We start from the raw sequence: 235,428 nt of genomic DNA on the forward strand, positions 1-235,428 counted from the left end.
TTGGGCCTGGCTACCTGGGCCTCCAAACCCATCTGTGTCCTGCTTCTGGGGCCCAGCTGGGCTGACTCGCTGCCGTCCACGCTGGCTCCCACCCGGAGCCAATGGTCCTCTGGTGTTTCCGTCAAAATGTGGGTGGAGCATGCAGAGAGCAGAGGTCTTCCTGCCATTAGGCAGTTGTTTTATTTAGAACTTTAAAAGTTGCCTCCGTGTGGTGCCTGCCAAGAATCAGCAAACATCAAATGAAATAAACACTGACAAATGCATTATTAGTCAAAAAAATAAAATTGAAAAGTGGTTCAGATGCTTTATGAAAATAGTATTCTGTTACATGTGTCTCACTGGGTCAGGTAAGCTTTTGTACGTGAGCTGCCTGATCCTCTTTCACCCCATCTCCTCTTCCTCCTCCACCACCATTGTAGGATCCCCATTTTACTGATGAGGATAGTGAGGCACAGAGCAGTTTAGTAACCAGCCTGAAGTCACACAGCAAGAAGGAAGGTAAACCTGCTTCATTGGAACTCAAGTGCCTTTTTTTTTTTTTTTTAACATCTTTATTGGAGTATAATTGCTTTACAATGGTGTGTTAGTTTCTGCTTTATAACAAAGTGAATCAGTTATACGTATACATATGTCCCCATATCTCTTCCCTCATGCGTCTCCCTCCCTCCCACCCTCCCTATCCTACCCCTCTAGGTGGTCACAAAGCACGGAGCTGATTTCCCTGTGCTATGCGGCTGCTTCCCACTAGCTATCTATTTTACGTTTGGTAGTGTATATATGTCCATGCCACTCTCTCACTTCGTCCCAGCTTACCTTTCCCCCTCCCCGTGTCCTCAAGTCCATGCTCTAGTAGGTCTGTGTCTTTATTCCCGTCTTGCCCCTAGGTTCTTCATGACCTTTTTTTTTTTTTAGATTCCATATCTATGTGTTAGCATACGGTATTTGTTTTTCTCTTTCTGGCTTACTTCACTCTGTATGACAGACTCTAGGTCCATCCACCTCACTACAAATAACTCAGTTTCGTTTCTTTTTATGGCTGAGTAATATTCCATTGTATATATGTGCCACATCTTCTTTATCCATTCATCTGTTGATGGACACTTAGGTTGCTTCCATGTCCTGGCTATTGTAAATAGAGCTGCAATGAACATTTTGGTACATGACTCTTTTTGAATTATGGTTTTCTCAGGGTATATGCCCAGTAGTGGGATTGCTGGGTCGTATGGTAATTCTATTTTTAGTTTTTTAAGGAACCTCCATACTGTTCTCCATAGTGGCTGTATCAATTTACATTCCCACCAACAGTGCAAGAGGGTTCCCTTTCCTCCACACCCTCTCCAGCATTTATTGTTTGTAGATTTTTTGATGATGGCCATTCTGACTGGTATGAGGTGATACCTCATTGTAGTTTTGATTTGCATTTCTCTAATGATTAATGATGTTGAGCATCCTTTCATGTGTTTGTTGGCAATCTGTATATCTTCTTTGGAGAAATGTCTCTTTAGGTGTTCTGCCCATTTTTAGATTGGGTTGTTTGTTTTTTTGATATTGAGCTGCATGAGCTTCAAGCCCTCCCTTAACCACTCGGCCATTATCCCCTTTGGCTGATGCTGCCCAGTGACATTTGTAACTGAAGGCCCACATTTCCAGTGTGGTATAATTTTCACTTGACCCATCTCTGAAGCAGTAATGATGTTAGTGGCTGTTTTGTGAGAATGACTTTGCAAAATGGGAAAGCTCACATGGTCTCATGGGCATCACCCCCCAGAAAGGGTCATAAGTGCTGTGGGCAGTAAGGGAGAGCCTGAGGCACACCCGTCTCGCGTTCGTTCACAGATAATCCGGGCATCATCTCCCAGCTGCCTGTCTGCCTTTGTGCCTTTTCTGTTGTGCTGTCTTCTGATGAGTCATTAGATCTGGAACACAAAGTCTGAAACCATACCCAGGGTAAGCAACGTGCTTCATCTTTGAAGGCCTGGCACTGACGCTGAGCCCAAAGAACATGTCCTAAAACCTCCAGGAAGAGAAGATCAGTAAAACACTTGCACTGACCTCATACTTCATCAAAAATCCTGACAACCAAGAATCCTCAACATTTTTTAAAAAACTAATTTTATCAAAGTATAGTTGATTTACAATGTTGGGTTAAATTCCGCTATACAGCAAAGTGAGTCAGTGATACGTATATATACATTCTTTTTTTTTTTTTTTTTTTATGGCTGTGCTGGGTCTTCGTTTCTGTGCGAGGGCTTTCTCTAGTTGTGGCAAGCGGGGGCCACTCTTCATCGCGGTGTGCGGGCCTTTCACTGTTGCAGCCTCTCTTGTTGTGGAGCACAGGCTCCAGACGCGCAGGCTCAGTAGTTGTGGCTCACGGGCCCAGCTGCTCTGCGGCATGTGGGATCTTCCCAGACCAGGGCTCGAACCCGTGTCCCCTGCATTGGCAGGCAGACTCTCAACCACTGCGCCACCAGGGAAGCCCTACATTCTTTTTCATTAGAATCCTCAACGTTTTTAGCTGTTTTCTGGTTTATCATCCTTGCCCTTTCCCTGATGAGTTAATTGCACTGACATTTAATGACTGAAATTGAGAAAGGTGGAGTGGGTGTGAAAGAGTCTGAGCTGCTCTCCTGCACTAATGAAAGTAGATCCAAGTGAATGGGGGTTTCGAGGGAGTGTCCTCTCAAGGCAGGGCAGCTGAGGTAGGGGCTTACCGCATCAGTTTCTACTTTTGATCTTGGTCACGCACCCACTCCTGCGACCTTTTATCCCGCACTGTTTCTGTGCCCTGCTCTGCTCAGGCTCCGCAGCCACCATCCCGGGGAGTTCTGATGGCACCCTAGTCAACCGTGCTGCCTCCCTTTTGACGGGAGGAAACTGAAGCTCCGAGGGGCAGCATTCCTCATTGGATGACACACCAAAGTCAGAGCAGAGGGTCGAAACCAGGCTTTTTGCCTACTGAACCCGTGTGCTGGCTCCCACGGCAGCGGCCCCAGAGCATCTTCCGTACTGGCTGGCTTAGTGGTCTGGAGCCCCACGCCCAGTCCCTATCCTGGATTTGGGTGGGAAAAGGGGTAAACATTTGTCAGCACAGCTTTCTCACCAGTCAAATTACTTTAAGCTGAAAAGCCACAAAGAGTGAAAGCAAAAGCATCTAGAAAGAACAATTACTTCCGCACAAAAACCGGCACATGGAGGTTTTAGCAGCTTTATTCGTAATTGCCAAGACTTAGAAGCAACCAAGGTGTTCTTCGGTAGTTGAATGAATGAGTAAACATCCAGGCAATGGAATATGACCCAATGCTAAAAATAAATGAGCTATCAAACCCTGAAAAGCCACGGGGGAACTTTAAATGCTTATTTAAATGCCAATTTGCAAAGGCTACTTACCGTATGATTCCAACCATGTGACATTCTGCGACAGGCAAAACAATGGAGATGGTAAAAAAAAAAAATCAGTGGCTGCCGGGAGTTAGGGGGGAGATGGATGAATGGGTGAAGTATAGAGCATTTTTAGGGCAATGAAACTATTCTGTATGATGCTATAATGATGGTCACATACATTTGTCCAAACCCATAGAATGTACGACACAGAGTGAACCCTAGTACAAACTGTGAACTCTGGGTGATAAGGACGTGTCTTGTAGGTTCACCAGCTGTAACGAACGTACCGTCGGGGGGGGTGGGATGGTGATGGGGGGAGCCTGTGGGTGGGGTGGGGCAGGGGGTGTATGGGAACTTCATTTTCTCCTCGATTTTGCTGCCAACCTAAAACTGCTCTCAAAAATAGTCTATTAATTAAAGTTTAAAAACAAACATCTGAACGAGATGAACTCACCATCAAGCCCTAGAGCCAAAGGAAGCACATGCCTGACCCAGAAAGTGACCAGATTCTGCTCACCCACACTGGCTTCTAGCAGCGGCCCCGTTCTGCTTCCTTTCGCCCAGACTGCAGATCCAAGACAGGCATTCTGGGCAAAGGTGAGAGGAGGGTGCCTTTTAGAGCCTCCCAAGGAAGAGATTCCCCAGCAGGCTCAAGCCTGCTGAGTTATCCCTGAAATAAAAGTGAAAACCCCAATCGCAAGTGCTGGGAGTGTCGCTGCTGGCCCCCACGTGGCTCCCACGTAGCTCCAAGCCCGCCTCCTTGCAACCTGCTCTGCCGGGGCTTCCCAACGCGTCCTTTGTCTGTGACAGAAACACGTGTTCTGATGGAAGAAAGTCTGTTCTTGGCTAACGAGGCCGGGGGCGGGGGGACGCTGTGCCTTGGGCTGGGGGCTCTGTGAGGTGCGCCAGGCAGGCCACTTCTGTGTGCGTTTCTACCCCCTAGGTGCCACCCCTCTCCTGTGGCAGTCACCTGTCCTTGTGACAAAATCCCTCAGAGCCCAATCAGGACCAAGGAGGTTTTTGATGACCACAGCTGCCTCTACTCCATGAAGCCACCGTCACCTCCCTCCTGGGCTCTCGGGCAGTGCCTTTGGCCTCTTGCATTTTCTACCCGCCCCAGGTGCCCCTGTCCGGCTAATGTGCTCTCTTCCCTCCATGAATGCCCCCGCCAAGCCCCTTTAGGAGTGTTGGGCTACTAGGTCTGGGACCACCTGGTCCCTGCTCACGCAGGGTTCCTCTTCTCCTCCCGCATCATTTTATCACCTCCTCTCTACCTATGAAGCAGGCATATCACATCTGAGCTCCAGAACCCCTAAACTATTCATTACTCGGCTGGGAGAGGAGAAAAGGTCCCATTCAACATCACGGCTGGGATGACGGGGTAGGTGTGTCCACTAGGGGGTGAACTGACCTCATGAAAGTCCAGGGAGGTGTCAGAGGACTTGGCTGTGAAAGGGAGGGGTGCCTGGAGGAAGCAACCGGGAGGACCGGCCGGCGAGCCTGCGGGCGGAAGTGGGCAGCTGCCCCCAGCCATGACTGGGCAGCATCGCCAGGCCTAGGGGGGCAGCTCTGACTCCCCCCCGGTTCCCTTCTGTGATCCAGCCAGAGCAGCCCCCTTCTCTTCCGTGTGCGCACACACCGATCTCATTTACTTGTCTGCTTTATTATCTGTTTCTCCTGCTAAAATATTAATACAAGCCCCCTGACAGCAAGGACCTTATGCACAGCGTCTCCAGTGGGGCAAGGAGTAGGAAATGAACAGCTGAGGAATGATGAAAAAATGAGCTGCAGTAGAGAAACGTCTGCCACACTCTCAGGCATTTGCTGTGTCCCTCCTGGCCAATGGGAAGCATCCTGCTGCCTCTGGCTTCCCGTACTTTGAAATTTGGGACAGTTAGACCTAAGGGGCAGGGGAGTACCAGTGGGAGCACCTCTCTGATCTTCAGCTTGGGGAGCTGGTTTCCTCTCCTGCTGTATTTATCTCCTCTGGTCATAGTTCTCTTTACTTCTAAGCATCTCTCCCATTTTTGAAGATCAGCAGGACTTAGTGTCCCCCGTGGCACTGGGCTGTGACCTGGTGTAAACTGCTGTGTATCTGTTCACAGGGACACACCTGGTCTGAGGATGCCCTCCACCCTGGATTCCTGACCCCCAGACCCACCCGGAGCTGAGCTTGGGAACCTGCATGCTAACAGGTCCCGCAGCTGAGAAACCCTGCCTGGGAGATCAGATCTGTTTCCACCTCATGCTGGGCCCTCTTCCTCCCAGCAAGAAATACTGGGAACGGAGATGATAAGCTGGTCTTCTCCAGGGTGGCAAATTGTCAGGCTGAGAACATTTATTTACAGCCGTTTCTGCCCTCCTCTGTTCCCACACCCACCGGGCCTCCGGGCCTCTCCCATCACTCATGTTTTCTCAGGCTCTGATGTGAGCTACTTACTCCTGGCAGGTATGCTGAGCCAGTGATTCACACTCTGGACCTTTTGAGGCTTCCCTGTTGTTAAAGGCTGAAGCTGCTGGGGTTCCGGACAATGAATAGGGGGGAGGCAGGGGGGCCATCAAGCATGATGGTTCCAGCCCAACGTGAGGCAGAGGCGGGAACTGAGCAGAACTGGGTCAGAATCCACCCGCTGCTGGGTGCACAGCCTGGAAAGTGCATTTCAGGCCATGTCCCAGGTGATGTTGGAAGTTATTTAGTCTCTTGGGGCCTCAGTTTGTTCCTGTCTCTGTCTCTCAGTATAGCAAGCACCCATCTTCCATTGAACCAGGTTTAATAATTGCCCCCACTTTGCTATATTTGCTTTTTTATGAATAAAAAGGAAATGCCTTACAAACACATCGGAACTTCCCTTTGACCACCTTTGCCCAATCCCATCCTTCCTGCCTCCTCACCCCAGGGGCAACTGTTGTTGTTAATTTGATGTGTCACTTTTTCATACATTTGTATATTGCATATATATCTATGGGCAATATGTATTGTTTCATACAGGCTTTTAGAATTTCATTAACGGTATCATAGTGTGTATTTTTCTATAACTGTTTTTATACAATTTTGTTTTTTGAGATTTATCCGGTCCTGATAGGTCTATATCTATATCTATATCTATACCTGCATCTATTTCTCCACTGTAGTACTCCATCATATGAATATGCCAGGATTAACTTTTCTATTTCCTGATTGATGGACCTTTATGGTAAAAAGGTTCATTGTCTTGATCTGTAAAGTGGGAATCATTATACCTTTCTCACACATTGTGGAGCCTATGTGAGGGGACACAGATGAAGGCATCTCACATGGCCCTTGGCCACAGAATCTTCTTAAGACCTACAGGGAGTGGTTTTCCAGCCCCCAGGATGAGTCCTGTTGCAGGACACACTGTGTCCAGTATCTTCCCCAATGTCCAGCGAAGGCAACCTTTCTGGTGGGCCTCATAAAAGGAGGACTTGTGGCCCAGTGAACAGGGTCAGCCCTGGGGGCTCCTCTCTAAGACTGGAAAGAATTTTATGAGTCCTCTAACCCAATTTCCTTCACAAGTTACCACCATGGGCTGTCCATTCCTTCCGAACCCTAAAAGGCAGCTCTATCTTAAATCGGGTCAAAAATCTGTGTCCTGCTAAGTTCTACTTTTTTGCCCCAGTTCTGCCTGAAGGGGTCATATAGGCCATCCCACCCCTCCGTGAACCCCAGCACATTGCACATTTAAGGGCAGCAGCTATACCCATCCTTACTCCTTTCATCGTCTAGGCTAACCACCCAGAATTTAAGAAGGAGATGCAGCCTTCCTGGGATGCATTCTTCCATCCCTTCGCCATCCTGGTCATCCTCTGAATGTGTTCCTGTTTCCAGCCTCAGATGAGAGATTCCTGGTGAGCTGAGTTTCTGCTGAAACGTTTGGGACTGCAGTGTATGCCAGAAACGAGTATGGCGTACACTCTCTGGATGCTTTCTGCCTTAAGTATAAACAACTTTGTACTGAGCATCTATTGTTTTTTCTGCTCAGGGCCCTCCCCCATCCACAACTTTTCTCGGAACTATCTCTTCACCCAATTCACATGGAAAGTGCAATTGGCATCCAAGCAGCCTCCTGGCACAGTGAAGGGACCAGGGCCCTGGAAGCTCTGAGAAGTGGCTAAGCCTTTCACAACCCTCCCTCCCAAGTCCCCTGATGTTCATTGCTGAGGACACCCATTCTTCATTTTAGGCAATTGATTCAGCCTTCTATAAATTGCCATACAAATGCAGTGTCAAGCTCTGCTTTCCAATTTGTTGGCTTTTTAGGTTGGAACTAAGAGATTCTGGGTTAAGGTTGTGGATCTCTTTAAAGGAGCAGATGCAAATTAGAGAGTTGCTGGCAGCCAGAGGTTTCCTTGGTAAGGAGAGATAATCCAAGGAGAGAGAGGGGGAGGGCGGAATGAAGCAAGAGGCCAGTGAGAGAGCTCTGATGGAGCAGTGATGTGGGAAGGAGAGAGTCCCAAGCAGCCTGAACCCCTGCTTCCCATCCCCTCCTGGGGACCTGCTGTGTCCTGGACCTTGGAGACCATAAGACACCCCGGATGCATAAAGAATCTTCCTTTTTGTGTGAGCTGCTTCCAGTCACTTTCTGTTTCTGGCAACCAAGAGACTTGATTCATGCAAAGTGGAAGCCAAGTTGACTCTATTACCAGAAGCGGCCGTGTGACCTGCTGTCGAACCACATCCGCTCCCTCGTCCCCTCTCCCTGCGGCCTCTATTCGAGTCTTTGAATGTCCACCGTTGTACTGTGTTTTTATCCTAAGCTACCCCTATTGCCTTGGAAGGCAGTAGGGCACGACCCTGGCATCAGTAAAACATAGGAGCGGAGGGGAAACTCCCTGTTAAAAGGCTCAATCTGGACTTTGTTAGGGACCGCATTCCACCACTTCATCTGGTCCAGAGAGAAAAAAAATCAGCTCCCAGATGGGAAACACCTGTGCCTGTAACTATTGTCGCAGTTGATGCAGCCAGAAGAACTGTGCAGCCCAAGGCTTCAGGAACTGGGCTGAGGTCCGGGTCAGCATCCACCTCAGCAGCACCCAGTTGCTGGAAAAATCGAGTAACCTGAGGAGGAAGTCCACTCTCCTCCCTGTCTCACCTCTGGCCGCCCAGTGTGTCAGCTTGGAGGCTTTTGATTTTAGGCAGCGCCAAGGAGCAGCTTTGCAGGAGAGGAGGTGGGGCACCTTGCTTCTGCTTCACGCTCAGTCACTCATTAGCTAGGTCAGCTTGGCCAGGTGAACCTTTAATTCTGTGTGTGTGTGTGTGTGTGTGTGTGTGTGTGTGTGCGTGCGTGCACGCACGCATGGAGGCTGTCACGTAGAGTTTTGAGAGGATAAAATTTTTTTAATGGATTAAAAACCTGCAAAAAATAAAAACTAAAAAATTAAAAATGGATTAGAGTTTTTGCCAAGCAATAATAATAATGACAAAATGGCTACCATTAGCCGAAGATAGAAGTGTGTTGACTCTCATTGTTGGTGAGGATGTGGACAAAAGGGAACTCTCATACACTGTTGGTGGGAATGTAAATTGGTGCAGTCACTGTTGAAAACAGTATGGAGGTTTCTCAGAGAATGGAAAATATAAAAATACCATATGACCCAGCAATTCCACTCTTGGATATTTATTCAAAAAACAAACAAACAAACGAACACCAAAAAACTCATTCAAAAAGATACATGCACCCCAATGTTCACAGCAGCATTATTTACAATTGCCGAGATATGGAAACAACCTGAGTGTCCATCGACAGATGAATGGATCCAGAAGCTGTGGCGTATATAGACAATGGAATACTACTCAGCCATAAAAAAGAATGAAATTTTGTCATTTGCACAGATGGACTTGGAGGGCACTGTGCTAAGTGAAGTAAGTCAGGCAGAGAAAGACAAATACTGTGTGATATCACTTATATGTGGACTCTAAAAAAGAAAACAAACTAGTGAATATAACAAAAAAGAAACAGACCTACAGATATAGAAAACAAATTAGTGGTTACCAGTGGGGAGGGGAGAGGAGGGCAATATTGGGGTAGGAGTTTAAGAGGTACAAACTACTACATATAAGATAAATAAGCTACAAGGATACATACAACACAGGGAATGTAGCCAATATTTTATAACAACTATAAATAGAGTATAACCTTTAAAAATTGTGACTCACTATATTGTACTCCTGTAACTTATATAATATTATACATCAACTATACTTCAATTAAAAAAAAAAAAAGGGGCTTCCCTGGTGGCGCAGTGGTTGAGAATCCACCTGCCAATGCAGGGGACACGGGTTCGAGCCCTGGTCTGGGAAGATCCCACATGCCGCGGAGCAGCTGGGCCCCTGAGCCACAACTACTGAGCCTGCGCGTCTGGAGCCTGTGCTCCGCAACAAGAGAGGCCGCGATAGTGAGAGGCCCGCGCACCGCGATGAAGAGTGGCCCCCGCTCGCCACAACTGGAGAGGGCCGTCGTGCAGAAACGAAGACCCAACACAGCCACAAATAAATAAATAAATAAAAAGAGATGAAAACCCCTTAAAAAAAAAAGAACTTACGCTCTTACCAACCACCTTTACCTACCGTTCACGGCTCAGCTGGAAAGCCTTTTCTAACACAAAGCCAACCCCTACTCATCCCACCTAAGGGGTCTCCCTCCCCCAACACTGTTTCCTGGATTCCTAGGTCTGTGCTTGTCTGAGGTTGGCTGAATAATGCCCCCACGTCCTCATCCTAATCCCTGAAACCTGCCACTGTATCACCTGACGTGGCAGAAGGGACTTTGCAGGTGTGATTAAATAAAGGATCCTGGGCTCTGGAGATTATTCTGGACTATCTGGGTGGGCCCAGGGTCCTTATAAGAGGGAGGCAGGAGGGTCAGAAGGAGAGAAAGCAGATGTGACCACAGAAGCAGAGGTTGCAGTGATGTGCTTTGAAGATGGAGGAAGAGACCATGAACCAAGGAATATGTGCACCTCTAGAAACTAGAAAAGACAAGGAAACGATTCTTCCCTGGAGCCTCTAGAAGGAACACGGCCCAGCTAAAACCTTGATTTTAGCCCAGAAGACCCATTTTGTTTTGTACTTATGCCCTCCAGAACTATAAGAAAATTAATTTGTGTTGTTTTAAACTACCCAGTTTGTGGTAATTTGTTACACGAGCAATAAGAAACTAATACGGTCCGTGTCATGATTTTTTCCCCTGCACTTATGTCCACACCCCCAGCCAGGATGTAAGTTTCTGAAGCCTGGACTGACTTAATTCAGTAGCTATATTTTGAGCACTTGCTCTATTTCTGAGAGTATTGTCTCTGTGGAAAGCAATGCAGGCATGAGTAAAACAACTCTCTGCCCTCAAGAAAAGCACATCTAAAATCTTTGTGTTTTTAGAGGTCCCAGCTCAAAAGAAGTGAGTAGTGATTAGCTAGTGACTGAGGGGCCCCATCATACAAAGAAAACAATATACAAAAGAAAACACAATTAAACTGGGTCAACTTTTGTAAGTGAAATTAAAATAGGAGTTCTCTGATTCTTAAATGAACAGCAGTGAAGATAAACATTTCTTTAAACTTAAAGACAAAGAACCAGGAGAAGGGGAGGTACTGGAGCCCAGGGGACATGAAGGAGGGAGAGAATTGGTGAGAGGCTGGAGGGAGGGATCAGGTGAAGGCATTGGGGCCAAGGGGGTAGGAGTTTCTGAGAGAGAGCAGGGACTTGGTAAACTGCTTGGAGCATACCTGCCTCTATGATTTACAGTCACTTGCTAACTAAACAAATTAGCCACCTTCCCAGGGGTTAAAATGGCCTTTATCCTTAAACCCAAGCCCTCGCCTCTGAAAAGAATAAGGAAAAACAAGGACCGGGAACTATTAGCATGACCGTTCCTTACACCAGGGTGTGGGTCAGCCCCAGGGCATTGCTGATGGGCATCCTGCCAGGCGAGGGGATGCCCTGTACCCAGATGGTCAGCTACATCCTTTTAACGTGCAATCTCAAAGATCACCTGTATCAGAATTACCTGAGCAAATACTAAGGTTCCTTACCCCCTCCCAGACCCCTTGATTCTGATGTTACCTAAGATTTGAGAACAGTGTGACTTTTCTGTTTATTGGACAAAAGTTTTTCAAAATATTAACAATCTTAGCAGTTTTATGAACTTAATTAGCATGAAGTTTGGGGTCTTAGTACACCTGGGCTGAACCAATTAATTCTTATGATTGATTTTCCTGTTAAATTTCTATAGAGTACAGAACAGTCTGGATAAAAGTTATCTCCTAATTGCCCTCTAGTAACAATTATTAGGAGTAAACGGATTTCCCTGGCGGTCCAGAGGTTAAGATTCTACGCTTCCAGTGCAGGGGGTGTAGGGTCAGTTCCTGGTCAGGGAATGAAGAACTCACATGCCGTGTGACCGAAAAACAAACAAACAAAAAAACCCACCAAAAAAACAATTATTAGGAGTAACAACAGTAAGCATTTTATGGCATGTCCAGCAAACATCAGTTTCCCTAAATTAACATTTATTATTCCACCTGTTAACTCATGTTATCAGTATACTACTTCATAGTATGATAAGTGGCTCTTAGGAGCCTGACGTTTGACAAATAGAGGAAGCTGGACTTATTGCCTGGAAAACTTTGGGGAATCAAAGTTATTCATGAAATAAAGCCATTCTTGGGACATGGTGTTTTCTCACAATCTAAGTGATTGATAACTTACATCAGCAATTTGGTAGTTTTATAACATACTGGAACAATGACAACTAATCTTTCTGGCAGATTATTTTTGTGCTGTGCATTACTTGCATGGTCTAAACTGTGACAAAACACTGCAAATGATTAACTGAAGTGTAAAGATGAACACACTGGATACTGTTGGATATTAGGTAGGTGTCTCAAGCTCATTTTCATGGGAAGGAAACCAGATCAGCTAGTTTTAGGTAGCTCCCCAGGAGAAAGGCTTCTAGAACACCAGCCCTGGGCTTGGGGTGGAAGATGTGAATTGCTCATGATCCAGTGAATGGGTAACTGAATGGAAGACTTCTTAAAATAATGTTGAAAAGGAAAGGTCAGCATGAAGCCCTTAACTCTTCCTAGATCACGGATCTATGTTGTGTGGTGCTAAAATCTAGAATTACACTGTGTTTTAAAAATTACTATTTTGAATATGCTTTTGGAAGACCAAGTACATAAAACAGATAAACCAGAGGGTATTCACATTACAGCAAAAGGTTTGCAGAACGAGCTGGTTGGAAGTAGGCAGGGCTCTGGAGGCAAACAGAACTGGGTTCAAGCTCTCGCTCAGCCAATTAGTTAGCTATTATTGTAGCGCCACTGGGCAATATTCTCCACTTTATTGCAGCTCTAAAATGGGCCAATAAAACTTACCTCCTAGAATTGTTGTAGTGTTTTGGGACACTGCGTATAACATGCCAGCGCCATGTTGGTCGTCGTTGGTGACAGTGGTGATCTTCATCATTGCCACCATTCTTCAATCCGACTCCATAGATTTGTGCCTAATTTTTAGGGCTGTATAGATTACATAAAATGTATCCTGCATCCTTATTTTTTGCCAAGAGGGATATATGAAATGTCTTATTCATCTCTGTGACCACCTTCCTGCCCACAGTTGCCTGGGGCTTGTTGACATGTAAGTGATAGGTGCTGGGTTAGATTATGGTTGAATTGAGTTGAATCATAAGCTTTAGATCTTGACAGGGGATGGGGAACTTGAGTTTTTCACCCTTGAACAGACCAAAGGAAATGACTAGACCTGAAAAGAGTCAACAGAGACTATTATGTCCACCTGTTTACCTGTAATTAAGATGCACAATGGCTCTTTGAAATATGCGTGCACCAGCGTCAGAGCTCTGAGCATTGTGAAGTCTTGGGAACCTGTCTGGATTCCCTTTCTTTTTTTTAAATCAGATTTTGCTGGAGACACCTTTGGGGCCTCCCGGTACCAGGCTTTCGACTTGATTTTATTGGCAAAGGGGACAGCTAGAGACTCTTTGTAACCATAGTGCTCTTGGGTTCCCATAGGAGACGGCAAGTGCTTCTGACCTTGGGAAGAGCAAATACGAGGTAGTGGTTAAGCACACAGGCTGGAAACCACTTAGACCTAGATCTGGGATTGAATCCAAGCACTGTCACTTATTATTTGTGATAAGAGTCTACTTACTTAACTTTCCCAAGCCTCAGTTTCCTCATCCGTAAAGTGGGTATGATAACATTGGTACTTGTCTCATAAACTATGGGCGGAAAAATGAAATACTGCAGCACAATGCACTGAGCTTAGTAAAGCTTCTCTCTGTCATTGTTGTCTGGTCTTCCAGAGCGGTTTGGGTGCCATGCTATGAGCGACCTTGAGTGCAGAACTTGAATTCATTGCTCTTCTTCCTGCACTTTGGACCTCCACTCATAATGGTTGGTTAGATGAGAACATCAACCTCTAAAGCTCAGACTCTTCTGGGAATTGGATGAAAGCCATGGACTCTATAACTAGGAAGATGCACACGCCCTATACTTTAAATGCTCATAGGGCTCTCAAGCCCATAGGTCCAGGTTTGGGAGCCCCCAGCTCAAAGGAAATTAATCATAAATGGATTATGGAGCACTTACAATGCACCATGTTTGCAGTCTGGCGGGATTCAAAATGGCATTGGCAGTTACTACTTTTCACCAGCCCTTGACGCTTTTGAAGCTGAGTGTCCAGTGGGCTGACCCCAGTCTTCTTCCTTGAATCACAAATTCTGCCAAAGTCAGAATCTGGGTCCTCAGTGGAGGGGAGCCTCCTCGTCTGTCTTTCCCAGGGAAAGGTCTGGATGCTCAGATTAGAATACTTGTACTAAAGAGAATTGCCTTTTTGACTCAACTCAAGTTGAGAAGTATTTCTGTGGTCAAGTTCAAGCAAGCAAGCTCAATAAACCCCTTATGGGAAAGGATGAGGCAAATCAAGACAGATTACTACACTGTTCTTCACTGGTGGTCGTTAAATGCATCCAAATAAATTAGTTGGGGGACTCAAATAAAATAGGAGTGGATAAAGGGGAGAATGTTGCTTTAGTCCCTCTTTACCTACATGTTTGATTGCTTATGGTTCCTGCTCTAGTCTGGAAGACCCAGGAAGGCAGGGCTCCTGTGTTCTTTGCTCACTGGACAGTGCCTGGGACACAGTAGATGCAATAAATATTTGTGGAATAAACGATGATTCCTGATTCTCAAACTGCTGTTCTGAGCAGAAACTCTGCCATCAACCAATAGAAGTGCTTCTATGGGTCTGTTTGAAGGACTTAAGATCCATGGAATGATTTTGACTTCTCTACTTGCTGTAGAAAAAGGTATTGAGGGGAAAATTGGAGGTTCATATAGAGCATGGAGGCATCCAGTACGTCTTTTTCAAAGTCCTTATAAATCTAACAAGGCTGACACAGTTAATGCTAATTAAAATGTTTCCTTCTTTTTTTTTTTTTTTGCCGTGCTGCACGGCTTGCGGGATCTCAGTTCCCAGGCCAGGGATTGAACCCCGGCCCTGGCGATGAAAGCCTGGAATCCTAACCACTAGGCCACCAGGGAACTCCCCATAATTTACGGAAACCTTTAAGATTTTATTTTTTATTTTTTTGGCTGTGCTGCGTGGCATCTGGGATCCTGGTTCCCCGACCAGGGGATCAAACCTGTGCCCCCTCAGTGGAAACGCAGAGTCCTAACCACTGGACCGCCAGCGAATTCCCCCTTCACAGTTGTTATGATCAACTTTTCTTTACTAGGATTTGCTAAATCCATGATTAATTTGTTGTTGATTTCTTGGCCAAGAACACAACATCCAAATATGACATTATTTTTTGTAAGCTTTCCGGTTATTTGGCACTAAAAAAAACCCCTTTAATAGCTGTTTTTATTTTGACTATATCTTATGTATATGCAATAGGGTCAAACAAGGGCAAAATTTATACAGTAAAAGGGGAAATTCCCCTCATAGATCTAGGTTGCCACTTTCAGAGCTAAATATTCTCCATATCTTGCTGTTTAGTAATTCAGACCTTTATGGATGTCAGCGTTTGCTGATATGACTGGTGCTCAGGAGATAACCTTGGCAGTACAGGAACCATGGTGAAATAGTCTGAATCTCATAGTGAGAATATAGGTCCTTGTCCGTTCTCCTGCACTCTGTTAAGTAAAGCTGTCTCTGGTGCTAGGCTTTAACATTCCCTGACCTTGAATCTTCCTTTTAACAATTGCACAAAGCTCAAGTTCTGACCCATGTTAATCCAATCCACTTTTTAAAACGTACAATGTGCCTTTATGAGAACATCCTCTGCCTCTAGGAGCTCACAGTTTAGCTCAGGAGATGAGAAATAAACTTATAAGAAATTTGACAATGCCAGATGGCATGTATGAAATGCCAGACATATTCTCAGGCTCTGAGGTGGGTCTTAGAGGATGAATAAGTTTGCAGAAGGAGAGCTGGCCATTGTAAGCAAATGAGAACAGTTGAAGGAGGGTAAGGTCTGTTACTAGGACATGGTTGGTTGGGAAGAGAGAGTGTATGCGGAAGCAGGTAGATTGGATGGAGGTGGTGCAGGCCCTTGAATGTCAAACTTGGAAGTCTGTCCTGTAGACAATGGGCATTGAAGGCTTCTAGATGTATCTGATGGCAGCTGGAAACAGGTCAAAAGGCTAAAGAATTGATTCAAACCCAAAGAAGATACAGCAAAGAGGTGGGTATATCAGGCCTCTAGATCCATGAGAAATTCCTGTAGAGACGAAACCAAGCCCCCTTCTACAGCCACGAATGCACCCTGTCTCCTCGTTCAGGGGCTCACACAAGACCCTCCATCTCTCACCAGGTGCTTCCTCCTCCCACTCTATGCTTCCCTGGCAATTCTCCCAGTGTGCCAGTGCTTTCTCGTATCTTCATGGCCTTGCACATGCTAATCCTCTTGTCCTGAAAGCCCTCCCCACCCTCCCTTCCCTCCTCTGCTTCCTTACTACCTACTTTGTTTCATGACTTGGCTCAGGCATGGCCTTTGTGACTAATGCTCTCACTCTGTGCCAGTCCCCAAGCAAGAGGCCTCTCCTTGGTGCCCCCAGAGCCTCCTTAGTTACCTTATCACACTGTACTGTTACTATCTGCTTTATAGTTCTCCCCATTGTTTCAGAAGCACTTTAAGAGCAGGGACCTTGTATTACTCATTTTGAAGCCCAACACCTGGCCCAGGAAATGACATGGAACTGGGACTCTGTAAATTCTTATTGAATGGATTATGCAAGTTTTTTTCTTTTTTTCTTTTTCCCTTCCTGGAACTGGACTTAAATGAAAGCAAAATGTTATAAAGAAAAACTTCTAGGATGTCAGGATAATAAGACCCTAGAACTGTGGTTCTCGAGTGGAACCTCAACAGGTTATGAACCCTTGGATAAGAGTCAGATAAACATTTAAAATGTATTTTTGTTTTAATAAAAGATTTATTTTGTTAGGTGGTATTGATCATAGGCTCGTTGAACTAAGCAGGCATTTGAAGCGAGGTAGCTTTTTCCCCAAAGAGTTATGAGGCTTAGCATGAAATTGAGTCAGAGACAGATGTGGACGTGAGTATTTAAGAGAATACAGTCAGGGCAACAAAGATTCTTGATCAAACAGAGATATGGTGGTAAAAACCAGCCAAGTGACTATCACATTAACTGTGAATGCTTTTATAGATGGCATGGAAATCCTGTTGTAATCTTTAGTGTTGTTTTGAGTCTTTTATTCTTCAAGCTCCTGCCAAAATCTAGATGGGAACCACTGCCGTAGAAAGAGTTCCTGAATGGTGACCAGGCCATCGGTCAATAGGTAGCAGGTCTTATGGCAGAGGCCAACAGGTGGTCTTCTTGTTCTTTCAGCTTGATGCCATTTTTTTCAAAGCGATGAAAGGATAAAAAATCAAGGACTGGCTTGCTCTTGTTTTTATAAAATTGTTACTCTGTGGCAAGTTTATAAATGTGTCTTGTATTAGGTTAATGATTAAATGATCATTTTCTAATAGCCATCATTTTTCAGTCATGTTATTCACTAATAAATTATTTTCAGGCTATTAAGAGAAAGGACACTGAGAACCATGGAGTGATAACGTCTGCCTTTTATGATTTACCTGAAATTGCATTAGTGGTTGGATTTTAATCAGGGCTTGGTGACTAATAGCCCCATTTTTTTTTTTTTTTTAAACAACTCTTCTGTATTCTTAACAATGTAATGCCTGCTTGATCTGTAAGTGTCTGAGAAAAACCTGCTAAGATCCTCAGTTTTTGCTTAATATATTTCCAGATTATTTTGGTAGATGCAATCAAATTTTGGTGGAAAGTTCCTTTTATTACTATGTAGCATTCTTCCTTATCTATATTAATGATTTTTGGTAAGTTATATCATACTTTACTATAAATTAATACCACTATGTAAACTATGGTTTAATACTTACACAGTATATCTTTCCTCAATATTTCTGTGTCATTTTGTTTTAGGCATGACTTTTATAGACAGAATATAGCTTAGTTAAAAAAATATGAAGGGATAGTCTGTTTCTTTTAAAGAGTAAGCATAATCTACATTTACTGTGATTTCTCATATATTTAAACTTATTTTAAACATCTTCTTTTATGATTTGTGCTTACCATCCTTTTTGTTTGCATTTTTTTCCAGTCCTGCCTTCGATTAGATTGATGAAATTTTTTCATGTTCCCTTTTCCTCCTTTGCTGATGTGGAAGCTATAAATTCTGCATTTCTTATTTTATTCTTACCCCTAAATTTCTAAACTTAATACATAATTCTAACTTTTTTTAGAAAAATATAAAGGTATTCAGTTTCTACCATCTACCATCTTAATGTAATAACTATTGGCATTTTGTTACCTTCTGTTCAATGTATTTATTATGTTTAAATGTGTCTTCAGGCAGTGCTGTTGTCATAGCTCACTACACCTATGTGCAGACTTAACGAATACTTTATTGTGGATGTCTATTGTCTTGAGTGTTTTGTCTTCGATTCTTTTGAGGGTAGCTTTCTTTTTGCTTTGGGAAACTGCTTCATCCACTGGAGCAGGAGTTGCCATGTTCTCAGAGACTCCAGCAACTGACCTTTGCTGATTGGCTCAGGGGTGAGCACTGAACTTAAATTAGGCCAATCAGAGTCCTTCCCTGATTTTTTTGAATTGGAACAGAAAAAAGAGGGCCTGTCCTTTCTAGTCACAGACGCTGTGATGGCTTGTGTATGGCACAAGCACTGCCAGCACGATTCCTACAATCCAGAAGTGGCCCAATTAGAACAAGGAAAGGAACCATGAAATATTCTAGGTGGTAGGAGAAATTCATATAACATGTGGACCTGAGAAAAGACACCATCTATAATGCACAAAGTGAATTTTAAAAAAATTCTGAATGACAGGTTTAATTTAATATCCAGCTGAATCTCTTTTTCTTCTTGCCGGTGTTTGCGCCTGTGCACCTGTGCACGCGTGCTTATTCAGGGCAACGGTGCTTCTCAGCCAGGCTGACAGGGGCCATTCCACCCCATTCCTGTTTCTGCTGGTCTCAGAGGAAGGCAGAGGGAACCTTGCCCCAGCAGGACTGGGACAAAGGGACACTTCCTTATTTTGGACAGTGTTTAACAACTTTTATTCTCATGACTCTTGTGTTTTATTTCCCACAAAATAAGATGGCTGAGAGTAGCGGAGCCTTGTTTTTTGAATTTTTTCAAAGCAAGAAAGTTTCGCCATCTGGGGTTGGTTCAAAGAGATATTCTAACCTGAAGGCTGTGGTGTGGATATGTTGGCTTCTCAGTGAAACACTTCTTGTCCAAAGATCCCCAGATGTTACGCATATGTGTTCTGTGATGAACACGGTGTGGCCGGCAAGCCCTAGCCTGGTGCCCTGACAGAGGCCCCTGAAATGCACAAGCTGAAGCTTTGAGCATTAGTTCCTGAGCTCATGATGACAGTTGGCGGCCACACTGTGGACACCGCGCAAGGCGAAGAAAAACAGAGTGGGGCAGGAATAGGAAGGCTGTGAAAGAGCCACGTGGGGAGGGATGCCTCTTCCAGGCACAGGGCAACAGGACAATAATCAGGCTGGAGACAGGCAGGTACCAGTGGGGTGGGTGGTCTCAGGCCTGGCTCTGTGGCAGGACCACGCTTGAATTCTGAGATGGGGCTGCCCAGACATGGAGTCAGGTGGTGAGAGGGAGAGGGTGAAGGCCCCGAAAGCCAGCAGGCAAAGGGGAGGCTAGGAAACCCACTGTCTGGCTCCGGAAGAGCAGGTCAAAAAGAAAGGGAGACAGACTAGGAAGAGGTCAGAGAAGATTGAGGCCCCGCAATGTGGAAGGACAGGCCGTGGACGCTGACTGAGGTGACAGAGGGGAGTTGGGAAGTCTGTGTTGGCAGTGGGCACAGGAAGCTGTCCCCCACTCCTGTGCAACCTTTGCCGTAGTCACCGCCACACAAAGAGCACTCAGATGATCTGCCCCTTGTCCTGGGGCTTCTGGGGCATGGCGGGGGCTGCGGGGGCTTCTCACTGCTAGGGCGGCTCAGTCCTTCTGGAACACACTTACCTGAGCAGCCCGTGCACAGCTCGGAAGCTGGGTGAGATACTTCCCTTTTCCCCACAGTGCCCTTGTGCGGCCTGTCCTTCCCATCACACACGTCCCCCAGCTGAACCGTCTGGAGGGCAAACAGCTCTGTCCAGCCTGCAGCAGCCCCTTCCGAGGGGGGGGACTTCCCAGAGGCAAGGTGACCAGTGGGAAGCAGGAGGGGTTGGACCCACTCCCTTGAATTTGGATGTGTGCTTTGACTTCCCGGGAACCCTGTTTTCTCATCTCTAGAACAGGGGCAGGAGAAGAATTGGATGTGAACGTTCGCTGAGGTCCCTGCTAGTTCTGGGATCCTGCGACTTAAGGGGACCTGGAACTGCAGGTGGACGGTTTCCAAACAGGGAAGCCAAGGGGTCCTGAAAACTTAGGCGAAGGAGCCGTGCCTTCCTATGGGTTTAAGGCTGGGTGCTCCTGCTCTCCGGTTATAAGGATGACTGATTTGCCTTTTGAATTTCCGTTTCTCAGCCAAAATGGAAAGAACAGTTTAACTAACCTAGAAAAGTAAAGTAAACTAAACCTTTGAGCAAGCCGATGCTTCAGAAGCCTGATTTACCCCCAAATCACTAGCAAATGATTTTTCAATGTACAAGTAGGGTCCTGATGGATTCCTTTAAATGGCCAGTTTCCCTACTTTCCATACAAATAAAGTTCCATTCACACAATGTTACTCATGAAGTTTCAAGGACATTTCTTCTGTGTAAAGAAAATATACTTAAAATCCTTCTGGGGCCATTTTGAGTCTCATAAATCCTTTACGGGAATAGGTGGGAGTCTGTGTTATGATAGGAAGCCATTCATTTTATTATTTTGTAACTTATTTTAAAAATCATACTTGTCCTTTAGAAATTTGCTTGTGTAACTGATACACTGAAAAACCGCAGTCCGTGGTGTAATCGAAACACAAATTTATTTTTTCTTTTTGTCCCTTAAAAATTTAGTATCACCCCCTGTTGCAGAAAGAAAACTTAGGCTGGTGTTCTTCAGAAGCGCTGGAGAGCACTGTGGTTGCTTTAAATCACAAACCAGAGCTTCGGGGCTGCCAGCCTGGGGCCCTGGGCACTAAGCCCAGGGGCTTGGACACTAGGGTCACCCACCACTGAGTAAGCCAGCTGGCCTGGGCAGGATGCAGGTCAAGCAAGACTTGCTTCTACAAAGTTATAGTGATGGATGGGCGAGGAGGATGAGGATTAACCTAGTATCAGTCAAGCAAAGGGCGGGGAGGAGAGGTGGAGTGGGGTGGTGGGGACTTGAGACCACCCAGGAAGAACCTGGGGCCTCGGTACCACCCTAGAAGGCAGGAGAATCCCTGAGGAATGATGGGTGTTGGCCTTCTCATCAGCACTGGTGAATGGGGTACTTCCTTGGCGGTCCAGTGTTTAAGAGTTCAAGCTTCCACTGCTGGGGCCCGGGTTCAATCCCTGGTGGGGGAACCAAGATCCTGGAACAAGCTGTGCGGCACAGCCAAAAAAAAAATTGGTGAATGGGAGGCTTGTGGCAGGATTTGATTGGATTAAGAAAAATTAATGTGGTGTTTATTCCATCTGAAAATTGTGGAGCAGTGTTCACCATGGCTTGTGATAAAGATACAAACGTATTCTTCTTCTTAAAAAACATTTATTTGGAAGAGGCATTTATACAAATGTAAAGTGAAAGAGTTTATTTTCATATATTTTGCCCTTTTTCATAAAATGAAACATTTTACCTTTTTTTAAAAAAAAGTTGCACTTTTTCTTCCATTACAAAATTGAATATGACCTGGAAATTAAATTTTGATAGCTTGTTGCAGCAATTTGTCAATGAGACTGTTTTAAATCTAAGCACAAATGGTAACTCATGACTCAAATTACAGCTTATTTCAACTCCCTCTGGCTGCTGTTCTGTCAATACATTAGAATTTTCTAAAGCGGTTCGTGATCAGATACTTACAAGATCTGGGGACACATCTCCCAGAAATGTCAAGGATTTTGACAGCATCCACAAGGTCCAGCTGAAGCCCTAAACTGTTCTAAGTCTCCTTGCATCCCTCGAATCCATGGAAGCTGGCTTCACAGGCCACCTGGTGCATTCACCTACCAGACACAGCACAGGTGGCCTGTGTACTGCTGGTGATTTCATTTTTACCTTTTAAATAAAAAATATTTACGCAAATAATAATTCAAAACACCCAGTGATTTTCTAGCTATAAAAAAAGTGAATACATAATGTAGATGAAGATTTGAACTTACACATGCCTAGGCAGTGCCAGGTACCATCTCACAAATCTTTCCCTATTAGATATCTGACTCTTATCTGTTCCCCAGATTCAAGCTTTTAAAGGAATTAGAGTTCATCTAAGCTTTTTTCTTAAAGTCAAAATCTTCTATGGTCTCTAAGGTCTTAGAGAGGCCGAAAAGTTTCCATCTGTTATTTTCTGATGAGCCAGTGATTTTTCTGTCCAGCTGGATTGTACGTTTCTTCAGGCAGGGATTATTTTATTCTTCCTGGTAGTTTTCCAGACTCCTGCACAATATGACGGGTATGGCTGTGCTCGATAAATGTGTGTGTGCCTCCATGCCTCCCGACACAGACACACTGTCATTTCTTGTTCTATTGTCTGTCTTTATAAAAGACGCATCCCACCACTCTCCTCCTCAAAACCCTGCCGGTGAATTAAATGCAGAGTCCTCCGTAAGCTGTCTGAAACCACATCCTTGCAGCCCAAAGCTCCTTTCTGCTGTTCTCAAATGAATCTGCCACTGGCCCAGTGTGAATTTCCTTCCGTGTTTGCAGCCAGGAGGTCCTGCTCAGAGCTGGCTTCTCTCAGTTCCCACACCCTGGTGTACATCAGAATCATCTGGGAAATTTAAGCAGAAAGATCTCCAGGTCCAACCCCAAACTTAGTGTATCAGACTCTCGAGGGCATGGGACCCAGGCATCTGTATTTTAAACCGATGCCCCTGATACCCCTGATGATTCCATTCCCCCCATTCCACCCCAACCCCCTGCCAGAAGAGCTCAGTGGCCTCTGATTTTGGAATCAGTCTGGAGCAAACGCATCAGCTTCCCACTGCAGGTCGCCCTATTGAAAAACAAAAGGGAAATTTAATGAGCCCCTGCCCTGTGTAAGTTTCCACGGTTCTATGAGGACAGCTTCCAGGAGGACCTGGAGAAAGTTGCTCCGTCCCCCAGGGAGTGTCCTCCTCACCTTGGGCCACAGGACAAGGGAGGCAAGGTATTTCTGGTTCAACCAGGAAGCCAGCTTCAAAAATTCTGGCTCTCTTATCTCCACTTATCTCGAAGTTATCATTGCAGTTTGCTACTGGAGAGGCAGTGGTTATCAAGGAGTTGTAGGTTCTTAGTTTTATTAGAAATCTGTAAAGAGTCAGCAGGTGGAACGGAAAAGACCTTTGACCAGGGAGGGGTCGGGAGATTTAGGGAGGATACATAACCTTTAGGGGAATTGAGTAGATGACGTCTAAGCTCTCTTTTTTGTACTGCGAGGAACTATCAGAAAAAAATCTTTTCTAATCAAACAATTTTGTTGATTCACACATACACGTTTTGTGTTCGGTTTTTAACAGTTCTGAAATTGGGAATTGTCTCAGTTGAGACACTTTTACTGTACTGTTTCTTCCGTCTTCCTCTTCCAACATAGTTATTAACCCAGGACAAGACTTCTATATAATCCACGCCATATTATAATCAAGGACATTCTGTATATTTTAAGAGGGGGACACAGCCCTTCTCTCTCTGCTGAGTGTGGAGTGTTTTTCCCTTTTCCCTCCTTTCGAGGAGAGAAGAGGCAAAAGCTCTACTGGAGAATTCTTGAGAGAATAATAAGGTAAAGAGAAAAACCACCTCCAAGGGGGTTTGTCAGCTCAGGAAAGGCACTGAGGGCTCCTAGCAGTGAAGAGGAGGAGGAGAGGAGAAAGGGACAGGGGGTCCAGATTGCAGGGCTCCTTGCACGGGACTGAGATCCTTGTATGTCTGTTTGCATAGAAAAATGAAAGCCTCCTGGGAGTTTTGGGTGCTAGAAAATAGAGTAAGATGGAAGATTTTAATAAAGTCAAAGTCAAAATTCCTGATGGCCATGAACTGACACGCAGGAGCTGCTTATCTCTAGGCTTCACAGGCCACCATAGCATTCTAAGTGTAATCTCTGCTCTGCTGGAGCTGAGGTTGGTGGGGAGGAGGTGGGTGCAGGAGCAGAGCTAGCTTCCTCGCCCTTCTCTTCATCACACCCATGGCACCCCAGGGATGTGGGAATATGATTTGAAAGCTGCCGTGTTTCACCCAGGTAATCTGTCCGTGAGACCATTTGGGAGACATTTTTTCAGGGCTTGGGAACAAGAAAACTAATGCCTCTAAGAACAAAGATGAGTTAAATTTTATACTGATCTTGTTTCCTTCTTTGCTTTGGCCGCTAGGAAGCTTAGAGCCACAATTCCAATTGCTCTCTAGCAACTAAGTTCCTTTGGTGGAGGACCTTACAGTATTTCTCAATTTTGTGTTGAAAATTTCCCCTGGCTTTGTATTCTAAACTACCATTAGTTTTCATGGTCTTGTTAAACATTTCTCTCCTTGCTATTACACCATATGTGGCTTTGAAAATTGCATCAAACTGTTTTGGAGCAAGGCAGGTACACACAAACTATGGGAGAAATATCACATCCCATCAGGGAATCTCAGCCAAGAACAGTATCATCAGGGAGCTTGTAGGATCTGAGTCAGGCAGTCGTGGGTTTGTGTCCTGAGCTCTCCCCACTCTGTTCACTTATTAAACTTGATCATGGGAGTAGGTACTTCACCTCTGCGAGCCTCAGTTTTCCTCATCTGTGAAGTGGGCTGAGTCTCACCTGAAGAGTGTATGTGAGGCTTTGTGGTTAAGTACAGGGTGCTGAGAGCATGACAGCTTTTGCAACTTGTCCTCAAGTGCTGTTTGAGATCTTGCTGGGTATGCAGTGCTGGGGGAGTAGAAGCTGTGGTTCCTGATTTCACAAGGAGGACCCAGATTGTGATACGCAGAATAATTTGGGCCCCGTCCAATGTTGCATGTGAGCCAGAGGAAGACAGGGAGTGAGTGGGGCCACTGACTCCATGAGTGTGGAGAGAAAAGTCTTCGTGGAGAGAGGCAAGAGGGGTTAATCCGGTTTTCTGAGAATGTGTGAGGCAACCCCAGAGGAGGAGAGAGAATTCTGAATAAGTCTTTTGGCTGAATGAGAAAGGGGTAAAGCCCTCCCTATGCCCTGGCACTTTCGGCAAGAGGAAAGGGTTAGGCACCGGCTCACCTACCAGTCCAGAGCCCTTCTTCAGAGCCCAGGCCGCCAATGGCTCGGAAGTGACCCCAGAGGTGGTGCAGGTCACGCAGATCTCCCCCAACCTTGGGTAAAGCCAGGCTGGCTCTCTTGGCCTGAGGTCAGCTCCCTCCTGGACTGGACTCCCTGGTGCTCAATTCTCAGCCGGATCAAAGGCTACGGCAAAAACGTGTTCGTTCCATTAAATCCACCCAGATGGTTGGTCAGGCATCTCCTGGGGGATACCTCCCATGCGTGTGTGAAGCACGCACACACACATACGCACATGTGCACTGGCTCTCTGAGTCTTGTGTTGTAACAAGGAAGAAGGAAACATGAACGAAGCATTTCTAACTCAAGGAACTAGCTGAGACCCAGTGAGAGCTTTGTGGAGGCCATCAATCACGTTGCCTTCTTCGCTGGCCATGCATAAGAACTCCATTATGGCTGTGCTGTTTTTAAGGCACTTTGTTTTCTTTGGTTTGGCTGAGTGTTGTGTGCTTGTCATTGCCCTGTACCCATTTAAGACTCTTCTTTTGTTCCAATTTCCTTGGAGTTTTATAGTAGGTGTTGTGGTTTTCAACACCACCTGTCAAGGCCACAACGAAGACTAACTTGAGGGTTGTTGATGAACAAAGCAGTGGATTTGAACCACTGCCTCAACCTCAATGTGAACCAGCCCTCTGGAGCCGAGCGGCCGTGGCCACAGCTTCCTGGTCCCTGGGGCCACACCTGCCACCTGAGCTCACTTTGGGACTACAGTGGGCTCTTCAGCCAATGTGGGCAACAGATGATCCTCCTTTTTTAAATAAAAAGCTTTCCTCTTCGGTGATAAGGGTCCTTTGGGATGCTCTTCTTTTTCCACTTTGATTGCTGTTTGGAGCCGCTGCCCTCTATCCTCAGAATCAGAATGAAAGGCTGGATACAGGCCTCATCTCCAAGACTGAGAGTGGTGGCTTGGGTCTGATGCCCTTCCCAGGGGTCTGATGGTGGTCCTGCTGGGCTCCTGATAAGAGCTGGGCTCCCCTCATATTTCCCCTCCAACTCTGGGGCCCAGAGAAGTGTGAAGATCCACAGTATTGGGGATGGTCAGTCTGGGTTTGAATGTGGATCATTCATCACCAGTGTCACGCCCTCCTGTGATGCCCACATGGCTTTCCTCTTCTGCTTTGGTGTTGTTTCACTGGCTTGAAAGGCCCACACTCCCTGTTGAAGGAGAGAGAAGGATGTGAGCCGAAAGTTCCAGATCCTGAGGGGAAAGGGCACGTGGTGTGGCTGAGGACCGGAAGGAAGGCCAGCCGGGCTGGCGGCCAGAGAGCAGGGGCCAGATGCGGGAGGGCGCGGGGGCCATGTCAACTCGTCCCAGCCAGGACACTGGTGTCAGTGGACGGATGCTCCAGCAATCATGGCTCTGGGATAGGAAGTAAGAAGCGGGGCTGTCTGGGGGAGACTGGACGGCCCCGGTCCCTCTCAGGCAGGCATGCTCCCCTGGCATCTGCCGCTGGCCCCCAGATGCTGGCGTGTGGACAGCGCCACTAGGATGAAGAGGGACTGATCTGTGGCAAAATGAGACAACAGGTCTCTTCTCAGGAAGGATGGTCCTTGAATCTGATCTTCTGTCATCCCCGATTCTTTTTGTTTAAACATCTGTTAGTTTGTGAAACAATGGTGATGAAAACTGGGCTTTAAAAGCATCTTCATTTACCAAATAAAACATGGCAGGCTTGTGGGGACAAAAATGACCCCAAATAACGTTTATCTGAAAATTGATAGCGCTGTGAAAGCAAATGTCTGGGAACAGCAGGTCGGGGTCACGCTGAAGTGCAGAGTCCAGCAGCGCCTCGGTTCTTGGACCCCTTCTGCCCAGTGACCTTCCTTTATCCCATGGCCACACCAGACCTTAGCAACTTGCAGAACCTCAGCCGGATGTGCTGCTGCCAGACACCACTGCCGGCCACGAGCCTCCACCCTCCCTGTCCTCAGTGCCTCCACACGGATGATGACAGGTCCAGACCTCATTTCACAGGTGACCCCCAAGTTCATCTGCTCCACCCCCAGCCTAACTGCTCCTTTTCATCATGCCTTCCAGACCCCCACCCTTGGAACCTCCCAACATTTTCCCCGTCCCACCCTGGGTGGAGAGGACACCGCAGTCCAGGGGTCTGGGCTGCTGTCATCTGTGGCTCAGTCTCGGCCACCCCTGCTGCTTGTCCTTCAGTGTAGTATCTTATCTCGGGGGCCCCTCTCCCATCCCCTCCAGGGCTGCATCGACTGAAGGTGCAGGTGGAGGTGACCAGAGGGAAGTTCGAAGAGGGAGGGGGAAGCAGGGACTGGGGAGAAAGGACTGGGGTGAGTGCGTGTCCCAGGTCCATGAAGCCGGGGGAACAGATGGAGTCCGTCAAGAGGGAAGACAAGAGGGGGGCAGAGCCCCCCAAAGCGTTCATCGTCCCCAGTGCCCACCCTTCCTCCTGGGCTCCCTGTCCCATGTGGTGCCTCTTTCACCTGTAAGCCCAGAGACTTGAAGTAGAACTGGTTTTCCTGGGCTCCCTCGTCCCCTTTGTCCCTACGCCCTTGCCATCCAGTCGGCCCCCAGCTTACATTCCTGACTTCAGCTACCATCATCTCTAAAATCTCCTTCCCCACCACCACTGGCCCTGCTTTGTCCCTGCATTTCAGGGCCCTGCTTTACTCACCTGCACGTCCCTGGCTGGGCAAGTGAGCCCGCCGCGTAGGCAGCGTTCCCTGCAGGTTTGTGTAGTGCAGGGTGAGCCTCGGAGCCCCCGCAGGTTGCTGGGACCCACCCTGCAGCCTGAGACTCTGCAGTTCTAACAGGTGCCCAGGTGATGCCGGTGCTGGTGGTCCAGGGACCATACTGTGAGCTCCAGTGGTTTAGTGCATCAAATGGCCGGATGAACCTGAGCTAGTACTTGAGGTATGGTCTGTTTCATCCAGAGGGAAGTGGGTTCTTCCTCATTCAGGCCCACCCCATGCCTGAGCAGCAATTAAGATGCCCTTAGACCGATTCACTTTTGGTGGCGCCTTTTCCCACTGCACTCCTATTATGTTTCCGGTCGATTCTAACGTTATAGTGGTTTTTACACATGTAAAAACCCACCACCCACCCCCACCATCCAGGACTGGTGCAGTTGATTTTTAGACTCAAAGACAGGTGTGATTTGGGTACATTTAATCATGGTTGGCTTGGCCGGTGGTTCAGTCTTTCTAGATTGTCATGCGTACGGGTGGCAACTTCTGTTTCTGTTTCATCCCTCCCTCTATGTTGTTGCCCAGTCATGTGTAAAGGTGTTGAAGGAGCTGGGGATGAAGGATTCTCCTGCAGCTCAGGAAACCCTTCAGTAGACCCATCATCAGCCCCTTTGGACCACAAGACTTCACCTAAAGTAACTGAACTCTAGTCCCTTAATTTAACAAGAAGACTGTCACATGCCACCCTTCTGAAGCAACTGAATCGAACTTGAAAAATTATGAAACGAACCAACTTGGCTGTGGCCCAAGTTCGCCCATGCTCTGGTTGGAGGTGGTCTATCTGAGTCTCCTGTGTCTCTTACTTACCAGGGACCCCATGTCGGGGATTTGGAAGGGCAGAGAGGATGACAAGCATTTAGAGGAACCCAAAACAGTTCTTTATGCTGAGACTTCCTAAATGGGGTAATGACAGGCTCCATTATCTTGATAAGAGTTTCTTTTGGACACTATCCAGTTTCCTTGTTCTTATTCTTTGTTCCCCAAGCAAACTGCTGGCATATAATTTGATCTCTCAAGCAGAATAATTCTTTAGTCAAAGTATACTCCAATTGCAAATGAATGAATTGGTCTCCTGGCTCACCAATTAGTGTCTGGCAAGTGTAATTAATGTCTGGCGAGTGTAATTAATGTAACTGGATTTCCTAGAATCTGATCACACTGGGGCGAGTTGAACTTGAAAAGGCTAACACTCCATGATGCTGCCACCCCGTCTACAGCCCCGCCTGAAGCAGCCATCCCCACTGTCCCCCACTGCCCTGCGCTTCCTTCACTTTGCTGTTAGACCTTCACTCTTGAGGCTTCCCTGCTCAGTTGCAATAACCCCCTTGGAAGGGCAGTGCGCTGGGCTCCACCAACCTCATGTACCTTAAGGGAAAGTGTTAAGGAGTAAATAACTCCAGCGAGATGGTCACATCTCTGATGTTTTATTTTCCCACTTTGCTGTGAGCCTATTGGGCACTGCAATTTTGCCGATACCACTTCCAACCATGTTGGTCTAGGTCTAGTGTTGCCTTTAAAGATATTCTCCTTTTACTCTTTCAGGGAGAAGCCACTTAACATCTTTTGTGGGGCATATGTCAAAAAATTCTGTGCTTGTTCTGATGACATCAGAGCCAGTTTTCCTTCTCTACCCATTCCTTTGAATGTTTCTGAATAGCAAGGCATCCTTCGGTGGGGGGCACTTAGACACAAGGCCTGCCATTTGAATGGAAACACAGTCTTCTTGGGGGAAGGGGTAGGCTTAGGGGTTTAGTGGAAAAATACCAGGCTTTGGAGTTAGACTTCAGTTCAAGCTCTGGCTCTGCCACTTTCTAGCTGTGTGACTTTCATAAGTTACTTAACTTCTCTGAGCCTCAGATGAGGAATCTCTGAAGGAGTTATTGAGCTAGTGTGAGATTTTGACCACCCTATCCAAATAGCCCTCCCTACCACAGATACTTGCTATTCTATCACCTTGTTCATTTCCTTCATAATTCTTATCCCAATCTGAAATGTTTCTCCCTACGTATTTCTCTCTTGCCTATTGTCTGTGTTGCCCTAGTTTATAAAGCCCAGGAAGGCAGGGGTCATGTCTATCTGGCTTTGAACTTCAGCCCTATTACCTAGAGCAGTTCCTGGAACATCGTAGGTGCTCAGCACTTATTTGTTGACTGAACAGAGGTATGGATAACATAATCCTCAGCACGTTGTTGGCACCCAGTTAATGTAGAACTCACTCAAACCATCTGGGTAAAGAGCCCTGGTCCTCCTCTTCCGATCTGCCCACACTCATTCAGTCAACTCATTCTACACATATTTCCTGAGTACCTACTATGTGCTAAGTATTGTTCTAGATTCTGGGGATACAGCAGTAAACAAAACAGACACAAATTCCTGCCTCGTGAAGCTTAAGTTTTAGTTGGCAGACAGGCAAAAGAATAAAGAAGGAAAATATAAGGAGGCCAGATGGTGAGAAGGGCTGTGGAGGGGGTAGGGAGTGCTGGGGAGGGATGGTCAGGAAAGTCTGTCTGGAGGAGATGATATGTCAGAAAAGTCCTGAAGGAGGGGAGGGGTGAACTCACAGATCTCTGGGGGAGAAGTCTTCCAGGCAGAGGAAACAGCAAGTGCAAAGGTCCTGGGGCTGGATGATTGCCAGAGTGGGCTGCGGGGAGAGAGGTCATGGGGGTTGGTTGAGCGGGCCCTTGTAATCCATGGTGAGGGCTTTCCGCGTTGCTCTGAGAAAGATGAGAAGAATGTGGTGAGCCTTCTATTTTCAAGGGTCATTAGAGGGCTGTGTTTGTTGCTGGAAGATTCTGCAGTTGGACTGCACCCTGGTGAGCAGAGAGCTGTGTCAGGCCTCTACGCTCCATCCTTCTCATGGGAGGCAGTTTCTGCCACCCTGGACACTGGCCTGGCTCTGCGTGTCACTTCCTGTCCCTGGAGTGTCCCCTGCTCGAGGCTGTAGGTTACCCTGGAAGGCAGGGGCAGGGGGCGGTGCTGCTGTTGACAGCCACCTTCAACAACCAATGCCGACTGAACACCTGCTCGGCTTGAAGCTCCCAGTTACAGAGGAGCAGCAGGAAAGGATGAGACTCAGCTCGGTCCTCAGGCTGGGGGCTGGGTGGGTGGGGTGCGGGTCCCTGGTAACCTGGTTGGGAAGACAGGCTCTCTGAGGGCAAAGCTGAGTGATGTTGCAACATTGTGCGTATCACATACACAGTGCCCAGAGGGTTGTTACAATGGTAACAATGGCTAACAATTATGTCAGGCTACTCAGCGACAGTAATATTAGATTTTAGAGGTCAAGCTGACACCCGAAGGGGATCCATGGTCACACAGACCCCTGGGACCCAGTACCTGGAAGCATACGGTGATGCCTGAGAGGCCACAGCCCCCGATTCTTCCCACCTAGGTCTGTCCCAGGTCACGGGGCTCCCGGGCTCAGAGATCAGAGACCTCACAGGGTGGGAGGACCCAGGTGGCCTGCAGGGTGTAGAGCCAACCTCTGGGGAAAGGGGCTTAGCTAACCCAAGTTGAGGGCAGGTACCTGCTCTGCGGTGTCTACTTGGGACCTGGCTCAGTATCAGGGCAGAGCCTCTGGCAACCCCAGGAGCCTCGCTGGGCCTCCAGTTCCTGGTCTGGAAAGGGAGGGGCTGGCTTCCATCAGGGAACCCCCAGCTCTGCCACAGGCTGCCCTCTAGGAGGACAGGGGCTGGTGGCATTGGCTGAGCTGGCAGGGACTCCCCGGCCACACTCAGAGTGGTCCCACTGATTTGTTAATGTTAATATTTGGAGCTTCCCCATGACTTTCAATTTAGGAAAGTGTTCTGCCTCTTAAAAAAAGCCGTGAGGGACCCCTATAGAGGATTCTCCCCAGTGAAGGCCATGCCTCCCGGGTTGAGGCCCAGCGCTTGGTTCTGCCTTCTGGAGTTTTCAAGAGCAGGTGGTCATCAGGACCATAATCACCTGAGGAAGGTCCTTGCGAAATGGGGTCTGAGGGCCGAGTCCTGGAGCTTTAATGAGCTTTTCCTTCTTCCTGCTGTTCTTTTTTAAACTCTCCTGGAATCATGCTTGGGCATATTATTTTGTCTTTTTTTTTTTTTAATTTATTAATTAATTTATTTATTTTTGGCTGTGTTGGGTCTTCGTTTCTGTGCGAGGGCTTTCTCTAGTTGTGGCAAGCGGGGGCCACTCTTCATCGCAGTGTGCGGGCCTCTCACTATCGTGGCCTCTCTTGTTGCGGAGCACAGGCTCCAGACGCGCAGGCTCAGTAGTTGTGGCTCACGGGCCCAGTTGCTCCGTGGCATGTGGGATCTTCCCAGACCAGGGCTCGAACCCGTGTCCCCTGCATTGGCAGGCAGATTCTCAACCACTGCGCCACCAGGGAAGCCCCCTTTCCTGCTGTTCTTAATGTTAGGTTTCATTAGGAAATGGAGTTCTGTAGCTCTGGTCTTCTACCCAGACATGCTGTTGACATAGAAGCTTCTAACCAGTGGGCAGGGGAAAGGCTGGCCCTCTGAGAGGGGTGGGTCTCTCCAGTACCCTCCTCTCTACACAAGAGGAAGACCACTCTGAACGGGGTCTGATAAAAGGCCGTGGGACACAAAGGGCCTTGGGACAGGGTGGGGTCCTGGTGATGAAGGACCCACACTGTTGTGGCAGGTGGCCTGCGGCCCCATTGTGCTCTTCCCGCACCTCCAGGACCCCACCTCCTTCCTGCTCCACTGACATCGCCCATCTTCCCACCTGGACACCTCTCCAGCTGGCTTTGAAATGACAGGTAAGTTCCCTCCTCTTCCTTCTTCTGAACAAAAAGCTCACAATCCCTTGTTGTGTTAGGATCTTTACGCTAACCACAGGGCGGAAAGGACAGGGTCATCACAGTGACAAAAATGAGGAAGTGGTGCTGTTCTTTCTGCTCTGAGCTGAGCTATTGATGGAGTTTCCTCCACAGTCTCTTGGCAGGATCCCTACCACCCACTCTACTCTCACACAGTCCTGGAAGGTCACTCCTGTTCCGCATCTGGTCTTCCCACCCTGTTTGCCCGATGACTCCTGCTTATATTTCAAGTCTCACTTCCTTAGAGAAACTGCTTCTGCCATCTGATTTACATGTTTTATTCCCTGTATTCTCCCATAGCAACTTGTATTAATACTCATGCCCTGTTGTAATTGTCACCATGCAAGTCTGTCTCTAAGACCAGACAGTGTGCTTCGGTGGGGGAGGGACACTTTGTACCCCCTCCTCCCTCGTGGATATTTTGTACTCCTTCCTCTATTTTTCTCTGCTGTGCTCAGGGCAGGCATTACGAATCAATCACAGCACTCTTTTTCGATGATCCCAAACTCAGCACTTCACAATCATTCTCAGCCCAGCACTTCAAGATCCGAACAATCATAACCCCCGTAAGAGGAATCACGGTGCTGTCCGGTCTTAGGCATTCCCTAGCAGATGTGTATCCTGGTTCTCTTGTCACCTGACTCTCATCAATTGTTGGACTGAAAGTAGGAGAATGAAAAAGAGTGGGGTTATCCTGCGGAAATTTGCCTATTCTCATCAAGGGGAGAGGAGGAACTTGGGAACGATGGGAAGAGCTATAGGATTAAAAAAGAAATCCAAGGTTGAAAGTAACTTTCATCTGGATGAAGCCAAATGCAGACATCCAGCCCTAAATCCCACTTGGTGGCTGATACAAGGCATGGGCTCCTGGTATCCTTCCAGAATGAAGCACCAGGAGACTAGGGGTTAACAGCTCGTGGCAAGGAAACCAAGGTGTCATCTCATAGCCTCCACATCTCAGCTGAAAGACGGGACATGGCTCACTCAGGCCACGATAACAGAGGCAAGGCCTACAAAGCCATATGCTTCTAACCAAGAGTTACCAACCACCAATAGAGTTTTGATAAAAAATAAACGACAGGAAACCTTCTTGGTAGATTGTCGGGGTAAAACCAGAGTCTGGTGATAAAGAAAGACTGTGGGTCCCAAAGCGATACCTACGTAAGAGAGGGATTGCAGGCAAGGCTGGGGGCAGGTGTGGTGGGTTTGCAAAGCTCCAAGGGTCAGACAATGTGAATGCCAAGGGCAAGAAATCAAAGACTGTGAATGGTTGGAGGTGGTTCAGTTTGAGGTCCCATGTTCTCAGCTCCTGGGTTATGGAATCCGTGTCAGAGGCAGAAGGTGACGGCTAAAGCTAGTATAAGCCCGTGGAATCCATGGGTATCACTCATGTCTTCTGCTCTCCAGTCATGTCTGCACTGACGCCATCCTCATTTCTCCAAGGCAAAGGGCCAACAGGAGACTGCCCTGCCAGGGCAAATCATCCCCAAGAGATGCTTTTCCCCTTTGGCACCATGTCCTGTATTTGCTCAGCAGCCCACATCCTGCTCTGCCCTGAATCTTGGAGCAGTCTTCCCACAAATTCATTCACATTCTCCAAGATTAAAATCAAGCCTATATTCAGGGAGCACTTGAGAGACTTAGAGGTTCACCTAGAAGGAAGTGGAAATTGCATCGCTAATGTCAGTGCTTTTGCAGTTGGGGAATAGCCAGACTGTTCATATGACAATCAATCTAACACACCTAAATTGTTCCCACAGATTAACCATCGATTGTTAGAAAAGTCACTTACTTCCTTTATCTTTACGGCAGCAGTAGCAATAGAGTACCCCAGAAGACACGCCTCCTTTTAGCTAGGAACTTATAAATATCAAGGCATTTTTATTCAAATTGAGAAGAACCCAGAAAAATGGGGATCTCCACAGTCATCCTTGAAATATGTCTTTTATGGGGTCAAGTTCTATCTACAGGTATTATATCTAATTACTACATTTGTTAATTTCACTGCTCTAAATCCAAATCATGGCAAATTATATCTGTTTCTTGGTGCTAGACTTTCCATCTCAAGGGGAGTTTTCTATCAAGGGTGGGGGCAATTCTTTGCTGATCATTGTAATTGCAAGTATTTTTATTTTGTTTCTGGCTGAGAAATGCCATGGTTGTAGTTAGAAAAAGTCAATCATAATGTCAGTGTCTACAGTGAGTCACTCAACTAAGGAAATGATTGATTGGTCTTAGAAAAATTCCTGAAATTAAGGAAAAGTGTGCACTATTAAGAGACCCTAAAACTTTGTCATCATTGGTTAAGCCCTCAGTTTGTGTACTGATGAAAATGGGCAGAAAAGATTGCCCTGGAAATGCTCATAATGTGACTTCTTTTTGCAGGTGTGTCTGGCTTGTTAATTAATATTTACCGAGCAAAATCAGATCAGGTGGCTGAGCACAGATAAGATAATTAAGATTGCAAGTTTGTGTGTGTCACTACTTTAGAGAAATAATTTTTTTAATAAGATGCAGTTAAATTCTCTCTTTTTTAAACATAATTAATTTGTTTATTTTTGGCTGCATTGGGTCTTCGTTGCTGCGCACGGGCTTTCTCTAGCTGTGGTGAGCAGGGGTTATTCTTCGTTGCAGTGCGCAGTCTTCTCCTTGCGGTGGCTTCTCTTGTTGCGGAGCACGGGCTCTAGGCGCGTGGGCTTCAGTAGTTGTGGCACGTGGGCTCAGTAGTTGTGGTTCGCAGGCTCTAGAGTGCAGGCTAAGTAGTTGTGGCGCCCAGGCTTAGTTGCTCCACGACACGTGGGATCTTCCCGGACCAGGGGTTGAACCCATGTCCCCTGCATCGGCAGGCGGATTCTTAACCACTGCACCACCAGGGAAGTCCTAGAGAAATGATCTGAAGCTTAGTTAGTCAAGCATATCTTTGTGTTCTTAGAGTGTCGTGATAAAATGGACACGAAAGAGCCCTGGACAAATCAGTGAGACCTTGAATCTCAATGTCATTTTACTAAGATGCTAAGTGAACAGGACGATTAGCCAGTCTGTCTATTAGCTCTCTCTTTTTTTCTCTCTGTCTCTCTCTTTCTCTGTCTCTCTCTCTCTCTCTGTCTCTGACCAGGAACAAGCTGACAGGTGACACCCACCTTCCCTTCTTGTCAGGAGGACCTCAGGGGGTACTGGCTCTGGACAATCTGGGGGCTGGAGTTTGTGCCTCCATCAAAATATTTGAAAATGGAAGGCAGTGTTCTTAGCTCCAGCTTTTATGAGTACGAAGTTAATCCCTGGACTTGCACTGGCTCTGAAAAGTGACAGGGGGTTCATGTCAGCCCCTAAAGGACAGGGAGCGGATTGCCATGTCCTTATCTACAAAGGGGCTTAAGGCAGCCTCTATGCGTGGCTTGAGGGAACTTGTGGTTTGACATGATGTTATGTGCACATATATGCCCAGACACACACATACATGTGTGCCTGCATTTGTATTTTAGACGTAAGAATTAACCCTCTGCAAAGTGCTGGCTCTGTACCAGGCGCTCTGTGAGACAGGGTACCTATCTTCCCTTGTCTAAATCTGCTAACAAGTTAGGTATTCACATTGCAGATGAGGAAACTGAGGCTCAGAAAGGTTCTGTGTCCCGTCCAAAGTCAGCAGTTGTTGCAGGCGGTGGGCCAGGATTTGAACCAGAAGGAGGTCTGCTGGCATTCGGGTAGCGGGTAGCGGCTTTGGCCCATTAACCCCTGCTTTTCCTTGCAGAGAGCTGAGGAGTGCTGGAGCCCCCCGGGGGAGCTCTGTGCTGGGGGAACCCATGCAGCAGACCCTCTTCTCAGTTCCGGTCTTTGCACAAATTCTTGAGAAAGAGTCAGTGAGCTCAGGTTTGTGCTGGGCTCTAGGATCCTGGCAATGTCTTTGGTTCTGCCATTTACCAGCTCTGGAGCCTCTGCAAGCCTCATTTTATTCACTGGTAAATTGGGGTTGTGTTCCAGCTTCACAGGGTTGTATAGCCCTGAGGTCACCCACGCGGTGTCTGGCACCTGGAGGGTGTGAGGGGGCCTGGGTGCTGTCCACTGTTACTCTCCTAGGCATTTTCCTCACATAACTTCCTAAATGCAAAGTGGTATCTTGGACTGGATCCTAGAAAAAGGAAAAACTGGTGAAATCCAAATAAAGTCTGGAGTTTAGTTAGTAGGAATGTACCATTGTTGATTTGGTAATTGTGACAAATGTACCTCAGTCATGTGAGATGTTAGCATGAGGGGAAATTGGGTAAGAGTATATGGGAACTCTCTGTATTTTCTGCAACTTTTCTATAACTCTGTAAAGTTATTGCGAAAGAATTTATTTTAACTCAACTTCCCTTGGTCACATTTCTTCAAGGTCAATGTTTTGCAAAATAAGAAAGTAATAATTGCTTACAAACTAATTCCTAGCAAAGTGTTAATGCCTGTACTTCCCCTTTTCACAGTTTATCAGGGGTTTTGGCAATGATTAACGCCACGAAAAGAAGGAGGAAATGCAATGGAAGGACTTTAAGGCACTGTGAGATGTCCTTATGCCGGTGACATTGGACTGGGGGAGGCGCTTCTGTTATCACTTAAACAGACCCCACAGACGTCTAATTACTCCCTCGCCAGTTCTCTTGGCTGCAACTCATCTTTACTGTGCAAAATCCCCCCTGGGCATTATGTCACTCAGTCCAGGCTAGGTGTGGAATGTTACAGAAAGAAGATAAAGTCCAAGGCCATGCCCCTGGACCGAGTCCCAAAGCGTCACAGCCTGGCACCGGGACCCTGCGTTCCCGCCCGGCCATCCTCTCCAGCCTCCTGTGTCTCCAGACCCCCACCTGGGTTTCAGTTCCCACTTGTTCCCTGCTGTTTTCCACCCCATGATTTTATTTGTTCCACCTGTTTTCCAGGATACTTGGTAGTGGGATGTCTACAGTACAAAGCAACCTGTCCTGCCCACCTCAGGCCCGGCAGTAATGCTGCCTCTTGCCATGGTGACTGCGCTCATGCTGTTCCCTCCACCTGGAACGCAGTCTTATTCTTCCCCTCCTCCCTCCCCTCCCCTGGCTAAATCTAGCCGCTATTTTTAAATACGATGGACACTGTCCCATCCAGGAACCCTGACATGTACTCTCAACACACACACACACACACACACGCACACACACACACACGCAGTGTGTCACCCTATGGTTACCACTCTTATTCTCCCATAACATCTTAACTCTTACACTAGATCATCTGTGGATTTTTCTAGAGATCCTGCCGTGCCGGGAGTCCCTGGAGGGCAGGGACCACATCTTGCTCACTTAGTACAACACAGTGCGTCACCAAGAGCCTAACAAAGGCTCCCGCTGATGGTAATGGAAGGGCAGGAGAGAGGGTGCTTGTGCCCTGAGACATCCCCTCTGTGCCCTGTGCCAGGTCCCGTGAAGTATTTCTCTTCCCTTATGTATAGTTTATGGGGAACCAGACACCGTATCAGGAACAATACTGACCACAGCCTCTCCATTACTAAATATTATTATTTCAGAATGTCTTGCTTTCTGACAAGTTGAAGTGGAATCTCAGTGTTTTCACTTGAATTTTGGGAAGCAGTGGAGCTGAGCTGTGAGCACACTTGCTCTGGGGTCAGTGCACTCGACTTCCGCCATCAGTTTCACTCTGTCTCACCTGTGTGACCTTTGACAAGTTGTTTTCCTTCCCTAAGCCTTGGATTTCTCTTTTATAGAATAGATGGTGTAATAATTCTACCATAAAGGATATTGTGAAGATAAAATGAGATACTACAGGTAGAGCACTTAGCTTAATGCCGGAATGTCCTAATTGCTAAAAGATATGAGCACCTCCTCCCCTTCCTAACTCTCCCCTCCCTACCTCTCCCCTCTCCCTTCCTTCTTTTTCTCTCCTCTTCCTCCCTCTCTGTTTTATCCTTAGCTTCATTTTTTCCTGATCTTCTTTCTCTTTTTCATCCTTGTTCTTTTCTTTTAGGCTACAACCCCAATTCCCTGCGAACCTAAAAGAATCTGCCTCCTACCTTACCTACCACCTCATTTCATGCCTTCAGCCTCAAACCACAGCTTTTAATGCATAGTTAGTGTGGGAAATGTAGGAGCTAGAGAAAAACAGAGAGAAGGTGAAAACTCTCATCATCCTATCACCCGAGATTGCCTTTGTTAAAATATGTATTTCTTTCAAATTATGTGTGTATGTAGTGATATCATTTTTTCTGGCCGCACTGTGCGGCATGAGGGATCTTAGTTCCCCGACCAGGGACCGAACCTGTGTCCCCTGCAGTGGAAGCTTGGAGTCTGAGCCACTGGACCACCAGGGAAGTCCCTAAGTGGTATCTTTTCATATACAGTTTTTCTATAGTTTATATTCTGAACATTTTAACATGCAGTCATGATTTTTGGAGAAAAGTTTTTTCAGGTTTTCTCCTTTTTTTTTTTTTTTTAAATTTCAGCTTTATTGAGATACAATTGACCAAGAAATTTATAGGATATATAAAGAGTACCTCGTGGTGATTTGATATGTATATGCATTGTGAAAAGATTCTCCCCCACCTAGTTAATGAACATATCCATCTCCTCACATTTTTATCTTTTATTTTGGTGAGAGCATTTAAGTTCTACCCTCTTAACAAATTCCAATTGTACAGTAAATACAGTGTTATCAACTATAGTCCCCATATTTTACATTAGATCCTGAGAACTTATTCATGGTATCAGTGAAAGTTTGTACCCTTTTACCAACCTCTCCCTATTTCTTCCACCCCCTTTCAGGTTCTTTCTGTAATTATAATGGCTAATACTGTGAAGATCATGTTTGCTCATGCATCTTTGTCCACATTAAGTAAATTATGATTTCCTTTGGCTAGGTTCTTAGAAGTGGAATTACTAAGTCAAAGAGTTGATCATTTTAAGACTTTTAAAACATATTGATAAATTATTTTCTAGCAATATACCAATTCTTTCTCCAATCAGTAAAAAAACAAGAGTGGCAATTTTCTACACCTTCACTGGATCTGAATATCATCAGTCAAAAATCTTGGCTGAATTGTTGGGTGAAAAATGGTGTACAGTTCTTTTAATTTGCATTTCTTTGCTTACAGTGAAGGTGAATGTTTTTAAGCCATTTACATTCCTTTTCCTTGAAGTGTCTGTTTATATCCTTTATCCATTTATTTTGTGCGTGTGAAAGCTAGTATCATCTTTGTTGATTTATATAAACTCTCTCTATAATTTGGATGTTAATACTTTGTCCATTACATTGATGACAAATATTTTCCCAGTTTGTTGTTTGCCTTTTAATTCTGATTTTCTTCCACACAAATATTTTATATTTTTACAAGATTAAATTTATTGCTATTTTCCTTTGTGATTTCCTGTTGATTTAACACCTAGAAATTTCACAGAAATCAGATAAACATTTAATGAGTTTCCTGTTTTGGTGTGTTTAAAAAAAATCTAGTTCTTCTGTTCTGAAAATTATTTTGCTTTCTGGTGTGAAATAGGTATCTAAAATAATTTTTAAATTATTTAAATTTTTAAACTTTGTTTTAATTTTATAGCTTTATTTTGAATATTTTGGAGCTAATAATAATTTTTTGAATGCTGACTACATGGCAAACACTATATTAAGCACGTGATATATTTTTCTGATTTTGTCTTCACAATAACCTTGTGAAGTAGGTTAGTGTAACTACCTTTTTGCAGATACGGAAACTAGGACTGAGTGAGAATTAATGACTTGCCCAAGTTTAGAGACCAAATAAGCAGCAGAGCTAGAATTTGAACCTAAGTCACCTGTCTCCCAGGTTCATAGGTGGACAAGACCTCCCAGCCCCACTCTCACTGCCCCTATGGCCCATCAGTATTTTTTTCTTTTTCAAGAACTTCTCAGTCATTTTTAGCCTATTTATTTTTCCTGATAAACTTCAGAATCATTTTTTAAAGAACCAATCAATCCAAGAAAAACCTTTGGATGGAAATTATATCAAACCTATGCATTAGTTCAGAATGACTGATTTTCCTATATTCGGTCCTTCCATCCAGAAACCCGATTCATCTCTTCATCTGCCAGGAGACAGCCAAGAAGCTTCACATAGAGTTTGTAGTTTTATTCTCATGAGTTTATTTCGAAAGGAAAGTTTACTCATAATGTCTTTACTTCCTCGGAGCCCATTTTCACCCACATCTTCCCCTCTGCCTGATGCACATCCTCTTGGACGTCCAGGTCCCATTCCAGGAAATCTCGCATGATCTTCTGCCGGACTCCCGGACGTCCAGCAATCGGAGCCCTCAGTCCCCTGTCCTGTAATTGCTTACCTGCAGGTCTTGACAACTAGAGCCAATTACCAGAGGCGGCATCGTGTAATCTCAACATTCCCCCTGCCTACTGGAGTCTAGCGCGCAGGAGGTGCCAGTAAATGATTGTGGAATGAATTATTCGCTCTCACTGTGTGGAAACACTCTTGCTGCAGGACAGCGAGCGGTTTTCAAACCTTAGTGTGTATCAGAATCACCTCGAACGCCTGTTAAAAACACATATTGTTGGGCACCACCTCCAGGGTAAATGCTTAAGTCTGGGGGAGGCCTAAAAATGTGCATTTTGTACAAATTCCCGCATGCTGGCTGGTGCTGCTGATTCATGGAACCGTTTTAAGGGCCGTTGTTCTAAAGGAACCCTTTTCTAACGTGACTGGGTCCGGTAGTTGGTTGGTTTTTCAAAAATGTTGTTTAAAATGGGGAAATCATAAAATAGGATACAGACACATTTTACATGTTTCATTTTATCTTAAAACATATAAACACACTTTGATTTGCCAATTTGTTGCTGTAGGCTTCTCTCTCAGTAGGGATCTTCTGCAATTCTGCAATGTCTTTCTTATATAAACTACGCCCATCTGGCATTATCTATAATTTCTAATTTTAGTTTCTCTAAAGTAGAGCATGAAATGAAAGACATTTGCGAAGCAGTATGAGGGCAGAAGTTCTGTTGCTTTACATATCCTTCTACTTTTTGCTGTTTAACCCACTTGCTTTCTTTTAGCAACTTGATTTTATTTCCAAAGCATTCAGCCTTATTTTTTTTTAAAGACATCTTTCTTTTTGTACCCATATTTGATCAATTTACTTAATATTTAATTTAATCTAATGCCAGGTACAACCAGCATAAACAGGTTCAGGACTCACACCTGCCTTTAATCGATCACACAGCTTGGTTGGAGTGAAAGATGCCAAGTGTACTAGATATTAGCGTACCAGCCCTAGTGTTCAGTAGGTTTACAGAGAGGATGGAGAGCCTCAGTGGATCTGGCTAGGGGGTTACATATAGGGTAGTTAAGACAACTTCTTGTCTACTGCCACCTATGGGATGCCTTTCATCTAGAGTAGCCGGATATTGTAAATAACAATACAATGCACCCAGTTAAATTCGAATTTCAGATAAATTTTTTTCTTAAGTATACATATATCCCATGTAATACTGTGGACATACTTATATTAAAGCAGTATTCATTGTTTATCTGAAATTCAAATTTAACTGGGCATCCTGTGTTTCATCTGGCAACTCGACTTCCACCCTGTTTTTTCCTGATGTATGTCTATGTCTTCTTCTAAGCCTTGTTGAAATCTCCTCTCCTCTCTGGATTCCGCCTGCCCTTCTCCCAAGCCCAGGAATTGCTTCTTTTGAGATTCCCATTGCCGTTCCACTGTGTTCCTCATTGGCCAAGATGGAGAGTCACCGGTTAGCAAGTCTGGCTGCCAGGTGGCCTCTGAGCTCCAGAGGACTACACCTTACCCTCTGTGATGGATCCCTACTGTCCTGTGTCCCCTGTGCGGTCAGAGACTGGTCCATATTCCCTGAGTGAATCAATTAATGAATGATGGGTCCAGCTACCCTCCAAGGCAAAGAGTAATGCAACGTTCTCCCCTGCTTGAATTAGCGGGTGGGAGGGTAGGTCCGGATTTAATTCTTGTTTTCGGAAGACCTCTCATTTGGCTATTTTTCCTTGTATTTTCAGCAACATCAACAGTGAGCGACACCAGAGAAACTGCTTTTCGGGAGACACAGACACTCAGCTCTGGTAACTCTATCACACTCGGGAGCTGGGCGATTGTGGTGCCCAAGGCCACCCCCAAGAACTCAGGAGGGACTGCTGCAGAGAGTCCTGCTGGGTTTTAGATGTAGGACAGGTCCTCTGAGGGGGTCCACTTGGACCCTTAGCTCCTTCCTTGTGAGGTTCCATACTGATCATAAGATAGGCCCCAAGTTTCCATGCAAGTCTCTGTCTAGCCACACTTCTTTCCTAAGGTCTCTGTCCCCCAGACTGCCCCACTGGGTGTCCAGCAGGGGTTACAGACAGCAGGGCAGCAGGGGCAGACAGGGACAGCAGCTTCTAACTGAGCCTCTCTGGATAGAATCACATTTCTCTTCTTTTCTAGAATTGTTAACAGGTCTTGGGGAAATAATGAATACCCCTGCCTCAATCAATGCTTTAAAGGCTAACTTCTTCTGCTCCCTAATTCCTCTTTTATTCTAGTCCTGTGCACGCATCTAGTCCTGTGCAAAATGGCAGAGCATGATTTGGGCCCAATAATACAAACGTTAAAAATATATATACTGGAAGGCAGAATAGTGAAATGGTTAAGAGCAACTGTCTGAGTACAAATCCTGCCCCTGTCACTTACTAGTCAGTTGATTTGGGTCACCTACCCGAGCCTCAGTTTCCCTATGGGGTAGTATGAGGATTAACTAAGATGACACATATAAAACTCTTGAATATGACCCCAGGTCCCCAGGTTAGAAAATGTACAAAATCTTCTGCCATGATTAAGCTTTTAAAAATCAGCACCCTTGGGTGTGTGAAGGAGGAGAAGAGACGACACAAGTGTGGACTTTTGAGGCATTTTAGAAGCAAGCCTAGACCTCTCGTTGCACTAGAGCCTCAAGAAACCTTTTCAATTTGAATTAAATTTCAAAACCAGATTCCAGATTTGTTGATGTTGAGTTACATGCAGTTGTTACATCTTTAGTTCAGAGTCAACTATAAGAAAAGCAATGGCTCAAAGGTGGATTTCTTGGTTAGGGTTCCCTGTGCATGAAACATGCGTGCGTCTGATTTTTCTTTTATTCCTTTATAGTTTCTGAATCAGATCTTCCCAGAACACGTGGTAAGTACTTTGAAAACAGCATCCTGTATTTGGTTTAAAATTTATTTATCCTTCTATACAGTTATTTATATCAAAAAGAATAAACACTGCCTCACTGGACTTTAATGAATGGTATGAGGGTTGCATAAGAATATGATTTGTGTCCTGTATGGAAATACAAGGGCAATAGACACTTCTTTCAGCTACAGCATAAATGGACCATGTGGTTATACAATTAGGTTCTTCTTCAGTTTTAATTTGCCTTTGCCTCAAACTTCAGTGCACATCAGAATCAACTAGGATATTTGGCTGAATGCGGGTCCTTAGAGTTCACCTCCCCACTCCAGACACTCGGATTTGGTTGGTCTGGGGTGGGGCTCAGGAATCTGCATTTTTATATAACCGAAAATAAGGATGGTCTGCAGACCACACTTTGAGCAAGCATGCTGCATGGCCCAGGACTGAATTAAGTTTTCATGTTTACAATGTAATTATGGGACTTTGCTAAAAATTTCCAAAGCAAGCGACAGAAGATACGTGTATATATTTGAAGGGCTACCTTTTTAAACTTATTTTTTCTTAATGTCTGTGTTTTGCTTAATGTCAAGTAAATGCAGGTTTTTAACATTTTCCCAAATGGTTATTGGCTACATCGTAAGTCTGACTTGTTGATGTAAAGACTTTTCCATAAGTGAATTGCTGACATTGAACTTTTACACATCTTTCACAACGGCTTCGACATCCGTGCCACCTCGTTTGGCCAGAAGAGGTCCTACCAGGATCCTTCTAAACAGGAGAAGTCCCTGCAGGGACTCAGGGTCTAATGGAAAGATAGACATTAATCTCTGAGCACACAGTTACGACTACAGCTGTGATAGGTGCTGCAGCAAGAGGTCCAGAGCAAGAGAGCCATGCTCAAGCCATCAGAGAGAGCAGCCCCGAGGAAGTCACAGGTGAACTGAGGTCCGGGGCTGATGGTGGAGTTAGCCAGACAGAGGAGAAAGGAAGAGTGTTTTTCTGTTAGTCATTGGCACTGTTGCCAGGAACTTGAGGGAATAGGTACAGACTTAGGTTGACGGTAGCCGCCCTCCCCCTGCAGTCAGATACTCCCCCCTCCCCATGCTTAGCCATCCTTATATCGTGTAGCTTACCAGCGTAGTGTGCTGATGGGAGGGTATCTCTAGGTCCCATTCCCCAAACTGTGCCTTTGATACATTTTCTGAAGCTCTAGAAAAAAATGGCTTCTGATCAACAAAGTTTGGAAGTGTCACCTGCCATTGCTGGTAGAACACCGTTTGTCTTTTGGGGCAACTGGCTGAAGAGCAGGTGTGTGGGCAGCTGCAGTCAGACTCGGTTCTTGTCTGCTTTCTAAGTCGTCGTCTAAATCTGCGTGGAGATGATGGAGGCAAATTCAGAGACGTATCCATGAGCACATCTCCCGGATGCTCATCCTTGGTCACGTCTCAAACTGACACATCAAGCAATGAGCAGTCGGGCACAGTCTCCACTTTGTGCCACGCTGCCCCTCCGTGCCGTCCCCTTAGGCCGGACATCCTCCCCTTCGTCCGTGGAGAGGGTTCAGACTAGGCGCCCATCCACGAAATCCTTAAACTTCACTGAGATAGATGCATTCTGTATGGCAGAAAAGATAGTACCTGAGAGCATGAAATAAGCTGGGTGCCTCCCGAGCATAGATCACATCCTGGGACTATATCTAGTGTTAGAGGGCCTGGTAAGGAGACATGTACTTTATTACATCTAATATTACTGAACACCCCATATCCGACCCACTTGTTTTAAAGGTCTATTGCAAAACCCCAAACACTTTCAGCAAGAATGCTGCAGGCACAGAAACCCAACATTGAACCACAGCACCCCGTGGCATTGTTGTGAGGTGAACTTCAAGCCAGTTTCTGTGACTGTAGATCATTTACAAACAGCAGAATCGCCTAAGATGAATTTGATTTCTTTCTAGATCCGTGGCTTCTCCACACCACAGATGATGGTAAGATATTTTTTCTTTATTTGTCTTCCCCGGGGTTTTGCTCTCTGGCTGGGTCGGCCAGGGTTACTTGAGGCTGAGTGCAGTCTTGGCCACAGAGCAAGTGCCTGCCCTTTAGAATGCAGGGATGGAGAGGGAGGGGTCAAGGGGTTCAGAGATCCTCTGCGTGTCCCAGACACATACTCAGCCAGTTTCATCTGTCATTCTCCTTCCTTCTTCTCTCTACCTCTCAGTTATTCATTGCATGAGATTACCTTCAGCTTGGTGTCAAGAGAGAGAGGTGAAAAAAAATCAGTGCCTCTTCTCACCATGAATGTCAGTTCTATCAAAGATAGCTAACATCTCCCAAGCATTTGCTTTGTACCCTGCACAAAATTATTTTCATACACCAAATGAGTTAATATATAAAAAAGCATTTAAAAGACTGGCTGGCACATAATAAGTGCTCAACTAATGCACATAGTAAGTGCTATTATCATGAAATCTTTCCAACAACACTTTGAGGTAAGTAGTATAATCACCTTCCTTGTGCAGATAGGGAAACCGGGGCATTGTAAGGTAACTTGTCAAGTTCTGTGTCTAAGGTCACATGGTGGGTCAGTGGCCGGGCAGAGATTTGATCCCAGAACAGGTGCCTTTGCCTCTGTCCAGGATTCTTTCTAAATGTGTCATCTCTTCTCCTCCTGTGAGGATATGCACACTTTGCACCAAATTTGATACGTCAGGGTCCTTCGTGTGCTCACTTGGGGCAGCTGATCCTGCCATTGAGTCTTAGCTGTTTTGAGGCCAATCCCTGCCCTTTCAGAGCATGCCCTGAGAGTCCAGAAGTGGCCTGGGAGGGACTTGAGGGACAGCTTTCTGGTGATTGACCTCCAGCAAGGCACAGGCCGAGGCTGAGATCTCTTCTGCAGGGACCTTTCACAGGAGTGACCAGAAGGGGACAGCAGGAGGGGCTAAGGGAGCCCAGAATGCACCTTGGGGAAAACCCAACAGATAGTCCATTTGGCCTTTCCTCCCTCTTTCCCTGACCCCTACCCTGACAACAACCATGGGCGCCACCTGCCCCTTTCTCTTCCATCCCATGCTAACCTCTCTGATCACTTCCCGACCAAAAATTTCTCATAACCTCAGACTAACCACTGACAAGGCTCCTGTTGTCAGGACGCTGCTGGATCCCTCAAAACCTGCTGCCTGTTCTCCTTGCGTCATCAGCGTGGGTGATTCTACAGGATCATGTCAGGCAGGAACACGGTGCCCACTGACTCCCCAGTCATGGTCATCCTTCTGGTGAGAATCAGGCTCTCTAAGCCCCTCACAGGAGGCTCAAAAGGTAGCTTGAGGCCCACTCTTGGACATGTGCCATCTTGGGCTTGACCCTGATGGGAGTGCAGAGTACATCGAGGCATTTGGAACAGAAACGTGACTTGCACATGTCTGTACTTTATATGAAGATAAAACTTGAGGTGGTCTGGGGGAGACAGATGCATCAGCTCAGCACAGGAACTGGCACAGAGTAGGCACCTCAGGAATGCTGGTTGAATCAGTGGGTGTGGATGGATTCGAGACGGGAAGGGCAGGGGCAGGGAGATGAACAGGCAGGCCCCTGGGCAAGGCCAGGTTCAAGAGAAGAAAGACCTAACCTCGCAAAATGGCGGTGGAGTAAAAACGGAAAGACGACCTTGGTGACAGGCTGGGTATAAGGGGTGGGGAGAAGGAGGAATCAAATATTATGCCCACATTTCCGACGCAGTTAACGTGGAATGTGATGACACTGCTCGTTCAAATGGAGGAAAGAGCCTGTGTTCAGTGTGGGCCAGGGTCGGCCGGGGCAGGGGATGGGATCTAGGAGCCCATTTGAAAACGCTGGTCCAGAGCTTGGGGCTGGGCTGGTCAGGGCTGATCAGGCCTGGAGAGATGGAAGTGGGGGTCTCCTTCCTGGAAAGCTCTCAGAGTACATGAGGCCCTCCAGGTGGGGAAGAGAAGAGGGCTGAGACGGCACTGGGGGAGCTGCCATGTATAAGGTCCTGAGAGAGGACAAACGTCGGTCCAGGAGAGGGGACAGAGGAGGGAGGGCAGAGGGTGCCGGCTGGTGAAAGCCGGGGCGGCAGAGAGCGTGACGGCAAGGGCTTTCCACCGTGTCCACGCAGTGTGGCCGGGCAATGGAGGTGACCGGTGTCAGGGCCAGGTGGAGTTCCTGTACCAAGGCTGCTGGGACACCGTGTGTGACGACAGCTGGGACGCCCGGGATGCAGATGTTGTTTGCCCACAGCTCGGCTGTGGCCATTCACTGCCAGCCCTGGGTGGGACCCACCCTGGTCAGGGCTCAGGGGACGTTCTCGTGGGCACCGTGCACTGGTTGGGAAGGGAGCAACCCCTGCCCCGCCCAGTTGCCCCACAGCGGGTGGTGCGACCGTGAACATGGCCACGGGGAGCACGCTGGAGTCGGGCGCTCAGGTAGCGCAGACGTCACTGGCACTGTCACCTGTGCCACCCTGAAGACAGGGCTCCCGAGGTCCTCAGTGTCGTGACACATACCCGGAACACTCTGCAGTTTACCTGCTCTACTCGTATTTGATGTTAGGGGGCAGGTGTCACTGTCCCTTCTCACAGATAAAGAAATGGAGGTTCAGAGAGGGCAGGCGACTTGCCTGAGCTTGCTGGTGCCATCCCCCGGGGCGCATGACCCTGTGAACAGCATTGCAACCATCCCTGGCCTGGGATGACCAAACACCTTCCTAAGTGGTACCTTCTCATCCTTTTAAATGCGAGGAAGAAGGATTGGGGAGTTTTGGTCTTTAAAACTTAAATCTATACCAAAAGCAAACTAAGCAGTAACCAATATGTTCTCTTTATCGGTGATTAAATGACAAATGAAGGATATTTACAGCCTCAGTGAAGAAGAGAAATCCTCCCTGACTTAACCCGGAAAATCCCAACATTTCTCCTTTATGCTCAGAGTGCTGGTGGGTCTTCTAGCACCAATGGGTCCTTTAATCCACAAAGAAGCCTCTAAGGATGCCACCCGTCTTGTGTGCCCCAAAGGGGAGCTTCTAGTCAAATTACCCATCTTTAGAGCAACCTCTGGCATTTACTGTGTGGACTGCTGTGTGTACATGCATGTCACTGTGCACAGGATGCGACCATGGCGATGCAGCTGTCACATGAGAATGTGTCCCCAAGAGAGCATGTCTGTCCGAACAATCACTTTGGAGGAGGTTATTTTGACATTTGGGGCTGCATCTTTGGAAACTGCCTTTCCTCCTAGTTGGGACCACATTCAGGAATATCTCAGTGATGGTAGGTATTGTCATTTGAGACTATGTTTGAGCCATAGAAATAGGCAGTTGGTATTTGAAGTTTAATCTTGTGGATAGATTTGGGCAGTTCATCAAAGGGTGATATTTTGGATGGATATTGTGGAAGCATAGGAGGTGGTGAATGTCTGGAGCCAAGAATGTCCCTGGTGGCCTCCAGCATTGAATGAGGGCTGACAGAGTGACAGAGAGATGGGTTCTGCTTCACAAGGAAGACAACCTTTGGGCAGTGGGCAGGGCTTCCAGATCTTTGTATCCAGCCCCTTTTCTGAGCCAAGGTGCAGAGGGTCAACCCTCCCGGAGGAGAGCCAACATCAAATGACCTTTCCTTCTCTCCATTCTGTAGCTTTGTTTGTCACGGAGGAACCCTCAACAGCAAGTGCAGCAGAAGGTAAAGTTTGTTATGTGGGATCCCTGTGGGCTCATTACCTTACTGCACCCAGAGGTCCATCTCTGATCCAGAAGAGGGGCGGAAGGTGTAAGAGATGGGGGTGCTCAGCTTTCAAGGGTGGGGACTTCTGAACAAGGCCTCAGGCCTGAGAAGGTATCTCTTCCATGCACCTTGACTCTGAGAAAGGGGAGGAATCAACCTGCAGAGGCATCTCCAAGGAGCTCCAAGATGGAGCTTGGTGTTCTGTCTCCAAGAGGGTCTTATTGCCCATGCTCAGAGCCCACCATGTGGTCCTCACCAATGCATGCTGACCTCTGGTCAGGCTAGGGTCCTGGGTCTCTGGCTGCACAGCCTGCAGAGGCAGCTGCATACCCGTTGAGGGGGCCACCTTGTCTGTGCCCTTTCCTGAGCCCATATGAGGCCACACTGATTTCTTTTCACTATACGGGAACCATGACCTTTCAGCCTGTGGACATCAGAGGTCCCGTAAACCCCCCTGGGGGTACCCCAAGTAGGAGAGCTGGGAGGTCAGCCAGTAGAGCCTGAGGTTCTGGCAGCCTGGGCTTGGGGAAGGAAAGTCTCTGTTCATTTCCCTGTGATGAAGGTTAACTCATGGCCATGTTCAAAGTGACCCCCTGCCCGGGGAACTGTGGCCATTAGAAATGGTGTGAGTCTGGAACCTGCCTTAGACCTGTGACCTCAAGAGAGACATGAAGCGGTGTCCTTGTGTCGTCCTCATCCCCCTTTGCCCCTGTTGTGCCCCTTCTGTGCAAGGTGTCTGATCTGCCTTCTCTCTCTCCCAGCTTCCCGGCCCCAGTCCACGCTCCTGCCAGGTGAGTCCTGCTGCCTCTTGACTCCGGGGTGTCCCCCGCCTCCCCGTTCACCTCCACAGACTCCAAGCAGGAGCCCCAGGCGGGGCGAGTGGACGTTTTCCACCTCTCAGTACCTGCCCTGGTCACCCTAGAGCGAGCAGACGCTTCCAGAGGAGCCATAGCACAAGGATCCTCGGGTCTGGCTCTGCGATTTCAGGACATTGTGGCTACACAGTGTCTCCCCAGAGCTTTGGGTGACAGGGAGGCCTGTCCTGGGGTCATTTCTGCTCGAGAGCATTGTCTAGACCGAGAGTTATGTGTGCGGGGAGAACAGGGCTTTTTTCATGTCCCGCACCCCCGGCGGAGTCTAGGGGATGCTGTTACCAAAAGGGAAAGGTGCGCTTGATGGCTTACAGACTGGGGTCCTCTCATAGCCGACTCAGTCAACAGAGTTCCAGTGTAAAAGGTGCATGTGTGAGTGCGGTGAACACAGTTGAGAGGGCGGAGGGGTACGGGAGGGGGTGGCTGTGTGGAGTGGCAACGAGCCTGCTAGGACACTGGGGCAGGAGCCGGACCCCAGGCAGAAACTCTGGGGCGCCTGGCTGAGCCTCACCCTCATTGCAGCTGGGCTGGTGGCCTTGGGGTCCTACCCTAACCGCTGGGGCTCATCCTTGCTGCTCCCACAGGGAGTTAAGGCGGTAGCTCCGGTGGCCGGTCGCACTGGTGGCTGGTCGCAGGCATGCCAGGGACTTTCATAGTCAGGAAAGTAAGCCCTCAGGTCCAGGCACAGGAAGTGAGACAGAACGAGAAGCCCCAGTGGACTGAGTCGTCGATGGTGGGCACACACTCTCCACGCAGAGGCCCTAAGAAAAGCATCAGCAACGTGTGAAGGCTGAGTTTCTTCCACCTGGGATCCCAGTGGGGCCCCTGTGTGCTTTGTGTCTGACTTTCCTTGTCTTTCTCGCAGCTGTTCGGCCCCAGTCCACTGCCTGGCCCAGTGAGTCTCAGGCGACCTTCCTCGGGATGTCCCTTTACTCCCTGCCCATCCCCCATTCTTCTCCCCTCGGGGGGAATCACTGTACTTTGCAGAACCTGGGGGGACACATTGTCCCCTCCCTTGCTCAGTCTCCCAGCTGGTTCTTCTCATCTAGACATGGGGTTTCCAACACTCCCGTCTTCCCATTGATCCATCTGAGTTGTCACATCCTGTCCTTGATACTGTCCCAGAGATGGTCACCTGCAGGTTCAGAGAACCAGGAATGTGTTCCACCGCCCTAGGCCCTGTTACATCCCAGCTGAGGAGAGTTTTGTGGGAGAAGGAAGGTTGATAATTACTGACCTTCTGTTGATGGGACATGAGAACAGGGAGGAGTGCCTGCATCCCTCACTCCGGGCCACATCTCAGATCCAACAGGGCCACACCTGCATCCGGACGTGGCAGGGACAGTGCCCAGGAGACGCTGGGTCATAAGGGACTGCAGTGCTCTGGGTGCCAGGGGCCATGATTGGCTCCAGCTTCACCCCCTGACTTTTCTGTCCGCTTCTGCCTCTGGACAACCCCTCAGATGTGCCAGTGCGGACATGGCTCATGGAAGGGAGGTGGCAAAAGTTTTCTCACGGGAAGGAGAACATGCCAGGCTTAGAGAGGTGGAGGGAGCCGGCTGACCTCAGACAGGGCCATTGTCCCGGAGGAGCTAGCTGAGCAGGAGGCTTCCTCAGCAAACACAGGTAGCAAGTGGCAGGATCCAGATGTGGAACTGGTGTCATCATGCTGGGTAAAAGTTTTTCCAAGGCTTCCTTCCTGTGCTGTCTAACTCTGACCTTTCCCTTTGTTGCCACTTCCAGCCTCCTGGCAGACCTTATCCTCACCTGCTCCGTCACCAACAGGTAAATATTCCTATCCACCTCCCTGGGGCTTACTTTCTGCTTCTGGATAAACTGGGGGTTTGGATGTGACAGGAGCAGGTTCAGGGTGTGGCCGTCCATATCCTTGTGCCTGTGAGTGAAGCAAGAGTCTCTGGAGGCCAGGTCTGAGGTCCGATCTTAGCGGGCTGGTGAGCTGTGTCCAGTGGGATCGGGTCCAGAGGCTCAGGGAAGATTTTCCTCCAGGCGGTCAGTGTAGGCCCTGGATACCTCTCCACCCTGCTGGTACCTCCCCCGGTCTCTCAGGCCATGGATGGCCGTCCAGCCGGAGGAGTGGGGTGTAAAATGCCTGAACTGCTTCTGTCTGCCCCGGTCCCGTCACCTCCAGGGGCGCGGCCAGAACGCAGGGAGAACTACCCGGGAGACAACAAGCTACCAACAGGGGAATGGTCTTGGCCTTCCTCCTGCGACCACGGCACTCTAGCCTGGGTGTATCCTGGGTGGGTTGGGGTTACCTTCGTGCTCGCCTCATCTTGGACTGATGGGCTGCGTCTCTGCATTTGAGCATCTTGAGACTTGGGCACAATAGGAATCTCTGCTCCTTTCCCTGTGGTGAAGATTAACTCCTGGGCATAAAAGAAAGGTGATTCCTGCCCAGGGGAGAGTCACCGGCAGGAAGTCCCCTGAGTCTGGAACCAGCCTTAGGCCTGTGACCTCAGGAGAGACATGAGGCGGTGTCCTTGTGCTGCCCTCTAGGGACCGAATTGGCTTTGGCCCTGAGGCTGGTGAATGGAGGTGACAGGTGTCAGGGCCGGGTGGAGGTCCTGTACCGAGGCTCCTGGGGCACCGTGTGTGACGACAGCTGGGACACCAACGACGCCAACGTGGTCTGCAGGCAGCTGGGCTGTGGCTGGGCCACGTCAGCCCCAGGAAATGCCCGGTACGGTCAGGGCTCAGGGCCCATCGTCCTGGACGACGTGGGCTGCTCGGGGCACGAGAGCTACCTGTGGAGCTGCCCTCACAACCCCTGGAACACACACAACTGTGGACACAGCGAGGACGCCAGTGTCGTCTGCTCAGGTTGGTCTCAAATAAGCTGGGTGTCCCTCTCTGGGGGTGGCGTTTCCTTCTGATATTCTGAATCTCTTTTAAAGCATGTTTACATTTCTTGCTTCCTTAAATCACTTTGTCTCTCTGCTAAGAATTAGTATGAGCTTTCTGACAAGCTGCCAGGCATTTAGCTGGTGAATTAGAACAAAGAACCAAACTGAAAGTGACTTGAAGCCATTTTCTCCATGCCACAGTGCAAGCCAGAGGCAAAAGAGGCTAGTTCTGTCAGGAGGTCTGTGAATGGAGGTCATGGCCTAGCATTGCAGGTGGCCCAGGGTTTGGTTGCTGAGCCCTGGACGGTAGCCCCTCCAGGGAACCGGGATGCACTGTCTGGGCACCGGGTCTGCCGTGTGCAGGGCAGTGGCCCCTGGGTGTCCTGCTGGGCACAGCCTTGTCATCACCTACGGTCGGGCCTGGCAGATCTCACACGGGATTTGAACTTCGAACTGGACCCCTGTCTTGCTGCCTCAGTGGGCCCATAAAAGCTGTGAGGCTGATGACTGATTTGGGTCCACTCGGTCATGTAGACACAGAGCTAATCACCTTGACATTGGAAATAAGGGATGCTGGGCTGCCTGGACCTGTCAGGAGGAGCATTTTTGGGGGGTGAGGATGGCAGAGGTCCCACCCTGCGTGGCAGGGCACAGGCGTAGACCGAGCGTCTCACGTGCTCAGCGTCGTCCCCCTTTGCCCGTGTCGTGCCCCTTCTGTGCAAGGTGTCTGATCTGCCTTCTCTCTCTCCCAGGTGACAGGCCCCAGTCCACGCTCCTGCCAGGTGAGTCCTGCTGCCTCTTGACTCCGGGGTGTCCCCTCCCTCCCCACTCACCGCCACAGACTCCAGCCAGGAGCCCCAGGTGGGGCGAGTGGACGTTTTCCACCTCTCAGCACCTGCCCTGGTCACCCTAGAGCGAGCAGACGCTTCCAGAGGAGCCATAGCACAAGGATCCTCGGGTCTGGCTCTGCGATTTCAGGACATTGTGGCTACACAGTGTCTCCCCAGAGCTTTGGGTGACAGGGAGGCCTGTCCTGGGCTCATTTCTGCTCGAAAGCATTGTCTAGACCGAGAGTTATGTGTGCGGGGAGAACAGGGCTGTTTCAGGTCCCCCACCCCCGCGGAGTCCAAAAGGGATACTTTCCCCAGAGAGCACTCAGTCAGCAGAGCGAGCAAATTGCTCTTGTGGAGTGTGGCGCCTCATCGCCATGCCGAGGACATTTGAGGGCATGATCTGGCTCACGGCAAGCCTTCAGCAAAGGCCTCTTCCTCCCCCAGGCAGTGGAGATTCTCAGACCCTCCTTTCCCTGATGTGAGTGACAGGGCACTAGACCGACCTTGACTCTAGACACCTTCTTTCTAATCCTGCTGTGTCTTCCCTTCAGGTTGGTGGACTTCCGCAACTCCTGCCTATGGTAAGCATCACTTGGATCCTGCCGTAACGCTCCAGTCATCAGGCCTGGGTGCAGTTCCTGACTCTTGGTTGGAGCCTCTGAGCTCACCACCTCATCTAATGTGGAGGGTTCCTTTCGCGTGCCGGAGTTATGGAGAACCTTCACCTCCCAGTTGTGGCATACATGACTGAGAATGCTTTTGTTGCCAAGTGATAGGATCCCAACTCACACTCTCTTGAGTTGGGGGTGGTAGTGGCGGCCGAAATGACTTCCATAGCTAAGAGGTGGTCGGTCTTCAGGTAGTGCTGGATCCAGAAGTTCTAGTAGAGCTTTTCCCCTGCACTTTTCTTACCTCTATTTTCTTATGTTTATGGACTTCGCTCTCAGCTTTCTTCCTGCCAAGGGGCAGTTGTCAGCCACAGGTCTAAGCCCAGGAGGGGAGAGAGTCTGGTGTTTTTGTAGCTCTTCAGTGGACAAGCCCTAGAAGGACTCTGATCCGCCTCCTACCAACAGATGCCTTCTCCCTAATCATGTCCATGTGCTCTGATGGTTTTCAGTGGGTGCATGGCTTATTCAAGAGTCAGCTGAAGTTTGGGGTTTGAAAATGACATGAGTGAGTGCTCAGCGGAAAAGTAGTCTTCAGAATACACTTGGGCCTGATGGAGTGGGTTCCCATGTGGGAGTGAACATCTGAAGGTGGCCCCTTGGCGGGGTCTGGGAAGCTGTCTCTGGTGGTCTCCTGCTGCAGGGGCTCAAGTTCATCCCAGTGGTCCCTGGGGATTCAGGCTGTGGGCTTCCCCTCTTCCCACCTCCATCCCAAGGCTGGGATCAGCCACTGAATTGCTGGGCCTTGTGGGGAACCCATCAGAGAACATGCGTCGCTCAGTCCACAGCCAAGGGTTCTATCAAACAGCCCCGTGAGGATAAACGATGATGGCCAGGCTCAGTCAGGTCCTCTGGAAGGAAAACATTAGCTTGATCTCAGAAGTCTTTCCCTGGAAGGATTCTGAATCTCGTTGAGTCCTCCGGACCTCTTCCTCCGGAAGACACAGGAGAGTGCATTTTCCCGTCTCCTTCCAGGAACTGAATCAGGTTTGGCCCTGAGGCTGGTGAATGGAGGTGACAGGTGTCAGGGCCGGGTGGAGGTCCTGTACCGAGGCTCCTGGGGCACCGTGTGTGACGACAGCTGGGACACCAATGACGCCAACGTGGTCTGCAGGCAGCTGGGCTGTGGCTGGGCCACGTCAGCCCCAGGAAATGCCCGGTACGGTCAAGGCTCAGGGCCCATCGTCCTGGACGACGTGGCTTGCTCGGGGCACGAGAGCTACCTGTGGAGCTGCCCTCACAACCCCTGGAACACACACAACTGTGGACACAGCGAGGACGCCAGTGTCGTCTGCTCAGGTTGGTCTCAAATAAGCTGGGTGTCCCTCTCTGGGGGTGTCGTTTCCTTCTGATATTCTGAATCTCTTTTAAAGCATGTTTACATTTCTTGCTTCCTTAAATCACTTTGTCTCTCTGCTAAGAATTAGTATAAGCTTTCTGACAAGCTGCCAGGCACGTAGCTGGTGAATTAGAACAAAGAACCAAACTGAAAGTGACTTGAAGCCATTTTCTCCATGCCACAGTGCAAGCCAGAGGCAAAAGAGGCTAGTTCTGTCAGGAGGTCTGTGAATGGAGGTCAGGGCCCAGGACTGCAGGTGGCCCAGGGTTTGGTTCCTGAGCCCTGGACGGTAGCCCCTCCAGGGAACCGGGATGCACTGTCTGGGCACCGGGTCTGCCGTGTGCAGGGCAGTGGCCCCTGGGTGTCCTGCTGGGCACAGCCTTGTCATCACCTATGGTCGGGCCTGGCAGATCTCACACGGGATTTGAACTTCGAACTGGACCCCTGTCTTGCTGCCTCAGTGGGCCCATAAAAGCTGTGAGGCTGATGACTGATTTGGGTCCACTCGGTCATGTAGACACAGAGCTAATCACCTTGACATTGGAAATAAGGGATGCTGGGCTGCCTGGACCTGTCAGGAGGAGCATTTTTGGGGGGTGAGGATGGCAGAGGTCCCACCCTGCGTGGCAGGGCACAGGCATGGACCGAGCGTCTCACCTGCTCAGCGTCGTCCCCCTTTGCCCGTGTCGTGCCCCTTCTGTGCAAGGTGTCTGATCTGCCTTCTCTCTCTCCCAGGTGACAGGCCCCAGTCCACGCTCCTGCCAGGTGAGTCCTGCTGCCTCTTGACTCCGGGGTGTCCCCTCCCTCCCCACTCACCGCCACAGACTCCAGCCAGGAGCCCCAGGTGGGGCGAGTGGACGTTTTCCACCTCTCAGCACCTGCCCTGGTCACCCTAGAGCGAGCAGACGCTTCCAGAGGAGCCATAGCACAAGGATCCTCGGGTCTGGCTCTGCGATTTCAGGACATTGTGGCTACACAGTGTCTCCCCAGAGCTTTGGGTGACAGGGAGGTCTGTCCTGGGCTCATTTCTGCTCGAAAGCATTGTCTAGACCAAGAGTTATGTGTGCGGGGAGAACAGGGCTGTTTCAGGTCCCCCACCCCCCGCGGAGTCCAAAAGGGATACTTTCCCCAGAGAGCACTCAGTCAGCAGAGCGAGCAAATTGCTCTTGTGGAGTGTGGCGCCTCATCGCCATGCCGAGGACATTTGAGGGCATGATCTGGCTCACGGCAAGCCTTCAGCAAAGGCCTCTTCCTCCCCCAGGCAGTGGAGATTCTCAGACCCTCCTTTCCCTGATGTGAGTGACAGGGCACTAGACCGACCTTGACTCTAGACACCTTCTTTCTAATCCTGCTGTGTCTTCCCTTCAGGTTGGTGGACTTCCGCAACTCCTGCCTATGGTAAGCATCACTTGGATCCTGCCGTAACGCTCCAGTCATCAGGCCTGGGTGCAGTTCCTGACTCTTGGTTGGAGCCTCTGAGCTCACCACCTCATCTAATGTGGAGGGTTCCTTTCGCGTGCCGGAGTTATGGAGAACCTTCACCTCCCAGTTGTGGCATACATGACTGAGAATGCTTTTGTTGCCAAGTGATAGGATCCCAACTCACACTCTCTTGAGTTGGGGGTGGTAGTGGCGGCCGAAATGACTTCCATAGCTAAGAGGTGGTCGGTCTTCAGGTAGTGCTGGATCCAGAAGTTCTAGTAGAGCTTTTCCCCTGCACTTTTCTTACCTCTATTTTCTTATGTTTATGGACTTCGCTCTCAGCTTTCTTCCTGCCAAGGGGCAGTTGTCAGCCACAGGTCTAAGCCCAGGAGGGGAGAGAGTCTGGTGTTTTTGTAGCTCTTCAGTGGACAAGCCCTAGAAGGACTCTGATCCGCCTCCTACCAACAGATGCCTTCTCCCTAATCATGTCCATGTGCTCTGATGGTTTTCAGTGGGTGCATGGCTTATTCAAGAGTCAGCTGAAGTTTGGGGTTTGAAAATGACATGAGTGAGTGCTCAGCGGAAAAGTAGTCTTCAGAATACACTTGGGCCTGATGGAGTGGGTTCCCATGTGGGAGTGAACATCTGAAGGTGGCCCCTTGGCGGGGTCTGGGAAGCTGTCTCTGGTGGTCTCCTGCTGCAGGGGCTCAAGTTCATCCCAGTGGTCCCTGGGGATTCAGGCTGTGGGCTTCCCCTCTTCCCACCTCCATCCCAAGGCTGGGATCAGCCACTGAATTGCTGGGCCTTGTGGGGAACCCATCAGAGAACATGCGTCGCTCAGTCCACAGCCAAGGGTTCTATCAAACAGCCCCGTGAGGATAAACGATGATGGCCAGGCTCAGTCAGGTCCTCTGGAAGGAAAACATTAGCTTGATCTCAGAAGTCTTTCCCTGGAAGGATTCTGCATCTCGTTGAGTCCTCCGGACCTCTTCCTCCGGAAGACACAGGAGAGTGCATTTTCCCGTCTCCTTCCAGGAACTGAATCAGGTTTGGCCCTGAGGCTGGTGAATGGAGGTGACAGGTGTCAGGGCCGGGTGGAGGTCCTGTACCGAGGCTCCTGGGGCACCGTGTGTGACGACAGCTGGGACACCAATGACGCCAACGTGGTCTGCAGGCAGCTGGGCTGTGGCTGGGCCACGTCAGCCCCAGGAAATGCCCGGTACGGTCAAGGCTCAGGGCCCATCGTCCTGGACGACGTGGCTTGCTCGGGGCACGAGAGCTACCTGTGGAGCTGCCCTCACAACCCCTGGAACACACACAACTGTGGACACAGCGAGGACGCCAGTGTCGTCTGCTCAGGTTGGTCTCAAATAAGCTGGGTGTCCCTCTCTGGGGGTGTCGTTTCCTTCTGATATTCTGAATCTCTTTTAAAGCATGTTTACATTTCTTGCTTCCTTAAATCACTTTGTCTCTCTGCTAAGAATTAGTATAAGCTTTCTGACAAGCTGCCAGGCACGTAGCTGGTGAATTAGAACAAAGAACCAAACTGAAAGTGACTTGAAGCCATTTTCTCCATGCCACAGTGCAAGCCAGAGGCAAAAGAGGCTAGTTCTGTCAGGAGGTCTGTGAATGGAGGTCAGGGCCCAGGACTGCAGGTGGCCCAGGGTTTGGTTCCTGAGCCCTGGACGGTAGCCCCTCCAGGGAACCGGGATGCACTGTCTGGGCACCGGGTCTGCCGTGTGCAGGGCAGTGGCCCCTGGGTGTCCTGCTGGGCACAGCCTTGTCATCACCTATGGTCGGGCCTGGCAGATCTCACACGGGATTTGAACTTCGAACTGGACCCCTGTCTTGCTGCCTCAGTGGGCCCATAAAAGCTGTGAGGCTGATGACTGATTTGGGTCCACTCGGTCATGTAGACACAGAGCTAATCACCTTGACATTGGAAATAAGGGATGCTGGGCTGCCTGGACCTGTCAGGAGGAGCATTTTTGGGGGGTGAGGATGGCAGAGGTCCCACCCTGCGTGGCAGGGCACAGGCATGGACCGAGCGTCTCACCTGCTCAGCGTCGTCCCCCTTTGCCCGTGTCGTGCCCCTTCTGTGCAAGGTGTCTGATCTGCCTTCTCTCTCTCCCAGGTGACAGGCCCCAGTCCACGCTCCTGCCAGGTGAGTCCTGCTGCCTCTTGACTCCGGGGTGTCCCCTCCCTCCCCACTCACCGCCACAGACTCCAGCCAGGAGCCCCAGGTGGGGCGAGTGGACGTTTTCCACCTCTCAGCACCTGCCCTGGTCACCCTAGAGCGAGCAGACGCTTCCAGAGGAGCCATAGCACAAGGATCCTCGGGTCTGGCTCTGCGATTTCAGGACATTGTGGCTACACAGTGTCTCCCCAGAGCTTTGGGTGACAGGGAGGTCTGTCCTGGGCTCATTTCTGCTCGAAAGCATTGTCTAGACCAAGAGTTATGTGTGCGGGGAGAACAGGGCTGTTTCAGGTCCCCCACCCCCCGCGGAGTCCAAAAGGGATACTTTCCCCAGAGAGCACTCAGTCAGCAGAGCGAGCAAATTGCTCTTGTGGAGTGTGGCGCCTCATCGCCATGCCGAGGACATTTGAGGGCATGATCTGGCTCACGGCAAGCTCTCAGAAAAGGCCTCTTCCTCCCCCAGGCAGTGGAGATTCTCAGACCCTCCTTTCCCTGATGTGAGTGACAGGGCACTAGACCGATCTTGACTCTAGACACCTTCTTTCTAATCCTGCTGTGTCTTCCCTTCAGGTTGGTGGACTTCCGCAACACCTGCCTATGGTAAGCATCACTTGGATCCTGCCGTAACGCTCCAGTCATCAGGCCTGGGTGCAGTTCCTGACTCTTGGTTGGAGCCTCTGAGCTCACCACCTCATCTAATGTGGAGGGTTCCTTTCGCGTGCCGCAGTTATGGAGAACCTTCACCTCCCAGTTGTGGCATACATGACTGAGAATGCTTTTGTTGCCAAGTGATAGAATCCCAACTCACACTCTCTTGAGTTGGGGGTGGGAGAGGGGGCCGCAGTGACTTCCATAGCTAAGAGGTGGTCGGTCTTCAGGTAGTGCTGGATCCAGAAGTTCCAGTAGAGCTTTTCCCCTGCACTTTTCTTACTTCTATTTTCTTATGTTTATGGACTTCGCTCTCAGCTTTCTTCCTGCCAAGGGGCAGTTGTCAGCCACAGGTCTAAGCCCAGGAGGGGAGAGAGTCTGGTTTTTTTGTAGCTCTTCAGTGGACAAGCCCTAGAAGGACTCTGATCCGCCTCCTACCAACAGATGCCTTCTCCCTAATCATGTCCATGTGCTCTGATGATTTTCAGTGGGTGCATGGCTTGTTCAAGAGTCAGCTGAAATTTGGGGTTTGAAAATGACATGAGTGAGTGCTCAGCGGAAAAGTAGTCTTCAGAATACACTTGGGCCTGATGGAGTGGGTTCCCATGTGGGAGTGAACATCTGTAGGTGGCCCCTTGGTGGGGTCTGGGAAGCTGTCTCTGGTGGTCTCCTGCTGCAGGGGCTCAAGTTCATCCCAGTGGTCCCTGGGGATTCAGGCTGCGGGCTTCCCCTCTTCCCACCTCCACCCCAAGGCTGGGATCAGCCACTGAATTGCTGGGCCTTGTGGGGAACCCATCAGAGAACATGCGTCGCTCAGTCCACAGCCAAGGGTTCTATCAAACAGCCCCGTGAGGATAAATGATGATGGCCAGGCTCAGTCAGGTCCTCTGGAAGGAAAACATTAGCTTGATCTCAGAAGTCTTTCCCTGGAAGGATTCTGAATCTCGTTGAGTCCTCCGGACCTCTTCCTCCGGAAGACACAGGAGAGTGCATTTTCCCGTCTCCTTCCAGGAACGGAATCAGGTTTGGCCCTGAGGCTGGTGAATGGAGGTGACAGGTGTCAGGGCCGGGTGGAGGTCCTGTACCGAGGCTCCTGGGGCACCGTGTGTGACGACAGCTGGGACACCAACGACGCCAACGTGGTCTGCAAGCAGCTGGGCTGTGGCTGGGCCACGTCGGCCCCAGGAAATGCCCGGTACGGTCAGGGCTCAGGGCCCATCGTCCTGGACGACGTGGGCTGCTCGGGGCACGAGAGCTACCTGTGGAGCTGCCCTCACCGTGGCTGGAACACACACAACTGTGGACACAGCGAGGACGCCAGTGTCGTCTGCTCAGGTTGGTCTCAAATAAGCTGCGTGTCCCTCTCTGGGGGTGCCGTTTCCTTCTGACATTCTGAATCCCTTTTAAAGCATGTTTACATTACTCGCTTCCTTAAATCACCCTGTCTCTCTGCTAAGAATTAGTGTGAGCTTTCTGACAAGCTGCCAGGCATGTAGCTGGTGAATTAGAACAAAGAACCAAACTGAAAGTGACTTGAAGCCATTTTCTCCATGCCACAGTGCAAGCCAGAGGCAAAAGAGGCTAGTTCTGTCAGGAGGTCTGTGAATGGAGGTCATGGCCTAGCATTGCAGGTGGCCCAGGGTTTGGTTCCTGAGCCCTGGACGGTAGCCCCTCCAGGGAACCGGGATGCACTGTCTGGGCACCAGGTCTGCCGTGTGCAGGGCAGTGGCCCCTGTGTGGCCTGCCGGACACAGCCTTGTCATCACCTATGGTCGGGCCTGACAGATCACACATGGGATTTGAACTTCGAACTGGACCCCTGTCTTGCTGCCTCAGTGGGCCCATAAAAGCTGTGAGGCTGATGACTGATTTGGGTCCACTCGGTCATGTAAACACAGAGCTAATCACCTTGACATTGGAAATAAGGGATGCTGGGCTGCCTGGACCTGTCAGGAGGAGCATTTTTGGGGGGTGAGGATGGCAGAGGTCCCACCCTGCGTGGCAGGGCACAGGCATGGACCGAGCATCTCACCTGCTCAGCGTCGTCCCCCTTTGCCCGTGTCGTGCCCCTTCTGTGCAAGGTGTCTGATCTGCCTTCTCTCTCTCCCAGGTGACAGGCCCCAGTCCACGCTCCTGCCAGGTGAGTCCTGCTGCCTCTTGACTCCGGGGTGTCCCCTCCCTCCCCACTCACCGCCACAGACTCCAGCCAGGAGCCCCAGGTGGGGCGAGTGGACGTTTTCCACCTCTCAGCACCTGCCCTGGTCACCCTAGAGCGAGCAGACGCTTCCAGAGGAGCCATAGCACAAGGATCCTCGGGTCTGGCTCTGCGATTTCAGGACATTGTGGCTACACAGTGTCTCCCCAGAGCTTTGGGTGACAGGGAGGCCTGTCCTGGGCTCATTTCTGCTCGAAAGCATTGTCTAGACCGAGAGTTATGTGTGCGGGGAGAACAGGGCTGTTTCAGGTCCCCCACCCCCGCGGAGTCCAAAAGGGATAGTTTCCCCAGAGAGCACTCAGTCAGCAGAGCGAGCTCATTGCTCTTGTGGAGTGTGGCGCCTCATCGCCATGCCGAGGACATTTGAGGGCATGAACTGGCTCACCGCAAGCCTTCAGCAAAGGCCTCTTCCTCCCCCAGGCAGTGGAGATTCTCAGACCCTCCTTTCCCTGATGTGAGTGACAGGGCACTAGACCGACCTTGACTCTAGACACCTTCTTTCTAATCCTGCTGTGTCTTCCCTTCAGATTGGTGGACTTCCGCAACTCCTGCCTATGGTAAGCATCACTTGGATCCTGCCGTAACGCTCCAGTCATCAGGCCTGGGTGCAGTTCCTGACTCTTGGTTGGAGCCTCTGAGCTCACCACCTCATCTAATGTGGAGGGTTCCTTTCGCGTGCCGGAGTTATGGAGAACCTTCACCTCCCAGTTGTGGCATACATGACTGAGAATGCTTTTGTTGCCAAGTGATAGGATCCCAACTCACACTCTCTTGAGTTGGGGGTGGTAGTGGCGGCCGAAATGACTTCCATAGCTAAGAGGTGGTCGGTCTTCAGGTAGTGCTGGATCCAGAAGTTCTAGTAGAGCTTTTCCCCTGCACTTTTCTTACCTCTATTTTCTTATGTTTATGGACTTCGCTCTCAGCTTTCTTCCTGCCAAGGGGCAGTTGTCAGCCACAGGTCTAAGCCCAGGAGGGGAGAGAGTCTGGTGTTTTTGTAGCTCTTCAGTGGACAAGCCCTAGAAGGACTCTGATCCGCCTCCTACCAACAGATGCCTTCTCCCTAATCATGTCCATGTGCTCTGATGGTTTTCAGTGGGTGCATGGCTTATTCAAGAGTCAGCTGAAGTTTGGGGTTTGAAAATGACATGAGTGAGTGCTCAGCGGAAAAGTAGTCTTCAGAATACACTTGGGCCTGATGGAGTGGGTTCCCATGTGGGAGTGAACATCTGAAGGTGGCCCCTTGGCGGGGTCTGGGAAGCTGTCTCTGGTGGTCTCCTGCTGCAGGGGCTCAAGTTCATCCCAGTGGTCCCTGGGGATTCAGGCTGTGGGCTTCCCCTCTTCCCACCTCCATCCCAAGGCTGGGATCAGCCACTGAATTGCTGGGCCTTGTGGGGAACCCATCAGAGAACATGCGTCGCTCAGTCCACAGCCAAGGGTTCTATCAAACAGCCCCGTGAGGATAAACGATGATGGCCAGGCTCAGTCAGGTCCTCTGGAAGGAAAACATTAGCTTGATCTCAGAAGTCTTTCCCTGGAAGGATTCTGAATCTCGTTGAGTCCTCCGGACCTCTTCCTCCGGAAGACACAGGAGAGTGCATTTTCCCGTCTCCTTCCAGGAACTGAATCAGGTTTGGCCCTGAGGCTGGTGAATGGAGGTGACAGGTGTCAGGGCCGGGTGGAGGTCCTGTACCGAGGCTCCTGGGGCACCGTGTGTGACGACAGCTGGGACACCAATGACGCCAACGTGGTCTGCAGGCAGCTGGGCTGTGGCTGGGCCACGTCAGCCCCAGGAAATGCCCGGTACGGTCAAGGCTCAGGGCCCATCGTCCTGGACGACGTGGCTTGCTCGGGGCACGAGAGCTACCTGTGGAGCTGCCCTCACAACCCCTGGAACACACACAACTGTGGACACAGCGAGGACGCCAGTGTCGTCTGCTCAGGTTGGTCTCAAATAAGCTGGGTGTCCCTCTCTGGGGGTGTCGTTTCCTTCTGATATTCTGAATCTCTTTTAAAGCATGTTTACATTTCTTGCTTCCTTAAATCACTTTGTCTCTCTGCTAAGAATTAGTATAAGCTTTCTGACAAGCTGCCAGGCACGTAGCTGGTGAATTAGAACAAAGAACCAAACTGAAAGTGACTTGAAGCCATTTTCTCCATGCCACAGTGCAAGCCAGAGGCAAAAGAGGCTAGTTCTGTCAGGAGGTCTGTGAATGGAGGTCAGGGCCCAGGACTGCAGGTGGCCCAGGGTTTGGTTCCTGAGCCCTGGACGGTAGCCCCTCCAGGGAACCGGGATGCACTGTCTGGGCACCGGGTCTGCCGTGTGCAGGGCAGTGGCCCCTGGGTGTCCTGCTGGGCACAGCCTTGTCATCACCTATGGTCGGGCCTGGCAGATCTCACACGGGATTTGAACTTCGAACTGGACCCCTGTCTTGCTGCCTCAGTGGGCCCATAAAAGCTGTGAGGCTGATGACTGATTTGGGTCCACTCGGTCATGTAGACACAGAGCTAATCACCTTGACATTGGAAATAAGGGATGCTGGGCTGCCTGGACCTGTCAGGAGGAGCATTTTTGGGGGGTGAGGATGGCAGAGGTCCCACCCTGCGTGGCAGGGCACAGGCATGGACCGAGCGTCTCACCTGCTCAGCGTCGTCCCCCTTTGCCCGTGTCGTGCCCCTTCTGTGCAAGGTGTCTGATCTGCCTTCTCTCTCTCCCAGGTGACAGGCCCCAGTCCACGCTCCTGCCAGGTGAGTCCTGCTGCCTCTTGACTCCGGGGTGTCCCCTCCCTCCCCACTCACCGCCACAGACTCCAGCCAGGAGCCCCAGGTGGGGCGAGTGGACGTTTTCCACCTCTCAGCACCTGCCCTGGTCACCCTAGAGCGAGCAGACGCTTCCAGAGGAGCCATAGCACAAGGATCCTCGGGTCTGGCTCTGCGATTTCAGGACATTGTGGCTACACAGTGTCTCCCCAGAGCTTTGGGTGACAGGGAGGTCTGTCCTGGGCTCATTTCTGCTCGAAAGCATTGTCTAGACCAAGAGTTATGTGTGCGGGGAGAACAGGGCTGTTTCAGGTCCCCCACCCCCCGCGGAGTCCAAAAGGGATACTTTCCCCAGAGAGCACTCAGTCAGCAGAGCGAGCAAATTGCTCTTGTGGAGTGTGGCGCCTCATCGCCATGCCGAGGACATTTGAGGGCATGATCTGGCTCACGGCAAGCTCTCAGAAAAGGCCTCTTCCTCCCCCAGGCAGTGGAGATTCTCAGACCCTCCTTTCCCTGATGTGAGTGACAGGGCACTAGACCGATCTTGACTCTAGACACCTTCTTTCTAATCCTGCTGTGTCTTCCCTTCAGGTTGGTGGACTTCCGCAACACCTGCCTATGGTAAGCATCACTTGGATCCTGCCGTAACGCTCCAGTCATCAGGCCTGGGTGCAGTTCCTGACTCTTGGTTGGAGCCTCTGAGCTCACCACCTCATCTAATGTGGAGGGTTCCTTTCGCGTGCCGCAGTTATGGAGAACCTTCACCTCCCAGTTGTGGCATACATGACTGAGAATGCTTTTGTTGCCAAGTGATAGAATCCCAACTCACACTCTCTTGAGTTGGGGGTGGGAGAGGGGGCCGCAGTGACTTCCATAGCTAAGAGGTGGTCGGTCTTCAGGTAGTGCTGGATCCAGAAGTTCCAGTAGAGCTTTTCCCCTGCACTTTTCTTACTTCTATTTTCTTATGTTTATGGACTTCGCTCTCAGCTTTCTTCCTGCCAAGGGGCAGTTGTCAGCCACAGGTCTAAGCCCAGGAGGGGAGAGAGTCTGGTTTTTTTGTAGCTCTTCAGTGGACAAGCCCTAGAAGGACTCTGATCCGCCTCCTACCAACAGATGCCTTCTCCCTAATCATGTCCATGTGCTCTGATGATTTTCAGTGGGTGCATGGCTTGTTCAAGAGTCAGCTGAAATTTGGGGTTTGAAAATGACATGAGTGAGTGCTCAGCGGAAAAGTAGTCTTCAGAATACACTTGGGCCTGATGGAGTGGGTTCCCATGTGGGAGTGAACATCTGTAGGTGGCCCCTTGGTGGGGTCTGGGAAGCTGTCTCTGGTGGTCTCCTGCTGCAGGGGCTCAAGTTCATCCCAGTGGTCCCTGGGGATTCAGGCTGCGGGCTTCCCCTCTTCCCACCTCCACCCCAAGGCTGGGATCAGCCACTGAATTGCTGGGCCTTGTGGGGAACCCATCAGAGAACATGCGTCGCTCAGTCCACAGCCAAGGGTTCTATCAAACAGCCCCGTGAGGATAAATGATGATGGCCAGGCTCAGTCAGGTCCTCTGGAAGGAAAACATTAGCTTGATCTCAGAAGTCTTTCCCTGGAAGGATTCTGAATCTCGTTGAGTCCTCCGGACCTCTTCCTCCGGAAGACACAGGAGAGTGCATTTTCCCGTCTCCTTCCAGGAACGGAATCAGGTTTGGCCCTGAGGCTGGTGAATGGAGGTGACAGGTGTCAGGGCCGGGTGGAGGTCCTGTACCGAGGCTCCTGGGGCACCGTGTGTGACGACAGCTGGGACACCAACGACGCCAACGTGGTCTGCAAGCAGCTGGGCTGTGGCTGGGCCACGTCGGCCCCAGGAAATGCCCGGTACGGTCAGGGCTCAGGGCCCATCGTCCTGGACGACGTGGGCTGCTCGGGGCACGAGAGCTACCTGTGGAGCTGCCCTCACCGTGGCTGGAACACACACAACTGTGGACACAGCGAGGACGCCAGTGTCGTCTGCTCAGGTTGGTCTCAAATAAGCTGCGTGTCCCTCTCTGGGGGTGCCGTTTCCTTCTGACATTCTGAATCCCTTTTAAAGCATGTTTACATTACTCGCTTCCTTAAATCACCCTGTCTCTCTGCTAAGAATTAGTGTGAGCTTTCTGACAAGCTGCCAGGCATGTAGCTGGTGAATTAGAACAAAGAACCAAACTGAAAGTGACTTGAAGCCATTTTCTCCATGCCACAGTGCAAGCCAGAGGCAAAAGAGGCTAGTTCTGTCAGGAGGTCTGTGAATGGAGGTCATGGCCTAGCATTGCAGGTGGCCCAGGGTTTGGTTCCTGAGCCCTGGACGGTAGCCCCTCCAGGGAACCGGGATGCACTGTCTGGGCACCAGGTCTGCCGTGTGCAGGGCAGTGGCCCCTGTGTGGCCTGCCGGACACAGCCTTGTCATCACCTATGGTCGGGCCTGACAGATCACACATGGGATTTGAACTTCGAACTGGACCCCTGTCTTGCTGCCTCAGTGGGCCCATAAAAGCTGTGAGGCTGATGACTGATTTGGGTCCACTCGGTCATGTAAACACAGAGCTAATCACCTTGACATTGGAAATAAGGGATGCTGGGCTGCCTGGACCTGTCAGGAGGAGCATTTTTGGGGGGTGAGGATGGCAGAGGTCCCACCCTGCGTGGCAGGGCACAGGCATGGACCGAGCATCTCACCTGCTCAGCGTCGTCCCCCTTTGCCCGTGTCGTGCCCCTTCTGTGCAAGGTGTCTGATCTGCCTTCTCTCTCTCCCAGGTGACAGGCCCCAGTCCACGCTCCTGCCAGGTGAGTCCTGCTGCCTCTTGACTCCGGGGTGTCCCCTCCCTCCCCACTCACCGCCACAGACTCCAGCCAGGAGCCCCAGGTGGGGCGAGTGGACGTTTTCCACCTCTCAGCACCTGCCCTGGTCACCCTAGAGCGAGCAGACGCTTCCAGAGGAGCCATAGCACAAGGATCCTCGGGTCTGGCTCTGCGATTTCAGGACATTGTGGCTACACAGTGTCTCCCCAGAGCTTTGGGTGACAGGGAGGCCTGTCCTGGGCTCATTTCTGCTCGAAAGCATTGTCTAGACCGAGAGTTATGTGTGCGGGGAGAACAGGGCTGTTTCAGGTCCCCCACCCCCGCGGAGTCCAAAAGGGATACTTTCCCCAGAGAGCACTCAGTCAGCAGAGCGAGCTCATTGCTCTTGTGGAGTGTGGCGCCTCATCGCCATGCCGAGGACATTTGAGGGCATGAACTGGCTCACCGCAAGCCTTCAGCAAAGGCCTCTTCCTCCCCCAGGCAGTGGAGATTCTCAGACCCTCCTTTCCCTGATGTGAGTGACAGGGCACTAGACCGACCTTGACTCTAGACACCTTCTTTCTAATCCTGCTGTGTCTTCCCTTCAGATTGGTGGACTTCCGCAACTCCTGCCTATGGTAAGCATCACTTGGATCCTGCCGTAACGCTCCAGTCATCAGGCCTGGGTGCAGTTCCTGACTCTTGGTTGGAGCCTCTGAGCTCACCACCTCATCTAATGTGGAGGGTTCCTTTCGCGTGCCGGAGTTATGGAGAACCTTCACCTCCCAGTTGTGGCATACATGACTGAGAATGCTTTTGTTGCCAAGTGATAGGATCCCAACTCACACTCTCTTGAGTTGGGGGTGGGAGAGGGGGCCGCAGTGACTTCCATAGCTAAGAGGTGGTCGGTCTTCAGGTAGAGCTGGATCCAGAAGTTCCAGTAGAGCTTTTCCCCTGCACTTTTCTTACCTCTATTGTCTTATGTTTATGGACTTCACTGTCAGCTTGCTTCCTGCCAAGGGGCAGTTGTCAGCCACAGGTCTACAGCCCAGGAGGCGAGAGAGTCTGGTTTTTTTGTAGCTCTTCAGCGGACAAGCCCTGGAAGGACTCTGAACAGCCTGCTACCAATAGATGCCTTCTCCCTAATCATGTCCATGTGCTCTGATGGTTTTCAGTGGGTGCATGGCTTGTTCAAGAGTCAGCTTAAGTTTGGGGTTTGAAAATGCCATGAGTGAGTGCTCAGTGAAAAGTAGTCTTCAGAATACACTTGGGCCTGATGGAGTGGGTTCCCATGTGGGAGTGAACATCTGTAGGTGGCTGCTTGGCGGGGTCTGGGAAGCTGTCTCTGGTGGTCTCCTGCTGCAGGGGCTCAAGTTCATCCCAGTGGTCCCTGGGGATTCAGGCTGTGGGCTTCCCCTCTTCCCACCTCCATCCCAAGGCTGGGATCAGCCACTGAATTGCTGGGCCTTGTGGGGAACCCATCAGAGAACATGCGTCGCTCAGTCCACAGCCAAGGGTTCTATCAAACAGCCCCGTGAGGATAAACGATGATGGCCAGGCTCAGTCAGGTCCTCTGGAAGGAAAACATTAGCTTGATCTCAGAAGTCTTTCCCTGGAAGGATTCTGCATCTCGTTGAGTCCTCCGGACCTCTTCCTCCGGAAGACACAGGAGAGTGCATTTTCCCGTCTCCTTCCAGGAACTGAATCAGGTTTGGCCCTGAGGCTGGTGAATGGAGGTGACAGGTGTCAGGGCCGGGTGGAGGTCCTGTACCAAGGCTCCTGGGGCACCGTGTGTGACGACAGCTGGGACACCAATGACGCCAACGTGGTCTGCAGGCAGCTGGGCTGTGGCTGGGCCACGTCAGCCCCAGGAAATGCCCGGTACGGTCAGGGCTCAGGGCCCATCGTCCTAGACGACGTGGGTTGCTCGGGGCACGAGAGCTACCTGTGGAGCTGCCCTCACAACCCCTGGAACACACACAACTGTGGACACAGCGAGGACGCCAGTGTCGTCTGCTCAGGTTGGTCTCAAATAAGCTGGGTGTCCCTCTCTGGGGGTGTCGTTTCCTTCTGATATTCTGAATCTCTTTTAAAGCATGTTTACATTTCTTGCTTCCTTAAATCACTTTGTCTCTCTGCAAAGAATTAGTATGAGCTTTCTGACAAGCTGCCAGGCATGTAGCTGGTGAATTAGAACAAAGAACCAAACTGAAAGTGACTTGAAACCATTTTCTCCATGCCACAGTGCAAGCCAGAGGCAAAAGAGGCTAGTTCTGTCAGGAGGTCTGTGAATGGAGGTCATGGCCTAGCATTGCAGGTGGCCCAGGGTTTGGTTGCTGAGCCCTGGACGGTAGCCCCTCCAGGGAACCGGGATGCACTGTCTGGGCACCGGGTCTGCCGTGTGCAGGGCAGTGGCCCCTGGGTGTCCTGCTGGGCACAGCCTTGTCATCACCTACGGTCGGACCTGGCAGATCTCACACGGGATTTGAACTTCGAACTGGACCCCTGTCTTGCTGCCTCAGTGGGCCCATAAAAGCTGTGAGGCTGATGACTGGTTTGGGTCCACTCGGTCATGTAGACACAGAGCTAATCACCTTGACTTTGGAAATAAGGGATGCTGGGCTGCCTGGACCTGTCAGGAGGAGCATTTTTGGGGGGTGAGGATGGCAGAGGTCCCACCCTGCGTGGCAGGGCACAGGCATGGACCGAGCATCTCACCTGCTCAGCGTCGTCCCCCTTTGCCCGTGTCGTGCCCCTTCTGTGCAAGGTGTCTGATCTGCCTTCTCTCTCTCCCAGGTGACAGGCCCCAGTCCACGCTCCTGCCAGGTGAGTCCTGCTGCCTCTTGACTCCGGGGTGTCCCCTCCCTCCCCACTCACCGCCACAGACTCCAGCCAGGAGCCCCAGGTGGGGCGAGTGGACGTTTTCCACCTCTCAGCACCTGCCCTGGTCACCCTAGAGCGAGCAGACGCTTCCAGAGGAGCCATAGCACAAGGATCCTCGGGTCTGGCTCTGCGATTTCAGGACATTGTGGCTACACAGTGTCTCCCCAGAGCTTTGGGTGACAGGGAGGCCTGTCCTGGGCTCATTTCTGCTCGAAAGCATTGTCTAGACCGAGAGTTATGTGTGCGGGGAGAACAGGGCTGTTTCAGGTCCCCCACCCCCCGCGGAGTCCAAAAGGGATACTTTCCCCAGAGAGCACTCAGTCAGGAGAGCGAGCTCATTGCTCTTGTGGAGTGTGGCGCCTCATCGCCATGCCGAGGACATTTGAGGGCATGATCCGGCTCACGGCAAGCTCTCAGCAAAGGCCTCTTCCTCCCCCAGGCAATGGAGATTCTCAGACCCTCCTTTCCCTGATGTGAGTGACAGGGCACTAGACCGATCTTGACTCTAGACACCTTCTTTCTAATCCTGCTGTGTCTTCCCTTCAGGTTGGTGGACTTCCGCAACTCCTACCAATGGTAAGCATCACTTGGATCCTGCCGTAACGCTCCAGTCATCAGGCCTGGGTGCAGTTCCTGACTCTTGGTTGGAGCCTCTGAGCTCACCACCTCATCTAATGTGGAGGGTTCCTTTCGCGTGCCGCAGTTATGGAGAACCTTCACCTCCCAGTTGTGGCATACATGACTGAGAATGCTTTTGTTGCCAAGTGATAGGATCCCAACTCACACTCTCTTGAGTTGGGGGTGGGAGAGGGGGCCGCAATGACTTCCATAGCTAAGAGGTGGTCCGTCTTCATGTAGTGCTGGATCCAGAAGTTCCAGTAGAGCTTTTCCCCTGCACTTTTCTTACTTCTATTTTCTTATGTTTATGGACTTCGCTCTCAGCTTTCTTCCTGCCAAGGGGCAGTTGTCAGCCACAGGTCTAAGCCCAGGAGGGGAGAGAGTCTGGTTTTCTTGTAGCTCTTCAGTGGACAAGCCCTAGAAGGACTCTGATCCGCCTCCTACCAACAGATGCCTTCTCCCTAATCATGTCCATGTGCTCTGATGATTTTCAGTGGGTGCATGGCGTATTCAAGAGTCAGCTGAAGTTTGGGGTTTGAAAATGACATGAGTGAGTGCTCAGCGGAAAAGTAGTCTTCAGAATACACTTGGGCCTGATGGAGTGGGTTCCCATGTGGGAGTGAACATCTGAAGGTGGCCCCTTGGCGGGGTCTGGGAAGCTGTCTCTGGTGGTCTCCTGCTGCAGGGGCTCAAGTTCATCCCAGTGGTCCCTGGGGATTCAGACTGCGGGCTTCCCCTCTTCCCACCTCCACCCCAAGGCTGGGATCAGACACTGAATTGCTGGGCCTTGTGGGGAACCCATCAGAGAACATGCGTCGCTCAGTCCACAGCCAAGGGTTCTATCAAACAGCCCCGTGAGGATAAACGATGATGGCCAGGCTCAGTCAGGTCCTCTGGAAGGAAAACATTAGCTTGATCTCAGAAGTCTTTCCCTGGAAGGATTCTGCATCTCGTTGAGTCCTCCGGACCTCTTCCTCCGGAAGACACAGGAGAGTGCATTTTCCCGTCTCCTTCCAGGAACTGAATCAGGTTTGGCCCTGAGGCTGGTGAATGGAGGTGACAGGTGTCAGGGCCGGGTGGAGGTCCTGTACCGAGGCTCCTGGGGCACCGTGTGTGACGACAGCTGGGACACCAACGACGCCAACGTGGTCTGCAGGCAGCTGGGCTGTGGCTGGGCCACGTCAGCCCCAGGAAATGCCCGGTACGGTCAGGGCTCAGGGCCCATCGTCCTGGACGACGTGGGTTGCTCGGGGCACGAGAGCTACCTGTGGAGCTGCCCACACAACCCCTGGAACACACACAACTGTGGACACAGCGAGGACGCCAGTGTCGTCTGCTCAGGTTGGTCTCAAATAAGCTGGGTGTCCCTCTCTGGGGGTGCCGTTTCCTTCTGACATTCTGAATCACTTCTAAGCATGTTTACATTTCTAGCTTCCTTAAATCACCTTGTCTCTCTGCTAAGAATTAGTATGAGCTGTCTGACAAGCTGCCGGGCATGTAGCTGGTGAATTAGAACAAAGAACCAAACTGAAAGTGACTTGAAGCCATTTTCTCCATGCCACAGTGCAAGCCAGAGGCAAAAGAGGCTAGTTCTGTCAGGAGGTCTGTGAATGGAGGTCATGGCCTAGCATTGCAGGTGGCCCAGGGTTTGGTTCCTGAGCCCTGGACAGTAGCCCCTCCAGGGAACCGGGATGCACTGTCTGGGCACCGGGTCGGCCGTGTGCAGGGCAGTGGCCCCTGGGTGTCCTGCCGGACACAGCCTTGTCATCACCTATGGTCGGGCCTGACAGATCACACATGGGATTTGAACTTCGAACTGGACCCCTGTCTTGCTGCCTCAGTGGGCCCATAAAAGCTGTGAGGCTGATGACTGGTTTGGGTCCACTTGCTTATCTAGACACAGAGCTAATCACCTTGACATTGGAAATAAGGGATGCTGGGCTGCCTGGACCTGTGAGGAGGAGCATTTTTGGGGGGTGAGGATGGCAGAGGTCCCACCCTACGTGGCATGGCACAGGCGTGGACCGAGCGTCTCACCTGCTCAGCGTCGTCCCCCTTTGCCCGTGTCGTGCCCCTTCTGTGCAAGGTGTCTAATCTGCCTTCTCTCTCTCCCAGGTGACAGGCCCCAGTCCACGCTCCTGCCAGGTGAGTCCTGCTGCCTCTTGACTCCGGGGTGTCCCCTCCCTCCCCACTCACCGCCACAGACTCCAGCCAGGAGCCCCAGGTGGGGCGAGTGGACGTTTTCCACCTCTCAGCACCTGCCCTGGTCACCCTAGAGCGAGCAGACGCTTCCAGAGGAGCCATAGCGCAAGGATCCTCGGGTCTGGCTCAGCGATTTCAGGACATTGTGGCTACACAGTGTCTCCCCAGAGCTTTGGGTGACAGGGAGGCCTGTCCTGGGCTCATTTCTGCTCGAAAGCATTGTCTAGACCGAGAGTTATGTGTGCGGGGAGAACAGGGCTGTTTCAGGTCCCCCACCCCCGCGGAGTCCAAAAGGGATACTTTCCCCAGAGAGCACTCAGTCAGCAGAGCGAGCTCATTGCTCTTGTGGAGTGTGGCGCCTCATCGCCATGCCGTGGACATTTGAGGGCATGATCTGGCTCACGGCAAGCTCTCAGAAAAGGCCTCTTCCACCCCCAGGCAGTGGAGATTCTCAGACCCTCCTTTCCCCGATGTGAGTGACCGGGCACTAGACCGACCTTGACTCTAGACACCTTCTTTCTAATCCTGCTGTGTCTTCCCTTCAGGTTGGTGGACTTCTGCAACTCCTACCAATGGTAAGCATCACTTGGATCCTGCCGTAACGCTCCAGTCATCAGGCCTGGGTGCAGTTCCTGACTCTTGGTTGGAGCCTCTGAGCTCACCACCTCATCTAATGTGGAGGGTTCCTTTCGCGTGCCAGAGTTATGGAGAACCTTCACCTCCCAGTTGTGGCATACATGACTCAGAATGCTTTTGTTGCCAAGTGATAGGATCCCAACTCACACTCCCTTGAGTTGGGGGTGGTAGTGGCGGCCGAAATGACTTCCATAGCTAAGAGGTGGTCCGTCTTCAGGTAGGGCTGGATCCAGAAGTTCCAGTAGAGCTTTTCCCCTGCACTTTTCTTACCTCTATTTTCTTATGTTTATGGACTTCGCTGTCAGCTTTCTTCCTGCCAAGGGGCAGTTGTCAGCCACAGGTCTACAGCCCAGGAGGCGAGAGAGTCTGGTTTTTTTGTAGCTCTTCAGCGGACAAGCCCTGGAAGGACTCTGAACAGCCTGCTACCAATAGATGCCTTCTCCCTAATCATGTCCATGTGCTCTGATGGTTTTCAGTGGGTGCATGGCTTGTTCAAGAGTCAGCTTAAGTTTGGGGTTTGAAAATGCCATGAGTGAGTGCTCAGTGAAAAGTAGTCTTCAGAATACACTTGGGCCTGATGGAGTGGGTTCCCATGTGGGAGTGAACATCTGTAGGTGGCTGCTTGGCGGGGTCTGGGAAGCTGTCTCTGGTGGTCTCCTGCTGCAGGGGCTCAAGTTCATCCCAATGGTCCCTGGGGATTCAGGCTGTGGGCTTCCCCTCTTCCCACCTCCATCCCAAGGCTGGGATCAGCCACTGAATTGCTGGGCCTTGTGGGGAACCCATCAGAGAACATGCGTCGCTCAGTCCACAGCCAAGGGTTCTATCAAACAGCCCCGTGAGGATAAACGATGATGGCCAGGCTCAGTCAGGTCCTCCGGAAGGAAAACATTAGCTTGATCTCAGAAGTCTTTCCCTGGAAGGATTCTGCATCTCGTTGAGTCCTCCGGACCTCTTCCTCCGGAGGACACAGGAGAGTGCATTTTCCCGTCTCCTTCCAGGAACTGAATCAGGTTTGGCCCTGAGGCTGGTGAATGGAGGTGACAGGTGTCAGGGCCGGGTGGAGGTCCTGTACCGAGGCTCCTGGGGCACCGTGTGTGACGACAGCTGGGACACCAACGACGCCAACGTGGTCTGCAGGCAGCTGGGCTGTGGCTGGGCCACGTCGGCCCCAGGAAATGCCCGGTACGGTCAGGGCTCAGGGCCCATCGTCCTGGACGACGTGGGCTGCTCGGGGCACGAGAGCTACCTGTGGAGCTGCCCTCACCGTGGCTGGAACACACACAACTGTGGACACAGCGAGGACGCCAGTGTCGTCTGCTCAGGTTGGTCTCAAATAAGCTGCGTGTCCCTCTCTGGGGGTGCCGTTTCCTTCTGACATTCTGAATCCCTTTTAAAGCATGTTTACATTACTCGCTTCCTTAAATCACCCTGTCTCTCTGCTAAGAATTAGTGTGAGCTTTCTGACAAGCTGCCAGGCATGTAGCTGGTGAATTAGAACAAAGAACCAAACTGAAAGTGACTTGAAGCCATTTTCTCCATGCCACAGTGCAAGCCAGAGGCAAAAGAGGCTAGTTCTGTCAGGAAGTCTGTGAATGGAGGTCATGGCCTAGCATTGCAGGTGGCCCAGGGTTTGGTTCCTGAGCCCTGGACGGTAGCCCCTCCAGGGAACCGGGATGCACTGTCTGGGCACCAGGTCTGCCGTGTGCAGGGCAGTGGCCCCTGGGTGTCCTGCTGGGCACAGCCTTGTCATCACCTACGGTCTGGCCTGGCAGATCTCACACGTGATTTGAACTTCGAACTGGACCCCTCAGTCTTGCTGCCTCAGTGGGCCCATAAAAGCTGTGAGGCTGATGACTGGTTTGGGTCCACTTGCTTATCTAGACACAGAGCTAATCACCTTGACATTGGAAATAAGGGATGCTGGGCTGCCTGGACCTGTCAGGAGGAGCATTTTTGGGGGGTGAGGATGGCAGAGGTCCCACCCTACGTGGCATGGCACAGGCGTGGACCGAGCGTCTCACCTGCTCAGCGTCGTCCCCCTTTGCCCGTGTCGTGCCCCTTCTGTGCAAGGTGTCTGATCTGCCTTCTCTCTCTCCCAGGTGACAGGCCCCAGTCCACGCTCCTGCCAGGTGAGTCCTGCTGCCTCTTGACTCCGGGGTGTCCCCTCCCTCCCCACTCACCGCCACAGACTCCAGCCAGGAGCCCCAGGTGGGGCGAGTGGACGTTTTCCACCTCTCAGCACCTGCCCTGGTCACCCTAGAGCGAGCAGACGCTTCCAGAGGAGCCATAGCGCAAGGATCCTCGGGTCTGGCTCAGCGATTTCAGGACATTGTGGCTACACAGTGTCTCCCCAGAGCTTTGGGTGACAGGGAGGCCTGTCCTGGGCTCATTTCTGCTCGAAAGCATTGTCTAGACCGAGAGTTATGTGTGCGGGGAGAACAGGGCTGTTTCAGGTCCCCCACCCCCGCGGAGTCCAAAAGGGATACTTTCCCCAGAGAGCACTCAGTCAGCAGAGCGAGCTCATTGCTCTTGTGGAGTGTGGCGCCTCATCGCCATGCCGTGGACATTTGAGGGCATGATCTGGCTCACGGCAAGCTCTCAGAAAAGGCCTCTTCCACCCCCAGGCAGTGGAGATTCTCAGACCCTCCTTTCCCCGATGTGAGTGACCGGGCACTAGACCGACCTTGACTCTAGACACCTTCTTTCTAATCCTGCTGTGTCTTCCCTTCAGGTTGGTGGACTTCTGCAACTCCTACCAATGGTAAGCATCACTTGGATCCTGCCGTAACGCTCCAGTCATCAGGCCTGGGTGCAGTTCCTGACTCTTGGTTGGAGCCTCTGAGCTCACCACCTCATCTAATGTGGAGGGTTCCTTTCGCGTGCCAGAGTTATGGAGAACCTTCACCTCCCAGTTGTGGCATACATGACTCAGAATGCTTTTGTTGCCAAGTGATAGGATCCCAACTCACACTCCCTTGAGTTGGGGGTGGTAGTGGCGGCCGAAATGACTTCCATAGCTAAGAGGTGGTCCGTCTTCAGGTAGGGCTGGATCCAGAAGTTCCAGTAGAGCTTTTCCCCTGCACTTTTCTTACCTCTATTTTCTTATGTTTATGGACTTCGCTGTCAGCTTTCTTCCTGCCAAGGGGCAGTTGTCAGCCACAGGTCTACAGCCCAGGAGGCGAGAGAGTCTGGTTTTTTTGTAGCTCTTCAGCGGACAAGCCCTGGAAGGACTCTGAACAGCCTGCTACCAATAGATGCCTTCTCCCTAATCATGTCCATGTGCTCTGATGGTTTTCAGTGGGTGCATGGCTTGTTCAAGAGTCAGCTTAAGTTTGGGGTTTGAAAATGCCATGAGTGAGTGCTCAGTGAAAAGTAGTCTTCAGAATACACTTGGGCCTGATGGAGTGGGTTCCCATGTGGGAGTGAACATCTGTAGGTGGCTGCTTGGCGGGGTCTGGGAAGCTGTCTCTGGTGGTCTCCTGCTGCAGGGGCTCAAGTTCATCCCAATGGTCCCTGGGGATTCAGGCTGTGGGCTTCCCCTCTTCCCACCTCCATCCCAAGGCTGGGATCAGCCACTGAATTGCTGGGCCTTGTGGGGAACCCATCAGAGAACATGCGTCGCTCAGTCCACAGCCAAGGGTTCTATCAAACAGCCCCGTGAGGATAAACGATGATGGCCAGGCTCAGTCAGGTCCTCCGGAAGGAAAACATTAGCTTGATCTCAGAAGTCTTTCCCTGGAAGGATTCTGCATCTCGTTGAGTCCTCCGGACCTCTTCCTCCGGAGGACACAGGAGAGTGCATTTTCCCGTCTCCTTCCAGGAACTGAATCAGGTTTGGCCCTGAGGCTGGTGAATGGAGGTGACAGGTGTCAGGGCCGGGTGGAGGTCCTGTACCGAGGCTCCTGGGGCACCGTGTGTGACGACAGCTGGGACACCAACGACGCCAACGTGGTCTGCAGGCAGCTGGGCTGTGGCTGGGCCACGTCGGCCCCAGGAAATGCCCGGTACGGTCAGGGCTCAGGGCCCATCGTCCTGGACGACGTGGGCTGCTCGGGGCACGAGAGCTACCTGTGGAGCTGCCCTCACCGTGGCTGGAACACACACAACTGTGGACACAGCGAGGACGCCAGTGTCGTCTGCTCAGGTTGGTCTCAAATAAGCTGCGTGTCCCTCTCTGGGGGTGCCGTTTCCTTCTGACATTCTGAATCCCTTTTAAAGCATGTTTACATTACTCGCTTCCTTAAATCACCCTGTCTCTCTGCTAAGAATTAGTGTGAGCTTTCTGACAAGCTGCCAGGCATGTAGCTGGTGAATTAGAACAAAGAACCAAACTGAAAGTGACTTGAAGCCATTTTCTCCATGCCACAGTGCAAGCCAGAGGCAAAAGAGGCTAGTTCTGTCAGGAAGTCTGTGAATGGAGGTCATGGCCTAGCATTGCAGGTGGCCCAGGGTTTGGTTCCTGAGCCCTGGACGGTAGCCCCTCCAGGGAACCGGGATGCACTGTCTGGGCACCAGGTCTGCCGTGTGCAGGGCAGTGGCCCCTGGGTGTCCTGCTGGGCACAGCCTTGTCATCACCTACGGTCTGGCCTGGCAGATCTCACACGTGATTTGAACTTCGAACTGGACCCCTCAGTCTTGCTGCCTCAGTGGGCCCATAAAAGCTGTGAGGCTGATGACTGGTTTGGGTCCACTTGCTTATCTAGACACAGAGCTAATCACCTTGACATTGGAAATAAGGGATGCTGGGCTGCCTGGACCTGTGAGGAGGAGCATTTTTGGGGGGTGAGGATGGCAGAGGTCCCACCCTGCGTGGCAGGGCACAGGCATGGACCGAGCATCTCACCTGCTCAGCGTCGTCCCCCTTTGCCCGTGTCGTGCCCCTTCTGTGCAAGGTGTCTGATCTGCCTTCTCTCTCTCCCAGGTGACAGGCCCCAGTCCACGCTCCTGCCAGGTGAGTCCTGCTGCCTCTTGACTCTGGGATGTCCCCTCCCTCCCCACTCACCGCCACAGACTACAACCAGGAGCCCCAGGTGGGGCGAGTGGACGTTTTCCACCTCTCAGTACCTGCCCTGGTCACCCTAGAGCGAGCAGACGCTTCCAGAGGAGCCATAGCGCAAGGATCCTCGGGTCTGGCTCAGCAATTTCAGGACATTGTGGCTACACAGTGTCTCCCCAGAGCTTTGGGTGACAGGGAGGCCTGTCCTGGGCTCATTTCTGCTCGAAAGCATTGTCTAGACCGAGAGTTATGTGTGCGCGGAGAAAAGGGCTGTTTCAGGTCCCCCACCCCCCGCGGAGTCCAAAAGGGATACTTTCCCCAGAGAGCACTCAGTCAGGAGAGCGAGCTCATTGCTCTTGTGGAGTGTGGCGCCTCATCGCCATGCCGTGGACATTTGAGGGCATGATCTGGCTCACGGCAAGCTCTCAGAAAAAGCCTCTTCCTCCCCCAGGCAGTGGAGATTCTCAGACCCTCCTTTCCCCGATGTGAGTGACCGGGCACTAGACCGACCTTGACTCTAGACACCTTCTTTCTAATCCTGCTGTGTCTTCCCTTCAGGTTGGTGGACTTCCGCAACTCCTACCAATGGTAAGCATCACTTGGATCCTGCCGTAACGCTCCAGTCATCAGGCCTGGGTGCACTTCCTGACTCTTGGTTGGAGCCTCTGAGCTCACCACCTCATCTAATGTGGAGGGTTCCTTTCGCGTGCCAGAGTTATGGAGAACCTTCACCTCCCAGTTGTGGCATACATGACTCAGAATGCTTTTGTTGCCAAGTGATAGGATCCCAACTCACACTCCCTTGAGTTGGGGGTGGTAGTGGCGGCCGAAATGACTTCCATAGCTAAGAGGTGGTCCGTCTTCAGGTAGGGCTGGATCCAGAAGTTCCAGTAGAGCTTTTCCCCTGCACTTTTCTTACCTCTGTTGTCTTATATTTATGGACTTCGCTGTCAGCTTTCTTCCTGCCAAGGGGCAGTTGTCAGCCACAGGTCTACATCCCAGGAGGGGAGACAGTCTGGTTTTTTTGTAGCTCTTCAGTGGACAAGCCCTGGAAGGACTCTGAACAGCCTGCTACCAATAGATGCCTTCTCCCTAATCATGTCCATGTGATCTGATGATTTTCTGCGGTGCATGGCTTGTTCAAGAGTCAGGTTATGTTTGGGGTTTGAAAATGACATGAGTGAGTTCTCAGCGAAAAGTAGTCTTCAGAATGCACTTGAGCCTGATGGAGTGGGTTCCCATGTGGGAGTGAACATCTGTAGGTGGCTGCTTGGCAGGGTCTGGGAAGCTACAAGGGCTCAAGTTCATCCCAGTGGTCTCTGGGGATTCAGGCTGTGGGCTTCCCCTCTTCCCACCTCCATCACAAGGCTGGGATCAGCCACTGAATTGCTGGGCCTTGTGGGGAACCCATCAGAGAACATGCGTCGCTCACTCCACAGCCAAGGGTTCTATCAAACAGCCCCGTGAGGATGAATGATGATGGCCAGGCTCAGTCAGATCCTCCGGAAGGAAAACATTAGCTTGATCTCAGAAGTCTTTCCCTGGAAGGATTCTGAATCTCGTTGAGTCCTCCGGACCTCTTCCTTCGGAAGACACAGGAGAGTGCATTTTCCCATCTCCTTCCAGGAACTGAATCAGGTTTGGCCCTGAGGCTGGTGAATGGAGGTGACAGGTGTCAGGGCCGGGTGGAGGTCCTGTACCGAGGCTCCTGGGGCACCGTGTGTGACGACAGCTGGGACACCAACGACGCCAACGTGGTCTGCAGGCAGCTGGGCTGTGGCCGGGCCACATCGGCCCCAGGAAATGCCCGGTACGGTCAGGGCTCAGGGCCCATCGTCCTGGACGACGTGGGCTGCTCGGGGCACGAGAGCTACCTGTGGAGCTGCCCTCACCGTGGCTGGAACACACACAACTGTGCACACAGCGAGGACGCCAGTGTCGTCTGCTCAGGTTGGTCTCAAATAAGCTGCGTGTCCCTCTCTGGGGCTGTCGTTTGCTTCTGACATTCTGAATCCCTTTTAAAGCATGTTTACATTACTCGCTTCCTTAAATCACCTTGTCTCTCTGCTAAGAATTAGTATGAGCTTTCTGACAAGCTGCCAGGCATTTAGCTGGTGAATTAGAACAAGGAACCAAACTGAAAGTGACTTGAAGCCATTTTCTCCATGCCACAGTGCAAACCAGAGGCAAAAGAGGCTAGTTCTGTCAGGAGGTCTGTGAATGGAGGTCATGGCCTAGCATTGCAGGTGGCCCAGGGTTTGGTTGCTGAGCCCTGGACGTTAGCCCCTCCAGGGAACCGGGATGCACTGTCTGGGCACCGGGTCTGCCGTGTGCAGGGCAGTGGCCCCTGGGTGGCCTGCCGGGCACAGCCTTGTCATCACCTACGGTCGGGCCTGGCAGATCTCACACGGGATTTGAACTTCGAACTGGACCCCTCAGTCTTGCTGCCTCAGTGGGCCCATAAAAGCTGTGAGGCTGATGACTGGTTTAGGTCTACTCGGTCATGTAGACACAGAGCTAATCACCTTGACATTGGAAATAAGGGATGCTGGGCTGCCTGGACCTGTCAGGAGGAGCATTTTTGGGGGGTGAGGATGGCAGAGGTCCCACCCTGCGTGGCAGGGCACAGGCATGGACCGAGCGTCTCACCTGCTCAGCGTCGTCCCCCTTTGCCCGTGTCGTGCCCCTTCTGTGCAAGGTGTCTGATCTGCCTTCTCTCTCTCCCAGGTGACAGGCCCCAGTCCACGCTCCGGCCAGGTGAGTCCTGCTGCCTCTTGACTCCGGGGTGTCCCCTCCCTCCCCACTCACCGCCACAGACTCCAGCCAGGAGCCCCAGGTGGGGCGAGTGGACGTTTTCCACCTCTCAGCACCTGCCCTGGTCACCCTAGAGCGAGCAGACGCTTCCAGAGGAGCCATAGCACAAGGATCCTCGGGTCTGGCTCAGAGATTTCAGGACATTGTGGCTACACAGTGTCTCCCCAGAGCTTTGGGTGACAGGGAGGCCTGTCCTGGGCTCATTTCTGCTCGAAAGCATTGTCTAGACCGAGAGTTATGTGTGCGGGGAGAACAGGGCTGTTTCAGGTCCCCCACCCCCGCGGAGTCCAAAAGGGATACTTTCCCCAGAGAGCACTCAGTCAGCAGAGCGAGCTCATTGCTCTTGTGGAGTGTGGCGCCTCATCGCCATGCCGTGGACATTTGAGGGCATGATCTGGCTCACGGCAAGCTCTCAGAAAAGGCCTCTTCCACCCCCAGGCAGTGGAGATTCTCAGACCCTCCTTTCCCCGATGTGAGTGACCGGGCACTAGACCGACCTTGACTCTAGACACCTTCTTTCTAATCCTGCTGTGTCTTCCCTTCAGGTTGGTGGACTTCTGCAACTCCTACCAATGGTAAGCATCACTTGGATCCTGCCGTAACGCTCCAGTCATCAGGCCTGGGTGCAGTTCCTGACTCTTGGTTGGAGCCTCTGAGCTCACCACCTCATCTAACGTGGAGGGTTCCTTTCGCGTGCCAGAGTTATGGAGAACCTTCACCTCCCAGTTGTGGCATACATGACTCAGAATGCTTTTGTTGCCAAGTGATAGGATCCCAACTCACACTCCCTTGAGTTGGGGGTGGTAGTGGCGGCCGAAATGACTTCCATAGCTAAGAGGTGGTCCGTCTTCAGGTAGGGCTGGATCCAGAAGTTCCAGTAGAGCTTTTCCCCTGCACTTTTCTTACCTCTATTTTCTTATGTTTATGGACTTCGCTGTCAGCTTTCTTCCTGCCAAGGGGCAGTTGTCAGCCACAGGTCTACAGCCCAGGAGGCGAGAGAGTCTGGTTTTTTTGTAGCTCTTCAGCGGACAAGCCCTGGAAGGACTCTGAACAGCCTGCTACCAATAGATGCCTTCTCCCTAATCATGTCCATGTGCTCTGATGGTTTTCAGTGGGTGCATGGCTTGTTCAAGAGTCAGCTTAAGTTTGGGGTTTGAAAATGCCATGAGTGAGTGCTCAGTGAAAAGTAGTCTTCAGAATACACTTGGGCCTGATGGAGTGGGTTCCCATGTGGGAGTGAACATCTGTAGGTGGCTGCTTGGCGGGGTCTGGGAAGCTGTCTCTGGTGGTCTCCTGCTGCAGGGGCTCAAGTTCATCCCAATGGTCCCTGGGGATTCAGGCTGTGGGCTTCCCCTCTTCCCACCTCCATCACAAGGCTGGGATCAGCCACTGAATTGCTGGGCCTTGTGGGGAACCCATCAGAGAACATGCGTCGCTCACTCCACAGCCAAGGGTTCTATCAAACAGCCCCGTGAGGATGAATGATGATGGCCAGGCTCAGTCAGATCCTCCGGAAGGAAAACATTAGCTTGATCTCAGAAGTCTTTCCCTGGAAGGATTCTGAATCTCGTTGAGTCCTCCGGACCTCTTCCTTCGGAAGACACAGGAGAGTGCATTTTCCCGTCTCCTTCCAGGAACTGAATCAGGTTTGGCCCTGAGGCTGGTGAATGGAGGTGACAGGTGTCAGGGCCGGGTGGAGGTCCTGTACCGAGGCTCCTGGGGCACCGTGTGTGACGACAGCTGGGACACCAACGACGCCAACGTGGTCTGCAGGCAGCTGGGCTGTGGCCGGGCCACATCGGCCCCAGGAAATGCCCGGTACGGTCAGGGCTCAGGGCCCATCGTCCTGGACGACGTGGGCTGCTCGGGGCACGAGAGCTACCTGTGGAGCTGCCCTCACCGTGGCTGGAACACACACAACTGTGCACACAGCGAGGACGCCAGTGTCGTCTGCTCAGGTTGGTCTCAAATAAGCTGCGTGTCCCTCTCTGGGGCTGTCGTTTGCTTCTGACATTCTGAATCCCTTTTAAAGCATGTTTACATTACTCGCTTCCTTAAATCACCTTGTCTCTCTGCTAAGAATTAGTATGAGCTTTCTGACAAGCTGCCAGGCATTTAGCTGGTGAATTAGAACAAGGAACCAAACTGAAAGTGACTTGAAGCCATTTTCTCCATGCCACAGTGCAAACCAGAGGCAAAAGAGGCTAGTTCTGTCAGGAGGTCTGTGAATGGAGGTCATGGCCTAGCATTGCAGGTGGCCCAGGGTTTGGTTGCTGAGCCCTGGACGTTAGCCCCTCCAGGGAACCGGGATGCACTGTCTGGGCACCGGGTCTGCCGTGTGCAGGGCAGTGGCCCCTGGGTGGCCTGCCGGGCACAGCCTTGTCATCACCTACGGTCGGGCCTGGCAGATCTCACACGGGATTTGAACTTCGAACTGGACCCCTCAGTCTTGCTGCCTCAGTGGGCCCATAAAAGCTGTGAGGCTGATGACTGGTTTAGGTCTACTCGGTCATGTAGACACAGAGCTAATCACCTTGACATTGGAAATAAGGGATGCTGGGCTGCCTGGACCTGTCAGGAGGAGCATTTTTGGGGGGTGAGGATGGCAGAGGTCCCACCCTGCGTGGCAGGGCACAGGCATGGACCGAGCGTCTCACCTGCTCAGCGTCGTCCCCCTTTGCCCGTGTCGTGCCCCTTCTGTGCAAGGTGTCTGATCTGCCTTCTCTCTCTCCCAGGTGACAGGCCCCAGTCCACGCTCCGGCCAGGTGAGTCCTGCTGCCTCTTGACTCCGGGGTGTCCCCTCCCTCCCCACTCACCGCCACAGACTCCAGCCAGGAGCCCCAGGTGGGGCGAGTGGACGTTTTCCACCTCTCAGCACCTGCCCTGGTCACCCTAGAGCGAGCAGACGCTTCCAGAGGAGCCATAGCGCAAGGATCCTCGGGTCTGGCTCAGAGATTTCAGGACATTGTGGCTACACAGTGTCTCCCCAGAGCTTTGGGTGACAGGGAGGCCTGTCCTGGGCTCATTTCTGCTCGAAAGCATTGTCTAGACCGAGAGTTATGTGTGCGGGGAGAACAGGGCTGTTTCAGGTCCCCCACCCCCGCGGAGTCCAAAAGGGATACTTTCCCCAGAGAGCACTCAGTCAGCAGAGCGAGCTCATTGCTCTTGTGGAGTGTGGCGCCTCATCGCCATGCCGAGGACATTTGAGGGCATGATCTGGCTCACCGCAAGCCTTCAGCAAAGGCCTCTTCCTCCCCCAGGCAGTGGAGATTCTCAGACCCTCCTTTCCCTGATGTGAGTGACAGGGCACTAGACCGACCTTGACTCTAGACACCTTCTTTCTAATCCTGCTGTGTCTTCCCTTCAGGTTGGTGGACTTCCGCAACTCCTGCCTATGGTAAGCATCACTTGGATCCTGCCGTAACGCTCCAGTCATCAGGCCTGGGTGCAGTTCCTGACTCTTGGTTGGAGCCTCTGAGCTCACCACCTCATCTAATGTGGAGGGTTCCTTTCGCGTGCCGCAGTTATGGAGAACCTTCACCTCCCAGTTGTGGCATACATGACTGAGAATGCTTTTGTTGCCAAGTGATAGGATCCCAACTCACACTCTCTTGAGTTGGGGGTGGGAGAGGGGGCCGCAGTGACTTCCATAGCTAAGAGGTGGTCGGTCTTCAGGTAGAGCTGGATCCAGAAGTTCCAGTAGAGCTTTTCCCCTGCACTTTTCTTACCTCTATTGTCTTATGTTTATGGACTTCACTGTCAGCTTGCTTCCTGCCAAGGGGCAGTTGTCAGCCACAGGTCTACAGCCCAGGAGGCGAGAGAGTCTGGTTTTTTTGTAGCTCTTCAGCGGACAAGCCCTGGAAGGACTCTGAACAGCCTGCTACCAAGAGATGCCTTCTCCCTAATCATGTCCATGTGCTCTGATGATTTTCAGTGGGTGCATGGCTTGTTGAAGAGTCAGCTTAAGTTTGGGGTTTGAAAATGCCATGAGTGAGTGCTCAGTGAAAAGTAGTCTTCAGAATACACTTGGGCCTGATGGAGTGGGTTCCCATGTGGGAGTGAACATCTGTAGGTGGCTGCTTGGCGGGGTCTGGGAAGCTGTCTCTGGTGGTCTCCTGCTGCAGGGGCTCAAGTTCATCCCAGTGGTCCCTGGGGATTCAGGCTGTGGGCTTCCCCTCTTCCCACCTCCATCCCAAGGCTGGGATCAGCCACTGAATTGCTGGGCCTTGTGGGGAACCCATCAGAGAACATGCGTCGCTCAGTCCACAGCCAAGGGTTCTATCAAACAGCCCCGTGAGGATAAACGATGATGGCCAGGCTCAGTCAGGTCCTCCGGAAGGAAAACATTAGCTTGATCTCAGAAGTCTTTCCCTGGAAGGATTCTGCATCTCGTTGAGTCCTCCGGACCTCTTCCTCCGGAAGACACAGGAGAGTGCATTTTCCCGTCTCCTTCCAGGAACTGAATCAGGTTTGGCCCTGAGGCTGGTGAATGGAGGTGACAGGTGTCAGGGCCGGGTGGAGGTCCTGTACCGAGGCTCCTGGGGCACCGTGTGTGACGACAGCTGGGACACCAACGACGCCAACGTGGTCTGCAGGCAGCTGGGCTGTGGCTGGGCCACGTCGGCCCCAGGAAATGCCCGGTACGGTCAGGGCTCAGGGCCCATCGTCCTGGACGACGTGGGCTGCTCGGGGCACGAGAGCTACCTGTGGAGCTGCCCTCACCGTGGCTGGAACACACACAACTGTGGACACAGCGAGGACGCCAGTGTCGTCTGCTCAGGTTGGTCTCAAATAAGCTGCGTGTCCCTCTCTGGGGGTGCCGTTTCCTTCTGACATTCTGAATCCCTTTTAAAGCATGTTTACGTTACTCGCTTCCTTAAATCACCCTGTCTCTCTGCTAAGAATTAGTGTGAGCTTTCTGACAAGCTGCCAGGCATGTAGCTGGTGAATTAGAACAAAGAACCAAACTGAAAGTGACTTGAAGCCATTTTCTCCATGCCACAGTGCAAGCCAGAGGCAAAAGAGGCTAGTTCTGTCAGGAGGTCTGTGAATGGAGGTCATGGCCTAGCATTGCAGGTGGCCCAGGGTTTGGTTGCTGAGCCCTGGACGGTAGCCCCTCCAGGGAACCGGGATGCACTGTCTGGGCACCGGGTCTGCCGTGTGCAGGGCAGTGGCCCCTGTGTGGCCTGCCGGGCACAGCCTCGTCATCACCTACGGTCGGGCCTGCCAGATCACACATGTGATTTGAACTTCGAACTGGACCCCTCAGTCTTGCTGCCTCCGTGGGCCCATAAAAGCTGTGAGGCTGATGTAGGGCTGCCTAGACCCCTCGGTCTGGCTGCCTGTAGAGGAGTTCCCACAGCTGTTGGAACTCCCACAACTGTGGGCACCACGAGGCCGCCACTGTCATCTGCTCAGCTTGGCTTCCAAGTCATTGAGCTTCTTTTTTAGTGTGGTCTTCTCCAGAAAAGGGGTCTTCGTGCTGAGCTCCTCTCACACTGAATGAACTTCCCTGAAAGATGGGCAGTTTCCCTGAAGGCATCACCCATGTACCTTGGTCCCTGAATTTCTTGGGTCTGGTGTAGCACCTTCCTTAGTGGACCACCAGGGCAGAGAAGGGTGAATACAAGTTGTAACAACAAATTCCGCAAAAACCTTTTTTATTGTGGAGACTGATTGATAGATGAGTTTGAGGTTTGCTACTCAGCTCTCCTGGACATCTCCCAGGCTGCCCTTCTCACGCCCTGGAGGGTAGGGGCCAGGCACTCAGCATCTCTCTCTCAGGAACCTGATGGATTTGTTGCAGTACATACTGGGTGCTGAGGCTGATCATGTTTCCTCTTTCTTGCAGCTGCACAGACCAGTTCTACTACCCCAGGTGAGTCCCTGCAGCCCACCCCAAGACTCCTCTCTGGAATCCTACCCTCTCGGGTGTCCAGAAGTAGAAGGAGGAGAGCATACCCCTCCTAGGGACTGATTTCCCTCTGAGGACTCTGGAATCCGTTTCAGTGACCAGCTGAATCGCCAAGACCATGGCTGTCACTCCTCTTGGGCTGGAGGGCCCCTCTGGTCTCCTGTCACCTCCTGCTGCCCGTGTTCATTCAGAGAGACTGTGGAAGAAAAAGATTGTTTCCTCTGGTCATTTTGGATGAAAATAACTGTCCCAGTCATCCCATGGACAACTGTGACCGTGTTAGAAGCATGGCCGAGTAGCAGTCTCACAAACGTGTGTCTGTTAAAGAATCCTTCATGTTGAGAGCAATCCCCCAAATGATCTTCTTGCTGATCTCACAGAGGCAGCAGTGAGTGGTGGCATGAAGCGAGATCTTGATTCCCTGCCCAGGAATTGAACCTGGGTAGCCTGGATGAAAACCAGGAATCCTAGCCACCCCACACCCCCTGGCTCTTGCCCCCAGTGAAGACGCATTTCTCACGGAGGCAAAGACTGTAAAAACAGGCACAAAGTTTATTGTTAGAGACATAGCAGAACAACAAGTGGGAGAGCACACAGAGAAACTGTTTGTTAAGACAGAAGCAGGGCAGAGAAAGGGTGTGGGCGTCCCGCCTAATGAGGAGGAGTGCAGTAAGGGGGCGGTTAAGTCACTTATATAGGGCAGCTCTTCCGGGTCTTTGTTTACCTTTGGCCAATTATCTGGCTTCTTTTTCCACACCTGACCTGCCCTAGGACCCTCCCCACATGCTTGCACAACTTTTTTCCAAGATGCATTCCAGCCCAGAGGCCTATGGGACGGCCTTAGCATCACATATTATGGGGTGGCGCCCCCTCCTTTTTGACCCCCAAAGAGCCTTTCTGTGCATGTGCAATGTTTCCCTTGCCCCAAGGATGGGAAATGTATGACCTCTTGATCTTTTAACAGGGTTTAGCCCCTCTCTGTCCCTGCCATAAAAGTGACCAGTGTTCGGTTATCTACCCCATTCCTGTTGTTGTTTCTTATATTGAAGTGCAGATCTCGAAATATAGATAGGAGTCTGGTCATAAATATGTAGTCCAGAGCCCGTTTGTCTCTTGCCTCAGGAAAGGTAAACAGGGAGCTGGTAATGAATGTCTGGCCTGGAGTCCATCTTCTTCTCACCCCAGGAAGTGTGAACAGGAGGCCAGTTGTAAATTTCTAGCCTGGAGCCCATCTTTCTCCTGCCTCATTGCCATAGTGATAATATCTGGTGCCAAAGAAGGTGGGAAGTGCTGTGTACTCCAGCCCATTTGGCCAGTCTCAGTGCAGGTGGGATGGTCAAGGCTCTGAGAAGTCCTGCAGTAAGGAAAACGATTGACTTTCTCAATCAAACTGACAACATGGAATTAAAAAATTATTCAGCAATATCCTAAAATCACTTCATTTTCTTTCTAGATTGGTGGCGTCCATCAACTCCAACCACGGAAAGTAAGTGTCACATTTTTCCACCTGACCCACAGGGCATGGGTTTCCTGTCCCCAGGTGTGGCTGTCTATGCAGCTAATGCCGACACATGCATAGCCCACCTCAACCTGCACACACAGCCCACCCAGGCTGCCCCACCACGTCCTGCCCCTGCCCTCACCCGCAGCCAGCATGGACCCTGCACACTCTCAGCCTCATTCTCCCCTGCTCGGTAGATGACTTTTGTTTTAACTAAGGAGATCGCCTTCCCCTTCTTTTTTGTGAATGAGATAAGTGATTCTCAAAAAAATAGACCTCATGGCTTTTATTTCTTGGAGTATCTCCAAAGCTTTGGGAGAAAGAAGGGGGATAAAGAATAAATGGATAATTTCCCAAATAAGCATGCTTTTACAAGTATTTTTTACCTCATGATATGGATATAGTTCAGTAGGTTTCCATTGTTCTTAAGAAATGATATGGCTACTTTTCCTTGTCATTGTCTTTTCTTCCCATCGTTTTAAATAAATGCCCCTGCGATGAAGAATATTTTTTTTTGTTTGTTTGTTTGTTTGTTTTATACTGCATGTTCTTATTAGGCATCAATTTTATACACATCAGTGTATACATGTCAATCCCAATCGCCCAATTCAGCACACCACCATCCCCAGCTCACCGCAGTTTTCCCCCCTTGGTGTCCATATGTCCGTTCTCTGCATCTGTGTCTCAACTTCTGCCCTGCAAACCGGCTCATCTGTACCATTTTTCTAGGTTCCACATACATGCGTTAATATACGATATTTGTTTTTCTCTTTCTGACTTACTTCACTCTGTATGACAGTCTCTAGATCCATCCACGTCTCAACAAGTGACTCAATTTCGTTCCTTTTTATGGCTGAGTAATATTCCATTGTATATATGTACCACATCTTCTTTATCCATTCGTCTGATGATGGGAATTTAGGTTGCTTCCATGACCTGGCTATTGTAAATAGTGCTGCAATGAACATTCGGGTGAATGTGGCTTTTTGAATTATTGTTTTCTCTGGGTAAATGCCCAGTAGTGGGATTGCTGGGTCATATGGTAATTCTATTTTTAGTTTTTTAAGGAACCTCCATATTGTTCTCCATAGTGGCTGTATCAATTTACTTTCCCACCAACAGTGCAAGAGGGTTCCCTTTTCTCCACACCCTCTCCAGCATTTGTTGTTTGTAGATTTTCTGATGATGCCCATTCTAACTGGTGTGAGGTGATACCGCATTGTAGTTTTGATTTGCATTTCTCTAATAATTAGTGATGTTGAGCATCTTTTCATGTGCTTCGTGGCCGTCTGTATGTCTCCTTTGGAGAAATGTCTATTTAGGTCTTCTGCCCATTTTTGGATTGGGGTGTTTGTTTCTTTAATATTGAGCTGCATGAGCTGTTTATATATTTTGGAGATTAATCCTTTGTCCGTTGATTCGTTTGCAAATATTTTCTCCCATTCTGAGGGTTGTCTTTTCGTCTTGTTTATGGTTTCCTTTGCTGTGCAAAAGCTTTGAAGTTTCATTAGGTCCCATTTGTTTATTTTTGTTTTTATTTCCATTACTCTAGGAGGTGGATCAAAAAAGGTCTTGCTGTGATTTATGTCAAAGAGTGTTCTTCCTATGTTTTTCTCTAAGAGTTTTGTAGTGTCCAGTCTTACATTTAGGTCTCTAATCCATTTTGAGTTTATTTTTGTGTACGGTGTTAGGGAGTATTCTAATTTCATTCTTTTACATGTAGCTGTCCAGTTTTCCCAGCACCACTTATTGAAGAGACTGTCTTTTCTCCATTGTATATCTTTGCCTCCTTTGTCATAGATTAGTTGACCATAGGTGCGTGGGTTTATCTCTGGGCTTTCTATCTTGTTCCATTGACCTATGTTTGTGTTTTTGTGCCAGTACCATATTGTCTTGATTACTGTAGCTTTGTAGTATAGTCTGAAGTCAGGGAGTCTGATTCCTCCAGCTCCGTTTTTTTCCCTCACGACTGCTTTGGCTATTCGGGGTCTTTTGTGTCTCCATACAAATTTTAAGATGATTTGTTCTAGCTCCATAAAAAATGCCATTGGTAATTTGATAGGGATTGCATTGAATCTGTAGATTGCTTTGGGTAGTATAGTCATTTTCACAATGTTGATTCTTCCAATCCAAGAACATGGTATATCTCTCCATCTGTTAGTATCATCTTTAATTTCTTTCATCAGTGTCTTATAGTTTTCTGCATACAGGTCTTTTGTCTCCCTAGGTAGGTTTATTCCTAGGTATTTTATTCTTTTTGTTGCAATGGTAAATGGGAGTGTTTCCATAATTTCTCTTTCAGATTTTTCATCATTAGTGTATAGGAATGCCAGAGATTTCTGTGCATTAATTTTGTATCCTGCAACTTTACCATATTCATTAATTAGCTCTAGCAGTTTTCTGGTGGCAGTTTTAGGATTCTCTATGTATGGTATCATGTCATCTGCAAACAGTGACAGTTTTACTTCTTCTTTTCCAATTTGTATTCCTTTTATTTCTTTTTCTTCTCTGATTGCCATGGCTAGGACTTCCAGAACTATGTTGAGTAATAGTGGTGAGAGTGGACATCCTTGTCTCGTTCCTGATCTTAGAGGAAATGCTTTCAGTTTTTCACCATTGAGAATGATGTTTGCTGTGGGTTTGTCATATATGGCCTTTATTATGTTGAGGTAGGTTCCCTCTATGCCCACTTTCTGGAGAGTTTTTATCATAAATGGGTGTTGAATTTTGTCAAAAGCTTTTTCTGCATCTATTGAGAAGATCATATGGTTTTTATTCTTCAATTTGGTAATATGGTGTATCACATTGATTGATTTGCGTATATTGAAGAATCCTTGCATCCCTGGGATAAATCCCACTTGATCGTGGTGTATGATCTTTTTAATGTGTTGTTGGATTCTGTTTGCTAGTATTTTGTTGAGGATTTTTGCATCTATATTCATCAGTGATATTGGTCTGTAATTTTCTTTTTTTGTAGTGTCTTTGTCTGGTTTTGGTATCAGGGTGATGGTGGCCTCATAGAATGAGTTTGGGAGTGTTCCTTCCTCTGCAACTTTTTGGAAGAGTTTGAGAAGGATAGGTGTTAGCTCTTCTCTAAATGTTTGATAGAATTCACCTGTGAAGCCATCTGGTCCTGGACTTTTGTTTGTTGGAAGATTTTTAATCACAGTTTCAATTTCATTACTTGTGATTGGTCTGTTCCTATTTTCTGTTTCTTCCTGGTTCAGTCTTGGAAGGTTATACCTTTCTAAGAATTTGTCCATTTCTTCCAGGTTGTCCATTTTATTGGCATAAAGTTGCTTGTAGTAGTCTCTTAGGATGCCTTGTATTTCTGCGGTGTCTGTTGTAACTTCTCCTTTTTCATTTCTGATTTTATTGATTTGAGTCCTCTCCCTCTTTTTCTTGATGAGTCTGGCTAATGGCTTATCAATTTTGTTTATCTTCTCAAAGAACCAGCTTTTAGTTTTGTTGATCTTTGCTATTATTTTCTTTGTTTCTATTTCATTTATTTCCGCTCGGATCTTTATGATTTCTTTCCTTCTGCTAACTTTGGGTTTCGTTTGTTCTTCTTTCTCTAGTTTCTTTAGGTGTAAGGTTAGATTGTTTACTTGAGATTTTTCTTGTTTCTTTAGGTAGGCTTGTATAGCTATAAACTTCCCTCTTAGAACTGCTTTTGCTGCATCCCATAGGTTTTGGGTCGTCGTGTTTTCATTGTCATTTGTCTCTAGGTATTTTCTGATTTCTTCTTTGATTTCTTCAGTGATCTCTTGGTTATTTAGTAACGTATTGTTTAGCCTCCATGTGTTTGTCTTTTTTACGTTTTCTTCCCAGTAATTCATTTCTAATCTCATAGCGTTGTGTTCAGAAAAGATGCTTGATATGATTTCAATTTTCTTAAATTTACTGAGGCTTGATTTGTGACCCAAGATGTGATCTATCCTGGAGAATGTTCCATGCGCACTTGAGAAAAATGTGTAATCTGCTGTTTTTGGATGGAATGTCCTATAAATATCACTTAAATCTATCTGGTCTATTGTGTCATTAAAAGCTTCTGTTTCCTTATTTATTTTCATTTTGGATGATCTGTCCATTGGTGTCAGTGAGGTGTTAAAGTCCCCCACTATTATTGTGTTACTGTCAATTTCCTCTTTTATAGCTGTTAGCAGTTGCCTTATGTATTGAGGTGCTCCTATGTTGGGTGCATATATATTTATAATTGTTATATCTTCTTCTTGGATTGATCCCTTGATCATTATGTAGTGTCCTTCCTTGTCTCTTGTAACATTCTTTATTTTAAAGTCTATTTTTTCTGATATGAGTATAGCTACTCCAGCTTTCTTTTGATTTCCATTTGCATGGAATATCTCTTTCCATCCCCTCACTTTCAGTCTGTATGTGTCCCTAGGTCTAAAGTGGGTCTCTTGTAGACAGCATATATATGGGTCTTGTTTTTGTATCCATTCAGCAAGCCTGTGTCTTTTGGTTGGAGCATTTAACCCACTCATGTTTAAGGTAATTATCGATATGTATGTTCCTATGACCATTTTCTCAATTGTTTTGGGTTTGTTTTTGTAGGTCCTTTTCTTCTCTTGTGTTTCTCACTTAGAGAAGTTCCTTTAGCATTTGTCGTAGAGCTGGTTTGGTGGTGCTGAATTCTCTTAGCTTTTGCTTGTCTGTAAAGCTTTTGATTTCTCCATCAAATCTAAATGAGATCCTTGCCGGGTAGAGTAATCTTGGTTGTAGGTTCTTCCCTTTCATCACTTTAAGTATATCATGCCACTCCCTTCTGGCTTGTAGAGTTTCTGCTGAGAAATCAGCTGTTAACCTTATGGGAGTTCCCTTGTATGTTATTTGTCATTTTTCCCTTGTATGTTATTTGTCGTTTTTCCCTTGCTGCTTTCAATAATTGTTCTTTGTCTTTAATTTTTGCCACTTTGATTACTATGTGTCTCAGCGTGTTTCTCCTTGGGTTTATTCTGTATGGGACTCTCTGCGCTTCCTGGACTTGGGTGGCTATTTCCTTTCCCATGTTACACAAGTTTTCGACTATAATCTCTTCAAATATCTTCTCTGGTCCTTTCTCTCTCTCTCCAGTCATCAGGCCTGGGTGCAGTTCCTGACTCTTGGTTGGAGCCTCTGAGCTCACCACCTCATCTAATGTGGAGGGTTCCTTTCGCGTGCCAGAGTTATGGAGAACCTTCACCTCCCAGTTGTGGCATACATGACTCAGAATGCTTTTGTTGCCAAGTGATAGGATCCCAACTCACACTCCCTTGAGTTGGGGGTGGTAGTGGCGGCCGAAATGACTTCCATAGCTAAGAGGTGGTCCGTCTTCAGGTAGGGCTGGATCCAGAAGTTCCAGTAGAGCTTTTCCCCTGCACTTTTCTTACCTCTGTTGTCTTATATTTATGGACTTCGCTGTCAGCTTTCTTCCTGCCAAGGGGCAGTTGTCAGCCACAGGTCTACAGCCCAGGAGGGGAGACAGTCTGGTTTTTTTGTAGCTCTTCAGTGGACAAGCCCTGGAAGGACTCTGAACAGCCTGCTACCAATAGATGCCTTCTCCCTAATCATGTCCATGTGCTCTGATGATTTTCTGCGGTGCATGGCTTGTTCAAGAGTCAGGTTATGTTTGGGGTTTGAAAATGACATGAGTGAGTTCTCAGCGAAAAGTAGTCTTCAGAATGCACTTGGGCCTGATGGAGTGGGTTCCCATGTGGGAGTGAACATCTGTAGGAGGCTGCTTGGCAGGGTCTGGGAAGCTGCAAGGGCTCAAGTTCATCCCAGTGGTCCCTGGGGATTCAGGCTGTGGGCTTCCCCTCTTCCCACCTCCACCCCAAGGCTGGGATCAGCCACTGAATTGCTGGGCCTTGTGGGGAACCCATCAGAGAACATGCGTCGCTCAGTCCACAGCCAAGGGTTCTATCAAACAGCCCCGTGAGGATGAATGATGATGGCCAGGCTCAGTCAGGTCCTCTGGAAGGAAAACATTAGCTTGATCTCAGAAGTCTTTCCCTGGAAGTATTCTGCATCTCGTTGAGTCCTCCGGACCTCTTCCTTCGGAAGACACAGGAGAGTGCATTTTCCCGTCTCCTTCCAGGAACTGAATCAGGTTTGGCCCTGAGGCTGGTGAATGGAGGTGACAGGTGTCAGGGCCGGGTGGAGGTCCTGTACCGAGGCTCCTGGGGCACCGTGTGTGACGACAGCTGGGACACCAACGACGCCAACGTGGTCTGCAGGCAGCTGGGCTGTGGCCGGGCCACATCGGCCCCAGGAAATGCCCGGTACGGTCAGGGCTCAGGGCCCATCGTCCTGGACGACGTGGGCTGCTCGGGGCACGAGAGCTACCTGTGGAGCTGCCCTCACCGTGGCTGGAACACACACAACTGTGCACACAGCGAGGACGCCAGTGTCGTCTGCTCAGGTAGGTCTCAAATAAGCTGGGTGTCCCTCTCTGGGGGTGTGGTTTCCTTCTGACCCTCTGATCCCCTCTCAAAGCATTTTCTACATTTCTCGCTTCCTTAAATCACGTTGTCTCTCTGCTAAGAATTAGTATGAGCTTTCTGACAAGCTGCCAGGCATGTAGCTGGTGAATTAGAACAAAGAACCAAACTGAAAGTGACTTGAAGCCATTTTCTCCATGCCACAGTGCAAGCCAGAGGCAAAAGAGGCTAGTTCTGTCAGGAGGTCTGTGAATGGAGGTCATGGCCTAGCATTGCAGGTGGCCCAGGGTTTGGTTCCTGAGCCCTGGACGGTAGCCCCTCCAGGGAACCGGGATGCACTGTCTGGGCACCAGGTCTGCCGTGTGCAGGGCAGTGGCCCCTGTGTGGCCTGCTGGGCACAGCCTTGTCATCACCTGCGGTCGGGCCTGACAGATCACACATGGGATTTGAACTTCGAACTGGACCCCTCAGTCTTGCTGCCTCAGTGGGCCCATAAAAGCTGTGAGGCTGATGACTGGTTTGGGTCCACTCGGTCATGTAGGCACAGAGCTAATCACCTTGACATTGGAAATAAGCGATGTAGGGCTGCCTGGACCCCTCGGTCTGGCTGCCTGTAGAGCAGTTCCCACAGCTGTTGGAACTCCCACAACTGTGGGCACCACGAGGCCGCCAGTGTCATCTGCTCAGCTTGGCTTCCAAGTCATTGAGCTTCTTTTTTAGTGTGGTCTTCTCCAGAAAAGGGGTCTTCGTGCTGAGCTCCTCTCACACTGAACTTCCCTGAAAGATGGGCAGTTTCCCTGAAGGCATCACCCATGTACCTTGGTCCCTGAATTTCTTGGGTCTGGTGTAGCACCTTCCTTAGTGGACCACCAGGGCAGAGAAGGGTGAATACAAGTTGTAACAACAAATTCCGCAAAAACCTTTTTTATTGTGGAGACTGATTGATAGATGAGTTTGAGGTTTGCTACTCAGCTCTCCTGGACATCTCCCAGGCCGCCCTTCTCACGCCCTGGAGGGTAGGGGCCAGGCACTCAGCATCTCTCTCTCAGGAACCTGATGGGTTTGTTGCAGCACATACTGGGTGCTGAGGCTGATCATGTTTCCTCTTTCTTGCAGCTGCACAGACCAGTTCTACTACCCCAGGTGAGTCCCTGCAGCCCACCCCAAGACTCCTCTCTGGAATCCTACCCTCTCGGGTGTCCAGAAGTAGAAGGAGGAGAGCATACCCCTCCTAGGGACTGATTTCCCTCTGAGGACTCTGGAATCCGTTTCAGTGACCAGCTGAATCGCCAAGACCATGGCTGTCACTCCTCTTGGGCTGGAGGGCCCCTCTGGTCTCCTGTCACCTCCTGCTGCCCGTGTTCATTCAGAGAGACTGTGGAAGAAAAAGATTGTTTCCTCTGGTCATTTTGGATGAAAATAACTGTCCCAGTCATCCCATGGACAACTGTGACCGTGTTAGAAGCATGGCCGAGTAGCAGTCTCACAAACGTGTGTCCGTTAAAGAATCCTTCATGTTGAGAGCAATCCCCCAAATGATCTTCTTGCTGATCTCACAGAGGCAGCTCCACCACAGTCCCAGCCCATGACGCTGGGATTGGCTCTTTTCCATCCTCTCCTCTAGGCTGTGTGGTCCCTGAGGGCAAGGCCTGTATCCAGCATTCACTGTGAACCCAGGGTTGGCACATTTCCAGGCACAGAGCCAGCAAGGACTAAACAGTTGTGTCAAGGGTACCAGGAAACTGATCATTATGTTTTCTCTTTGTCAACAGATCCTGTTTACAACGTCACCCGCCCAGCCAGTAAGTTCTGAGCTCCCTGACAAGTCCCCTTTCCCTTCTCCTCGGTGACAGTGACACTGGGGAGGGACGAGGAGATGGTTGCCCTGAGTCCAGCCTCTATGGAGGGGCACCCCGCTGACCATCAGGGCGTAGTTTGGGTCTAGGCACCTCCTGGTGGGTTTCTGTCTTGGGAATTGTTTAAAAACTCTCCCCCAGGTGACTGTGCAGTGTGCACTGTAGGTCATCAGTGTTTCCATTTTATCCCAACAGCAAATTATACCTGCGGAGGCTTCCTGTCCCAATCTTCAGGGAGCTTCTTCAGCCCATTCTACCCTGGGAACTATCCAAACAAAGCCAAGTGTGTGTGGGACATTGAAGTTCAAAACAACTACCGTGTGACTGTGGTCTTCAGAGATGTCCAGTAAGTGTGTGTGAGGGACCTTGCAGACACTGTAGAAGGGGATAAATGGCACCTAGCACTTCAGGAGAGATGTTGGCCCCGTTGACATTTTTTCTTATGGGTTCCATTTTCGACTGAGCACAGAGGTAGCACCAGGACCAGAGCCCTGGTTTCAAGTTGCACCTATGTCACTAATTTCCTGTGTGACCACGGGAAATCATTTAATTCACCTTAGCCTCAAGAGAGGAGAATAAAATAACTGCTCTCCTACACTTGCTGGTTACTGGGAGGGTCACAAGAGAGAAATATTTGAAAATACTTGGACGATGTTATCCAGTGGGAGGGATTATAGTTAGGAGTACTAATAATTATTATTATTACAATAATTATAATAATAATAATAATAATAATAACAATAATAATTGTTAGGAGTAATAATAAGAAGAATCCTATTAACAACCACACCAGTTTTTCTGAACCCTTTTCGCTCTACTCCCTCCTTTTTTTGGGTAAGTTTCGGGCAGAGGAGGAGAAATCCCTGCAGCAGAGGTTAGGTTATCTGTTCCTCATCCAATGAAGAGTGGGAATCCTTGTTTTAAGTGGAGGAGACTTCATCAGCACGACAGTGATACATGATTGGTTCAAGGAGGGGGGTGACCACAGCGAGTCACCAGTAGTTTCTAGAGTCCTGGGAAGGGGGTACCGTAATTTCTCCTCTAACAGCCACCACTGAACAAAGTAGTTTTCTCTCTTGATTCCTGGTTGCAGTGGCCTTGGGAGTCTCTGCCTTGGAAATTTGTGTGGGGTTTTGTGAAAGGTACAATATTATTTTAATTTCTTCATCGTTACAATTCGTACTGGATTGTGGGGACTGTATGAAATCCTTTGGAGAAAGGTTGACCGTGACTGGTTCTGAGTCAGCATCTTAATAACAACGACCACCATTTGTGACATTTTATGAAGCACTTTTCCATATATTAACATTGTTTGAGCCTCACGACGGCTTTCTTCAGTATACATGGGTAGGGAGATTTCACCTTCGTAAATAAGAAACCTGAGCTGCAGAGAGGCTATTTGACTTGCCCAGTATTTTTTTGTTCAATTATTGGTTTCTCTCCCTATGAATTCATGGATTTTAAAAAATTCTATGGGAAACTGGGGTCTTTTTGATCAAAGAAAAAGTCTAAGGTAGGATGTGATCCTTTCTCACGTGGTGCAAAAGGCTGTCAGGAGAGGAGCTGTAGATCTCATATGTGTGACCCCAAAAGGCAGGGCTAGAACCACGTATGGAGGTCATGGGAAGATGAATCTCCACCCGATTTAAGAAAGTCTCACAAACTGGTGGTTACCAGTGGGGAGAGGGATTGGAGGAGGGACAGTACAGGGGGAGGGGATTAAGAGGTAGAAACTGTTATGTATAAAATAAGCTACAAGGATACATTGTATCAATACAACGCAGGGAACATAGCCAATATTTTATAATAACTATAAATGGAGTATAACCTTTAAACATTGTGAATCACTATATTGTACACCCGTAACTTGTATAATATTGTACATCAACTATACTTCAATAAAAAAAGGAAATCTATTACTTTCAATTAATTTTGTCAGAGTTTCTGGCTTAGAGGTGTGATGCCTGTCACGGAGATCAGACCCCCTGCATCAAATCCTGGTTAAAAGTGAAGCCAGAACTGTGTGTTGTGTCTCTGCAGGCTTGAAGGCGGCTGTAACTACGATTATATTGAAGTGTTTGACGGCCCTTACCACAGTTCCCCTCTGCTCGCCCGGGTTTGTGATGGGGCAAGGGGCTCCTTCACCTCGTCGTCCAACTTCATGTCCATTCGCTTCATCAGCGATGGCAGCGTCACGAAGAGAGGGTTCCAGGCTGAATACTACTCCAGACTTTTCAATGGGAGCACAGGTAAGTCCCCGTCCGTCTGGGTGGGGCCCCTCAGAGTGACTTCTGCTGCTCAGCCTTCCCGTGGCTGTGAAATGAGAAATGATGGCCACCTTTTCAGGTCACCAAGGCTCTATCTGGTGCAGAAAGGGGCCAAGAGCAGTGGGTCTTGGGACTCTGGCTCCCAGACATGGCCGATGGGTGGCACGTTGGCCTTTCCGTGGTCAGCAGAGATGAAGTAGAAGGGCAAGGTGATGCTTTCAACAGATAGTGAGATGTCAGTGCCAAGGGCAGAGGGGATCACCTGGCTTGAGGCCTTGTGGCCTTCCCAGCGTGTGGGACACTGTGACCTTGTCCTGAGACCTAGCACATTCGGCTGCTGCCTGAAGATGGTCTGAGCTGGTCACTCAGCCACGTCCAGCAGAGGCTGATGGCCACGGTTTGAGCTGTTAAGTGGACTGATGTACAGATTGGCCAGGGGCCGGGCGAGGTGAGGTACTGGCTCCCTTTGAGGTCAGGATTTTCAGCACCGACCTGCCCCTTAGCTAAAGGACCTGTGTTTAGGTCCATAGCTAAGGATGTTGATTTTCCGACATCCCCGCAATTCAACCCGAGCGTTACTTTACTATATGGATAAGCGGCAACTTGGCAAAACATGTTGCTGGTTTCACACCCTGCCTTCACTTCTCCATCAGAGGAATCCTAGCCCCTGTGCCCTCGAGGGGTCTCACGAGAGTGAAACTGCCTTGAGCCCCAGGGCACCTGGCGTGGTGGTGAGCCGTGTCCGCAGGCAGACCATCTGCCAGCCATCTCAACCTCTGCACCTTTCTGTGGGCTTGGGGGGGCGCTGACACTGACCGCACTGTCTACCCTCGGCCCCCAGAGCTGCTTTGCCTGCAGAATCACATGCGAGCCAGCGTGAGCGTGGGCTACCTCCTGTCCCTGGGCTACTCTGCCAGAGACCTTGTCATTCCCGGCTGGAACAGGAACTACCAGTGTCAGCCCCAGATTGCTTCGAGCCAGGTGACCTTCACAGTTCCCTACTCCGGCTGTGGCACCATCCAGCAGGTAAGCCTGGAGCTTCTCCCTCTCCCTCCTGCTGAGCCAGCTTTCTTACAGTGCCCTGCGCTGTGCTTTGTGAATTCCGGGGACCCAGAAAACATGAGTATGGTATAACCAGAATGTAATCGGGCTGAAGATATAAATCCGTCCCTTGGTGCCATGGCGTAGCTGCAGCCATGTCCAAATAGAAGGAAGGAAAGTCAGTGGGGAGGAGGTTTTCCCACATTGTCCACCAGAGAGGGTGCCTGGCAGGCTGCTATCACTTTGGCAAGAGCGATAGCAGCTCCCAGGGGCAGCTCCAGGTTCTGAAGGGCCTGGAGCTTCTACAGGTTGGTGTTGGGGTGGGCAAGAGAGGCAGGTGCCTCATTCATGGAAAGAATGCAAGCATATCTTAGTTTTAGAAATCTTACAAAAACACATGGCTGTGCCAGTGCATTGCTGAGCCCCGGAAGAGCCTGGGCAGGGGGGCCCTGAAGCTTAAGTTTCATTAGCTTCACAGTAAATTGGCCTCTGCAGCTATCATTTGTTGAGCTGTCTCCACCTGGGGTGACCAGTTGTCTCGGTTGACCTGGGACTTTGCAGATTTTAGCATGGAGAAGTCTCATGTCCCAGGAAACTCCTTAATCCTGTCACCCTACAAGTGGCAGACACTGAGATTAGTCTGTGTCAAACTCCCCCAAATCCCCACCAAGATGATGCAAGTCTCCCCTCATTGTCATCCTACTTGAAAAACAGGGAGACTGGGCTTTGAGGCGTCAAGCAGGTTGCTTAAAGCTACTTAGCCAGGAAGCGGTAGGGCCAACGCCAGACTCTGAGAATCTCAAAAATGTGGCACTGAGTGAAAGAAGCCAGGCATGCAAGATTACCCACCCTGTGATGTCATTTCTATGAAATTTGTGTACGATAGTGAGCCGACCTGGCAGGAGGGGACTGCCTGCAAAGGGGCAGGATGGAGCTGTTTGAATTAATGAGAGTGTTGAGTCTTTTACTGTCAAACCCCACTGAATGGTAAACTTAGAGTTGTTGCATTTAATTTTATGTAAATTCATTTTAAATTCTGCACTCTAAGTTCTGAATTTTTGGCTGACACCTAAGTAATCACTTCAAGATTTTGTCTGTCAGGGAACAGACACAGCGCAAATACTTTTATTAGGTTTAGGACCGCAGTAAATATACAGCACAAAATGCTCAACTACGTACAATGTGTGTGACACACGTGATCAGAGGCTTTGCCCGTCACCAAAGACGTACCGTACATTTGCCGCATGCCAAGCTAGGTGCTATGAGGGTGCTGTTCATTATCTGGCAAGGTCACAAGGAACCGTGAGAGAGGGAGGGGACACTCGTTTAGCTAACCAGATGGGCCTGTCAGCCACAGGTGGGTGCCCGGGCCCGAGGGTCTGCAGTTGCCACTGTGGCCCCCCAGCTCCCATTGGACAGTCCCTACAGACACCAGATCTCCTTCTGATAGGAGCTGACTGGGTCAGGGAGGCTTATATGCAGAGAAGGGTACAGATGAGTCACGCCCTGCAAACGTTCTAGTGGAACTGGATTTTACATTTCGCCCTGTCAACCAGTCGTGTTGGATTCTGGTTTGTCCTGAGTTCAGTCAGTGGGAATCAGTCTACCAAAGGTGACCACCCCTCCCAGTTCCAAATATGCAGCCTGGAGCCTCTGACATCTGAGCCATCCTATCTGTGTCCCTTCATCTCCAATAGGAGCTGCCAAAGCCACGGGCCAGCCCTGGTCTTCTACTCTGGCTGGTGGTGGGCAGCACAGGCTACATTCTGATTCCTCTGCTTGTTTAAATACCTGTTCCCCTAGCAAACTGTGCCTCCAGGGCAGGCCGACGTTTCATTCACCTGTGCAACTGCCAGTGCCCCTGGCGTGGAGCCTAAGCCTTTATAATCAGATTATTAAGGGCTAGTATGCGTGCCAGGCACTGAACTAAGAGTTCCACAAGACTTTCAAAATTCTCGAGACAACTTCTATTCCCATTTAATTGTGAGGAAACAGAAGCTTGCAGAGGTTAAGCCACTTGCCCAAGGCCACATGATCACGAACTGTGGAGCAGGGATTCAAAGGCAGGACGGTATGATCCGTAGCTGGGACTTTCTGCATCTCCTCCAGGTGCCCCGTTTAGTGGGCGTCTGACAAACGTTGGCTCGTGTGTCTGAATAGGCGAGGTCTCCCCACCACAGGATTGGGATGCCAGGCGGAAGAGGCCGAGTCTCTGCGGGAGAGCCGTTGACACGCCTGCCAGACTCCCACTCCATCCCAAGTGCCTTGCACACCGAGCAGACGTCTAATAATGAATTTTAATTTAAAATCAGAACAGCTTCTGATGATCAGGAAATAAACCTGCACCCCACTTTCATTGTTTGGCGTGCATTCAGAATCTAGCTTGACCATGGAAACCACAGGCAAATGTGGATTCAAGAACACTTTCATGTGAATGTACAGAGTTCAATTGAAGGCACCTCAGCTTGTCTTTGAAGGAGTAACAAGGTGGCAACATTTATATGGTTTATTGCGATAACCACTGGCACTCCAATATAAAGCCCCCCCCCTTTTTTTTAAGAAAATATAAAAGCAGAAAACACAGTGTACTTCCCATGAAGGAATGGAGGCGTAGAGCCCATCCTAGGCCCTTTGCCAGACATGAGTCCAAAGTGCGGGCTCTGGCGTCCCCTGCAGGCCAGAGCCTCCCTCTGATGGGAGAAAAGGGAAACCCACGGTCAGAGAGTAGACAAGGGTCCCAGGGTGGCAAGACCACTTTAGATAGTTGTTAAACTTTCCTCTTTTCACATGTCTTTCTGGAAGGGACAAACTCAGAGCTGAATTTTGCAACTTCAGACATGAAGTGAAAGCCTCTCCAACACACGCTGCTCTAAAGAATAATTATATTTAGGTTGTACAAGCGCTGGCTTCAGAAGGGAACTTGTCTAATCTCCCAAATGGCCAGGAATGAACTTTTGCTCCTGACAGCGCATATGACTAAATGTCACTCAATGACAAACTTGCTATTCTTTTTTTTTTTTTTTTAAGAGTAAGGTTGTCTTACATTTTAGGGCTTCTATTGAGGCCACTATGGTGTTATTTTTGTGCCTGTCCTTGCAGAGGCACCCACGGCTGGTGGGAACTCGTACCAGGCAAGGACAAGTTTGCTTATGACCATCACAGCATGTGGGAGGGAAAGAGTGCGCCACGCCCAGTCTCCAACTGGAGATGCTGCTCTTGTGCTCACCTCACCTGTGGCCAGATGATCATGACCATGGGGCTTCCAGGGGCACTTGCTCACCTGTGTCCTCTTGGCCATTTGGGCTGGTTGCTCCTGGCACCACCCTTCTTTCATCACAAGTACTTTTGCTGGACTTCTGTCCCCTGGACCTTTCCTCCATTCCATGGATCTTTATTGATGCTACTGATGCTATAGTTAACACTACACCAAGCCCTGGGAAGAGAGAGATGCTTAGACATCACCCTTTCCTTGAAATGCTTACAGACCACCAGGTGTGAGACTCTTGTCTCTGGAAATGTCACTCTTATGAGACGTTAGGCACATCAAACAGCATAGAGACCAACATTCTTATGAATTTGCTGCTTCATGAAAGGCACAGCAGGAAATGGTCCTGTGGTTTGGGGAGTGGAGAAGCAAAGCGTGACAGAAAGTGCTCCAGCATTGCCATGGCCCCCATTCCAACCCCCCCACACACACATACCACCACCTTGTTGTCCATATGAGCCTCTGGGGAATTTCCTGCCCCAGAGGTCAGAGACCTGCCGCAGCCATAACTCTGGATCTCTGTTGCTTCAGGCTCCGGCAGCTTCAGACACCAAACTGCAATAACTACTGACCCATCCAAACAGCACAGTGAAAACGAATCCCACTAGCCCCTCCCACGACTGCCTCCCCTGATTTCTCCCAGCAAGAGCGAGAATGAAATAGAACAAGCCAGAAGGGCCCTGAGCCATGGAGACCAAACTCTGCTTAGTCATACAGCAGGGGTAGGGGGTCATCAAGACGCCCCCATCTTTCCATAAGCAGCAGCTCCTGGGAGGCACCAACACACTGTGGTCCCCATCACGTGGCAGAGGAAAGGGGATGTGTGAAAGGAGGGAGTCTTGCTGGTGAAGTGTATCCATCCCAGGTAATGGTAGCCATGGTGATAGGCATGTGCCATCTCTGTGTGGTTCTGGGAGGGTTTTGAAATCTTGCAGTGTCACTTCAGTCTCATTCTCACCCAAACCAGCAACGAGATTCCCTTAGTAGATGACGTTTGCCTGACTCTGCTCGCCTGCCTGTCTCTCCCAGGTGGATAATGATACCATCACCTACTCCAACTTCCTCAAAGCAGCTGTTTCGAGTGGCATCATCAAGAGGAGGAAGGACCTCCTCATTCACATCAGCTGCAAAATGCTCCAGAACACCTGGGTTAACACGATGTACATTGCTAATGACACCCTCGAGATCAAGAACATACAATACAGCAATTTTGACGTGAACATTTCCTTTTATACATCCCCTTCATTCTTATATCCCGTGACCAGCAGCCCATACTTTGTGGACCTGAACCAGGATTTGTACCTTCAGGCTGAAATCCTCCATTCTAACGCCTCCCTGGCCTTATTTGTGGACACCTGTGTGGCGTCACCAGATCCCAATGACTTTACATCTTTGACTTATGATCTCATCCGGAGTGGGTAAGGAGTGTCTTCATGGGGTGGACTTCAGCCTTTACCTGATACACACAACCAGCCCAGAGCTCAAGGGAGGCAGATTGGGCTCCCAGTAGCTCAAGCTTAACCAGCCAGGCTGTCCTCTCTGGGCATCTGGAGAACTGAGTGGCCATCAAGCAGGTTAGCTATAAAGTAAAATTAGACCAAGTGACTGAACTCCAGGCAAGCCTTAATATTAAAAAGACATACCTGTAGTGGGAAAACGTTGTTTTTGAAGCAGATGGAGGTTGAGATGCCAGCTCTGCCCCGTCCCAGCTGCATCACTCTGGACAGGCAATAGCACCTCTCTGAACCAGTTTCTGCAGCCATCAAATGAGCGTAGTGGAGCCCATATCACAGCCTGTTGGAAGGATTAAACAAGGAGGAGATGGGGTGCCGCACAAAGAGCATGCCCAGCAGGTGGTCCACAAGGAATGTTGTGAAGGCAGCAGGCGGTCCCCTGACCGCCACCCTCTGAGGAGGACGCCCAGCCCATGGGGTGGGTGGCGTGAGGAAGGCAGTGCCTTGCTGAGAGCTGACGGTGACTCCTCTCCTCCTACAGGTGTGTGAAGGATGAAACCTACCAATCCTACCAGCAGCCCTCACCCAACGTCCTCCGCTTCAAGTTCAGTTCCTTCCACTTCCTGAGCCGCTTCCCTTCCGTGTACCTGCAGTGCAAGATGGTCGTGTGCAGGGCGTACGATGCCTCGTCCCGCTGCAGCAGAGGCTGCATCGTGAGGGCCAAGAGGGGCGTGGGCTCCTACCAGGAGAAGGTGGATGTCGCCCTGGGACCCATCCTGCTGCAGGTCCCGCACGCTGAGAAGAGGAGCCTGGGTAGGTGGCCATCTTCCCACCCCGCCATCTGCCGGGGCCCAGGCCCGTGAACCACGGGGACTTGGGATGCTTCCGTGGGTGTCCCGTTTCCCCTCGAATAGGGCTCCTGTGCTACCGTGCGCGATATGAAGTGGAGCTAGACCTGGTTCTCACCTTCTTCCGAGAGCTTCTGGTCCGTGGGGGATGCACGTGTAGGGTTTGGTCAAGACAGTTCTAATGTGGGACACAGAACACCTGACACTTTTACCCTCTGGGTTCTGAATACCTAACCTCACACTCCTCATCTATAAAACAAAAACGTTAATACTTACCTCTTAGGACTGTTGAGAGGGTTACACAAAATACTGTTAGTTCCACTGCTCTGGCTCCTGCCTGGTATAAGTCACCGGCTACAAAGAACGGTGATTTTGTTACTATCGTTATTGTCACCAATGTTAACATTAATCATCACGTTATTACTTATAATGATGATGACAAACTGTAGCCCTGGAGTAGCGCGATCAGGGTCTGGGCAGGTCCGTGCAGATCCAGGCAGGACTGGTTTATTCTCACGGCTCCCAGGGGTTGATCCTGGAAAAGCCGTTTCATTTTCCCCATCTAGAACGGGGAGCAGATTTCCCACTGTGCTGTTCTGTTGTGCGTGTGGGTGAGGAAATGTTTGCCAAGGGATTCCCATGATTTCTGGTCCAGGCCGGGCCAGGTCAACAAGTGTGGTGGTATTGGTGACAGGGACAGATGTGGGGCAGCACTAGTCACAAATCCTCCAGCAGTCACAGGGCTTCACCCCACAGAGGATCTTTGACAGCTCGCTCCCCTCAGGGCCCAGATTCAGGCCCTCCCCTGGAAGTCTGGCTGCTTCCAGGCTCTTCCCTCCCATATTCAACATTCCAGGCATCTTTGGAAGACCTATTATGTGCCAGGAGACAGAGAACTAAATACATCAAAATCCTTGCCCTGAGGAGCTTCCATTCCAGCAGGAGGGGACACAGTGCAGTCATAAGTCACCTGCATGGTACCCACCATGGGGGCTGGAGCTACAAGAGAGAAGGAAGGCAGGGCAGGGGGAGGGGCAAAGGCGGCCGATGGGGACGCTGTTCATGTCTCTCCTTTTCCTTCTCTTCCCACTGACACTGCGGTAGCTTAAGGCCGGTGTCCCTCTTGCTGGGACCTTTGTACCCATTTCCCAAATGGGCTCAAATGCCCCAACTCACTCTCCTCCCATCCATCAGGAGCCTTCAGCCAGATATCTTATGCCAAAGCCCAGCTCTGACTTCCTGTTCACAAACCTTCTTTGCTCCTGTTGGCTGACAAGACACCGTGAAGTCTGCCAGGGCTGACACTCAGCTGCTCTTTGGGGTCTGACCTCAGTTTCCTGAAAGGCACTCTTTTCTCCCTTCTTTTCCCCGCCCACCAAACAGTTCTGATTGCCATCACCCTGCCCTGGGACCCCCATCCTTACTTCTCTCCCCTCTCCTTCGCAGACCGGCCAGAGGTTGACCTGGAAGAGGAGGCCAGCGCCCAGGGGAGCTCCCACAGTGCCACCATCCTTGCTGGGGTCTTCCTGGCCATGCTCTTGGCCGTAGCAGCCTTCGCACTGGGGAGGAGCACCCGTGGTGTCCGTGGCCTGCCCCTGAGCTCTAGGATGTGAAGCAGGGGAACACACGCGATGCTCGGACGCAGGGCCCTACGCTCCGGAGCCCGTACGAGGAGGGGAGAACCCAGTGTCCAGAGCTTGGCACCCAGAGCACCCAACTCTGGCCCAGGCACACGGTGGTGGGTGGAGGTGGGGGTGAGAAAGATGGGAGCAGGTTTTCCCAGAAACACAGACTTGGTGCCAGGACAAAGCGTCAGGCAAGCAGGTGCTGGAACCTAAAATCCCACGTGAAGCAGTGAGCCGCACACTGGGAGCGGCAGCGCTTGTTGTAGATAGAATTTCTTTTCTGACTTTTTATGAACCAGCTTCTTTGGCCTGTAGTGTATATCTTAGCCTTTTCTTATTCTAGGACAAGCCAAATAAAGAACTTTTTTCAAAGCAAGTGTCGGTTTGGTCACTGTTCCCAGCGCCACATCTAAGCACTGATCCCCTCATGTGAAGTAGACAGGTACCGTGGGCTCCCACAAGGAGTGAGAAAGGCCACGGGGCCCTGCCCTGTCGTGCCCTGAGGCGGAGGAGAGTGTGCAGTGAGCAGTGGACAGGTGGGGGTGAGACAGCTTCACCGCGTCCCTCACGCACAGCCCCTCGGGGTCTTCACGGGCAAGGCGGCTGTGCTGGGCGGGCAGCCAGGCCCACATCAACCTGCCCCCCCTCCCTGGACCCATTACAGCCTCTGTACACAGGGCATGGGAGGCAAAGTTGGGCACACTCCCTTCTTGTACGTGTCCTTGACGGAGCAGATAGTTGTAGGAGGGCTGAGGTTGGCCCGAGGGGCCTGGGGTAGTGTCGAGCTTGGGGTGTGGGCTGAGAGGGTGAAATATCAGGAGCTCATGGGGGAAACAGGACAGAAAACTCTCGACAGAGACCTGCGGTGACCCTTGACGTGTCCGCTCCCTCCCACATGGCCTCCTGTGAGGTGTGAAGTGTGGAGTAGACTTGGTGGAGGGTCAGGAAGTACAGGAAGTTGGAGCCTTTAACATCTGTGTGAAATCATCTCCCGCTAGGTTGACAGGGGACGTGCTTGACACCGCTGCATGCGGTTGGCCATCTGACCACTCAAACCTCTGTCCCCTGTCCTTTGGCCACTGGAGCCTCATTTATATCACCCTTGTTTGGGAGGGGACCACTCACCCTTATCTTCCTAGGACCTTCTTGGTTTGGCACTGCTGCCGCTTGTCCTGAGAACCCCCTCTGTTCCCCGACTAACCGGGAGGGTTGGTCAACCTAAACTTTGGGCGGCAGGGCTAGCGGGGAGCCGGGGTCTAGGTTCCCATGACAACCACGAGATGTAGCAGACAGGATGGAGAAGCGGGCAGGAGACCAGGCCAAAGTGCGGCAGCCAAGGTGGCTGCTACCTGCCTTGATCCCCCGGACACAGGATTTGGGAGACTGCCCTTAGCTCAGGTTAGTGTCTGGTCATATTTTTTTGGTCTCTAGGGGCCAAGAACAGATGGGTGAGAAGACCTCAGGTTTTACTCAGGACTGGATCAAGACCCTGAGTTACAAAAGCATATGGGCCCTCATGATGTGTGTGTGTGTGTGTGTGTGTGTGTGTGTGTGTGCACATCCGGGGTGGACTGGATAACGTCTTCCAGCACCATGTGAGGAGCTGGGCCAGCACCACTCATGTTCACTCTCCAGTGTGTGAGCACAGTGACATCTCTGCCTGCGGGAGAAGTGGAAAAGAGAAAGTGTCTAGTGGGGAAGGGTCCCTGGTGGCTGGAGTCACAGGACCCCACTCTAACAGGATGTTCGTTTCAGGAAGAGATTCCTGGAAGGGAGGGTAGTCCTGCTTTGACTTCTCTGTGGAGGGAAGGTCTAGCTCAGAGAGAGAAGAAGCCATTTGGGAGTTGTCTGCCCTTTTCAGGAGGACCAGCTGGAAACTGCAAACGGGCTGCCTCCGCAAAGCCGCGGGCACTGAGCCCACCCTGGGGCTGCGCTTTGCGGGAACGGAGAGCAGTCAGATGAGGCCCAGGGCTTTTCCTTGGACTTGTTCTCAGTTTGTAACTGCATCTGTAATGTGCCTGACTCTTTTTTCTAACACAGGGAAGCAGACTGACATCATCCCTGGAGACAAAGGCTGCTGAACTGGAATTATGTTTGGCTTGTAGTGGTTGGGGGACAAAAGCTTATTGTTACCCTCTTAGAGTTTTATACGGCAGGGCTGTGGCTTCAGTTGACAGAAGACAACTCAACAGGAGGAAAGCATACAAGTTTATTTAATGCAAGTTTTACATGACATGGGGAGAGACTTCATAAGAAATGAAAACCCCCCAAATTGGGAAACCTACTTGCTTTTATATGTGTTTCAACAAAGAGAAACAATGGTGGAAAAGTAATTACACTATGTGAGGAAGACAAGATAATTAGAATTATTTTATCAAGGTCTCTGTGTATAGAATTCTCTGGACTCAACTTTATGTCCTGATGATAAGAATGTTATTTCCTTCTGGCATAAGGAGGACGCATTTCAATGGCAACTTATCTCCTGCTTTTAAGAAAAAGAAAGAAGGTCAGAGTGCACGTGAGTGTGTTGTTGTTTTGGATTTGTCTTTTTTCAAGTGTCTTTAAGTCAACACAGTCAATATGCCATATCAACATACTTTCTGGTGGCAAGTTCTGAATTCCTTCAGGGTAAACATGAAAACAGGTTCAAGATTTTAAATAGGCTCAACTGTTTTAAAGCTAAGTCATTTCAAAGTTTAGAATCACTCAGGAGCCTCTCCGGTTGACCTGGTGCAGGGCAGTGATTGACAGTCCTCCTGTCCCCAGCTGTGATTCTTACAGAGTTGACTTACCAGTCACTTTGAGAAATGTTCCTTTGCCTCTGGGTAAAAACCTCCCTGAAATTCAGCACACGACTATATGGATAACATAGGGAAAAATCAAAAGCTCACATGGGTTCAAATAGAAGAGCAATGTTTCTAAGATCTGGAAACACTGATGACACAAAAATGGCCAGTAGGTTGAAGCTCAGGGGTCAACTGAGAACTAGGAGCCGCCGTGTCCTCCACTGACATGACCTGCTGGGAGGGCCAGGAGCCGGCCAACCACACGGGGACTGGCGTGCATCCACCCAGCCAACGACCACCAGCTAAGGGAGGCTGATGAAGATCTTCTGCTGGACCTGGGGCCCCGCTGTGGGAGACGGAAGGTGGACACACAATTCAACAAAATTGAATAGCTGGGGCTTCCCTGGTGGCGCAGTGGTTGAGAATCTGCCTGCCAATGTAGGGGACACGGGTTCGAGCCATGGTCTGGGAAGATCCCACATGCCGCGGAGCAACTGGGCCCGTGAGCCACAACTACTGAGCCTGCGCGTCTGGAGCCTGTGCTCCGCAACAAGAGAGGCCGCGATAGTGAGAGGCCCGCGCACCGTGATGAAGAGTGGCCCCCGCTTGCCACAACTAGAGAAAGCCCTCGTACAGAAACGAAGATCCAACACAGCCATAAATAAATAAATAAATAAATAAAAATTTAAAAAAAAATTGAATAGCTATTAATGTTGTAACAAAACGCTTAGAAACTAGTCATTGAAGGAAACAAGTTTAAGTTCATAACTCACAACAAGAAAGAACATCCAGCAAAACTTATAATTTATAACTGAGACGTCAGAAGCAAGCCTAGTAAAGTTAAGAACACTACAGAATGACTGTCATCAAGTTTAGTCAACATTGTATTGGAGGCTTTCCTCCAGTATAGCCAATATAGCCTTTCCTCTAAAGAAGAGTGAGATGGAGCAGGTCTGCTCAGCTTGGGGGGCTCAAACAGAAGACAGCTCTTGTTCTTCTGAGTCTTTAAGGAGCCTTAGAAGCACTTTCTGTCCTTGGATTCATGAGGCCTTAAATGAGTGAGGATGTTTCCTGCTGCGTGTGACTGAAACCCCACCTCAAATGCCTCAACAACAAGGACGGGGACGACTCCTGGGGCTGGAAGAGTGGAGGCTTTGGAGGTGAGGTTGCCCAGGGGCTCTGGACCGGCAGCCCCGCCCTCCTCTTGCCTTGTGACTTGGCTTCACTCTCAGTTGGGCAGAAGCGGAGAGCAGACCTCTCCCACCTCCCCCTGTGGCCAGACCTTTCCTATCACTTCAGTGGCCCATCTGGGGGACACGCTCATTCCTGCACCATCACCAACTGGGACAGGGAGCCTCCTGGTGACACTCACACCACCTCTTCCACCACTGAGGCCAGTTCTCGGAGCTGGGTATGGGGTCAACCTCTCCCAAAGCCCATGGGACATTCAGGGGGGAAGAGAAACTGAATAAACCTGTGGTTCTCTGTCAACTAGGAGGGAATCCATGCTGGGGAGGCAGTTTACAAAATGCCCAAGAGACCCTTGAACTCTTCCATGAGAATAAAGCCTGGGCGCTCAGCAGGAGGTGACGCCCATCTAGAAAGAGAGTAGATGGAAAGTTCTGATGGGGTGGAAGGCACGTAGGGGGTCTGTGAGCCAGGTGGAGACAACTAGTACATCTCATGGAGAAGGAGAGGAAAGACGTGCCGTGGAGCATTCCACAGGGAAGGATCTTAGAAGGGGGAGACCAGGCTTGTTTAGGGCCCCTCAGAAACCAGGTGTGACCTTTGGGGACAGAATCCGAGGGGCAAAAATCCTCAAAAACTACTGTTAACCCATAAATTTCCTCCAGAGGACGTTGTGATTTTAGGAACCTTGAATTTCCCTGGAGAAGGGACCGTGCTTTCTTTTTCTCCCCAGGCAGCCACAGCCGTGCTTGGACACTGCTGGGAGGACAGCCGGCCTGACACTTTGGAGCTGAAGGCAGATGCTTGGGCTGGGATGTAAGATGAGGAACTGCCTTTTCCCCAGGGTTCCCGTGTTGGCTCAATTCTTGCATTTATATCCACTGAGGAGCTCCTTTGTCCTCTCCACAGACCAGGGCTGGGTAGTATTCTGAGTAAAGGTGACTGTGAGGGGTAACAGGGAAAGATTAGGAAAGGGAGATTCTAGATGGAAGGAGAACTGTGAGGAAATATTGTATTTTATATTAGTAATAACCAGGGAGCTTAACGACTGCAGCAGAATTCTCATTATATCCTGAGAGGGAGAAACTGTCCAGTGTGTTTCCTCCCCCATTCATCAGCCAGAAGAGCTTGAGTGACCAGATGGCTCAAGGCAGCTTCCCTGGGTTCTGCTTGGGGTGGAACGTTTCTCCACACTGTGAACCCATTAGGGCCTCTATGAAAAGAGATAGGTATTGGAAAGGACAGGAAGTTTCTACAATCCATGAGAAAAAGATGAGTGATGCAATAGTTATAGAAAACTGGCCCAAAGATATGTATGAACAGGCATTTCACCAAAGAGCTGCAGTTGCTTTAGAAACATAAAAAGAGACCAACTCCCCCGGCAATTGGAGAAATAACAATTTAAAAAATTAGGTATGAATTATAGGATTTTTGATCAACAAGAAATTTTGAAAGATTTGGTAAAATCCAGAGATGTTGATTTTTCAGGAAACTGGACTCTCATGTTTCTGTTTGGTTTGAAATTGCTAATACTCTTTCGAAGGCAGTTGGGCTGCCATTTCCCTTTATGGCTGAATGACTTCTATTGTATGGACAGACCACGTTTCATTTACCCATTCATCAGTGGTTGGACATTTGGGTTGTTTCCACACTTTGTCTCTTACAATAATCCTGCTACGAATATTCATGCATAATTTTCTGTGTGGACATACATTTTCATTTCTCGGGTAAATAACTAGTGGAAAGCTGGGCCATATGAAACTCCTGTGGAATCTGGTGAGAACCTGCTAGACTGTCTTCCACAGGAAGTTTTCCTGGGTTCTTATAACTGTGACACTCCTTGGACCGAGTCATGTGGTATTGGTGTCATAAATATAGAAGGAATTCCGACGTGTGTACCCATGTCATCCTTGTGGAGACACCACACACGGGCTGGTATGTACTACAGCTGCCCCACCAATCCTGACCCACACCTGCAGCAGACTGGGGGCTGTTTACGTGCCTTTGCCCCGAGTGACAAAGGAGGGCTCCTAGAGAGACCAGGCAGCCAGGAGGTCAGACCTCATCCCGCTTCTGCCACTGTCACCCTGTGATGTTGGGCAAGTCCCTTGATCTCTCTAGGTCTCAGTTCCCATCCTGTCCAAAGTGTTGTGAGGCTTCTGCAAGTTACTAGAGGTGAAAGTGCTGTCACTTAACCCCAGGCAGGAGGTGCTCCCCAAACAAAAGTTCCATGTGGCCAACTTGTCACCCTTCATCCAGGACCACAGAAAGAGGAGAGGAAGAGAAGAAACTGGCCATTATTTCCCAGTCTGGGTGAGAAAGGACACAGAAGTGTCTGAGAAAGACGAGGCGTAGGTAGCAGGCAGCCTCCCTCCCTCTAGAGAACCCGAGGCTCCTGCAGCCCCTCAGCTCCTGAAGCCCTGCTGGCCAGGCCTCCAGAGCGAGGGAGGAGATCAGGTGTCAGCGGCCGGCCGTGTCTATACAGCCCCAGGCCTCCAGGGCCAGGCTCATTCCTGAGGCAGCTGCCAGGCCTGCGAAGACGAAGCTGTCCAGCGCCATCCCTTGGGCCTTGCTGCTCAGCACAGGTAAAGCCTGGCCCCGAGCCCCTTGCTCCTGGGCCTCTCTCTCTGCTTCCTGTTCAACCTAGAGATTCTATGCCGTTTGCTTGTTGCCAGCGAAGAGAGTCTGCAAGATACTCTCCTCCAACCAGATGTCTCCCTCACCCTGGGCTGGAGGAGGAGGGGGTCCAGCAGGATGGCCATGACCCTGGGCTGCGGCCACCTTGATTTTTAAACATTTTCTGGCCTCCCGTGTCTTTGTTCTGAGATGTTTCCTTGGGTCTCCCTGCCCCCCCCTCCCTCCTGCCTTAAGCCAACGTCCCCGGGATGCACTGCGGGGAAGCCAGGGCTCAGCCCAGACCTGGATGAGGTGAACCACATGTGCTTTCGCTTTGGAGGCGTTCTTGGAGCTGTGACCGTGTGGGTGCTGGAGGGGGGACCCTGGCCGGACCTGAGCTGGAGGGGGTGACCAAGGGGGAAACGGGGGCCCCTGCGGAAGCCCCCGGACAGGTGGGCGTGCTCTGCACCTGCCCCCGGGGATTGAGACGTGGCAGCAACACAAGTTCGGGAACGAACAGCAGGAAGAGCAGCTCCCAGCAGGGGCTGAGGATGTCCTGACAGGGAGAGCCTGGCCCTGCCGCTGGGACTGCCCTTGACCACAGGAGGGAGAGCAACGCTGATTCCCGATGCTGGGAGGGAAAAAGAAGCCGTCATTTCTCCAGGGAGACGTCTGTCTTCTTCTCCCTCATTATGTGTCTCTGTCTCATTCTGTCCTTCCCCCTTCTGTCCCCCTTTCTGCTCCAGCTCCCCTTTGCACCCCTCCTCACTCTGTTTCCCTGCCCTCGCCCTGTGGTTCCTCCCCTGCTCACCTTTGCCCCTCGCACTTCAGGTCAGGGGCTGCGCCCATCACTAGGCTCTCCCCTCCCCTCTCCTCTCCTCCCCTCTCCTCTCCTTCAGGCAGTGTGGGTTGGGACTAGGAGCTGTAGGTGGTGGCAAGTGGAAGGACAGGGTTATGCACAGATGAGCACAGATGAGCACAGGTGAGCACAGATGAGCACAGGTGAGCACAGATATGCACAGGTGAGCACAGATGAGCACAGGTGAGCACAAATATGCACAGGTGAGCACAGGTGAGCACAGATATGCACAGGTGAGCACAGGTGAGCACAGATCCCTGTCAGCGCCCATCCCAGGCTCGTGTGAGGAGGACCTTCCTGTCTGCCTGGTCCAGCGGGGGTGCCATTCTGATGGGACATTTTGTGGGCAGCTTGTAGGTAGAAATGCGTCCATCAGAGCCCTTCCTGCATCTGCTGTGTCTCAAGTGCCTTCAGTTCAAATCATCAGTACGCCAAGATGGCATGTTTCAGGGTGACATGTCTTGAACTCCTACAAGGGGCTGCATGTTCCCTCTGCTTCAAAGCCAGGACCTCAAATTCTAGATCAGAGGGGTTCACTGTAGATGTGGGTCAAGTCTAGAGACGCCACCTGAAGTGACGGGAATAATTTCTGGTTCTGCACTTGACACCTGCTTTCAGGCAAACCTTCATTTATATTTTCCAGAGCTGACGTGATGGACACCCCAGGGTGGGGAGGTTTCTTTTGTGCCCCCCAATCCAATGCCACCTCAGGGCCCAGGAAGGGCAGCTGGAGATGGACTCCCAGTGTTCAGGTTGACATTTATGGTCAAATAGTTTCCAGAGCATTTGTTGATTTCTATTTACTGAGGAAAGAAGTATCTAGTTGGGAAAGGAAGTGGTTGTCATAGGATGTTGACAGTGGCAGGTAATGTACTGGAGAGGCTCCCTGGGCTGGGCACTGAGCCGTGTATGTGTGGATTATCCTCCAGAACCCAAGGAGGCTATTACTATTAAATTCCCATTTTACAGATGAATGGACTGAGGCTTAGGGAGAGTAAATAACTTGTGTAAAGCCATCCAGCTCTCATGCCCACAGGGCTGTGACCAGGGCCGTCTGATTCCTGAGCTGTGCTGTGCCCACTCATCACACTGTGAGGACAAACCATAGGGCACATCAACAGTGGAAGACATGTGATTGCCGTCAGAACATCAAAACAATCCATGAAAGTTGTGATATATAATATCCCATCCCTCCCAAAATGTGATGAATTTGAAATATTCATATCAAATGAGATATTTAATGCACAAGTCAATAATAAGGATAAAACTAAAAATAGTTACTAAAAAATAGTGGAAAAAAGTCCACTAAGAAGATACAACAATCACAAATTGCACACTTAACATACCTACAAAGCAACAACTGATTGTGGTAGAAGGAGAAATGAATGTGGTGGGTGATTTTACCACAAAGTGTGAACATTTAAAATTTTGATCTAAAAGATGAATATGGGACTCGTACCCTAGAAATCATGAACTATCTTTTCAAGGATGTGTTGAACATTCACAAAAATTAATCGTGTCATATATTAATTTTTAAATCCAGTAATTAAGGATGTCATATAGACCATGTTTATAACTTCAATGCAATTAAATAGTAAATAGTAAAATAAAAGTATTAAATTATTTGTAAACTTGAAAGTGAACTCCAAAATAAAATAATTATTGAGAGGGAAGTAAAATGGTAATAGAAATTATTAAATGTTTAGAATATAATGAGGATGAATGTAGTTGACATCAAATTTTGTTAGATGCAGCTATTTGGCATTTAAAGGCAAACATAGAACCTTAAAATACATTTATTTAAAACACAAAATTAAAAAGTGAGTTGTGTTAGACTTTTAGTTAAGTAAATCTAAGGAAATAGAATAGAGAGCACCAACAAAACCAAAATCTGTTTTATTTTTTAAGCTAGTAAAAAAGAAGACCCTCTAGGAAGACTGACCAGGAACAAAAAGTGGAGTGGAGTATGGGGACCTTATACTGTGAACAAAAATTACAGATAATATTTTTAAAATAAAGTGAATATATAAACAACTGTATACTAAATAATGTAAAACATTAGAAAAAAATAGTTTTGAAGAAAATATAAATCAGAAAATACAAGTTTGTCCAAGAAGAAATAAAAATGTTGACAAACAAATAATCACTTAACATGGAGTAAATATTCAGAAGTTTTCTACTCCAAAAGACCCTAAGTTCAGATAGTTTTACTAAAAAAAATAAAACTAAACTCTTCAAAAATCTTTATCTTATTTAAAATATCTTAGAGAAGGTGAAAGGTCTACCAGCTCATTTAACAACTTTATAAAAATCTGATATAACTATAATCTGATAACATAACGAGCAAGGACAATTCAGGAAGGAAACTAATTTATTAACTTAGATGCAAGCATAAGATAAAATAGGATAGAGGGAGATGCAAGAGGGAAGAGAAATGGGAACATATTGTATATGTATAACTGATTCACTTTGTTATAAAGCAGAAGCTAACACACTATTGTAAGGCAATTATACCTCAATAAAGATGTTTAAAAAAAAAAATAGGATAGAATGTTAAGAAATCGAATTTAGCAATGTAAAAAATAATCATGAAAATATAAGATTTATTCCAAGTATACAAGGATAATTAAAAAATCAGAAAATCTATGAACGGTAGCAGAATAGGCCACCCCAAATATGCCCCTTTGGCATAAGGATTATTTTGAGCTGGTTATTTCTGAGAAACTGTAGATGCAGGAGAAGGTACCCTTCTGTAAGGGAAATCTACATTCATAAAGGAAATTTCCATTAGAAAGAGTATTTGTAAAGGAGGAGAGCTACTCCCAGAGATCTCCTTTTTTTCACCTGAGATTTACCTGCCTGGAAGGGCAAGAACTTTTGTTTCCCATACATTTTCTCTTCCCACCTGTCCTTGAATTGCCTTCTCTTCACCTACAATTCCTATCCTTTTCCTTAGCTCAGGATGGCTTACAAGTCCCAATCATCTGGCCACATTTTGAGTCCCATATCTTTATGGGGCTCCATAAATACATACATAATTAAATTTGTTTCCCCCCCCAGTGGTTAATCTGTCTTATGCCAGTTTAATTCTTAGAGCAGGCACAGAATCTAGAAAGGGTAAAGGTGGAAATTTTTCCTCTCCCACACTATGTGCACAGACAGCTGGGATGTAGGGGCAAGTGAAAAACAGCTGTATGAGTCCTTTCTTCCTTCAGCTATTAGAGGAATAGTTTCTACTGTTATAATATTTACCATTTGATGCTTATAAACCTGGTACTCATTAGGATGAAAATAAAATTAATTAACATTTCCCCCCCCTCATATTTCGAGCCCTTGAATACCACCATGATTTTGAAACCAAGAATGCCATATGTCTCTTTAAAAGCAATAGTGTTTCGGGTTTAAATGGAAAATTTTCTCCCCTAAACAGGAAAGAATATCTTATACCCTCTATTTCAAAAATTGCTAAAATAACACCTGATACGGGTGACGAGTTGAATTGACAAAAGCTGTAATGGAAAGGATGTCAGGGTACTGTATGGCTTAGAAGCTAAAAGCTATACTATTCACCAGTAAGCGCGCTTACCAAATGGTAAGTAATGAACCTAACTGGAATGTCTCGAACATTCACTGGTGCATTAGGGTACTTTTGTGGATTTTAAATCTTTTGTGCTTTATTTCTCAGGAGGCGATTACCACAGAATACAAAAGAAAAAGAGAGATGCAATCAGAGCATGATTTAATCTATCTAGGGATTTGGGTATTTGCACTAAAAATCAAGTCTTTTGAACTTCCTGGGTTTTTTCATATGAAGAATTCTGAGTTTGTACCAAAGATGAGCAATAATTACTCAAACTGATATTGAGCCTCTTTTATTCAATGTGAATATGAAAATGTAGCTCAGGGTAGCAGTATGGGAGCCATTGTTCTAATGGTGTCACAGTTTCCATGATTTGATTTTTCCAGTCAAAAAAGTTTAAGAATCGTTTCGCGTAAGAATCGTTTTACGTAAACCTTTAGGATGGATGTTTCCAAGCATTATATTTTGCATATTTCCCTCTGATTATTCTTGATATTTATCAGGTTGTCTTTTCTGACAGCTTTGCTGGCTTTTGGAGACTGATGAAACACTGAACTGAAGTAGCAGACATGCACATTGTAGGGGAAGAAAAATTTTCTTCAAATTTCTTAGGATCCCTGGATGGGTCTAAAAATTAAACTGACAAATTAACAGGAGAAAAGCATATACATTTTATTGAATTTTTACATGGGGGGCTTCAACCAGATTGAACCCAATAATAATAATAGAGATTCAGATATTATAAACTCTCAGCTGATATGAAGTAGTTACCAAGCCTCATGCTGAATTAACTGTTCTTAGTGTTTCCCACACATTACCTCATTTAATCCTCCAACATCCCTGTGAGGGGGACGCATTATTGCTCCCATTTATAGGTGAGGAACCTGAAGCTGAGAGATGTCTGGAACTTGACAGAGATCCCGCAGCTCACCTCATAACGGAACAAGGACTTGCACCCAGGTGTGCCTGCCGCCATAGCCCATGTGGTCTTTGAACTCTCAGCATCTACTTCAGGGCAGACTCTGAAGGCCTGTTTGCTGAAACTGGAGATTCATGGTGCGTAGAGGAAGATAAACTTGGATAGGTGGGGCTCCATAGTATTAACATTTTTGAGTATTTGTCTCATTCTTTAACTAGTTTATAAGCTTGTTGAGGGTGGAGTCCAAATCTTCCTTTTCATCGCCATCTGGGGGTTTTATGTGGTCCCTCTACCCATGCACCCTGCCTTACTCCATCTCACTAGTTCCTCCCTCCTCTCTCTCCCTTCTTTCTCCCTTTTTCAAGAGGAAATTGAAAATTCCTCTCACTTCCCCATGCAGAAGACTTAACCATTCTTTTGTTTTGTTTGGGGGGCTCCTCAAGTACCCTGTTCCAGCTCAAAATGGATTATAAGGTATTTTTCCCCAAGAAAAACAATTTACCCTAAGATATATCCTGGTACCAGCTCTTAAGGAATACAAATGTCACCTCATTACAATGATGTAATGATTTATGGAGTACAGAAGGTGTGCTAGGCACTAAGGCTGCCAGAATGATTAAGTTGAACCTAGGCACTGGGGTCATACAAATGGCTTATCACCCAGCGGGTTATACATGAGGAAAGATGAAACAGGGAAGATGGAGGGAGCAAAGTCAGATTGCTATGGGATCCCAGAGGGGGGCAACAGACCCAGTCTGGGGGTGAACTATAGCAGGAAGCACCCAGTGTCTCTTCAGGAAATGCAGCTGAAGGTCTGGCCATGTCCAAAGTGCTAGCCAGATGTTTCACCCCAGAATCTTCCATCTCATTTGGTCACCTTCTTCAGATACCATCCTCGTAAATGAGCCCTCTCGGACTCCACAGGGCTCCTGTGAGTCTCAGGCAAGAACAGATTAAAATCTGTATTGGTTCTAAGAATGGAAAAGACGATGAGGTCTGTTTCCATAAGAATTCCAAATAAAACTGATACTAAACTGTAAGTGTAAGGAAGTCCAAAGAAGTTCTGACTTTTTCCAGTAATGACAACATTAAGCTTATGTGAAAATCAACTATCAGATTCTTTTTTCCTCTGAAATATCTATCATCTATCTATCTATCTACCTATCTATCTATCTATCTATCATCTATCTATCTGTCATCTATCTCTTTTTGCCTCTGTATATTGAATAACCAATACTGGACTTTTGGGAAAGATTTAATCTATCACTTGTCCCACAAGGCTACTTTGTATCAGAGTTCTCAAGGAATAAAGAATTGTTACAAATTTCAGGTTAAATTACTCCTTACCAGAAGTCTCTTTGGGCTGATGCCCAAAGGCTTTCTAAGTTCCACCATAGTTCCTTAAAAAGTAAAATTAGAGTTACCATGTGATCCAGCAATCCTGCTCCTGGGCGTATATCTGGAAAAGATGAAAACTCTAACTCAAAAAGATACATGCACCCCAAGGTTCATAGCAGTGTTATTTATAATAAACAAGATATGGAAGCAACCTAGGTGTCCATCGATGGAGAAATGGATAAAGAAGATGTGGTACAAATATATAATGGAATACTACTGAGCTAAAAAGAAGAATGAAATATTACCATTTCAGCAACATGAATGGACCTAGAAATTATCATACTAAGTGAAGTCAGTCAGACAGAGAAAGACAAATATCATATGATATCACTTATATGTGGAATCTAAAAAAAAAAATGATACAAATGTACTTATTTACAAAACAGAAACAGACTCCCAGACATAGAAAACAAACTTATGGTCACCAAAGGGGAAGCGGGGGGGAGGGATAAATTGAGAACTTGGGTTTAACAGATACATACTACTATATATAAAATAGATAAACAAGGACCTACTGTATAGCACAGGGAACTATATTCAATATCTTGTAATAACCTATAATGGAAAAGAATCTGAAAAAGAGTATAAACATATATACACATATATATACATATATATACATATATGTAAATATATAACTGAATCACTTTGCTGTACACCTGAAACACTGTAAATCAACTATACTTCAATAAAATTTTTTTTAATTTAAAAAATAAAATTTTAATTAAATTCCACCATAGCCTAAGGCTCTTGCAGGGCTCTTTAGGTCACTTATCTTTTTATCAAATATTATCATCTGGGTGTGTTTATATAACTCCAGGTAAGCAGTTAGAAGGAATACATACTTCATTCAGAGATTTTTCAGAAACCTTTAATAATAAATAAATCTAAGCTTATTTTCATATATACATCCTAGAAGATGGCACACAGACACACAAACCTGTATGATTAACTGTGGGTTATTTCTGGATGGCTCCAAGTAATTAATGTTTATTGTAATTAAAATGACACCATCAACAAGGTTGTTACTGATAACAGCTAGTAGAGCAACATCTTGCATTCTGTTAACACCTTCCCTGATTTATTCTCAGAGGTGACCACTGGACTCAGTGAAAATGTCTCCAGACCAACACCACCTGGTGCTGTAACACAGTTCTTCAGTTGTGGCACTAAGCAGACGGTGAGCAATGCAAACTCCATCGCAAACAGCTAGTTAAATGAATCCCAGAACTGGACCTTGGTGATGTTCTAGTTGATGAGCTCATTTAACTGCTGAGGAAGTTGAGTCCCAGAGAGCCTTGTGGTTTACCCACACTTCCCAGCTGCTTGGTGGTAGATCTCTAAGAAGAGCACTGGTCTCCTCACTTCTCATGCAAAGAACTTTCTACCACATTGCAGAGCTGATCTTGAGCAATGTTTAGGATCCAGCTAAATAGCTTTAAAATGTTTTCAAACCGGTTTGAGTTTTCATGTGTTGCTTTGATATTCACAATTTTATAGCCATTGGAGAAGTTATATCAACATTGGAAATAATATTTTCCTTCTCCCCAATTTTCAACTTTGCCCCAGTTGAAAGGTTAGAGCATTCCTTTGGTTTATACTGATTCTTCCACTGATGACTTTGGAATTATGCTACATCTCCCTAAATCGCTGTCTTGGCAATAGCAGCTACCGATACAATACTTTCTCTTAACCTGTGGCTATGGCCAATGGAGTCCTCCTGGAAAATGGGAGAGGGTCGGCCTCCCGCCCATGACTCCCCCTCTGCTTGGAGGAGAGCTGTGGTTCTGAAAGAGCCAATTGCGAAAAATCCACAGAGAGGAACGATCTAGAAAGAATGCTGGCCTTGTCCCCAGAAGCTGTACCTGTGGACAAGCTCAGTGTCTTTCCAACTGTGTGCAGGGTTGCTGAGGACAGAGTGTGATTAACCGGGGGATCCTTCTGGGTTTCAGATGCAGACAAGAAACGAATGTGTCATCTTCTCAAACACTGAAATATCTCCCAGATCTGCCACCTTGGGGCCGAGGCAGGGCCTTCATGGGAGTAGCAATAACTGACCGCAGGGACCTTTGACCCTCCTCCTGACACATCCAAAGGAATCGTGCCCGCTACAGCCTTGCGTGTCCCGTGCCTGCATTTGACTCGATAGGGAGGGTGTAAGTCACGTGGCTGCACAGACGAGGAAGGAGGCAGAGATCAGGCCGGGAACAAGCTGGCTCTGCCTTCCAAGGTAGAAGCTGCACGTCTAGGCAAGAAGTGGGGAGCATGGGACAGACCTCTAGCCTTTAGGCCTGGGCAGCCTCTTTCCTGAGCAGTGTTCTTTCCCCCCACCTGGGCTACAGGCTGGTCCCAGCTCCAGCCCCAGGGGCGCTGGGGCAGACTGACTGCAGCCACGGTCCTGTCTGTACCAGCCTCCCTGAGCTCATGCCCTTTTGCAGTATGACTTTCCACCTCCTCCCAGCAAGAGGTGAAGTCCATTTACACACCCTTGCATCTGGACCTGGCCGTGTATCTTGCTTTGGCCAACAGAATGTGGCAAAGGGGTGGTGTGCCGGTTCTGGTCTTGGCTTCAAGAGTCCTTGCAGACTTTTGCTTGCTCTCTCGGCTCCTGCAGTGGCCCCGTGAACAAGCCTGGGGCTGGCCTGCTACAGCTGCTGGAAGAGGAAAGATGTAACCTGTCACTCCCACTGACCCAGCTGATAGCTCTCCCGCGAGAAAGAGAGCCACCCAAATGACCCGCCGTTGACTGCAGACACGGGAGGAACCCAGCTGAGACCAGCCCAAATTGCTGACCCACAATTAGAATTATAACCTAAATTAATGAAAGTTGGTGTAAGCTGCTGAATTTGGGGGTGATTTGCTTCACAGAAGCAGGTAACTGATACAGGCCCCATGGGAGTAGGTGAAAAGGAGGAGCTGCATCCTGGGAAGGCTGGGCTGCTGGGGGAGGGGGAGCAGCTGAGAGCCAACAGTTGCCTGACACCAGGAAGCTCAGCAGCTAGGTCCTACCTTGAGGACGCCCTGGAGATCGGGTCCTGTAAGGAGAAAAGGAGGGAAGCCACCAAACAGAAATAGACTCACAGACTGAGAGAACGAACTTATGGTTACCAGGGGGGAAGGGTGGGGGGGGATGGATAGTTAAGGAGTTTGAGATTGACATGTACACACTCCTATATTTAAAATAGATAACCAACAAGGACCTACTGTATAGCACGGGGAACTCTGCTCAATACTCTGTAATAACCTAAATGGGAAAAGAATTTGAAAAAGAATATATACATGTATATGTATAACTGAATCACTCTGCTGTACACCTGAAACTAACACAACATTGTTAATCAACTCTACTCCAACATAAAATAAAAATTTGGGGGCTTCCCTGGTGGCGCAGTGGTTAAGAATCCGCCTGCCAATGCAGGGGACACGGGTTCGATCCCTGGTCCAGGAAGATTCCACGTGCCGTGGAGCAACTAAGCCCATGCACCACAACTACTGAGCCTGCGCTCTCGAGCCCACAAGGCACAACTACTGAACCCGCGTGCCACAACTACTGAAGCCCGTGCGCCTAGAGCCCGTGCTCAGCAACAAGAGAAGCCACTGCAATGAGAATCCTGTGCACCTCAACAAAGAGTAGCCCCCGCTCGCTGCAAATAGAGAAAGCCCGCGCACAGCAACGAAGACCCAACACAGCCAAAAATAAGTAAATAAAATAAATTTTTTTTTAAATTAAAAATAAATAAATAAAATAAAAAATTTTTAAATAAAAAAAATTTTAAAGCTAAAAAAAAAAAGAAAGAAAAAAAGAGAGAGAGGGAAGCCACCTGGGGCAGAGCTGCAGGAGTAATCAGGACCAGGACACTCGGTTTCCATGGGGAATAAATAAACCTTTAATAATGGTGGGAAGCAGCTTTGCGCATGTACTCTTTCCAGGCACTGCCTTCTTCCAGGCAGCTGGCCTTTGACACATCACTGGGGTGGATTCCCCGTGATATAAAATCCTGATTCATCAGCATTAGGTCTCCAGGGAATTCGGCCAGGTGCAAAAGATTTCTGTTTGTTAAGCCAGCGATGGATCTTTCTGCTTTTTTTGTGGGGAGGAATGGTTTTAGATCATTTGGATGGTACGTTACACATTTTTTTGGTTCTTCTGACTTGAAAATTACGTTCATCTTTATTTCCTGTCTTTTCGTGGTTTTGCTCTCTGCCTCATCTCTCTTCTCTTGATGGGCATAGTCGCAGTGATCGGCGTCTCGGTCATCCTTGCCTTCCCCAGTTTTGCCCCTTGCCGGGGGGCCCAGGCCCACTCCAGACAGAAGCGAAGAGTTCCTAAATCTTTCAATGTAGGGTGAAAGCTGCTTATTCCTCAGGGCTCGAGCGAGCTGCATTCGTTCTACGTGCTTGCTGATGTTCAGCCTCTCCCGTTGTGGCATTTTGAACTCCTCCGGGGGCACCATCACCTTCGCCGTCCATATTTTTTCTAGGGGTCCGCAGGTGGCACAAGGAGGAGTGAGTTGCTTTCTATATTCCACCGCCCGTTTATAGTCTGAAGACAGCACCTGTAGTTCCTTGAGCATTTTCCGTTCTTCCTCTTGCTTATAAGTCAGAAACCTCCTGGCTGCTATGGTGTGAACACCACCTAGACGCTGACAACAGGAAAGGGATGGTTAAAATCTCAACGGGACAGGAGCAAGGGGCACCCACGGGAACAATTACCTAGTGGCACCTTCACCCTCCATCGCTGAGGGTGCCCGAGCCCCTGTGTAGTGAGAAAGAGGGCAGATCTTTGGGGTCAGACGAGCCTGGGTTCAACTCCTGACTCTCCTTCTTACCTACTATGAATTTGAAAGAATTTTATTGATCTTACAGGCCCCTGTGAGGTCTCCATAAGATAACATATATGAAAGCAACTAGTGCAAGATAAGGGCTCGAGAAAAGGCAGCTTCCGTGATTTGTTATCACTTGTAGTTATATTCCTACTTGGGACTTTGAAATAAGAGAGAATTTTGCTTTTGCTATGCAAATGTGGAAGCCACTAGCTCACAACGGCCAAATAGTGGCCAACTCCAGTCTGCTGTTTGGGAGACTTACATCTCTATTGCTGGTGGGTTTTGAACCTCTGGCTCCCCTAGCCTAACTGCCTGGCTTCCATGGGGCCTCTCTGTGTATAAATTTCACAGCACTTACTAGGATCTCTTTTTCCAAGGGGGAGTATTTCCCAAGGGCAATGCGTGGGTCTGATTTGTAGAATTTGGTCCATATCCTGGAAGGCAGAGAGGTGTATTAGAACTCGGAAGGGGTCATCCTAGTTTTCCCTTTGGAATGGGAAATCTCACAAAGGGTGATTCTACATTAGTCAGGGTAGGGTCACTGTGACCAGGGTTTCTACAGCCTTAGAGTAGGCTCCTCCACTTGGCCTCGTTCTGACATGGGTGGGAAGGAATAGACCAGAAGCACAGGTCATACTCACCCCAATGGTGAAGCAGAACATAGATCCCCCTGGCAGCACAGGGAGTCTTTATCCCGAAAGGAATCGCTTATATTGAATACTTGGACTAGTGTTCCATTCTTATCTGACTTCCCCTCTGTAGTCATCCTTTCTTGGGCCCTTGAATCTCTAGCCCTCTGTTTACCAGTCTTCTGACAGCCATTCTCCCATTCTCTGGTCATACTCTGGCAATAGGCTAGGATGGGAGGTGTCAGTGCCTGGAGTTTCTTTGTAAGACAGTTTTAATGGGAACCCAGGGGACAGTCACAGACTTCTTGCATCATAACTGGCCTACGTGGAGCTATTGTGAGGTCAGAGTTTAGGCAACAAATGACCTCTTTGGGTGAAATGGACACACGCTACCATGCTCCTGGCGTGTTGGAGTCTAGAGGAATAGAGTGGGCAGAGAGTGTGGCTGGGAGATGATCTGCCCACGTCACTGCCACTTATATGCCCATAAAGACTGCTCAGTTCTGTCAGGATGAAGGCTCATCAGCTAAAGTCTCTCCCTGGTGCTGGCTTGCCTCTCCAATCTTAGCTCCAATCTTAGTTCCTCATGTTCCATCCATGAACTCTATCTACAGTTCTTGGAATCAGCTTCTAGACATGCCCCCCCCATCTCAAATACCTCTCTCCCCCTAGACAACTTGCTTGTCTTATAGGGCCCAGCTTAACTATTGCTTCTGAAGATTTCCTTGCAGAATAAATTATCCCTTTGTCCACATTCGCACAGCACTTCCTGTATCATGCTATAGTGCTTTGTCATGTATTGACTTGGTTGTCCAATAGGTCTGTCTCTCCCTCTGCTCAAAAGCAGGTGCCAATTGCATCTCGTTCTTTGCACTGGGGTTGTTTGTCATGGGATCTAGTATAGAGCAGATGCTCAGCCTGTTGACCTAATAAGCAATCATCTTGGGTTCCTGCCCAAAAGTGGGGTCAAGAGTGTTGCTGGTGGGAATGTATATTGGCACAATCCTGTAGAAAGTAATTAGGCAATATATACCAAAAGTTACAAGTGTGTTTACTCTTTGACCCAGCAATTACATGTATAAAATAAAATACACACAAGTTTGTCAGTGCAGCCTTGTTTGAGATGACAAACCTAATGGCAAACTCAAATGTCCATTAACAGGTGACTGGCTAGAGAGTTATGGTTGACCATACAATGGAATACTATATAGGAGTAATAGGACTATAGAAGTAATAAAAAGATCTTTATTTATTTGGAAATATCGCTGAGAAATATTGTTAGTGCAAAAAGCAAGGTGCAAAAGTATATAAACTGTAGACTACTTTTTTGTGTTGGAAAGGAAACATATTTGCATAAATAAACTCTAGAATAATACATACCAAAAAAATGATTAAAATGGTTACCAGAGGTGGGCACCTGGCAGATGAGGAAGAGGTGGGAATGAGCCTTTTCATTGTGTACCTTATTATTTCATCTTGAATTTTAGAACAATGTAAGCATACTACCTATTGAAAGCATAAGTTTAAAAAGTAAAGAAGCAGCTTATGGAAGAAGTTGTCTCTGACAAGTACTGGTCCTAAAGCTTTCCTTTACTTCTACCAGGAAACATCCCCAAGTGGGGGTATTTAGAGCTCGGTCCAGTGCTCATTCCGACGTCAGCCACCTAAAATACATTGGTGCTCCTCTTACTTACCTGGGCAAGTTCAGTTACCTGGAACAGCTGTGAACCTGGAAATAGCAACAAGTGCCTCTGAGCCTCCTGCCCTGTATTCATTGACTCACACATTTGTCCTACACTCAACTGCTTGCACAAGCCACACAACACCTGGCACATTGTGTGCACTCAACAAATATTTGTGGAACAACCAATGAATGATACATGATAGAATATTACGGGCCTATCAAAAAATCAAGTCTGTCAAATTTCCAATAATATGCTCATGATGTAATGTGATATTTTAAAAAGACAGAATACAAAACTTATATAGAGTATGATCTGGCTGCTGTCAATATACAAATATGCAGGAGGAAAAAAGACTAGAAGGAAATACACAGAGACATCAGCAGTGGACTGCGGGCTGATGGGGGATATTCTAGGGCTGGCCATGTACCAGCAGCCTGGTTACCTCCAGGTATTGAGATGGAGAAGCTATGGCCTTGTCCCAGCAGGTCCAGGTAGAAAAGGGTGGCACTGTCAGGACCCAGCTCCTCCAGGCATCAGGGAAAAGGAGAGTGAGAAAGGGCACCCTGCCACTCTGCCCGGAAGTGATGTCACCATGGCAATGGTAGGTTTGGGGTGGGATCTGGAGACAGAGAGAAATTTATTTTAAGGAATTGACTTACATGAGTGTGGAGGCTGGAATGTCCAAAATCTGCAGGGGTGGTCCAGCAGGCTGGGGACCCAGGGAGAGCCCATGTCAAAATTCAAGTCCAGTGGCGTAATTTCCTCTTGTTCAGGGGACATAAGTCTTTGTTCTTTTCAGGCCTTCAACTGATTGGATGAGGCCCACCCCCATTACAGAGCAATGGGCAATCTGCTTTACTCAAAGTTTGCTGATTTAAATGTTAATCTCGTCCAAAAACGCCTTTACAGAATAGGATTTCCCTGGTGGCACAGTGGTTAAGAATCCGCCTGCCAATGCAGGGGACACGGGTTCAAGCCCTTGTCTGGGAAGATCCCACATGCCGCACAGCAACTAAGCCCATGCACGACAATTACTGAGCCTGTGCTCTAGAGCTTGTGAGCCACAACTACTGAGCCCACATGCCATAACTACTGAAGCCCGTGCAACTAGAGCCTGTGCTCTGCAACAAAGAGAAGCCACCTTCTCTTCAAAGAGAAGACTCACTTATTAATCAGTCTTCTGTTGTTTACATTTGGGTTGGTTTTTTTAAAATTTGGGGTGCATTCATGTCATGTTTCCTTGCACTTATTCTATCAGGTGCATACCTAAGAGTGGAATTGCTGAGCCCTAGGATATGTGTAGCTTCGATTTCCTAGAGAATTCTCAGCTCTAGTCCAAAGTGTCTCTACAATTCACCATTCCACCAGTAAAGTATGAGAATTCCCTCTTGCCAACACTAATAGGTATCTTGTGATATCTCATTGTGGCTTTAATTTGCACTTTCTGATTACAGATGAGGTTGAACATTTTTTCTATTGCCCATTGAGATTACCCTTAGTGAAATGTCTATTCAACAAGTCTTTTGTCAATTTTTTCTTATTGATATGTACAACTTCTTTACCTATTCTTGATATAAGCCCTTTGCCAGTAACCTATGTTGCAAATATCTGCTCCTATTCTTGACTGGCCTCTCTCCTTTCTTAAAGATCTCTTTTATGCCAGCTGCACTCCAATTTATGAGTCTTTTCCTTGATGGTTAGTGCTTTTCATGTCTTGTTTAAGAAATCATTTCCTATCCTAGGTAGGAATGATACCCTCCTATATTATATTGCATATATATTTATGATTTCTCTTATATTATTCTCTAAAAACGTTTTTCTTTTGAACTTTCTTAACTTCCTACCCTCATCTTATTAACTTTAATGTTCATTTTCTACCTCTTTTTCTTTAAGTACATTTTCCAATTTATTATTATAATGGCTATCAAGGAGTATGTGTACATGTGTGTGTTTGCGTGTGTGTGTGTTTGTGTGTGCAAGTCATACACAAAAAGTCCAGGCTTCTCCTCCCCCCTTGCCACATCTGTCCCTTCAGTCACCTCCTAGGCTCTGGCTCCCTCTGGTGGATCTTGCCACTCAGTGAAAGATGGCTCTGCAAAGACCCACCGGCCATCCCCCTACTCCTGGGCTAAGATTCCCTATGGAGATAGCCCCCTTGGTTTACGAGAATGGTGCTCCTTTCTAACATTGCATTATATCCAGACTTTATATGAGAAGCTGTGTGCCTTAAAATCATAGTTCCCGTTACAAAGCCGTTGGCTCTAGGCAGACCAGCCTCCTGGACAGGTCTTCTAGGTCAGTGCTTCTCCAACATTAATGTGCATATAACCTCCCGGGGAGATCTTGTTAAAATGCAGAGGTTCGGTAGGTTTGGGGTGGAACCTAAAGATCTGCACCTCTAACAACTTCCCAGGGGATGCCGATGCTGCTGGTCCAAGAGGAACAAAGCTGCAACTCAACGTGTGGGACTACTCAGCACGAGGTGCTACTCAAAGTGTGGCTAGGGGGCCAGCAGCAGTGGTATAACCTGGGAGCAGGTTAGAAACGCAGAATTTCAGGCCGTGTCCCAGATCAGCTGAGTCACAATCTGCAATTCAACAAGCTCCCCAGGTGAATCCCACACACAGAAAAGTGTGAAAGGCAGCTGGTTGGCCCCATGAGGAATCAGATGACACACAACCTCCACATGGACCCCGATGGAGTCAGCCCAGAGGACTTGTGGTCAGGATTCACCTGCTGTGTACCAACCTGTTTCTAAAATCCAGTTTCCCAGACTTACAGATACTGAAAACAAACTTATGGTTACAAAAGAGGGAGCATGGGGTAGAGGGATAAATCAGGAGCTTGGGATGAACATACACACACTACTATATATAAGATAGATAACCAGCAAGGACCTACTGTATAGCACAGGGAACTCTACTCAATATTCTGGGATAACCTGTATGAGAAAAGAATCTAAAAAAGAACGATTGTATGTATATGTATAACTGGACCACTTTGCTGTACACCTGAAACTAACACAACATTATAAAGCAATTATACTCCAATAAAATTAAAATTAAATCCAGTTTCCAGCTTCCTGTCTGCTTCCTCTTGGCATAAGGATTGAGGAGATGCTGGCTCAAGCAGAGTTGTTACAAATAGTTACTTAGGAATAAGTCCACTGGACCCCTTTTGGGGCCTCTTTGGGAGGTCCACCCAGAACAGTGGAACCTATGGATAAGGCGAGGCCTGTTTCCATTTAGACCTCTGGGGAATGCTTGGTCACATGGAGGTGTCAGAAGCAGGGTCTCTAATTCTTTTTTTCTGACTGAGGGGGAACAGATTATTATCTGGGGAAGGTCAAGACCCAAAAGGGTGATCTAATCAGACCTCAGAATCTAGGCCAGGATGATGATCTTCCTGCCTGCATGTGTTTTTTTATTTTTTCCCACCAGAATTTCAGGCCCACCAAGGAGGACTCCCCCTCCCCAATGGAATCTGTCCCACGGAGGTGAGCTGAGGTCACAGACACCAGGGCACAAGAAGGTGGATCTTCCCTAGCCCTTCCCTCACCGATTAACAGAGACCACTGTGCAACGCCACATTCTCAGTCTGAAAGGAGGCTTTGAGTCCATCCAGGCTCCTGGGGAGGCACAAGGAGGAGAGACGCTGGGTGACTGGCCCTCCTGCCTCTGGAAGGCTTCCTTCATCCTTTAAAATCCCTAGGTGGTCATATCCCCATTTTACAATCCTGCAAGATCACACAGTCCTCATGCACCCAGACAGTAAGAAGAGCCAGAATAATCTTCAATTTCAAGTCTGTTCAATGAGACTTTACTCTATCCCCCCTTTCCAAAAGGTGAAACTCTCTCTAAGGAATTGCCAGAATTCCTAGGTTCTCCAAAAAAGAACCTATGTTATTCCCCTCCCACGGACAGGGAGAGAAATATGAGATGTCAGTACACCTAATGAAATAGCAAACAAGACTATCCATAGGCAGATCACAGCTAAACAGACCCCTTGTCGTCTAGAGCTTCATCAGTCTTAGAGCTGCTTGGTCCCTTTGGTCCCATACGTCTTTCGTAACGGCTATACTATGTAAAGACCACCGAGGACAGGAGCCAACGTCTGTTGTTTGGGAGTTTAGTGCCAGAGCCTCAGGGAGTCACTAACTCAACCATTCCTCTCTTAGTCTTTACAACTACCCCACGGCGTAGGGGATGGGTTCCCATTTTACAGATGAAGAAACTGAGACTCAGAAAGGTGAAGAAAACTGCTCTGGATCCCATAGCTTGGCAGTGGGCTGTCTCTCACTTTAACTGTGCCTGTGGTTTCCCTCCAACTTGGAGAAATGCCTCTACCCACACTATCCATCAGCCCTTAATTTCTTAGGAATTATTCCCATGCAGGTGGAGGCGTCAAGGCCTCGAGGGCTGTGGCCAGCGAAGGCTCTGAGAAGCTGTCAGCTAGAAGGAACAGCAAAGCTAGGTCGCCATCACTCAGTGCAGTGAAACGAATAAAGCAGACACGTTGCTGGAAGGACTCATTATAAGACCCTTCTGAAGTTTCTTGTTTTGATTCATCTCAGTCAGTTACCATCACCATCAAACAAGATTATTTAATTTTTTATTCATCTATTCTATGTTCATGGCAAACTTATCCTTCAATCCTTGGCTCAGTAGAAACAAATCTTTAAAAAAACAGAAGATGAATTTAAGAACATCATACTTAAGAAAGCCTAAAGGAAATGAAGCCAGCTTCTACAAAGTAATTATGCTGTGAGCCATCATTTATTAAAAAATAGTCAATGCAAAGAGACACAGAACTCCTGCATTTCAAAGGCTTCTAGAGTAACTGTATAAGTAATTGTGATACAAAGTGGATTATGAGGGACGGCAACAAAAAAGATACAAGTACAGAGGATATGTGTCCTTGTGGAGACCAGCGGAGGCTACCTGGAGAAAGGGAGCAGCCAAACCACGATATGACTTCAACAGGTCAAGGGAGGGAGGGATCTCATTTCAGGCAGCACAGTTACTGAAGGACAGCAACCTCGAATTCACATATTCAGGGAGATGAAGTGCTATGTTATTGTAATTTGATTAGAATATCGTGGTAGCATATGCATTAATCCCAAATACCTGGATTTCACATTTTCCTTACTCGTATATAGGCAGAAAACTTCCAAACAGATGGTACATGAAAAAAAGGGGATTTGGGTCAAGTGTATGTTATAAGCATGGCAACCCATGACTTCCTGTGGGGATTTTATAGGGTTAATTGTATATTAAAGGCTCCTAGACATCCTGTAGTAAAGAAACCTGTGTAATTTGTTTAATGCAGTGTTTCCTAAATTCATGAGACCATAGAATCTGTGTGTGTGTGTGTGTGTGTGTGTGTGTGTGTGTGTGTGTGTGTGTGTGATTCATCTTAACATCTTGTTGAACTAGTGGTTCTTGGAGCATATTCTCAGAAACATCTTCCTTTGACTACCTCAAAGATCCTGGTAGGGGCTGGAGACTCCTAGCAATGTTTGTTATCAAATTTCCATTTTTGTTCTTATTTCTAGAAAGGTGAAGTACTTGTAAACTTGAATATATAGAATATAAAGTTTTGTTGTAAACTCAAAAAAGTTGTATTTTTTATACCTATTGGTGTTTCCTCTTCCCCAGAGGTGATGGGGGTAATTGTTATTTCAGCAGCTACAGTAAAAAGAAAACATCAGTTAGTGATGAATATACAAAACACATAAATAGAAACAAAACTAAAGCTGAGTAAAGGGAGAGCTTATCTAGCCCTCCAAACCAATGTCTAGTACCTCTTTGTGAAATATAAGAAGCCAGTTCCAAAGGGCTTGGTGAATTTCCAGCTTAAAGACATGTTTGCTCTAATCTGGAATCTAACTCTTGTTCACCACACATTATGTACAAATGAACATCAATTTCCTGATCCATAAAACTGGAAATCAGATTTGACAAAGAAGAGGAATGAGGTTTACTAAGAAGTGAATAAATTTTAAAAGTTACTATAATTTTCCCAATTCAATAAATACTTCAGCATTTTGGGAAAAATTAGCTCACTAGCCACAAAAAATATTGAAATAGGAAAAAATTTAAATGCCTTTTATAATAGCATCAAAAACCATGGAATTCTTATGGATAAGTCTGATAAGTATGTGCAAAATTTGTACATGGAAAAATCCAAATACTGATGAGATAAATGAAAGACCTCAGTAAATGAAGGGATACATTATGTTGATGGACCAGAAGACTTGATATTGTAAAGATGCCAATTTCCTCCAACTTTATATGAGTCAACCCAAATCAAAAATCCTAGCAGACATTTTTTTGTAGAAATTGATAAATTGATTCTAAAATATTATATTTCTAAAAGGCAAAGCACCTAGATTAGCCAAAACGATTTTGAAAAAGTAGAAAAAAGAACAAAGTTGGAGCACTTACACTACCCGATTTCAAGACTAATTCTAAAGCTACAGTAATCAAGCCAATGTGTTATGGGCATAACAGTGGTCACATAAATCAGTGCAACAAAAGAGGAAGTTTAGAAATAGACCATGTATTAATGGTTAGTTTATTTTTGACAAAAGTGCCAAGGTATTTCATTGGAGTTAGAAGAGTCTTCTCACAGGAATAAAGACACAGACGTAGAAAATGGACTTGAGGACATGGGGAGGGGGAAGGGGAAGCTGGGACAAAGTGAGAGGGTAGCAGTGACATATATACACTACCGAATGTAAAATAGATAGCTAGTGGGAAGCAGCTGCACAGGGAGATCAGCTCAATGCTTTGTGACCACCTAGAGGGGTGGGATAGGGAGGGTGGGAGGGAGACACAAGGGGGAGGGGATATGGGGATATATGTATACATATTCACTTTGTTATACAGCAGAAACTAATGCACCATTGTAAAGCAATTATACTCCAATAAAGATGTTTAAAAAAAAAAAAAAAACTGGTGCTGCAACACAACTGAACATCAAAGTGCAACAAACCAAACCAAAACCAGAACAAAAACGCTTGACCCTTACAAGGGTCCTTCCCAGGTTCTGCATCCACCTGACCACCCCCTTGACTGCAGCAATTGTTAAGTATGGCTCACAGGCTGGATCCCAGCTCAGAAGTGACCTGTTGGGTTTGAAAATTCAAACTGAACTTGAATTCAGCCAAATCAGAGTATTCAGCATAAAAATCCAAATTCTTACCTTTCTGTGGAAAAAATCAAAGCGGAAGTTCAGGTTCAAAGCAGCAAATTCTTTTATTACATTAATCAGCTGGATCTGAGACAGACCTGCCCCTCTGGACACAGAAGAGCTCTTCCGTTCACACAGCTCCTACCACTCAAGCCCCTTGTTTATCTTACCCCCATGGCCCTTGGAAACTTTTGCGTTTGTGACCTCTGGATGATGGGCCCAATGTGTCAGCTGGTGTTCCAGGCCCTCCACGTCTGGGCCTGGTGACCTCCCCAGACCTGTGTGTCCCTCTGGCTGACTCTCTGCCCCACGGTCCTCCCCATCTTTCCTGATTCTGTCCCGCCAGTGGCTGGAATAACGTCTCTACGAATGACGAGCTCTCAGGCTGCACCTGCTCGTCCCGAGCCGCAACTCCTCAATGCCTGATGCCCCCGGGGAGCACTGACCTCTGAAGCTCTCCTGGGACAGTCAACACTTGCCGCCTAGTCTTGTGTCCCAAATCACCAGGAAATGCCAGGCTCCTCGAGGGCAGGGTCTCTGCCTCTCTTTCTGCCTTCCACTGCTCGCTACGTGTAGGATGTTCCCGGTAAACCTTCGCCCATTAAGATGTGGTAGCATGTACCTTACAGGTGCTGAGTCCACAGCTGCCCCGCCTACAGGTAGGATCCGGGTTACATCCGGCGTCCTCTACTAGACTCCGCGTGATATAAGAAGATCCTGAGGTTTAGAGTCAGATCCTGGTTTGATTCCCAGCTTCATTCTTTCACTCATCCGTTCAGTCAAACATGTGCCAAACTCTGCCAGTAAAGCGCTGGGGCCACAGCAGTGATCAAACCCCTGGTCCCTTCTTTCATGGGGTTTGCTCCCTAACAGGAGAGACAGACATGACATATGATCCCCCTCAGTTAAGTGACCTCAGCCAAGTTACGGCTTCTCTCCATCCCATTTCATCTTGATCCCTCTTCATTAAAGTGGGAATAATATAGAGAATCGAATAAGCTCATGGATTGGACAATGCCTAAACATTCCTGGCACCTGGCAGGCACTCACCCAGCCATGGTTCCTTCCTTTGGTCACATGCTGACCTAAGGGAGGTGATGTGGGGGAATGGGAGGGCCCTGAGCTGTCGGAATCTGATCCCAGCTGGTTTCTCGCCAGCTAAATGACCTTGGCCCTCGGCCTCCACATCATTAGAACAGGCACGTTGGATGCCATGCCCCCTAAAATTCTATGCCTTTGACATTCTGAGAGTAACAAGGGAATAAGCAGCCACGTGGATTAGTTGAATGAAGTGTACGCCGCCAGGAAAGCGAGAGACTGTCGTCAAAAAACAGAGATGTAGGTCTTATAACAGAAACTGAGGGACACTTTACCCGCCCCCAACATTTTATTATGAAAATTTTCAAGTATACAGAAAAGTTTGAAGAATTTAACAAAGAACTCCTACCTAGATTGTATGATAAATTTATCAATCCATCTATCATCCATCAACTCATGTTTTATTAAGGTTTGATTTATATACCATAAAGTTCACCGATGCTAAGGTCCAGTTTGATGGACTTTGGTGACTGTACACAGTTGTGTGATCACTGCTGCAGTCAAGATACAAAACAGTTCCCTCGGCCCCAAAGGTTTCCTCAAGCATTTCAGATCTGATGCCCTCTTCCCTGCCCACCTCCCTGAAGGAACCACTGTGTGACTTTCCCTGCTTTGTTCAGGTGGAGTCACTACATCCCTGGGGCGAGGGCAGCTGAGACAGGTGATGGCCAACTGATAGCCCCCGTACAGCAGGCCACTTGGGGCTAACTGCCCATGATCTTTGCTTTTGCTAGTGGCCACGTGGCACATGTTAGTTTGTCAACAGGCAATAACGCCATGGGCCATCCTAAATGGGCATCTTGGGGACAGGAGGTCACTGACCTCAGCGTGCAGTGTCATCATTATTCCTGCTGAATACTGGGAGGGGGCAGGTGCCCTCTTGAAGCAGCTGTCTACCTTTTCCCGATGTTCTGTCTCTTCCCTGACGTCACTCCTTCCTTTGTCCCCATCAACAGCCTATGAGAACCTACTTCCCACGTCACCAGTGACATCAGTGGCCCGTAACCCACCTGCTTCTACACCTCCAGGTAAGGCTGTTTCTTTCTGTATTGTATCTTCTGAAGTGACAGAGGTGACAAGGTCATGTGTCTTTCATCGCCCAGCAGGCTACCCAGGCTTATTCACGTGGCCGTCTCAGAGCTCCCACGGGGCCTGTCATGAGGCCTCATCTCCGCACACCTCTGCCACATGCTGTTAGCTCAAGCAAATCTCAGGCCGCCGGCCCAGGGTCAGCGAGTAGGAAAGTAGGCCCAGCCTCTTGGGAGCAGCTGCAGGGTCACACGGTAAAGAGCAAGGTTAGAAGGCAGAGGAGAATCTGCCCCAGACGAGGCATCTTAAATAGGGTGTGGATAAGGATGCCGTCATAGGCTTCTGAAAGCCGCACATCTGGAAAACAGCATGGGATCCTCACGGCAGCATGAAGGGTGTAGGTTGCAAAGCTGTGGAAAGTAAGCAACGCCAGGGTGGTAGAAGGCAGTCCAGTCATCAACAGGCAGAGGGAGCAGTGTCACCCCGAGACCCCTTTTCCTCCCCAGGAGGCTGGGCCCCCACGCAGCTGGTGGGCGGCCGCGGGAGCTGTGCCGGCCGCGTGGAGCTTTTCCACCAGGGAGTCTGGGGGACGGTGTGGGACGACCTCTGGGACCTGCCGGAAGCAGACACCGCCTGCAGGCAGCTGGGGTGCGGCTGGGCCGCGTCGGCCCTGGACGAGGCCCACTTTGGGGAAGGTTCTGGGAAGGTCCTCCTTGACAGCGTGCACTGCAGCGGGGAGGAACAGCGCCTGGAGGAGTGCTCCCACGTCGGCTGCTTTGCCCACAACTGTGGGCCCGGGGGAGATGCCGGCGAGATCTGTTCAGGTACCCCCGCCCCCTCCCCAGGCAGAGCCCCGCTTGGCCCTTTCCGAGGAAGTCCTTTTCAAAAGACAGTGTAAAAATCACAATTGAGAGTAAAGCAGGACGTTGTTCACTGACAGCAGATATTTTCATCTCTCCCACTTACAGATGCTGAATACTCAGCGCTCACACTACTGGGTGGGGAAGGTGGGGTTGACGTGTGTGGTCTGTCAGAACCTGGGGGAACAAGTTCTGCTGGAAATTGGGTGGGTCTTACTCTGCAAGCCGGTGCAGCGGCTGAGAGACGTGAAGTCACTGATTGCCCAGTGGGAGAGATGGAGAGCCCCTTAGAAATCATTTGGTCCTACCCCACTTTCTACCTCTTCACTCACTGGGCATTTGACGCTCAGGAAGCAGATACAAAATTTCTCAAACTTCTGCACAGCGCTTTGGGGTTGTGATGGGCTGGCAGTGACATGTGGGTAGGAGGTGGTTAGCTATGAGAGACAGTTAAGGACACTTCTTGCCCAGGAGCAGATGGCTGTTGGGCCAGACCGGCCGAAGTCAAGGTCCAATTTCATTCCTATCCTCTCCTTGCCTCTGCCTTGTTCCGGGTACGACCCTGGCCCCATGGAGCTTCCTTGCTGTGGGTTTTCCCACATGCCCTCAGCGTCAACACCTGGAGTTTCCCATGCCTGGGCCCTCTCTCCATCAAAACCCCTGGTCCCTTGATGCCTTGCCCTTGACCAGCTCCCGGCCAGAGGGTGAGTCATGACCACAGCTGAGTAGACAAGGTCTAGTAAAGCTGCAGTCACATCCCCTCCTGGCTGTCAACTTCAGCAAGTGGGAATGGATTGGTCCTCAGAGAAAATCTCCAATAGGAAGTTCTGGGCCACTGGTGTCAGTGGCTGGAGAGATGTTGGGGGCAGGAAGGAGGAGCCACAGCCTCCTTAGGTCCTGACTCTGTCTCTGAGCAGCACCAGGCCAAAGAAATCAGTCAGTTGGTGCTTCTTCCTATTCTTACGTGAAAGCCTCATAACTCCCAACACTGAGGTCACGGAAATTGGCCGCAGGAGCCAGAATTTCACGTCTTTAGTTTTCTTAAACTTCCGAATTTAAAAATATCTCATTTACATGTATGACAGAGAATAAATGCATCAAAGTCTAGGAAGATTTGGATCAGTGCTTCTTCCCTCCTGTATATTATCACCCCCTGCACGCTCTGCTTCACCTTCAGAGACTGACTCAGTAGTTCTGGGAGGGACCCTGACAGCATATCTGTTACCAGCTCCTTGGAGGCTCCTCGTGTGGGTGTGTGGACCTCAGTGCCAGCTGACAGTCCCATGTCCTTTGTGTGTTTGACAGGTCACCCTTTGGATGCCATGGCAGGGACGGTGGCTACAGGTGAGACTGGGGTGTCCTTGGCTGCCCTGACCATCATCGTCTAGCTCGAGCCCTAAAGTGATTCTTCAAGGAAATCGAGCAAAGTACTACTGTCCTGTCTAGGTCAGCCCTCTGAGCCTGTGTTCTGCGTGAAGTGTCAGTAATGAAGGGCAGTGAATTTATGGTTCCAGTTCCATTTCCGTTAGTCAAGTGGTGCCAGCCTTCTCAGTCTCCCAGCATGGACACCACGTGTGCAGGACAGACATGTGGCTGTTAGGGCTGTTAGCACAGCAACATTGCCAGGGCGCCACCCAGGGGCATCATTTTGGTGGGCTTCCATGATGAACACCTTCTCTGCCCCTTCTCCTTCTCTATCTGGGTCCTTCCCTGTCCTTTCTTTTTCATCTTTCATTTTTTGTTCCTCTGTTCTTACCTATATCTTGGGTTTCCAGAAGCTCCACTGAACTTTTCTTACCACCACTTGGAGATAAAGGGCTAAAATCATGTAATGCCTGGAGAGCCTAGCTGGTCCTTCTAGGGAAAAGCTGCAGCTAGGTGACCAGAGCCAAATGAGTGTAGGTCCACTTTTCTTTTTTTAAATAAATTTATTTATTTTATTTATTTTTGGCTGCGTTTGGTCTGCATTGCTGCATGTGGGCTGTCTCTAGTTGCGGCGAGCGAGGGCTACTCTTTGTTGCGGTGTGCGGGCTTCTCATTGCGGTGGCTTCTCTTGTTGCGGAGCACGGGCTCTAGGTACGCGGGCTTCAGTAATGTGGCGTGCAGGCTCAGTAGTTGCGGCTCACGGGCTCTAGAGCTCAGGCTCAGTAGTTGCGGCTCGCGGGCTCTAGAGCGCAGGCTCAGTAGTTGTGGTAAATGGGCTTAGTTGCTCCGTGGCTATGTGTTCCCTGCATTGGCAGGCGGATTCTTTTTTTTTTTTTTTTTTTTTTTATTTATTTATTTTTGGCTGTGTTGGGTCTTCGTTTCTGTGCGAGGGCTTTCTCTGGTTGCGGCGAGCGGGGGCCACTCTTCATCGCGGTGCACGGGCCTCTCACTATCACGGCCTCTCTTGTTGCGGAGCACAGGCTCCAGACGCGCAGGCTCAGTAGTTGTGGCTCACGGGCCCAGTTGCTCCGCGGCATGTGGAATCTTCCCAGACCAGGGCTCGAACCCGTGTCGCCTGCATTGGCAGGCAGACTCTCAACCACTGCGCCACCAGGGAAGTCCCTGTAGGTCCACTTTTTACACAGCCAGGTAATCTGATGGAGAAAGCCGTTGCCACATCCGTCACCTTTAATTTTGGACTACATATTGGACAGATGGATAGACAAACAGACAAGCAGATGGAGAATCAAATGGACAGGGGGATGGACAGATGGACACAGAACAAATCAGTGTTGGAGAAGGTGGATGACTCAGAGCCACTTCTTTCCACTTAGTAGTGGATTTTCAATAATGAAATTTTAATAAGTTACAAGTGATGGTGGGTGGAACACTGCCATCTCCATATACATAGAGGCTCCACATAAGCTCAACCTTAAATGTGAAAATGAAGCAGTTTATTCATTACTGCTGATGACCTGACAAAATCAAAACTATAAGACCCAGCGCCAAGGAGTATCCGAGGGAAAGGTTCGGACTGATTCTGGATAACTGCTCTGCCCAGCAAGCACGTGTCAGTGGTAAAACTCTCAAGAGAAGTGAGAGATGCTGGAAGATTCAGACGCCTTCATGCCCTAATTTCCTAAGTTTACAAGAATTTTTAGACTAATTTATACCTCTGCTATGTCCTAAGACGTACCCAACAAAGTAATGACCAATGAAACCTTTTGAGGAAAAAAATGAAAGAAAAAAAAATGTCAACTATAAAATTAGTGAACTAAACAGTGAAAAAACCTGAAATTCTAAAATATCTCTGTGCTTTTAGAAAAATCTCAGTGTGGCAGCGTCATTACTAACTCATCTGGAGCGATTAGGAATCCCCCTCGGAATGACATGCATGACAACATGACGTGTATGTGAGAAATCAAGGCGAACGCATCTGATCACATACTACTGGCATTTCCATATCTTAGGTAAGTCCAAAGTACTTTGCTTAAGTACACGGTGTAGTTTAAAATTCCAAGCATTTACTCCCTTGGTTGATTCTTGTAACTGAAAGAGTTCTTCATGCCTTTTTAAGTTTCTATTTTGAAATAATTACAGACACACAAGAAATTACAAAATAACACACAGAGTCCCATGTACACTTCACCCCGTTTTCCCCATTGGTGGCATCTTATATAATTGTAGAACAATCAAAAGCACAGACCTGACATTAGTACAGTACTGTTGGCTGGAATACAGACTAACTCAGTTTTCACCATTTTTTACTTGCACTTGTGTGTGTGTGGCGGGGGGGGAGGGGTTCTGTGCAATTTTATCCCATGTATAGACTCATGCAACCATCACCACAATCTAGAAGCAGGCAGTGTGTTCCACCACCACAAAGAAATGACTTCTTCATCCTTCCTGCTTACAACCACCCTACCTCTGTCCCTGGCAGCCACCAATCTGTCCTCCTTCTCTACAGTTTTGTCATTTTGAGACTGTTACATCTGTGGGGATCATACAGTACATATTCTTTTGATATTCACTTTTCTCACTCAGCTTAAGGCCCTTGAGATCCACCCAGGTTGTTGTATGTATCGAGTCTGTTCCTTGTTATTGCTGAGAAGTATTCCATTGTGTGGAGACCAGAGTTTGTTTAACCGTTTCCTCCACTGAAGGACATTTGGGTTGTTTCAGGTCTTGCTGTTATATGTAAAGCTTCGATGAGCATTCATGTACAGGTTTTTGCGTGAGCATCAGTTTTGATTTCTCTGGGATGAATGATCAAGAGTCAGTGCTAGGTTGTATGGTAAGTACATGTTTAGTGTTTAAAGAACACATTAAGAGACGCAAGAGGGAGGGGATATGGGGGTATATGTATACGTATAGCTGATTCACTTTGTTATACAGCAGAAACTAACACAACATTGTAAAGCAATTATACTCCAATAAAGATGTTAAAAAAAAAAAGAACACATCAAACTATTTTCCAGAGAGACTACCATTTTACATTCTCACCAGCACCATATGAGAGATCCAATTTCTCCATAGCTTAGCTAGCATTTGCTATTACTATTTGTATTAGCTATTTGTCATTTTTAGCATAGAAATCTTGTACATGTTTTGTTAGATGTGTATGTAGGTGTTTCTTTTTTTCTTTTTTTGGGGGTAATTATAAATGATACTCTTTATAATTTTGGTTTCCACATGTTTGTTACTAATATATAGAAATATTATTGATTTTTGTGTGCTTCCATGAATTTGTAATTAAAGTGAAATTCATTTTATATGCTTTGTATAGATATGTATGTGTGTGTGTGTGTGTGTGTGTCGTGGAGTGTATGTGTGTGTGGTAGTGGGGTCTGAGAGAGAGAGAGAGAGATTGAGAGTATGTGTGTATATATTTCAGCTTACTGCTTAAAGATGCAGATTCCACGGAACCCTCAGACCTAATAAACCAGGAAAATTTAGGTTTTAATACTGTAAACTGTCAAGGCAGATGTCATTCATAGATGAGTGTCTTATGGAAATTAACCTTCAGGAACAATTTAAATTATTTACTGCTCTTGAATTTTTTTTTAAATTTGTTTATTTTATTTATTTATTTTTGGCTGCGTTGGTTCTTCGTTGCTGTGCACGGGCTTTCTCTAGTTGCGGCGAGCGGGGGCTACTCTTTGTTGCGGTGCGTGGGCTTCTCATTGCGGTGGCTTCCCTTGTTGCGGAGCACGGGATCTAGGCGCGTGGGCTTCAGTAGTTGTGGCGTGCAGGCTCTAGAGTGTAGGCTCAGTAGTTGTGGCACACGGGCTTAGCTACTCCACGGCATGTGGGATCTTCCTGGACCAGGGCTCGAACCCGTGTCCCCTGCATTGGCAGGTGGATTCTTAACCACTGCGCCACCAGGAAAGCCCCTTGTTTAATTCTTATAAATCCAAAACCTGTAAGTTCCAGTTGCAGTAGATACTGAGTTGAAGGAAACACAATCTACCCAGAAAAAGTGATGAAAAAGTAGTTAAAGGGAGGTCCCAGTCATAACCTCCCAAAACAGTCCATCCCACCCCCATCCCTCCATCTCCGATTCCTCAGACCCAAACCTCGTCAGACTCACCCCTTCCCCAGGCACATCCAGCCTCGGTCTCTGTCTCTCTTTCCCAAACCCTCATGTTGATCTGCTCTGCCTCTCTCCCAGCAAGCGAGAACCCTTCCACTTTAGAAAGAGCGAGGAGAGAGTAAACAGGACAAAGATAATATTTTCTTCATCAGATGATAGAGGGAGGGAGAAAGGCAGGGAGCTCTCATGCATTAATACTTTTTGACCCATAAGAATTAGATTGAATGGACTCTCCTTCCCAGGAGACGTTTAGGCTAAAGATCTATTCAGACGGCAGCCTGACTCCACCAGGCCGCAGAGTGTGAGGTGGTCGTTAGTGGGATCACGTAAGTGATGCCATGGAGGCACATCCTGGCGCCCTTTTTCCTGTCATTTCAGGAGGAAGTAACTCTTGTGGAGGGGTCATTTCTAGTCTCTCCGGCTCATTTTCCAGTCCGCCGCATCCAGGAGACTACCCAACAGACGTCCAGTGTGTTTGGGAGATCCACGTGGATAAAAAATTCCACATAGAACTCATGATTCCAACTTCGAAGTAAGAAAACAACGTTTAAAGGGAAGAGTCCACCTAAATAAGAGTATGGCCTTGTGAAATCATAATAAAGGTGTTTCTTTCAGTGGGAAACACTTAGGGGCAAAACCAGAAGAATGCAAAATTCTTTCCAGTTTGAAGCTGGAGTTGTTTCTGTAGTGCTATCCAATGAGCTACTTCTAGCTTGAAAAATTCAATAAGTGGTTTATTAACATATTTGACTTAACATTACTATGATGGTTTTTCTTTTGATTTTTTTCTAAAAATATCCTTATCAGCTTTGCCCTCACTGTACACTGGGTACCAATATTTATTCTCTTAGACTTTCTCTTTCTTTACATTTTAAGCAAGCTTAAAAATTAAGAGGCTTTCCATACACATACATTAGCTGGCTACTCCAGCCTTGAGCCCTGCATCCTCTAAATGTTGCCACAGTGAAAGGGGATGGCAGAGTCATTGCCTCATCTCTGACATAAAAAGGATAGAATTTCCTAAGTCATTGCCATTTTTTAATCTTCAGGACATAAAGTAATAACTGACTTTTTTTAGTGTGCTCAGGTTCTGTACTATGTATTTTGTATGCTTTGTCATGTTCCAGCATCACGTTAGCCCTAAGATAGATGTCCTTGTCATCCCAATTAGAGACAAAGAAGCTGAGGCTCAGAGAGGTTAACTAACAGGCCCAAGGCCAACCTTCTAGTTCTGTTGGATGTAAATGGCCTAGCTCTTCACCAGTATATGATTCTGTAAGCAGAGTCTGTACAAAGCCCTTCTTCTTGTTGTCTATGGCACACATCATGCTACAAACACAACAATACTGTGAAATGCTATGAAAATCCCCCTTTATCATGCACTGAATTGTTGCTCGGTCCATGGAGTCCAACATGCCCTGTGCCAAAGGATATCCTAGAAACACGTTATCTTTGTTGAGTAAAACCCTAAGGACACAGCCCACAATGAAATGAGAGCCTTGAACCCATACCTCTAAAGCCTGTCATGTTATCAGTTATCCATTTCTTCAAAATCAGCTCTCATACACATCCTTCTGAATAATTACCAAAGTGCAAATACTCTTCTACATGCTGACATTATTTTAATTTTATTTTTTTAATATCTATTTATTTATTTATTATGGCTGCACCGGGTCTTAGTTGTGGCACGCGGGATCTTCCTTGCAGCATGCGGGCTCTTAGTTGCGGCATGCGGGATCTAGTTCCCTGACCAGGGATGGAACCTGGGCCGCCTGCATTGGGAGCACGGAGTCTTAACCACTGGACCACCAGGGAAGTCCTTATTTATATGGTAAAATCAAGTTTTTCCTCCCCAAGAATTTGGGTATGAAAAATGTTGTGAAATACAGAGGTAGGAAAATCGGGCTGTGATGTTGGTTACATGCTGATCACTGGGATGATTTTACTGTTCAGATTTTATTTGCAGTGTATATTCGCATTTCCTAATGTTCTGTGTAAGTTGTGATTGGCCAAAACCATTATGATTTTAAAATTTCTATTACTAAGTTGTAACCATAAGCCTCACACATTCCGCAAAGATAATGAGTTCTGTTAATAAGGCATCTGAAAAAGTTAATTGATATTTTATATATTAATATGCAATTTAAAGTATAATCCAACTATTTAATCCTGTGATTGTCATACTTTTCAAACTTTAAGATCCAGGATGCCCTAACCTGCTGCTAACCCTCCACTGTGATTCCCCCAGGCTAGAAGACATCCTTGGATGCCCGTATGACTCAGTTGAAATCTTCGACGGCCCCAGGATTGCCTGCTGTCCATGGGCAAATTCTGCGCCTCAGTAGCTGTGATGTTTTTCTCCTCCTCCGACATCATGACTGTGGTGTTCCGAAGTGATTTTGTGATCACCAACAGTGGCTTTTATGCTCTGTTCAATGCAATTCCGCAGGGCGAAAGAGAGTCAGGTAGGAAGCTTCAAGCAGGTTTTTGGCCTTGAAAAGACAGAACAGTTTTCTAATTTAAGGGATTTCCCTATTAGCAGAGGCCTGGGATTCAGTTTTAAAAGCACACACACACACACATAAGCCCTGCTGCATCGCTGCTAGATTTTTCCATTAAGAGGGCCTCATGAGCGATGAAATAAAGCAGTGACGTCCAGCCTGTATGTGAATGGGCAGGCGGCTCCTCCCCGCGGCTGCATCCGGCTGCCTGGGAACTGTCCAGGGTGCTGAAAAGTAAAAGTCAAACTTGCAAGAATTCTCTTCCCTCCACCAGCTGGCTCACTTTACATCTTGCCTGCATTGGACCCTAGACTCACCCAAATAAGAGGCTTGGGAACTCCTTAACGGATGGACGCTATAGCCTGTCATTCCAGGACCAGGTCCAGTTTGCACCCAGAAGGCATACTTACCTGCCAATTGTGGGGCCCCAGTAACTCAGGTCATTAGGAATTCGGGTGGAAACTCCCTGGGTGTATTTTGAAGCTGGGTGTTTGTTTCTGAGTAAGGGAATTCCTTATATATTTGACCTTCAAAAGCATGCTTGAGATCTTGCCCTGGGGAGGCTAAGTAAGGTCCAGCATTTGAAATCCAGACCATTCATTGACTCAAGATCACCATTTTCTCATCCAATAATCTTCACTAACGTCCTACTCTGCGCCAGGCCCAGTTATAAGTGCTGGGGACACAGTAAACAGTACCATGCCTTTCCCTCATGGAGTTTACAGTAGCGTGGATTTGGGTGAATGGGGAAGGATCAAGACATAAGAAACAAGTAAATAAACAAGATGATTTGGGGGTAGTGATAAGGCTGGGAATACAGAGCCAGATGGGATAGAAGAGAGTGCCTGGGGTGGAGGAGGTGCTATTGTGGATTGAATGGGGATGGCGGCCTTGCTGAGGAGGTGATATGTGATGAGTGACCATGAAGGGGCATTCTAGGCAGAGAGAATAGCAATGCAAGGGCTGCTCTCAGGGAGGAAAGAGTTGGACACATTAGAGAAACTGAAAGAAGGCCAGGGTGGCAGAGCCTGTGGACACAGTAAGGGAAGGCTGTCCCTAGTGCACCTCCAGGAGACTGCAGGTGACTCCAGCTGGCCACAGCCCATCAGCCCAGAAAAAGCCATTCCCTTTGGGCTTTATGAAGTCCTAGACGCCCTTGTGGTCAGGTGTCTTCAGGGGACTAAATCTACACTTATCCAAGCACTTATCCAAGACATGTCCAAAGAAGCAGCTGGGAACCCATTTCCCCAGGAACCCAGCTTTGCAACACAGAGAACCACACAGCAAGATCTGCAGAACCCAAGGTGTGCTGGGGCTAAGCACTGTGTTTTATAGTCACACTCTTGTTGACTTGTCACCTCTGAGGTACATGCTGCTAGAAGCCCCATTTTACAAATGAGGAAACTGGGGCCCAGGGAGATGAAATAACTTGTCAAAGGTTACACAACTAGGGGGCAGGAGAGCTGGGATCCAAACCCGCCTCTGTCTCACTCCTAAGCCCCTCAGCCCAACATATTACGGAATCAAGACAGCCTTAAGGCTTCATTCTTGCATTTATTTCCCTTAGCCACAAATACGGGAGCTAGAAATCCTTCTTATTTAAAACTCCCTACACTCAAAAATAAAATCCTGCTTTGTTTAGAAGATGGACCAGAGTTGCGGCTAGTGGGTGGTTCTGGACGGTGCGCAGGACGCCTGGAGATCCTCCACAAGGGGCCTGGGGCACCGTGTGTGACCACCTATGGGACCTGAACGAAGCTGAGGTCGTGTGCCGACAGCTGGGGTGTGGAAGGGCCGTCGCTGCCCCTGGAAAGGCCCACTTCGGCCTGGGCTCTGGAGACATCCTCCTGGACAACATTCAGTGTTCGGGAAGCGAGAACCACCTTGGCCCGAGCGCTGGCTGGTCAGACCACAATTGCGGTCACCATGAGGATGCTGGCGTCATCTTCTCAGGTACCTCTCCTCCTGTGGCAGCTTCTTTCTGGTCTTTCAGCATCTCGGTGATGGGTGCAAGGTGTGCACAGAGCAGGGCCAGGTGACCAGACAGATGAATGTCCCTTCAGCCGGGCTGGCAGAGAATGCTGAGAGCCACGCTTTCTTCTGAACACGCACTCCAGGGCCACAGAATTTTCCGGTCCTGTTCCTTGCAGCCTCTCTCAGGTCTGTAACTGCTTCTCCAGAATCTAAACATGCCGTGTTCTTGCTTGTGTAAGACGAAGCCTACCTGTTTGGGACTTGCCCACACTAGAAAACCACCACTTGTCTTTATAAAATTTAACTTAGATTTCCTAAATTTACCTCTTTTTAATGCATGCAGATGCAGGGGACTGGGCTCCAGATGTGATTCCTGCACCCCCAGGTAGGTCTGACACTGAATTTCCATTATCTCTGCAAAGGGAATAAGAAATTTAACCTCGGGACTCCCCTGGTGGTGCAGTGGTTAAGAATCCGCCTGCCAATGCAGGGGACATGGGTTCGATCCCTGGTCTGGGAAGATCCCACATGCTGTGGAGTAGCTAAGCCTGTGCGCCACAACTACTGAGCCTGCGCTCTAGAGCCCGCGAGCTACAACTACTGAGCCCAAGTGCCACAACTACTGAAGCCCACGCACCTAGAGCCCGTGCTCCGCAACAAGAGAAACCACTGCAATGAGAAGCCCGCGCACCGCAACAAAGAGTAGCCCCCGCTCGCCACAACTGGAGAAAGCCCGTGCGTAGCAATGAAGACCCAACACAGCAATAAATAAATAAATAAATAAATAAATTTATATTAAAAAAAAAAAAGAAATCTAACCTCTGTCTGGACCCAGGCACAGGTGGACAGTGACGTAGACACTGGAATCACCCAGCGAGCTTTAAAAACTTCTGATGCTCAAACTGCACCCCAGACCAGTCACATCAGCACTTCTGGGGTCCAGCCAGTCATCAGTGATATTTAAAGCTTCCTGTGTGATTCCAACATGCAGCCAAGGCTGAGAACTAGGGGCTTGGTCAACGAGCTAAAAGTCACATTTCCCAAATGGAATGGCATCTGAAACTCTCCTCTCTGGACAACAGATCATGGAGGGGCAGGAAGGGACTGAAAGAGGATGGTCCCATCACAGTGGCTGAGAAGAGGGTTGTTACAGAGAGGAAGGAGGAAAGGTTTACCTCTCAGGGATACGAATTAAGAGAGCGAAAGCATGCAAGTCAACAAAGAAGCACTGAATGTCGAACTCTCCCAGTGGGTAGAAAGCAGATTGCGGAAGTGAAAACATTTGGGGCTCCTCTGTGGGCCTCCTGGCTTAGCCAACAGAGCAGGAATAGAGAAAGGTACACCTTCTTCAGGTAACCTACTCAAAGTCGAGGTGCAGCAGTGACCTCCCAACTCAGATTCCTGCTGGATCAGAGCACTTATGGTCCTGCCTCCTGCATCTGCCTGCCTCTCCAGGACAACTTCTCAGCCGCTTGCTTCCCTGCTCACTGGCACCCCGGGCCCCACGCATCCTCTTCCCAGCCTTACCCAGTGACGGTGCCGCTCTCTGCCCTCAGTGGTGGCCTGGGCCGGGGAGAGTTGGGGTCAAGGGTGCTCCTTGCAGTGTTTGGGGGCCAGGCGAGGTGGCTAGCAGCTGTCCCTACCCCGGGCTGGCACCACTATGGTGCATTTGGAGGGACACGCTTTGGGAGCCTCTTAGCCACTCCAGTCCAGGTTCTGAGGGCATCCCAGGTGGAAGCTGCCATCCCTTGTAGGTTGCCCTTCTGGTGTGGGTTGCAGAGGCAGACCTATGGGAAGGGGCCCATCTTACTTCATTGGAATACTTGTCCAACCTACCTTTCCCCACCATGGCTCTCAGCTTTCCGGGTTTGAAAGCTGCATTGTCCCTCTGCATTTTGGCACCTGATAAATTTCTACAGGCACTGTGGCATGTTCATAAGCCCCGATGTTACTGTAGGTGATGCCTCATGACTGGTCAGTCTCAGGACAGCCCTTGGGTTGGTGGACCCCAGCACAGAAGAGAAAACAAATCATGAGACTCTGCGTTGTCTGTGATTTCCTGGTGAATCACTGAAAGAAGGGGAGAGGCTGCATCTCAGATCAGGGAGAAAAGAGGAATGAATGTGTCCACACCATATATTAAGATTCAAGAGTAGTAGCAGCTTCATTCGTTTGTACTTAAGTATTGATATAAGGTGATGTTATCGTGCCAAGCTTTTTCCTGATTTTTTTGGTTCTGATTTTTGCAGCTGCCATTCCCCAAGCGCCTATCCCACAAGGTAACTCTCTCCCACTGAAAGTATAACCTGTAAAGGGTGGAATCATGGTGATAATTCATAAAAGTAGAATAGACGTCTGCTGTCCTGCCTGCATGAGGGGAAGGAAGTGGTGGGACGGAGCTCTCACAAGTAGATCGATTGTCTGCATCTTAGTTGGGCTGGTTTGCATGACAGGAAGCTGGGGAGAGCAGTAAGGACGTGTCACTGGACACCCCACACCTGCCATGTACATATCCAATCCATTTCCAGTCTCACCTACAGTCTTAGGGTCCTGCCTACCTGTCACACATCTTTCCTTCTCCCTCACTCCCTCTCAGGGTACAGCCACACACCAGCCAAGCCGCAACCATGTCTACACCAGCATGATCCCTTCCCATTTTGTGATTCACTTTTGAGCTTGCTGGAATTCTGGATTCTGTACTCGGGAAAATGCAACTTGCATGCCTGAAGAATCCAGCCCCGGCTCTCTCGTTTGTTTTCACAGGAGGAAGTCACTTTTGTGGGGGAGTCATTTCAAGTCTCTCGGGCTCCTTCTCCAGTCCTTGGTATCCAACAAACTACCCCAGTGACATGGAGTGTGTCTGGGTGATACACCTGGCTGAGAAGTTCCATGTAGAGCTGACAATCCCCAGCCTGAAGTAAGCAGCTTTGCTTTTCTCTGCATCAAAGGCCAGACCGGATTTGAAACCATGCTTTCCCCAAGAGGTCGCTTTTCCAAGTGTCTGCGTCATTTCAGCTGCTGTAACAAAATTGTAATAGACTGGGTATCTTAATAAACAACAGAAGTTTATTTTCTCACAGTTCTGCAGGCTGGAAAGTCCAAGATCAGTATACCAGCAGATTCGGTATCTGCTGAGGACCTGCTCCCGGGTTCATAGATGGCCGTCTTTCACTATAACCTCACATGGTGGAAGGGACCGGGAACTTTCTCAGGCCTCTTTATAAGGACACTAATCCCATCATGAGGGCTCTGCCTTCATAACCTAATCACTTCCTAAAGGCCCCACCTCCTAATACTATCATATTGAGGGTTAGGTTTCAACATATGAATTTCGAGGGGACATTCAGCCTACAGCACCATGTGACAAATCCTTTCACATATTAGGTGAAAATTGGTCTGGTCATCTGAGCTCAGAAAGTCTTAGCTTAGAAAGTGCAATTGGAGAAGACCCCACGAGCATCCCTGACACCTGCCTTGGAGGGAGCCTCAGCTGGGGTGACCCACACATGAGGACCTCACCCCTCCACTCTCAGCCAGCTCCATTTGGGACACAGCCTCTTCCTCTGGCTGAACCCTAAACTGTTCTTCTTCATTACCATTTTCTGATCTTTATTCTTCCCTCTGGTGCTACACAAATCTTTTTCCTCTTCCCTTCAAGAATTTCTATCATGTTCCTACTAAGATTTTTCTTCTGCATATTAAATAGCCTCCGTTCATTCATTCCTCGTATCATGTACATTGTGCTTCCTACTCTTTCTCCAACCATCACCCATTTTTAAAGGAATTCATCCCATTGTAATGCATATTTATATCCATGTATATATACATATATATTTGTACACACATACATATACAGGAGTAACTTTTTAATGAAAATATTACTTTTCCTGATAATGTTTAACCCTGGTTTCATCTTTCTACACTGGGTCATGTCTGGCTCATTCTGTCTTCCTAACACTGTCACACAGCCTGTCCCAGACCTCTGCCACTGCTTTCTGTCTGTGTTCATTGGCCACAGCAGTCAAGGATGTGACGGTTAAATGCTGCTTTCAAATGTAATGGGTCGGCTGTGGAGTGTTAGTTTTACCTGATGCCTAAATTTCCTTTAGAATGGGGAGGACATGACTAAAATCAGGGAGTGTTATGTATTATGAGCAAAGTGTATTTATCATTCATTCATTCATTCCACACATTTATTTGCTGAAAACAATGTGAGAAGATTTGGCATCATATAGTTCAAATCTATGAGCTTCACAGTTCTAATGTTTTGGGGCATAGAGTATCATTTTATCGTTTCTGGAAAACGGTTATTACAAACAGCTGTAATGACCCGTAGCCCCACAGTCTCAAGGTTAGCCTTCCAACACGAATTTCCTACTATAATTGCAGAGCTCACCAATCAAGGACTGTTTAGTGTGTTGCCTGGAGGCTGAGCTTAGCTGCTGATTTTTGGAGTTTGACATTTTTAAGTCTGAATTTATTGATATTTGCTTTTTGTTTCTTAGGACATAAAATTAGTTGTTATTTGCTCCAGTGAATCTCAACTGGGAATAACTGTACCTCCCCACAGGACGTTTCGTTGTGTCTGGAGACATTTTTTTACTGTCTCAATTGGGGGTACGCCGTTGTCGTATAGTGGGTAGAGGCCAGGGATGCTGTTAAGTGTCCTACAATTCGCAATACAGCCCCCCACAGTAGAGAGTTATCCATCCCCAGGGTCAGTGGTGCTGAGGCTGAGGCGTCCACAGTGAACATGTGAGGTATGCACTGCAGTGTCGCCTGTTACTGCCACGCTACCGTCACCTTCCACACGGATATTATCACTTTTCCCTAATTTAAAAATGAGTTATTTTGGGCTTCCCTGGTGGCGCAGTGGTTGAGAATCTGCCTGCTAATGCAGGGGACACGGGTTCGAGCCCTGGTCTGGGAGGATCCCACATGCCGCGGAGCAACTGGGCCCGTGAGCCACAGCTACTGAGCCTGCGCGTCTGGAGCCTGTGCTCCGCAACAAGAGAGGCCGCGATAGTGAGAGGCCCGCGCACCGCGATGAAGAGTGGCCCCCACTTGCCGCAACTAGAGAAAGCCCTCACACGAAAACTAAGAGACCCAACACAGTCATAAATAAATAAATTAAATAAATAAATAAAGTATTAAAAAAAAAAACAACAAAAAAAAAACTAATCTAAAAAAAAAAATGAGTTATTTTGAGCTACTTGGCTCTTATTTCATTGAAACAGATGTGTTCTGCAACAAACAGCTTTTCAAATTCAGTAGTTTGCATACAAATGTCATTGTGCCCATTGTGTATATTATGCAATGAGCACAGACAAGGCATGCGTCAAAGGCCACTGACTGTTGTTTAAATGCAAATGTGCATATGTTACATTTTTATCGTGTTAGATAAATGTTGATGTTCTTTAATGTATATTTATTGAGCCCACTTTCTGCAGGCCCTGGTCTAGGAATGGGTTTATAATGCCAAAAAAGACAAACAAGGTCTCTACCCTCATGGAGTTTACGTTCTAGATGGGGAGACAAGTAGTACTCGAATAAACCAATAACTCAGTGGACAACTTCAGTTAGTGATAAGTTGATAAGTGCTATCAAGAAAAATATAATACATACTTGGTAACAAGGCAGAGAGCGAAAGGGGCGAAGACAGCTTTAGATACGATGCCAGGGACAGCTTCTCTGATCATCCAGGTTAGACAAAACATGCCAGGAAAACACTTGGTTTGAACCGGGCAGTTTGGGGCATTGGAGGGAAGAGTCTTAGTCAACAGGCCCTCAAAACTTTTACAGCTGTCACCATTTCTTCCTGCTCTGGGTCTTGTTGAGAGTTCCACTCAGTGAGACCCTAGTGGACACTCTCCACCACCATAGGGAGTGGCAGAATTTGAATAAAGAGTCAGGGGATATCCTGGAGACACTTGAGGCAGAGAGGAAGATGGTGGGACACGCTGAAAGCCAAGATACCAGTTGTGGCCGCAGCAGGGCGGGGAGGGGTGCCAAAATAGACCAGGAGAGACATGACGAGAGGCTGACTGGCCTGGACCAGTCCCGACAGGGAGGGACAGGAGGGCAGACTCAGGCAGTATCTGAGGGGTCAAGTCCACTAGTGAGCTGTGTGGTTGGAAGGAGGGGCAGGAGTGCCTGCAGTTTCTGGCTGGATATGATGCAAAATTTGACTTTATGTGAGACATTTCTGCAGATTTCCTTGGGGAGCTTAACTCTGCCTTCACCTCCTCAGATTAGAGGACATCTGTGGGTGCCCTTACGACTTCATCGAAGTGTTCCATGGACAGCAGGTTGCCTCGCTCTCCATGGGCAGATTCTGTGCCGGGGCAGGGCTCACGTTCGGCTCCTCGTCAAACATCCTGACCGCAGTGTTCAGAAGCGACGTCATGATCACCAACACAGGGTTCCTTGCCCCATACAACGCCATTCAGCAGGACGAAAGGGAGAGTGGTGGGTCTCCTAATAGGGACCTCAGAGGGAAGTCAGATGTAATTTGCGTCCTTTCCCTTTAAGAGAGGAGATGCTTTCTAAATCCAACCTGCGGGGTCCACCTGCATTACTGACATCCTGAGTGACATCACTCTGACACTGACAGCCCCCTGCCCACCCCTCCCCCTGCTCTGTCCCTCACTGTCATCTTCCTCCACCAAGACGTCCCCCTGAAGAGACAGACGGCTGAGTCTCGTATCTTGCCGTGGCCACGCATGCAGGGCGAGAACCCAAACAACAGCCTCCTTCTCCAAAGGAAACGGAAATGCAGTAGAGCGAATCCTTCTGGAGCAAAACCATCTCAAACTACAACTACCAGCCCACCTGCTTCCAGCCGAATTCTATGCAGAAACCATCCAGAACGCATATTCATACAGACCTCTGAGCTTCTGCAGCAAGCTATGGGGAACATTCCACAGCCCTCGGAGGATAATGCTTAGGGTGACCGTATAACTTATCCTTCAGTCAGGGTACTTTTGAGAGTTTAAAAGAGACTCTAAAATAATTAACGGGCATTAACTGACCTACAGCAGTCATAAACCAGGACCATTCCTGGCAAATCAAGACATAGGGTCCAACAGCCTAATATGGGAAAACGTGCCCATCTGAGAATCTTGGGCATTCTCCATCTGAGCGGAAGGGCCTGAGCAGAGACGGGGGACAGCACCACAGCTCAGGAGCCTCTGTTCTCCTGCCCCCAGACGCGGCCCTGAGACTGGGGGACGGCAGTCACAGGTGTGAGGGCCGGGTGGAGGCCCTCTACGATGGCACCTGGGGCACCGTGTGTGACGACAGCTGGGACCTGACGGACGCCAGGGTCGTGTGCCAGCAGCTCGGCTGTGGCGCGGCCTTGTCAGCCCCGGCGCAGAGCTACTTTGATGGAGGCACTGGCCACGTCATGCTGGACGATGTGCGGCGCACGGGGAATGAAGCCAGGCTGTGGCAGTGCACGCACAACGGCTGCTTCTCCCACAGCTGCAGACACCCAGCCGGCGTCGTCTGCTCAGGTGGGCCCCCCCGGGACACAGCACACCTCAGGGAGAGCCTTACCCCCCGGCAGCCTCTGGGAAGGGAGACGTCAATTACTCAGAAAGGGGCTGTGGGCTTCAAGCCATCTTTTCAAGTCAATTTGCTTAAGAGGTAGTTTTCTTTCTCTTCAGTTGTCGTGTCTGTAAAATGCTCAAGGTCCCACCTTAAAAGCTGTGGTGATTAAATGGGGGGTTTGTATCACCAGAGAGCCCATTCCTGGATAGACAGGCCACGGCGTTGGTGACAATCCACTCTCTCCTCAATGGGAATAGCAGCCGGTGTCCAAAGAGTGCTTAACACAAGCCAGGCTCTGTGCTAAAACCAGTGCATTCCTGGTCTCATTTAATCTTCACAGTCTCAAATAAGGTAGAGACTACCAGCATCCTCATTTGATTGACAAGGCAGCAGAGGCAGAGCCTAGATCACACACAGGCCCGTCCCCTAAGGTGCTGTGTGAAAGACTGAGCCCAGCTCTGTTGCTAAAGTTCCTTCAGCCCCATAACTGACCCAAAGTAAGGAAATGCCATGTTTTCAAATTTAGCGCTTCTAGCAACTAGATGAGCCATCACGAGCCTGGTAAGCACAGTGTGCTCCCTCACCCGGTGGGCACTGAGGCTGCCAGTGTCTAGCCAGCATCGATGGGTTTTAGTGCCACACTCCTAACTGCCCAGAGCAGAATGTGTTTGACACACACACAAAAAAAAAAAAAAAAAAAAAAAAGCTTGATTCCTTTTGTGAATTGTGTGGCTGTCTAACTCAGTCCATCTCTTATTCTCTCCTCTGTCTTGGAATAGGTATTGATGGCAATCCAAAAGTGGGACTAACAGGTATTGCTCTTCCAAACATTTCAACCCATTGCCAGGTCCCTGGTATAGGTGAATCCTAGCTACTTTGTAATCCTGTAATTGTGCCACAGTCTAATTAAATTATCACTTGTTAATTAAAAAGAGCAATGCAGCCCATTAGCGTTAGCAAAATGGTGGGTCTTGGAGGGGGGCAGCAGAGGGTGGGGAGAGAGGTCAGGGGGAAGGAAAATTCAGATTCATCAGAAATGGAATCTCTGGCCACTGGGATTCCCTGAATCAGTATCCGCCGTGAGCAAGGGCTAACTGCCTGCAGCGGTGATCATGCTATAGGTGCCGCAGGGAGCAAGGAAATATGGAATGGAATGGAATGGAATGGAATGGAATAGAATAGAATAGAATAGAATAGAATAGAATAGAATAGAATAGAATAGAATAGAATAGAATAGAATAGAATAGAATAGAATAGAAAAGAAACCCAGGGTCAGCCCTCAACAAGTTGTATCAAACTGCACCTGTTTGCACACTTGGTGTCTAAATATCCAAACTCTTGCAGTGTCAGTCATCTCTGTCCACTGCAGCACAGAGTAATCACAGCTCTGCATGTCAATATTTTTGAGTATTTTAAGGGTTATTCTGAATAAAAGTTCTTGCTCACAGTATCATTTTTTTCTCTGTGTATTTTCATAGGCTCGACTGGTGACAGCCGCCCTACAGTACTTCAGCTTTATTTAAACACTTCACGTGGTTTTATATTTGCTTTCTTTTCAGTTTTAGCACTTCCAGCAACCAGATGGAACCCTTTCTTCCTTTTACATATGAGAAGCTCCAGCACAGAGAACCCTTTAAAAATTCCACTTCAAATCCAATGTTTCAGCCATAAAGTGGATGCTTTAAGTAATCTTGGTCTTGATTTCAGCTAGAATTTGGATATAACACAATGAGGGGTCTTCTAATACAGTCTGTTCCGTGACCACACAGTAATGCTGTACTGAGCAAGGAGCCTTTGGTTTGCATTGTCTTTGCATCTTTTTCAAGTAAAATGCATGCTCAGACCTATCTGTGCATATGGGTTCATAGAGCCCTCTCAACCTTATGTCACGATCATTTCTCCTCACAAAAACCCTATAAGCTTGACAGGACACACGCAACGATCTTATCTGACAAAGAGTAACATGGGAAACTCCAAAAGCCTCCAAAGCTCTTTTTTGTAGTTACGGGCCAAAGCAGCTCTAGAACAAATTCTCCTTAGCCTCTTCTCACCCCATGCCCTCTTGACCCCTCTAAAAAACCAGCAGAGGTCGGTGCCCCCTTCCAATGGAATTTCTTCACTGTTTCTTGCAGATGAAAATTTCCATTGTGGCGGTTTGCTCACAGATAGTTTGGGCTCTTTCTCCAGCCCTTGGTATCCTAAAAAATACCCCACAAATGTGGTGTGTGCCTGGGACATACAAGTGGATAGGAGGGCTCATGTCAAACTTACCTTCGAAGTGAGGAAGTGAGTAAATATCTCCTACTTTTACTATCCTCTTTACTTGGTTATACTGCCTGCTACCACCCTTCCCCCCCCCCCCGCAAAAAAAAACCCAAATTCCATAAAGTCTTATGTGCACTGAGGAGAATCCTGGTTGCATTCTTATAGTAGTGCTAGATTGGAAACAATCTAATTGCCCATCAATAGGGGTTCAGTTAAATAGATTTTGGTACATTTATATATTGCTGTCACACATGTAGGGTGTATTGCTGTGAAATGATCTGCAAGATCATGGCCAATAGTACAGGGACTGACAGTTGTGCATAGACTATCTGTGGAAGGAAACAAATAGAAACTGTTCGTTGTAGCTGCTTCTGGGAAGGGGACTAATCAGAGGTGGGAGAAAAGTTGCTTTGCACCATGTACCCATCAATATCACTTAAACTATATTCCTTGTGCTTGTAATGCATATTCAGAAAATACAATTGAATGAAAACTTTAAAAAAATAAAAGACTTTTAGAATCAGGAGGATACGTACTGCCTGCCCCAGTGGGGTCATGTCTTCCTCCGACGTGTGTGAAGAGATGTAGGTTTCAGAAAGCTTTTCCAGAACCCTTCCCGAACCAACCTCGGCAGTGCTTCCTGGCGTAAAAACCAATGGATTGATCTGAACACTATCATGACTTCACAGATTGGAAAACTTCTACGGCTGTCCATACGACTTCATCGAAATCTTTGATGTCCCACAAAGCGAATCTTTTTCGCTCGGGAGGTACTGCTCCAGCCCAACCCCAATATTTACCTCCTCTGCAAATCACCTGATGGTGGTCTTCCACAGCGACGCCATCGTCACCAGCGTCGGCTTTTCTGCATCCTACGAGTCCCTCGTGCAAGACGAGAACAATACCAGTAGGTTCCCAGGTCATCTTAGCCTCTGGCCGTGGTTGGTAATGACAGTGAGGGTGGACGGCCGACTCTGTGATCGGGGAAATGGGTCCCGAGCTCCTTAGTTTACCCCCAAGATCTGACTAGAGAAAGTGGTTGAACACCCAGCACTGCTGTGAAACCACGCGTCCACATACATCTTCTCAGGGCAGAGCACACGACGCTGTGTGAGAGGGGTACTTGGCTGATGCTGTTCAGTCTCTGAGCCTGTTGCATTCGGAACACCTGCCTAAAGGATGCTGTTCCTGACCAAGGGCAGCAGGCGCCAGTGTCCCTGAGCTTGGTGCCTCCCACATCACGCAGAGTGCCCGGGGGCCTCTTTTGATCTCTGTAAAGTAGACAATCCTGTCTGGCAAAGAGCTTTAACAAAACACCCCCACACACACACCCCGAAATCACAGTAACCTGAGAGATGAAACCCGAAGTACCTTTGCAGGCGCTTTAACCCACCTTAATTTCCTCCCCAGAATGAGAAGGCAGCCCTCGAAAGCTGGTCAGCTCAGAGGAGATGCCCAGCTCTTCCTCGAAGGCAGAGCGGTGACCCGGGCATGTCTGTGTCCCAGATGTGGCGCTCAGGCTGGCCAACGGCAGCCAGCGGTGTGAGGGCCGCGTGGAGCTGCACTTCAACGGCAGCTGGGGGACCGTGTGTGACGATAGCTGGGACCTGCAGGATGCCGAGGTGGTGTGCAGGCAGCTGGCCTACGGCGGGGCAGGGTCTGCCCCCAGGAGGACGAGATTTGGCCGAGGCCTGGGCCCCATCACCCTGGATGACGTGGACCGCGTGGGGACCGAAGACAGGCTGTGGCAGTGTCTGCGCAGCGGCTGGTTCTCCCACAACTGTGGCCACCACGAGGATGCTGGCGTTGTCTGCTCAGGTGGGCCTGATGCCGAGGCCGGGGGGTGGGCGAAATGACATTCCTGCTCTATGAGTCTTCACCCAACTGTACTTAAAGCCGCGGGGAAGTCCTGGACAGTCCCTGTGTCAGTTTCCCAAGCTTCAGCCCTTCAGCCCTGCACGGTCCCCGCCATATGCACCTACTACCCACACTAGAATTTTCCGAATACTTTCCATCAGCTCTTCTTTTTTCACTGAAGTGAATTCATTTTACAAGGAAATTTTATATCACCACCATGAATGGAGGGTCAGGATCACTTGCCATGAAGAGGAAATACATAAAAATAAATACAATGGCAATAAAACAAAGTTAAAATGTTTACAAATAAACAGTGAACTATCTAATCAGTTCATACCCATGTATATCTGAAAATATCCTTAAGCAGAATGGAACTAAGTGTAAACTTTTATATTTTAATGCAATGAATGAGTAACTCTTAAACTAGCAGATGTGCTACCTCAGATTATCTCACAGCCCACCAGTGATGAGTGATGCCTTTGGGAACCGTCTCTTTGGTTCGAACCATCCCCCACCCCAGCACCCTGCAATTTTTACAGGTAACCAGAGATGCTCTGAAAGTCTCAGAGCTGAGAGCCCAGCTCCTAGCCCAGGGTCCTTATTCTCCAGTTTTATCCCAGTTGAGTCTCTGCAGATAAATTCAGTAGTTGGAGTAAAAAGCCCCCCTTTATCTCCACATCCTTCTGGGTCTGGCTGGGAAGAGGCAAACTGGTTTATCAGCTAGACTGGCTGCAACGACGTGAGAAAGGATGAAAGGCCAAGAGGGAGGGGGAGGTGCTGGAAGGTTCTGAGAGGAGGAGAGAAGTGAAGGGACAGAATCAACCTTCTCAGCAAAGCAAGAGCCGAAGCCATCAGAGGGCAGGGCCGGGGGCCTACAGAGCAGTGAGGTTTGGAGCCAGGGGGTGGGGCAGAGGCAATGGAAGGGTCATGGCCCAGCTCCACGGCCCACTCTGGGGCCCATCTGCTCCTTCCCAACGCTGACCTTGCCAGTGGTATGTCCTTGAGACGTACGTGGTCCTGCCCTTTACAAACTGACATTTACTCTGGGAGGCAAGACCCACACATCCACAAAGAATTACAAAACCAAACCAACTGGCAAGACAGGTGCTCCACACAAGGTGACCACCATTGTGGCCTCCGTTTGCCCCCCAGAAAATCCCACAAAAATGACATTGCAGTGTCTGACAGTGACAGAAATGAACTAGGACATCTGGACATCGTAGCCATGGCAACTCAGGGCCATTCTCGGATGCCCAGATTGGGTACAGTTTCTCCCCCAAACAAGACATAGAGTGTATATGTCTTACATTCCGCACGGCTTGTGGGATCTTAGTTCCCCGGACAAGGGATCCATCCCAGGCCCTGGCAGTGAAAGCACCGAATCCTAACCACTTGACCACAAGGGAATTCCCAAGACATATACCCTTCTGTTTCAAACAAGCAAGTCTACCCCTTGGGTTTAAGAAGAACTAAGGGACATAACCTGCCCTCTCCTTTTGATTTATGTTTCTCGTAGCCTCCCTGACTTGCTCAACGCCATCAGCTGCTGTGAGTGACCCAGCTTCAGGTAATTGCAGCGGTTCTGAATTGAGTAGCTATAACTTGCCTCGGCAGAGTTACCCTGGGCGGTAGGGTTGGATTTAGGAACCAAATGCCCTGGGTTTGTTGTCCTGGCTTCACCTTTGCTAGCTGTGGGACCTTGAGGAAATCTCTGAACTTCTTCATGCCTCAGTTTCCACCTCTGGCCAAGGAGGAGGAGGAGGGTAAGAGCACCTGCCCCGTAAAGCCGTGCTGGGGCTTGGTGGATCCCTCTTAGTAGAGTGGGAAGGGCGGCGCTCGTGGGGCGCACCATTCAGATGTCAGTTGGTACCTTCTGCCCTCCCTTCTCCCACGGCCCTGCAGGGATTTGTCTCTGGGTACTGCCTTCTGCTTGCCAGAACTGTAAAGAATGAAGGAGCAGAAATCACCACTTTTTTAGTTTTTCCCTGACTCTGTGATTGGCCCAATAGTTGTCACATTTCAAATTAGGTCAGCTGCTTTTTTTAAATGTTTTTAAGAATAAAATAAAATATGCTGCGAAGAGTTAGAAAAAAAGAGAAATGACCCCAAACCTTCAAATGAAGCACCAGGGTAGGTTATACTGAACAGCAGTGAGCCCCAGAGGATGCTTGTTGACTTTAAAATGTATCTATTTTTAAAAAATCCATCCAACCCCCATGCTTTGATTTTCTTGAGCTTGTATGAGTTGGCTTGAATCCCTGTAGACACGCCAGTTGGGTGATGGAAGGAGTACTCCCCACAGAGAAAGAACTCAGGAAGGGAATCAACTTAGAATCAGAAAGTAGATAATCCACAAGGCAGGGAACCCACCAACCACTGACTGAGAGTTAAGTATGTTTGACCCTTAATTAGGTTGTTGAATAATTATTTTTCTTTCACTTTCTGTCTGTCCTTAGTCTCTTTTCCAAAGCCAACAGGGGTGCCCACACCAACAGGTAATCTTTCCCTCTCGCTTCGGTTGCCTTCCCTTTGTGGAGTTTTAGCTCAGAAAAACCCCAGCATTACTGTGGGAGAAAATGGCCCTGCCGGAAGTGCCTTCCTCCGCAGCCTCAGGCCGCACAAAAGGCTGCTGCTGGAGGGGCCTGATGATGTCCAGGTTCACCTAGAAAATCCGTGGCTGGAAAGTGAGGGGAAAGAGCTGTGAGATGCAAGACTGGCTTGTGGGGACTGGTTCGGAAGCCGGCGCCCAGGAAGGCTGGGATGGGAGTACCCAGCTGACCTCACATCTTCACCCGGTCCTGCTGGGAGCTCCCCTTGGCTGTGTTCTAAGCATATGCAGTCTCGACTCTTTTTTGTAGCACTGCCCTTTGACCGTGGGGACCAGCCTGTAATGACTGCCCTTTATACTTCCCAGAGCGTCTTCACATGTGGTGACACATGATCCTGGGAATAACACAGATAGGAATTATTGTTCTTGTCACTTGATCGATGCGTGCAAGGCACACAGAGAATCTTACACACACGTACACATACCAGTTAGTGTGTGCATCATAGCTTCTCATGAAAAATCCAACAAACCCTGTGAGTGCCAGAACCCGAGACTTCACAACACACAGTGAAAGAGAAGGGGCAGCTATGCAGGAATGCAGGGCTCTGGGCCAGCTGGCTAAGGAGCAAAACCATTTCTTAACCAGTTGTAACCTCGAAAAACACAGAGTAATACCCAGGGCAAAATTAAACAGAATGAAATAAAGGAGGGAGTAGATTTGTTATTATCCATGGTCAGTGCACAATTTTCAGGAGATACTGGCTCTTCTGGTGGCCTCGCTGGATGAGCCTTGATGGAGGTCATTGTTTGGAATGTCCACCAAGGTCTGGGCCTGCGGCTGGCAGACGGGTCGAGCCGGTGTGAGGGCCGAGTGGAGATCTACCACGCCGACACCTGGGGTACTGTGTGTGATGACAGCTGGTCCATCGAGGATGCCCACATGGTCTGCAGACAGCTTGGCTGTGGTCCGGCCATGTCTGCCCTCCCGGGGGCCAGCTTCAGCCCCAGGGCCGGCAGCACCCTTCTGGACAATGTCAACTGCATGGGCAGCGAGTCCTCACTGGGGCAGTGCCCTCACAGCGGCTGGTTCACCCACAACTGCAGGCACCACGAAGACGCTGGTGTCATCTGCTCAAGTGAGCACAGGTGGCTCCTGGGCCAGGCGTGGGGCTGCCCAGGCCAAGCCTGGAATTTGCACGTAGAGTCTGGAATGCCTTCATGCCTTAAACCTTCCCCCGTGTTCGGGACGGCAGATTTCTGTTCTAACTCTGAAAAATATGCCAGCTGTTTAATATATGGGAGGACGCCATCCAACTTGAGTGCCTGCAAAGGTTAATCAGTTGTAAAATAAAGAAAATAGGGACTTCCCTGGTGGTGCAGTGGATAAGACTTTGTGCTCCCAATGCAGGGGGCTGGGGTTCGATCCCTGGTCAGGGAACTAGATCCCACATGCATGCTGCAACTAAGATTTTGAGTGATGTAATTATCCGAGGAGTTTCCTGTGTGACTTTGGATTTAATAATTTGACAAATAGAGTGTTAGAGGTTTATTTAGGGGGAGGACAATAAAGAAGATATTCTCCCCTACTCCAGGTGTTGAAGCAATTAAGAAATAAAACATCAGAGTCAACACCAAAAGATGGCCTTTATTACTGATAAAGCTGTGTGGGAAGGCAACTCTTCATACAAGAGACAAATGGACTTTTCACCCCCCCTCCTCACCCTCAGTCTAGATCTTGGGATCTATACCCCACCTAGGGAAAGTTTCAGTCTGCAGAGCTTACCCTTCCCTGGGTCACTGCCTCCCACCCATTTGAGGGAAGACAGGGGAAAGCAAGTCCCCCATTTACAGAATCTTTGTTAGATGAGCCCCGTACAGTGGAGAAACTTGGACCAATTGTTGTTGTCCTCTGAACAAGTAACCTCCACCTCCAAGAGGAGAAGTAAAGGGTGGGCAAGAGGAATGGCGACCCAACGAGTAGAGGGGTGGCCTGGGGGCAGTGGAAGATCTGGAGACGCCCTGCCATAGTCCCTGTCTCAAAAGTAGAACGACAAGCCAAATCAGTCATACTGATCTATGATGGCCATTTTTATGTCTCCTGTATCTTATAGAAACATGTATGCCTGATATGGCTGTCTTATTGCCATCTTGTTATTTTTGTTCATCTGCAGCTTCAACGTCAACCACTGTGACCTCCACACCAGGTAGAACACTGTCTACTGTCCCATAAGTGCCTCTTCTTGGAGTTCCATTTATCAGACTAGGCTGTTCCATGGATATTTTGTCCCCAACACAGCCTCAGTAAAAACAGAAACCCAGGATTTTTCAACACTGGTATTTAAGTTTCTTCTTCTCTTTTTCTACAGATCTCTCTTCAACTTCAGCAGAAATGACCTCTCCATCTGGTAAAGGCTCTCTCATTGTGATGTTTAGATTAATGAGACTAGCTTCTTACTTGTCATGTTTTGTTTAGAAAATGAGCCACTTAACGCCCATTTTGACTACAAAGTAAACCCCAATGAAAAGACACATGGAAGTGTCCTTTCTCTCGTTTTTAAGTGTCCTCTTCTCTATGTTCATACACAGATTTGTCCTCAACTTCAGCAGAAGTGGACACCCCTTCTGGTAATGTTTTCTGCCTGTCATATTTCTTCAAGTTAAATATGATCAACTCCCCCTCTTTCTATTTAACAGGTGAACATATACACTGAATATTTTGTCTACGTAATAAGCCCCAATGTAAACAGAAGTCCCAGCATCCTTTTCACAGAAATTAAGCTTCATGTTCTCGTCATTCATCCACAGACACAGGAGTGGTCCCTCTGCTAGGGAACACCTTCTGCTTGTTGCACTGGTCTTAGTCAGATGTGCCCAAGAGAGGCGAGGGCTGGGGGTCCACACCTCCACCTGCTTGGCCATATGTGTTATGAGTCAAGTGATGCTTTGACCCATCCAGCACACCCAAACGCACCCACTAGAGGACCAGGTTGTGATATTGTCGGTTTTACCCATTCACTCTTCTGTTTCAACCACACTGTTGTTGAAAAAAACATTCCATCTTCTTTTCACTAATACTTGAGTTTGATCCTTCTTTGTTTGCAGATACAACTCCCACTTCAAGAGAAGCGCCTTCTTTACAAGGTATCTCTCTGCTCTTTGTAGTAACTCTGGTGAGAGACTTTCTGAGAGTCCATCCAAGAGTAAACACTTCCTGTTTCCCCAGCAGAGGTCAGGAGAGAGGAGAGGAGAGGCCGGGGAGGTTCCAAGCCACTCCCCCATCACTGGCTATGATTCTGAACATCATGAAGGCAGATGCAGGGACAGGATAAATAGGATAAAATAGCGTCAAATGTCAATTCTGGGGGAGACCTTAGCAATGACCTACACCAGTCAAGGTTAACATGCAAGTGAATGGCCTAGGGAACTTGTCAAAATGCAGATTGTGATTCAGTGGCTCCAGGTGGGGCCTGAATTCTGCATTTCTCACAGGCTGTCAGGTGATGCCCACACTCCTGGTCATGGACCACATTCAAGGAATAAGATGCTGAACCACCACCATTTTGTTTTGGAGGAAAATGAGGCCCAAAGAAGGAAGAGACTTGCTTAAGGTCACTCTCTTAGCTCGGGCTGCCATAACTAAACACCACAGATTGCATGGCTTAAACTACAGAAATTTATTTTCTCACAATTCTGGAGTCTGCAAGTCCAAGATCAAGGTGACAGCAGAGGTGGTATCTCGTGAGGGCTCTTTGCTTGGGTTGGAGAAGGCCACCTTCTCACTGTGTGCTCACAGGGCCCTTCCTCAGTGCCTGCCAGCAGAGAGAGGAAGAGTGTGCTGGTGTCTCTTCTTATAAGGACACCAATCTTATCAGATCAGGGCCACAACTTTATGACCTCATTTAACCTTAATTCCTACCTTAGAGGCCCCATCACCAAATATAGCCATACTGGGGTTTAGGGCCTCAATATACGAATTTTGAGGGGACACAATTCAGTCTATAGCAGTCACAGAGCTAAAGCACAGGGCAAAGCTGGGTCTCTCAACTCCCAACCGAGGTTCTTTTTGCTCCCAGGCTTTGCTGATGAATCCATCTATGTGATTCCCCCCAAATCCCTGTGGTAATGATCTTTTCAAGGCCTGCTGCTTGCTTCTATTTTATTTATTTTCTTTCTTTTCAATTCCTGGTTACATTGAAGACATACGAGGTAAAACTCAATGAAACCAAAGTTCAGGACTTTCTTTTCGCTTATGATGAGCGAAATGATGAGCTGGGTCGCCCCCAAGTCACAGGGCGCTACCTGATCTTCAACATTCCCTATGGCCGCTGTGGCACCGTCCAAGAGGTATGAAACTGACAAGGTGGTGGTACCCTTCTGTGGATGGAGGCCAAAAAGAGAGGATTGGAAAATTCAACCACCCATTAAAAACCTGGATAGGGACAGAGGAAAGGCACAAGCCATGACTTTGTTTCTGAGTTCAGTGAGACCTGGAGCAGCTCACTAATTTGTCTCAACTGTCCTTCCTTTTGGGAATTTGGGATACATACTGAATTTGGAATCCATAGTAACAAGTGCAGACTGCTGATGGACTGATGGATGGGTGGATGGATGGATGGATGGATAGCTGGATGCTATTCTCTTAGCTGCAAAGCCAAAGCATTTTTTACAACATGTTTTTTTATTCGGCGTTAGTGCACACCCACCATGTGCAAGCTATAGTGTTGAGCGTGGGGGAAGGCAGACTGACTGCCATATTTCTAACCAGGTTCCGAGCTATATTTCCCAATGTAGAAAGCAAATACTAGGACACTTATGTATAATGAAATGAATATGTTTATTTCATTTTCCTTAACCACCTACTTATTTCACAAAACAGTATCACTGAAGTTAAGGAAACAAGTATACCAAAGATGTAGGAAGAGTGTATAACCACAAAATCATTTTTGTAGATACATTTAACAATGTAACATGTTCCAAAGCAAGATCCCTATGCTATTCATCTATTCTTTCACATCCCTGTTTAGACACATGCCAAAAAAAACCAAAACAAAAATACTTGATATTTTTGGAGGTTGAATTCATTCAAACCATCTGCATGATGCTAAATAACCACTTCAACTCCATATTTCACATTTTGTCTCTTTGGTTGTGCAGACCATGGTCATTCTTATCCTTTTTGCTCTAAAAATTCTAGTTTTTATCTCAGAGGTTTCTGCCCCAGAAACCATGCTGGAACCCCCCCAGTGCCTGGGAGGAGAGAAGGCCCCAGACATTTCCAGGCCAGCAGGGAGAACCCTGCAGCTGTCCTCTCTGGCCTTGGCTGGCCCAGCTCCCCCTGCAAACCTCATGTGCTGACCACAGCGCTGGGGCCAGAGGACATAGAAGTCAGGACCACCTGCAGTGGTGACCTGCCCCAGGCCACCTATGGGAAAAACACCACTATAAAAAGGTCTTGTATCTGATTTCAGAGTCAGTGAATGAACAACCTTTTAGGTGCTGAGGACACAGCAGCCAACAAGACCGACAGGGCCACAGGTCCATGGCTCTTACATTCGAGAGAAGGGAGACAGGCACTGGATAAACACACAAATGAGAGTCCTTTATAGTGAAAAGGGTTAAGAAGACAATCAAATAAGGAAGAGGCTAGAAAATGCTTTCGGGTGCCACTTTGATTAGGGTGGTCAAAGAGCCGAGGCCTGAACAAAGAGCTGGAGCCAAGTACAGAGGAACAGGAGGAGGGCTCCAGGCAGGGGGTCAGCCAGTGCAGAGCCCCCAAGGCAACAGCCAGCTTGGAGAGCTCGAGGGAGAGACTCAGGCCCAGGAGCCACGGGAAGCCCAGAGTTCGGTTGGAAGTGGGCAGGGCCATGTGGTCCTGGAGTTTAGCTTTCCTTCTAAGCTGTGTATTCTCAACAAGGGTGACATCCCCTTCAAGGGGGAAGAGAGATATTGGTTCTTAGGAGCAAAAAAAGGAAAACAAGGCAGACCAGTGAGAAACACTGCTGTAAGCTGACAGGGCAGTCCTTGCAGGGTTTCAAGGCAGACTGTCACTGGATCTGAGTTGCACAGGCCAAGGCTTCCCTGAACATCCCTGGGCAGAGTAAGTCTCTGGCGACCCATCAGGCTACAGGAAGGAGGCTGCCAGAGGCAGTGGCCCCTGCTCATCAGCCTTCAGCACCCCCTTGGCCCCTTCAAGTCATGTTGGATTTAAAGGAACATGGCTGAGAGCGAAGGTCAGCAGGGCCAGGCCCACAGCTCACAGGGAGCCAGGGTTGATCCGGGGTCAAGAGCAGGGAGGAGCAGTGGAAGAATTCAGCAGCCAGCGTGGACCTCCCAACCCACTTCACATCCCACAGCCTGGCCCTCACGGGAGGGAAGACAGGAGTCCAGACTCACACACTAGGGGCTCGCTGTATGCACCCCAAACTCCCAAAAACAAGGACATAAGGTCACCCATCATGGCCTTAGGTACCTGCAAGGTCATGCCTGCGGCCTCATGCCCTTCAGCTTCTCAGCAAACTGGCTCCAAGTGGGGGGCATGAAGCAGAGGTCTCTGCTCATGAAGCAAGTGCTTGTCAGGGAGCCAGGAGCACTGGCCACCAACTTGCCTCTCTCCTCCCGGGAAAGCCTCGGCTCTCTCAGCTACTCCAACTCCATCAGAGGCCGAACACAGGGCCACCGTGGCCAAGACACTGTACGGCACAAGGTGCCTCAGCTCAAGTTCACCTGCAAGGTGGACGGCCCGTTAGCAGTTGAAATTGTCCCTGGGGCTGACGTCCCAAGGGAGAATGCCAGCTACGATGTGTCCATATCATTTCTCGAGTTGCCCACGTCCCAGCACGTGGGGAGCATGCAGCCACACTACACCAGCCAGAGGAAAGAGGTCTTCCTCCAGGTCACACTCCATAGCCCCAATCCCTGCCTGCGGCTCTTTGTGGATACCTGTGTGGCTTCTCCAGATCCTGGTGATTTTACAACTGTCAAGTACGATTTGATCCGACAAGGGTAAGGAAAATAGAAGGCCCTCGCTGGTTGACTATTATATTTACGTGGCATTCTTTTGGGGACCTGTGGCTTCTTAACTGGTAGTCCTAAATCATAACATTGTGCGGAGAGTCCTCATCATGCCCCAGAAGCAGAGCCCGGGCCCTCACCATCCTGCTCATCCTAGCTGGGGACAAATAATCATAGGAAGTCTAGACAACTTCCCTTGAATCCCCAAAGAGTCCTGGGCAGAACCCTTGCTGTCTCAGACTCTGCTGTCTCATCCCAGCCTTTCATACCCATGCCCCCCTTCTCTTTAAGTTTTATAACTGTATTACATTCCCCATTCCTCAGGATACTTGGCCTACACTGATGGGCTGGTGGGTTACCCCAGGCTAAGCTCTTATAGTGATGAGATTTATTCTGGTGCCTTTGGTTAAACAAAGGATTTGACAAGTTAGAACTCTGACAAGTTGTTTGCCTTTATAGCTCCCATGTCCCCCTACCAGGGCAAAATGCTTATGGATGGGTAATTGGCAACCAGTGTGAAGATAACAAAACCCATCACTTACTGATGGCAGCTGCAGAGTAGTGAGAGCCACAGCAGCCTAAAGCCCATGAGAAGCATCGTGGTGCCTGTTTCCAAAAAGCCGGTGAGGGGCAAGAGGCAGCACCTTCCAGAGGCAGTGTGAGCCATGGTGCGGGAGGTGCATAGATGTGGCGCTAAGCTGCACTGAGTCAGAGTGAGAAAGCTCTTCCCTTTTCAATTCTCCCTTTTCAAAATATATCAAGGAGAGGGAGTTCCCTGGAGGTCCAGTGGTTAAGAATCAGCACTTTCACTGCCATGGCCCAGGTTCAACCCCTGGTCAGGAAACTAAGATCCTGCAAGCCACGTGGCACAGCCAAAAAAATATTATATACATATAGGAGAGAGGCTGGAATTTAACAACTGACATACTCTTCTTCTGCTTATTTTAGGTTTAATTTGCTCTTCTTTCTCTCGTTTCCTAAGGTGGAAGCTTAGATTATTGATTTTACATCTTTCTTCTTTTAAATACATTAACTTAATGCTATAAATTTCCCTCTACACATTGCTTTAGCTGCATCCCACAAATTCTGGTAAATTGTATATTCATTTTCACTTCGTTTGAAATATTTAATTTCTCTTGAGACTTTTTCTTTGATCTTTGGGTTACTTGGTGTTGTTTAATTTTCAAATATTTAGGAATTTTCCAGCAACCTTTCTGTTATTGATTTCTAGATTAATCCCAAAGTGACCTGAAGATGCATTTTCTGTGATTCCTATTCTTTTAAATTTGTTATGGTGTTTTTTTATCGTCCAGAATGTAGTCTATCTTGGTGAATGTTCCATGTGGGCTGAAGAATGTGTATTATGCTGTTGTTGAAGTGTTCTATAAATGTCAATTAGGTCTAGCTGATTGTTGGTGCTGTTTGGGTCATCTGTATCTTTCCTGATTTTCTGCCTGCTGGACCTGTCAATTAGTGACAGAATGGTGTTAAAGTCTCCAACTATAATAATGGATTTGTTGATTTCTCTTTGCAGTTCTATCAGTTTTTGCCTCATATATTTTGATGTTTTATTGTTTGCTGCATATACATTAAGGATTGCTACATCTTCTTGGAGGACTGATTCTCCCTTCATCATTATGTAATGCCCCTCTTCATCTCTAATAATTATCCTGGCTCTGAAGTCTGTTATGTCTGAAATTAATGTAGCTAATCCAGCTTTCTTTTGATTGGTATTAGCATAGTAAATCTTTCTCTATCCCTTTACTGTTAATCTTTATCTTTATATTTAAAGTGGGTTTCTTATAGCCAGTATATAGTTGGACCTTGGTTTCATTTTATCTACTCTGGCAGTCTCTGTCTTTAAATTGGTATATTTAGTCCATTCATATTTAAAGTGATTATTGATATAGTTGGATTAAAATCTACCATCTTAGTAACTGTTTTCTACCTGTTGCATTTGTTCTTTGTTTCTTCCCCCACTCTAATTTTGCTGCCTTCTCTGGTTTCTGGTTTTTTTTTTTTTTTTGGCTGCATTGGGTCTTCGTTGCTGTGTGTGGGTTTTCTCTAGTTGCGGCGAGCGGGGGCCACTCTTCGTTGCGCTGCGCGGGCTTCTCATTGTGGTGGCTTCTCTCGTTGCAGAGCACAGGCTCTAGGCGCACGGGCTCAGTAGTTGTGGCACATGGGCTTAGTTGCTTTGCGGCATGTGGGATCTTCCTGGACCAGGGATCGAACCAGTGTCCCCTGCATTGGCAGGCGGATTCCCAACCACCGCACCACCAGGGAAGTCCCTTCTCTGGTTTTAATACAACATTTTATATGCTGGTTTTAACTGAGCATTTTATATTATTCCATTTCATCTCCTCTCTTGATATATCATTTACTTCTTTCCTTAAGTTTTTCAGTAGTTGCACTAGGGTTTACAAAATACATTTTAAAATAATTGAAGTTCACCTTCAAATAATGCAGCCACCACCTTTAATCTCCCCTTTTGAAAAAAGTAGAGTAGGAAACAGCTCTAGCTATAATTTAATTATTTTGTCTTGTTTTTATTTTATTTTACAGTTCCCTTCTGTTTCTGGCCAAGAATGGTGGTTTGGCCAGGAATGGTGGTTTTTCCCCTCATGGTAGTATTATAAAGTTTTTTAATAAACGAAAGGAAGAGTGGGTTGTGGGGAGAACTCCAGTTGAAATTCAAAGGTCTGTGTCCAAGCCTGATTATTTGAGCCAGAATTAATTCACACCATGCTTTAAGTTAATCCTCTTGGCCTGGGGTTTTTCTTGCCATCAGGTGCATCAAAGACAATACTTATGTCAACCTCCACTCCCGAGAGAAGAACATAGCCCAGTTCAAGTTCAACGTCTTCAGCTTTCTCACCAGCTATGATGTGATCTATATGCAGTGTAAAGTTGCCATGTGCAAAGTGGAGGACCACGCCTCCCGCTTCTCCCAGGGCTGTGCAGGGCAGAGTAAGAGGGGCACAGGCCCCATGGAGGCCACAGTAGAGCACACTGAGTATTTCCAAATGGTGGGGCCACTGGAGATCCACAAAGGAACTGATCGAAGAAAGGCCCTTGTGTGATTTCTCCAAGTTTCACGTCAATCTGTTAGAAATTAGAAGTAAATTCTATTTCTGCTCAGCAAAATAGTAAGTTTGACAAATCTGAGGTTGTCCATGTAGAGACAGGTAAAAGAAATAGCTTGGGCTTCCCTGGTGGCGCAGTGGTTGAGAATCTGCCTGCCAATGCAGGGGACATGGGTTCGAGCCCTGGTCTGGGAAGATCCCACATGCCGCAGAGCAACTAGGCCCGTGAGCCACAATTACTGAGCCTGCGCGTCTGGAGCCTGTGCTCCGCAACAAGAGAGACCGCGATAATGAGAGGCCCGCGCACCGCGATGAAGAGTGGCCCCCGCTTGCCGCAACTAGAGAAAGGTCTCGCACAGAAACGAAGACCCAACACAGCCATAAATAAATAAACAAATAAATAAACCCAAAAGTTAAAAAAAAAAAAAAAAAAATAGCTAAAGAGGTTCTCTCTGAGGTCTGTTGCTAAGTAAGTCTTCTTCTCTGATTATTCAACTTCTAAGGCAGTCACTCTCTTTGCAGCTAGAAGTCTTGCATTTTATAATTCTTCACTATCAAGAACTTGATCATTGTCTTAAACAGTGCAACATATTATAAAGAAAAGTTATCTCTTGATACCACATTGCCAACTTAAAGATATGTTTGACTCCTTAATGTTTAGATGCTAGTAGGTGTATCTGTCCCTCTGATGGCGTGAGAATTTATTTTCAGATCTTGCCAAGGGTCTTGTGAAGAATAAACTAAGGGTCTGTCAGAAAGTCGCTGTTTTTTTTCTGTTTTTTTTTTTAAACTACAATAATTGGTCAGTTGAATCAGATGTCATTTACTCAAAACAAGCTTTATTTGTCTGTTTCAAAGGGAACAAATTGGGCCTTGGCTTTGTTGAGTTTGGGTTAAGCTTGCAAATGAGAGCCTGAACGACAATCACAACAACCCCTCAGGACTGCTCTGTGAGCTACCAGGCACTTAGTCTGTTTCCCAGATCTTCAAAGCATTACAGGAAACCTGAAAAGCACGCAAAGAAAGATTAGCATATTCCCACACACTCCCAGAAAAGAAGGGCAGCACCCACTTAATCTAATCTCTTTTTATACCTTAACAGAAAGAGGCCTGCACTAGGCTCAGTACCCACAAAGTTGTCTTTAAAGAAACAGACTTGGACACAGCCAGATATTTTTGTTGTTGTTTTTCAATAAATATTCAGTAACTACATTAACGCATATATGTGGAATCTGAAAAAACTGGTATAGACAATCTTATTTACAACGCAGAAATAGAGACACAGACGTAGAGAACAAACATATGGATACCAAAGAGGAAGGGGGGCGGGGGGGTGGGATGAATTGCGAGATTGGGATTGACATATATACACTACTGATACTACGTATAAAATAGATAACTAATGAGAACCTACTGTATGGCACAGGGAACTCTACTCAGTGCCCTCTGGTGATCTAAATGGGAAGGCAATCCAAAAATGAAGGGACATATGTATACGTATAGCTGATTCACTTTGCTGTACAGTAGAAACTAACACAACATTGTAAAGCAACTAAACTCCAATAAAAATTTTTTAGAAATATTCGGTAACAATATTTAAAATATGAGCCCTCAAGTCCAGGGTATTGTTCCCATCTTTGTCAATAAATAGCATGTGCGAGATGAGAATACAGTATTGTCAAGTCCCCCAGGGAGAAGGCAGGGTTTGGTGGGGCCTGGGAGTGAACCCCAAATTCCTGAGAGGTGAAAATCTGACAAGTGACCCAAGGAGGGACATTGCCTCTAAAGGGAGACATGTCAGTTTGATTACAAACATGCCCTTCACCAACAACTGTCTTGGTAAAAGTAAGTTTCCTGCTGATACAGAGTAGAAGTTGATGATATGTAATTAATGGTCAATTTGATGAAGATGGCAATCTTTGTATCAAAAGTTAATTATCTCTCACCAGTAGCTTCATCCTCAGTCACACGAAACAATGATTTTAGCATCTGGCATCTATTTCATGCAAGTGCTTCAAATGAAAAAAGGAATTTTTCCAAGTAACCAAGAGCTGCTAGAGTTTCCACTTTGAAAAGTTCATCTGCCCATTAACTGGTACCTATCCAAATCTTGTTGAGAAAGTGGGAGGCTAACAGTTTCCAAAATTAGCATCTTATGGCTTTTAGCAAATCCCTAATGTGAAAAGTGTTGACAATGAATGGACTGAATTTTTAAGAATAAATAAATAAGGGTCCAATGAACTTCCAGTTCAGGTACTCTGGGTGTAGTTCAGTGGATGGGAGCCAGGAAGCTGCCCTTTCCAAAAGCACCCAGGTGATTCCTAGGAATGATGAAGTTTGAAAACCAAGGCCGCTGTTCAGCATCTCATGCCCCATGGATCAAAATGCACTTAACAGGGAAAAGCGTGCAACCCGGAAACTCCAATGGGTGCAGAAAAAAACAGCCCAAGAGAAGCCTGCTCCCTCTAGCCAGAGGACCAGCAGCAAAGGGGCAGCCAGGCAATTCAGAAAACTTTTAGGCAATAACCTACCTGCTCCAAACACCATGGGTAAAACTATGCCCCCCGCCAGCCCAGGCAGCAAGGTGAAGTGGGGAGCCTAGACTTCCACCTGCTCTCCGTGCCCCACACCCATCTCATCCCCTGTCCTCCCCTCCCTTCCCTTCCCCAGGGTGATGTCAGAAAAGGCAGAGTGAAGAGCTGGGACTTTCATCACCTCCAGGCAGCAAGGAGGGCCCCCCTGCACCCCCAAGTCAGGTGGAGGCCAGGTGGGGAGCCTGGACTTCCAGCTCCACCCATCAGGTCTGAGGCACCCCTTTGAGTCTGCTAAGACTAAAGAAAAAATAACATTGATATTATATATTATTATATGCTGATAGTGCATCGTATAGCTCAATAGCTCCACTACAAAGTTTTTTTATTCCTGGTTATATGATTTTACACTCTCTAGTGAGTCACAGTATTTGACAGTTTTCTTAGTATTACAGTATCGCACCTGACACACCTCTGAATATGCCCCTCGCATGGCCACCAGCAGAGGTTTAGTCAGTTCCTGACAGAGGGATGATTGATGGGCCAGTGACCAGATAATTTTTCAGTGCTCTTTTTAAATACTTAATTTGATTTGCCCATCCTAAGTAAGTTCTTAAGTGTTTTCACATTGGGTTAGAAAAGATCTTATTCGTTATATGAACGAATGCAGAGAAGATTCACCCGCATGGCCACTGGGGCAAGTATTTGGAAGATCTACATGGAAATATTAAGAAGAAAATGGGGGAAATCTGTTTTGATTTGGAGCTGGAATTCAATCAGGCCCCTAAGGACTTGTTCGCTGAGGGCCGAGATGCTGTTGTATCCATGGTGTATCCCCAGCATACTGTATACTCATACAGAGGAGTAAAGAGAAGGCCTCTGGGCATCAGGAATGTGGCTGCCTGTTTGGCAGCCCCCAGCCACCATTTTACATCAAGGAAACTGAGGCTCAGAGAAGTTAAGAAACTTCTCCAGTGGCACTAGCTTGTGAAAGGCAGAGTTGGATTGGAACCAAGTGTGTCCAGTTCTAAAGACCCTGTGTTACACTCTGTCCATACCGCCAACCAGAGAGGTTTGTCTCAAAGACCCCTTACTCCATCTTGCCTCCCTCAAGGACCCTGCGATGCCTGGACTTATGGCATATTCCCCACATTTGGAACACACTTGTGCAGGGCCTCCCGGATGCTGGGCACTGAGCTGCCCACTGGGTGGGGTTCAGAGGGAAATTGGACGTGCTCAGGGGCTTGCTGGCAACAAGAGAAAACTGAACTGCATTTGAACTCCTAAGAAGGGGCAGAAAGCAGTAGGTGCCAGAAGAGGGAGGAAGTGCTCCAGGAACTCAAGAAGGACGCGTCACATCCAGCTGGAAGGTCTGGGGCAGGCTCCACGGAAGGTGCAGCCTTGAATTTGCCTCTTGAACCTCTTACTGAGATTGGGGACACTCACCCTCCATCGAGTTTCCCAGACATTCCAAGGGCTACTGTGTGACAGCAGCTCCAGCTCCCACATCCCTCTGGCAAATTTCACGAGCACTAAAGCGCTGAATACTCCCTCATCAGCCAAGCCCTCTGCTGAGGACTGAAACTCAGCCAGGAGGTGGCCTCTTCCAAATGCTTAGTTCTACCATTGTTCTCTCCCTGTTAGCCTAGAGACAGTAGCCGTTTCCTTCATTATTTCCTGTTATCCTTTTCCATCCCTTTTAGCAGGTAACCAACCACCTGTTACGAGTCAATTCTTTACCTTGAGTAAAACACAAGATGCTCACTAAGCAAGGGTTTTGTTAATGAAAGAACGAATTGTGGGGACTTCCCTGGTGGCACAGTGGTTAAGAATCCGCCTGTCAATGCAGGGGACACAGGTTCGAACCCTGGTCCGGGAAGATCCCACATGCCGCGGAGCAACTAAGTCCATGCGCCACAACTACTGAGCCTGCACTCTAGAGCCCGCAAGCCAAAACTACTGAGCCCTCGTGCCACAACTACTGAAGCCCGTGCGCCTAGAGCCTGTGCTCCGCAACAAGAGAAGCCACCGCAATGAGAAGCCTGTGCACCGCAACAAAGAGTAGCCCCCGCTCACCGCAATTAGAGAAAGCCCACGCGCAGCAACGAAGACCCAACGCAGCCAAAAATAAATAAAAATAAATTAAATATGTGCTATCAACATTTCAGATGTTTTTTTTAAAAAAAGAACAAATCGTGGTTACAAATGGAGAGTCTGTGGTTAGAAGGGGGTTCCAGAGGCTCAGAGGAAAGAGCAGGAACAGAAGGGAGCAGACGAGCAGGAGTGACAAGGGGTGCGCCTCCTGCCTGCTGCTGAGACCAGGAGGATCTGGACTTCACCATTCAGCGGGAGGTTCCTGTTTGCAGTTAAAGACACTGACAGCTGAGTCAGCAATAATCAGTGTTAAAGTGATCCAAAGAGAAGAAAAAAATCTGCTTCTGAAGATTTGGAGGCTAGCAGGAGGAGGAATCTCAGGTTTTTAAAATGTCCTTTTGACACCACAGAGTTCAACCCCATGATTGCACAGATCAGGCAACCTCAACCCAGAGACAGCCCATCTGGCTGTTCTCCCTCTGGGATGAATGGAGTTTCCCTCCAGGGCAGTGGAACAACTGCCCATGGTAGAGTAGCTGGATGAGAGTGAATGAAGCCCTTAGAAGGAGGAGGGCCGAGCATGGGAAGTTTAGCAGGGTCTGAAACTAGAAACACTCTAAGATCAATATTTTTTTTCTGGGGTTGGATATATAGGTGTATCTTCTACTCTAACTCTCCTTATATTGCAGTATAACTTTATAAGCTAGTTGCCCCAAGTCCCAAAGTGGGTACTACACAAATTTAAGTACTTTTATAACTAACAACAACAATACTGGAGGCAGAGAGGATTATTTTCAATATTTCATTTATTCAAAAGTACATAAATATGTTATATAGTACATGATATAATGTAAACAGTATAAAACTTGACTTGAATAATAAAACATTCTACTAAGAAAGAAATATTGCTCACAAAGATATTTATGCCCACCCAAGTCAGAGTCCCTCGTTTGCATCACAGAAGCATGGTGGCAGGGCATCAAAGCCAGCATACAAGTTACATTCATCACAGCATTGGAGGTTGGGATAAGGCCCAGTGGTGATGGCCGCAGCGACCTTGTCCTGGGTGACCATGGCTGGATTATTTTTTAAGGCCGAACAAATAGGTACCTTTGGAACTCTTGAGAAAAGACATACACAGAGCATAGGATTAGAATTTTTCTTCTCAGTCCATTTGTTACAACTTGTCAGAGGTATCTCAGAAGCTTAGGACTGGAGCCGATCAAACACATGACACCAGCCCAAGATTAAAGTGCTCTGCCCCCGTCCCAAGTTCCTGTCTAATACCTTTCTCTCCTAAGATTGCCAGAAATGTAAAATCAGGTTACAGCAAATAAGGAAGAGTGAATTGCAAGTGTGGGTCACCCAGATGATCACTGCAAGTCCTCCAAGTGCAGAGCATGAGGAGGTGCCAAAGTCAGCCGTCCCCCGGGTGCTGGGATTCACCTTCCAGCACACAGGCCTAACTTCCCTAGAATGGGAAAACCACTGCTTCTTTTCTGTTTGTTTGTTTGTTTTTTCTCCCCATTATTAGATAAGGAATCTGAGACATGGAGAAACACAGTGCCTTGATCAAACACATACAAGCAGAGGAGGAGCTGTAAATAAAAGGCAGGTCATTGAAAGCTTGATGCAGGACTCTGTTCCACAACTTATGCTGCCTCCTTGGAACGTTAATGCATGGGAACACCACTGCTTCTGACAACCAATCTCTCCCATATTTGAAGGTTCCTGTCCCCCAAATGTAATGCTCACTTTTCTGATCTACACTCCCCTGTTAGGTAAACTCCAGGATCTTCACACAACTCAGCTTCCCCAAAGTCCTATAGGCCCACCTCACTGTCCCCAAGGCCAAGGACACACTGAGAGCTCCCCAACGCAGGCAAGAGAAGATCAACTCAGCCCATCCTCTGAGTGAACACAGGCAGAGAGACTCATTCACACAGTCTTCAGTCTGCAGTGCTGTGAAATTAGCCAGCTGAGGGTAAACTCAATGAGGCCAAGTGACAGCAAAGCAGCACAGAGCCACCTGGCTGAGAACATTCTACTTATGAACTCACAGCCCCAAACAGGAAGGCAAAGAAACCAAGATTCTACACGCACTGCCTTTGTCGTCTCAAACCCTCCCGCTGTTCCTGACCTCACCCGGGGTGCGGCCATGGGGCAAGGAATGACCCTACTCAAGCACAGAACCCCAGGATCCCATCTGAGGGAGTGTTAGCCACTCTTACCCACATCACTCACTTCAATGCGTTGGCTACTTTGTAGTAAAGACAGATGACAGCAGCCATCAGCACAAGCATAGCCAAAAGGATACCGCCACCAATGCAGAACATAATTATCGTGTTAACTTTGGAAGCTTTACCTAGGCAGAGAAGTGCAGACAAGCAGTGAATGTGGCTTCCCTCCCCACAGCCACCTAGAAACCTCAATATGCTTCCTTCAGTGGAGGAAGAATGAACCCAAACCACAGATCCTTATGCGTGTATAAGGGGGAGGGGGCCTTATGAGTCTTCCTAGAGGGGGCCCAGGACCCTAAGCTGGCCCAGAGACTGGGGAAAGGGTTCATTTCTAAATGAGATGGGACTGAAATGCAAAGTCCAGAGAGAAGGAAGGAAAGAAAGTGGGAAGAATATTTTTCTCTCTTTCACATGCAGTAAAGTGCAGCTGTAAATAACCAGCCTGCACTTGAGCAAATGGTTTTATTCCCAAACACCTGGGCCTCCTGAAATATGTTCCCTTTCAGAGTCAGAATTAAACCCTTGCCTGTACATCAGGCTTAAAAATCTCTTATGGCAATTATTAAGGGAATGACTTTTTTTAAATGTTATGCTCAAAAATACTAAGAATATACTAATCTATTTTGTAAGTGATATGTTTCAGGAAAAGGAAGCTTTCAATTCTCCCTCTGACAACTGCCATTTTTCCTCCTAAACCCTAAATCTTTCCAGGAAGTCCCATTTGTGTGGAATAAGCAATTTGTTTAATCTGACTCCCTGAAACTGGGGAAAAGTGAGCCAGAAGAGAGGAATAAACAATCCAACTGCCAAAGCATACTTACGAGCATCTAAGTCGTCAAAGCTGGTATTCAAAGATGAATGCTGGCAGTTTAAAAAAATTACAATTAAAATAAACTTTAGGGAACAGTACATCTTATCAGGAATTTCTCAAACCCTTAATCTGAGAAAGAAAATTCTAATTATCCTTGTTAGGAGTAATTGAGATATAAGTTTGAAGAGCTCGCTTTTAGAAGCACAGCCTCCACCAGTGTGACCAGAATGGACAACCACTGTCCAGCTCCAACTTGTATGCCTATCAGGCCTTAGGCTGTGTGACATCAACTCTTTGGACACCAGCTCTCTTTCAGGGAGTTCTGAATTCCATTCCATGTTCAGATATATTTTAGCACCAATGGAAATGTGAATGCCCAAATACTATTTTAAATCATTTAATTTCAATCTCACCTTTTCAGATTTTGTTTCTCTCAGAGGACCATTTAAGGTTTGACAGTTAATCAAAAGCAAATCTGGGGGGAAAAAAAAAGCAAATTTGGGATTTCAATAAAATAAAAAGACAGTGATGTGGGGAGGCTAATATCTAAAAATACTCATATCTAAAAGTACAGTCATAGAAGGCTGGTTAGACTTTATGTTTTAGCAACACAATGAAATAGTATATACTTGTAGCTTTTAACAGGATTTGGATATAGGTTCATTGACTTCAGAATATTATCATAATTTATAGTTAAGACAAAAAGATTTCAAAAAGCAATTTGAAGAGGATATCTGTTCTAAATCGGGTTTCTGTGATTTCAAGGTACTCACACCAGCAAAGCTGGTTCCATTAAATGAGGGAATGACTTTAACTACAAAGGGTTATTCCTTGCTGCTCTGGCCAAACCCTGGGTGAGGTTACAAACAGCAGGGGAGATATAACCCAAAATGGTGGCATAAGATCTCTGAAAATTCTCTCCTCTGTAAAAGCAATGAAATATCTGGCAAAAAAGAAATTGTCAGAATCAGGCTTTTCTGACTCTGGATACTAACTATAAGCTTTCAGCAGCTCAGGAAACATTTATTTAAGAACAACTGAATCTCAGTATTGAACAGCATGCTTTGTGGCACTGTTCCATCATTCACTCTCCAGCTCCATGGTAGCCTTATTTGCAACAGCCTAGATTCCAACGCAGCCACCAGAGGGAGCAGAATAGAGGTAGAGCCCTTTCAGAGTCTCATTCCCAAAGAACTGTCATTATCTGACTCATCTGCTGGTTTTCTGGAAGACGTCACTTGCTTGCAAAGCTATCTGCATTTGACCTAACTTGGAGTCCACTCAGTGCAAAAAGTCTCCTCACAGAACTTTTGGCAAAACTTTTGACAAAATGTTTTAACTTCCTGGCTCTCTGAGGCATTGGATTATTTGGGGCAACTGACAGACTAGCCAAAAAGCTTAAAGGAAAAGCTGGTGAATTAGATGTCCATAGGGGTTTTGAACAGCTCTGACATATCCGTGGGAGTCTAGAAGTCCATGCACATGTATAGAGCTGTGTGCATGCAGGGTTGTGAGCATGCTCAAGAAAGACATGAGATGGCCCTATGCATTCAACCCTGGCTGACCTTGAAGCTTTTCCCAAGCAGGAAGTGAAGGCAAAGGCAGAGTTTTCAACTGCTTGGCTGATACTGTTGAAGGCATGCTCCAGTAGGCACACAGAGCCCCTCATGAAAGACTGGGAGGTATACTGGTTCCAGGCATTTAAGGTAATCTTAAATGCTTAGTAGCCAATCATTAGCTGACTACTAAGCTAATCAATAGAGACTTCAGTGTCCACACACAATAAAGAATACAGACTTTACAATGAATTAGTTGAGAAAAGTCACTAAACAAACAACAACAATAAACCTTGGAGAATGGGGAGAACCTGATTTCTAGAGTTGCCATGTTATATTATTTTTTCTTGCTTTTTTTTGGCCGTGGGGCTCGCAGGATCTCAGTTCCCCAACCAGGGACTGAACCCAGGCTATGAGAGTGAAAGCCCGGAATCCTAACCACTAGGCCACCAGGGAACTCTATATTATCTATATTATTTTAAATGTGCAGTTCTCAACAAAAGAATGTAATATATGCAAAGGAACAAGAAAGTATGGCCCATAAAAAGGGGGAGGAGGGAAGCAATCAAAAACTTTCCCTGGGGGGGGGAATAAATTGGGAGATTGGGACTGATATATACACACTACTTTATATAAAATAGATAACTAATAAGAACCTGTGGTATAGCACAGGGAACTGTACTAAATACTCTGTAATGGCCTATATGGGAAAAGAATCTAAAAAAAAAAAAGAAAAGAAAAGAAAAAAGAGTGGATATATGTATATGTCTAACTGATTCACTTTGCTGTACACCTGAAACACAACATTGTAAATCAACTATACTCCAATAAAAATAAAAAAAAACACTTTCCCTGAAGAAGCCCAGACGTTGGCTCTACTAGACAAAGACTTTAAATCAGCTATTTTAAACATGTCCAAAGTAAACCACTTCTTTTATTTTAATATTTATTTATTTATTTATTTGGCTGCACTGGGTCTTAGTTGCAGCACACAGGATCTTCATTGCCGCGTGCAGGATCTTTTAGTTGTAGCATGTGGGCTCTTAGTTGAGGCATGCGGGATCTAATTCCCTGACCAGGGGTCGAACCCGGGACCCCTGCATTGGGAGTGCGGAGTCTTAACCACTGGACAACCAGGGAAATCCCCAAAGTAAACCACTTTTAAAGAACTAAAGGAAAGTATGAGAATAATGTCTCCAATAGAGAATATCAATAGAGAGAGAAATTATTTTTTAAAAGAACCAAATGGAAATTCTGGAGTTGGAAAGTACAATAACTGAAAAAAAAATTCACTGGAGGGGCTTACCAACAGATTTGAGCAGGGAGAAGAAAGTGAAGACAGGTCAATTGAGATTATCCAGTCTAAGGAACCGAAAGAAAAAATAAATAAAAATGAACACGGACCTTCCAATTTCCACTCCAAAATGTAAAGAGCTCGGGAACTGGCATCCTCAAAACAAGAAAAAAAATTGAGGGCTTCCCTGGTGGTGCAGTGGTTGAGAATCTGCCTGCCAATGCAGGGGACATGGGTTCGAGCCCTGGTCTGGGAAGATCCCACATGCCGCGGAGCAACTAGGCCCGTGAGCCACAATTACTGAGCCTGCGCGTCTGGAGCCTGTGCTCCACAACAAGAGAGGCCGCGATAATGAGAGGCCCGCGCACCGCGATGAAGAGTGGCCCCCACTTGCCGCAACTAGAGAAAGCCCTCGCACAGAAACGAAGACCCAACACAGCCATAAATAAATAAATAAATAAATAAACCCAAAGTTTAACAACAACAAAAAAAAGACAACTAAACTCAACAGTTTGGTTTAATGTAATTTAAAAAAAAATTGGAACAAATTGAAAATCAACAAGTCTTCTTAAGTTAACAAGAGAATTGAAGTCACGTGGAAAATAGCCACCCCCAAAAGTTAAGAGACAGGTGAATACAGAGAATCATTGCATACAGCACACCAGGAGAAGAAGTCACTGCTGGAGCCAGCAATGGGTAGGAACAAATAAATAGTAATTGATGAATTGCTGGAGGCTGAATGAGGACTAGCTTGAGAGAGAAAACAAACAAAACAACAAAACAAAACCAAAAACCTCCTGGAGGCTCAGTTTTGTTTTGTTTTGTTTTTGGTGGTGGGGGGCACACTTTCATGATTGTTGCCTCTAGGAACTCAATCAGGTTCTTATGGTAAAGACTGAAGAAAAAACCCCTCGTGCTTTGGTCTCCAATGACACCACATTGGAGGTGGCTTTGTTGCTGCTGGGAGATAAGGTCCTGAATTTCCACTAGGCTTCTTCTGGTATCACCGCATCAGTTAGGTGGAACAGTGCCTCATCTCCACCAGATGAGGGTGGACGTCCAGACTTCCCAAGGTCTCCACTGACACCACAGGGGCTGGGAAGGGATGCAGGTCTCAGCTCTACTCAGGCTTCTCGGGCACTAACCTGGAGAGAGGGGGTTGGGACACCTCTTCAGAGCCTGGTGAAAATGGAAGTCTAGTTTCTGCATGTAGTCTCTGCTGTGGGGGATGGGAAGGGGAGGAGAAGTGGGGCCACAGTTTTTTCTGAGGCATTTGGCTGGAACACAGCAGTTATTTCCTTCTTTCTAGGCTGCCTGTTTCCTGGTCCTTTGGCTAGAAACAGCAGGCTTTTGTTGGGCTTTTTTTGTCTGCACCCACTGGTGTTTCCAGGTTGCCAGCTTCTTCAGCTCCAAGTCTGGAAATATGAAGCGAAAACAAAATCCAGGGGACGCACCATCATGTTTCCTTGGATCTCAAGATTACTAAGCTAGTTTGTTTTCGTCTCTCCATCTGTCAGAGTCTTGTTTGTTTTATATGTTCAGGGTTTTTAGTTGCAGTTAGTGGGAAGCATAAGGAAAGGTACATCTACTCCATCTTACCAGAAGCAGAAGTCTCTCATGTGGGAGATTTTGACATCAACCCTCTACTTAATGACCAAAGCCACTGTGCCAACCCTGCTTGTCCGACCCTGAGAGTGAATGCCTCCTTAAATTGTGCACCCCAGGCACCTCACGTGTGTCATCCTAGACTGGGCCCTGTCATCTCATCATAGCTTATCTTTCCAGCCTCATTCCCCACTGCATTTCCCCACACCCAATGTATTTTCATGCCTGAGTTTTGGCTAGATGGCTCTCCAGTCTCTCTCCTACTCTATCGGCTGAAATACTAATCCTGCAAAGCTTCACTAAAATGCCATCTCCTCTGTAAACTTTTCACTGATTCCCATCTGCCCCCCACCCCATGTTAATTGTTCCTTTCCTTCTGTATCCATGACCTTTGTTTGTACCTCTCTGAAAATTTGACTTCTGTTTGCCTTAAGGTTTTCCAGCTCCTGCTTTAACTCTGAACAGACATTTGTCTTGAGTAAAGGAACCTACTATGCTCACACTCACTGAACCCAGTACTTTGAGTTAAATTAACTGTGGGTTTCCTTCTGCTTTTTATCTCACTCAAAAATGTTTTATTTTTCCAAGTTTCTTTTCTATTCCTTCCTATTGAAGCAGCAACGATTCTGAGGGACACAGTCTTGAATATGGTAAGTCATGATTAAGGAGGTAGGCTATGTTGACTTTCATTACAGAGCTGACCACTTCATCTCTTGGTTTCCTCCTATTCCTGTAGTTACTTGACTGTTGAGTTACTTGATGACTCTGTACGTTTAAAGTGTGTTTTTTTCAAGGTGTAAGTTTCATGAGGAACGAACTCTGGATCCCCAAGTATCAAAAAGAGAGCCTAGAACCCATTAGGTGCTAGCACATGTCATGGACGATGACTCAAATATGAATTTTATCAATCTGGTAACACCTTTCCCCACCTGAGCCTCTAAATTCAGACAGAGCAATAAATTCGGACATAGCAGTAAGCCCTGACCAGTATTATTTCATTTATTGATAAGGATATTTCATATTGTGTTACCAACATTAAACTATTGGCCTGACCATTTCTAACGTGTTTTAGTAACAGCTTTCTAGAGATGACTAGGAGGAAACAGCTAAAACCTCTGTTTGGCAGATGAGGAAACTGAAGCTCAGAGAACAAATGACTCCCTTGGATCACTTAGCAAGTCACTGGCAGGACTGGAGCTAGGGCCTGGTTCTGTGATCTTTCCCTCCAGCCCCCTCCTCCCAGGTTCAACACCTTTCCAGCCCCCTGCCTTTTGAAACCGTTTGAAATGATATGTTGTTTCCTATTTCCAGTCCCCCCAACTCTATTATCCAGAGACTTTGATTTTGACTCTGAGCTGAAAGATGGGCAAAGAAATCCAGCTGCATTTCATTAGGGAAAGGGGCTGGTTATTACCATTATGCTTTCATCCTAAGAGCTATCTCATTGGCAATTCACATGGCATGACTAGTCAAGAGTACTGGGGCTGATGGGGACCAGGGGCCATGTGTTCCAGATGACAAAAGGTAAGCAGTAGCTGTATTCAGAATCAGTGAGCTGAACTCTGTGATGTGATTACAAGGGCTTGTTTTCTCTCTGTGGGAAATTCTTTGTAATTCACACTCAAGGCCTTTTACCCAGGTCAGTTATTCTGCCAAGTGCCCATCCTGTGACTAACACCTGGGTCAGGTGGTTGCACACCCTCATACCTGCAAATTGTATCTATGGTGGCAGAAAGCAGCCCAGATCCCAGTCTACTGGGAGTAATCCTGTGAGGCCCCCTTACTTGGCCCAAGTTCCAGCTCTGTGCCCCTTCCGCAGCTCCTGCTCTGCTCCTGGGATTCTCATCTTTACCTTCAGACACCCGCATGGCTGAGGGCCTTGCTCACGCCTCATCATCCTGTCCATAAACAAGATGACGGTTATATTAATGAGCAACGGAGGAGTCCAAGACCAGGGAGTTTTTGGTGCAACATATTTTTCCATGAGGTAAAAATTAACTCGTGTAGATTTTCCCATTCAATTTTTTGTTTAATTCATTTTAATTTAGCTTAAGGATAAATGTTTATTGAACTCCTACAATGTGTCAACACTGTTTTAAGATGGGGACAACAGTGGTGCAAAAAAAAAAAAAAATCAGCAGCCTTCTCCCTGTATCTTCATGTGTTCCTTTCTCTGTGTTTGTCCCAATCTCTTCTTATAAGAACACCAGTCTTATTGGATTATGGCCCACCCTAATGCCCTCATTTTAACTCAATTACCTCTTCAAAGGCCCTATCTTCAAATACATAATATTCTGAGATACTGGGGGTGAGGACTTCAACAAGTGAATTGGGAGAGAGGGGGCACAATTCAGCCCCAAACAGATATTTTCATGGGTAATTGACCTCCTTTGTCATTTGAAATCCAAAGCTGTTGTCAGGTGAAGTAACTCTTCTTGCATGGCTACCCTGAGACTCTTGCAATTCAATTCCCTTGTCCAGGTTAATACCTGAGAGGTAAATCATTTAAATAGGCCATTTTCATCCAAATATAGGTAAAGCAAGACTTAGCCTCTCCCCAGTTCCCACATCACCACTTTCACATTCTTAAAGATAGTTCCATGCCACGTATTGGACAATTAACCCAGAATTTTAGTTTTCTGCTCATTCTGACAGGGTCTCTCCAAATGCCCTCAGAAGACACATTTCCAAGGTGGTTTTGAGGAAAAACCACAAGCGTAGACAAACCTGAATTCTTATCCTACCTTAGTCACTCTATAACTTTAGCTAAGTGACTTAACATCACTCGACTTCAGTTTTCTAGTCTGTAAAATGGGGATATCACAGCCTATTTCATACTATGGCATGATGATATTCTGAACATGAAGCACCTGGCACAGGCTTGGCACACAAGAGGTGCCCAGTAAATGCTAAATGTCAATTTCCTCTTCCCTTGTTCTTCCCATGCTCTGATCTCTCTCCTCTACTTAAACAGCAAAAATATTTTGTATTGCCCCTAATAACATCACCATTCCAGAATATTTGGAAGCCCCTCTTCTCTTTTATTTCCTAGTTTGAGAGTCAAATGGAGGTCACTTCAATAACATTTAATTAAGATAATAATATAGTGGTTCTCAAAGTGTGCCTGAGGCCAGCAGCATCAGGAGCAGTATCTGGAACTTGTTAGACATGCAAATTCTCAGGCCTCAGCTCAGAACTTCTGAGTCAGAAACTTTGAAGTGGGACCCAGCCATCTGTTTCATCAAGCCCTCTAGCTCACTGGAATGCAAGCTTATTTAAAGAACCACTGATCTATGTTTAAGAACATGGACTCTGGAGCCAAGAGTGCTAAGATTTGATTCCTCTTCCACTTTTCATTACTATGTAACCGTGTCTTAAGTGACTTCTCTGGTCATCAATTTTCACATCTACTGAATTGTAAGACTTGTAAGACTCCCTATCCAATAAACCATTGATGTCTCTGTGTCGCTGTCTCCGGGCTCTTTCTTCAGTCTCTCGGCTGGGCAATTACAAGGTCTGCAGGTCTGGAGGGCGCAGCCTAACAACCACGCAGCTAATGTTGAAGTGTGCTTATGTCCTCACAAAGTAAGCCACCAGAATTGATTTCTCCTTCCTGGAGCCCTTGGGGCGAAAAGCATTTATGATTTCTCTATGTAAAGAAAGATGAGTTTGGGACTTCCCTGGCAGTCCAGTGGTTAAGATCCCACATGCCACACAGCCAAAGGAAAAAAAAAAAAAAAGAAGAAGAAGAAAAAAGGATGAATTTACTAGAAGATTCTTTAACTGCATTAAAAAAAAATCTGTAATGAAACCTAACTTGTGATTTGTAATCACCACATATAAAAAAACAATCATTTTCTTTTATTTTTATTTTTATTTTTTTGGGGGGGCCGCACCACGCAGCATGTGGGATCCTAGTTCCCCGACCAGGGATCAAACCCGTGCCCCCTGCCTCCGAAGCATGGAATCTTATCCACTGGACCACCAGGGAAGTCCCCCCATTTTATTTTTCTTTCTTATTTTTGGCTGAAGGGTAATGCCTTGAAGATAAGGGCATTTAAATTAGTTACTTACTTAAAATCAACTCTTATCATAAGAGCAATACATGTCTGTTACAGAAAAATAAGAAAGCAAAGACAATTAAAAGAAAAAAATTCCATAATCCAATCTACTTATGGAAAATAGCTGTTAACAACTTCACATATATATATATAAAATCATGGGTATCTTTCCTATAGATATGCCTCAAAGAATTAACTTTGGAGTAATCCTTTGTATGGGTTGTATGGGTTTACAAATGTGTGTTCTCTTTAATATTTTACAATAATGAGCATGCCATAATTAACACTTTGATACACAAGTTTATGCATATATCTGATTATTTCATAAAGATAAATTCTTAGAACTAGAATTACCAGGTCAAGTTCCACATATTTATATAGTGTCGAACTGCTCTGAAGAAATGTGGTACTAACATAATCTTCCACTTAAGAGTGTATAACAGCAAATGTTTCTCCATATTATGTCCAGCAGTGGATAATTTTAAAATTTCTGGCTGTGGCCTTTTGAAAGGAGAACTTAACTGATTTCATTTGAAACCCTGGTTCAATTTTTTTTCCCCTCAGCCTCAGTCAAATTCATTTGCCAAACATGGTAAAATGAAAAGGGGCAAAGGGACAAGGCTTCTTAACGCCTCCATCATGGCAAATGGCTTGGCAGCTCTGAGGGCCAGCAGTCTTACAATTCTGGTCTCTCACACCATCTGATGAATAAGTTTCCTGCTGGCCTCCAGGGATACATATCAATTCCAGCCATATACAGATCTATGTGAGAATACTGCAGCTGTATGATTGGTTTATTATCAGCAATTCCCAAAGAGGGAGTGTTCCCTTTACCCCACTCGTTCACAGAAGGTTTATAGAGAGTACTATAACTAAAGCCCTTCACTGGGGTATCTCAATACACAGCACAGAGTAGGCACTGAGTAATTAATTACTCGTGGAATTGATAAGACATTCTTGCTTTGCAGTTCTGTTTGTTAAGATCATAAATGAGTTGATTAAACCTTCTCTGCTCTTCCCCCAAAATGCAAATTCTTAAGAGTCAAAGGACTGACCTGGATGAAGGTGAGTAGCAGGGCACTGTCACACACCCATAAGACAGGGTGAGACCCGACTGATTTTGCTGGTAAAGATAAAACAATCCACTTCTAGATTCAGACAGTTTATTATTTACAGAGACAGTGAAAGATGTGCCAAATCCCTGTTCCACACTCCGGAAAGGATGAGACCAAAGCAAGAGAGGCTGAATGCCTGCAATGCAAGTTGTGGAGTATTCCGATGCTGAGGAGTCAGTTCTAGCCTGTAGCTAAGTGGTTTTATATTCTGAAGTTTTATTTTGGAGGGGGGAAAGGGGCGGGGAGGGGGCAAGGCAGAAAGCCTCAGAACTCATCAGAATCCAGAGACAATGAGAAACTGTCTCAGGACAACCTCCCAGAGGAGAGAAGGAAGTGACAGAAGGTCCTATAACGACTCCTTACAAGCCTCTCATCATCTCTTTTTTTTGATGTGGACCATTTTTAAATTTATTTATTTATTTATTTATGGCTGTGTTGGGTCTTCGTTTCTGTGCGAGGGCTTTCTCTAGTTGTGGCAAGCGGGGGCCACTCTTCATCGCGGTGCGCAGGCCTCTCACTATCGCGGCCTCTCTTGTTGCGGAGCGCAGGCTCAGTAATTGTGGCTCACGGGCCCAGTTGCTCCGCGGCATGTGGGATCTTCCCAGACCAGGGCTCGAACCCGTGTCCCCTGCATTGGCAGGCAGATTCTCAACCACTGCGCCATCAGGGAAGCCCTCTCATCATCTCTTGATCTAGGAGGAGTACACGGCATTCTGCCAAAACTCAGAATAGCCTTTGCTTGCATGGTCTACGTGGAAAGGTGCAAGGATGCCAGGACACAATGACAGTGGGATTGTTTTCTTAATTTCTCTTTAATAGTACAAATTGTAATAGTACAAAGTTAATAGTACAGAATAGTAAAAATTCTTTTTAGTACAAATTCCATTTGTAAGTACAAGCCCACTGTTTAGTATGGTCCATGAGCTAAGAATGGTTGAGCTAAAATTCAAAATAATATTTCATGACATGGAAATTACATGAAATTCAAATGTCAGTGTCCATAAAGATTTTGGAACACAGTGATACTCATTTGTTTAGAAGTGGTCTATTTTTGCTTTCATGCTATAACAGCAGAATTGAGTAGTGTCAATAGAAAGTGGCCTACAAAGCTTAAAAGATTATCTGGCCCTTTACAGACAAAGTTTGCCAATCCCTATCTAGCACCAGATATACCTTCTCAAATTGCTATACCTCCTCCTTTAATTTCTGTTCAACCTGTTCTTTTGTTGTGATTTTAAACCAGCTGTCTCATATATACACTACTATGTATAAAATAGATAAATAATGAGAACCTACTGTATAGCACAGGGAACTCTACTCAATGCTCTGTGGTGACCTAAATGGGAAGGAAATCTAAAAAAGAGGGGATATGTCAATAGGTATACGTATAACTGATTCACTTTGCTGTACAGCAGAAACTAACACAACATTGTAAAGCAAATATACTCCAATAAAAATTAAAAAAATAAAAAACCAGCTTCATATACATATGAAAAAATAAATAAATAAATAAACCAGCTGTCTCAAGTCCCAAAGTGGATAATATAAAAACGTTTTAAATAAAAAAGTAAAAGAAACATCACCAGAAAAGGATACAAGAGTCAAAGAAATTTTTTCCATAATTGCATATTTACTGAAAAATACATCAGAGGTAATGTAAATATGACCTCCTGAAGCAAATGAAGAAATAAGAATATACTTTAACTGAAATACTAAAAAATTTTACTAAAAAGAAATTAAATGTAAACCATAAAGATATTATAAAGATATCTGTTCCCAGCATTTCCAGGTTAGACTCCTTCACTTTGGTCACAGAAGCATGTCAGGAGGTAATGGAGCCTGGCATAGACAGTACATCCTTCACACAAATGAATTGTGGCAGGGGGTGGCACAAGGGAGTTCATCTGTATTTGGTGAACTGCCACAATATTATTCTCTAAGGCTACATAACTTAAGTATCTAACAACTAAAGGGTTAAGAGATATCAGATTTTTCAGGATTATCTTCTTCCAAACTCTGTTATATGCCTTTTGTGTCAAAGTCATTGCTTTCAATATTTTTCTTCAATGCTCTAAAGATATATTTTTAAAAATTAGATTTGTGGAGTTTTTTCTAAGTCCATTTGTTACATTCATCAGGGGGTTCTGTCTGGAAGTTTTCTACTAAGGCAAATCATACCATGTGACCTCTCTCAATTCCTATCCAATCCCTTCCTCCCCTAACTGTTTTATAAACTGCAATGAGGCTAAAATAAATCAAGGAGAACAAACTGCAAACTTGTCACCATATTGCCACTTTCTGACCTCGTCAGTGACTAACCAACTAGACCTTAAAGGCTTAAAAGGTGCCTATATTCTACCATACCCTAAGATAGTGGTGGGAAGATGGACAGTAATAGAAGCTCTTAATCTTTTTGTGTCATGGAGAAACTTAGTCTGGTGAATCCTATGAACCCTTTCAGAATAACACATTTAAGTATTTAACATAAAATACATAGGATTACAAATGAAATCAAGCAAATTGAAATCATCACAAAATATTTTAAAAACCAAATGTATAATATAGTAGTATATGTGCTTCTTTACAATTAGATTCAATGCCCAGAATACTGATGGATCTAATAACTACCACACACAAATCATGGCATTGTAGAGTTTATTATATAACTATATGTATTTGTCAAAAGGCAAAGAATTATACACTAAAATTTGTGACTCTTTATGTTGACTATACCTTAATGAAGCTGACTTATAAAAATAAAAATTTATAGTCGTAGTCTAATAACTATAAGTTTGAGGTTTTGATAAAATTTTGAGACAGCTCTAAGAATACTAATGTGATGTGAAAATGTCATTTATTTTAGTGACAAGGCGATAGGTGTTTCTAAGTCTACTAATTCTACTGTGGCTAGTTTTACTAATCATTAAACTGTTACATTTCAGTATGAGGTTAACAAAAATAAAGATGGGAATATCCTTCCCAATTTGGGTTGATGGCCCCCATGAAATATATACACGGAATGTATACAGACAGTACACAGAAGGTAGTGAGACTAGAGAGTAGTGAGACTACTTGCAGAGATAAACAGAGTATCTGTGGACATAGCTGAGGATAAGCAGCCCTTAGGAATCAGAAGGGTCTGCATGCCATAGTCACGCCTCCTGCTTACTTACTCTCACGAGGACATCCAGTCCTCAACTTGTATACAGCCAGCCCAAGAATTCTCCAACAGTAAAGAACCAAGAGAAGTTACAGAGGTCTACTTCCAAGCTCCCAAGTTCTTCATGGGCATGACATTCCCGTGTATCACAGGTGCTAGCTTTGCCATGGGAACACCAAGCATGCGGCCAAACACCTGGCTACAACTAGAAATGGATTCTCCCGGTTCAGTCTAGGACCATATCCTTCCCCCAAACCCCAACGTCCCATAGTCCAGTAAGGAGTCAGTGGAAACAATGGGCAGAAAAGTGATGTGGGGGTGTTGGGCCAACAAGGAAGGGCTTCTATTGTTATCCCTATCAATTCCATACAAAAACCCTCTACCAGGTGTAAAATACTACCTAATTTCCATAAGGATACACATGGTAGGAAACACAAATGTGAGAATTATTTTATAAAGTCCCAAACCACATGAGAATCATAGTACCTCAAAAGTGTAGTTCACAGGAATTAGTGATTAATTCTGTAGCACAGTGGAGGTCTGTACTTGCTTTTGAATATAAACAGAATTTTCCCTGCTATCCAAAAGGAAAAGCATTGCAGATAGAGGGAAAAGCATGTGCAAAGGTAGAGGAGAATGGGAGGCAGGCAGGAGTAAGAGTACCAAAGGCTTTGTACGCCATGCTAATGAGTGATGTGACTCAGTCTGGCGCAGCAAACACCAGAAGGATCAGAGGGCAATGCAGAGAATGAAATGGAGGTAATTAAAATGAAGGCTCGGGAATTCCCTGGCAGTCCCGTGATTAGGACTCCCCGCTTTCACCGCCGGCGCCCGGGTTCGATCCCTGGTCGGGGAACTAAGGTTCTGCAAGCCGTGTGGTGCGGCCAAAAAAAAAAAGGCTAAAAGACCAATAAAGAAAATCCTGTAACTTTTCAGCTGAAAGTCAGTGCTGGAAAACAGAAAAAGCAGAGATGGAGAAAAAGAGGAAAGTTTTCCTTAAAAAAAAAAAAAGGAGGGGGGAACTCAAGACAGTGATTTATTGGATATATGGGAATAAAAGAGAGGGGACCACAGAAGTCTTTAGTTTTCTGACCTATGGTCTTTCAGCTTTATTTAAGGAAGCCAACATCCAGTTGCTAATATTGATTTTGCTCACAAATTGCAGATTGGTATTTCTGAAGAAGAGCCAGTTTTCCTTTGGACCGTGCAAACAGTCTAACATGGAGCAAAGTTACCTTTCGACCACAAGAGGCAGGACATACATGACAAATACACTGCTTACCGTTAAGTCTGGGGGACTAATCTTTGCAATCATTAAAACCAGAATATTTACAGTCAAGGACTTTTAACTTTATAAATTCTGTACCTATCAGATCTGTGGTAGGTTTCTGTTTCAATCTTCCTAAGTCCATCTAACAAACACTCTGGATAATTACTTATAGAAAAATACATTAATAATTTTTCTAGCACCACTCCACAAGTACGTAAAAAGAAGGCAAAAGAGCACTGTATTCTCATTAGGTAAATATCCCAACATTACAACTCAGATGAAAATTTAATAAAAAGAAAATAAAAATTACTTTGACCAGAAAACCCATAGTAGGAAGTACTAAGACAAAACTAACGTGAGGCAAGATTTCTTTTTTCTTTCTTTCTTTCTTTTTTTTTCTTTTTTTGGCCACGCCACACGGCTTCCGGGATCTTAGCGCCCCGGCCCGGGATGGAACCCAGGCCACCGCAGTGAAAGCGCCGAGTTCTAACCACTGGACCGCCAGGGAATTGCCGTAGCAGAGTTCGATGTCTATTTCCTACACAGAACACCACCAAAACTACAGAAGTGACGGGCCAAAGTTGCAGAATGCTGACATTACAGGTGTATTTTACTCTACTTTGCACTTCTTCACAAGGTGCGGCTGAAAGGGGCAGAAAAGCATCACAGGCCTTCCTATCCCGGAGGCATCTGGAAAGGGTCACCCGCTCCCACTTCTCCAGACCCAAAGCTTCAGGGTCCTTCAGTCCAGCTCGCATTCTGCTCCACCGCAGACCCGAGGCCGCCGTCCTGCTCGCTCTGCCCGGGGCCGGGAGGGCAGACCCCACCCCCCTTCGGGCCCAGGCCTTTCTCCACCTTCCACCCGGCCCGGGGGACACGAGGGCGGCCCGGGCCACCTGACAGGGCGAAGCCCCAGGGCCACAGACCTTCCTCACACGCCACCCGCCCCGGCCCCACACCAAGGGGAACACCGTCCCAACCTCCTCCTCAGCTAAAGCCGAACGACCGGCACCCACCTGACACCCTCGGAGGAGAGAGCGCGTCCGCGGCGCGGGCTGAGGGCTTCCTGAAAAGCCGACTCCACCGCCCGGCCGCCGCGTCCCCAGCCCCCCGCACCCCACCGCACTCCGCGGAAAGGCTCGGCGTCCGCGCCACAGACAGCGAGGGTCGCGACAAGGTCCTTCAGGTCTCGAGAGCCACGACACCACACCTACCTCACGACGTACTCTCCTCACCGGACCAATCCTGCGGGTCAGCCCAGCCACCGTCATCCACACATTTCTGAGGCCAACGTCAAACCACCACTGGGTTCCCACGGGCGCCGCACCGCGCCTGCGCACAGCCCAGCAGCTAGACCCAGGCTGTCAGTGCGCATGCGCCGGACTCCAGCTCTCCACCCGCCCCCCCACCTGCATATTTTGAACGCTCCGCCCAAACCGGCCGGCGCGCGCATGCGTGTTTACAGTAGCTGGTCTCCTCCGACCCCGGCGAGAAGCGGCGGCTCTGGGGTTTGCAGCCGGACGAGGCGCTGTTCCTTTACAGTCCCTCAGTCTGGCGGAAATTAAAGAGCTGTAAGAGAGGTTCCGGAGCTGGCCTGGCGTGTAGGTGGCCAGATGGAGACCGAGACCGTACAGCCGCCACTGACCCGCCGCCCGACGCTGGCCTCTTCCTGGGATGCCGCGTGCGGAGCCCTGGCCCAGAGTCTCCATCTCACCCGGTCTGGTCTCGGCGCCCGGGACGCCGACTGGGAGGAGCTGCTGGCGCCGCCTGCCACCGGGTGCGCCGGGCCGGCGGGGACTGGGGTTGTGCTCGGTGCCAGCCACGCTGCTGGGGGAGCCGGGAGGGGAGGCGGGGGCCGTGAGGGGAGAGGGTCTGGGCCCGGAGCCGAGCCGGTGACGGGTCTGTGCGGGCGGCGAGGGCGAGGGGGCAGGTCCCGGGTGGCGGGAGGGTGGGGGCGGGCCCGCGGGAAAGAGGAGGCGACTCCGGCGTGAGCGTCGGGCGCAGGGGACGGGGGGCAGGTGACCTGAAGACTCGGCATTTCACCTCCTTCCCCCTTGTGTCCGTCACGTCGGCTCCTGAGGCCCCCTGTCGGGACCAGAACCGCCTTTCTATCCCGAAACAAAAACCTCCTGTCGGCCAAAATAGGCATTAAAAACAAAATCCAGACGTCGAAAATCTTCATCAGCTTAGTTTTGAAAATGGCACACTTTGGTCCTTTATTCCATTCTGCACCCCGCCCCACCCCCACTTCTGAACTGTTTTTTAACTTACACTAGCTGCCCAGTCCATATATTTCATTAACTGGACAGGCAATTATAGGAAGTCGCTTAGAATGTATTACAGACGTCAAGGGAAAAGAGAGTGGAGAGCCCTCACGTCTAAAGCATCATTTCCTTATGAATTCTGTATTGAGCATTTCGTCAGTGCTTTGCAAGGCGCTTGGACTGCAAATGCAAATGTAAATGAATAGGATAACATGTCAACCCCTGTGGCCCAGTAAGTGGGTTAATGACAGTGTTCAGAGAACTGTATAATAGTCTTCATTTTCTTTTCAGCCAGGATCTGGTGATATTGCAAAGGAACGTGAACAGCCAAGATGAAAACCCCTGCTTCCTTTACCTGAGATGTGACCCTCCTGGAGGTGAAGAAATCGTTTCTATTGGCATTTTAAGTTCAGCAAGAAATATGGAAGTATACTCAGGAGAGGAGTACTGTGGAACCAGTAGGGGCAAGAATGTTTGTCATGTTCTGGATAACAGGTTTGTGACGTATGCGTGTGGAAGTGTTCTTCTGAAGTAGTGTTTTATTTTCTTGACCTTTTGTGATATTTATTGATTCTCTGACATTGGTGCCAGATACTAGGGGAGAGAAGATAAAAACATACCAGCAGACATAGAAGTTTAGACCTTTAGGGATCTTAAAGACAGTCTAGATCAGCCTAGTTGTTTTTATAAACGTGGAAATTGAGAGCTAGTGGAAGAGAGAGTAGTTGGTAAAAGATCATAGCTAGTTAGTGGAAGACTCTGATCAGATGAAGTTCTGGTAAGTGTTTCTTGTCTGTTTTCTTTAACTCACAACGATCTGTTTTCCAAAAATTAAGTTGTCTATCATTCTGGAACTTTGAACGTTTTTCTGTAGGAAACTCTTTACACATAGTGTGTGAGCCCAACACTGTGCCATACCAGCATAGTTAACCCATTATTATACTTCTTGTTTTTTTTCTGATTTCTTACAAAGATTCTGACCTAATCTCTCCTTAATACGAATCAAAATATGAAGTGTTTTATATGCATGTGGATATAACGGGTATGTTATTGAGCTTTACAGTGTGCTCTGTGCTGCATGAGCATACATTTGATATCTAATTTCATTTTCTCATATAGCTAGTAAGTGGCAGATGTTGTCTTTGTAGCCAGTGCACTTCAGTAGGAAGTCCCAGCTATTTATGCCTCACCAGGAAAACTGAATCTCAGGATTTAAATATTGTCCTGGAAACCTTTATTTTTAAATGTAACTATTAAAAGTGATAGTGTGTGAAATTTTTTATAAGTTAATTCTTTTTTATTTTTAGTGAACATGAAAAGATTATTTTGTACAAAAAATATCTAAAATTGGAGTCTTCCACACATGCTTGTAAAGTAAAGGTAAGTCATTCCTAAATATCATTTAGTCATTCCTAAACTAATTTTAAAACTACAGTTGTCCTCCTATTATATAAACTTATTTTCTGTAGGTTTGGTAATGTAGTTAGTCCAACTTGGTCCCTGGTTTTAGTTCAGAAATACTCAGTAAACATGTAAAAAGAAATTCTTTTCTAAAAAATTGTCAACATTCTTCTGTTAAAATGTGACCATTTATTAGCTACGGTTGTAACCAAAAGTGGTGTCCAGCTGCTCGCCACTCAAGAGCCAATAAAGAGGCAAGGTTGGTGGACAGGAAAGTTTGCTTTGTTTTGGATGCCGGCAACAGCAGGGGTGGGGCGTTGGGGGTGCTGGACTCCTGTCTGAAGGCCAACTCCCCCCACTGACCATCAGGGGACGAGAACTTCTATAGACAGAGGGAGGGGGCTGCATGCAGAAACAGCACAATCAGCTCTGACAGTCATCTTGAACTTGGTCGTGTGGTGGGCTGACCAGCATCATCTTGATTGTTCTTCAGTTCCAGGGTCGGTTTGTTCACTTTTCCTTGAGGCCAGTTCCCGGAATTGTGACAGCTTGTCATCATGTAGTTAATTTCCTCCACCTGGCGGGGGTTTCAATATCTGTAAGACAGCTCGCAGGATGTGGCTCAGAATATGATCTATAGCCCTTGAGGAGGAACTAAAGGTCCTTGACTTTGCTTACTGACTAAACAATTATTGTTTTGTCCTGTTGACTGCTTTTCTTTGCTTCTTCATTTTTGCACTTCTTTGATTAAACTTATTCTTTGGCTAAAGTTTTTCCACAGACCAAAGGCAGGCTGAGGACTTGGGGGGCAAGGACCATGGGGTCCTGCTCCGTTTCCTAGTCATGTCATGTACTGCTGTTACTACAGCAGTATTGTACTTTTGAGCCTTAAAAAACTGAGTTAAAAACATTTTTTATCTTCATATAAAACTTAGGTGCCAAGAAAACCACAAGCAGTTTTGGTCCCCAAATCTAGAAGGATAGGACACAATCAGGGAGGATTCAGACATGGGCACCACAAAGTTAAAGGAGTTTGGATTGGTGTCTTCAGCCTGAAAAATATTATTAAGGTGAACTTTACTAAGGTCATCAGATCTGAGGAAATGGTACTGAGCTGGAAATCAAAAGCCCTATTTTTTTTTTTTAATTTTTATTGGCGTAGAGTTGATTTACAATGTTTTGTTAGTTTCAGGTATACATCAAAGTGAATCAGTTATACATATACATATTTCCACTCTTTTTTACATAAGCCCTGACTGTTAAATGAGCTCTCTTGCTGACTAGCACGATAACTTTGGGCAAGTTCCTTCACCTTTTTCAAGCTACCTTATGGGTAGTATTAAGGAACTGAAGAAAATTCTTGGATTGATTATTTTTAATTTCTCAAATTCTTTGCTGATTATTACTTACAGAAGAGCACAGAACTGATTATCCCAAGATGTTGTTTTAGATGTATATACTAATAGTTTCTAAATTCATTTAAATAAGGCAATTCATTCATCCAACAAATACTGGAGTGCCTATTGATGCCAGATACTGTACTTGGCATTCAGGAATTGGCAGTTATGAAATAAATTGGAACGGAGCCCTCACATCGCTAATATTATAGTGGGCAAGACAGATAATAGGTTGACTCAGTGTGCAAAATAGGTACTACATTCGCTAGTGAGAAAGGCTTGGGGGTTAAAAAGCAGAACAGGGATAATATGGAGGTTGGAATGTGGGTGTTTACATTTCATGAGGTATTTACTTCCTTGTTGATGACAGTCACATCTTTGGTGCCACACTGAGTTTTTAGATCATGGGTCTGTATTCGCCTGTGTCTTTGTGTGAGGTATGGGTTTGTTGTGTCTGTGAAGGTGAATGGTATTTAAAACTGTGCTGTGGAAGTACCAGGGAGTGAAAGAGTGTTTCATTTAGGGAAATCCTTGGGTTTGTGTGAAAGCTTCTTCTGGGCCAATAGTATATGTAAGTTAAAAGTTATAGTTACTGAGCACTTACTCAATGATATGTACTGGAAATTTTAACACAGAATCCTCATAACAACCATGTGAACTCATTTTACTCCTGACTCAAGTTTGGCATTTGCCCATGGTCACCCAGGCAGAGCCATCACTGAACTCAGGTCTGTCTGATTCTAAATGCTGTTTTCGTTCCACTTTGCTACTTTGTTGTCCTACACCACACGTGAAATGTCTTTTGCTCCAGAAGCAGGGACAACATGAAGAAGCATAAAGCATTGGAAAAGCTCCTGGGATAGAAGACAGAAGAAACAGGCTCAGACCTCAACTTTGCTAATTGGGTGTCTTTTGCAAGTTAAAAAAACCACCCTGAACTCGTATTTTTATGTGTAAACTGTTGAGCTATCTTAGGTTGTATTGATATTCCCTACAGTTCTAAATTCTAAAATCCTGACTTATTTATATTTAGTATTTCACAAACACTTTGCATGGGACACTGGACAGTCTTATTTTGTATTAAATAATACTATAGCAAGTTTCAGTATGTTAAGATCTCAGATTGGTATAGTTTATCTTTAATTCCCTAAACTAAGTAAGTAAAACATTATTTATACATAATCTTTTATTTAAAAAGGACTTTTTGCATTTACATTGTTTTTTTGAGTCTTTTTTTGACTATGACTGTTCTAGAGAAACCTTTAAAATGTACTTGAAGTTAATTTTTAGATTCTTGAATGCTTCACTCTTCAGTATTAACGAGAAATGACTTTAAATGATGATTATTTTTATTATCATTAATTTTGTTGAACTTTTGTATTATAATAGCTGCTCTCCTTTGGTGAAAAGCAGTGTGTGTTCATCAGTAAAGTTGTGGTACATGTGAGGCCAGTTTCAGCAAATTCTTCAGCAGGCTCTCCTGCTCTAGGATCAAGGATAGACCTGGAGAGGGTCCAAACCATCATGGAGTCCATGGGGTCAAAGTTGTCATCTGGAGCTCAGCAATTGATGAATATGGTTATTTTCCAGCAACAGGTGAGTAGAAATGGATTTCTTTCCGGATACTGTTAAAATTCTTTAAATGATGTCTTCTTATAAGGACATGTAGAAACATAAATCTTTTTATTTCAACTTTTGTTATTGATTTAACTATTCACTTTACTAATTTTCAAAAAATAACATTCTGTAGACCTACTCTCTTGCAAAAAAATATTTCTATTACAGACTTCACAATTTTCCATGAATTCACTCATTTATTCATTCAGCAAGTATTTATTTAGCCCCTTCTTAGTGAGTACCACAGTTTTGGTTACCTTAGAAGATTCAAAGATGAATTAGTCGATAGCCTGTTGTTAAGGATCTCTGTAGTCTTGTTAGGGGAGTCAGGGCATCTAAGTGGGGAATGAAGAGGAATGCTAGGAAAGGCTTATTAAAGGAAGTAGCATTTTATCTACGCCTTTAAAGAGGAAGGGTGGGATTAGGCAAGTAAATTTGGAGGGATGCAACTTAAGAGATAGAGACAAGTATGGATTAAATCTTAAGTGCTAGAGGAATAGGATGTAGCTAGGAAATGAATAGAAGTTCATTTCTCTGGAGTGAAGAAGTGACAGGAAGTTTCAGGTAGACTGGGGCTGGATCTTAGAGGATTTTGACTGATGTTATAAAGTTTGTGGGTATTTTTTAGCTCTGTTTTAATAAATTTAATCGGCTATTATGTGTAAGATGAGTCAGTAGGAAAGATGCGTCAGCAGAAAGTGAGGCTACAAGAAGGAAAGCAGCTCTGTTATTTCCGTCATCCAGAGGAGAGTTAATGAGAGTCTAAACTGGGAAGGAGTAACCTGATGCTGGATTGTGAGAGGCTACAACAGTGGGGCCATTGGCACTTGACAACTAACTTAATATGGGTTCTGTGGGAGAAAAACAGAATCAAACGTGAAACTAAAGTTTTGAAAATGGTGATACCATAATATACATGGAACCCCAGGGAGGAAGCGACTTGGGGGAAAAAGGAGTTTAATTTGGGAGTGTTGAGTTCTAGATGTGAATAACACTTGCCCTGGGGTGATGATGTGAGGCTTTGGAAGCACAGGTGGGGCTGGGGGAGTGGAGGGAGGTTTGGGAGGAGCATGCCTAGTAGATGATGGGGAAGGGGGTGAGGGGAGAGACCGGAGCCAGGAAGGAAGACCCTGGCAGAGTAGGAGCGTTTGCTAAGAATACGGGGAGAGGAAAAAGGAACCACAAGAGCAGGACACAGCAGTGCTTAAGAGTCGCAAGAGATCTGATGTCAGGAGACCTGAATTCAAAGCTATTAGTTCTGTGTTATTTGGCATTGCTTCCTCTTTTTGAGGACAAATTTCTTCGTGTTTACAATCTAAACGATAATACTGGTAAGATCACAGGATGAAAGTTTAAAACCAATAATATGAATTTTAAAACTTATATAACTTTCTTGAGATTTGCCAATATTAATTTAGGACGAGTATCGTTGGATCAACAGGCAGACATAGGAGAACAGGAGAGTTGATGATGATCTTGGAAAGCATGGAAAGGAGAGCTTTAAAGTGAACAGGGTCCATACTCTTCTTCCGCTGGCACTATTACCTCACCTCCACACCTCAGGAGGTTCCTACCTGGCCCTCCTGCTCCAGTGCTCCCTCTCCACAGTGCAGCCAGAATGATCTCAGAGGGTAAAGCAGACTCGACTTCCCCTGTGCAAAGCCCCCTGACTGCTCCCCTTGACACTCAGAACTAATCCAGATTCCTTACGCTCTCATCTAAGATCTGGGCCCTCGTTACCTCCTCAACCTCATCTCCTGCTGCATCTCCTTAGATGCCTTGCTGTAGACATTCTGATGAGGTTTTCCACAAATATCCAGATGTGCTCCCACCTCAGGACCTTTGCCCCCTTAACTGCTCTCTTTGGCCAGAATCCTCTCTTCCTGATCTTAGCAAGTCTGCCTTTTTCTTGTTATTTCAACCTCATCTTAAACGTTCCATCTTGAATGACACCTTCCCTAACCACCCTGATTGAAATATTAGCCTTTTCCTCCAAATCTGTATCATATTTTCATCAGCGCTTTCTTGCCTGTTTTTGTTTATGAATTGTTCTGTGTCTCTCTTTAAAATATAAGCTTTGTGCAAAGAGGACCTGTCTGTCTAGTGCATGGCTCCGAGTAAATTTTATATAATATATATGCCCTTTGGATTATCAACTAAGTACTCCTTGGAGATCTTCAGGGGGTCAGTTTGAATTGTGATGAGATGGAAACCAGATTTTGAGGGATTAGTTAGTAAATGGGTAGTTAGAATGTGGAGGTAGCCAGGGTTAAGTGGGTTGTTTGAAAAATCAGAGAGATAAGGAACCTGCCAGTATCAGAATCCGTTGGAATGTTTATAAAGTGCAGAATCCTGGCCCTCACCAGTGACCTGAAACACTGAGGATGTGATCCAGGACTCACCTATTTTATACAGGCAATGCCAGATGAGTCTTATGCATAGCATATTTTAAGAACAGATGTTTGAGGGGAAGGATCCAGTGGCCATAGAGATTAAACATTTAAAAACAGAAGAAATTTTTTTGTGTGTGGAAAATTTTGCAAACATTGGAGAGGGTTAATAAATTAAGTAAAATCAGTTCATGGACTGATTTTTATGTTTTAAAACCTTGACTCTGGAAAAGAAATGACATGAACAGTAGTTTGTGGGGTTTTTTGCCCATGTCTTTAGGGTTTTTTGTTTAATTCCCCAAACAATACATTTTCTTTGCTGTGTAATTTCCGTCCATTCACAAGTACATAAGGTATATTGTAAGCGTGCTCTCCCAGCTCTCATCCTAGTCCCAAGCGTGGTGTGTGTCCTTGTCGCATCTTCTGTCGTATAGAAACACAAGTCCTCCAACCAACAGCACGTGTGTGGTAACCCCCCAACACACGTGCTAAATCATTATCTATGGGGACATTTGGTAAACCCCCTGGGGAAGAAAGGAGGTGATCCTGTTAAATCGTCTCTGAAACATATTAATTAAAGTCTTCTTTCTCGTGGGGAGGCTATATTTATGGAATGATTCTCACAGGATATACCTGGTTCTCTAGGACTGCTTTTGTCCACAAACAAGGAATCCATGGAATGTCTTCCTGGAAAGTGTCATATAAGCTCTGTAACTATCTGTTAAGAATAAAGTAGGGATGTTTCATGATCAGAGCCTCTCCTTCTATGGAAGGGGTGTAACCACTCACTGTTTGGAACTTTCATATGTTAATTGGGGCAGGGCCTGTTCTGATGAGGAAAGAAAGGACCTGGGGAACAGCTTTCTAGACTCCCTGCTTCACCTTTGCCTTGTGGTTCCTTGTTTTCTGGAAAGTTTCTTAAACTGATTTCTTATTTCCTTGTATTTGAAGTTCACATGTGCTGACTTTGATTTGTTTTTGCTTTAGCAATTTAGAATAATTGAGTAGGAATTCTGAATCAAAGTGCCTGGCATATAGTTGTCATTTAACGTTACCTGAGGGAAAGCTGTGCCCCATTTTCTCAACAAAAATATATTCAGTTATTCAGGATTTTCACTGTTTACCTTTTTCATCTGAAAAGATAAAAATATCTTTTTTTCTTGCTTTTTCAAGGTGATACTTTTTGGATTTTATGGTAATTAAAAAAGTTAAAGACAGACCTTTCAGAAATCCTACAAGATGTTCAGAGATACTTATTTTTTTCAGAAATCTGAGGGTATGTTTGCAAATTTGTATTTGTCTTGTTCACTGTCTTATTTCCAGTCCCTGAAACAGTACCTAACACAGAGTAGATTCCTGGTAAATATTTGTTGAATGAATGAGTTTGGGGCTGGCTTTATCCAAGAATCATTTATTAGAATATTCAGAAAATATATGGATTGAGTGTTTTCAGCTAATCTTGTATAATATTTTTCTCAGTCTCTCTAACTAGATACTGAGCAACAGTAAGTATGAGATGATATTCCTTATAAGAATCCCTGGTAGAGTTCTGTGTTTAGAATTTAGGATGGAGGTGTATAACATAACAGTTAGATAGGCTAGAGGTAGTTTTGCTTTTCTCTTGTGGAAAAATAGAAGAGCATAGCAAGAACATGGCCCTGGATAGGAGACAGTGTAACCTGCTCTCAAAGGTGAACCTGAGTCTTCTCAGGAAATAATATAGCATAGCCGGTTGAGTTGAGGCCACAAAACATAATCATTACCCTACAGATTATTAAGGCAGACTTAGGCAAAAGGTAGCTCATTTTAGTCATTGAAAGTGTTACAAAAGTACTCATATAACATCATACTTTAAGTATGTAACTATCTGGTCTATCTTTCAATGAAAATAAATTGCATATTCTTAGGTTGAATTACTATATGTGACGGTGGGCAGATGATTTTTTTTTTCCTGTGTATTTTTTTTTTTCTTTTAACATCTTTATTGGAGTATAATTGCTTTACAATGGTGTGTTAGTTTCTACTTCATAACAGTGTGAATCAGCTATACATACACATATATACCCATATCTCCTCCCTCTTTCGTCTCCCTCCCAACCCTCCGTATCCCACCCCTCTAGGTGGTCACAAAGCACCGAGCTGATCTCCCTGTGCCATCTGTTTTACATTTGGTAGTATATATATGTCCATGCCACTCTCTCACTTCGTCCCAGCTTATCCTTCCCCCTCCCCGTGTCCTCAAGTCCATTCTCTACATCTGTGTCTTTATTCCTGTCCAAGGCAGATGATTTTTAATTCTATGAAAGTTATCAATTACTGTGACTGAATTGAGAATACTACATTTTATTACCATATATTAAGGAGGACTTTGTAGTGGAAACATTAAAATAAGCCTGTGCAATTTTACTAAGTATGCTTGTATTTATTTGAATATTTTCCTCAGCAAAACTAGTGAAATGATGAGAAGTCCTGACTCTGGAGTTCGATGGCCTGGGTTCCAGTCCTGCTTCTGCCACTGACCAGCTGTGTTACCTTGGCCAAGTTAACTTTAGTCTTGGTCTCCTAACTTAATATTGGGATAGTAGCTATAGCCTACTCCATGTGAAAGCTTTGAGGATCAGATGAAAGAAGGCACACTGCCTGACTCTGAGTTACTCCAGAGGTTACCTGTCGTTATCATTCATGTTAATAAGAACATTTTCTTATTTACCTTGCTTAGAATTGTGTTCCCATTGGAGAGCAGCTTCAGTCAGTTTTGGGGAGCGCTGGATACAAGCACATGATGGGACTGCAATCATCATCTGCTTCAGGCGCCTTCGACAAGTCATCCTCCACACCTTTCCCTTCCAGAACTGGATTGACATCTGGAAACATGACTGAAGACTTAAAAGCTTACGTTGATAAAAGTACACAGCCAGCTGGTGGAGGAAATGTGACAAGCCTCCAAGAGTGTAAAATTGTGCCACAAAACCATTCTCTTCCTGAGAATGATCTTAAGAATGCAGTATCTTCTTTCTTACCAAAGAAAGCAAGTGACAACTCACATATACCTAACTCTGAGTTGCTGCCTTTTCTGCAGAATCTGTGTAGTCAAGTGAACCATCTCCGTGTGGGACCCAACGCCAAGTGGCAGGAAAGCATCACCAAGCCCGGCAAAGGCACTGTTGGTGTTACGTAAGTATTTAAGACAAGTGTGGTTTAGATTGGGGGCAGGAGCGGGGAGGCAGGTGGAGGAAAACAGGTTTGTTTCAATAACTACTGCCTGAAAATGTTTCCAGAGAGGATTTTAGCAGCTTTTACATTTCACCATTAACACACTGTAGGAAAGAAATACTCAGCAGAGTAGGATGGATTGCTTTGAAAGAAGTGTGTAAAACTGGAGGTGCCGAGCACTTCTCAGGCATCTGATGGAAGGGGTACAGGCAACAGATAGGGTCAGAGTAGAGAGTTGTCTGCATGAATGGAGAGGAGCTGTGGTGACCATGATATGTACATTTTTTGCCTGATTGTATGAAGTGAGCCATTGTAACAGATTTCCTTTGTAGATCATGTGTGACCTAGGCTAATTTCGGAGTCATCCAAACATTTTTCAGCTCCAAATTATTTCTAGTGTACAGGCCCTTATCCCCTGATCTCATAATTCCAATTTTTTCCAGTCCTGCTTTGATTGAGGGGTGGCTAAGTGTTTAGTATGTTCCCCATCCTTTATATAGATGTAATATGTCCAAATTTTGCACTAGATTGGAATTCAGGACTCTAATCATAGTTCTACCTTAACTGTTGCCTTACTGTTTAAATCTTTTGGCTTAGCCTTTTTTCCCATGTAAAATGAGGGAGTTGTATTGGTTGAAACTTTCTTAATGTCTCCAGTAGCATTCAATTTGAGGAGTTGACATTATTGAACAAGTGGTTCTTATTTGGGAAGGATAAGGAAAGATAACAATAGTCTTTAATTGTTCTTTTTGTTTTTTGTTTTGGCCGTGCTGCGTGGCATGCGGGATCTTAGTTCTTAGTTTCCCGACCAGGGATTGAACCTGTGCCCCTGCACTGGAAGCGCAGAGTCTTAACCACTGGACCACCAGGGACGTTCCAGTCTTTAGTTGTTGATAGTCTAATCAATGTTAACTTGTGATATAGCAAAACAAAACAAACAAACAATAAAACCCAAAGGAGAAAAAAAACCTAAACAGATTTAAAAACTGCTCCTGGGTCCAGCTGAGATGTAATGTCCCCAATTCTCTCAGATCCCCCTTTTTACCAATAAAAATCCCTGGACATAATACAGCAAACATACAAAGACTATAAAAGGTGGAAAGAAGTCAGACTGCTCAGGGACCATGAGGCTTAGTGTTCCTTAGTTCCTACTTACCTGAGAGTTTCTTTCATCATAGATGGGTATAGGGTTTTGTCAAATATTTTTCCTATGGCCATTCATATGATCCTGAATTTTCTTCTGTAGTCTGTTCATATGGTGAATTACATTAATTTCAAAAACTGAACCTGCCTTGTGTACCTAGAATAAATCTCACTTGGTTGTGGACTGTAATTCTTTTTTATACAGTGCTGGATCTGATTTGTTAATATTTTGTTGAGTATTCTTGCATCTAATTCATTAGAGATACTGGTCTATATTTTTCTTGTACTGTCTTTGTCTGGTTTTCATGAGCGTAATACTGGCCTCATAAGATGAGTTCTACATCTTAGAAGAGATTGTGTAAAATTGGTGTTATCTCTTCTTAAGATGTTTGGTAGAAGTCTCTAAGGAAAGCAGCTGGGCCTGGTTATTCCTTTCCTGGAAACTGTTAAATTACCAATTCAATTTCTAACATAGTAAAGTTGTCAATTCTCCCCATTGATATGCAGGCTTAATATTATGCGTATTGAAATCCCACCACAATATTTGGCGGACATAAGCAGGATCATTTTAAAAATTATATGGAAAACAAAAGAGGTAGAATAGCTAAAACAACTTTGAAAAAGAAGAATGAAGTGGGAGGAATCACTCTTCCCAGTGTCGAGTCTTATGTAGTTAGAGTATTCAAGATGATGTAGTGATGGCAGAGGGACAGACACATAGGTCAATGGAACATAATAGAGGGCTCAGAAATTGACCCACAAAACTATGCTCAACTGATTTTTGACAAAGGTGCAACAGCAATTCAATAAAGGAAAAATAGTCTTTTTAACACATGGTGATGGAGCAATTGGATATCCGAAGGGCAAAAAGTGAACCATGACCCAAACCTCATACCTTATATAAAAATTAGCTCAAAATGGATCATAGACTTACATGTAAAACATAAAGCTATAAAATTTTTCTAATAATAAATAGGAAACAATCTTTGGGGACCTAAGACAAGACAAGACTTCTTAGATATGACACCAAAAGCAGGGTAATCAAAAATTTGATTTATTAGATGCCATGAAAATGTAAAACTTTTACTCTTCTCTGTTAAGAGGAATAAAATACAACTTACAAAGTGAGGGAAAATATTTGCAAATACATATCCAACAAATGACTTATATCTAAAATATAGAAAGAACTCTCAAAACTCAACATTAAAAAAATCCAATTAGAACATAGGCAAAAAACATAAAGAGATATTATACCAGAGAGAATGTACAAAAAGCAAATAAGCACATGAATATAAGTGCTGTTGACCTCATGGCTATTAAGGAAACACACATTAAAACCACAAGAAACCACTACACAGTATGGCTAAAATAAAAAGTTTAAAAATGATAACAAAACCAAGTACCAATGAGGATGTGGAGAAACTGGATCTCTCATACATTGCTCGTGGCGATTTAAAGTGGTACAGCCACTCTAAATAAGTTTGGCAGTTTCTAATAGCTAAACATATAGTTACCATGTGACTCAGCAATCATACTCCTGAGCATTTATCCCAGAGAAATGAAAACTTCTTTCCACATAAAAACCAGTACACAATTGTTCATAGAAGCTTTATTTGTAAAAGCCAAAAACTACCAGTATGTCTTAAAATAGATGAGTGGTTAAATTAACCCTGGTGTATCCATATCATGGGATGCTATCAGCAATAAAAAGGAATGACCTGTTGATACATGCAACAACTTGGTTGTCTGTCAAAGGCATTATGCTGATTGACAAAAGAGAATCTCAAGAGGTCACATACTATATGATTCTGTTTGTGTAACATTCTCAAAATAATAGAGCTGAAGACTGTATTAGTGATTACCAGGTGTTAAGGATAGAGGAGATTAGGGGAGTGGATGTGACAATAAAAGGGTAGCAGGAGGGAGATCTTTGTAGTTAAGGAATAGTTCTGTCTCTCGATTGTGGTTTTTGCAATCGAGACAGAACTTGATTCTGTCAAGAACATGATGTTTACATGAATGTGTGTACATGTGATAAAATGGCATACACACACACTGTACTAACATCAAATTCCTGGTTGTGATATTATACCATAGTTAGGTAAGATGTAACGATTGGGACCATTGGGGAATTATAGTATCTTTACAACCCCTGTGAATCTATAATTATTTGAAAATAAAGAGAAAAATAAAAAGCTCCTCGTATATTCTAGAGTAGTGGTTCTCAAACTTTTTGGTCTTTACCCTCTTAAAAATAATTGAGCACTCCAAAGAACTTTTATTTATGTAGGCTATTTAAAAATATTTATTAGTTTAGAAATAACAATAAACTCATTACATAGTAACATAAACATTTTTATGAAAAAATACCATATTTTCTTTTTAAAAAGTTTAATAAGAATGGTATAGTTTTATTTATTTATTTATTTATTTGGCTGCATTGGGTCTCTGTTGCTGTGCGCCGACTTTCTCTAGTTGCAGCGAGTAGGGGCTCCTCTTCGTTGCAGTGCGCGGGCTTCTCACTGTGGTGACCTCTTGTTGCAGAGCACGGGCTCTAGGTGCGCAGGCTTCAGTAGTTGCAGCACGCGGGCCCTAAAGCACGCAGGCTTCAGTAGTTGTGGCACACAGGCTTAGTTGCTCTATGGCATGTGGGCCCTCCCCAGACCAGGGATCAAACCCGTGTCCCCTACATTGGCAGGCGGATTCTTAAACACTGCACCACCAGGGAAGTTCGGTATTGTTTTAAATTTATGTAAAACTTTATTAGCTTTGGGTTGTATTCTCATATATGTTGCATTATAGCATGTATAAACATAGATAGCTAGTAAGACCACAGTAGAAATACTGAGAACAAATTGAGTTACCTCTGAGAAAAACATTTATCTGTACCCTAAACCTACTACCTTAAGGAATTCTAGGAAACAGAATATACAACCATACATGCTATTAGTTATCAGAGTAATGACATTATACATGGTATAGCCTCTGGATAATTCATTGTACATTCATTGTACGATTAATGTTCAAATAGTATTTTATTATTATTATAAAAATACCTCTGACCTCATGGAACCCCTGGAAAAATTCATGGAGACCCTAGGGTTTTGTGGACCACACTCTGAAATTCACTGTCCTTGTCCTTCCACTGCTTTAGTAAGGTTGTTTGGATGAAAAAAGAGAAAACTGTTTAAATTGTAGGGTTGCTTGGGGAAGCACTTGGAAGACAAACATGGAGACCTTAAAAAAAGTCAGCAAGATCGCTTTTGATTTGAGGCTCAAAACCAAAAAGACCCTTTCTATCTAAAGACTTGTTCTTTGAGGGTAGAAATTCTATCATCTTCATTTTTATATTCTCATTTCAATTTATGCTTAAATGTTTAAAGAATTTAAGAAGTAAGAATCCTTTAGGCATTCAGGATTGTGGTTGCCTGTTGCATATGTATTTTAGAACCTGGAAATATGTTGTAAGGTGACAGAGTATAGTTGTGGAGACAAATTTTAGCAATGTGTGTTGGCTGCTTATTGTACTATAGTTTGGTTGTTTTTGTTATAATATTAGGGAAAATTGTTCTATTATTATTTTTTTAATTTATTTTTAGAATGGAAGAGCAATCCATTTGTTCCTACTTGGAAAAGATTCTTTCTAAAAATATGGAACTGATGGAAAAGAAACTTATGGACTACATTGATCAGCGAATATATAAACTCCAGGAGCACATAGATAATAAGATTGCTTTGTTAGTGGACTTGCTGCAAAGTCCCAACTCCCCACCCTCTGGCATGCCTTTAAGACATTTTGACTCTGGAGAAAGACTTTCAAATGGAGAAAGATAGCACTGAACATGTTCAAAGTACTACAGATATTTATTACATATTTATTACAAAGCCAAACCCCCCAAAAAAGTTTATGAAAAGCAGGTATTTAATGTCCTTTGAAATATTACCACTTACTTAAAGTGACCTCAGTGTTCATTTTTACTGCACTCGTGAATCCAGTACTGTACACTGAGTTAACATAATAGGATCATAAGTTATTTTTGTTTGCAATATTTTTCACTCTCAGTGAAATTTATGTATACTTCTGGATTAACTGTTTAAGATTTTAAGGATTTCTAAAGCAGTTCATTAGTTCGTATTGTATATGTGTTTCATAGAAGTATATTTTTTATTTATACAAAGACTATACAGTCTTCGGCGTCTGAAAAATAATGCTTAGAGTATTTGATAATTTATCTTTTTCTAATCAATTGTTTTTGGAAAATTGGATACTTAAGACCTTTAATTCAAATCACTAGTTTATATTTTGTATTGTTTATCTCAGATAATGAACAAGGTGCAGTGTTTGGCATGTGTAAAATTAGTTTACACTGAGGTTAATAGTATTTGTTTCAGTACAGTGTAGCAGTAGATAGGGAAGTAAAAATCACAACTAGCCTACTCCTTGTTAGGAATATTATTTTAGATTTAATGTTTGATGTAAAGTGAGAGAAGTCATCTTGTTTTATCTCAGTCAACCCAGAAAACATAAGGAACTATTTCCCTTTCTGAGCTGATACAGGTTCCTCTTTCCAGAACCTTCTTCTATATGTTTAAAGTGTGAAATTCTGAGGTTCTGCTTTGAAGGGTTAGACATATGAATCAAGGAGGTTGCAATTCTCTCAGGCAGACTTAATTTTTGGAAATTATAACTATTGTATATGTGTTGAAGGGTGATGTATTTGCATTTAAAAAATAAATGTATCCACTCTGGAAACTACTTGTCTAAGTAAATACAAATTTTTAATTTTCATCTAATCTTTGCTTAAAATGCTGTATTTTTATGAAAAGGGGTGTTTCACAATTGATAGTTTGGTCAATTCTTTAAAATGAAGGCTAATTTATATACTCTTTGTTCATTTGTATCATACTACAAAGGTGACACAGTATATAGAACATACCCTCACTACAGCCACTTGAAAATTTGCATATTTTTCTAGTCTTTTCTAATTTATGGGACATTCACAACATACATAGCTGTAAGATAGTATTTCCTTTGTTGTTCAGGAGAAATGTGTCTCACTGCAAGCTGAACTCTTTAGTTAAGTTTCACAGCTTCTGGTAGTTATAGTCTGTTGATTTACAAAATGCCTCCTTCCAGATACATAATTCATCTTACAAGTCTCATCTTGATTACATCTGAAACAGAAATATGGTCATGTCAAAAAGATGTATAAAGGTACAATATTGAAAAGAGATGATACAAAATATTCTTCAATTGAATTTTCCAGTTTGTAGAAGCCAAAATCTCTCTAAAGAGACAGAGTCTTCAGTTCAGACTAATGTAAGCTAAGACTTTGGATTTGCTCTTATTGCAAGATAGCAAAATTCCCTTAGGCCTAAATTTCTGAGTCCACATGAATTAATTTAAAAAATGATACCTATATTAGAATTTGAATACTTTTCATCACCTGCTTGCCATTATTAATGTGCAGTATGGTGGTCCAGTTAAAATCCATTAGCTTAAACAGTCAGCTCCACCCACCACCAGTCCCTCCCATGAGGAAACTTGCACAAGCCTCTTAGATAGCCTCATCCACCAGAGGGCAGACAGCAGAAGCAAGAAGAACTACAGTCCTGCAGCCTGTGGAACAAAAACCACTTTCACAGAAAGATAGACAAGATGAAAAAGCAGAGGGCTATGTACCAGATGAAGGAACAAGATAAAACCCCAGAAAAACAACTAAATGAAGTGGAGATAGGCAACCTTCCAGAAAAAGAATTCAGAATAATGATACTGAAGATGATCCAGGACCTCAGAAAAAGAATGGAGTCAAAGATCCAGAAGATGCAAGAAATGTTTAACAAAAACCTAGAAGAATTAAAGAACAAACAAACAGAGATGAACAGTATAATAACTGAAATGAAAACTACACTAGAATGAATCAATAGCAGAATAACTGAGGCAGAAGAATGGATAAGTGACCTGGAAGACAGAATGGTGGAATTCACTGACATGATACTATACATAGAGAATCCTAAAGATGCCACCAGAAAACTACTAGAGCTAATCAGTGAATTTGGTTAAGTTTCAGGATACAAAATTAATGCACAGAAATCTCTTGCATTCCTATACAGTAATGATGAAAAATCTGAAAGAGAAATTAAGGAAACACTCCCATTTACCATTGCAACAAAAAGAACAAAATACCTAGGAATAAACCTACGTAGGGAGACAAAAGACCTGTATGCAGAAAACTATAAGACACTGATGAAAGAAATTAAAGATGATACCAACAGATGGAGAGATATACCATATTCTTGGATTGGAAGAATCAATATTGTGAAAATGACTATACTACCCAAAGCAATCTACAGATTCAGTGCAATCCCTATCAAATTACCAATGTTATTTTTTATGGAACTAGAACAAAAAATCTTAAAATTTGTATGGAGACACAAAAGACCCCGAATAGCTAAAGCAGTCTTGAGGGAAAAAAACGGAGCTGGAGGAATCAGACTCCCTGACTTCAGACTATACTACAAAGCTACAGTAATCAAGACAATATGGTACTGGCACAAAAACAGAAACATAGATCAATGGAACAAGATAGAAAGCCCAGAGATAAACCCGTGCACCTGTGGTCAACTAATCTATGACAAAGGAGGCAAAGATATACAATGGAGAAAAGACAGTCTCTTCAATAAGTGGTGCTGGGAAAACTGGACAGCTACATGTAAAAGAATGAAATTAGAATACTCCCTAACACCATACACAAAAATAAACTCAAAATGGATTTGAGACCTAAATGTAAGACCGGACACCATAAAACTCTTAGAGGAAAACAGGAAGAACACTCTTTGACATAAATCACAGCAAGATCTTTTTTGATCCACCTCCTAGAGTAATGGAAATAAAAACAAAAATAAACAAATGGGACCTAATGAAACTTCAAAGCTTTTGCACAGCAAAAGAAACGATAAACAAGATGAAAAGACAACCCTCTGAATGGGAGAAAATATTTGCAAACGAATCAACGGACAAAGGATTAATCTCCAAAATATATAAACAGCTCACGCAGCTCAATATTAAAAAACCAAACAACCCAATCCAGAAATGGGCAGAAGACCTAAATAGACATTTCTCCAAAGAAGACATACAGATGGCCAAGAAGCACATGAAAAGCTGCTCAACATCACTAATTATTAGAGAAATGCAAATCAAAACTACAATGAGGTATCACTTCACACCAGTTAGAATGGGCATCATCAGAAAATCTACAAACGACAAATGCTGGAGAGGGTGTGGAGAAAAGGGAACCCTCTTGCACCTTTGGTGGGAATGTAAATTGATACAGCCACTATGGAGAACTGTATGGAGGTTCCTTAAAAAACTAAAAATAGAATTACCATATGACCCAGCAATCCCAATACTGGGCATATACCCAGAGAAAACCATAATTCAAAAAGACACATGCACCCCATGTTCATTGCAGCACTATTTACAATAGCCAGGTCATGGAAGCAACCTAAATGCCCATCGACAGATGAATGGATAAAGAAGTTGTGGTACGTATTTACAATGGAATATTACTCAGCCATAAAAAGGAACGAAATTGGGTCATTTGTTGAGACGTGGATGGATCTAGAGACTATTATACAGAGTGAAGTAAGTCAGAAAGAGAAAAACAAATATCGTATATTAACGCATATATGTGGAACCTAAAAATATGGTACAGATGAACCGGTTTGCAGGGCAGAAGTTGAGACACAGATGTAGAGAACAAACGTATGGACACCAAGGGGGGAAAGCGGCGGGGGGGTAGGGGTGGGGGTGGGATGAATTGAGAGATTGGGATTGACATGTATACACTAATATGTATAAAATTGATGACTAATAAGGACCTGCTGTATAAAAATAAAATAAAATTCAAAAATTCAAAAAGAAAAATTCTTTAAACTCATATTATTTGACTTTTTTTTCTAGGATCCATTCCTGATTACATAGAGTGAATGGCCAGATTTGAATGCTCCCCTTGCACTCTAGCGAGATATATTAAAAAAAAAGAAAAAAAAATCCATTAGCTTTAGAAAACAATGAAACCACTTTAGAAGAAATATTCCACCTCTTTTTTTTTAGAATGCCACATATATTTTGTAGATTGATGACATTCTGTTTATTACCAAAATACAGCACAAATGAATTAATTGTCCTGGTTTCTGTTGAAAACAATGAAAATGTTTGTTTAAAAAAGGAAACCACGAGAAAACACAAATAGGGCCTTCTTTATAAAAATTAAAATACACTTTAAAATTCTAGTAATTATGGCTATAGTTATAGAAATGTTTTATCGTAATTTGTACACATGTTTTGTAAAATAATAAAAGTAAATTTTATAACATTCTATGATTATAATACTAAAAATAATTCAGATGAACATTAATTTCTCTTTCATCTTGTTAATCTTTCCAAGTTCTGAAGATCTAAATTACATTATTTCTGCCTATCTATCACCTATGTATCTGTCTTTGTGTGTGTGTGTGTTGAAAAAGACCTGATGGCAGGACTTCTCTGGTAGCTCAGGGGGTAAGAATCCACCTGCCAATGCAGGGGACACGGGTTCCAGCTCTGGTCTGGGAAGATCCCGTATGCCGCGGAGCAACTGTGCCCATACTCTGGAGCCCGCGAGCCACAACTACTGAGCCCACGCGCTTAGAGCCCGTGCTCTGCAGCAAGAGAAGCCACCACAATGAGCAGCCCGTACACCGCACTGAAGAGTAGCCCCCTCTCACCGCAACTAGAAAAAGCCCACATGCTACAACAAAGACCCAATGCAGCCAAAAAATAAATAAATAAATTTATTTAAAGAAAAAAAATAAAGCTATAGTAATCAAAGCAATGGGGTACTATTATAGAGACAGATGCAGAAATCAATGGAATTGAATAGAGAGCCCAGAAAAACATTCAAGTATATGATCAAATGAATTTTGACAAGGATGCCAAGACTATTCAATGGGAAAAGGACAATCTTTTCAAAAAATTGTTCTGGGAAAACTAGATATCCACATGCAAAAGAATGAAGTTGGACTGTTATCTAACATGACATTTTTTTAAAAATAGATCAAAGGCCTAAATGTAAACCTAAAACAGTAAAACTCTCAGAAAAAAACATAGGACAAAAACTTCACGATATTGGATTTGGCAGTGGTTTCTTTGATATGAAATGAAACCCATGGGTAACACAAGAAAAAACAGACAAATTTGACTTCATGAAAATTTTTAAATTTTGTGCGTCAAAAGACACTATCCACAGTGAAAAGGCAACTCACACAATGGGAGATAATATTTTCAAATGATACATGTGATAAAGGATTAATATTCAGAATATATGGAGAACACCTAACGGTACAAAACAAACAACCCAATTCAAAAATGGGCAAAGGACTTGAGTAGATGTTTCTCCAAAGAAGATATACAAATGACCAATAAGCACATGAAAAGATGCTCTATGTCATTAATCATTAGAGAAATGCAAATCAAGACTACAATGAGATACCACCTCACACTGATTAGGATGGCTACTATTGAAAAAACAGAAAATGGTGAGGATGTGGAGAAATTGGAACCCTCGTGCACTTTTGGTACACAGTAAAATGGTAAAATGGTATAGTCACTGTGAAAAAAAGTATGGAGGTTTCCCCCAAAATTAAAAAGAGATTTTACCATATGATCTAGCAATTCCACTTCTGGGTATATACCCAAAAGAATTGAAAGCAGTGTCTCAAAGAGATATTGTGCACCCATGTTCATGTCAGCATTGTTCACAATTGCCAAAAGGTGAAAGCAACCCAAGTGTCCACCCATGGATGAATGGATAAGCAAAATGTATATACAGAGAATGAAAGATTAGTCAGCCTTGAAAAGAAATTCTATCACATGCTACAACATGGATGAACCTTGAGAACATTATGCTAAGAAAAAGAAGCCAGCCACACCTTATAAGTACTTAGAGTTAAAATCCCAGAGACAGAAAGTAGAATGGTAGTTGCCAGGGGTTTGGGGGAGCGTGATGGGAGTCACCGTTTAATGGGTATACAGTTTCAGTTTCACAAGGTCAAAGTTACAGAGATAGATGAGGGTAATGTTTGCACAATATTATGAGTGTATTTAATACGACTGAATTGTACACTTAAAAATGGTTAAGATGGTTATGTTTATTTTAACAGAATTTAAAAAAATTGAGGGGGAGGGGAAAAAAACCCTGTGTCCTTCTGTATCTCCTGAAGTTTTAATTTTAAACAAGAACTATGGGTTCCAGAAGAGAAGTAGTAGAAGACAAAGGCAATTCTTTGACTTCTTCAGAGTCAGAATTCTTGAAATACGGTGAAACAAAATGATTCAAACAGAATGCAGTCATTTTTACTGCAGATTTTCACTAACTAGAGACCCCTTTGTAGAGTTTCTATCAAACACGTAATGTTTTCAGTTTCACACTTTCCATCTGGATCAAGCTTGTGAACGGAACACGTCTGTGGTTGGAGAAGAGGCACCATCAAAAGGATCAGCTGCTCACATTGGCATCACAGTTTACAAAGTGGTGACACCTCTGTTCTCACTGAAACCTCTCAGACACTAATAGCCACCACCGCCATTGTCAAACCACACATTATTCATTATCTTTTCACTTTCGAGAAGAAGCAACAGGCTCAGGGAGCTGAACTGCTTTGCCAACCATTCTATCAAGTAAGTGGGGAAGATGGGCCTGGAATCCAGGACTCCTTTCCTTCCCCTTCCATTCTCTGTTCCCCGTGGCCATGTGGGTTTTGGTATAGAACCTTCTTACTTGGAGCTGATCCCCTTTGACATTTGAAATCCAAGGCTGTTGAAAGGAGAAGTGACTTCTCTTCCATGGCCACCTCTCTCAAGGTAAAGCAAGTACACCATCTTTCTAGTTGTCCCTTCCTTTCCTCACATCACTACTTCCTCCTTAAGGACAGTCCTATGCCCTGCATTGGACAGCAGCCCAGGATTTAAGTTTTTTACCATTTTGACATTTTCTCTCCAAATGTTCTTGGAGAACATTTTTCCAAGATGACTTAGAGGAAAAAACACAAGGATAGGTAAATCTGAATTCTTCCATCTTGGTCACTTAACTGCTGTATAACTTTGGGTGAGTGATTTAATATTTTATAACCTCAGTTTTCCCTTCTGTAAAATGGGTCTATCACAGTTTCCATCTTGTGTGAGGTTTATAATATTCTGAACATGAAGCAGCTAGCACAGGCCAGGCATACAGGAGGTGTCCAATAAATGTTACTTGTTTATCTTCCTCTCCCCTCACTCTTTCCATGCTTTATTCTTTCTCTTTCCACATCAGGAATAATGTATATGATTCTTAATAACCCTAGAATTCTAGGAAATTTGAAAGTCCCCCTTCTTTTATTTCTTTGAGAGATAAAGAGAAGTGAATTCAGTATCAGTGCTGTAGAGCCATGATTCTCAATGTGTGGTTCTTCGACCAGCAGCATCAGTATCACCTGGGAAGTTGTTAACCTATGCAAATTCTCAGGCCCCACCCACCTTATTTGAATCAGTGAATTGAGGGGTAGGGCACAGCAGTTGTACTTTTAAACTCTCCAGGTGCTTCTGATATCCTCTCCCACTTCCATTAGTATGTGACTTTGGTCATGTTAAGTGACTTCTCTGGACTTTCTTATTCATTGACGGGATTAGATTGCATCTACCCCCAAGGGCTGTTGAGAGGATTAACTGGGGCAGTTCTCATGAGGCCCTGAGATAGTCTTGCAGTTCAGTGCCCTGTTCTCAGCTTGGCCTCACACTGAGATCACCTGGGTGCTTACAAAACAACAACAACAAAAACACCTGTGAGTGTATATTTATTTCAAAATAAAAAGTTGAAAGTAATCCACTGATGCTTGGGTCCCACCCCCAGAGGTTGTGATCTAATTCTATTGTGTTTAGCCTGCAGATCTGGGTTTGGGGAAGCTCCCTGGCTGATTATAATGTGTAGCAAAGTCCCGAACTAGAAGTTTAGTGTCTTAGGGCCTAGAATCTGGAACTAGACTAGTTGGGTACTAACCCCAGTCATTCCATTTACAAACTGTATGATCTGAGACAAGTTCTCAATGTCCCCGTGAGCCCGAGCTGGGGGTACAGCCATCAGTCAGTGACTATCAGCCGTGACTATCATCATCATCTAGAAGCAGCTAACTTTCTAACAGTTTTCAATATGGCCAGAGACTTCAACCACCCTTGTTAGGAGACCAAAGTCTCTACTTGCTGAAAGTGGGCAAAGATGATTCTGATGCTTTGCTTTCTGGCCTGTTAGTGTTCAGGTGCAATCCTCACTGGGGCCGAGTTTCAGGATCAGGGCTTTGTGGGCCTGCCCTACCCACGTGAGAGCCCCACTCAGCCATGTTGTTAAAAGTGAACTGTATTTCTCTCATCATGGTTAGCTACCAGGACTTTACGTCCCAGTGTGAAGCTCTGGGGAGAAAAACATGTATGACTTCTCTACATAATGTTCATAAAAAGTAAAAATCTCTTAGGACCTGAAGAACGATGGTTTTAAAAAGAAACTTTAATTGAATGTGAACAAACACATACTTTACAATGGAATCTAATGGTTAGTAACTCCACTTGTAGAGGAACAAAACTTATTTTTCTTCTCTGTGGCTGATGAGTGATATCCTTATAAAAATAGTATTTTATAAGTTTTTAATAAAGACAACACTTTTACTAGTATTATTTTATTCATTGAGGTATGATTGACAAATAAGAATTGTATATATGTAAGGCATACAACAAGATGTTTTAATATACATATACATCATGAAATGATTACCAAAATCAAGCTGATTAACATATCTACCACTCACACAGCTACCATTTGTGTGTGTGTGTGTGTAGCAAGAACACTTGATATCTACTCAACAAAATTCAAGTACATACTATGCACTATTAATTGTAATCACCATGCTGTATATTAGGTTTCCAGAATTTATTCATCTTGTAACTGAAAGTTTGTACCCTTTGACTAATATCTCCCCATTTCCCCCACACCTACCCCTAGTAACCACCATTCTACTCTCTGTTGCAATGAATTTGACTTTTTTGTATTCCACATAAGTGAGATCATTCTGTATTTGTTATTCTGTGTCTGGCTTATTTCATTTAGCATAATGTTATCCTAGTTTATTCATGTCACAAATAGCCTATTTAAGGCTGGATAATATTCCATTTTATATATATAAATATATCTCACATTGTTTTATTCATTCATCTGTTGACAGACACGTACGTTGTTTCCATATCTTGACTACTCTGAATAATGCTGCAATGAACATGAGAGTACAGATGTCTCTTTAAGGTTTTATTTCCTTTGGATGTATACCCAGAAGTGGGATTATTGTATCATATGGTAGTTCTATTTTTAATTTTTTGAGGAACATCTATACAGTTTTCCCTAATGGTCGTACCAATTTACATTCCCACCGACATTGTCCAAGGGTCCCCTGTTCTCCACATGTTGGCCAACACTTGTTATCTTTTGACTTTTTTTTAAATAAGATTCTTTCTTTTTCTTTTGACTTTTTGATAATAGCCATCCTAACAGGTGTGAGGTGACATCTCACTGTGGTTTTGATTTGCATTTCTCTAATGATTAGTAATGTTGAGCACCTTTTCATATAACTGTTGGCCATTTGTATACAGTATTTAGGAAAATGTCTATTCAGGCCCTTGCCCATTTTTTGATTGGGTTGTTTGTTTTTGTGCTATTGAGTTGTATGAGTTCCTTGTATATTTTGAATATTAATCCCTTATTGGGTGTGTAGTTTGCAAATATTTTTCTCCCATTTAATAGGTTGCCTTTTCATTTTGACTTGTTTTATGTGAATAATTTTTTTTTAGTTTTATGTAGTCCTACTTGTTTACTTTGCTTTTTTGCTGTTGCTTTAGGTGTCAAATCCAAAAAAAAATGTCAAGACAAATGCCAAGGAGCTTACCCCCTGTGTTTTCTTCTAGGCCTTTATAGTTTCAGGTCTTATGTTCAACTCTTTACTACATTTTGAGTTGATTTCTGTATATGGTGTAAGATAGGGGTCCAGTTTCATTCTTTTGAAAGTGGATATCCAGTTTTCCCAAAACCATTTATTGAAGAGATTATACATTCCACATTGTTTATTCTTGGCTCTTTTGTCAAAAATTAATTAAATATATATATGTTTATTTCTGGGCTATCTATTAGTTTCATTGGTTTTTATGCTAATACTTTACTGTTTTGATTACAACAGCTTTGTAATACAGTTTGAACTCAGGAAGCATGATGCCTCCAGCTTTGTTCCTCTCTAGATTGCCTTGACTATTTGGGGTCTTTTGGGGTTCCACATGGACTTTAGAATTCTTTTTTCTATTGTTGTGAAAAATGCCGTTAGAGTTTTAATTCTAAAATTAAAGGGATTTTAAGGGATTGAATTGAACCTGTATATTGCTTGGAGATAGTATAGACATTTTAACATAATTAATTCTTTGAGTCCATGAACATGGGAATATCTTTCCATTTATTTGTGTCTTCTTCAGTCTCTTTCATTAGTGTTTTATAGGTTTCAGTGTACAGATTTTTCATCTCCTTTGTTAAATTTATTCCTAAATATTTTGTTCTTTTCGATGCTATTATAAATGGGTTTTCTTAATTTCTGTGGTAGTTTGTGTATAAGGAATGCAAATGATTTTGTATGTTGATTTTGTATCCTGCAACTTTACTGAATTTATTAGTTCTAACAGTTTTTTGTGGAGTCTTGAGAGATTTCTATATATTACATCATATAATCTGCAAACAGAGACAAGTTTATTTCTTCCTTTCTGATTTGGATGCCTTTTATTTCCTTTTCTTGCCTAATTGCTCTAGCTAAGACTTCCAGTACTATGTTGAATAAAAGTGGCAAGAGTGGGCATACTTGTGTTGTTCCTGATCTTAGAGGAAAAACCTTCAGCTTTTCATATTGAGTATGATGTTAGCTGTGGGCTTGTCATATATAGCCTTTATTAGGTTGAGATATGTTCCTTCTATACCCAATTTGTTGAGAGCTTTTGTCATGAAAGGATGTTGTATTTTGTCAAATGTTTTTTCTGCATTTATTGAGATAACCATATGATTTTTATCCTTCATTCTGTCAATGTGTTGTCTCACATAGATTGATTTACGTATGCTGAACCATCCTTGCATCTGAAGGATAAATTCCACTTGAACATGGTGCATGATCCTTTTTACGTACTGTTGAATTCAGTTTGCTAGTATTTTTTATTGAGGATTTTTGCATCTATGTTCATCTGGGATATTGGCCTGTTACTTTTTCTTCTTGTGTTGTCTACCTCTGGGATCAGGGTAATGCTAGCCTTGTAAAATGAGTTTGGAAACGTTCTTTCCTTTTCTGTTTTCTGGAAGAGTTTGAGAAGGATTGGTATTAATTCTTTAAAGATTAAACTTTTAGAAGTAATATACCTGGTAAAATTCCTTGTGCTTTTTATATTTTTATAAATATTGTTATATCACCTTGAATAAAGCTGGTACTAAATTAATCTTTCACTAAGTATATATAAGGGTAAATTTTTCCACACTGAGGGCAGCAGAACGTTTAAAATTTTTTTAAGTCTCTGGCAGGTGCCTCTTGAATGGCCCTGTTTTATTTGAAAAACCTGGTTCAATTTTCTTACCTTCAGACTTGGTCAAATCCAACTCCGCCAAACATCATTCAGTTAAAAGGGCCAAAGGGATGACCCTTCTCACAGCCTCCATCTTTGTGAGGAGGCAGCCTTGAGGGTGAGCAGACTTTTATACTTTTCTGCATTTCATAACTATCTAGTTTCATAAGCCTCCTGGCCACCTCTAGGGAAATGTGTCAGTTTGACTATGCAAAGGGTAGATTTATGTGAGAATATAGCTGCTATGTGACTGGTTTATTATCAGCGATCCCAAACAGTGAGTGTCTGCTCTCCCCAATTTTTTTCCTGGAAGGTTTGCAGGAGGTGCCCAGCTAAAGCTCTTCACAGGGGATCTCCAACACCTGGCACACAGTAGGCACAACTAATTCCTCGTGGCACTGACTTGGGACTGTGCCTTTGCCTTACTGTTTGTTCAGATCATGAAGAGGGTAGCACCATTGACCTCTTAAGCCTTCACTTCTCTTCTGCAAAATTAAAGCCTTTGGAGTCTAAGGGATTAGCCATGTGAGGCAGGTAGTGTGGCACCTGGGCAAACTCTGGGTCCAGCTGGGTTCCTCTGAGCCTGCCAGGGTGCTGACCCTGAGGGGGAGGGGGTGGGGAGGTGGCACAGGATCAGGAGGAAAAAGAAAGTGCAGATCCAGGTTCAGTTTGGAGGAATTTCAAACTACTATGTCCAGAGAGCCTGAAGAAGGCACATTAAAGTCCCTCAGGCACTACATTTTGCAGATGATAGAAAGGAATCCTGGTGTCCAAGGTGAGACTAAAAAGAGCAAGTGTGTGTGTGGTGTTGCCTTCTTCTTTTTCTTTCTTTCATTCATTCAAAAAATATCCATTAGTTACTGTTTTATGGCCTGGGAATACAGAATTGAATATGAGAGACACAGTCCTGCCTTCATGTCTGATATGGAACTTCCTGGTGGCAAGAGAAAATTGGAAGGCATATGAACACCTAAGATGAACCTGGGAATAGATGCCAAGAGAGGAGCAGAGAAAGTGTCCTGGAACTCAAGATGGACAGGTCATTTCAAAGTGGAGGGTTTCAGAGCAGCCTCCAGGGAAGATGCAATTCTAAATTTACTTCTTAAAACTTGTACTGGGGCTGGGAGCACTCACCCTCTAGGAAGTTTGTCCCCATCAGCCCTTCTGGCAAATTTCAGCATCACTGAAATGCTGACTATTCCATCAGCCAAGCCCTGTGCTGAGAGGACTGAAGCTCAGCAGGGAGGGGGCCTTCGGAAGATGCTGAGTTCTATGTTCATCCCAGAGGGAGTAGCTGTTTCCTTCATTTCCAAGTTATCTTTTTTACCCCTTTTTTTTGTTGTTGTTGTTGTTGCTTGTTTTTTGTTTTTTTTTTTAAACTTTGGGTTTATTTATTTATTTATTTATTTATTTATGGTTGTGTTGGGTCTTCGTTTCTGTGCGAGGGCTTTCTCTAGTTGCGGCCAGTGGGGGCCACTCTTCATCGCAGTGCGCGGGCCTCTCATTATCGCGGCCTCTCTTGTTGCGGAGCACAGGCTCCAGACGCACAGGCTCAGCAATTGTGGCTCACGGGCCTAGTTGCTCCGCGGCATGTGGGATCTTCCCAGACCAGGGCTCGAACCCGTGTCCCCCTGCATTGGCAGGCAGATTCTCAACCACTGCGCCACCAGGGAAGCCCCTTTTAGTAGGTAATCACCTGTCACTAGTTAACTCTAAGTAAACATGTGATGCTTATAAAGCAAACATTCTGTTATCACAGGAAGTACAAATTGTGGTTACAGATGGGGAGTCTGTGCTTAGAAAGGGGTGCTAGAGGCTCAGTGGAAGGCGCCAGAACAGTCAAGGGTGCATCTTGCTGCCCATTTCTGTGCAATCACACAGAATGTGTGTTAGTCAGGCTAACATTTATGGAACACATTCTCAGGCACTGTTCTAAGTGTTACATGCTTTCACTCATTTATGAGAAGTAATAACTCACTAATGGGGAAAAATAATGACTCTGATGATAAGGGTTATATTAAATGTTAATGCATTACTGCAAAGATGTGAATTAACATAATCAAAACGTGTTTTATATGAATATTTAGAAGATAAACTGTCAGAAATCACTTCATGATTGAGGTGAAGATAGCTCATTACATGCAATGTCTATTACTACGTTGATGTTTACCGGGCACATTCACAACCGGAATAAAAACTACATTTATGAGCTTCCGTTGCAGCTAGGTGAGACTATGTGATTCAGTTCTATCTAGCACAGGGGATTTAAAGAGAAATGGAATGCACAGCTTTTTTCAACCTCTTTCCTCTTTGTCTAGAATTTGGACATGAAGGTTAGAGAGCCAGCAGTCATCTTGGACCATGATATGACTTTGGGGAAAAAAAAACAAACAACACACCACAGTAGAGCACCATGGCCCCTGACATGGGAAAGGCACCCAGCATGACTGTCTGCTGCTAGGGCATCTTGAAGAGGAGAAAAATCAAACTCTTACTTATTCAAGCCACTGTTATTTTGAGATTTTGTTATAATCACACCTAATCTTAAGTGATAAAATAGTCAAGTGGTTTGTTCAACATAACATGGAAAAGAAAAACCGAGCTTTTACAAGGTTTGAAGAAAATGTCTTCTTAAGAAAGGCTTTAGACACTCCTGAATCTTTTATATCAAAAGTGCAACTTTAGCGAATTTTCATATTCACTTTAATTTTATGTATACAATTATGTGATGTGATTCAAAAGCAAACACTAAAATGACAAACGATTTTAATGTCATGCAGACTACTAGAAGAATTCTTATTTTCAAGAAAATATACTTTAGAAGCCTGAGAAAAAGACTGCTCTGAAAGTTATTGCAAATTCGGTCTTAGTGGTAAGCACTGTATTGCTTGGAGGCTTATCCTCTCAGGAGAAACTTATATTTTTACCATATTTGTCTCTAAATTAAGATCTTTCCTCTTCAGCATCCCATTGAATCTTCAGAACAACCCTATCAAGTGGGTCCTATTACCTCCATTTTACAGACAAGGAAAATGGGGCTTGGAGGAATTATATGCCACACACAAGGGTAAGCGAGTGGAGCCAAATCCAGACCTGCTAACTCGGAGCTGCAGAAGATTTAGATGGAGGAATGTTCGTGTGGGAGTGCTGGATCTGTTGCAGGAAGGGAGACCCGTTCCGGGGCCCGAGAGTGGGGTCTTGTCTAACACTCGGAAATGGATAGTCCGAGGAGACACACGTGCTGACAAAGCAGGAGACTTGATTGGGAAGGGGCGCCCGGGAGGAGAGCGGCAGGGTAAGGGAACCCAGGAGAACTGCTCTGCCACGTGGCTCGCAGTCTCAGGGTTTATGGTGATGGGGTTAGTTTCTGAGTGGTCTCTGGCCAATCATTTTGCTTGGCCCGTATCTGGTCTGACTCAGGGTCCTTCCTAGTGGTGCGCACATTGCTCAACTGAGATGGATTCCAGCGAGAAGGATTCTGGGAGGCTGGTAGGACATATGGACTGGCGTCTCCTCTCTCCTTTTGACCTTTCCCGAATTCTTCCTGTGGGTGGGTGGGTAAGGAATGTTAGTTCCACATTTCTTACCAGGACCTCCTGTTGTAAGATAACTCATGCAAGCGGTTACTACTGCGTCTGGCCAGGGCGGGCGGTTTCGGTCTGTGGTTCCCCTAACAGATCCACCCTCATCTCAGTGGGGAGCCCCCAGGAGCTTGAAGCTGGAGCTCCACAGGGCAGGATGGAAGGCACACCCCTTAGCATGGCCTCCAACACCATCTCTGTCTCAGCCTAGCTTATCATCCAGCCTCACCTCCCACTGTGCATCCCACAGCCCACACGTGTTCAAACCTCTGAGCCTGGGCCGCTTCCTCTGGCTGCCTGGGCCTGCCCTCCATCTCCTCCTCCACTTGCTCAAATCCTAATGTCTTCTCTCCAGGAAGCCTCCCCTGAGGCTCTCACCTGTCCCCCCTCCCCCCATTAATTATTCCTTCCACTGGATCTCCATGCCCATTGCTTGTGCCTCTAATGAAACCTGAATTTTGTTTGACCTACAGGTTTCCAGGGTATGATTTTACACTGTGGACAGATACTTGAGTTCAGGAACCAAAGCTTCTGTGTCTGTACTTTGTCTTGCTGAAGCCACTATTTTAGACGCAGTAGGTGCTCGAGAAAATATACACTGAGAAGAATTAAGGGGATTTTGTTTGTTTGCTTTTCATATTACTTAAAAATGCTTTAGTTTGCAAGTGCTTTTCATGTCCTATCCAACTCTATCAGTCAGGGTTCTCCAGAGAAACAGAACTAATAGGATATATACAGATATATAAGAGGACACGTATAATGGAATTGCCTCACCCAATTATGGAGAATGAGCTATGACACAATATGCCTGCTGCAAGCTGGAGAACCAGGAAAGCCCGTGGTGTAATTCAGTCTGAGTCTGAAGGCCTGAGAACCAGGGGAGCCAGTGGTGTAACTCCCAGTCCGAGGCCACTAAGAACCAGGGGAGGGGGGATGAGGTGGCGGGGTTGCTAGAGTGAGTCCTAGAGTCCAAGAGGAGCTCCGATGTCTGAGGGCAGAAGATTGATGTCCCAGCTCAAGAAGAGAGAGAATGAATTTGCTCTTCCTCTGCCTTTTGTTCTATTCAGTTCCTCAAGGGATTGGACGACGCCCACCCACACGGGTGAGGACAGATCTTTACTCAGTCTACTGATTCAAATGCTAATATCTTCTGAAAACACCCACACAAACACACCCATAAATAATGGTTTAGTAGCAATCTGGGCATCCCTTAGCTCAGTAAAGTTGACCCATAAAATTAACCACCACAAGTCCACCCTTAGTCAACGTGGCACTCGTGACACTTGTACGCATCTTCTTAAAGCACACTTAATCTCCAGATAAAGGCAATAATAAGGTCATAATTCCACCTAACATGATACAACTATTCTGCGTGCAACCCAAAACACACTAGTTCCTTCTCCAGAAGAGTAGGGAAGTCCTTGAGTGATGTTCACTATTTTCCTGATATCCTGTAACTTAAATACTATGATGTAAAATTAAATACTAAATGCTGATATAAAGTCAATATATCTTATGTTACATGATATGGAAATAAGAGAGGAAAGAAAACAAAGATATTTGCTTAATATATGTAAATACACACATAATATATTCATAACAAATAAGGAGGAAATATGACAGAATCCTTGTTTCTGTAACTGGTCAGATGGTAGCAGTTGGTATTTATAAACACCTTCTACTACTCATTCTGTATCCAGAGTCCCTTGTTTATGCCACAGAAGCACGATGGCAGGGGGTCAAAGTTGGCAGGCAAGCTACATTCTTCACAGCACCGGAGGCTGGGGTAAGACTCGGAGATTGTAGCCTCGGCGACCTTGTCTTGATTACTCTTGGTTATGGCCATAGCAACAGGGGCCTTTGCAGCACTTAAGAAAAACATACACAAAGCATGGAATTAGAATTTTTCATTTCAGTCCATCTGTTACAATTGTCAGAGGTGTCTGGAAAGTTTGGGGCTGGAGCCAATCAAACACATGACACCAGCCCAAGATTAAAGTGCTCTGCCCCCGTCCCAAGTTCCTGTCTAATCCCTTTCTCTCCTAAGATTGCCAGAAATGTAAAATCAGGTTACAGCAAATAAGGGAGAGTGAATTGCAAGTGTGGGTCACGAGATGATCGCTGCAAGTCCGCCAAGTGCAGAGCATGAGGAGGTGCCAAAGTCAGCCATCCCCTGGGTGCTGGGATTCACCTTCCAGCACACAGGCCTAACTTCCCTAGAATGGGAACACCGCTGCTTCTGACAACCGATCTCTCCCATGTTTGAAGGTTTCTTTCCCCCCAATTTAATGCTCTCTTGTCTGATCTACACTCCCTTGTCAGCTTCCCCAGGCGCTTCCCCAGAGTCCTGTAGGCCCCCCTCACCGTCCCCAAGGCCATGAGTGAGAGGACACCCTGAGGGCTCCCCAACTCAGGCAAGAGGAGGTCAGCTCAGCCCGTCCTCTGGGTGAACAGAGGCAGAGACTCATTCACACAGTCTCCCCGACAGTCCCCAGTCTGCAGAGCCTGAACAGAGCGGGGCCAGCCAGTGTGCAATCAACCAGCTGAGGGTAAACTCAATGAGGTTAAGTGACAAAGCAGCACAGAGCCACCTGGCTGAGAACACTCTACTTATGAGCTCACAGCCCCAAACCAGAAGGGGAAGAAGCCAAGATTCTACACGCGCTGCCTCTGTCTTCTCAGACCCTCCCGCTGTTCCTGACCTCACCCAGGGTGTGGCCACAGGGCAAGGGATGACCCCGCTCAGCACAGAGCCCCAGGATCCCCTTTGGGGGGGTGTTAGACACTCTTACCCACATCACTCACTTTAATGTGTCAGCTACTTTGAAGTAAAGACAGATGACAACACCTATCAGCACAAATGCGGTCGTCAGTAAGCCGCCACAAATGGCAATCATAATCTTGAGGTCAAACATCTTACACACACCTGGGCAGAGAAGTGCAGGCAAGCAGTGAGTGTGAGTTCCCCCTGCCCACAGTCACTTAGCAACCTCAGTATGCTTCCTTCAGTGGAGGAAGAATGAACCGAAGCCACAGAGCCCTCTTTATGCATATAAAACATGAATGGATCTTCCCAGAGAAGCCTAGAATCCTAAGCTGGCCAGGTTGGGTAAAGGTTTATTCATGGATGGAAAAGGACTGAAATACAAAGTCCAGAGAGAAGGAAATTAATAGAAAAATTGACAAGAATCTTTTCCCTTTCACTGACAGTAATGTGCAACTGTCAGTGAAAAACAGGCCTGCACTTGAGCAAATGGTTTTATTCCCAAACACCTGGGTCTCATGAAATATATTTACTGATAGAGTCAGGATTGACCCCTTGCTGTTCAGCAAATTTAAAAATACTGTTTTATGGGAATGACTAAGGGAAAGACTTTTTAAAAAATATCATGCTGTGTAATAGAATACACAAACCCATTTCATAAGTGATTATGTTTTAAGGAAAAAAAGTTTTTAATTCTCCCACTGACAGCTGTCATGCCATCTCATGGTTTAAGGAGATTCTAGGAGACTTTGTCCCTCATTCTGTCTCAACAGGAGACCAGAGGCCTTTCTGCCATTTTCCCCCCTAAATCCTCCCAGGAAATCCAGTTTGTCTGGAATAAGCAATTTGCTTAATCTAACACAATGAAATTGGGGAACATGAGCCAGGAAAGAAGCATAAACAATTCTACTGCTAAACATACTTACTACAGTTAAACCATCCAGATCTGGATGAAGGCCAACTGGAAAAAAATTTAACAAAAAATAAAAAAACTTTAGGGAACAGGATATTTTATCAAACCTGTAATTTGAGAAACAGGGATCGAATCATCCCTGTTAGGAGGAATTAAGATCCAAGGTTGAAGAGCTCACTTTAGAAGCACAGCCTCTGTCTAGCTCCAACTGCTATGCCTATCAGGCCATAGGCTGTGTGACATCAACTCTCTGGACACCAGCCCTTTCATGGAGTTCTGAATTCTGTTCCATGTGTAGGTATATTTTAGCCCCCATGAACAGATATACTATTTTGAATCACTTAATTCTAAGTCTTTAACTTTCCAGGTCTTATTTCCCTCACGATAAGTTTAAGGATTTAAAATTTCAATTTAAAAAATAAAGGAAAAAGATAGAAATGGGGAGATTAAAAATAGTCTTACACTTAAGAGTTCAATTATAGGCGACTTTATGTTAGCTACACAATGAAATAATACAGAGCCATTTACTAGGATTCAAGCATATATGCTCATTGACATTGCAAGATTTTCATACTTTATAGTTAAAAGGGTTACAAAAATGAAAGTTGAATAGGATACCTGTTCTAAGTCAAGTGTATATGATTTAAGGTACTCATACCCAGCCAATCTAGTAACATTAAATGAGGAGACTCCAGATACAGACAAGAAAGCTTAGATTTGTTTCTCCCTGCTCCTCTCTGCAAAGAATAACTGTAATACCTGAGGTAAAAAACAAAAGAAAACACAACAAAGGTCAAACGAAGGAGAACTGTGAAAGTTGGAAAGAGGAAAGCAAACTGGTTAGGGACCCTAGGCCTGGATGAGCAATATAGCCTCAGGACAGAAGAAGGTAGCCCAGGCCCGATGTTCTCCAACTCTGAATCCAGCAACAGAGGGTGGCTCTGGAGGGTTCATTCTCCCTGGATTTAATGCGAGTCCTGCTGACAAGCCCAGGCTAGCCCAGTGGCAAGGTGGACAGTGTGGGAGCCCCCTGACAGTCAGTGGCTAGTGGAAGTGGGCCCGAGATTCCCTTCTCACACCTAGATGCACCAAATGGGTCTAGCCTGGAGAATCTCCTGCTCCTTCAGGCAGCACTGCTGGGGGTTTGGGAGTCCCACTGGCACCAAAAAAACTAAGCAGATCAAAGTAGCACTGAAAAGCCTCTGAACATTAAATTGTCATCGGGACCTCATCCCACGAAAATAGGCCAGGATCTGCATTCTAAACCTAAGCCTGGTGACTACCTCATAAAATTAAAGATTTAAATAGGACCTAGAGTCTCCTAACATAATAGCCAAAAGATTCAGGATTCAATGGAAAATCACCTGGCAGACCAAGAACCAGAGAAGTAACACCTGAATGAGAAGAGACCATGAATTGATGCTAACAGCAAGATGAATCAAATGCTGGAATTATCCAAAGAACTGAAGACAGCATCCTACAAAGCCTTCGGTAATCAATACCAAATCTTCTTGAAATAATGACAATATAGAAATTCCAGCAAAGAAAGGGAAGCTACAACAAAAGAACCAAATAGATATGATACAACTAAGAAGTACATTAACAGAAATTAAAAAACAAAACAAAACAAAAACACCTCACTGGAAGGGTTCAGTAGCAGATGGAAATGACAGGACCAAATCAGCGAACTTGAGGACAGAACAAGAGAATTTAATAATCTGAACAAAAATTAACAAAGCCTCAGGGACCTTTGGGACCATAACAAAAGATCCAACATTTATGTTATCAGAGTCTTAGGAAAGAAGAGAGAGAATGGGGATGAGGTTTTGAAGAAATAATAGCTAAAAACTTCCCAAATTTGGCAAAAGACAGATTCAAGCTGAGAAAATCCTGAACAGGATAAAGCCAAGAAAATCCACGGCAAGACACATTCTAAATTAAACTTCTGAAAACTAAAGACAAAGAAACAAACTTGAAAGCAGCTAGAAACAACGCATTACCTACAGAGGAACACCAATTCACATGACAACGGACTTCTTTCTTGTTTGTAACCATGGAGGCCAGAAGAAAGTAGTACATGACATTTTTCCAAGTGCTGAATGAAAACAACTGTTAAATTCTGTATCTGGCAAAACTATCATTCAGGAATGGAGGAAAAAGGGTATTCTCAGATGAAGAAAAACTAAAAGAATTTGTCCTGAAAAGATCTACCCCTTAAAGGACGGTTAAAGGAAAAGAAAGTAAAAATAGCTGACATACCTTTCTGAACAGGTGACATTCCAGCAGAGGCCTAGAAAAACGGGGGAGCAAAGCGAGGAGGTGTATTCCAGGCAAAGAAAATAGTAACAGAATCCCAAGGCTGCAACGGGTTTGGTGTGTTCAAGGGACAAGAAAAGGGCCATTGTGGCTAGTGGGATGCATCCAGGGGAGAGGTGGCAGGAGACGGAGTTGGAAAAATTAGCCAAGGACAAAATCTTATGGGGGTTTAAAGCTCTTAGTAGAAAGTCTAGATTTTTTTCCTGCCTGTTATAGAACACCTTTGGAGGGTGTCAGTGGGGTTTTAGCAAGGAACCCATGCAATCTGGCTGCAGAGCCTGTGCTTTTAAACATAGACCAGCGGTTCTCAAACTGAGCATGCATCCACATCAGCTGGAGGGCTTGATGAACCATGGATGGCTGGGCCCAGCCCCAGAGCTTCTGAGTCAGTATGGTGAGGTAGGGCCTGAAAATCTGCATTTCAAGTAGGTTCCCTGGGTATGCTGCTGCTGCTGCTTCCGGAACCAGACTCAAGAACGACTGCTCAATATAATTGACTTTGAATGTGACTTCCCTATAGCACCTAAGATGGAAGAGAGGAGGGACTTTCAAATGTACTGGAATAGTAATGATATTAAGAACCACGTATGTCACTCTTGCTATTTATTTATTAAATATTTATTTATTTATTTATTTATTGGCTGTGTCAGGTCTCAGTTGCGGCACATGGGATCTTTCGTTGCAGTGGGCAAGCTTCTCTCTAATTGGGGCCAATGGGCTCCAGAGTGCACGGGCCCAGTAGTCACAGCACTCGGGCTTAGTTGCCCCGTGGCATGTGGGATCTTAGTTCCCTGACCAGGGATCGAACGGGCGTCTCCTGCATTGCAAGATGGATTCTTAACCACTGGGCCACCAGGGAAGTCCCACTCTTGCTACTTAAGAAGATAGAGAACAGAAGAGTAGAAAGAGGGAGGGAAAAATTTAACATTTACTGGATATCTCCTATATACTAGGCCTGTGCTAGGCAAGTCATATAAACTTCATACAAGAGAATGAAGTAGGCTGTGATATCTCCAATCTTACAGAAGAGAAAACTGAGGCCAAGAAAGGTAAAAGCCGCTCATCCAAAGTTACACAGCAGGAATAACTAAGATGGAAAGAGAATTCAGGTTTTTCTATCCTTGCGTTTTTTTCTCTAAGTCATCTTGGAAATATGGTCTCTGAGGGCACTTGGAGAGAAAATGTCAAAATGGTAAAAAACTGAAATCCTGGGCTGCTGTCCAATGCAGGGCATGGGACTGTCCTTAAGGAGAAAGTAGTGGGACTTCCCTGGTGGTCC

The 235,428-nt window shown here is 46.6% G+C and overlaps 4 protein-coding genes across 7 annotated transcripts; 3 read left to right on the forward strand and 1 right to left on the reverse strand.

Moving 5' to 3' along the window:
• The first annotated feature begins 32,006 nt into the window (after positions 1–32,006).
• LOC309635536 (scavenger receptor cysteine-rich domain-containing protein DMBT1-like) lies at positions 32,007–109,114 on the forward strand. The gene is made up of 55 exons (XM_082406923.1): positions 32,007–34,831; positions 42,886–42,948; positions 44,006–44,035; positions 45,990–46,019; positions 49,677–49,721; positions 50,525–50,554; positions 52,379–52,420; positions 53,153–53,476; positions 54,252–54,281; positions 54,884–54,913; positions 55,973–56,296; positions 57,072–57,101; positions 57,705–57,734; positions 58,794–59,117; positions 59,893–59,922; positions 60,526–60,555; positions 61,615–61,938; positions 62,714–62,743; positions 63,346–63,375; positions 64,435–64,758; positions 65,534–65,563; positions 66,167–66,196; positions 67,256–67,579; positions 68,355–68,384; positions 68,987–69,016; positions 70,076–70,399; positions 71,175–71,204; positions 71,808–71,837; positions 72,897–73,220; positions 73,995–74,024; positions 74,627–74,656; positions 75,716–76,039; positions 76,817–76,846; positions 77,449–77,478; positions 78,538–78,861; positions 79,639–79,668; positions 80,272–80,301; positions 81,340–81,663; positions 82,441–82,470; positions 83,073–83,102; positions 84,162–84,485; positions 85,263–85,292; positions 85,895–85,924; positions 86,984–87,307; positions 88,379–88,405; positions 89,895–89,927; positions 96,040–96,363; positions 97,499–97,525; positions 98,155–98,184; positions 98,434–98,584; positions 100,279–100,487; positions 101,347–101,531; positions 105,841–106,229; positions 106,807–107,078; positions 108,560–109,114. The coding sequence occupies exons 1-55, from the start codon at positions 34,771–34,773 to the stop codon at positions 108,724–108,726; spliced, it is 7,047 nt and encodes a 2,348-aa protein (XP_082263049.1). The 5' UTR covers positions 32,007–34,770; the 3' UTR covers positions 108,727–109,114.
• Positions 109,115–125,947: 16,833 nt separating this feature from the next.
• Positions 125,948–196,839, reverse strand: LOC309635556 (uncharacterized protein C10orf120 homolog). 2 transcript variants are annotated; one of them, XM_082406988.1, is made up of 5 exons: positions 196,665–196,839; positions 129,667–129,843; positions 127,552–127,796; positions 127,269–127,344; positions 125,948–126,727 (listed from the first exon to the last, which is right to left on the reverse strand). In XM_082406988.1, exons 1-5 carry the CDS (start codon positions 196,719–196,721, stop codon positions 125,972–125,974), a joined length of 1,311 nt encoding a protein of 436 aa, XP_082263114.1. In that variant the 5' UTR covers positions 196,722–196,839; the 3' UTR covers positions 125,948–125,971. The 2 variants fall into 2 exon arrangements, with proteins under 2 accessions (XP_082263114.1, XP_082263115.1); XM_082406989.1 differs by lacking the exons at positions 129,667–129,843; positions 196,665–196,839 and adding an exon at positions 129,234–129,660.
• Positions 138,796–173,728, forward strand: LOC309604749 (scavenger receptor cysteine-rich domain-containing protein DMBT1). The gene is given in 20 exon segments (XM_082339683.1): positions 138,796–139,420; positions 140,711–140,749; positions 144,899–145,041; positions 145,268–145,455; positions 147,172–147,233; positions 147,236–147,388; positions 149,067–149,132; positions 149,135–149,377; positions 152,135–152,315; positions 155,649–155,866; positions 156,607–156,916; positions 159,038–159,235; positions 159,904–160,121; positions 160,721–161,057; positions 162,224–162,333; positions 163,615–163,755; positions 164,408–164,950; positions 167,716–167,963; positions 170,239–170,621; positions 173,419–173,728. Coding segments are annotated over 20 exon segments (4,560 nt in total). The 5' UTR covers positions 138,796–138,933; the 3' UTR covers positions 173,711–173,728.
• Positions 196,840–196,912: 73 nt separating the features above from the next.
• On the forward strand, positions 196,913–227,004 carry LOC309635553 (ATPase PAAT-like). Of its 3 annotated transcripts, none has more exons than XM_082406977.1 (6): positions 196,913–197,227; positions 198,006–198,209; positions 199,022–199,094; positions 201,902–202,108; positions 207,239–207,693; positions 212,475–216,330. In XM_082406977.1, exons 1-6 carry the CDS (start codon positions 197,064–197,066, stop codon positions 212,707–212,709), a joined length of 1,338 nt encoding a protein of 445 aa, XP_082263103.1. In that variant the 5' UTR covers positions 196,913–197,063; the 3' UTR covers positions 212,710–216,330. The 3 variants fall into 3 exon arrangements, with proteins under 3 accessions (XP_082263103.1, XP_082263105.1, XP_082263104.1); XM_082406979.1 differs by lacking the exon at positions 212,475–216,330 and adding an exon at positions 226,894–227,004 and having other exon boundaries at positions 196,930–197,227; XM_082406978.1 differs by lacking the exon at positions 196,913–197,227 and adding an exon at positions 197,411–197,908.
• Positions 227,005–235,428: the final 8,424 nt, after the last annotated feature.

The sequence above is a fragment of the Balaenoptera borealis genome (assembly GCF_965194805.1).
Source record: "Balaenoptera borealis genome assembly, chromosome: 10".
Classification (NCBI taxonomy): domain Eukaryota; kingdom Metazoa; phylum Chordata; class Mammalia; order Artiodactyla; family Balaenopteridae; genus Balaenoptera; species Balaenoptera borealis.

Coding starts and splice junctions, on each gene's coding strand:
- LOC309635536 (XM_082406923.1), top strand. CDS start 34,771: ATGGGGATCTCCACAGTCATCCTTGAAATATGTCTTTTATGGGGTCAA. Junction 49,722..50,524: donor AACAGCAAGTGCAGCAGAAG/GTAAAGTTTGTT, acceptor TCTCTCTCCCAG/CTTCCCGGCCCCAGTCCACG. Junction 73,221..73,994: donor CGCCAGTGTCGTCTGCTCAG/GTTGGTCTCAAA, acceptor TCTCTCTCCCAG/GTGACAGGCCCCAGTCCACG.
- LOC309635556 (XM_082406988.1), bottom strand. CDS start 196,721: ATGACGGTGGCTGGGCTGACCCGCAGGATTGGTCCGGTGAGGAGAGTA. Junction 127,345..127,551: donor TGTTCTGCTTCACCATTGGG/GTGAGTATGACC, acceptor TCTGCCTTCCAG/GATATGGACCAAATTCTACA. Junction 126,728..127,268: donor CCTTGGAAAAAGAGATCCTA/GTAAGTGCTGTG, acceptor TCCTGTTGTCAG/CGTCTAGGTGGTGTTCACAC.
- LOC309635553 (XM_082406977.1), top strand. CDS start 197,064: ATGGAGACCGAGACCGTACAGCCGCCACTGACCCGCCGCCCGACGCTG. Junction 198,210..199,021: donor TGTCATGTTCTGGATAACAG/GTTTGTGACGTA, acceptor TTTTATTTTTAG/TGAACATGAAAAGATTATTT. Junction 207,694..212,474: donor AAAGGCACTGTTGGTGTTAC/GTAAGTATTTAA, acceptor ATTTATTTTTAG/AATGGAAGAGCAATCCATTT.